The 215,935-nt window shown below is 44.8% G+C and overlaps 18 protein-coding genes and 2 long non-coding RNA genes across 36 annotated transcripts in view; 13 read left to right on the top strand and 7 right to left on the bottom strand.

Annotated features, from left to right (window-relative positions):
- The first annotated feature begins 767 nt into the window (after window positions 1-767).
- Window positions 768-28,860, top strand: ccbe1 (collagen and calcium binding EGF domains 1). 2 transcript variants are annotated; one of them, XM_037485416.2, is made up of 11 exons: window positions 5,229-5,637; window positions 5,724-5,804; window positions 19,655-19,707; window positions 19,906-20,040; window positions 20,514-20,651; window positions 21,380-21,489; window positions 22,557-22,665; window positions 22,883-23,022; window positions 24,109-24,144; window positions 26,169-26,204; window positions 26,634-28,860. In XM_037485416.2, the coding sequence occupies exons 1-11, from the start codon at window positions 5,534-5,536 to the stop codon at window positions 26,865-26,867; spliced, it is 1,176 nt and encodes a 391-aa protein (XP_037341313.2). In that variant the 5' UTR covers window positions 5,229-5,533; the 3' UTR covers window positions 26,868-28,860. The 2 variants fall into 2 exon arrangements, with proteins under 2 accessions (XP_037341315.2, XP_037341313.2); XM_037485418.2 differs by lacking the exons at window positions 5,229-5,637; window positions 5,724-5,804 and adding an exon at window positions 768-1,291.
- Window positions 28,861-33,262: 4,402 nt separating this feature from the next.
- lman1 (lectin, mannose-binding, 1) lies at window positions 33,263-42,116 on the top strand. Its single transcript, XM_037485414.2, has 13 exons — window positions 33,263-33,515; window positions 34,359-34,513; window positions 34,914-35,021; window positions 35,452-35,513; window positions 35,841-35,940; window positions 36,093-36,216; window positions 36,916-36,974; window positions 37,136-37,268; window positions 37,450-37,637; window positions 37,872-37,951; window positions 40,970-41,132; window positions 41,212-41,336; window positions 41,663-42,116. Exons 1-13 carry the CDS (start codon window positions 33,296-33,298, stop codon window positions 41,697-41,699), a joined length of 1,554 nt encoding a protein of 517 aa, XP_037341311.2. The 5' UTR covers window positions 33,263-33,295; the 3' UTR covers window positions 41,700-42,116.
- A 783-nt stretch (window positions 42,117-42,899) lies between these two features.
- Window positions 42,900-47,737, top strand: cplx4a (complexin 4a). Its single transcript, XM_037485426.2, has 3 exons — window positions 42,900-43,224; window positions 44,701-44,788; window positions 46,846-47,737. Exons 1-3 carry the CDS (start codon window positions 43,061-43,063, stop codon window positions 47,071-47,073), a joined length of 480 nt encoding a protein of 159 aa, XP_037341323.1. The 5' UTR covers window positions 42,900-43,060; the 3' UTR covers window positions 47,074-47,737.
- A 4,839-nt stretch (window positions 47,738-52,576) lies between these two features.
- On the top strand, window positions 52,577-55,623 carry rx3 (retinal homeobox gene 3). The gene is made up of 3 exons (XM_037485422.2): window positions 52,577-52,972; window positions 53,259-53,494; window positions 54,195-55,623. The coding sequence occupies exons 1-3, from the start codon at window positions 52,714-52,716 to the stop codon at window positions 54,639-54,641; spliced, it is 942 nt and encodes a 313-aa protein (XP_037341319.2). The 5' UTR covers window positions 52,577-52,713; the 3' UTR covers window positions 54,642-55,623.
- Window positions 55,624-55,992: 369 nt separating this feature from the next.
- Window positions 55,993-57,489, bottom strand: grp (gastrin-releasing peptide). The gene is made up of 3 exons (XM_037485427.2): window positions 57,255-57,489; window positions 56,689-56,903; window positions 55,993-56,599 (listed from the first exon to the last, which is right to left on the bottom strand). Exons 1-3 carry the CDS (start codon window positions 57,403-57,405, stop codon window positions 56,546-56,548), a joined length of 420 nt encoding a protein of 139 aa, XP_037341324.2. The 5' UTR covers window positions 57,406-57,489; the 3' UTR covers window positions 55,993-56,545.
- Window positions 57,490-60,971: 3,482 nt separating this feature from the next.
- LOC119226994 (uncharacterized) lies at window positions 60,972-74,819 on the bottom strand. Of its 2 annotated transcripts, none has more exons than XR_005121302.2 (3): window positions 74,096-74,819; window positions 73,233-73,363; window positions 60,972-61,389 (listed from the first exon to the last, which is right to left on the bottom strand). It is a non-coding gene; the product is annotated as an uncharacterized LOC119226994 (long non-coding RNA). The 2 variants fall into 2 exon arrangements; XR_005121301.2 differs by lacking the exon at window positions 60,972-61,389 and adding an exon at window positions 72,635-73,146.
- znf532 (zinc finger protein 532) lies at window positions 62,416-72,434 on the top strand. Of its 3 annotated transcripts, none has more exons than XM_037485397.2 (9): window positions 62,416-62,519; window positions 65,687-67,979; window positions 68,189-68,370; window positions 68,806-68,982; window positions 69,516-69,678; window positions 69,894-70,208; window positions 70,329-70,441; window positions 70,587-70,725; window positions 70,824-72,434. In XM_037485397.2, exons 2-9 carry the CDS (start codon window positions 65,706-65,708, stop codon window positions 71,337-71,339), a joined length of 3,879 nt encoding a protein of 1,292 aa, XP_037341294.2. In that variant the 5' UTR covers window positions 62,416-62,519; window positions 65,687-65,705; the 3' UTR covers window positions 71,340-72,434. The 3 variants fall into 3 exon arrangements, with proteins under 3 accessions (XP_037341294.2, XP_037341292.2, XP_062415012.1); XM_037485395.2 differs by lacking the exon at window positions 62,416-62,519 and adding an exon at window positions 63,674-63,709; XM_062559028.1 differs by lacking the exon at window positions 62,416-62,519 and having other exon boundaries at window positions 64,525-67,979.
- On the top strand, window positions 73,313-79,146 carry oacyl (O-acyltransferase like). Its single transcript, XM_037485406.2, has 15 exons — window positions 73,313-73,469; window positions 74,827-74,960; window positions 75,053-75,131; window positions 75,232-75,367; window positions 75,522-75,724; window positions 75,835-76,047; window positions 76,127-76,229; window positions 76,322-76,423; window positions 76,560-76,725; window positions 76,807-76,886; window positions 76,995-77,105; window positions 77,268-77,391; window positions 77,503-77,689; window positions 78,022-78,164; window positions 78,268-79,146. Exons 1-15 carry the CDS (start codon window positions 73,313-73,315, stop codon window positions 78,370-78,372), a joined length of 2,043 nt encoding a protein of 680 aa, XP_037341303.2. The 3' UTR covers window positions 78,373-79,146.
- Window positions 79,147-80,976: 1,830 nt separating this feature from the next.
- On the top strand, window positions 80,977-90,935 carry alpk2 (alpha-kinase 2). 5 transcript variants are annotated; one of them, XM_037485392.2, is made up of 12 exons: window positions 80,977-81,299; window positions 82,742-83,168; window positions 83,263-84,617; window positions 85,771-87,247; window positions 87,331-87,520; window positions 88,127-88,254; window positions 88,360-88,404; window positions 88,510-88,808; window positions 89,339-89,427; window positions 89,541-89,758; window positions 89,854-89,902; window positions 89,994-90,935. In XM_037485392.2, the coding sequence occupies exons 3-12, from the start codon at window positions 83,304-83,306 to the stop codon at window positions 90,205-90,207; spliced, it is 4,023 nt and encodes a 1,340-aa protein (XP_037341289.2). In that variant the 5' UTR covers window positions 80,977-81,299; window positions 82,742-83,168; window positions 83,263-83,303; the 3' UTR covers window positions 90,208-90,935. The 5 variants fall into 5 exon arrangements, with proteins under 5 accessions (XP_037341289.2, XP_062415011.1, XP_037341287.2 ...); XM_062559027.1 differs by having other exon boundaries at window positions 82,742-84,617; XM_037485390.2 differs by having other exon boundaries at window positions 82,742-84,617; window positions 88,513-88,808.
- Window positions 90,936-91,061: 126 nt separating this feature from the next.
- On the bottom strand, window positions 91,062-92,410 carry LOC119226993 (uncharacterized). Its single transcript, XR_009942729.1, has 2 exons — window positions 92,271-92,410; window positions 91,062-91,519 (listed from the first exon to the last, which is right to left on the bottom strand). It is a non-coding gene; the product is annotated as an uncharacterized LOC119226993 (long non-coding RNA).
- A 1,740-nt stretch (window positions 92,411-94,150) lies between these two features.
- On the bottom strand, window positions 94,151-130,360 carry nedd4l (NEDD4 like E3 ubiquitin protein ligase). 6 transcript variants are annotated; one of them, XM_062558730.1, is made up of 32 exons: window positions 129,987-130,360; window positions 128,625-128,698; window positions 125,591-125,672; window positions 123,906-123,944; window positions 123,719-123,772; window positions 116,932-116,967; window positions 116,184-116,234; window positions 114,762-114,823; window positions 114,295-114,397; window positions 113,233-113,387; window positions 112,625-112,760; window positions 112,277-112,468; window positions 112,086-112,163; window positions 107,953-108,012; window positions 106,781-106,918; window positions 105,625-105,816; window positions 103,526-103,723; window positions 102,837-102,914; window positions 101,220-101,274; window positions 100,811-100,869; window positions 100,593-100,658; window positions 99,946-100,175; window positions 98,835-98,956; window positions 98,620-98,690; window positions 98,245-98,340; window positions 98,078-98,151; window positions 97,925-97,985; window positions 97,679-97,738; window positions 97,460-97,567; window positions 96,869-96,965; window positions 96,422-96,494; window positions 94,151-96,177 (listed from the first exon to the last, which is right to left on the bottom strand). In XM_062558730.1, the coding sequence occupies exons 1-32, from the start codon at window positions 130,029-130,031 to the stop codon at window positions 96,075-96,077; spliced, it is 3,048 nt and encodes a 1,015-aa protein (XP_062414714.1). In that variant the 5' UTR covers window positions 130,032-130,360; the 3' UTR covers window positions 94,151-96,074. The 6 variants fall into 6 exon arrangements, with proteins under 6 accessions (XP_062414714.1, XP_037341301.2, XP_062414711.1 ...); XM_037485404.2 differs by lacking the exon at window positions 116,932-116,967; XM_062558727.1 differs by lacking the exons at window positions 116,932-116,967; window positions 123,719-123,772; window positions 123,906-123,944; ... (1 more) ...; window positions 128,625-128,698; window positions 129,987-130,360 and adding an exon at window positions 119,975-121,157 and having other exon boundaries at window positions 107,953-108,009.
- A 3,060-nt stretch (window positions 130,361-133,420) lies between these two features.
- prlra (prolactin receptor a) lies at window positions 133,421-142,521 on the top strand. The gene is made up of 9 exons (XM_037485409.2): window positions 133,421-133,590; window positions 137,635-137,722; window positions 137,849-137,981; window positions 138,375-138,544; window positions 139,274-139,440; window positions 139,664-139,805; window positions 139,988-140,084; window positions 140,505-140,574; window positions 140,688-142,521. Exons 2-9 carry the CDS (start codon window positions 137,650-137,652, stop codon window positions 141,675-141,677), a joined length of 1,842 nt encoding a protein of 613 aa, XP_037341306.2. The 5' UTR covers window positions 133,421-133,590; window positions 137,635-137,649; the 3' UTR covers window positions 141,678-142,521.
- Window positions 142,522-142,746: 225 nt separating this feature from the next.
- Window positions 142,747-148,682, top strand: LOC119226982 (alanine--glyoxylate aminotransferase 2, mitochondrial-like). Its single transcript, XM_037485415.2, has 14 exons — window positions 142,747-142,917; window positions 143,414-143,502; window positions 143,667-143,857; window positions 143,958-144,081; window positions 144,166-144,260; window positions 144,504-144,597; window positions 144,944-145,037; window positions 146,011-146,111; window positions 146,252-146,344; window positions 146,542-146,674; window positions 147,030-147,118; window positions 147,226-147,375; window positions 148,102-148,200; window positions 148,444-148,682. The coding sequence occupies exons 1-14, from the start codon at window positions 142,824-142,826 to the stop codon at window positions 148,543-148,545; spliced, it is 1,548 nt and encodes a 515-aa protein (XP_037341312.2). The 5' UTR covers window positions 142,747-142,823; the 3' UTR covers window positions 148,546-148,682.
- Window positions 148,683-149,680: 998 nt separating this feature from the next.
- LOC119226992 (alanine--glyoxylate aminotransferase 2, mitochondrial-like) lies at window positions 149,681-155,492 on the top strand. The gene is made up of 14 exons (XM_037485429.2): window positions 149,681-150,268; window positions 151,784-151,872; window positions 152,145-152,335; window positions 152,433-152,556; window positions 152,652-152,746; window positions 152,858-152,951; window positions 153,091-153,184; window positions 153,428-153,528; window positions 153,663-153,755; window positions 153,979-154,111; window positions 154,197-154,285; window positions 154,642-154,791; window positions 155,112-155,210; window positions 155,316-155,492. Exons 1-14 carry the CDS (start codon window positions 150,172-150,174, stop codon window positions 155,430-155,432), a joined length of 1,566 nt encoding a protein of 521 aa, XP_037341326.2. The 5' UTR covers window positions 149,681-150,171; the 3' UTR covers window positions 155,433-155,492.
- On the bottom strand, window positions 155,482-160,872 carry dnajc21 (DnaJ heat shock protein family (Hsp40) member C21). Of its 3 annotated transcripts, none has more exons than XM_037485413.2 (12): window positions 160,447-160,872; window positions 160,079-160,172; window positions 159,498-159,621; window positions 158,762-158,893; window positions 158,272-158,576; window positions 158,054-158,199; window positions 157,600-157,696; window positions 157,154-157,312; window positions 157,009-157,057; window positions 156,761-156,921; window positions 156,480-156,573; window positions 155,482-156,316 (listed from the first exon to the last, which is right to left on the bottom strand). In XM_037485413.2, exons 1-12 carry the CDS (start codon window positions 160,541-160,543, stop codon window positions 156,158-156,160), a joined length of 1,617 nt encoding a protein of 538 aa, XP_037341310.2. In that variant the 5' UTR covers window positions 160,544-160,872; the 3' UTR covers window positions 155,482-156,157. The 3 variants fall into 3 exon arrangements, with proteins under 3 accessions (XP_037341310.2, XP_037341309.2, XP_037341308.2); XM_037485412.2 differs by having other exon boundaries at window positions 156,480-156,570; window positions 156,761-156,924; XM_037485411.2 differs by having other exon boundaries at window positions 156,761-156,924.
- A 697-nt stretch (window positions 160,873-161,569) lies between these two features.
- Window positions 161,570-163,209, bottom strand: LOC119226991 (UPF0729 protein C18orf32 homolog). The gene is made up of 3 exons (XM_037485428.2): window positions 163,066-163,209; window positions 162,319-162,520; window positions 161,570-161,897 (listed from the first exon to the last, which is right to left on the bottom strand). Exons 2-3 carry the CDS (start codon window positions 162,496-162,498, stop codon window positions 161,832-161,834), a joined length of 246 nt encoding a protein of 81 aa, XP_037341325.1. The 5' UTR covers window positions 162,499-162,520; window positions 163,066-163,209; the 3' UTR covers window positions 161,570-161,831.
- On the top strand, window positions 163,205-165,770 carry rad1 (RAD1 homolog (S. pombe)). Its single transcript, XM_037485423.2, has 7 exons — window positions 163,205-163,286; window positions 163,545-163,746; window positions 163,865-163,973; window positions 164,096-164,253; window positions 164,344-164,444; window positions 164,657-164,755; window positions 165,084-165,770. The coding sequence occupies exons 2-7, from the start codon at window positions 163,552-163,554 to the stop codon at window positions 165,259-165,261; spliced, it is 840 nt and encodes a 279-aa protein (XP_037341320.1). The 5' UTR covers window positions 163,205-163,286; window positions 163,545-163,551; the 3' UTR covers window positions 165,262-165,770.
- Window positions 165,742-168,875, bottom strand: bxdc2 (brix domain containing 2). Its single transcript, XM_037485421.2, has 10 exons — window positions 168,549-168,875; window positions 168,089-168,200; window positions 167,934-167,977; window positions 167,777-167,847; window positions 167,618-167,667; window positions 167,456-167,529; window positions 167,091-167,141; window positions 166,732-166,833; window positions 166,485-166,613; window positions 165,742-166,389 (listed from the first exon to the last, which is right to left on the bottom strand). The coding sequence occupies exons 1-10, from the start codon at window positions 168,696-168,698 to the stop codon at window positions 166,150-166,152; spliced, it is 1,023 nt and encodes a 340-aa protein (XP_037341318.1). The 5' UTR covers window positions 168,699-168,875; the 3' UTR covers window positions 165,742-166,149.
- A 235-nt stretch (window positions 168,876-169,110) lies between these two features.
- On the top strand, window positions 169,111-204,487 carry dym (dymeclin). Of its 2 annotated transcripts, none has more exons than XM_037485408.2 (17): window positions 169,111-169,321; window positions 170,368-170,580; window positions 171,558-171,610; window positions 171,739-171,832; window positions 172,298-172,434; window positions 173,822-173,891; window positions 174,936-175,061; window positions 176,088-176,224; window positions 181,529-181,714; window positions 181,814-181,992; window positions 182,930-183,055; window positions 183,169-183,282; window positions 183,542-183,636; window positions 186,899-186,998; window positions 195,710-195,892; window positions 198,169-198,282; window positions 203,227-204,487. In XM_037485408.2, the coding sequence occupies exons 2-17, from the start codon at window positions 170,441-170,443 to the stop codon at window positions 203,374-203,376; spliced, it is 2,004 nt and encodes a 667-aa protein (XP_037341305.1). In that variant the 5' UTR covers window positions 169,111-169,321; window positions 170,368-170,440; the 3' UTR covers window positions 203,377-204,487. The 2 variants fall into 2 exon arrangements, with proteins under 2 accessions (XP_037341305.1, XP_037341304.1); XM_037485407.2 differs by having other exon boundaries at window positions 169,112-169,321; window positions 173,819-173,891.
- Window positions 204,488-210,418: 5,931 nt separating this feature from the next.
- Window positions 210,419-215,935, top strand: part of smad7 (SMAD family member 7) — a 12,650-nt gene continuing 7,133 nt past the window's right edge. The window contains exons 1-3 of the mRNA XM_037485420.2: window positions 210,419-211,951; window positions 212,717-212,770; window positions 215,612-215,683. Of these exons, the coding sequence (XP_037341317.1) occupies window positions 211,486-211,951; window positions 212,717-212,770; window positions 215,612-215,683 (592 nt within the window). The 5' untranslated portion in view covers window positions 210,419-211,485. The remainder of the gene's footprint in view (window positions 211,952-212,716; window positions 212,771-215,611; window positions 215,684-215,935) is intronic.

A 215,935-nucleotide genomic window follows, 5' to 3' on the forward strand; every position in this document is an offset into this window, starting at 1 on the left:
ATTAGCCCATGCGAGGAAAGGCTATGCATAATGTTGGACAGAGAGGCCGATGTCTAATGGGGAAAGATCTGACTCAGCGGACCTAAAGTGCAAACCTGTCACAGGGGGTTTTGGCAGTAATTGTATTATATGGTGTTTGGAAGTGTCGCTGACAAAAGCTGCCAGTTACTGATGAGATTTTAAGCTTTCTATAAAATCAGACCAATGATGGTTTCATTTTGTTAACATCTCTCGTACAAAAAGAGATGAAGCAGCAAGTACTTCATGAAGACTAATGTGAAGGTGCACCTATGTCGTGTGTATATATCATGGTACAGCACCGCCATTAGGGAAACCAAAGATATACTAACAGCTGCTTTTATAAATCCCAGGGTCTTATAAAATATGATAAACATTGTTTTATCAGCTCTATAGTATATGTCTTTTCCCTTTTTAATGACAACATCTGGCTCAAGTTAAAAAAAATATCTAAATATATATATATATACAGTACAGTATATTCCTATATTTCTTTCACCTTTGTCAAATTTATAAAAGCCACTTTATTAATGATCTACATATTGGTATTCAAACAGGACAATCGTGAGAAATTGAAATAAAATTAAAATTAAAAAATGAAAAGGATTATACATAAAGCCTACAAAAATGGGGCCTAGCAACACCAACAATGTAGAAGTACAACCAATGTTCAAAAGAAGAGTTAACTGTTAAAATGCCTGTATACAAAAGATTAACGTTATGTGACCTATGATGTGATTACAGGTTAACAGAAATACCAGTGAAAGGTGAACACACTCACCTGTAGCTGCTCGGACCTCCCCAACACTGGGTTGGACAGCAAAACAAAGGCCTTTGTTAGCTCAGATCACACGGAGCCTCCACGGTTTAATCTTTCGAGGCAGGACTGCCGGAGTGGAAGATCGACGGCGCCTGTTCCTGCTGCACACTGTGTCGCTATCCCCGCGACAGCCAAGGGAGACGAATGGGTTTGATAATGGCTCCCGGAGCTAAACAGCATGGCTCCGTGTACTGGTGCAGTGTAGCCGAAAAACAGCCCATAGATCTGCTGATACCCGATCGGCAAATGAACGGGCTGGTGGACCAATTCCAGCTAATGCTTCAGAACTCATTTAAAGGATGATGAGCCGTATTAGCAGACCTGTGCTCGTCCTGATCACCACCACAGTGCAGAAGAGCTATTATCTCAAGAGGGGGAGGAAGCTAATTGGCTACCATCTTAAGTAAAAGTTGTGACTGGAGAAGGGACGGGACCAAACGCTTTTTAATATATGTACGTGAAATGCTAATGTGTCGTTATGTATTGGTATGTATGAAATGTTATTAACACAGAAATAATCCCTAGTTTCTGCATCTCAGTGCAACCACATCACACATTATTGTCTGTTTGTAGGGGTTTAAGTCAATCAGCAATGTCCACTTTTCTCTTGTTTTCTAACTTGTTTCTGCTACACACACCCTCACACACACACACACACATTTTTGTCGAAGAGGGCAATGGAAACTGATCCAGACATTTCTTCATCAACAAGTTTCTGGATCTGGGAGGAGCACGATGAGGACGGGTGAATATAAGGAGGGACAAAGTGGGCTGTATGTGTGTGTGTGTGTCTGCTCGTGTGTGCGTGTGTGCGTGTGTATCAAAGGCAGTAAAAATGAGAAGGAGAGACACAATGACAGGGAGGGGCAGTGAGATGTGGCCATCCCAAGGACACCGCACTGAGGTTGATTTATTGATCACTCCGCCCAGGGAACATATGCAGTGACATGTAATATAGTAGAAGCAAATTACAATCTCACCTTGTTACAGTTTTCTTCTGTAATGATTGATAGGGGAGGCAAAGTTCCTTATATCCGCTTAGTCCAAATTTGGAGTTTAAGTAAAACACTTTTTTTTTACCATGCAAAGGGACTTTTTTTTTCACCATTTGTCCTCTTCCTCACATGCATGTACGTCCTTTGAAGTACAGCACGCGACGAGAGACGGAGTCACAGGGACGTGTATCTCACTGAGATAACAGGAAGGGAACTTTGTAGTGACCTGCTGCCGCAACAGGGGAGGAGCGAGAGCCAAAGTGACGATGGCTCCGCCGTGCTTCTCTTTCTGATTGGCTTCCTCCATAATATTGGAAACCCTCCAAAAGGAAAACGTTAATGGAGAAACACGAACAGCAACCAGAAACGGCTTCTTTGTGCCTTTGAAGGTTATTTTAAGACTTTAAGTCTCCACCACTTGACCTCCACTTCATTCTGTTGGATGCAGCAAAAACATCTTGAAATAGTGAGAAAAAAAAATATCCCCTTCCAACCAATCACATGTCTCCTTTATTAAGTTTAACCTTTTAACCACTTGAGCTCTTTTTAATGTAATTTGTTCTGCTAAGTCTTTTGGTGAGTGTGAATCACATTGTTGTATCCTCCCTGGCTGCATCATTGGTCTATTTCTGTTTCTACAATCAAAATGAATAACGGTCTATTGCCATGGCAAAGAGGCAGAATAGAGCAAAATATGCAACCATCAAGATTACTCTCGAAATCTGAAAATTAGACAACTGGCAAAAATGTATTCTCTCATTCAATGAGCAATGGTTTAATGCAATGCATTTGCAATGGCGTTATTATAACGGGTATGGACTAAATGTTGCTGGGATTTAAGCTGAGCGACTAGATACTCAGTAAAAGAGAGTGTGCAAGTTAAACACTGTATCAAACGAAAGCATTGTAGTACAAATGACACACTGTAATGAATTAAACAGACAGCAAAAGGCGTTAGTGTGAGGCGGTAAATTAACGCTGTTTAACAGTTTGCATGAACGGCTCGTGGGAGGCAGTGTGACCTTGAGACAAAATAAATCTGAGGTGGAAAAGAAGAAGACACAGGTTAGAGACTCCTGCCACAGCGAAACCGCGTCCCCGCCGTTGACTTTTCTAAATGTCGAAGGTCTCATTTCCATCTTTGACATCCAGTCAAATAAGACTTTTTGTTCACTATGCACCGTAACACGGCTCCTGTGAGCACATGCATGTGTCTGTATTTCTAGTGAGCTCAAACTCGCTGTGTCTCTCCCCCAGTCGGTCTGGGCATGTGCAGAGAGGCACTGCAGTGCTGCACGGGGGGGGGGGGAGAGGAGAGGAAGACAGAGGGAGAAGGCCGCCCGTGCCCTGCCATGCCGTCCCCTGCCATCCCATGTTTTGAGAGCATTTGTGGAGGATAAGCAGCGTGTGTGTAGTCCACTGCTGCAGCCCCGCCTCACTTGTTTGTTTCGAGACGTTTGTATTACCGAAGGACCAAACCAGGTCCATTTGGTTTTCAAGTTCAAGAAAAATCATTTGACCTATCTTTTCCTCTTAAGAGGGACAATAAAACAACCACGCTGTGCTGTAAACAATCCTCCCTCGTTAGGAAAAACACAGCTTAGACCAGCACAACTGATCCGGAACTGGAAATCTACAGTGAGATTATCTCAAAATGTATAAAATCGGAATATGGAAACAAACAAAGAGGGAGGGAGGGGGGGGGGGGCAGATTAGAGAAAACAAGCCAACACAAGAAAAGTAATTGTGAAATTGAAAGAGATATAAATAAATAAAGTCAACAGAATATGGTGCTTCCCCTGTCGTTGCACGTTGTTTTTCTGGAAAAATTGATGGCAAAGCAAAAGAGTCACGGATAATTATTTCCCGTCTCTGAGGATGTTGCCAAACATCCTCTGGTCGGGTTATTAGGGCCTGCAGCTTCGGGGGGGTTGTCAGGCTGCAACACGAAATCGGCTGCTTGCGCTGTTCCAAGACGCGATCACTCTCACGCCTCTCGGGCCCGCCGAGGCATCCGAACAGGTGGAACATGAACGGCCCAGCGTGTGCACCTCAGAGTCGTGACGCACCCTGGCATTTCTAAAAGCTGTCATCCATTTTGTGGGCAAAATGATGACGATAGTGGTCGAAAGAGGGGCGAGGGTGGGATCCCTTGGTTGAAAGGGCCATCAAGTGGCCGCATGTCGAACTGCACGGTGAGCTCCGCTGCGACGAAGCAGGTGGACCACAGCTTTCCCTTGAACTGAAGTGGTCATGCTCGAGCAGGCCCTTTGAAGCCGGCCAAAGGTTTGTCTGCTCAGTGATATTGTAAAAGGCACCATTGCCCCTTTCAATTGAAATTAAACAGACATTCTGGACAGACATTCTGACTAATGTGACAGTCTGAAAAAAGACAAAACATACCTGAGTGGATTTAAAGATTGAAAAAGCTACCATAGTCCTCCTGTTTCACTGGGATTTCCTTTACAGGCTCCCAGGTAGCCCCCTTCACTCCCTGTACTGCAACACACTGCAGATGCTGGCGAACAGTGCGTGGCCTCCCTTCGGGCCTGCCGGCAGAGGTCACACAGAGGTCAAAGTCCTTGGGAATGAAAGTCACCCGTGTCATCAACTCCCTCTAAATCACATGACCCAAAGAATGAGTGAGTGAGGTGAGGCTGAGTGGAGCATGAAAGGTAGAATTTTGTTCGTGCTGTGTTCTTTTTGAACACAATTTGTTTTAGCTGCATTTTTGCATTTTTGCATTTTCATTTATAAAGGCACAAATTAAGATATTATATTTTGATGGAGGAGCAGTGGTCTTGGCATATATAAGCAATATAACACTTCATCATTGACAGTTTAGTTTTCTTTATTGTAATAATGCTGAATAGTAAACCTTGTTGTTCAGAAATATTTCTAAATATTGAGTTTATCTATTTTTAAAGCATCAGATTCTGTTCAATAAATCTATTTCAAATTGCACTTTCATGAAGTTTGCTAAACTTGTGGCTGAATTTAAGCCCCTTTTAATATTTTATGAAATCTTATTAAATCAATTAATGAATAATGTATGCTCACACGTTCAGATATGGAAACATTAAATGAATTACTTTAAATGCACTTATGTCTGTCATGCATTTTGCATGCGTAGGTTTTATGAGTGAGACAGTTAAATATAAATGTGTCGAATTGATGATGGACTCGTCCCTTTTACTAACTAATGCCTTATCGAGCAGTTATTTCCGTAAGCACCACGCGGTGGTAGCAAAGACGCGGACGCCATGACGCACATAGAGCGCACTGCTGAAACGTACGTCTGCGTGTCCGTCGGTGCGCGTGTGAGCGTGTGCGTCATCAGGTGCCCACGTGCTCGCGCCTGTGTTGGAGAGGGAGGGAGGGGGTGGGGCGGGGGGGTTGAAGGATGGCGTCAACGTCAGTAAGTTTCACAGGAGAGAAAGGCTCGGTCAAAAATAATATGTGTGTGTGCCAGATAACTCCTTATCTTTAAAAACAAAAACAAATGTAAGGATAAAACTGTAAAAGAAAAAAAAAGTATATCTTTATATGTATGGAGAAGCGAAAGTAATATTTCAGAGGTGACAGTTGAATCAGAGGAGGTTGGGTGGGAGGGTCTGCCGCTGCGCTCCACCGCATCAGTCCCAGACGTTGGAGCAGCGAGGTGGAGGTAATCATTACGCGCGCGTCCGCACCCGATGAGATGACACTGAAACACCGCAGGACTCCTCTTCTGCTCGCCGTCACCTGCATGTACTTCTCGGGAGGCTCTCTGTGGTCCTACCAACAGCAGGATGACAGCCACGGGTAATTGTGGCGCAGCGTGCGTCACGGCACAATGACGCGCGCGCGAGACGAAGTAAACTAAACTTTGACATGTTTCTGTTCCGCAGTGAAGAGTGCTCAGAGAATAACATTTCTACAACAAAGTACCCCTGCGTGAAGTCCAGCGGAGAGGTAACGGCGTGTTACAGGTAGGAGCGATCCGTGGGGTCGGATGCTGTGCAAGTGGAGGTCAAATGGTGCGAAATGTGTGGTTTGTGCCCTCTGATGTCAAATGTAACCATTTCATCATTTAGAGCAACAACGTTGATTGAATTGTACTGGATGTACTTGTGTGAAACACTGGGCACAGTTGTGGTTTTGGGGAAGCATGGAAAGATGAAGCAAAAGCACCAAATATATATGTATATTTCTAAAAGAAAAATGAGCAGGCTGTTAACTATTCAGTGGTCTGTTGAAGATTCAAGTGATTTATTTATTTTTTAATGGATTTTCTCTCTGTCTAATGTTTGTATGAGTTGTCTGCTTCCGGCAGTCTGTCATCCAAGAGCTCCGTGAACTTTCAAATTTGATACCGTGAGAAATCAAGAGCTATTTGGGACCATTTGGGCAGATGTCCCCCCTTTATCATCCTTTTGTAAATTTAAGGGACCGTCTAAATATCCACCGTCCTCCTAATTGGACCATTATGCTGTGACACTGGCTTTGATTATTGCAGTTCACACTGTGGACACAGCAGGACTGCAGTCAGAGGCCACGGATTGAGTTGTTAGAAGCTAATCCGTCTTCATTGGAAGGGGCCACCTGAAAAGACTCAAAGAAGTGGTTCAATCGAAAATCATTTCAAACGTTCACTTTGTTCTTCCCTATAGGTCATTCCTTTTTGTTGTAGTTCTCAGCAAAACAAAGTCGGAGAGATGTCAGTCACCTTTTATATGAACCAAAACTGAAAGTCAGATCATTTATTAAGGGAGTTAAACTTGACAAGCTGCTCCTGCAGGGCTCCTTTAAGACATATTATATGTTATATAAATGATAGACAGGCTGTCGAGATTACTTCGGAAACGAAATCATGCAACTTATGAAGGGAAATGATTTCAAACTTATCTTGATTCATAGCGAATCTATTTGTGTATTTCCTTATCTGCGAGAGTGTGTCGAGGACTGAAGCAATGCCAGATTGTTGAAAAACTCCTCCGAGAAGTCTTTCCAAATGTCGAATTCGAATGGTCTTATCTCTGCATCACTTGACAAACTGCTGGCTGCGGTACAAGCACTCAGTGACATCCTGTTTGATCCTCAAATCCCAAACACATTCTTAACATAATTATGTTGGTTTATGTTTATTGGCCGCGGCCACAGTTGTTTCCCACCATGTTTATTTAAGAAAGAGAAAAAAAGGGTTTCGGCTAAGAGCCAGGACGATGTGCCCTGGGTGCATTTCATTTCACCTGCACGGTGTGAGCTGATGACTTCCCATCAGCCCTCTGATGGTAAGTGGGGTAGTCTCATTGAAGTGCCAAAGAGGCAGATTAATGATCTAAAGTTGGAAAGTTGAATGGAAATTTGGCGTCGTCTACCAGTGCAATTGTGCCTTGGCATGACTGAGATGCAGTTCAAAGGGAACCCGGCGTGATTCAAGTCGGCAACGGCTCTGATGCCAAAGAGAAATATGGCCTTCATTAGGCTCTCTGGAGCATCAGTGTGTCTGACCATCCCGGAACATTAAGTCACTGCTGTCACATTAATGTAAAAGCTGTTGCTTGTACACTCAGCCCTCGGGACACACATTTGCATAAATTCTTATATACTTCAGTTTTAGTTTTATTTGATCTCTGGACGTGCTGAAGTCAGATTAGCGTCAGTTTGATAGCTTAGCTTACAATGAACATGTGCGCTTCCTTCACGGGGCCAATACAAGGGTTGTGACCATGGATAGCTTTTAGAAAGGATCTTTTAATTCTCACTAAACATTTTAATTAATGGAATCTTTTGGACAATTCCAATCTCATCAGTGTGCCAAATAAATAGGAAAGCCTTCCATTACAGACGCATGCAGTTCTTAAATCTATGGAGTTGTTGCCAGACAACCAGCAGAGATAACATGATGTCACCGGTCTTAACCAAGAAATGCAAATAACCCCCTGAAACCAAGCTGAGAATTAACTGTGGAGGTGATTCTTCCGTGCATTGGAAAATAAAAGCCACCCCCCCCCCACGTTTTACCTTTTATTACATATCACTTATTTCTTCAAGAACACAGCACACTTGGGTTTTCAGAAATAAAAAAAAGCAAGTTCTAAGCCGTCAATCAATGAGCTCTGAACGTGTATACAGTATGTAGTTGCAATTGGACTGAGACGGACTCGCTGCCGACCCCCCGCCTCTCAAGTGTTTATGCAGAGCTAAAAGTAATCAGCCGTCTGCACCATGTTGAACCACTTGGAGACTTCCATCGATCTCGTCATCAAACTCTGCGAGCGAACCGACAAGCCTATTCCCCAAAAATACCAAAGATGCTATCAAAGATGCTATCAAAGATGCTATCACAGATGCTATCAAAGATGCGTTGGACTTACTGCAGAGACCTGTACAGAACTGGGAGCCACCAGAGAGCACGCGGCGCGGGAGAAGCACCATGTCGCCGTCTCTCTGTTTGGATGTTTTTTTCCATGTGGAAGATCGTCACGTTTGGTGAAACGTGGTGAATGGATTTAGCCACTTCCAATTCTTAAAATACATGTTTACATTTGCAGAGTTATGTGTGTGCTTGGCTCAATATAAGAAAGCGAGAGGTTGTGCAGGGCTTTTGTTCCAGAAAGTGCGCCTAAATCACGGCTGTCTGTGCTCCAAGCGCAACTGCTAACACCGCGAGCCAAAGATGTGTTTGATTGAAATGATAAGCTGCGTGCTGTTCGGTCCAATTTGGCAACGACTTTGGTGTGAAGCGGAGGTCACTATTGTTGCTTTTTTTTTTTTCAATGTGCCTCCCACAAATCTGTTCGTCATTAGTAAAGACCGTATCAGTGTAACAATATTCCTTAGGTTGTCTCTTTGGTTGTTTCTCTCTGCTCAGCTGGCCCGTTCTGGTTCTGGTTATCGTCGCTCGTGTCGACCGCTTCCTTCGTCCTCGGCGTGTTTGCAGAAGCAGAAACCAATCGCCCTGTGTGTCCTCGTGCCCAGGAAAAGGTTTTTTAATGTTGCAGATTCGGGAGGGGGTGGGGGGGGGGCTCCCAGGCTTAACAGTTATTCAGCTAACTGCATAATCCTGCTTTGTGAGCCAGACCTCCCCAAAACACAACTGTCAGCGGCTGTCAGCAGACGGCACATTTCTTTGCTCTCCTGAGCTACTTGAAGCTTAATCACGTTGTCGGTTGGCAGCAGAGAAGAACAGATGCGTATGAGAGGTTAGTTACTAAAGGTCCGTTGTTTTTAACTTCAGCGTAGCTTACTCAGATTGTTTTTTTTTTTTTTTCAGCTTTCTGAGTATCCAGGATGAAAGCCAGATCCAATGTGTTAACCATCTTGGGATTAGAGGCGCATTCATAACCTTTTGTTTATGGCTTCTTCTTCCAAGCAGATTTTTTCACAGTGAGGAGCCATCCTTCCGCTCCACAGCTGCGCCAGTTACACCTAATTGACGTGCGCCATTTGTAATTGTGGCATTTGTTATTAGAGAAATGATATACTTAAAGTGATAGCAATAACTCTGGTGCTTCTCCCCCCCCCCCCCCCGCCTCCGCCCCCTTGTGTCCGTTGCTCCCGTCCTCCTCCGCTCTGGAATTCACTGTTTGACGCAGTGTGGATAGCATTCCTCCGGCCCCTCTGTGAGGGCAGATGACAGTGGTGATACTTCTGCTGCACTTGGCTGGTCCAAACAACATTGTTTACGTCTCGCATTGGGTCCCACTCGGTCGCAGTTTGTTCAGCGTTTGTTTTGGGGGTCTTGAAGCTTTACCTGCTCACGTTCTGCAGTCTAACGTAGTGAATATCGTTAAAAGAAATAAGGTGGATTTTCTGCAGTCTAACGTAGTGAATATCGTTAAAAGAAATAAGGTGGATTTTCTATTGATCTTTTTTTGGGGGGGGGTCACAGAATGTCTGCTTGTTCAACTTGGCTTACTGAGCTACAAGTCTCTCTTGTTTCCTTACTTTTTCAAATCTGGTTTTTGCATCAAATTTAAAATGTGTTCTACACCTTGGAATGATCCTCTCAACTCCTCCTTCTTTTCAAATTCAACAAACTTTCAACAAGTTTTAATGGACAATAAACAAATACAAGTATTGTACCATCTTCCAGGAGATCAACAGTTATGTTTTGGTGTCCTTCTTTAAATATCCTTTTACATTTTCAACTTTTTTTTCATGTCTGCTCATAAGACCCTGATACAATAACAAATAAACTACTATATATTATGATTGGTCATTAAGTCCAGATGATGGAAACTTTCTTCTGGAAACTTTGGGAGATGGAAAGACTTACTCTCTCTAGTGCTAGCATTTGGTTTTTCTGTTATCACTTACTAATCAAGTCATCGGCCGCCTTGTGTGGTGCTGGAAATGCATCAGAGATCCAGTTAGTGGACTTGATGAGTATACTTGTCTTGTCGCTTTTATAGAAAAAAGAGACGCGCAATTCCTGTGCAAAGATTTAGGCGGATAACTATGAAGCTAATTTACCTGCTGTGGTTCTGTTGTATACAGTGTTTTAATGGTTTCCACTTCAGGGATCCCAAACACACAGATGCTAATTGCCAAAGCACGAGTGTTTTACATTTATCAAAACCACATCTGGAATAACTCACAAAACACTGTGTTTCAAAACGAAAACATATTTAGTAACGACAACTCGTTAAGCCGCTGCAGTTCAGAAGACAAAATGCATCACGACAATGTTAATGGGACGTCTGAGGAAGGAGCGTGAACAGCCGTTTCTCAACAGTCCTTTGAGTTTACTGGAATGAACCTCGGTAGATGCAGGGTGAGATAACGCCAGTGAAAATCATGCCAGTCAAACGTGCCTGAAATGATATCCGGTACCTGGCACTGTTCCCCAGAATCTACAGCGCGATCGAAGAAAGGTTTACTGTACCCCGCTTCAAAACAACATAAAGTATATTATTAAAGGCTGTAAAAACTCTGGCTTATCACAATTCTGGCTGAATCTTTGTGGTAAATAACCGGCAACAACCGCACGCTCGGAACCGATACATCCCAAAGCCAACCCCCCCCCCCCCCCCCGATATTATACATAATGTGCTGTCAAGGAAAAGACATCAACATCTGTTTTTTATCAATGTTCAGAAAGATGATATTTGCCCTTTTTTAACGGTGTGTCACAGAGGCTGCAGCGTGGATTCAAAGAGCTGAGCTGAGCATTTTCATACAACTCTATGACGACAGCTGAGGCTCATATTTAAACGTTAAAATGATTTAAAAAGGACACGGACGAGGTCAGCTGTCAGATTAAGTAATGATCCTGGTCTGTCTGATATAGAATACAAATACAGGTCCGACGTCTCACAGCAGTGCTGTGTGTCCACGACTGGAACATTCTCCCAAGTGGAAAGTTGAGTCGCTTGAGTCAGAGTTGGTGACTCTTCACTTCTTCCGTGTGTTTGTTTGAGTTATCTGTTCTAGCGCCACACTTTTTATTCATTATGCACCCGTGTGCTGGTGTGAGATTAGTTGATCCTGCTCGTGCATATATACGCCGGCCTCTAGACCTCATTTAAAATGGATCATTATTCAGAAACAGGACTTGCTAATTATTAGTTATCAGGCGTCAAACAGAAATCCCCAAAGAAATTTGCAAAGCAAAACAAAAACACACAAGGCTTTTGTAAAATATACTGTATGTAAATTATTTTTTGGTACCGTGTTGAGGATGGGAGGTGGAAGCAGGTTTGTCATTCATCTTAACTCCCGTAAGAGTGAGGGCGGCATTTTGCAAAAGCTTAAAAGCACATCTTTATTATTTTATTTTAGTGAAGATGTGAAAGAGCTATTTTAAGTGGTGATATTCCCTCTACGTTAAGGCATGAATCCCCATGGCGTGTACCATGCAGTGGAGTGTAAGTCATCCCGGGGACAGCGGGGAGGACGTGTTAGTGTTGAGGAGCATTCCTTAGTGACGGATGTGCAGCACAAGCAAATTTCCTCTCAAGCTTCTCTGGTGCATTGAAACTTCATGAGTTCATAAATGTGCTGCTGGATTCACTATTTCATATTTATTCGACCATCAAAACGACCAGGAAAATAATTCCCACATTTCTCACTAATAAATGTGACATCTCTTTGACTTCTTTCTCTCCTCATATCTTTGTTTCTTGTTCTTGCTTCCTTAATGAATAAGAAACGCATATTCTTTTCCACCCTAATCAAACATATCATTTACACGTTTTCAGTGTTTCCAGCATAAAGTCATTTGATTTGATTCCTTTGCATTTCACCATCTGTTTTCTTTTCTTTTGAACCCTAATACAAAACAGGCCTTTTACTGGAAACATCATCACTGAGAGATCTTACTTCGTAATGTTTTGTAAAGAGTCTTTTCACCAGAACAGTTTGACTAATGTTGTGTGGATGATTTTGCCCTGTTTCCCAGAGTCCACTTCCTTCATCAATATACAGTAGTTCACCACAACTGTGGAGGACAGGCAGTAAATAGAGATGAATGTCCTCCCTCTGTCTTTAAAGCCATGTACAGGGTTTAAGCGTGCGGATAATCTACTGTGACCCAATGCGAAAATAAGTGACTTTATATCCACAATATAACTACAGCTTGTCCATTTGACCTCTTTGCATTGTGTGTCATTTTAAATCATGTCACATTTCAAAAGAACACGCGCGCTGACACGAGAATCGATACAACGGAATAGCATCTTAGATTCTAAACTAAATTAACAATTTGTGCTTTCACTCTAATATCAACAATTTCTTGTCTAATATTTGTTTGTTTTTTGGCCGTGGCTCATTCGCCCATCTGTTTCTTTCCTCTCGCACAAAACCAGGATCTTCTTGACAAGTTAATCAGCAAATTGAAAGCAATTATGTGTGTTTAAATATGTCTATTTATGTGCATTTCTGGGCTTTTATTCTCCCATGAGTAATAAGGGATAATGGTCTAATTTATCAGCCCTGAGGGACAGCAGCTAACCGCACACACGTCCCATTTTGAGAAAAGGGCGCCCTGTTTTGGTGGCTTTCAGCCACACAAAGGTCTCCCCCTTCCATTGAGATTGTTGCACGTTTCTGAGTTGGTTGATGCCGGATGACTCTATTACATAATAATATCACATGTCATTACTAGTCTTCTGGACACCAAGAGGCACCAGTCACTTGCGATTAGCTTTAAGGACTTAATGTGAACTCCCAAGTGTAAGCCTCTTGTAGTTCCTCAGTAAATAACTATATTGATTTCCCGCTTACGTAGCGCCTTGGAGCCCAATTATCATGCGTGCTTTGATCGATGGTGTATTGATTGATGTTGTTTTTCGAGGGTAGTTGTACCTAATATATTTCTTGTTAAAGTATAAGGAGGAGAAGGTGACACATTGAACCAAAACCAACTATTGAAAGACTGGCTCAGAAACAAAGAACATCTGCTTAATACATTTGAATATTTTTGACTATTGTTGGACTGAACTTTGCATTTTTATAATGTGATGAAATATATTCCCTTCAAAACGGCAAATAATCCCCCAAAAAGATACTGTTGATTTTAGTTCACCTTTCGGGAGGCCAGTTCTTTAGGGACCAGTTTCCCTAAAAAATCCATTCAGACCATTTGCATGGTAGCACCAATCATACTGCAGCCGGTGCTTCTTCCAACCAGTTTGGAGTCTTTTTTTTTTAATCTGTTAATAACAACGAATGAATTAATTTACTAATGATCCCCTCAAGATTCTCCCTGAAATGTAGCTTGCACGCTTGCACAGTAACCTCAGTATTTGTGTGGGATCGGCGATATCTGGGGTAGAAACACATGGAATGGCTGCCGGCGCTTTACGGGTAACAGGCGACACACAGCCGCGCCATACCAGCAATTTCCTGAAGTGTCAGTATCAGAGACATCAGGCGCAAACCCTGCACTTCTCAGTCCTCGGCTTTTTTCGAGCGGAAGTGGACATTTCTCAGCTTCAAAAAAACGTGACATGCAGACCGATTTTCACCAAAGGTTTTGCAGCGTGCGGTTCGGAGTCCAAAATCTCATCGAAGAACTGACGGTTTTGTTGGATTATGTTTGCAGACGTCAGGTCAGCAGGATCCAGCAGGGCCAAAGTGTCCGTTAACAGCTGATGGATCGCAGGGAGAACCGTTTCAAAGCGACCTTTTCCTGTCACACAGAAAGAGGCCTTTCTTTAGTTGCCGTGTTGTATAACAGTGATTCATTCCTTTCATGGCTGCACACTGGTCAGCATGCAGGGGCAGTTATTTTACTGTTTGTTGTTTGTTGTGTACCACACATCCAAACCATTATTATGATTTCAAGGTCAAATGAGACTAACGCCACTGGCAGGTATATGAAGCTGGAGCAGCTTGTTTTTTACACTAATGAGATTCTACATTAGTGAGCCTTCGGAAGAAGACGTTACCTTCGGACAGAGCCACCTTTGGACAAGTGGTTCTTTATCTCCGTGCTGAGCTAAGCTCAGTGCCTGCAGCTTTGCTTCGGAACGCACAGATGTGATGATGGAGCCACTCTTTCCGATGAGGCCTAATACGAACTTTTCCTTCAATCAACTCTACTGACAGACCTTTTGTGTAATAAGCAGCAGCACTTCAACCTGATTGTGTTTCAGCATCGTTTCTCCGGACAGACGTATGCGCTCATCCGCTATTCACCGAGGAGGGAACGGCGTAGCAGAGAGCAATTTCTGTTGAAAGAGACGGGATCTTGTTGAAAGAGATATTTGTTATGTAAGAGAACAACTAAACTAGGACACAAGATAACAAAATTCCAAAGGTTAGAAGAGTCGGGCCTGTTTGTCCACGATGCCTCTGTAATCTGGCTTTTCTTTTCCAGTTGTTCTGTTCTGTACTTCCTCAACGTATGTCAATTACTGTAATTACTTTCTGCAGGAAATCCTACCAATTAGACGGATCCATGTCAAATCAACAGCATTGAGTTTTTGACGCTGCCCCTTTTTTGCTGTTCAGGGCTGCATCAGCGTTGGGCCATTCATTAAGCGGGGCCAACGATACTCACGGCGGGGTTCACGTTATTTTTGTTGTGTTTCGCATGGCGCTGCTCTGTCGAGCCTTTTTACCCTCGTTGAACTCCCCGTTTGGGCTTCATAGATTCTGGTTGGATGTTGAGGTGTGCCCTCTGGATGTGGTGGGTAGTCTGCTGTTTCCTAGCATTAGCACAGTTGTACAATGTGATCCGACGTCAGGGCTGTGGGGGAGTTCTCCTGCCCTTCATTGGCTAGACCAGAGGTTTTCAACAGGGCGACATTTTTGGGACAACCATCAGCATATTACTTATTGTCTTTAAATACAAAACGTTGCACACCCCTGGGCTAGACTAACATATGGGTTTTCTAGTCATTTCTTTAACAGCAACTGGCGGAAAAACTCAAAGGTGCACGGAAGCACTTAAACAGCCGAGTTATTGTTGGACCCTCCAGTCTACGGACTGTCCCTTTAGTCTTTTTACTGAGTTGTACTGCCAAGGGCTCTGGGGGGGGTCACAATTCTACAGCTGGTGTCCGGCGATGGTCCGGCTCCGACAGACAGATTTTAGCTTGTGGAAAAACATATTTCTCCTTCACTTTACCTTTTATGGCGTCTTCAAACAAGACCCTGTAATTACATTATAATGACTAACAATAATGGGACATAATTCAGCATATCTGGAGAAACAGCAACCACTTTAAGTGAGGAATGTTGCTGCATTAGGAATCAAGAATTATGAAAATGATTCAGTCCCTTGTGTTGGATTCATTCCTTTTCTTGAGTGTAGTATTTTTTAACACAAAGGTATTCATGAACTCAGAGGGTTGGACTCTCTGCACTTTGTTTCTTTAATGTGTCTTCATAAACCTTCAGTCCACGGGGGGTTTGTTTGTTGGCTACAGCACCAGCAGAAGTTGATATGAAGTATTTAGTCTATTCTGGAATGTTCTGCTCAACTCCCATCTTGTGTTTGTCGTGACGACCAGCGTCAGCTTACTAAAAATAGAGCCTATTTTGACATGCAGGAGTTTTATTTCCAAATTAAATAATCAGAATCTCCAGAACAAACATCCAATGAAGAAGATTTATAAACTGCACTGCACCTTTTGTTCATTTATTTGTGGCGAGGGACCTGCAGGGGGGAGGGGGGGTGATGTTATTATGCTCTCAGTCAAGTCTTTTTTATATAATCCCAAATATTTATCTCAAGCTCACTTATTTTCATTGAACTGGAGGACTTTTCCTGCTCATGGTGCTACTGCTATAATGTGGCACCTTGCCACAAATGTTCAAGCTAAGGGATACTACTAAATAAAAGTCCACACTGTACGGACAACTAAAATATTTAGTACTTCTTTAAGAATGATTGACGACTCTTGTAGTCTCTAAAAAGTCCTAAAAGTAGTGAAACAGGTAAATCGCACCCTTCCACAGCCCAAGGTCACGTGCTCAGATTACTTGTTCTCTTGTTTTTGTCCGACCATAACAAAAAAAAACACATAAATTTACAACCATACAAAACAGAGAAAATCAGCAAATCCTCCCATTTCATTTGCGTTGAATAAGCGCGAGGGTCTAAGTTGTGTCCCCTTTCGCTTTGACAAACATGTCCTCGAGTGGAATGCAGACATGTTTTGGTAAATCCCCGCTGGACAAATAAGCCTCCACTGAGCAGACTGCATGTGTTGTCTCCCAGCTGTGTGTGAGATGCCCTTTGGTTTTACTGATTAAGTCGCTCTCCCTGCAAAGCGAGACGGGCTCCATGCAGACGCCTCTCCAGCGAAGGCGCATGTGCTGGCGCGTGCCTCGTCATCGTCGGCCTTTTTTACTTTTTTTTCGCCTCCGCTCGCGTACGTCGCTGTGAATTTAGTGTGTTTCGTCACGAGACGAAGCCCGGGCCGGGCCGGTCCCACGTGTCGGGTTCAGGGGGCGGCCCCGGTGTTTATGAGGTAATTAGAGTACCTGCGGTTCAACCCGGGTTACTGAGGTCAGACTAATCTACTAGTCTAGATTTTCAGGGAGGCCCCTGTAGAATGGTAGGCATCACTGGTGATGGAAATTTTTTTAGAAAAAGGCACAGGTGGCAAAACAATCCGATTGTCCGAGAAGTGCGCTGAGCAAGTGCAGGTCTAGTGCAAAAAAAGCTGGTTTTAAGCGTGTGTGTGTGTGTGTGTGTGTGTGTGTGTGTGTGTGTGGTCGTGTGACTGTGGAAACTCGTTGGTATTCTTGTAGAAAAAGGGTCACGAATGCTTCGGGGACATCCACACCCTCTCCGCCCCTCACTCATGAATATGAATGGGATCCACATGTGTTTTGAGTTTGGGTGCTGATCTGCATGAAGCACGTGAGAAGTGCTGCGTGCAGCGATGACTCGGGCGCGGGGGGGGCCTGGTCGTGTGCGCGGGATCTCGCAAAGAGCCTCGTCTCTAATTAGCCACGAGTAATCCCTGATAGGATTCATTCTATCGGATGCCAAAGCGACGGAGGCCCATTCGTATCGCGCTCAGCGTCTGTCCCCTGGTGGGTCACGGCGGGACAAAGACAATTTACATCTGAGCTGTTTCTGCTGTTCCAACACAGTGGGGGGAGCTCGGGGGCGACCATTGTGGCCTATTAAGAATCAATGACAGAGGTTATTTGGATATACAAACAAAGCTGGTGGGAGACGATTTTGTTTGGCGCTGGCGAGCCGTAGCAGAGGTGAGGCTTCCTTCACGCTCACACACGGTGCATTTATCGAGAGAAATTACAATCCTACTTCAAGCAACTTAAACACTTACCAAGGTGTGCTTGGACCGAGGGCAGTCATTTGCAGACGCAACCAGTTCCACATGTCATTGGACACAGAGATTCCAAAGTAGCCACCGGTGTAACTGCAGTGCATCAGTCTCCATGTTCTTTCTTACCTGAACTATAACATTTTAATGCAAATTTTAAGAAAATATCAGCGCTACCATAGCAGTACGTATGTGATGACAATCGTTTTTATATGTATCAGCAGCGTATCTCTGAGACTGACCAGATTTTCCTCCCCTTGACTATAAATCGTGTAGTTGGTTTGAGGTTATTTTATTGCTTTAGTGCGTTGACCTCCAGCCCAGAATCCATCACGCAGTGTCTTTACAAGGCATGTTGTTTTAACCTGCAGTTCATATCATTACCATCTTGGTTTTACGTGTCAACCTATCCCCTGGTCTGCCTGTTTTCATGTCCAAGTGTCAAAATAGTCCAAATAGTCAAGGTTACCAAAGGGACAACATATGAATGCAGCTATTATATATTAAATCAATTGATCCAAAAGGACAATTCCAGATAAAACTGTAATTTTGTTTTGAAAGTGGTTCCAAAAGATGTATTTATTTAAAGATAAAGTTCAATAAGGCAGAATATTAATGCGCTGATGAGCATTTTTGCTGAATGATAATTTAATAAAGATTCAGTTCAGTAGAACATGAACTTGAGCACAGATATGAACCCAGTTTCCATGCGATGTTGTTCTCATGATCTGCCGGAGACGGACATCGATGTTTGTTTTCACATGATTGTTCAACTATCCCGGGTTATTTTGCTAAGCTGGTTATTTGCTATAAGTACCTTCTGTCTTCGTGGGGATGTTATTGTGACATGAAATACTGGGTCACACAGGAAACCATCCTCAGATCAGGGCTCTGTCTCCCTTCCACAAACCACCACAACTGCCCACATTCTCTTTACGTGCACTGGTGCATTTTACTGTAGTTGTGCACATGCATGTGGAGGATGTACAGAACATCCACTACTGCCCTTTGACCGCAGCCAAGGACAACCTCTAATTCATGATTATCCCGATACCATCCGTTCATGTGAGGAATCACACAAACCCTTTGGCTGCTCTGCATCTCGTGCCCATGAAAATGACTTTAAAAGCCCCCGACTGTAGAAGGTAAATCCATCGGATTGGGGGGTGCAGAGTCAGTGATTTTCTGTTTTACCAGTAAGTTTCCTGTGGCAATGTTTTTGCAAAAAGTGTGAACCTTTATTAAATGTGTCATTTGGTTCATAAATACAACTGCAGTTAGAAAATGGAACATCTTTTGGGGAGAAATGTAAGATCTGTCAGTCTAACTGCCTCTCGTTAACATAATCTGTTTTTCTTACCCTCCCCCTCACATCTTTCGTCATGTATGATTCGGACCTCTTTATCCCTCCTACGGTGTGGTGTTCAGGGGCAGGAATTCGGACAGTTTTGAAGCCACATTAGCACTTTAGCAGTGACTTTGAGGATGACTGTCAGTCCACCACTTTGGTACCGACAGAAATATGGCAACTATTAAACAACTAAATACCAACTGTTGGCTTGAGAGATTAATGGTCACTTGTGGATGAATCCTTTGTTGATCTCCTTGCTTTGCCTCTTAAATGTATATTCAGTGTTTTTATCAATTCAAACTCATCATATCGCCGTGACTTTATAGTGTCATTGGATTTTTTATTATTTGGATGTGGAGTAATTGATCTATTCTTTCATCATGGTTCTTATGAAATGACATAAATATGCATCTAAGTGCAGATTAATGGATTACCAGAAAGAATTTGAGAATACATTTCATTGGTTTAGTTGGTGCTCAATAATAAAGGAATAAAAAGTGTGTGTGTGTGCGCGGTGTAGCCACACCATTGTTAGAATGGTTTGCGCCACATTAATGAACACACAGGTAAACAGACGTTAAATGAATTACAAGAAATTGTGCTGATCTTCACTATTGTTACATTACCTTATCAAACATTATGCATCTTATGCATAAATATGGGACCTGTTCTGTGACTGTTGGAAGCGTTTTGGATTTTCCTGCTTATTTGTATTCCATTTAATGTTTTTCAGGAATAAATGTTGCAAGGGCTTTAAGTTTGTGTTGGGCCGGTGCATTCCTGAAGGTAGGGGAAACATCTTGTCTTGTGTATTTGTGATGATCCACCAAGTCCTGTTTGATTTGTTTTTAACCCCACACAGAGTGCTCCACCCATGACCCTTAAGTTTTTGACTGACAAAAAATGCACACAAGATCCCTCTTGTGTTTTTCCCTGTGTTCACGCAAGTGAGTGCGTCATGAAACGCCGTGTTTATTTCTGCAGACTATGACGTGTGTGCTGGCGCCCCCTGCGAGCAACAGTGCACGGACCATTTCGGCCGAGTGGTGTGCACCTGTTACCCCGGATACCGCTACGACCGCGAGCGCCACAGAAACCGAGAGAGGCCGTACTGTCTGGGTGAGAAACATGTGCAGAACCTCGTTGATGAGGAAAGGCCTCACATTCTCATATTTGTAATGAAAATGAACGCGTCACTTTACACACCTGCACTCTTCTGTCCTTTTAATGGCAATATCAAGTATCAATAGTACAGGAAGTCAAACTGCTTTTCAGAAATTTCAACTGAGCTTGGCAAAAGCTTTTTTCTTTTTTTCACTTTTAAAAAAATAAACTACAGCAGAATACAACAATGCATAACGTGTTTTTTTAATTGCGCTTGTAATCACAGACAATTATTGATTATATGTCATTTGTCTTCCATTATCACTTACCATAATAACTATTTTCTTACTTTTTACGAATGGATTAATTCCTATCACATTGTCAATTGAATATTCGTAACACATAATATGACAATGTTATTCGATACATGTTGTTGGACATATATTTGTTTTATTGACACTGTTTTTCCTTCCTTTTCTCTCATATAGACATCGATGAATGTGCCAACAATAGCATGACTACGTGCTCTCAGATCTGCGTTAACTCCGCGGGGGGCTACAGGTGTGAGTGTGAGAAAGGCTATTTCCTGGAAGAAGATGGGAAAACATGCACCAAGGGGGAGAGAGGTGAGAGAACTATTTTTACTCTCAGACGTCTTCTCTTCATTTAAGGGCACATGTGGCTGTGACGTGGAGCTGACCACACATTGTTATTTGGTGGGAGAATGGGGGGAGGTGGGAGGGGGGGGGGTAGACACCTGGTAACCATTACACATCCACAGCTCCTTGTGCATGTCAGAACATTTCTGACTCCCAAACATACTGCTGGCCCCGTGACTCCTGGTCTTTACAGATTTGCTGGATGCATAAAAAGAAAACATTACGAATAAAGTCGTTTTTTTCTACGTGAAGCGTTCAGGGGCTGCAGATCTGCTACTTCCTCCCACGAGTTTATCTTGCATTACCTACTATGACATGTCAGGAGAAGATGTAGAGTGAGGGACGAGGTTTCATGTAGCCATGTTCTTGCTTCATGTCCTGCTGCTTCGTAACGTGGAAAACAGCGTCCAGACACTTTCACTCTTCCATAAAATATATGCACTTGTAGAGAAGGGGCCATTTTCCTACAGGTCACAGACCTGATCTCTACATTTCATGTTGTTATTTCTTTTATGAGGATTGATAGTGGATTGTAAACATTTCAATGTGGTTTCTGAATAAAGACTTTTAAAGTCATTGTTCTCTGAACAAACACTTACTCGGCATCTCACTGTTCTTTCTCACTGAGAGAAAAGTATGTTTTTTTTTCTTTCATTAACTTTGGTGAAGGATTTTTTTTTATTCCCAATTCCCAGCGGTGCATCTCTTTGAAAAGTCTGACAACGCAATGAATGCTGGAACTTGCTCGGCCACTTGTGACGATTTACACCAGATCAGGATGTCTGTCTTGCAGCTAAAACAGAAGGTAAGATAAAAAACTAAAAAAAATATATATATGTATTACAAATATGACATTTAATCCATACAACCTCTGGACTCCTTTTATCTATCCATAGATTTGTTTTATTAATATTTGGTTGACGGCCCCAGAGAGCATTAAACTCGCTGTCTGTATTCGGCTGAATGTAAACATCTGCAGAACTGCTCCAAGTCTTTAAGCCACCTGCAGGTCTCGATCTTTTTCTAGGAAGTCCATATCTGACAGTATTTCAGACTTTTACAGCTTCCTAGAGATTTATTGTAGCACTTTATTTCCTTAAAACAATGACTTCACATACTTCCTTCACTGTAGCAGGTAGATTTATTTATTAAGTGTGAATTGTTATGTCGGGTTACGTTTACCAATTTGTAATCACAGGTTTAATGTTAACACGTTAGGAAATCAAATCCTACTATTTGAGAAGGTACCTTGTCATTTACTCTCATCGTGGGAATGTTAGAGAATGAATAAAGATCACACCACTGTTCAAACCCCCGTGTCCAAGGTCACAGCATAATGCTCTGATCAGCAGGTGAACCACGACCTCACTCTGGGTGCGTGTGTGTGTGTGTGTGTGTGTGTGTGTGTGTGTGTGTGTGTGTGTGTGTGTGTGTGTGTGGTGGACATGTGGTTATACGTCTGTCCGCATAAATTCTGATTTGTGGGCCCTTGCCGCAGAGCGAGGTCTTTCTTGTGTGTCCCACTGGGACTGCCATAGCCACATGATGTTATGCTGACATCCAATATGACTTTTCCAGAGTATGTCGGTTAGCATACAGAGCAGAAAACTCTCCTGGTCTTACTGAATAATGCAGGGGGGTTGCCTACACCTTCATCTTGTCTGGGTACAGCTTGTGGCACGAGGAAGATCAGCTTTCATCTTCGGCATTGACGTGTTCCTTTAGTGTGTAATTCTCCGGTCTTGTATGACACTGCAGGACTTTATGAATGAATGCATGCATGTTAAGAAATGACAACCAAAGGGATTATTAGCAGTAGACTTGTCGTTTACGTGTACATTTACTTCTATATTTTCTCCGTCTGTTTTCAAGATGGCCTTGCTGTCAAACAGCGCTGACGTCCCACAGCAGATGACCAGCAAGAAAATCCTGACTCCGCCCATGTTTTTACCAGGGCCTCCTGGTCCCCCGGGTCCTCCCGGTAAACACAAATACACAACAGTTTGGGGAAAGAATGGGCCAGAATCCAGCAGGAATAGTTTAGTCTGAAGTCTAGAGACTCGTTTTTGTGTGAGCTGCTAATATTTGCTAATAAGATATAAATACAAACTGCAACTGAAACTGGAATTTCAGGTACTTGGGTTAATTTTTTTATGAGTTTTCTTAAAGTTCACTAATACCAGTCTGAATTGCTTTAGGAGACCCAGGACCAGAGGGCGCTCCGGGGCGCTCAGGGCTGTCGGGCCCCCCCGGGTCTCCCGGTCCCAGGGGCTTGATGGGACCCATTGGACCCACACCAGATCTGTCTCATATCAAACGCGGCTCCAGAGGACCTGTGGTCAGTTACTATACTTTTCTTCCTCAGTTATCATTGGGTTTTAACTAACTGTGTTGCAGTAGAGTCGCAATATTCACTTCTCCTGGAACCCAAGCCCCAGGAGAGCTGGGATTGATTTGTCTTTAAAAAGGGAGCCGGCGTCCAGTACAGCAAAGTATTCAACTGGCACACTTCAGAAAAAAAAATATCCCGTGCCTCACGCTCTTAAAGGAGCCCCAAATTCCACGAGGTGAAAAAAGGATGAAACACTTAATGGCAGCAATAACAAAGAAGTCTGAATCCATTTACAGCTCTGGTTGTTTTCTTTGGCTCGCCGTGATTTTGTGCAGCGCTCGGTCTGCAAGTGTGAACCCTTGGCGCGAATGTGTGGGATCTAATTCAAGAATGTGCAGGAAGTGGCCATAGAGACATGTTTCTAGTTTTTTTTTTTTTTTTTACAGCTCGGGTATTTATGCAATCACATTACTGATAAATCAGACCGTCAACACCTGCAATTAGTTACATCACGAGCTGCACGCTGCAAACCCCAGAAGCCTTGAACACTGTTTTCATTGTAGAAAGTGATCTATTGCTTCATGTGTGTGTCTGACATTTCCATTTGTTTTAATTCACAGCCCTCCACATTCAAGACCTGTTAATACATGTAATCAGTCCACATGCTAACATGTGGCAGAGTTGCACTCCCCTCCACAAAAGAACCTGTATTAGATTGCGCGCACAGTTCTGGGGTTTGGCCACCGGGTCACATGTGTTTTGTCCCGCCTTTCAGAGATGATGAATGCGGTAGATTTGTGCGACTCACAGGCTTCGGTACTGATTTGAATGTAGGCCCTACTCCCCATGCGATGCCTCTTCAATCCCAGGAAGGAGATCAAAGCTCTATCTGCTATCGAGCTGATCTCACTCAGAAATGTCCTGCATACAGTTAATCTCAGAAAATCGGGGGGGGGGGGGCTGACTCGATCAGACGGATAGTCACATGAGAATTCACCTCACATAGTCAGGTTGCATGTCGTCTCTGGAGAACGAAAGCAAACTGAAATGACCACAATATAAAAGCTTATATTTCTTTTTTACATTTAACAGGGGCCTCCAGGAGCACCAGGAAAGGACGGGCGTAAGGTGAGGTCAAATGAAACATGTCACATAATCTTGACCTTTCTGTGTGGCACGACCTAGAGTTGACCAGAGGAGTGCACTCAGTGCGCCTCTCTCTCTCAAAGAGAAGACGAGAGAGAGTTGAAGATGGATCCAAAGTACCAACTTGATACATTTGGCTCATCTGTCAAAACTAATTGTCTGTCAAAAGCTCTTTCTCAATAGTCAAGGTGCCTCTCATCACCCAAATGTATCCGGGGGGGGGGGGGGGGGTGAGGGGGGCAGGTAGGGCGGATTCTCACAAATCATCTGCTCAATTCAATGCTTCACGGACAGCGTTTGCTGATGATTCGATCACTACACGTCGCTACAAGCTGAGAGGGGAAGCCTGCTGTGCCACACGGCCCTCGGCAGTATTTCCTGCTTGTTGGGACGGAGTTTCATTTGTTGGAAAAGCTTCTCAACGTGAGGGAGAAAATTGTTATTTGGTATCTTGAGGTTTTTTTTTTTTTTGTAGTCGATTACTTTAGCATTTATATATTTCCATTCAACCGTGAAACCACATGAGAAAGACCGAATGGGCCAAATTATAACATCTTACCTGCTCTAGCTACTGAGGGGAAGTGGAAATGTCAATAAAAGGGGCATTTTTTAAGTGATAAATTCTTTCACACAAGTTTTGACCCAATTCACCACAACAGCAAGTCTGTTCAAGGGGCAACAGACTTGTGTGAGGACTCCACCAGATTTTTCTTGTTGTGAAAAGTCTCCTGCGGGTGGTTCCGCTTTAAGAGTAAAAGCACTACGCAGATTCCACCCTGGTTACGGTGGGATTTGTCTTTTGAGTTACAACGGCTCTGCTCGTGCCTTCTCTCTTATTTTCTGATATTCAAGAGAATCAAAGAGCGTAACGGTGGTGGAGTCTCCCTTTTCCCGCACCAAGGGAAGGTTGACTCTCACGCTGAGCTGAAGCTTTGTGATCCAAAAGAATCTGAGAATCAAACCAGACACGGGGGGGGAGGGGGGGGGGAGCAGCCAGTCGAGGCAGACTGGGCTTTTTGAGACCTAATCGGACCTAAAAGCGATGGCACTCAGACAGGAAGCTGCTTTTCGATTGGTATATGAAAACTAGATTTCCAATCATAACCCCCTTTTTGAGGCGAGTCATCCACGCCGCACCGACCCGGGAGAAGTTTGAGGTCCCGAGATCTGAAGAAATTGGGTTCTGTTGGTGTTACGGGTACAACGAGATCCCCGAGAGCCGAATGTTTGGTTAGATGTTGGATCGCGTATGGAACAACTTAGGTGCATCCGCCTTGTTGACATAGCACCTCGGTATTCTTTCACTTCAGCCCGGGATGTTTGTGTGGATAGATTGGAGGCTGATGGTAATCCGTCTCTCCGAGTAACAAATCCAAACCATCTGCCAAAACAATCACAGCCCCAAAGTGACCCCGGGTCTGCCTAACAACCGCTATGGTCATGTCCCTGTGTGTGTGTGTGTGTGTGTGCTACTGTGGGTCAACGGGCCGCCGTGAGACTTGGTGAGGCGTCGTGCGCGGTGTGTTCTGTGCAATAAGAACGAGGCACAGTTTCAGCGATAGTTCTATCATCTCAGCAATAAGAAACCATTTGCTTTGTTAGCTCAAGGCTAGATGAGGATATCGACTCGATGCTCCTGAAGTCTCTGTGTTGACCAAAGTAAGAAGCCAGAGCAGGAATCCAATTAGCTTAGCTTCGCAAAAATAAACTTGTTTAATTGCGTTAGTTTTATCGTTACACGAAATCAAATCAAAGTGTGTTTGTGAAGTTCGTTTTTTTTTTTTTTTTGCACTTCAGGTTGGTTTGTGGATTTAATTAAACTACGTGTGAGCTTTAGAGGTGGAACGTGTTGCACTCAACCTTTGAGAGCCACAACCATCATTTTAATCTTCCACAACACACATTGATGTGATATGATGGGGATTACTCAGGTTTCTCTCTCCTCCTCTAGCTCTTTTGCTTTTCCGTAATTCATATCAGATAAATATTAGTTTTTGTTTCCTCAGGGAGATCGAGGAGCTGCCGGGCCTGTCGGAGAACCAGTAAGATTTATTTTGTATCTACCTTGATGCCACCCTAGTGTGTATATAGTTACCATTATCCAGAACAACACACTTCAGCTGAAGAACGACACAGACACAGAACACTGGGGACTCTGGACTTTAGACAGCACAGTTAATGAAACCTTCAAACTCAAGGTAAATAGCACCCGGCGCAGAGTAAGCCACGTCCCCGTTAGATAAACTCTAATGGTGCTAATGTTAACACACGGTGAGAGGCGGCTCAGTAGCAAGTGACCAGAGAGAATCTGTGCGGATAAATAGAGAGAGAGAAGAAATGTAACATTTCCATTCAAATGGAAAGTAATTTTAATATCTCCATAAAGATTGTATAAGTTGATCATGTGAATATTTGAAACATAATTACATTTTGTTTAACTCAACCCCCCCCCCCCCCCCCTCCCCTCCCAGGGCCGCCCAGGCTCCTTTGACTTCCTGCTTCTGCTGATGGCGGACATCCGTAACGACATCGCGGACCTGCAGAGCAAGGTGTACGGGCGGCCCATGCTCTCCCCGGACGACTTCCCCGCGGCCCCCGACAGCTGGCGGGAGAACCAGGACACTCTGGATTTGGGCTCGGGGGAGGACCGCAAGGAACCTCCGCCTCAAACACCCAAGAGGAACAGGAGGAGGAAACCAGCGTGAGAGAGAACAGACTTTGACTGGAATATTTAATTAATGGGGTGGTTTTAAATACTTGCTGTCAGGTGTAAATATTGAATATTTAAACAAAATGTACTATATGCCTGTCGATCACAGATGTTTATTTTTGTACAATATATGTGTGAATATTTTATAACTAAAAGTAGACTCGGGAAATGCATGTCTTTCTTTTTATATATTTTCATAAACATATTCTTCCTTTTGTGGCACATTAAACTCGTAGCTCATACAGTCCTTTTATGACTTTATTATTCTGATTCACACCAATGTTATCAGAGAGGAAGACACCCAAAACCGGAATTCACTCTTTAAATCATTCACATGCACTTCTACACAGTAAGTATGTTTTATATTTGCTTTCAAAGCAAGGACAAAAAGGTAAACAGAAAAGTTGGACTGTTGTGTGAACACAATTCGGTAAAGAAAAAGATGTGGATGTGTGGATCATAGTCTACTGATATTTCCCCACCAGAGGGAGACATTCTCAAAGCCTTAAAAAGCTTTAACAAGGCTGAAGGTTGTTGTGCAAACTGACATAGCAAAAAAATGATTACACAGCAGCTTGTCCTGCATCTGAATGACATAATCCAGTATTGATTACAACCCCTCCAAATATGACAAATGTTTTATTACATAACTTTTAGGACCAGCCTACGACTGACTGGCCTCCACTTACTGACGCCAAAGGAGATGTTGTGATCGTTGATCAATTAATTTAATATTCAATTAATTGTAAGTGATAAATAGGTGGGGTGAAGAAGTAGTTTTCAATTAAATAATTGATGTAGGTGACTATTGACCTGTTAGTGTTTAATTCTGAATTTGTACCGATATGAAAACCTCAATAGGATTTTAAGATGAAATATTGTGTATGTTTGTGTGTTATGAAGTCAGTAGCTGGAACTTTTTTGGGCTCTGAAGTGAGAATGAGGTTTCAGCGCTGGGCTTCAGGCTGGATTTAAAAGGTTCGTTTCACCTTCTTTTGTATAGCCTCCCCTCTCATACCCATTTGTGCCACATTTGTCTCACTCAGTCCTTTATTTTCTTTAAGAGAAATTCATAATATGATCTCAAGTAGCTAGACGAAAATAAAGTGAAGTGATTTTTAAAAGAACACGCTCAAGAATGTGTGTGTGTGTGTGTGTGTGTGTGTGTGTGTGTGTGTGTGTGTGTGTGTGTGTGTGTGTGTGTGTGTGTGTGTGTTCGCGTCACCCCAACAGAGGGCTCAAACTGCATGAGTACTTTTATTTTTAGATACTGATAACTTTTTCCACCTCTGCCCACAATGCACTTCACTCCAAACAGCCATTCAGTACCACTCTCAGACCACCAGGTGGCAGCCTTTTCTAAGTCATCTACATTATGGTCTGTGTGATTACACCCGTTGGATTGATGCGGATCACACGGTGTTCAGTGAGCTCACTAAAGCTGCAGTGTGTAGTTCACAGAGAAGCACGTGATGATTATCACAACACAGTTATGAATACATCTTTGTGCAGGCGTTCACTCAGGGTGGTAAATGTGTGTTTTATTGCCTATTTTTGGACTAAATGCCTGCAACAAAATATTTAATTTGTTTGACAATAATGTGAGACCCGCCTGCTGGAATGACATTAACTGAAAGACACACTTGAGTAGTGGTTGTCACCATTCTGTGATAACCTGTTGCATTCTGTGATAACCTGATGCATTTTGTGATAACCTGTTGCATTCTGTTATAACCTGTTGCATTCTGTTATAACCTGTTGCATTTTGTTTCCGGGAACCAAAGCATTACATTCAAAACAGGAAAATAAAACAACACCACTGCTGCTTGTCTTCAACCACAATTAACAATTACTTCAACGCGTTATTACAATTCCAATCATCATTTCATCGATATCACAAACTAAAACACATTAGTTGATTATTCCAGTGTGTGCCAAGGATTCCTTTAACGCATCAGATGCCACCTTTATTAAACGCTGAGTCATTGTTTACATGTCGTTTATTTGCTTCACGGTCGGCCCATTTTCAGAGAACAGTACATGTCATGATTCACATTTGATTAAAGAGGGGCCGAGATGAACGTCCTCTGCACATCATTTTAACAAGCTCGGGGCATTTCGTACTGAGGGGAAAAACTTGGCAATACGTTGCTTCGAAATCCCCTCTGGAAGTAATTAATCTCCATCATACAAGGGCATGCCTTAAAAGATTTCCAATATTTGCTGAAGTGCCCCCTTGTTCCTAATTATATCTCCCTGCTTGTCCCCCCTCATTATTTAGAACTACCCACAAAAAGATTCAACAGTGAATGGCAACACCCTCGGTCCGCTTTCCAAAGAAAATGTTTGATAGTGAATGAGTGAGTTACTGTGCTGCGATAAAGGCCTTAATGAGGTAATTTTATTAGTAGTGGCTGCCCAGAACTCTTGGAAACTAACAGAGGAAACAAACAGAGAGAGGCAGCATAGAGAAAATTAGTGCTACCCAATTCATTAATTAATGCATTAGTGTGGACAGCAAATTAACTGCCCCAAAAATCCCCCATTCAGTGAAGATTGTGATGAGAAAAATACATTGTTGCCCTCCGACGTAATTATAAGACAGTGCCAATTCAATTCTAATGAGGTGAAAGGCACCCCCTTAACATACATCCCCTATTTCCCCCCTCAAAAAGAGCCTGCTCTTGTTGGGGCCTAAGTTTAAGGAAGTATTGAGAGTGAAGGAGACAATAATGAGAGATCGGCCAGGACTAAAGTGCTTTATGCGCTGCAAGCAGGTAGAGGGGGATTGAATGGCCCTCTTTCTGGGACTCCTGGGGGGCCTGTCTTCCCAGCACAACAACACTTGGCCCCCGAGAAAAGGGTCCGCTGAGGAGCCCGCAGAGTGAATGGACCTGTGCTGCACAGGGTCGGACTGAATGGCCTCAAGTTCCTCAATGATTACAAGCTATGTTGCGCCAGCCGGCGACTACACAAACGTACACGGAAAAAAAAACGCACACGAGAAACCCACGTAGGCAGCCCTCGCCCTTCCACCTCTCCCGCTCATTGAGTTATCTTTACTCATGCTTTGTCTCCTCTAATTGGAGCTGATGAGAGACTAATTGGTAGCTTTTTTACAACACCCAGTACTTAAGCAACAGCAAGCCGAAGGGAGGCAGCATGAGCGGAGTTAATGAGAGGCTTTGCACAAATGAAAGCTTTAAAATGGGCCCCGTTTCACAGACCGGGAGCGAAATGAAAGTTGAGAATATCTTTTGTGTCCCCTACGTCTTTCACTTTATGTGCAGGTATCTGAAAAGAAGAGGGAGCGCTGGAGGGCACACAGTGGTTGCCCCGAAAACGTCGAGCACTTGTGCGCATAAAGGGATCTGTTTTGCATTGTTTGGGGCCCATCGTTTAGTGTGTCTGTTAATAATGAGAAAAGGGCCGCTCTTGAAATGAATGTGCCAGAGTCCTCGGTGGACAATAAAGTGCCCTCCTCGGGCCGGACCACACTGGGCCGCGTTGAAGCAATCGGGGATAAAGCTTTCGTCCTTCTGCATTGTTGAGGGTGAGTGTGTAGCCTATGCGCCCCGGAATTGAGCCGGCGAATAAAGCAGTCCACACTGGACGCGATCATTAAATCCGTTTAAAAGTGTCCTGATCAAAATCCGGTTTTAATCTTTAATAATTGGGGCTTGCACGTCCCGTTGGACGCACACGCGTGACATGGCTGAATGAAAATCAAACTCATCCAGATGGTAATTTGAACGTAAAGATGGCGATCTCCTGGTCCTCCTGCAGGGCCAGGTAGAGATTTGCATGATGGCGGTAAACTTAAGAGCCCAGCTGGGTTCGACCGCAGGACGTTTCCTTAACACGCTGTCGTCTCAGCTGACGTGTTGTTCGTGTGATAATTGACTGCTTTTGTGCTTTTCGGGTATGAATAAACACCATGAGGCAACAGGCTTCATTTAACTAAGCCGCGGTGTCACACCGGGGGGGTGGACAAGCCACTCTCCCTTTCACCCTGATGTGACGTGGGTAAGACAAACATCTTTAGATGGGGAACAAGCAACACGACTGTTATTTGTTTTATCCGATTGGGCCAGTTTAACATTTTAAAAAAGATGGCCCACCCCTTAAAACACCCGCAGCAGTTGGAGGTGATACACTTTTAAGGTATGAATTACTGTGGTCGAAATGAATGAAACATTCAGATTCATCCACTTCAAACTCCTTGCGGCAATCAAATGCAGATCCACGATACGTTATGTTAATGAAACATTAAAAGCTCACGCTCCAGAAAACTCCAAACCCAACATACGTTTACCACAGCATCCTATAATTCACTGGCCAAATATTTGTGCTGACTCATGTGATGGGCTATTCACAGTCTCAGTGACCCATTAACATCCTGCAGGTCCCTATTGTCCACCCCTAAATGGAGCCATTAGCATTGCTATTGTGATTTAAATCCTACATTTCCTTACAAAGAGTGTGGTTTAACTCTCTAATGAGGACTTCCTCAAACAAAGGGGAGAGGCCTCTGTTTTCTCTGCTCTTCAAATTCACTGGAAAACTGTTACTTTTCATAATATTTGTGGTTTGCATGAAAGTAATCTTATTTCTGAATTACTGTATTTCACTTATGTTGTTTTTGTCTTGTCCTGTTCATGATGTCAGTTTATACTCATCTTAATTCAGATCATGTCCTGGACATAATTAAGGGCAATCTTTTTCTGATATATTTTACTTTTTAAGGCATACAATGACTGCACAGACACTACTTGGATACACAAGATGCAGCATTCCCTGTGATGAAATGTATTTTTCAGAATAAGGTTATTCATTCTTTAACGAACAAAAAATTGACAAAAATAATTTAGGTTATGTTTTAGCAAATAAGACAAGAACCAATTTTAAAACAACTTTCTTCTGCTCTCCTTCCTGTGAGTGTTATCCACCAATAAGACAAACTAGATAGATTGTTTTTCAAACACTCAAAGACCATTCCTGTGTTGCGCGACTATCCTGCAAGTACCACGGCATCTAAAACTTCATTCCCTGCCAAGTACCAACCATTTGCCAGAATCGTCAGTCTCTAGCTTAGTGTCACCACAAGGACCTGCTTTGTTCCGGGGGTTCGTTCCTGAACCCGTAATCACTGGCCGTGACAGAAACTGATGCTGCACCTCCAGTAGGAAGAAGCGGCCTTACCTACAAGCGAGTGACACATAATTGTGTCATCAACGGTATCCCACTGAGGCTTTCAGGCAGCAGTGAAAGCTGCAGCAGCAGCCAGCGCAGCGAGGTCACTTAACCTTTTGCTGACCTCACGCAGGGTGACGAGCGTAGCTGAAAGGACTAAAGCCTCAATTGGGATTTTGGCATAACGGATAAGTTTGTTTGTTTTTTATAGCGTGGGTCTCTGATTGCTGATTCAGCTCATTTGTGAATCATGAATTATGTTTTTTTGTAATCAAAATGTACAATGTACAATGCAGCATGATGATTAGATGATGATGGTTTGAGACCCTTTTTTTAATACTTATGTTTAATGATGTGGCCTTCACAATTATCACTGAAAGATGATCGATTTTTGTACAAATGGGGCGACATATACACTGCAATGTCCTCTCGTTTATTTGATTTAACAGAACTGTATTCAGGAATACACAACATGTGAGCCCAATATAAACTGAGATCATGTAATTACTTAAACTGAGTCACTGTGACCAACTCACATAAGTTAAAATTTACTTCAGTGGTGAAAATCATCTAAGAAATTATGTCATTCCTTTTCTCACTTGTCATTGGCATAAAAGAGACTGTTATTTTGTCTATATGTTGTGTACTTTGTACATATTTTTTACTTTCATGTTGCTTTTCCTTTAGGTAAAAGTTTTGGACACACTTTCACATTGAATTGAAGGGAATGTCTGCAAACCTTTGACTGGTACTAAATAAATCTCTTTTTAACATTAATATAGTATCTTCTTTGGAAGGCTGGTCGAGTAAAAAATAAATGAAAGGCTTCACTTGTGCTTTGGGAAATTCTGATCTCTGTTTTTCTGATTTGATCTGATTTTTGTATTATTATTAGTAAAATGATTAGTGTTACACTAGCATTTGTATTACAATATTTTTGTAAACCATTGCCAATAGCTTAGTCTTACAAGGTGACTAGTTCAAGGATCAGCATTGGCATTATCAAAAGTCCAAAATCGTGTCTTTTTTTTGTTGCAAAAATGTCAAATGCAATGCCAATGTCTGGCATTTTATCGTGTCAGCTGTTTGGCTGTAACATTAAACAAAAAAAGACGAAGAAAAACAGAAAACGACCAAAAAATCCTGACCAATCAGAAACCGCCCTGTTGGCCCTACAGACTTCCCGTCATGCTCTCGGGCCCAGCGCTACGTCAGCAGTGATACAGAAACATGGCGGTGTCCACAGCACAGCGCCCAACTGCCAACGCGCGCGTCTTGATATTAACTTTTCTCACCGCCTTAATATCTAACCGCGGTGTCGCTGACGTCTCCCCCGGTGCCTCCCCGTCAGAAGAGCTTCCTCATCGCCGATTCGAGTACAAATACAGCTTCAAAGGACCGCACCTGTCTCAGCCCGACGGCGGCATCCCGTTTTGGATCCACAGTGGAAGTAAGTTTTCCAGCCTGTCAACGTCACGGAGCCCCTCCGAACAAACTCCCGCATCGTGATGGCTTTTTCTTTCATTTTTATTTATTTTTTCCACCGCTGCGGGGTTTTCGGTGATGTTTGGAGGGTTTACAGCGGACGTGTCTCCGCGGAGGAGGTTCACAAATGACAGCAGGTTTTTGCTTTGTCCATTCAAAAACCGCAACAGGGGATTCATTCATTTGTAGCAGCCTAGCTTTGATGCCACGGTTAGTGTCCTATTCAAAATGTGTCCCGGGTGGATTCAAAGGCAGAGGGTCTATTCGGAGTCCGTGCACAGCAGGAGCAACGGAAGTGTTGAACTTTCCTCTCGCCACAACAGGCCTTTGGATTCTTGCATCACCCAGTGACTTGTTCACTTGCTGATATGAGCGCTCAATAAGCAGCCGCATGAGATTGCACTGCACTCCCCTTTCAAGCAGCGTTCATATAACACCCAAACATCATCGCTCTGCACCTCTACACTGACAGATAGATAGAATGTGGGCAACTAGCCGCAAACCAGGGACGTTCCAAACAAATCTCCCTCGGCCACCAACAGTTTTTTTCCCCCCAACCTAACCCAAACTATAATGGCTCACGAACATTATTCAAGATACAACGATATGAAACCGAGATAAGCAGCAAGTGATTAGACTTTTCACTCCCGTTTCAGCGCAAGCATATGTTTACTTGGAATGGAGGCAGGGAGACAAAGATGAGAGAGGAGAGTGGCTCAGTGTGTTACATTAAGTATAGAAATGATTGTGACACGTTACTAAAATCCTGCGAATTCTGTCAATTTCTCTCCCCCCCCCCCCATTCAAGATGCCATCCCCAGTGCAGACCAGGTGCGCATTACGCCGTCCCTCAGGAGCCAGAAGGGCTCCGTGTGGACAAAAAACAAAGTCAACTTAGACCACTGGGAGGCCGAGGTGACCTTCAGAGTGTCCGGACGGGGCCGCATGGGGGCAGACGGTTTGGTGAGAAGCGGTGACGCGTCCGAGCTATCAACACAACACTGAGCCAACATACATGCAGCTCGACTATTATAATGCTCCAATCCTAATCCACACTACCTTCCAGTTTACATGTAATCCACAACCTCAAATGATCACCTACCTCATAAGTAATGAAACAAAGATAAATAAAAACCACTGTGTTGATGTGAAGAATTAAGGTCACTTGTAGTGAGAGCTGACAATTTACCAAATTCTGTCAAAAACTTGCCTTTGATGGTTTGAGCGGCTTTTTTAGAGATGTGTCAGATTAAAACACCTTTTAATATTTATTCCCAAAATTCACCACTGACCCGACTTAACCTATTTGTTAGCAGACCTGAAAGCGAGCTGGCTTTAGTTTTAACTCACATTTTACCATCAGGCCGTGTGGTTCACCACTGAGCAAGGCCTCGACGGTCCAGTGTACGGAGCCGCCGACATGTGGAACGGAGTCGGAATCTTCTTTGACTCCTTTGACAACGACGGAAAGGTCAGTGTTTGTTTGTTTGTTTTTTTAACCAAAAACTATAAAGGATTGTTTATTTCCAAGTGTGTTCCTGAAGGTACGTCATAGGAAGCTCATTCAATCTGGGAATCTGTTTTATTGTCATAAACAGATTTAGTCATAGAGAAAAAGTATAAGTATAAATACATTATATGATCTGTGCACATTTAGCAATGTACTTTTCACGTGGTTATTATGAATGTTAATTCAAAAGTATTTAAATTAACATTCATGAAAAAACCTTTTTGTTTCATAACTGGATAAATAGGTAGGTAAATAGATAACTTTTAAAACAAGTGTTTTGGTAGGTCTGAATATTATGTATCTCAGGTATGGGATTAATGTTTTAAAATAGGATTAGGAAGAGTACAAAAGGATTAATGTATTCCCTTGTTTTCTTCCATCTTCATTCCAGAAAAATAACCCAGCTATAGTTGTTGTGGGAAACAATGGAAAACTTGTTTATGACCATCAAAAGTAAGTAAACATTTTTTTTTCATGCTTTCCTCGGACGTCATCACCAACTCAGATTTTAACAACTTAAAGAAGATTAGGAAATATGATTATATTTGCTTGGAAAGTAAATAATCCTCTATCTTTCCTAATCTCCCTCGGGCCAGTGAAAGCTTTAAATCACTTTTCCAATGCCATTTCAGTCACTCATAGCTTTCACACTGTTTACCACTAAACATGTGTTTACAAAAACATACATTTATGTTATTCACTTATTTAATAAACTCCCTTTTGAGCGCTGCGGGGAATGCAATTGATGACATTTTCCCTGAAATTGTTGTTTTGATCCAGCGACGGCACCACGCAGGCCCTCGGCACGTGTTTACGAGACTTCCGCAACAAACCCTATCCCGTCCGGTCCAAAATCACCTACTACAAGAAGACGCTGACGGTAGGAGAGCACGCGGGACGGCGCTGGTTTCCCGTGGGGGGGGGAAACCTAAGCCCGTCAGCCGCGAGGAGAATAAAATGAAAGTTATGGCGTCGCGCGCGCCCCTTGATCCGCACAGTCGGCGGTAATCGTGGTTCCGCCTTCCTCCTCAGGTGATGATCAACAATGGTTTCACTCCTGACAGAGACGACTTTGAGTTCTGCACAAAGGTGGACAACATGGTGCTCCCCAGCCAGGGCTTCTTCGGCATTTCGGCCGCCACCGGTGGCTTGGCAGGTACGGTTCGAGCCTCTGTGTGAAAAGGTTGTGTGTTAAATGTGGGTTTTGAGTAAATCTCTTAGTCCTAATTAAAACGGTTGTCCCCCCTTGAGCCACTTAGAACGCAGACTAATTGGCTGATCTTAAGACGAGGTGGAGGCACAGACAGGCTGAGTTGTGGTTATTCCACCGGATTTAAAGTACAGACAATAAAATGTGTACAAACCCGGATCTATGAATTTGTAGTTTGTTAAAAGAAGAAATATGTCAATACAATGATTTCCTGCATTATCTTTATTTTGTGATATTAGATCCATGAGATACCCTGTTTTCTCATAACCATTAAGGTTTTATTTCTCTATTATTACCTCTATGGTGTATTTGAACACTTTCACACTACAACCATTATTAATCTCTAAAAAGATTTTAATATAACATTACCCCCAATATTGAGGTTTATGTTGTGTTAATGTCATTGATGGTCATTTGTACACTATTGAGATCTTTTTCCTAGTTTTACTGTCGTGTCTGACCTGCCGTTCCTCTATTGCAAAAAAAGTCAGCGGATATTAGCCCTGTTTTATTTAAAAAAATATATAACCACAATTAAAGAATATATATCATCTTGTAGCCATTTTACCAATTTAAAGTGCTGCCATGAATTAAAATATGTTCATTTCTGTTGTCATGTAACTCAGAATTCATTTTCTCCTTTAGATGACCACGATGTTTTGTCCTTCTTGTTGTTTGGACTCTCAGAGCCAGGCCAGCAACCGGTAACTACATTTCACCAGAGCCCCTGACGCTCTGACAATCCTGTGTGTGCTCTTTTGTAGCTGTGTGTCTGTGAGTGCCCGTGCATGTATGTGCACAAGTAGCCTAAGCACATCTATTGAGTTCACAGACGTTTTTTTTTATTTGTCTCCCCCCACTGAAGCCCCCACCCGATTCCGAGATTCCTAAAGAAGAGAAGGACAAGTACCAGGAGGAATTTCAGAACTTCCAGCAAGAGCTGGACAAAAAGAAAGAAGAGTTTCAGAAAGAGCACCCGGACGTCCAAGGAGAGCCAAGTTAGTTCCCCCAAATCAGAGCGACGTCATAGACTGAAACATTATGTTTTATATAATCTGAACTAGCAAGGTTTAAATTGCTTATATGAAGCTCTAAAAAGGGACAAAAGTTACCCAAACACCTCCATTAAATGTTTGCAGATTTAATTTTAATTGCTCCAAATGTGTGCTTGCTCTTCAGTGGAGGACTTGTATGAGAGCGTGAGTGACCGGGAGATCCGCCAGGTGTATGAGGGCCAGAACCGGATCCACCTGGAGATCAAACAGCTCCACCGGCAACTCGCCATGATCCTGGACGAGCAGCGGCGATACGTCTCCGTCCTCTCCGCCGACGTCCTCAAGAAGGGGACCAACGCCGAGTCGGGACAGGTGAGCGTTTCAGCACACGGACGCACACAATACGCCACAATGCCACACAAGCGGTCATTTTTGGAGGCTATTTTACATTTAGACGAGAATGCTTACGACTCTTGACGCCATGATTTAGTGCATTTTTAAAATCTTTTAACCAACATTTTAGTCTTGTCTATTTGTGTTTATTTGTCAACGTTGTGGGTCCTATTTGAAGAAAGTTCATGACGTTCTGTTGCCTTCCTCTTTTAGCTGGATACTGTGGGTCAACAACAGTTGGGCTCCGTCATAAGCACCCAGGAGGAGGTTCTCAAAAACCTGAACGAGCTGAGGTAAGTCACAGCAGGGTCACGGTTGTTGACGGTTGTCTTTTAAAACTAGTGTTGTTTTTGCATCAAACGTAAAGAGAGATCTGAGATAGTACCTTGAAAAACAAGTGAAATCCTGGCAGTTAAGTCCCTTAAATCACATTTAATCTCAGGATGCAGCGGTTGCAGCATCACAGGTGTCTTCCAACTGCGGTTAGTTAGTCACATGCGCATTCCCACACAAAGACAATGTGGAAGTTCAACAGCACATTAGTGTCACTACTCTGAAAACAACCCCTTAAACAAAACACCAACCACTGTACAAAGGAATGTACATAACAATAAAGGTAGGTAAAGAAAATGAATTTGACCTTCCTTACAAAACGGTATCAAACCATCTAAAAATGATATAATTTCTGAGCCATAAAGCATTATATTGTAATATCCAGATGTAATCTTCTTTTTCTCCTTCCTTAATTATATTTATTGTCTGCTTACCACTGTGAGGAGAGCCTGAGCAGCTTTTTAAGATAATACAGCTTAGAAGAGATTTCATGATGGTGTGCCTTCCTTGACTGTTTGACTTTGGTACTTATAGTTAGTAAGCCTGAGGAGGTGTTCAAAAAATAATGTATGTATGTTCAGGGCTTGTGTCTATTGCCCTCCTAAGGTGCTCTTAGGCTTAGTCATTGTGAGCATTCAACAGATTTAAAAACAATGTCCTCTTTAAAACCCCGCTCATACATTTGTGAGGGGATTTAATGAGGGTTTATTTTCTTTCTTTCTCTCTCCAATAATTAATTCATGAATGGTCCAATTAGTCGTCTTATTTATTTCTAGTCAACCTTTTTGGACTCCTATGTTCAGCTTTTAATTAATATAAGCACTCTGCCCCATCTGAACGGATACATCGAGTCTTATTTATTCAATAAGGACATGTTTGTCCTGTGGCCGCAGTTCCACAGTGTGTCTTAATTTTAACACACCATCTGCATTAAGAATTAATCAGAATCGCAAGATATTAAAGATTTTATTCTATGTAACATTAATCTCTCAGCCGCCTCTTGTGTCATAAAAGAACCAAGCCGTTGATATGCCCTAAATCCAACACGACATTCATCCTCAAATACATGATTTTCTTTATTATGTTGCTGACCCTTGACACACATGGACCCAGACTCTCACTTGCGCGTCTGATTTGCTAATTAGACCCAAGTGAACGAGATTCTACGAACAGCAGGAAAAGACGAGTTTGTGTAATGGGTCAACTTGTAGACAACGCATTGTGAGGGGTGAGCTGGCAAAAGGCTGAGGCCGCTCCGTCTAATGTGCTAATGTGAGCAACTGATCTGCATCACTTTGTAGATTAAGCTCTCCGTTTATCCCGGCCCCATCTTTTAAACACAGAGTTTATGATAGGACTTCATCTCAGACCCCAAGGAGGGCTTTCTGCTCATAAATAGGTCACTTGTAGCAGATGAAGATTAGATAAAGGCTTTAATAAATGCTCACTTACTTTCTCAAGGGAGATGTCCCTCCCCCCCCCCTCCTCCTCTCTCTGAAGTAAATTAGATTTTGTTTATATGTCATCCCTGTCCATCCTTTCAGACCTCGGCCATGTGGCAAAGCAAGAAAAGGCCAGCGTCTTAGCACCGTTTTGCCCTTATGAGATTAGTAGTCTTTAAATACATCTGTCGTACACAAGCAAAACACGCTTTACCTCCAATTGATTTCTGGTCACAATCCTCCCCCCGGGGCCTGCCCACTTCCTTTCATTTGTCATGGCACTTTTTTCCTCCTAATCGTCTTAGATGTGTTTAAGATGATAAGGGAAACTTACTGCTTTCTCCCTTTTTAAGCAATCAACGTTACGAAATTTCATTTGGGGGGAGAAATATGATCCAGGCTTAGATGTTGTGATTCTCTCCTGAGAATACTGTACACTGTATTTCATTCACTGTAATGTAATTGAAGGTGAAGCACACAGATTCATAATTAATTATGAATAATGTGTGTATTTTTTAGGTGAACGATATTGGTAAAAATTAGATATATACCATATATATATATATATATTACACATATACCATCAGCAGACATGTTCTGCTCTTACATACTTAAAGGAGTAGTTTAACGAAGTCTTTATTGGTTGCTTAGCAACCTCTCAATGAGGCCAGGAATTAATGTTGCAGGTTTTTATAGATTTAAGTAATATATATAAAATGTTAGGTACACATTAGAGATGCTGGTGGGATTTGGTTTAGAGTCAACCTGCCAAAACTCACTTTGACCATAAAATAAACAAATAACAAAGTGTATTTATTTTCAGTCTATTACTTGTCATTTGAAATGTAATTTTGAAAGACACTCACTTTGTCAAGTTTAGACCATCACGTTTTCCCGCATTGTGGATGATTGACTTACTGAAAAGCTACAAACCAGTAAGGGGGAAACAACTGGTCTGTGTTTTTTTCATTTGAGGGAACCACTTTAAAAAAAAAAAAAATGTTATTTAAAACATTTACTCAAGTTTGGAAAGATTTACAGTTTCCTCCCAAAGAAACGGTGAGATGTGTTTACGATGACTACATTCATTTGTTTCCTCTTCGGATTCCTTTCTTTTTATCTTTTAGCATGATGCTAGCCGGATAGCGGTCTGTTTCTTTACCTCCTGCACTTGTAATCTGTTGTAAGAACATGTTTTCATGAGGGATTAATTCAGCAATCGTGACCTCTTTTATCGGATGGTAATTTTGACTGTTTTTCAAACTTTGACAATATGTAGCCTCCAGTGAATGGGGATTATGGGATTAATTTTGTACAATTTGTTACTGTAAATAAATGACACCACACAGCATATTTATGTACATCATGTGTCCCCAACATGGAAATTGTCATAAGTAAACATTTGAACCACATTTCAGAGTTATTTATTTGATATTAAAAAAGCTTCTATCATTTCAGTCCTTTGGGGAAAGCAGCTGAAGCTTCTTTCGAGACTCAGTTTGTGTCCTCTCTTTGCCCCCCCCCTCCCCCCCGCAGAACCTTCTTCCACGAGTCCCTGAAGCAGATCAGCTCGTCCCAGCACCAGGGCAACGCCGGCGGCATCGGAACCTACGAGACCATTCAGCACTTCAACGACATCAAGGAGCACCTGCACACGGTCAAGCGGGACGTGGATCAGCTGATCCAGCGTAACCCTCAGGTACGGATCCCAGCGCGCACCACTCGGTGGGGTAGATCCCAGGTGGCGCTGTGACTTGCTGCGTTTTTTTCACCCGCAGAATCCAGCGGAGAAGATTGTGAAGTGCCCCGAGGCGCCGCCCATGCCTGCCTGCCTGTCCACGTTTCATTTTGTGATCTTCATTGTCGCCCAGTCGGTCCTGTTCTTCTGCTACGTAATGTACAAGTAAGACGCCATTCGTGTTGATTCAGTGAGAGTTATGCACTGTAATAAATAGAAATAATAAGTCAATTAATATATTCATTTTTATTATTAATATTATTAATAATGTATTACTTGCATGCATCACTAATGATGATCCAGCATTATGATATATAATGTTCCATAATGGGCACATTTTGCATAATGACTACCTTTACTTTGGTACTTTAAGTATATTTTGACGGTGATATTTATTTATTTTGGTTGAGTGACATGTTTTGCAGGACTTTTATCTGTAACAGAGTATTTCTACGTGCACCAGTGTCTCTGACGCGTTGTTTCTCTTGCAGAAGTCAACAAGAAGCAGCAGCAAAGAAGTTCTTTTGATGAAATCCATCTCTGAAAAAAGTGTAAATGAGAAATTGTTCATTTTTGTCAATTTTTTTCTTCTTATTTGATTATTTTCAGATTGTAAATTATTGTACTTGAAAGTTAGTTTTAATTAATGACATTTTTAATTTGATCAGTTAAATCATTGCGTATGTGAGACCTCTGCGTTTTCAACATGATGTAAAATTATCCTTGCAGTATTTTCAGAAGGTAGGATCCTTTTTGAGTTTGTTTTCAAAAGTCAAAATCTGCCACCAATCCCCTAACGTGAGACAGAACTAACAAAAAACCTGTGTTTTCAAATGTGCAATTTTGTATTAAAAAATGAATAATTTAGTGAAGAAACAGATGTCTGCTTTCTTCAGGTCAGGATCTGACGTATGCTGAACAATTGGCATAAACAGAAGACTCCAATCACTGTGTGGCGTCTGCTTATTTCATCATGGGGGGGGGAACACTACTCCAAATATTTACCTTTTCATCTGTATTTAATCTCTCGTGATTCCAGCTAGCGGAATCGTTTCGGTTATTTTTATATTCATGTCAGAACATCATTTCAAATCTCTTAATTGTCCCCATGCAAAAATCTTAATTAAGTAACTTAACTAATATGTAACTACACTTAACACATTAGCAGACATATTTCTTGCAGATGGGCCTTTATAATAATTGTGTGTATAATAATATCGGGTTAATCTACAACTTCTTCCCCCGTAGCTTGGAGATAACGATGCAGTGATCCCCCCCCCCCGCCTGTCCCTCATCCTCCTGTCAATCATCCTCCCACTGAACAATAGCGCGACCTTAGCGATGGCCCCGGTGGGGGGATGAAGACTGTAATCCCACTTCTCTCTCCCTCCACTCTGCTGGGTCTCAGCAGTGTGTAATCCGCACTTGGGCCAGTCTGTATTTCACTAACATGATTAAGGAGTAGTGGGCGGATGGTGTCTATGTTTGGTCCCAAACGGAGGATGGCCGTCTCCATGAGAAGATGCACGATGAGCCCTGTCCTTCCAAAAAGAATGCACAAAAGAGTCAGAACCAATAAAGTGAAAGATTAACAATGGTCCCCATGATTTAAAAATAGACACAAAACAGGCCATCTGCCTCTAAGCGTAGTGGAGCAGGGAGGATTAAATCCAGATTATGGCCGCTGCATGTGTGTGTGTGTTCTCGTCAGTGTGTCCTTGGCTCTATAGACAAGCAGCAGGTTAGCTACAGAGCTACCACTGGATTTGACAGCTAAAGGAAGCCGAACCGGTGGGCGCCATTAGGGGAGCAGCGTCACTTTCACCTTTTTTTTTGATAGATATATTTGCACGCCCTCGCCCCAGTGAACAGTCCCGCGGCGCCTCAGGATGGCTTTCTTGATCAAGAGCATGATTGGGAACCCCCTGTCGGGGATCGGCCTCGGCGGCGGAGGAGACAAGGAAGAGGAGGCCACCCCCACAGATCCAGCCAAAGCAGCGGGGATGACACGCGAGGAGTATGAAGAGTACCAGAAACAGGTGGTGGAGGAGAAGTAAGTAGTGACTCGGACGGAGTGGATGCCGTTGTTCCAAAAGGGAAGCAGAACGTTGGAATCTGACCTTGAAGAAGTGTTTGGTACTCCCCTCCTTTCTGTTTACCTCCGCTCCTTTCCCCCCCCCACTAACATCTGTTTTAGACAAACTCTTATCTGAATGAAAACATTTTTCACATCACATCCACGTATCGTGATGTATTTTTCGTTCATCTGTGGCTGAAGGTCACAGCACAGTGGATTTCTGTTTTACATAAGGACCCGCTGAGGCCGATGCTCGTGCCTGAATCAATAATCTCCCATAATCTGTCATCTATTTTTCTGCGTCAAGAACAATGACGCGTAACACTTTTTGTTTAGTTAGAAAAACAAGCATTTTGTAAAGTGGCCATTTGACTTGCAGCTCGAACATGTTGCATTTTGGGCAGAAAACATCAAATTAAACGTGAGCAAAATCTATTTTATCTGTAGTTTATTACATCAAAAGGGTTTGACTCTTTCCTTATGGATCACATTTTGATAAACTCTCCCGCCTGTGTGAATGTACACACAGCAACGTCGTCATTAAGCCGTCCTTTATTCAATTTGGAAGAAATCGGGTCAATGACATACAACATTTTGAGGGATGGACGTTTGTGACGGAGTGTTGCAGCATCAAACAGATCCTGTATTGCATAACAAGATTAATCCAGGCTCACCACTCTTCTGTTTGGGAAATGACCACATTTGGAACCAAATCAAATGTTGGAAAGACATTTAAATGTCAGAACGTGGAAGAACTTCTAAAAACGGTCTGTATAGTGTGTCAAACAGAACAAATGTGCAGTTAGCTCCTGTCCACTGTGTTTCTGTCTCGCTGCAGTTCAAGTCTCGGTCTCTGAGCTCGATTTCCAATCTGCTTGCGCCAGTCTGACCTAATAATCCCGTTTTTAATTAGCAGAGGGAAAGTACGAAAATACGCAGGTTCACGACTCACAGTAGAAGATAAAACTTTTGCCTTGATTGCTTGATTCAAATTTTAAATCTAGAACCACTCACACTTTCTATAAGCCTGAGATGTTTTAATTTAATGTGAAACACAGCACAGTTTATGTTATATTCTACAAATCCAAAGGAAGTCAATACCAGTTGTCTAGAGTAAAAGTTATTAAATTACGAGGGAAAATAGATGTCCATGGACACACTGAAGATTGCAAATAACCAAACAAAACATGGACTTTGTGTTGAGCTCGATAGGCTCCCTGTTATTCTTGAGATGGGTCCGATGTGTTTACATGAACAAAACAGCATAATATTTTTCATGGAAATTCAAATGCTTATTATGCTGCTGTCGAGCCGTTGTACACTGATGAGAACAAAAGGTCTTAAAATTCCACCTTGCTGGTGTTTTCCCTGCAGCTTATCCCCTTTGTACAAAAAAACAACAACAACAACAATAAAGATACTGTGTGAATAATATGTGTTTGTTCATGTCAGGATGGAGCGAGATGCAGATTTCTTACACAAGAAGGCGGAAAGGGCCACACTGAGGGTGTGTCTCAGAGAAAAATACAGGCTGCCAAAGGTACGCACCTTTTATTCATACGGTCCTTGTGTAACTCATAGTTTAGAATTTCATGTATTAATAAAAAACTCTTTAATAGGACCGCAAAGACATAAAGGATGACAACTGCTTTTCTTAAGTATATAGTTATTGAATGAAAAAGTTAATAACACACTATAGATGCAGGTGGACTGAGAGGCCTTTTTAAGTACCAACTTACACTATGAAGTCGTGTTTTATTTTAATATTAACTCTATTTGACCATGTTTTCATTCATTATCTGTTCACACGGTGGCCTCCACAAATGCATCATTCTTAATTAATAAACACTTATATCTGTCATATCTGGCTTCCATTATAAACATATAGATGCCTCAATTCTACACTTACTATGAGGCTTCGGCAATCAAGCGGTGGTTTTTGTTAATGCCATTTTGATTGCACATTTATTTTTCTCATTCTTTACAGATAATTTAATCATGAGACAAAGCGTGCTCAGGGTGACTGAGCCCGTGGTCTCCAAATAAGACGCTTTGTGGTTTTGGTTATCTTTTGCTTAACGGCGCCACTTGGCAGCGGCAGCTCGGGCGTCAGGAGGCAGTAGATTAGTGGGAAACAGGAAGCCGTCGGCCCGTGTGTCCCCGTACTGCGCCCTGGGTCTTAAGTGTCTCAGGCATCATTAGTGTGAACTGGCTTTGAGCAAAGAACTACACCGACCGTGGTGGATGTAACGCGCCAACCTGAACGCTTTTAAAGAGACAAGTAAGCTGTGATGGAGGGAGCGAACAAGGTATGTGAGGGTTTTATAAGCGATCCATAAGCCAGTTTTGTTCTATTCCGGTAAATTCATCTAGAGGGGAAACAATTGATTGTAAGGAATCTTTTATCTTGTTTTTGGCATCTACATTACATTACATGTCATTTAGCTGACGCTTTTATCCAAAGTGAGTTACAATTAGTGCATTTCCACATAGAGATACAAACTCAGAAGAACAAGTAACAATGAAGTACAATTTTCATTCTCAATAATGTTTACATGACACCATAGTTTAAAAGAACCAGAATCTGTGTGTTTAAGTGGATTTTCAATAACAATCATGTTCATTCTTTTCGTGAAGTCAAGGGAGATTAAGAACACACCTTCAAGCTATTGAGAGTAAGTCAGAATAAATAATAAGGATACCGCGTGAGTGGTTGCTGTTCGTCTCGTGCAACGTAACACACGATATTTTTAGACTATCGTTGGGATTGAGGGAGGGAAGGCTAAAGCAGGGCTGAGATAATCCCACAGCTTGAAAGTTTAAAGTAGTCTCAGTACACTGCCTGTCGCATGACTCGAGACATTAAGTGATTAGATTGAGTCCGTCCGAAAGACTTTAAACTTTATTTACTTTATTCATTACCGGCATTTCTACGACGCAAAAGACACTTGTAAGTAAAGTCAAAGGAGACTTGAATCTTCTTCGTAAAATCTCCTCGAGTGCGGTTACTCGAATGTGCATTTAGACAAAAAACAGTGTTGATGCTTGATGATGTTCTGCGTTTGTATTCAAATAAAGACCAATGTATTGCATCTTAAAGCACTTTAATACGCTCCAGCAGAACTGAGGTAAAGGCTGACACTAATTCAAACCTTGTTCCAGGGATTAGGTTTAAATTTAGTTTTCCCTATGTGGTCAATAAATGCACTTTTGTCAGATCAGACAGTAAAAGGTCAAAGAGGTATGTTGTTGTTATTTTGTGTTTTTTAAGTAAGGCAGACAGCCTTAAGGTGGTTTACTTAGAATGAAATGGCCTCAATAAAGAGGTTTTAAGAACATAAATATGACAACCCTGAGTTTTAGGAAAGTGAGCATTTAATATAATGTGTTAATAGAGAAAAATAAATAATGTGTGAACCTAAAAAGGTCTCAAATATCCACAGTTTCATTTAAAAATGAAACTGTGACTTGTTTCATTTGGATGTTGGAAATATCAACTATATGTGGATGATACAGAGATATCTCTGGATTGCGTACCGCAGCAGGACCACTGTGGCACTTTATTGACCCCGTTTCCTCCCCCGATGTCCTCCGCAGAGCGAGCAGGACGAAAACATGATCGAGATAGCCGGGGACGACGTGGACGTGCCCGAGGAGCTGCTGAAGATGGTGGACGAGGACGCCACAGAGGAGGAGGGCAAGGACTCCATCATGGGCCAGTTTCAAAACTTGCAGAACATGGACATGGACCAGCTGAAGGAGAAGGCCTCGGCAACCGTCACCGAGCTCAAGACCAAAGCGGAGGAGAAGTGCTGCGTCATGTGAACAGTCCGAGAGGGGGTCTCCTGGGTTTGAAGGCTGGAGAAGAGGAAGAGGAAGAGGAAGCACGTGGCGCAATTCAATTCAAACACTTCCTGGGAACCTGCAGACTGAGCTGTGTTAATAAATCTGGGATTCAGTCACAATCACAGACAAAGTATTCACTAGGAAGGCATAAGAAGGTGTGTTTATGTCACTACGCCCTCCACCTACTGCGTCTACTGAAGGATGCATTGTAAAGGTTTCCCCCCGCTAGAGTTCCTAAATGGATAGTGATCTAAAACGTAATCTTTGCAGTAACCTGAAGATTATTCGATTACAACCATGAAGCTGTGACCGTTTTTCGTAGTATAAGCGTGGTTCGCTCTTTCTCTGTTTGTTGTCGAATGCAACAAGTCTATAACAACTTGATTTTCAGTCAAACAAGTCACAATGTAAGAAACCCCTCCAACCCCAACAAAAAAAAGACGTATGTAAGTTAAATCCTGTGTGAGTGTTTAAACTTTCCTTTTGTTTTATTGGTGATGTGGTCGGTATGTGATCTTTGAATTAGCTATGACATTTACTTTCTTTTTCTTTTGGTGTTATTAAAAGCGGATGCGATGATTTGCTTTGAATTTCCTCTTACTCACATTTCGGGTGTAATGAAAGGTGTTGAGCCTGAAACATTTGGAGAGATAGTTTGCAGATTGCCTAAAATCAATCTTCTTTAAAAAGGAAATCCATTATCATAAATACTGATGAAACATGGACATGTTGTAAATATTCTGTTCAAATAAAGATGTATATTAAATACATAAAATATCTTAAGTCATAGTGACGTTGTTTGGTCATGATACACGTTCAAAGTCTAGTATGTCATTAACAATCATTAAATATTATTAATAATATGTAGATAAAATAGTAATACAAGTCTTAGTCTAGCATGTCAGGAAAATTTAAATTTTTTTAGAACAATATGTGAAAATACTATTCAATATACATAAATATTAGGGCCGGGACTTTAGCGCGTTAATTACGATTAATTAATTACAATGTGAATTAAGATTAGACTTCCTAAATCCTTTTTTAGTTTTGGATAACGGACATTTATAATAAATCCTAATGGGATATTGCCCCAGAGACGGATTGGTGCATCTTGGAGGATCAACCATGCTATTCATCCTTCCTGCATTGGTACAGGGACAAGTGAGTTGAATTTGAATGTAACAGAGAATTGGAGGGTGGATGCACTAAAAAGGGTAAACAAATCTACACCCTGTGCCAGACTGTCAGTTTAAGGTTGTCCACAGGATGCCCTGAAGTAGACAAACATGTGATTGTCTTGAAAAATGCCCTCAGAGGCTGTAATAAGTTTCATGTCAGTGTGACCACTGAATGAGACACATCTGCTCATCTTTACTGACTACTCCGGCCTTCTCTCCCGTCAAAAAGGTGGAACCCTATAGGCTATGTAGCATGGCTAATAAGTGATAAAAGTTTAATTAGCAATTAACATCAAATTTAGTCAATTCATCATCATTGAAAAGATTCTTCATCATTCTTGACAATGCCATCATAACTCAAGTGAACATGCCTTGTGTTTCTGCATAACCCCCAGGGTCCACTTCTCTTAAACAACCAGTGGGGACAATGCCCCCACAACTACCTCCACGGTAGTGCGCTCAAGACTTGGCAGCAGTGGGATTTGAACCCGCTAGTGCTTACAGAGGCTTTTGGCCCCTGCACTCACCCCTACACCACCAGTCCTGGTCACATTTTGGCAATTTGGATTCTCCTATTTAACCTTGAGCATGTGAGTTAAACTTTAAAACTCTTTTAAATGCTATTTCCACATCTGGGCCTGAACCCACAACCTTCAAGTGCAGTACAGGCTTGAGGCAGCAGCTCTTCTGCTGTGCTACTTCACCACACACTAACCAACCCTTTGTTTGTTGTATTTAACCTTGAGATTGCTACTCAAACCTGAAGTAAAGCCAAAGGCTCAAACCCAAGACTGGGCTTGAACCTACAACCTACAGGGTAAGGACAGTAGCTCCTCAGCTCTTGTGCTGCACTACCTCACAATGCACAAATTACATTTTTGTTTCTCGTATTTAACCTTGAGACTGCTACTCAAACCTCAAAACTCTTTCAAAGCAGAAGTGATGTCTGCATGAAGGGGCGTGAACCCACAACCTCAGACAGCAGGTTGGAGCCTGCAGCACTTCAGTTGTTCCCTTGTGCTATTCAAGCACATGCCTCATTTTGTCCGTTTCTCATATTAGACCTTGGGATTGTTTACTAAACCTCAAAACTGTTTCAAAGTTTACAGTTTGAAGCCCTGACTGCAACCAAAGCCTCCTTCTGAGAGAGCAGGTTTGAACTGAGGATCCTCCACACTTCAGCCTTCCTGCTATCTCCCTGCACTGTTCCACCACACACCTGTTGATGCTTTTGAATCCAACCTCAATTCTTATAGATTCTCAGGCTGGAATCCACAACACAACACACTTGTCTGCTGGAATTGGTTGAACAAAAATAAAAATCCATGTGAAAAAAATTACTTCTCACTGTTCTCAGGTCAAATATTTATGCAATTAAAATGCGATTAATTTCGATTAATTAATTACAAAGCCTCTAATTAATTAGATTAATATTTTTAATCGAGTCCCGGCCCTAATAAATATATATTTTCAGGAGGGGTAATTGTTGAGAATTTACATAAAAACAACTATGATAAAGTATATAAGAAAAATGTCCTGAAAAAATCATAGCAGTGTGTAAAGAATGGATGGAAAAAAGAAAGTAGTTTAATTTATCGTAAAATTGAATTACAAAATAGTTATTTTAATAAAATGTATAAATACAGTAGAAATCTAAAAAAAAATCATAGTTAATCATAGTACGTCCTAAAAGCCACAAAAAAGGTTTAGTATATGAGAAAAAAACTGTGTGGTCCGTGGATGGAGCCGAGTGAGAACCGAGACAGCCGGGGACAGCGAGGACGAGGACGCACAGAGGACATGGACAACGAACCGTCTCAATATTGACGAACGCGAACCAAGTGAAGGAGAAGTCCTCTGCAACTTGTATTTACTTTAAAAGACAAGTGATCTCTCTCAAAACCTCTCTCAAGGTGTGATCTCAGTCGCACATTTAGCTTTTCTGTGAATTCAGATGTTCCTGCTTCAACCCAAGTATTGTTCTAAAAAAACGTTTTTTATGCTTATTAAGTCTGTCGTTCAAATCCTCTCAACAAGGCCAGTCGGGCTGGATCCTGCTGCAACCATCACACACTAAAAATCAAGCAACGTTAATTCATCCGATCCACCTGGATTAGAGCTAATGCAGGGAGAGAGAAAAAAGAAGAAGAAAGAATTAGGTCTTAATTTAATTGGGCATTAACCAAACACTTGTTCGGGATGATTAGACAGAATTGGGGGGGGGGGGGTATGAAGGAATCCTCAACATTTAGAGTTTCACATGAACCCACGTTTAAACGGCTGAGGATTTGTGAAGTCTGGAGATTACATCTAATAGGATCAACAGAGCCAAGGTTGTCCGCCTGCTCTCTCTCTCTCTCTCTCTCTCTCTCTCTCTCTCTCTCTCTCTCTCTCTCTGTGTGTCTTTGTCTCACTCTGTCTCCCTCTCTCTCTGACCGTGATGATGTACAATATGAGACCAGTGTACTGTACAAGGTGGTGGAAGCAGACAACAAAACACCACCAACACGACCGGAGAACATGTTTACAACAACAACTGAAACGGGAACAATATCAAAACAATAACTCTTATAATAATAAGGAATGTGTGTGTGTGTCCAATTGGAGATGTGGTGTTTATTTTCTTCCTGGTAGCGTTGTGTCGAGTCCTGTGGATCTGGGGTCACACGTGGGCCTGGACGGGGTCACAGAGGGGACTGAAGCTGAGTGAGGAGACTCTGTTCTCTGCCCCCAGCGGACTTTCTACTGATCAGAGACGAGGCTTCTGGTTTTTAGGATGAATCCAAAATGTGATTCTTGACACTTTTTCTCTCTCTCAATCTCTCTCTTTCTTTCTTTCTTTCTCTCTCTCTCTCTTGCTGTTAGCTTAATTAAGGATAAAGCTGGATAAGGGAAGCAAAATAGAGGCACTCGTAAAGCACGCTAATTAACACTTTATAACTATAACTTGATAAATTTGGCTGTTTTTACCTATTTATTTTTCTGTGGATTAAACTAAAACAGATATGTGGTGTTATTGAATGGATTTGAGGGCTGCTGGTAGGCAAACATTCATCTATTTATTTGAATCTTTGGAGAGGAAGGCTAGCCGTTTACCTCAGTTTTCTATTCCTCGTGCTAAGCTAACCCAACCTGCAGCGTGCATATTGTAAACTGCATAATCTTCTCATTTAAAAGCTCAGAAAGGACAAATTTAGGTTTGAGTTCCTCATTTAATAACAAATAATCCAAAATGTACCAATAAAACTGAATCCATGTGAACACAATTGAACTTTTTCCAGACACCAGACAGCTTTATGCTCCCGTGTGGGTGCGTTTGCTCCTCACAGCACGTTTAAAAAGTAACTTTTCTATGTGCTCAAGTCACAACTTTTTTTCGGCTCACTAAGTCAGTGGTCAGTTAGCTTCCCCCTCTCTTCGACCCCCCCCCCCACCTCCGCTCTCAGTCAAACAAAGGATAAGGTCACCTTCTGTAATTAGGAAAGGCTAAATAGTTTCAGGGGTTTTAACTCTTTTGAGTAAAATAATGTAATCCCCTTAAGAAGGATTACCACACTGCTGTCAATCTTTGTTTGCTGTTAAGTGGTTATAGCCCATAGTTGTTATTGTTTGGGCTTTCTACCATCTTTGACCCAACAGCAACGGATATGGGTAAAGAAAGTCCCCGCAGTTTGATTCTTATTTATGAATAATTAAGCCCATAAAAGAATTTACGTTTTTATTTTTTTATTTTAACGCGTGTCAAGAGGTGCATGACTTCTCCTTAAGGGTCAATAAAAAAAAAATCACTTCAACTAAATGAAAACTATTTGGTTTGGCAACAATGTCTTGACGCTTTGATTAAATATTAAGCTGTCATCTTGCAATCTATGTCCTCACCAGAAATCTTGTAATTATGATTTTGCTGTACCTTAATCTGTGGGACTAAGCTTCCTCCTTATTTTCCTTTTTTTTCTCCTTCTTTTTTTTTTTTTTTTTACAGACTGACATGAACATGACATCTGGAGGAGTGGAAAGATGGTTTTAAGATTTATGTAAGTAGGTTTAGAGGCAGCCAAACCAGCACTGACGGATGCACTTGAGATGGGGAGGAGCCACAGGGGTGGGTGTGCGCCATGGTGCCTGTTCGGCCGCAAAGTTACCCCTAAATCCAACAGGACGTCCCCTTTCTGACGTGAGGACGACGGGGAGAGGGGAGAAGGGGGGGCGAGGGTGGGGGGGGGGGGGGGGTTCATGAGCTGTCTTGTAGCGGCCACTATTTAAAAGCCACCTCTGAAGATGCTCCACATCCACTGAGCCAAGACGGGCCAACCGGTGCGCGTCTTTCCGCTGCGTCTTTCCACTGCGCCCCGGTTCGCCACTTTTTCTTTCTTTTTTTTACCAAAAAGCGCAGAGAGCGGCGCTTGAAGAGAAGTTGCGTACTTGTGACCCATCCGAACCGATGTGGCTCCTCGGATCAACTTCCCAAGTGATGATGATGATGGACGAGCGGCTTTCTCCCTCCGCGCGCTGCGTCCAGAGCCCCGGGGACAACCCGTCCACGGTCCACAGCATAGAGGCCATTCTGGGATTTAAAGAGGACACCATCTTCCACAAGTCGGGATGCTACAGCCTGCCAGAGAAGGTCCTGGTCAAGGATGCCGAGCGGAGTGGAATAATGGGCCCACTGAAGAAAGGACATTCCGCGGAAAGTTTTGACAGTGAGTTTCTTTTTCCTCCAGATTTCAGCATCAAGTGAACTTAAAGTGGATAACATAACAATATTTAGATATTTAGACACATAACATTTTTAAATCAGGTTATTAGCGCAGAGTAACTTTACTAAATATAAATGGCAAAGCAACACTAAGCAATAAAAAAAAGAATCACAACACCACTTGTAATTCTCCTAATTTTGACTTTAGGACAAATAGCGCATACAAACTTGGCCTAAACTTGACATGTCCAAGTCCTCGTGTCGGTCCTCACGCTGCCGTGTCCCCGCAGGTGTGTGTCGCGCGGACGGCGCCGCCGACGCGTCGGCGTGCCCGGACTCACCGGAAGGAGACGGGAAACTGTCCGACGACGAAAACCCAAAGAAGAAACACCGCCGGAACCGGACAACGTTCACCACCTTCCAGCTCCACGAGCTGGAGAGAGCTTTCGAGAAGTCCCACTACCCGGACGTGTACAGCAGGGAGGAGCTGGCGCTGAAGGTCAACCTGCCGGAGGTCCGCGTGCAGGTATGTCCCCCCACCCTAAAAAAACAAAAAACGAACACCTTCTTCTCAGTGTGCGCGCGTGCACTTTACTGCATAAATATACATTTAGATATAAATCCCCGTAGGTTTACCTCCTAACATTTGTAATACTTTCAAATAGATAAAAGAAGAAAAAAATCAATGTTCAATTTAGAAGACATTTTGTGAAACAACTGGCAAAAAATTGGTGTATTCGATCAAATTAATTTGATTTGGAGGTTTATTTAACTTGCTAAATTATAACAAGACTGATGGAAATCCAGTAGATGAATTTAATCTAACTTTCAAAGAAATTCAATTTATTTTGAAAGAAATGATTTATTCAAATTGAGTTTTTAAAATAATGAACTATGAATGAAGTTAAGGCTTTTAGCATCGATTCACTAAAAGAAACTGAAAATCAATCATCTCAATACAACTTTTTTTAAACCCTCCTAATTGTTAATTATTTCCATTTAATGATTTAATGATGCTTTGTTATTTTCCCTCATATATCTAATATTGTCGTCCTCCGTATTTCTAAATACTTTTGAATACTTTTACATAATATTATATTTTGTCTAATAGTTTGCTAATGCCTTTGTTGTTTTTAGCTGTAAAAGCGTTATCTCTCTCTATATATATCGGGAATCTGTGCTGTAAATCAAGTTTTATTGAGCCAAAATTGAATTTTTCTCTTCAGGTCTGGTTTCAAAACCGGCGGGCAAAATGGCGTCGGCAGGAGAAGCTGGAGGTGAGCTCCATCAAGCTCCAGGACACCTCCTCCTCCCTGCTCTCCTTCAGCCGCTCCCCCGGCGGTTCGCTGTGCTCCGGCCTGCAGCTGGACCCGTGGCTCTCCACCCCCATCACGACCTCCGCCTCGCTGCAGTCCCTCCCGGGCTTCATCGCCGGCTCGCAGGGCCTCCCGTGCACTTACACCCCCTCCCCTCCCCCCTCCATGCCCTCCTCCTTGCCGGCGTCCTTCCTCAACCCCCCGGCCTTGGGACACGGCCCTCACCTGCCCCACATGGGCCCCATGTGCCCCCCGCCCCCGGCCTACCACTGCTCGGTTGACCCCAGGAACTCTAGCATCGCCTCGCTGAGGATGAAGGCCAAGGAACACATTCAGTCCATCGGGAAGACGTGGTGATGCCGGGTTGGAGATTAGATGAAATGGACATGGGAACCTGGAGTGCACCGTCCGCCATCTTTTGAATAACCGACTTCAGCCTCATGCGGACGGGATGGGGTTTTTTTTGGGAACGAGGGAAATCTCTAGTTGACTTCGGAGACACACTCGTCACTCATGAGGGTAACGCTTTTCCTCTCCCGTTAACGATAACAAAAGCGGTGTATAAACGTTGAATAAATGGTTATTACACAATGTAATGAAATGATTATAAGTCAAAAGAGTCTGAGGTATTAACAGATAAATAAATAACAAGATAGTACTTTGTTTTTCAATATATCTTCAAAACTATTAATTAATAAAATTACCCTTAAACTGCTCATGACTTCAATATAATGTGTTAAAAACCATTTATTAAATGTTTCTAGTGCCTCTAAATGCATAAAAGGGGCTTAAAGCATTTCCTTTATAAGCATCTTAATCTTTGACACTAACGGGAAATTTCTGTAAAATTATGAACACTGATGTTTTTCATGTGATTTTTTTTTTCTCTTGTGTTCTTCATTTGTTCGACATTTTTAACCAGTGTCCATTAGAACTAATATTTATTCTACTTTTGTAAATGTAGCACTCCTCATTTCCATCAATCCCTCCCTGCTGTTTTTTGATCTTCATCATGAAACAATTAACAAATGTGAATATTTCTCTACACAATAAACTTTATACGTACAATTCATCAACAGCATTGTGGCTCATTCCGTTTTCCTGGACAATGTTTCACATTGGAAACAAAAATGTAAACTCTATCAATCGCACGATTCAAGGGGATTCAAAGCAGATGAATACAAGACATTGAGATTCGTCAGAAGTGTCGTAGAGGATGAAATATATATATATTCTATGTATATATTTCATGTGTTGGCATATGTGTGTACATCAGGAATGACGGTGATGGACAGGAGCAGAATAGCTGTGACCTGCTGATAAGGTACATTTTTCATCATGTCAGAATGAAGTGAGTGTGTAAACAATGACTAAAACTCTCAAAGAGCGTCAAATATCATGATGTAAATTCAACTTAGTCCAAATCCATATAACCACCGTGACATTTACACATTTTACTTAAACCACAAGAACGGAGCAGCTTCAACTCCCAGACTTCCTCCTTCTGTTCCACAGGTTTGTTTGTTAACCCACTTATTTGCTCCTCATTACCTTTAAAACGTTATCCCATTGGCTCCCGGGATTAGTCTCATAATGACGGGGTGAAAGTGGCTTGTACCTCTATTGTTTGCCAATCACCCGCGACAAATGAGGGGAAAGGACTGAAGACAAAACTTTGGCTTTAAGTGAAGACATGTGTGTAATCAAATAGTTTCAATTAGCATTTCCTATTGTCTCAAACCACATGAGGGCTGGTAATAGTCAGCTATTCTACTGTTAGTGTTTACTCTGGAGGATGAGACAAAAGAAGCATCAAAGCTCACTTATTCGGTAAGTAATATTGTCTTTACTGGTAAAGTAATATTCCCAGTTTGTGCGACATGCTGGGTAATAAATGGTTCTGAATAACAAAATTAATCTTTTTTGAAGTCCCATCGGGTGTTGTGCGCCGTCTGGTGGTACAAACCGGGTACTGTACGGGTGGAATGAGCTTCAGAAGCATTTTTTTTTTTTTAGAACAAAAACACTGAATGGGAGGTAAAAAGAAATGCAAACCATGATGAAACATCCACAACGTTACATTCATTAAACCTCCCCAGTTCATAAAACATCACCTTTTTTTAATGTTTGTCTGTTATCAAACTGCATGATGCATATGATAGTTGTTTAATTACATATTTATTATTATTACATATTCATTAAATATTAAAATATGTGATTACAGATGTTTAGTAGGCGATGAAGACACTCCGCACTTGCATTCAGGTGGATTCATGGTCTCGCAGCTCCAGAGCCAGAAGAAGCAGGTCAGACATCTACAACGGAGAAACAACACGTGAAGCCACACTTCCGGACAGCATTTGATAAAGAATCACTGAAAAAAAGGGATCATCCTCACGCAGACCTCGCTGAGATACTTGTCTCTTTCCTCTTCGCGCAGGCGCAGCAGCAGGCTCGCGGTCCGGGGCATCGTGTGCTTCTGGCCCCTCTGTGGCATCGCAGCCTCCATCAGGTGCTGCGTGGCCCCGGGTGTCCCGCGGAGGTGGAGGTAGTGACTGTCGGGGTTTGTCTGCCGCGACAGGGGAAGGTTCTCCGTGCTCTTCTTTCCCATCAAGTGACCTGTTGGACGTGGCGGGATGCACGAACACACTGGATTAACTGAAACGGGTTTATTTAATTCGGCTACAGTCATTTATTCCTTAAGTGAAACCTGTGGAGCGGAAGAAAATACAAATGTGTGATGGACAGATAAGTGCATCTGAGCCAGAGTTGAGACCGTAAAGTCCCTGCATATCAGAATTGATCAATAGCATGATTCTCATTGCTCATAGAAAGCAGGATAAATAAGGGGATAACTTCTAAATATAGTTAACATATTTACCGATCCTACGGGATGCATCTGTTGCAGAATATGGTGCAAACGAACACAACCAATCAAGCAAAAAAAAGAAGGAAAAAAGTTGATCTTACCTACTGCCCAGTGTTTTCCGCGTGGATACACTTTGCCAACCACTGTTGCAGGACTCCCCGAAGAGAGCAACACGCACGGCACTGTGGCCAGGAGGATAAAAAGCCGCCACATCGGTCTGCACGACCACGCGCATCCGCACACTGCGCCCATGATGTCGGACTGAGTGGCAGGGTTTTAAGTCCCTGCAGGTGCAGTTATTCAGCTTGGTCTAACTTCAGCAAATACGCACCATAGTCTGTGCGGTGAACAGATGTGGTATTTCTGTAGGGGGGGGGGGGGGGGGGGGAGAAAGAGCCGCTCCAGCTGCGGACTTGACGAAGTTGCACGCCAATGCCTTCGATGGAGTGACTGAGTATGGACGAAAGTTAAATGCCCCCTTCTGGCACGAGTCGGACGTCAGTGGCGATGTGAAAGTCCCGGTGACAAATGATCATCAATAGCCCGCAATTAATATTATTGCTGCCCATTGTTTGTCCAGAGCGATAGCGGGGGGTGCCGACGTCATTTCACCAGGATGGACGCGACTTCTGCGTAACCGCGCGTAACTGCTTCCTTTTAACAATGGTGGGAGGTGGAGAGGGGGGGGGGGGTGAGAGCATTCAGATTCTTTAAGTAATAAACAACATGAACATCGTGTGCATATACAGTTCTGCGGTACAGGTAAGCCAACACAATCTAGCATTAATCACGCAGACTGGCCCCCTGTGGATTATAATTGAATCATAATTACTGAAATGACGTGTAAGAAGCTTGAGCAAATGTATATAACAGGGGCAGCAGAGTGTTTTGAATGCTACATCTTAATGTCAAAAGATGTATAGCTTCTAGATGAATCTAAAGTTCAACATTCCCTTATGTAATGTGGAGAAGGTATAAATAGAAGAACAGGTACCTACAAATTGTACATAAGAGTCTGGCTTTAACTCTTTGAATCCATCCGTCCTCTTTGATCAAACCGCATGTGTCTGTATTTTCCACAATGCTCTAAAACTTTCAAAAGTCAAGTTCATTCAGATTGACTTAACTATTTAAATAGCAAGAATACTTAGTTTTCAGCTTTCGTTAGTCCATACACACACTGCTTCAAATGGATCCTAACGTCATGGGTGTCCGTCCAGGTTAAGTTTAGTCAACCTGATGCCCAATAGATTTACATTGTTTTGTCTCTGGTCAGTAACCAGGCAGTAAGGAAAGAAATGTTGGAGCTGAATTTCCTCAGGTTGCTTTTAATTTTCACAGTATTTTAACATACTCCCATTGTGAAATTCAACTTTATTTGGCCGCAGAACCAAATACCGGGGTCAGTATGTTAGTGCTCCCTTTCAATGCAGCACTACGTCCCCCATTGTCATTGTCACAGTGAAGCTATAACTCTGCAAGTACTCATCATGCAGAATGTTCTCATGTTATATACCTTATGTAATGCTAATGGGTTACTGATGCATTCAAATACCACTGACATTTCAATGTGTTTCTTATGTAAAATCTTAAACTTCAAACTGCACTTAGGTCGTAAAACACACAACTTTTTCTTTGAAAAAAAAAATATTCAAATGGTGTGTTCAAACCTGTAAAATGAAAAAAATCATCTCCATCTGAGCAATATAATAGAAAAATCCTATGATTATTCATACTACAGCATTGGAATATATGTATATATCCTCTATGCAACAGCAGTTGAATACAATTATCATACCTTGTCTGGAGAGTTCCCCTTAATGTGAAGTGCTTTGTGACATTTACTGTGCTCGCCTTGTTTTTCGGGGCGGAGGAAACGACGCAGGAGGCAACGGTGCATCCTTTTGCCGGCGGACGTCACCTTTTCGTGTGATCAGTTACAAAGAATTTGACAATGCGGCCACCGCCGGCTCGTCACGTGTAGCTTGCATCATTTATCGGTACAGTTCATTACAGGTGTGTTTGTCCCCCCCCTGGAAAGGTCAACAGCGTGAATCAACGAAGCGGCCCGTCAAACGCGGTGTTTGAAATTCTCCTACTTGAATGAACTCTTTCATGATCGTGTTGACAGACAGATTGTAGGAGGAAGAGGACGGATGAGGACGGATAAGGACTTCACGCAGGTAAGCAACATTTTGTGTTGAAAAGGTCGTAGGTTTCCTCCGGGTAGCGCCCCCCCCCCCCCGCCCCCCGCCCCCCGCCCCCCCCCCCCCCAGGTGGATGTTGGGAGTGAGTCTCCGGCTCCTTGTGCATCCCGTCTTGGTCCCAGGTTGACCTTAACAAAACAGGACGCGTCCCTTATGGCAAAAGGGCAGGACCGGGTGGTGCCCTCTGCAATATTTGTTGGTATATTTTCCACGTGAGAACACAACATCATGAAGGGCAAAAATGACAAAAGCACAGCTTTGTGCCAGTAAAATATAGTTTATTGAAGATTTTGGTGAAGACTTTACGTCTATTTTAAAGCATGAAATGACGATTCAAAATGAAAAACTTCCAATCTTAAGACGTGTCAGACTCGTCAAATACGGATGCCGCATACTGAGAGGCAACAGAGTGTTTAACGCCTTCGATTCACCATTTCACTGACAATCACTCACGTCTGATTGCGCGCCCTCGACCGCACAATTAGATCAAATGATTAGTTAGAAACTTGGAAAAACCCTTGACTGCGTCATGCTGTTTTCGCCGAATCCGGTAATCATAAGTTGTAATTAATTTAATTTGAAAAGCTATAGTTCTCTGTGCATTTGCTTGCTCTTGCAGATTAGTCCTGAAGCTAAAAGTAGGGAGAAAGAACAGCAGGTGGCGCTGTGGTGTGAGTTTTGGAAGCCATCACGTGTCAATGATGGTGTACGTATCATTCTTCTATTGTTTTGTTTGTCCGTGCGATCTATAATGCCTTATTTACATTTGTACACAACAATATGATATGTGATACAGCTATTGTTAATGTCACAAGTTTCTTCTGCGTGATTTGATATTTTTCATGTACAGCAAAAGAAAAAAAAATGTTAATCTCGCTATTAAATCAATTGAATGCCCTTTCTGGTTTCTATTCATACTATTCATTCTTTTCAAATGCCATTCGCTACATTAAGTGTTCTGACGGTGCTGTCAAGACTGCAATAATACTGGCTTAGGGTAAAGTTAAAATGAGCCATTAAAAGGAAGAATTTAACAGGAAAGAGTCAATTAAAAAAGACAGTTTGCCATTACGAGGTCTTTGGCTGTTCGTCACATTTTTAACAAAATCCTCCATCTGTCCAAACAATTCAGACGTTGAAGGTCACGACTCAAAGCTCTGCTTTCATTTTGTTACACAACAAACACAGAAAGAATCTAAATGACTCCGATCATTCTGTGTTCCCAACATTGCTTTTTATTCATATGAATATGAATCTACTTTATTTATTTGTATTCTTGTAACTGTTTAAGTGCTGTCCTTAAATATTTCTATTGCAATTATGTAATGCATATTTCTTTTGTCGGTTTAAAATAATACTAATGATTATTATTACTACCTCCTCATCAATCAAATAATTCAAATCAACAAACAAATTGCCAACATGTGCAAGTGCCACAGGTTTTTTCAATTACATTTTAATATGTCTAACAGTAACACACACACACACACACACACACACACACACACACACACACACACACACACACACACACACACACACACACACACACACACACACATTTAAATATATGAATATCCTAACAAGTCAAAAAGCTTGTGTTGTTCTGGGTTTAGGTGTCAAGGGGAGCCCAAATCAAGACCCCTATCAGAGATCCTATTAGACACCTCTATTATACAAGATATAATGGAGCTAATGTTACCATCGCGCACTTTTTATTGAGCTTAATATTTTGCACATTAGTGCTAATCTACATATCCCATAGCGTTGTGTAATGATACAAGAAACAAACGATGACAGAACTATTTGATCTATTATACATCTTCGCCTCCCTTGAAATTCTTCAAGCAGCTCCTCTCCGCTGCTCCTACAGTCAACGTGAATGGAGAGAACATGACGTCATGTGACCGTGCCTCTGGTAGGGGTGGGGGAGCCCATCCACCTCAGCCTCCTCTGCACTGAATCTGTCACACCGTAGAGAGGCACGAGCCACCATGAAGGCCTTTCATCAGATACAGATCCGGCTGCCCTGCAGTGCATAAAACGCATTTGTGTTGTCCGATGAATAAATCTGGGTCCTTTGAGTATTCAAGGATAATTAGTTTACGCTGCAGCATTCATGGCTGTCTTTAATAGATCTGCCAGAGGTATCAAGGACTGGTAGCAGGCCAAAGGGAGACAGCATTATTCAGCTGAAAGCCTCCCTCTGCAGTCTCCCAGGTAGGTTCTTGCGTTTACCTTTTTCTTTTTAACCACACGTACTTTAAGGAATGACTTAATTTGACTTTTCAACTGATTTTGATGTTTTTTCTGTGTACACATCACGTTTGCATTCGTGAAATAACTGGAATCCTGGTTCTGAGTTGGGATATCTAATACCTTCTCTCGAATTGATTTGTGATTGTATGTAATTATGCATGTTTGTCTTGTTGAATATGTTAACAACACATTCCTTTTAAAGAACCAAAACGTAGACCTTGGTTAACCTTGACCGACGCAACATGCTACTGGGCAGTTGGAATTAAGCAAACCTCGGCTGTTTATACATTATGTTATAAATAATGTTATCAATCCTGTCAGGAAAATGTGCAGGATTTATTCCACTTCATTCCCACAACCATAACCGCGTTTGCTCAATGCGGCTCAGCTAAGGCAGTGGCCTTAAATATGAACACAGTTTACACAATCAAGCCCTTATTATACTCATCTCCTGCTCATTTCCTTTTCTTCCTTTCTATCTACCCCCCCCCCCCATCTCATTCTGTCTCTATCTGTCTCTCTCTCTCTCTTTCTCTCTTCTTTCTCTGCACCAGCTGCTGCTGCTGCTGCTCCAGAGCCAGAGAGGAGAGTCCCCTCGCCCCCCTGCACAGACTGAGACAAAAGGCCTGATTCGCCTGCTGAACACTGCCCCCTTTCTCTATCCGTCCCTGCATGCACGGCCATAGGGTGGTGGCTTCAGGAAAAAAAAAAGAAAAAAAAGCTAGGCCCGGACTGGAGCTAAAATCTAGGACTGACCCAGGGAAGGAGAGTGGGAAGAGGGGGAGGGGTGGAGGAGGATGGGGACTGGAATGGTTGGGGCCGAGTAAAAGCAGGTGCTGAGGCCTCGACAGGAAGATTTTCTTTTTCCTGAATATCTCAGTGGAAAACAATCTGACGAGGGTATGCCACATTTACCTCTGTATATGCATGAGCGTGCATGTTTGTGTTACTGTGGGTCTCCGTGGTGGCATATGTGGACAAAGGTGGCATGTGTTTAAAGGCAATCTGGGTAGAGGCGTGCATGAATTGCCCGCGTTACCCCACTGCAGATTCTCTGTCCTGGATGTAATGCTGCCGCTGGATGCATGAAAGTTTAAAAAAAAAAAAAAAAAACATCCAGTGTGTCGTGGGGTGAAAGCACCAAGGAGGGAACAGGCCAATGTATGGCGGACTGCGCTTCTACTCCCATCGTAGTTACCTCATTCTGCCTCTTCATTACAATGTGCTGTTCCTCTCACCCAGAGAATCTCATTCAAACACGTCGCCGCCTGTCGTTAAAATACTGTGCTCTGGTATTCACTAAATCTTTGAAAAAGGCACATGTAGTTTGGTAAGGGGGAAAATAAAAAATGGTGGCAGTGTTTCCAGGGAGGTGGGCACAGCGCTTCTGCCTGCGTGTATCTGAGGCCGTGCTGCAGCACGGGGCTTTGTGTTGGGTGACCGGAACCAGACGAAACCGGTTTGAGGGAGACAGAGGGCTGACGGGAACAATGCTGTCTCTGTGCTCCACTGAGGGACGACGTCTCCCAGAAGACTCCGTCGCAGCCCTCCACAGCTCTGCCTCTGGCGACCGTGCTACAGACAGAGACTCGCCGCTCGCCGCTGGCTGGATGTCGGCGTGCTACGCAGCGCGGCTCGTGCAGAGGGGGGCAGGGAGATTTGAGAAGGGATGAGGGCTGGAGAGGAGGAGGGGGAGGGAGGGGGGGGGGTGAGTGGGGGGACGTGGCTGACTGGGAGTTTGCAGATCTGCAGCCCTGGAGTGTCACGTACACACACTCATGCAAGAGCACGATCTCCCCGACTGCTTGCATGGCTGTGTGCTGCTAGTGGTGCTTAGAATGACTAAGGAGGATCCTCACACAGGACCGCCACCCACCAGATCGCTGGATGTAACCTGACCCTGTATTCTGGGCCTTTGCATGGCTGGCAAGAAGCAGGCTTTTTTTTCTCCCCCCCCCCCACCTTTCGGGTAGGGTGGGGTGGGTGTCTTTTTTTGTGGGATCGTAGTGTTGTGACTGTGTTTGTTGCAGGATGGAAGAAGGAAGGAAAAAAGGTTTGGCTAGTGTCTGAAGACAGACGGAGGCAAGAGGGTGAGGAGTGGCTGATTCGCTTGCATGTTTCCACCATTGTTGTTTTACGTCAGGCTGCTCTGGCTGTCATGGCTGTGACTAGCTGTTCTTTTTCCACCAGGCCTTTCTCTCTGCTGCAGCCTCGCACAGCTCAGCAGCCATTTCCCCCCCCCCCCCTCATTGCATCCTGGCCTGCCCTTTTCCTCCATAACATTTCTGTCTGTCATTTTATTTTTCAACCTCAATATCACAACTATTCCATCTGCTGGATTGAACTGAGAGTTGTTGCATTTTGAAACCCGAGGCGAGGCTGCAGGACACGGGTCTGTGCGTGTGTGTGCACATGTGTTTGACCATGCATTTGGATCAAAGAGCAGTCTTGGTTTAACTGCATACAAGCAGAGCAGCTCCATGGCCGTGCCTTTGTCCCCAACAGCCTCAACACATGGAGATGGACAATTCTTTTGAAGACTGAAAAACATTGCTGAAAAAACATGGGTTGTGTTTCTATTAATAAATATGTTGTATTTGCCGAAGTGACTATCCTTACATTTTACATATCACCGAATGTTCATATCTTCACTTCATATTTTTTCATATGTCACAAAACTAGCTGACTGCAAGTCCAACGGTGAGAAAATAACTAAAAGTTTGCTAATATTCAATATTGTATTAATCGTTTGAACCAAATTATCATCCTCATTATATATATATAAATATATATACACACACACACATACAAAAAAAGAAAAACGTTCTGATGCCTTGATGTCTGGCTTTGTTACGTCAGCCGCTTTTCAATAAAAGACTATTTAGATTATTTTTAGCACACTGGAATACACTTGTTTTCTTGTTTCCTGTAAATTCGTTTAATTATACCAATGCTGCCCGTGTTGTGGTAAGTAAGGAAAATGTTTTGCACCTTCTTTTAAAGCCATGAAAATATCACATACAATTCTCATGTGTAGCAGCATGTGGTTCCCAGTGTTTCTATCAGAAACAGTTCAATGAAGTTCACCAATCAAAAGACAAATGAGGCATAAATAGAGCTAGCAGCCAGTATGCCGATGCTTAGAATAAACATCAAATATAAGAAAGCCGCAAGTCTTGTTGGACCCTGGTACACCATGTGGTGACAACTGGAACCCCAAACCAGAGCTGAATGATGTGTCCACTATGACTTACATGCACAACAAGTTATACTGTAACTTAAGATATGGGAATATATTCTGCCTAAATAACAGAAATATCCATAAAAACAGATTGTCAATCAAGTTGATCCGTCCAGTATTGTTGCAAGGAAAGGCACAAAGAAGCATGGCTGACTATGAATGAATCACATGCTTACCACCTTGTTTTAGTCAAAGATATTAGGAGCATCTTCCAATGCTGGAGATCTGTTCTGTGCAACCACTCTGTGTAAAACATTTACAACATAGAAATATGAGTAATATTGGAATGTTTGGTGTATTTGAGGGCTATAGACCCTTTATTGCATTACAAATCCAGTTTTCTGAAACGTGGTGATGAGTAAATGAGGCAAAATACAATGCTAAATTGTGAATTTAGGATGCATCTACAGACGCACATAGCTTAACTGTAGTGAAACAAACCTTTTGTATTTTGGATGTTTGTCCAATTGAAAACATGTGCAAGCAAAAAAGCCCACTCTTAAGCATCTGTTTCCAATTGTTGGTCAAAACCTACAGTTTAATAGAGGTGAAAGGAACTGTTAGCTTCACTCACTCTGATGCACATGCATAGTCGTTAATTCATGTCAACAAATATATGTACCTTTCAATTATGGAACCTATGATCCATGGACATTGTCTGCCTTGTTTTTTTTTTGACCAAAAAATAACCTTTACACACAAGAAATCTCCCAATCTAATGAGAAAATCGCAGATGAAAAGGACAAGAAACATCAAGACAGATAAAAAAAAATTAGTACATAAGGTTCTTCAAATTTGTAGTAAACATTTCCTCTGTGTTGCCCAGGTAAACCAGGAACAGGACCATGGGAGATATGAAGACGCCAGACTTTGATGACCTGCTGGCGGCCTTTGACATCCCTGATATGGTGGATCCTAAAGCCGCAATTGAATCTGGCCCCCATGACAACCACGACGGACAGCTCAAGCATCCCAGTGGTGAAGACGAGTCCCACAGCCCTTCAACAGGACTTGACGTTGGCGTTAGCGTCATTGTCAAGAATATCCGAAGTGCGGACACTAGGGAGCGTGGTGGAACCGTATCGGAGAAGGATGGACATTTCCAATCCTCTTTTGTTGACATTGGCAATGGACTTCATAATAGCTTCTTGGCTGCAATACAACCACGTACTCTTTGCACCACAAATGGATGGAAAGCTTTCAGCGAGGAAGGACAGTCAATCAACAACGATTCATCAACTTTCAATCAATTCAGCCCCATCTCCAGCGTTGAAGAGTTTGATGATGATGATAAAATTGAGGTTGATGACCCCATGGACCCCATTAAATTCACTACTAAGACAGACGACCAGAATCCCAAATATCATGTATCGTCAGACAATGCTTCTAGGCCCACTTTAAACAGCGAGCAAAAGCTTGATCAAAATAATAACCCCAAAGAAACTCTGGATTGTTGCATGTCTAACAAGCTCCAACAATCAAGTTTACCTGAGAAACAGAAAACTGTCCTTGATTGTCGCGATCAAGAGTTCAAGGAGACTGGAGAGCCGAAGGAGCTCGTTAATGTGTCCAGAACATCTCAACTCAAAACCAAGTCCTCTGCAAAACTTTCATCTTGTTTAGCAGCCATAGCTGCCCTCAGTGCCAAAAAGACTTGCACGACAGATGTGGGTGTCTTGGATTCTCCTACAAAACAGAACGTTTCCACCCGTGCCAATAACAATTTCAGAGCTCTCGAGAAACCACACGAGCAGGAGTCGGCCCTGGAATTTGCAAAGAGGCTACTAACAAGGCAACCAGACAGTCCCTCGAGTGAGGGTAGCAGCAAAGGTTCCCCTGCCTCAAGCACGGACACCACACCGGTTGTCCCAAAAGTCAGGATCAAGACAATCAAGACGTCATCCGGCCAGATCAAGCGTATGGTGACCAGAGTGGGGTCGGAGTTTGATCCTGAAGGTCTGAAAAGAAGAGAGAATAACGTTCCTGTCTTGGCAACCACCGGTGAAAAGTTCTCATTCCCGACAAGGCCTCCTCTGCCAACCACAGTGTTTGCCACCGCTGGAGGCCCTTCAATGGAAATAACCAAGCAAATGACTATCAAACCTGTGGCAACCGCTTTCCTGCCTGTCTCTGCAGTCAAGACGGCCGGTTCCCAAATCATCAACCTGAAGCTGGCCAACAATACCACAGTTAAAGCGACGGTCATCCCCGCTGCATCAGTGCAAAGTGCCAGCAGTGCCATCTTAAAAGCTGCCAATGCCCTCAAGCAACAGACTGTCATGGTACCTGCCTCCAGTCTGGCTAACGCTAAACTTGTGCCAAAAAAAGTTCATCTGAGTAACCTGAATCTTCTGCCTCGGACCGTGTGTGATCCCAAAAAGGTCCTGTCCTCCTCCAAACAACCACAGCAAATCAAACAGCGTACAACTCTCGCTGGCCGGGCCTCAAAGAAACTCTCCAGGATTCAAGTGTTCAACAGCTCTCAAAGCTCCGTGGTGGACGCTTTCAACAAAGTCCTGAGTAGCATGAACCCCGTCCCCGTGTACGTACCGAACCTCTCTCCCCCAACCTCGGCTTGTATCTGTCTACCCTCACGCGGCTACAAGTGCCATGAGTGCGGAGATTCATTCGCTCTTGAGAAGAGCCTGGCACATCACTACGAGCGTCGCAGTGTGCGGATCGAGGTCACCTGCAACCACTGTGCCGAAAGTCTGTTGTTCTACAACAAATGCAGCCTCTTGTCTCATGCCAGGGGACACAAGGACAAAGGGGTGGTCATGCAGTGCTCACATCTAGTTCTGAAACCCATCCCGGCAGATCAGATGCTGACCACGCCGCCACCATCAGGCTCAGCAAACATCACCGGCCCCACCACCTCCACCTCCACCTGCCAAGCCCAATCAACTACCCAAATCCCAGGCAGAGTTGCTGGTTCAGGATCCCAAAGCACGGTGGTTTCCGCCGCGGGCAGCGCTCCTCTTGTTGCAGCCATGCCCTTGGATGATGACGCATCGAAGCTCTGCAGGCACAGCCTCAGGTGCTCGGAGTGTAACAAGATGTTTCAGGACGACGGCTCGCTGGCTATGCACTACCAACAGGCACAGGAGTCCAGTGGGCAGGTGTGTGTTGTTGTGTCAACTGCAACTTAGTACGGATTGATTTTATTCAGCGAGCCTTTCAGGGGTTTAGTGGTCATTTTAAAAGGTTGTGTTACGTTGGATCCACGATAATATATAGTACGTCCCAAGTATCCTTTATGCAAAAATAGATCCCCTCATATTCTGGTTGCGAAATACAATTGATAATTTTCTTCATATGCTCTTTTCAGAGAACGTGCAGCATCTGTCAAATGCTTCTACCAAACGAGTGCAGCTTTCTGTCGCACCAGCGGATCCACCAGCACAAGTCTCCTTACATCTGCCCCGAGTGTGGCGCCAGCTGCCGTTCTGTCCATTTCCAATCCCACGTCACTAAGAACTGCCTGCATTACACCCGCAGGGTTGGCTACCGGTCAGTCTTACATTGTTCTTTTATGCTGAATCAAACTTTTGTTTTTCAAATCTGAATGCAAATTCATGATATTCACCATTGAGCAGTTTTTTTTCCCCATTATACTCAGACTCTTTCCATTTTCTTTTAAAGTGCCCCTTAAAATGTCTAATTACAGTTATCATTCAGTCATCGTTACTTCATGAGATTTGCCTCATCTTGACAATCCTATTTAATCAAAAGCAATATAATTCACTATTGACCTTAAGGGGAGGAATACATTTAACTTCTTGTCAAACTCATTATAGTATAGTAACAAAGTTATAATTGTTTGCAGTCTGGTGATGATACTTTTTATAGCCATTCGGTAAACGGTGCTTCTGCTAAACTGACTTTCTGTATGTTGAAATTACATTTATTCTGCCTTTTCCCACCTCTTATTCCTTCTCTCTCCAGCTGCGTCCACTGTAGTGTGATCTTTGCTGATGCCGCAACTGTAAAAACCCACATCCAGAGTTCTCACTGTGAGATCTTCCATAAATGTCCTCTCTGCCCCATGGCCTTCAAGTCTGCACCTGCGACGCACTCTCACGTGAACACGCAGCATCCAGCAATGAAGGCTGGAGAGCCCAAGTAGGTCAAAAACACTTTTGGCACTTAGAATTTATGATTGTCACTATAAAGTAAATGTATTTCAGTTTCATATTTCACACCAGTATCAATAACACAAATCTACACACATTTTTCACTTCACACGGGCACACACACACCAATATAACCCAATACCTACGTCCAATTCCTTTTTCAAAGAAAAATCCTCCGCGGTGCTTCATCGGTTGTAGGATTTGTGCGTTTTAGATATGGTGACTTAACTTGGATTTGTCTTTTCCATATGGAAACCTTTGAATGACAGACAGGCAATCATCAGCCCCTCAGTAGCAGGTGTTATTGTGCCATTGTTTGGTTTTGACCTTGCTTTCAGCTAAATAAAGATATTTCACAATTTGGAACCATATTCAGAGTACTAAACCAACTATATCAGAACGTTTCAATCTAAATCTAAAAGATGTTTGTTTGAAGTGCAATATTACAACTGCATTTTATTTAAATGTGTGCAGTAAATTCGGAGTGCATCTGTAAGGAAGTCTATTTTTTATGTCTTTCAGGTTGATCTATAAGTGTTCCATGTGTGACACCGTGTTCACTTTGCAGTCCCTGCTCCACTCCCATTTTGACCAGCATATCATCAATCATAAGGTTCCAGTGTTCAAATGCCCCGACTGCTCCGTGCACTACGCACAGAAACAGCTCATGTTGGATCACATCAAGGTGGGCATTAAAAGAAGTCATTTCGGCAATTCTTGACAATAACTTTTTTCTGCATGCACGAGTCTGCTCTTTACTTTTACTGCACTCTAAAATCAAAAATCATGACTTAAAGATTTATTTCTTTACTACGGCCAGTCCTAATAGTCTGTCCCACGTATTAATGGTCTAAACATGTTGTTGTTATAATCAAAAATGCATCTGCGGATCCTTTCCAGGCCATCCACGGCACCCTGAAGAGCGTCGAGGGTCCACCAAACTCAGGCATCAACCTTCCTCTCAGCACCAAGCCCACTAACTCCAACAGCACAAACAGCCCCGGCAACAATAATAACAAGAAAGATGGACGAAACGACACAGGTCGAAACAGGGGAGAAAAGAAGCCTTCACCTTCCCCGCTAAAGAAGACCAACAGGAACAGCTCAGTGGACCTCAAGAGCGCAACGAGCTCGGCGCACACGTGTGGAGACTGCAGCAGTGTCTTCAGCGACAGGGAGGTCTTTGTGGCTCACATGAGGCGCGAACATGGCAAGGTGAATGTTAGCCACCGCTCTCCTTAGGAAGTTCACGATCCGTCACATGGTCCTTTTTCAAGATTCCTTTTTTGTGTGTTGTGTTGTTGTTGCTTTTAACGCATTCTCCTTCCATTGCAGATGCTGAAGAAACACCCATGTCGGCAGTGCGAGAAGTCCTTCAGCTCCTCCCACAGTCTTTGCAGACACAACCGCCTCAAACACAAAGGGCAGCGGAAGGGCTACACCTGCCCGTGAGTACACACGTCCACTTTGGTTTTTCCTCCAGAGTTCCAATTGAACGACACAGATTTTAGTTTCCTGATGTGAGGGCCCTATCGCTAAGGTTTAGGCATTAAAATCCAGGTTGTAATGGTTATTTTCTCGTACTTTCGATAGGCACTGTCCAGCTCTCAGTCAGCTGTTCACTAAAAGAGTGCTGCTGGATCGGCACATCCATCTGATGCATGGAGTCAAAGACCCAGATGGTACAAGCGCAAACCCTGATCACATGGAGGCTCTACCTGACAAGGAAACGGTACCGCGCCACGCATTTGTCGACACGCATTCATTAGGAAGAAGTCTCTTTTCATGGATCTTCCAATCCTAACCGAGCATTTTTACCTCCCCCCGCAGCCCCGCGGCCTTAAAAGGAAGCAAGAAGAGGACGAGGGGTCCCCAGGCCCGACCCCCAGGGCCTCCGACTCGCAGCCCTTAAAGAGGCTCAAGGTGAACATCAGCAAAGTTCACGAGTGCGCCGTCTGCGGCCTCGTCGCCGAGGACGCCGCGGCTTTCCGCGGGCACATCCCCCAGCACAAGTGCGACGGCTCGTCGCACCAGTGTCAGGAGTGCGGCCTGTGCTACACCTCCCGCCGCTCGCTGGCCCGACACCTCTTCATCGTCCACCGGCTGAAGGAGCCGCAGGGCCTCGCCCGCTTCAACGGGAGGGGCGGCGACGACGACGGCAACGGCGTCAACGACGACGACGAGAGCCAGCGGGAGAACCAGCTGGACGCGGCGGACGGGACACCGAACACCAAATGCAAAGTGTGCGGCAGGATGTTCGAGACGGAGGGCAACCTGAACACTCACATGAGGACGCACGGGATGGCGTTCATTAAGGCGAAGAGACTGAGCGCGGCGGAGAAGTGACGCTTTAAAAACCGTTCCGAGGGATTGTTGAAGCGTCCGAGACAATTGCCAGTACACTACGCCCTATATACTGTATATAGGGCGTAGTGTACTGACGGTTGGCTCTATGGTGTATATATACATACTGTATACATTATGTATATGTGTGCTACAACATGTGTGCGATATACGTACACACATATACCATAAGTCAGTCACTTTTTGCGTTTAAGTAAATTGAAGATAGATGGATGGTTTTCTACAGGCTTTGAATAGATTTGTTTTGTACAGAACATTTATTTTGAATAGAGTTTCCATTGTTCTCACTAGGGCTAGAAAATGTATGGATTATTGTTGTTATGGGATTAATCCTCATGCCGTCGACAGTGAATGTTTAATGTTGTTAGTTTCAAACGGAAAAAACATACACATATAAAACTTTTGGCAGCTTCAGGTTTCCCACGTTCAGCGGATTCCACTTAACTTACGAGCTGAGAGGAAGATCAGCTTCAAAAGGTATTTTTGGGGAAACTAATATTTTTCTCTAAGAACGCCTCGACTTCTCCAATAAACTCGGAGTCAGAAAATCTTCACACTTAATTGAAATTACAATAAATATCAGTCTTCAGACGAAAAAATGATTATGATGACTGTGTGATTAATGTGGCCGAGATTAATGCAATGAAATGTTTGTTTACTTCAGGTCTGCCAGAAGAAAACAAAGTTGACCACAGAAAGAAACAAAACTTTCTAAAGAACATGGAAGATTTAGTCTTTAGAAAAAAAATAAAACTTTTAATCGAAATGAATTGTGATTAATTAAAAGTGAATTATTCACACAAAACAACTAGTTCAATTAAATCAACAATAACTGAAAATTGTGACAACCACGACATTGATTTCTATTACTTCTTTCAGTAAAAATATTTGTATTTAGACAGAAGATTTTCTACTCTGACAATGAAACGTGTCTGGCACTGTAGAAATGCGTGTATGACGCAGTGAATTGTTTGTTGATTAGAATGTATCTTGCTGCTGCCAGTTTTCAACCATTTCTGATGCTTGTTTACACAAAGCTGTTCTTTACGTCAATAAAGGATGAAACTTGCCAGAAGTCAAATCCGATGTCCACTGCATTTGATGGAAACACAACAGTAAACCTCTGGGATTGTTCACACTGAGGCTCCTAACTTGCTTTTTGTGTCACATGCATTTATTACCTGAGAACAGGTGTGTGACCTCTAAAAGCCTTAGGGTTCACATGAATAATTGGAATTTCCCCACAGCCCTATTTATGACTGGTCCCATTATGCCTTACTTCAGCCAAATCGTAGCTGACACCGCTGTCAGCTAAAAAAAAAAGCATTTTACTAACAATTTGAAGTAGAAAATTGTTTTTGAAATAAACCTAATGGCTTCAGGATTCAACTTTGCAAAGTAACAAAATGACCAAACTATTCACTGCTTTGACTAGAATATCCATTTAAAGGCTTTTAAACGCTATGCATTGGTCTTTAGAACAAGGGCACCTTCTAGTGGCCGCTGTTTATTTATTTCAAAGAATGTGTCCCATATTTCTATTTGAGAAAAATGGTTCTGGTAAAAAAATAAACTAAAAAAAACTCAGACTAGGAAAAGCAGGAGGAAAGGAGGAAGGATTAAAACTAGATACTTTTGTAAAACATGTGTTGTTGCAGTGCTGATCATTATTGTACTTAAACTCTAATTCTGTTGATCCTTTGTTGTGACCATAATCAAAGCCTGTTTGGGGGAGGAGGGGGTTTCTGTCCACCTTTTGTGCCCTCGTGTAACCAAATCCTGTTCACACCTGATGGAGAAAACCAGGTGAGTACACTCTAATGTTTCCACGGCAGTTTTTCAATCCCACCGTGCAAGATGAATTTACTACACTACCTTCTTTGCGATGACGTGTCCCCTCCTTCCTGTTATTTAAACACATTCTCCGGCCAAAAAGGTGCACTCAGTCCTAAGAAATGGCCCCGTGTTTGGTGGCGTTCCTTCTCTTCGCAGGGTGTAGTGCAGCGCTGGAAAACAAGCAGGCCACGACTGTTTCTCAGAAATGTTCAGAGGACACCGACACTTTCCTCCAGGAAATTAACCAGGACAATCCGAAGGAATACGCTGTTCTCAGTAAGTGTTGCTGACTTTTGAAAGTTTTTGTCTTTAAATTGTAGAGTCACTGGTGCCTTTGCAGTGGGTCCGGGTCGGTGGAGGTTCACGTCCATTTAAAGTGACCATCTGTCCTTTGAGAGGAGATGGTTACGTTGGCTTTCAGACTAATTGGGTTCAATCTCAGACCGAGTTAGAGGCCATTTAAAGAAACAGGGCAATAGAACTGAATCACAGTGCAATTACATACAAATGCATGCAAACTCCACCAATGTTAAGACAAAAGACCTGGTTCACATGACAAAATCGTTTAAATAATTTTAAAACTCTGCTCTGCATTTGTATATGAAAAGTTCTGAGCAGATAAATGGTAATTAGCAGAACTTGAAACCCCAAAGGAACAAATTAATTATCACAAAAAACTAGCTTTTTGCTCAGGCTTAATCAATGACTAACAATCACCAGGTAAATAAAATACCTGTGGATTGGAAATTAGGGAATTTACAAATGATTTAAAGCCCATGATGCCGCATCCCCGCACAGCGCGCTAACTCATCGCCGCTCAGGGTCCATGCAAACAGTCTCGTCTCCATGGTAACTAAAGCCGTCAGGTAATTGAATACGGCAAAGAAAAAGATTTGACTCACCGTCCGGTCCTTCTTCCAATGATGGGGACGAGGTCACATAGTGTCTTTACAGTTGTTGATGCTCGGATTTGACCTTTTAGTTTGTTTTTGTTGTTTTCGCTAATATATGTAGCTGTTAGCATCGCTCCACAGGAGCGTTAGCTTGCAACAGGCTTACGGCTACTCTGGTGTCAATTAACCCTGATATTAACTACATTTGTTTTTAGTATAACTTCCCAAACACTTGTCCGTTCGAAGATTTACAGGTCACAACATAGTGACCGATTGGTTGATACCGATGATCAAAGTTAATCAATTCACGCGTCCTGTTGGCACCGCGTGTGAGGGTGCAGCTCCACCTGTGGCCGTAACCACAGCGGGGGCGCTGTCTCCCTCTATTAATGCACTTTGGTGGAAAAGATGTGGAGGACAACGGAACAAATGGTTTGTCGCCATATGTTTTTATTAAAAAGACAAGATTGAGCCATTAAAACGTCCAGGCTTGCCCATTTCAGGGAAATAATTTTAATTTATTCCATTTCTGAGTCCCAATTTCTTATGTTATTTAAATCTGTACATAGTAAAAACCTGATATATCTTTTATTGAATCAATCTTCAATACCACATTTAATACGGTTATATTCTTTTTTATTAGTATCTTTTTTTTCCTCTAAAGGGTCTGCGGATATTCACAGTTACATTCTTTGCACTAACCTTCTTTTGTGTTGTGGTGCTTGTGTGTGCATTGTCAGTGTATGATGCATTCGGAAAGATGGGTAGTAATGTCAAAGGAGGCAACGCCAACCGGCCTGGCCTCATGCAGCAGTGTCGCTCTGCACACGGCCCTGCCTTCTCTGGACAGTACTGCCAGGTGTTCCTTAGGCAGGTAAAACAAACACATTTTTCACACAGGATAAAATCATCAATACCTCATCGTGAAGCCTTGGATCTTGAACAAAGCGTTTTTTACCATCATAGGAAACCGTCCAGTACTTTGTTGGTATTTGCCTTCCTGACTCCTGTGGAGAAGACGATGTTCAAATGCTGGTGCTGTGTGGTCAGTGATTTCAGAACGTTTCATACGTTTCATCTGGACGTCATCGTGTACCGATGTATTTTTTGTATAACTTTTGTGTTGTGTTTCACCTTCTTAACAGGGAAACTTGAGTTTGGCCAAAATTCTCTCATTCCTCCTTTGCCTTCCATCCTGGTTAATGACTCCACTCAGGAGATGATCATGACCCACTGTTTGTCCAACACCATTGCCCCCGATGCATCCGATGTCACCTGTCTGTCAGTATACGATCGGAAGTGCCCTTTTTTTCCTGTCTTTATATGCATGTGTACTCCCACACGGGAGAAGTACATTTTTGCACTTCACTTTCTTTTGTTTTTGTCTAAAACATCGGTGAATCTCCCCTGAAACCGAAAACCTATTCCCCTCCAGGTTTGTGTGTTGTGCGATGGTGGCGATTCCCCTTGCGGCTACGCTGTTTAAAGCTGTGATACGATGGCAACGGAACAGAGAGGTCAGGCCCACAGTGGAGTCTGCAGGTCTAAACGCCGGCCTTAACCTTTACGGGGCCATGAACATCAATGGCTCCTCCAATAGCGATGTTAATAGTGGCAGCTCAGAGGAAAACGGCAATGGTAAGTACTTGCATTAAGTGCATTTTCCTCAAGACCTCTCCATAAATGCGTGCCAGATGATGCAACACCAGCACGATCCATGTTCCGTCTTTGGGTGCGGCCTCTCGCAGACAGCAGCAAGCGCACTCCCGCGTGTTCCCCTCGAGGCGGCGTGCCCCGGTGCCTCGATGCGTTCTCTCTACAGACCACCAGCCAGGGCATCTTCAGCGCCTCCTCATCCGTGCCGGCAGGAGGCCACTCCTGCCTCAACGGCATCCGTGTCCTCAGCCTGTTGTGGATCATATGTGGACACTCGGCACAGTTCCCCGTGATAAACAACCTGGGTACGACGGTACGCACTTGCTATTTCAGTGTGCGAGGGATTATATTATTTACATTTTTCTTTTTCTTTTTTTTTCGCAGATAACTACAAAGACTGGAAGAAAACCGTCGAGCACAACCCTCTGCATGTGCTCACCATCAGCGGGCCCGTTTTTCTGGCCGTGGACACATTTTTGCTGCTAGGGTGAGACAGAAATAACACAAAAGTTTAAAAGCACAGCGTGTCCGTGGAACGGTAAGAAGTGGGTTATAGCGGCTTGTTTGTTCGGGTTGCAGGGGTCTGCTCAGTGCACGCTCTCTGCTGGGCTCCATCAACGGCGCCCAAGACAAACTGAGCCCGAGTTTGGTGGCCAGCTACCTCTTCAGGAGGATTAGACGGTAACCGTCCGATTGTCCCTCGGCGTCATTCTGAAAAGGTTTATTTTTCTGGGTTGTTTATGTGGTTTTAAAGAAGCCTGATGAGTTGGATTGTGTGTGTGTGTGTGTGTGTGTGTGTGTGTTCTCACGGTCACAGGATTCAGCCGCTGCATTTGTTCGTTATGTGTCTGACAATCGGCCTCATCTCGGTGGTCCATTGGGGACCCTACTGGTTTCCATTTATGGATACCATGATGGATTGCAAGACGTACTGGTGGGCCAACTTATTGTTGATAAGCAATCTCCTCCCAGTCCACGAGATAGTGAGTTCAAAGAATAATTCAATGGCTCAAGTTCGATTTTTTATTTATTTATAAAGGTTTTATTTCACAATCTCTCCTCAGTGCATTCCTTGGACATGGTACCTGTCTCTGGACTTCCAGTGTTATGCTACCACTCCTCTGCTGGTCTATTTTTACAGACTGTATGTTTTTTATTTCTAATTGTTTCAAATTGAACGTATGTATCGTGGCCACAGTTTACCACCAAAACTACAGCCCTGACGTATTCACCCTGTTTATTATTCTCTCAGACATAGAGGTGTGTTTTGGCTTGTTGCTGGAGGCCTTCTGCTGATGACCACTGTGGCCAGCGCCGTCATAACTGCACTCCTGCAGCTGCCAGTCTTTCAGCCATCTACGCTGTAAGATTTAGTGAATGTGATCCAGTATTAACACAAACAGCATGCAGGAGCCCAATGCATGCAATTTAAAATGACTGGAATGTCAATATTCTGCTTATAATAAAGAGAACCGAGAGTGAAGGTGGAGCCACCCATCTGATTATTTATGTCTAATTTTTGCAGAACATCCGAGAATTATGTTTTGTCATACTACGTGAGGCCGCACACAAGATATGGGCCATTTTTAATTGGAATCTTGATGGGAATATATCTAACATCAAAGAAAGATCACCTGCTGAAGCAAAAGGTGAGAACATTTCTTCTGCAGTTCTGCATCCGTTTTGTATCAATTTAAATCCATTTTTTGGGGATATCGGAGTGATTGAGTACTCGTAATCATGTCTTGCGGTCAATCCAGTGGCAAGCGGCACTTGGTTGGTTCTGCTGCTTGTCGGTCATGGCTTCGCTGGTTGGATTGGCCTTCATCCTCAGGGAGACCCCGGCCCGTCCTTCCGTGTCACATGCCCTCTACCAGGGGCTGCACAGGCAGCTGTGGGCTCTGGCTGTGACCTGGATCATCCTGGCCTGTGAGGAGGGCTACGGAGGTGAACCAACACCAGAGTCTAAAGTCAATGGGAAAATATGCATCTTAACAAATTATTAAGAATGATTACAGACAAGAACTTTTACTTTTCGTAATATGTCACAGCCCTGCAATACAATTACAATAAATAACCTTAAGATGAATATAAGTTAAGATGAGAAAAACTGTACAAGGTGGGAAAAAACAAAAAAATAAAAATGTAAAAAATATTTTTAGGAATACAGAAGTAGCATTTGTCTGTAAACTTCTTGTTTAGTGCCTTTGGAGTAATATCTTTATTATATATTCTGAGAAATCGGTGCTACATTTTCTTCTGTGTTTTGTGCCATGCAGGTTTTATCAAGAGCCTCTTGTCTTTGCGTTTCTGGATCCCTCTTTCCAACATTAGTTATGCCTGCTATTTGACACATCCCGTCTTCATCATCCTCTACATCGGCCTGCAAGAGACCCCGATTCACTACACGGACATCAACTTTGTGAGTCAGCACACTGCCGTTAGGTTTCATCATGCCTGATGGTGCGTTGTTTCAGTTTTTCACCATTATTGGCTCTCTGATGTCTTGTGTGTCTCCTGTTTAGATGTACCTGTTCCTTGGCCACCTGCTGCTCACGCTGGTGGCCAGCTATGTGTTTACCGTGCTGGTGGAGAAGCCATACCTCCTCCTAAGATGGGGTAGTACATAGTCTTTATCCAGTAATCCCCCATTATATGTATACTGTGTTTGCTTGTGCCTTGTAAGCTATGCATATGCTACTGCTCAATTTGTTCTGCATTGTTGTCGACATCCTGCAGAAGCCACTGAAACCAAAGTCAAGATCGACACATTCTTCAACCACCACAGTGGTAGTGGTGTAAATATATTTCGAATGTATCGGCGTTTCCATCTCCGGAACCATTGACTTCAACAAATCAGGCAGCATGAGTAGATATTATTTATTGTTTCTCCACATGGGCTTATTGCATTCAAGTTGCCTGGATCAGACTTGCATGACTTGCTTCTCTGTAACCCAAAGTTCATCGTATTCCCCTGCCGTCCCCCCCCTCCTCTATCTGTTGGAAGACATCACAATAAACATGAGACATATTTCACTGCCCTTTCCATGGCAGTGAATCAGAAGTGACACTGACTCGGCCGATGAGCTCACGACAAAAGGTTCTCGGTTTCTTATGACGCATTAACGCGCGGCTGCGTTTCCATCGTGGGCACGTGCTCTCGTGTGCATCGCATCGACCTGAGTAATGGGTACACGGCCTCAAAGGAAAAGGAAAAATGTGATTTCATTTCATTTAAATCCCGCTTTATCTACAAGTTGAGTCCGACCTGCTGTGTTCAGTGGTGTGAGATGAATGTTTCGTGGGTCTCACAGGTATCGTTAGCCTGCTGCTGCACTCCTGCCCTAATGGGTTCTGGAAAAAGCGCCCTTACGGGCCGACTGTCTCGCGGCGCCAGACAAAACCGGAACACTCCACTCGGTCCTGGCGCCGAGCTCACGGAAGGAGGGTCGACGCCAGGCGGAGGCCCGACTGTGCAACAACACAAGGTGTAAAAATACCCCTCGCCGTGGTAAGACGAAACTCCTTTCACCATGACGACAAGAGTCCACGGGGGGGCACGTCCAATCCAAAAGCCCACAACAACATGCTCAAGATGGCGTAACACGTCCGAGACGGATTCAAATGATTGACGACTTTGTTTTTTGAGAAGAAAACAGAAAGAAACATGCCGATATTTCAAGGGATACTGAGCGGGGCTGAGATACCTTCGAGCTGCACTACATGGCGAGATTATTTATACATTGTGTTTTTATATGTTGACATCCAAGCAAGATTTCTTTAGAGCTGCATCATATCAATTCTGTACCTTATTAAAGCGCTGCTTGGCGACTTAATAAACATAATAGTCATTTGTGGGATGCGACGCATGAGAAAAACATGCAATAAAACCCTTTGTAACAATGACATCATAGTAAAAGAACTTTTATTGGTGGAGGGGTGTCTCTTTTGTTAAAGCTTTGTTTACAACTTTAAAGCAAGTATCTGTCTCCCACAACCGTGAAAGGGGCAATGATGTAAGAGCCGGACATTACTCACGGTTACAAAATTGTCGTTGACCACCGTTATGAGACATTTTGTAAGCGGTTTTCTGAATGACGGAACGTTATAAAAGAACTCTGCATGCAACCAAAAAAAGCCTCCAGTTGTCTCAAGTTTAAACAAAAGTCGGAAGATAATTGCAAGGCATGAAGTCAAAGACAGTTTGTTGTAATGTTTAGGAGCTCGAGAAATTCCTTAAAAACTATTAAACAGACTCAGAGGTTTACTATAAGTCAGATATTGGAGGAGTGTTTAGAAATCGAGTGGTGTAACAGATGGTGAGCGTAGTTGCTGAGTCAAAGGTTATTATTTAACTTTGAACCCTAACGCGGACCACACAAAGTTGGTGGTGACAAAGGGGAGTATTTACTGAACACACAATTGTTACGGAGACCGTATTCCACACGTGGAGACAGGTGGGTACCGGTGACGAAGCGAGCCGGGTGGAAGGTTCCGGGTTGCCAGGCAGGAGTGAAGGGAAGTAAACAGAACAGGCGAACAGAGACAGATTTAAATGCCTTGAGGCCGACACGTAAAGCACAACATGCAAAACATGGCCAACGATCCGGCAGCGACTGGAATGGCAGGTTCTCGGCTTAAATCGTGTTGCACGAGATGACCAGGAACCAGATGTGTTGATTGCTGATTTGGAACAGGTGGGAGCGGGCACCGGCGATCCTGGGATCCCTGCCTTGTGCTCGTTGCCCGGCAACCCGGAACGGGTCACTTTCAGGAACGACACAAAACAGACAAACCGGGGGGAAAAACCTACTCAAGGAGCTGGGATCGTGACGCCTTCAAGTACAAACAACAGATAACCCTTTTCCAATAAATCAAATCGGTCCATTCAAATGATTAAAGACGTCAGTAGGGATTTGTTTGTGTCCACTATGAGTAACAATAGGCAAAAGTCACATTTAATCACCGTCACACCCCGTGTGAGATAATTGACAACCAACAACGTTACATAAAACACCAAAAAGGTCTGTCCTCATTAGGTTCATTCAGGCCATTGACAACAGCACGTTGTTGCTTTGCCAAAACAGCTTGAGAAGCATCCGGAAAAGTGACCCACTGAAAACACAGCATTAGTATAAGATCTTACAGTGTCATGTTGTTTTAATGAAAATTTGGTTCATATTTTGCTGCAGGTTTTTCCCACGCAGGCTCAATTCCAAGCACCGTTTTTTCAGTTGTTTGATTCCTTGCACCTGTTGTATCTTAGTGGACAAGAACTCTAGTCTGGGTTTTTATATAGACTTCTTTGAAAGCAATAAAACGTCCACTAACTGTCAAAAAGAACCACACGTTCTTTTGTGTCTCCAAACTAAAACAAGCCTGTAAATATAGATATTGAGGGTAAATGTTTAAGACTGGCCCACGTCTCCAATATCAGGTAACGGACCTTGCACTTGTGGGGGACTACAGTCAAAAATAGACTCACACCCCGAGACTCAAGAGGCTCAAGCCCGAGCTCCTGCTCGTCTGTATCCTCAACCACGGGGCTATGAGCAGGGTACGTACCGCATGTGTGGCTCAAGGAATCGCCTTACTTTTCCTCCCGGGGGGGGGATTCCGCCGCGAGGTAACAACACGTTGGACATTGTTTTGTGTTTTCCTTTGGGGAAAAAGTGAATGTCGATTCCAACGACAGGTGGACGGACTGTGCGGTGCTGCATGACACACACACACACACACACACACACACACAGCGGAGCTGATCCCATGAAGGGATCACAAGTGTGTTGTGACATTTGTTCAGTTCTCTTCTCATTTGGGTGTCATTCGATGTGTTGTTGTTATTTTAAAAACTCGGGTTTACGTCCATTAGTCGCTTAGATACAGAATCGTTACAGATGCAGCGGGCTCTTTGGGGGGGTGTTGTGTGACCGGGGATACATCTATTTTGGCACCAGCAGTCCAGATGAAATCAAATTACACTTTCCTGCTCTCAGTCACGCGGGTGCTGACATATTTAGTGTTTTTTAATGTCGGTACAGGTCGAATCAACCGTACCAACAACATTGATCTCTGATTCAACTAAGCCTTTCATTTGCTTCTATCACAACTCAGATATTTGAAACATCTGATGTGCATGTGTCCATAATTAAATCAAAATATGGAGTCGGCAGTAGATGGTTTTTTTTGCAGGGATTGCAATCATTTGAGGACAGCAATTTTCACAGTTTTGTGCTATTCTGCCTGAAATGTGTAAATTCTTTTTATATTCAATGTTTTGGTCAATAAACTATAAAAGTTGGGGTACAATATGGGTACAAAGTTAGGGCTGGCTTGAGTTCTGAGATGTCCTTCACTGCAGCAGGAATGTCACAAATGCAGGTCATGGGGGAAGATGTGCTGGTATTTTTCCAGAGTCGGTGCCACTCGTTTTCCTCCTGTATATCAGGGAGCATGTTTTGAAGATTCCCCCTTCAACACTTTGCAGCAGGCTTCTGTGTCAGGTGGCCAGTAGTGGGCAGCACGGGGAATGCAATTTAAAGACTGTAAAGACCCCCGGTGTCTTTTACAAACCGATTGCACCATTTTGTACCATTCTTGCTGCAATGTACAATGAGGGAAGAGGATTGCGTAACGGATTAATATCCTTCTTAAATTAATCCCTCACTGTCTTTTCCACAAGCCACAGATTCATTCAATATAGATTGTGAAGACTGCGCATGTTTTACATCTGCAAGTCAATAGAAATTAGAGCATACAGAGGGCAGCTGGTTACAACACAGGCATGCTTTATATATCAGCTATATGGTAACGGTATGGGGGGGGGGGGGGGGGGGGTTCCTGATGATAAGGTATGACGAGTGTCCATTAAAGCTTCCTAAATCGATGCAGCACATCATTTAAAGTGGCATCTCGCACTAGATTAACTGGGAGATAGTGTGCCTTGCTTCACATACTTCAGACCAGGGTTTTTTGACTGTATCTAACTTCCTTTTGCAGGGAATGAATCTGAGGATCGAAGGACACAGGTGGACCGAGGAGAGGACGTGACAAGAGAAAAGCCGGCACAAACGATTTGTGTGCACAATTAAGTTATTTTAAACTAGCTGGCGTCTTTCGGCTGACCACCAGAGATCCGTCACTGCTCTGCTGGGATGACCAAACCCTCGCCACAGTCGAACTGAGGATTCAGACTCTCGCTCTTAGAAAAGTCCTCACAGCAAACATGCTGTCTGCATCGGAGACAGGAGCAGGATCAAATGTGTCGGAGCCCACGGACAAAAGCACTGAGAACGTTTCCGAACGCCTCGCTCAGGAGAGAAGCAGCGGATCGCACCGTTTGAAGCCTTCATCGTCATCCAGCTGTGACATGTCGGAGTGTTCGTCCTCATGTTACCGGCCTGCACCACAGAACGATGACTTCAGGGTTTGTAGCTATTTTGGCTCATCAGAACCTGTGTTGCCTCGTTTACCTCACTTCTCTCGTAACCTCATTTCAACTGTATCTGAATCTTTTTCAGAGCTACGCCGTAATCAAAAGGCAGCGCTCTCCTTTTCTCTCATGCAAGGAGATATTACACCTCAGCCTTTTGGGGCCACGTCATCTACTTTGATGGAGCCATTTGTCACCGGGGCTCTCTGCAGCTCTGAACACAGTCCAGACACTTATCCGCTGAGTTCATTTTCACCTCAGTCCGATAGTTTAGAGCCTTATACAGCTACAGCGCCTCTGCCAGAACTGTACATCTCTGAAAGCGAGACACAGGACTTGAGGATCCGGAGCCCTCACAAACACCCCCGGGAATTTCAATGGCCTGAATACCGTCAGGGGGAAGCGGGGGGGAAAGACGCCGACTGCGATACACATTTCCCGATGTGCGACTCAGACAACGAGGTGACGCGATGCCATCTCGGACGAGCTATGCCGGGCTGTGAGTCAGACGTGAGCGAACGCGCGCGACCACCTGCTGCGGGGGCCCCCGAGCAAGGCCCGGTGCTGGTAAACGATGAGAGGCGAGGGAATGCCCGGCCCATGGAATCGACCCCCCGACCACAGCAAAGCCCCGGCCCCGTCGAGCTGTGGCTGGACGCATGCCAGTATCTGGCAGGTGAGGATGCGGAGGACGTGAACGTTTTGGACAGGACGAGGTATTCTGCGACCCAGGCCGGACCCGCCGGGGACTTGTCTTTTCCCCCGGGAGAGACAAAGGTGTCCGGTTGCAACCTTGATGGCGGCGAGGGGATTGGCTGGTCCGACGATGACGCCGTGGGTTGGGGGCCACCGGTTGAGAGGTGGTCATCCGTGGACAGCTGGGCCACTGCACTCTCCGACTGGACTGGGATTATCGCGGGTCCGCCGGAGGACTTCGCGGCCGCCTTCACAGAGATAGGGGCGGAGATAGATGCTCTCACACAGGCACTAGCGGAGGTGAGCACTCATTTAGAAACACAGCCCCCCGGAGAAGCCAAGGGTCAAGAGGCAGCAGTCAGGGCGCAGTCACAGCCACCCATGGGCGTCCAGGATCAGCCTTCGGAGGCGCGAAACCCCACCGGAGACGGGGAGAGATGTCAGAGCGTTGAATCGTTGTGCGATTCGACAGCTGGCGCACAGGAAGAAAAGGAGTCGGAAGAAATCTGGAGCGACCAGGCTGAGCGCTTGAGATCCCCGTTGGGTACGGTGGCCTCTCCTGGAGGACGCGGCGCAGGGGTGGTTCCTGGATCCACTTCTTCCGCTGATCTGAACCCTTCTCCCTTGGTGGGATTTGTCGAACAAGACCGCTTCTTCAACAGCAGAGTAGATTCCATCCTACTGAATATAGTAGAAGATACAGATTTGGAGGGACGAGATACACCTGGAGATCTGATGATTGAGAAGGTAAAATCCCTTATACATCATCAGAGTTCTGATCACCTATACATAAATAACTTTATATGATGTGCATGAAATGAGAGTGCCTTGGCGTGTGTATGTTCTCCTGTGTGTCGGCTCAGAGACAGACATGACCCTCTACACACCACGTTCACTGAGGGACGTGGGAGACGGACCATTGGAGCAGTGGAAAGATTCGGCCTTTATGTTGGGGCGAATAACGAGCAATCACCTTCACAGTGGTGCTGGCCAACATATTAAATCAGTCATGCGCATTGGAAACAAGTCCAGAACGTTAAGAGACATTCCCGCTCCTGCCCTTGTCAGTGTTGACATACCTGCAGCATTGACAGACAGAAGGCAGGTACCTCATGCGTGTGACTCACGGGTGTTGTCACCTTAATTTGGATCGGAGCCACTCATTTTACACTTTCATCCAGTCTTGATTCTGTATTAGCGGATAAGTCCTTTGGCTCCCATCTCAAAGACCGACAGCTGTGCGCGCTGAAGGAAACGGGACGCATGAGACGAAAACTTCAGATGGCTAGAAATGGCATCTAATAATAGCGGGCAGTTCAATAATAATAGCATGCATCCCTTGCGTGTCAGGGGGGAGAGGTGAGAGGAGAGCACAGCTGAGGAATGAAACATGACCCCCCCTTGCTTTTTCCCCTCTCTCTCTCTCTCTCTCTCTCTCTCTCTACGCACCATTTAACACACCCCTCCTCACCGCTTCTCCTTTAAAAACTCCAGGACCAGGACGTCCACAGGTCTGTGGATCTCAGAGACTGCTCTTGATTGGTTTAGTTGTGCAGCTCCTGTCTATAACAGCAGGGGTGTAGGTTTCAGTTGCATGCTGGACATATGGACTGTGGGATAAACAAAAGCATGGTGTTTCATAGACGTCTGCTTTGTGTCTCTATAGAAAGGTAAGTGTCCAACAAATTTCAACGTATGTGCAGGATCTGCCTTTAAAACTTAAAAAATCTTAGTTTTAAAGGTTATTTATGCCAGCACATTAACGGCATTACTATATGCCATCATACTATTGTCTCACGGTATTATGTTAAAATGTAGAGGGATTTCAATGAATCTATCAGTCTCAGAAATGTAAAACTCATCTCACATCTTTGTTGCTATTTGTCAATTTCCATTACAGCCCTTTGGAGATGAAGTGCGTGAAGTGACACACGGCGTCTGCCAGCTGCGCTGGTCGACCGAGCAGGAGGTCAAGAGGAGCCGCGGGCCAACTGAGGTGGATCGGGAAGGAACTCAACCTCGGGCCGATCCTCGTTTTCACACCACACGCGCCTCGGGGGCGACCTCGCCAGGTGTGCACACAGACGCTGGCTCGCTCACCAATGGTGGCGCACGCGCGTCATCTGACACTCTAGCAGCCCTCGGCGAAGCGTGTCAGGCGGAGTCACCATGGGCGAGTCCTGAGTTTGTAATGCCCTTAGCACCTCTCGGCATCTTAGCCCTGGCACCCCTGGTCTGTCGGACGAGCAGAAGTTTGGAAGGAGATCAAACCCGCGCGAAAAGGTCTCTCAATGACAACAGAGACCCGGGCTGTGACCGCATGCAAGCCCGCGCTCACAGGCCGACCCCGGAGGGGATCACTGGCATCAAATCTTGGAATGGCGATGAGCCGATTCGTGGAAAGGGAAATAAAATAAAGTATACTGAGAAGTCTTCAAAAGAGGGACAAGTGGACTTGATCCCGGCAAGTAAGACAACCAGTGAGGAGCTTCGTGAGCTCAGGGGAGAACTATCAAACCCCGCTGATCCTTTCTTCGTCTCGCAGAAGAACCGCGTGGCATTCATCACTTTGGATTTGAATGACCCATTTGTCTCCAGGGCTGCAAAACCCATCGCCAAAGGCAACCAGTCTGACTCGAATCAGACGAAAGCCGAAAAGATGCCACGCAAAACACACAAATCTACCGCGGAGAGCAAGGCGCGCTCTAAAAAGGACAAAACAGCAGGTCATTATCACGGTACACAAGCATGCAAGAAACAGGAGGCTTTATCTCAACATGTTTCAGCCCAGCAGGTCTGCAAAGAGCAAGAAACTCATCCTCTCGCCGGGGGAAGCCACACCGGCGAGATTACTCAAGGCGGGCCTGTGGATAAGGAGGCTAAATTGGTGTTTGACGCTGGTGCGACAACCGAGAAGGCTCCGAGCAAGCCGCATGGCAAGAAGAAGAAGAAGAGCACTGGGCTGAATGGTGACCCACCGCTGGAGGCGGAGAACGGAGCGAAACCGAAGACGGCGAAAGGAAGGATTGAAATGTTCGAGGCCAAGCTGGGTGCGAAGGGCCAAAAGGACAGCGATCGCTCGGAGGAGAAAATCCTGTCACAGCAACCGGGAGCAAAGGCAGAAAAACCTCAACTTCACGCAGATCGTAAAGACCACCAGCCGAAGAAATTCACCAGTCCTCTGAGCGACGATGTTATCAAAAGACGACGGCTGTCAGAAGACAAGTTCGGGAAGGCCGTCGCTGTTTTGGAGTCAAAATTTTCCAAGCCGGTCGTTTCCGTCCCGACGAAGGGAGAGCAGCCCAAGGTCAACGCGGGGTCAACGCGCAAGAAGGCCTTCGGTGAAGCGGTCAAACTGAAAATCCCCCCAAAGGAAGGTAAGGGAGATGCGTCGAAACTATTCACCCCATGACAGAATGGAAAAGACGAGTCTTCCAGCTGTTGTCCTGCGTGATTGTAGGTAAGTCGCCCCATGACCAGAACAGACGGCCTGTGTCCGCAGAGCCCAAGGCGGTGCAGCCCATCCAGGCGGCTCCAGTGAGCGGCGATCCCCGGAGTCTGCGCCTGTGGTGTCAGTTCACGGCCGTCGCCTACCAGTGCACCGTCACCTGGAGCAGGGGCGGCGCTGTCCTGTCCGAGAGCAGGAGAAGGTATTGGGCTTCATTTTACAGGATTTTCATGTATTTCTGTGCAAAGTTGCCCTCATCTTTACACTTTTACACCTTTACATGAAGCCATAACTCAACACACACCACAGTGAGGTCAGACGTCATTCACCAACCACTTTTAGCTAATCATTAAAAAAAAACATTCCTTAACTGTTTTTAGCTGAGTTCAATTAATTATCCACGAGGACGAGGCCCGCAGCTTCTGTTAAACTTACAGTGATTAACTTACAGGACGGGGAGGGAACAGAGGCTTTGCCAAAACGCATACCAGGGATACTGGAACTGACCTTTTTACACAAAGACACAAGAAACTGACAAAGAAGAAACAGATGAACACACGCGGTCTGAATCCAGAAGGAGAGCAGGTGATTGGACACAGGTGGAACAGGAGGACAAGCACAGGACAGACAGGAAGTCCAACAAAGCATGACACATGTAAACAAGCAGGAAACAAGAGAAAAAACACAATCCCACAGAAACACAGATAAGAGAGAGACACAGAGAAGGAGGAGGCTAATGTGTGTAGAAATCAACGTCCCAAATGTCCTTTTGAAAATGCATTTTGTGACACTGTTCCTCTCTCCGAAGTGCAGGGGATGAAAGCAGAGTGTCACTCACCATCTCCAATGCTTCTCACAAAGACTTGGGCAAGTACCAGTGTCAGCTCACCAGTTCACACGGATCAGTAAGCCTGGACCACCTGCTCACGTACGAAGGTGTGTGAGTCATGGTTTCACTTCAACTTCCACTATCGATAACACAAAAAAAATACATATATTTTGAAAAATACATTTTAAAAGCATTGCTTGACTCTTTCACAGTTCTATGTGAGATTGTTATGCCTCCCTCTCCGAACACAATCGTATGTAAGTTTTTCTTCTTTTAATATAGTTTTGATCAAAGCTAATAACTTTAACTTGTTATGTTGTTTTATGGATTTTGACTGATCATGTTTCCATTTTTATGTCCAGCAGCCCCCGTGGAAGACGGCAGTGAAGAAGAAGACGTTCACTGTTCCAAGTTGATTTTTAAGGAGGATTTTCTATCCAACCAACACTTTGGCGAGAACCAACCTGCCAGCATCATCACTGAGAAGGTCCACTTTGGGGAGGGAATGCACCGGCGGGCTTTCCGGACTAAGATGCAGTCGGGTCAGATACCGCTGTTACTGCCCGGACACCCCTGTGTGCTGAAGGTACACAATTCTATCAGCTACGGGACCAAGAACAACGACGAGCTGGTTCAGAAGAACTTCAGCTTGGCCGTGGAGGTGAGAGCATCACAGGACTCTCCAGCAGTCCTTCGTAGTCACCTGTCCCCCTGCTAAACGATGCAAATGAAATATATACACATATATATATATCAAATATATTTGCAAAAAACAAAGGATTTTGTGACACCTATTACAATTATTATTATTATTATTGTTGTTCTGAGATACCTCATGAAATGCGTTTGTAACACTTTCTTAGTATTCCTTTGCAGAAATAATTGTATAAAAAAAAACAATTTACATTTTTTTGTGTTGTTTATAAATATATTGTAGATTACGTATTCTAGATTAAATATCCAACACATCCATGTTGTTGCGAATGCAATTTGTAGGGTCAAATGCAAATGAAGAGCAACCTAAATATAGGAAAAATCTAGGTTCCCCAAAATATTTATTGTATTTCAATCGGGACGTTTGGGGGCCATTTTTGGATCGTTCGCAGCAGCAAACGCAATATTTTATCACATGGAGCATTTCCGTTTTAACACGGGAGGTAAGTGTGTTGTAATTTAGCTTTTGCTCTGCAGGAGTGTCACGTCCAGAACACAGCGAGAGAGTACATCAAGGGGTACACCACTGCGGCCCAGTCCGTTGAAGCCTTCGGAGAAGTCCCAGAGTAAGTTTAAAAAAACACACACACACACACACACAACGAGTCTTTGTAAAACTTTACAATCAGGTGAAACACTAAAAGCTCTTTTGGTTTCGTGGTGTTTGTTCCTCCACCAGGATCATTCCCATTTACCTGGTGCACCGTCCTTCCAATGACATCCCGTATGCTACGCTGGAGGAGGAGCTGGTCGGAGACTTCGTCAAGTACTCGGTGAAGGACGGCAAAGAGGTCAACACGAAGAGACGCGACTCGGAGGCGGGGCAGAAATGTTGTGCTTTCCAGCACTGGGTCTTTCACAAGACGGAGGGCAACCTGCTGGTTACTGACATGCAAGGTTTGGGGAAAAAAAATACATATTTTGAAAAATGTAAAAGATTGTTTTATCTGCAAATGACTGTGCTTTAAATGGCTGATTTTGGTGGTTTTCAGGAGTGGGAATGAGGCTTACGGATGTGGGAATAGCCACCTGTAAGAAAGGGTGAGTTTTCATGTTAATTCGACAGAAATAAGAGATGCAAATCCGTTGATACACGCAACCTGATGCATTTATCATTTATTCCTTTTTGTAGCTATAAGGGTTTCAAAGGAAACTGTGCCACCTCATTCATTGACCAGTTCAAAGCGCTGCACCAGTGCAACGTGTACTGTGAGCTCCTGGGCCTCAAATCCCTGCAGCCCAAACCCAAAAAGCCGGCTTCCGCTCCAAAGCCCAAACCTCCACCTCAGTCCGCTGCGGCCAAGAAGAAAACCTCCGGCGGGCCAACCGCGAAGGGCAAGTCATGAGAGGACAATCCTGGATTGTGGTGGGGGGGGGGGGTTTCTTCTAATGAGGGTTTTTCAGGTGATTTGCTTTACTCTCGTTGAACCTCGTCACGCAGAGTTTGGTCCCCGTTTCGGGCTACAGGAGGACGAGGACGAGGACGAGGATGAGGACACATGCATTTGACTCCCGGATGAAACGCGATGGTTGACTTACTGTCGCTTCATAGGAGAATTATCTTTCATTTCACGTTTGACATTTGAGAGATTTATTTTATTTCACTGAGATATTCGAGAGGATATTTGAACACGCTTAAAAGGGATGATGTTGATGCCGAGTTGGAGGAGTTGAACTTTGACGCCTTAGCGATTGCTTTATTGATGAGGCGCCACATATGTATATTTTTTTCTACTTTAGTAAAGTTTTCAAACAATTAGTTCATTAAATTAATAAACTTGTTAACTAATTGATCATCTATTAATTGAATGCCCTTCATTGAAGGGCTGAGAAGCACAGTGTGCATTGGATTCAGTGGGAGCAGGTCACTCTTGGGTTTGACCTTTGAGGCCATGCAGGTTATTTATTTATTGTTCCACTATTATAACCTTTGTTCATTCAGTAAAAGCTACAGAAAAAGCTCATATTTATATTCTGTAAACAAAGACATTTTGCTCACATCAAATCTTGTAAGTAAAACTTGTGTAAAGTATGAAATTGAATGTATTTACTAAAGAATGTGAGGTTTGTTGATATATCTTTGTATTGTCTGGTGCAATACGGCCTGTAAATATTCATTTCAAAGATCCATTCTGCATTGGTTCAGCTCAAACTAAGTGAGAGAGACGTGTAAGACTAAAGACAAAGCTGACACACATGATCCCAGAAACACAATCCATCTTTATTTAATAACCATCTCTGCGCCTCTTTGCTTTTTAAGTGTAAGTGCCGTCAGCATGTAAGCAGAACCTAGTAGATCTTTGTCATTAAAGAGTTGTTATTGGTTATGAATGTGGTCTGGTTAATTTCTAATGAAGTTCAATCTACTCACAATCCCTGTAAAAGGCCTCTTATCTTCAGGATTGAGAGATGAATAAAAAATAAAAAATATCTGCCTGACTTTGTATTCTCGGCACGGGTGCGAAGCCGTTCGAGCGCCCCCGTCTTATTGAATCCTTAAACGTCCCTTTAAAGCAGCAGCACAACGCAAACAAAGATCAACCGTTTTACTCGATGGAAAGAAGAAGAACGAGGAATGTCGGCAGCGTTGAAAACAAACAGGGGCCGTCTATTTCGATCCACGTTGCCAGTCGAAGGTCTCCAGCAGCAAATGGACACCTCAAAACACAAAAGTGAGCGGGTCACCCTCCGAGGCCTTCGGGAGCACGTCCTGCCTGGTTTAAACGTGTCCCTCGCGTAATCTTACATACATCCAAAAAATAAAGTCAACATCATGGAGAAGCCACTAAACAAACGGAAGCCAGGAGCACGCGGAGGCCCATTTCACACTGTAGCTATTTAGTGTGATAATGGCGTTTGATACAGAGGACACAAACACCATTGTCACACTCCACAGCTCCGGAGGACAACGTCGGACACTGCCCGACGGAGACAAACCCGGGGAGGGCGGGAAGCGAAACCTGCTGAAGAAATGGAGGAGAAAGTGAGTGGACAAAAGTGAGCAAAGACACCGTTGCAGTGCACGCCGTGTTGCCGGCGGTTAAAAAGCTGTGCTTTGATATTATCTGTGTGGCACTATTTTTTGTAGCGCTAAAATATGCATGAAAAATAGTAAAAAAAAATGTAAATTGGGAAAATGAGGCTGAGTGAATAGACAAGGCGCAACGACAAGGTGTCACAAGCACGCGTTTCTAACTTGTTGCGGGGGATGAGTGCAGCTGTTTGACACACGTTCAAACCGCATAGATCCAATGCAGATGTATTGATCCTACTGGGTCATACTGGAAAAAAAAACCTCCTGAGACATAACATTTCCAATTTGAAAATGACATAAATTCAAATGAAGCTGTGGGATTTTTAAAAAACAAACAATTCAGACCTTTTGGAAGACAAAAAAACCCCAACTCACCTCGATTCTCTGGCTCCTCTCCCTCCTTCCTCCTGCTCCTCCTCACAGCTTCTCCTCTCTGCCTGGTCCCCCCCACCCCGTCGCACCGGCTTTACTTCTGCTCTTTCCAAACGGTTAAAAGTCCAGCCGTGCGCGCGGGGGGGCGGGGGGGGGGGCGCAGGTTCACCGGGGGGGGGGGGGGGGGGGGGCGGCCCCCGGGAGCCGCGTTTGGGTTCGACGGCGTCCGAGTTCCGAGTCTTTATGTAGACGGAGCGGCGTTCGGACAAACAGGCCGGCTCCGCGTTAGTGATAAGCTACAGGGGAAGTATCGATCGGCCCTGACCACGGGTAGAGAGGGGTGAGAGGTGGAGGGGGGGGGGGGGGGGGGGGGAAGACCAACAACAAAAAAAAACGCTGCAGTGAGGCAACGGGGGCCTCTATACCGAGGGACGGAGTCAAACGTATTTATGTTTCGCTTTTTCACACACGAAAAGTCACCAAGAGGGCCGAGCTGTACTTTTTCAGAGGAGAAAACGAAAATAGACCCATTCAGGTGCTCGTTTTACAAGAGCAGCTTTTAGAAAACGTGAAAACCTACTTAAGGAGAGAAAACGGAGCGAGTTTGACCCTCAGAGCGAGAGAGAGAGAGGTTTCACTCTTACGTGACGGTTCCTGACAGGAGAACTAACTGGAACGTCTATGAAATAAGAGATTCTACACCAGCAGGCGTAAAATGACACACTCGTAAAGTTAAAGCAGGTCCGGGAGAGACGAGTCAAGACCGGAGCGAGTCCAATTAAAACCTCTCGAATAGTGAATGTCCACATTAATAGATCCACTATTATGAGTTTTATCATTAAACCTAAAGCAGACTGTGAAACTTCTTCTTTCTGAAGAAGTTGATGTTTGAAATGATATGGGAAAGAGTGTCTTATGGCACCTTTAATATTATGCATGCTGCACAACTGTTGACATACAGATAATGGAGTGTCTGCTCTTACAGTGAGCTTTAAAAAGGCAACAGGACGACTGCGATTGTACCACACAAGTTACTATTCCTGTCCTTCAATAAACTTTAATCCTATTCACACTTTTAAAATCCCCTGTGGTATTAATACGGCGAGCTACAGAGCAGTAATCCTGTAATGCTGGAAACTACAAAGACATGTCATGACCCAATATTTTAAAATAATTTGCCCAGGAGACTTTTTTTTCACCTTTCAATCATCTCGTGTTATTGCCTCAACTCCAGAAAGAAAGAAGTGTGTTTTTGTAGCAAAAGCTTCGTCTAGATTCACTCTAGAAAGCACATCATTTTCTAGAAGTTGTAATGCTTTAAAAGGGGGATCTGAAGAGGAGTTGGCTGCAGGTTTGTTTGTGACCAGGTCGCAGTTGGCAGAGCTCGATAAAATGTCCCCGGACAGGCAGGGAGGCTTTTATTTGCTCGGCCTTGGAGCTGATAACTCCTACTAGATTGCCTGTGTGAATGAACTGAGGTCCCTTCACCACACACTTTGAACACACACACACACACACACACACACACAAGATAAAGGATAGAGTTGAAGTGTCATTCATTTATCTTATTGTATAACTCCCTGAGTAGCAGCACCTGTCTACGTTTGAGTGCAACTTTTTCCAAGACTTTGTGATGTGCTTTGACATCAAGATGTTGGCAAACGGTTCTCTGGCTTAACAACAGCAACACTTGAAAGATCAGAATAAACTGACTATATTCAAGATGTTCGTGTTAGTAATATTACATTTTAACTTTTGATAGTAACTAATAACTTTAAAATTGCTAAAGTATCATATAACAAAAGCTACACGTAATACTTTACTAACAACCAACTATTTAAAAACTGGTATGTTAGGAAGAAAGTCGAGTCATACAAACAACACACTTTGAGAAGTTTCATTTTTATTTGACGGAAGTTAAAGGAAACCACAAAGACTTGCACAGAGTGGTAAGAATCTTTAACAAAAGTGATATTTCCTGTCATTCGTTAAAAAAAAGGACATACCATTTACCGAGTGAGTGTTGGATCACAGCGGGGAGGAAACACAAGGGAGAGAAAACACAGGCGAAAAGGGGGGTGAAGTCTCTGCTTCACGGTCGGTCAGCAGCAGCAGCCCAGATTTACAGACTATTTATATTGCACCAGGAAAGTGCTGTGAATGGAACAAAAAAAAAAAGAAAAGAAAGAAAGAAAGATCACATTCAAGTTAATGACGCAAGACGTACAATAGGCGACATGACCTCAGAGTGATCTATAAAGTGCCCTTTAGGTTCAATGGTGTTAGAAAAAGGAGAGTGAAACAAAAACATAGAAAAGAAGAAACATTTGTGTAAGAAACATGCTGCTTTATATTCAGTGGCAATCACAGCTTTTACACACACACACACACACACACACACACACACACACACACACACACACACACACACACACACACACACACACACACACACACACACACACACACACACACACACACACACACACACACACACACCTTCATTTTAGTGCCGTTGATCAGTAATACTTCTGTTAAATTCATACGTATATATATATATTTATAATGAAAGAACTTAAAATGTGTTCCCCACACCCCAAAAGCCCAGAACAATTTACAGCATTATAAACAGAATATTAAGATAACGGCGCGAACGTCTCGGGGGAAATCACCCAAAATGTTTTTGCTCGCCCCTCTCGACCTTCGAGACGCATCATACGTCCAAATCTGTACGATGTAGTCAAAGCAAACACGAGATACGTTTTCATGCTGCTTTCATAGCACTACAATATAAAACATGTGTTTCAACACATTTGCTCTCACCATAACAAATGAAAGGGATTCATTGATTCCCGGACTAGCCAAAGTTACACGTCACACACCATGTCATGTAGCACAGCGTCAGGATAGTAAACATTGTTCATCAGTACAAATACGTTGAGAGTATTTCTCCTGCAAGAATTATAACAATGATTTAAAAAAAAAAAAAAAAAAAAGCAAAACTCTTTTATGACATTTAACAAAAAAAAATTAAAAGAATCATCATTGGGGATAATTTCATCCCCCTGTTTCTACCAGTGGCTCATGATCAGAAACCATTATTCTACAAAAAGGCTGCAGCGGCGATTTCTGATCAAACGACAGAGACGAGGCTCGACGGAGGGGCGGGGCCGACTTCCTCAGATCAACCCTAAAGGTGACCTGGTGTCTGTCTAAGGGTTTGAGAGAGGGAGCTGCGATCGCAGTGTCTTAGAGAAACAATGCAGTGACGTAGAAGCCAGACCGAGGCCATGCCCCCTCCATCGAAGGGCGCCTCGAATACTGTGTTGAAGTGAACATAACGGAGCTATTGAAATGCATTAGTGTTTTCCAGCACTGTAGATTTTCACAGGACGAGGGTACAGGGGAAAGAAGCGGCAGACCCACCCGGGGGGGGGGACCAGCTCATTCATGGCTCACGCCTGCGGATCGATAAGATTTCACCCTCCGGCGGCGCGTCTCTCCCGTTCTTTCCCCAGCACCTTCGAGGGGGAAGGGGGAGGTGGGGGGGAGGGGGGGGGGGGCCTAGCCTCGGAGAAGATGTAAAGGCGCAGGCGCGGGCCGGCTCATCAAATCGCGGTTCAGTCTCAAGCCACCGCTGCTGCTCACAGTCACGGTACAGTACGACATGCTTGCACAGAGCGGCCACCGCAGCCGGGTTGAAATCCCTGTGGCTTTTTCTTTTGTTTATATTGTTGTTGTCGTTTGGTTGTGGGAGGGGGGGTTTGGATGCGGTCAGATGCTGCTGCTGCTGCCGCTGCCGCCGCCTTAGTCGACCCCCTCGAAGCCCTGCGCGTTCTCCACCGCCATGAGGAGCTTCTCTCTCAAGTCCTCGAATGAGTCGTAAGTGGGCAGGTCCAAACGGTTGAAACTGGGGAGAAAGTCATCGGGCGAGTCACAACAAGGAAATGCACAAATAAATTGGCGCTTTACTAGCAGCTAGCATGCATGCTGCGTACTTCTATGCACAGCAGTGTGCACCACGATAAAATATCTAAAGCATCAGCATGTGAGCATTGTCCCTGTGAGCACGTTAGCTTGCTGACGTCAACGAGCGCGGCTCTGTGTGTGTGTGTGTGTGTGTGTGTGTGTGTGTGTGTGAGAGAGAGACGTACCACGTGTGAGCTCTTGGCAACTTTTCTGGTGTTCCCCACTGCTCTATTGTGAACAGCTGGGGTCCATTAGAACCTGAACAAAACAAAACGATTATTGACACACCTGTATACAGTATAGAAGGGATTTTATTAAACATTCAACGTAAGCCTTTAGGGAATTCAATAGATTCAATGATTGGTATTACAATCATTTTGTGCACAGTCCTATGGTGTATATAAAATGCAGTGCATATGCAGTCATTCATCATTTGCTATGTACACATTTATCTATCTGCATGTGCAAATAGTAGCATGTTAGCAATTCAATTCCTGGAATTGTTGACTTGTGTCACACGCACATCAAATTTAGGCCCTGCCATGTCGACAGATATTTTATATCAAAGACCTATTATTTCTATACAAGCTAGAAATGATGGAAACCTGAGGTTATCTGGCGAGGCAACGTACCATAAAGCTCGGCAAAGCCGTTCATGGGCACCCGGGACGTTCCCGTAACAAACTGGAGGAGTCGGATCCTCTTTTCAGCATCCATCAACAGGACGACCTGACGACAAGTAAACAGTTCAGTCATTGATTCATTTATCAAACATCGGTGACTCCATTTAAACACAGAAAAAAAGATGATGAAATCCTTCAAAGCCGCAAAGCATTTGGTGACAATTGTTGCTGTGTGTGTGTGTGTGTGTGTGTGTGAGGCACAAATTCAAACAGAAGCAGTTTGAGCTGGTTCACTTAATCGTATGACATGACATTGGGGTCTTAGTGCATGCTTATGCACACAGACTGATTGCCCGTGTGTGCACGTGTTAAAGCTCAAGTCAAGACAGACGATAACCAGGCCCGGTACTACTTTAGTCCCTTTCATCAGCGCAAACAAGTCTGTTCTTCCAAACGGACTTTGATCTACAAAAACCAGGCCAGCAAACCTGCACGCAGGGAAAGAGGACTGGACCCAACTTTCATGGTGAAATATCCCGTTTCCATGACTACTACTGGGTAAAATGTAGCTGGTGGTCGAGGGGAGTGTCGCAGGCGTACCTTCCAGAACCACTGTATGACCGGGTGGTTGGGACAGTAGCCGTTCTTGTAAACCGTGTGTTGCCTCCAGTCGTTGACGTCGACGTCGCCGAGGCCGCACATGAGCAGCTGCACGGGGGACCGAGGGAGAAAGGAGGCGTTAACAACCAGTTGCCTATCTTCATCACCGGTGTGATGGCAGGGGGAGAAAACTGACTTAGTTATAACTTCACATCTCACCTCGAGCTCGTTTTCATCAAAGATCTTGATGAGATCTATGAGAATGAGCTCGGTGAAGCCCTGAAAACGGAAAACAAAAAATGAATTAAAACATTATTCCGATGGAAGTGGAATTCAAGCAACCAAACTAAATACTGAAGCAGCTATTTCATTGGTACAAATATTCAAGGAAGAGGTTTAGAGACAGAGCGCCCAGACGTCTGCGCTCACACTGCCCCCATGTGGTGACTTTATTATTGCACATACCTCCAAGAAGGCGTTCATCTGCTTCTGGACTCGATTGACAAACCTCCATTGGATGACCAGGCTGTGAGAGGGGAGACCATTGACATTAACGTTCAGGGCGGATTATGTAACTGTATTGTGTAAATCAAACGCACAAGAAAATCGTGTTCTCACTCAATGTATTCCTTTTTGTTCTCGTTGGTGACCACCATGTCTGAGCCGCTGGGCTTCAGGTCGACCTGGTACGTCTGAGGAACATAAAATAACAGGATGCAGATGAGTCTGGGACGCTAGAAGAAGCCCACCTAGATTACAGATGCAAAGTCACTGATTCTGGGCACCTGTCCAAAGTTGTCCTCGTCGATACAGAACCTGAGGTCCAGCTCAGTGGGATCATTCTCCAGAATCCACTTCAGAGAGTTGTAGTATTCACTGTCCTGCAATTACACACAAAGAACTATGAGGCATTCAATTTGTCTTTTATTTGTGAGATAAGCACAATTTAATGATTTGCTTTGCAATGGAGAACTCGTGTTAATCAATAATCAGATCAATCTTGTTAATGGCTCAATTGTTTTACAAGACATTGCTGATTGCCAATATAAGAGAATGATTTAGCAAATTAAAAGAACATTCTTTAAAAACCCATTTCAAAACAGCTCAGAATGGCAGCTTTCTCAAAGGAATCAGGCAATCTGCTGGCAGGGAGATCTTACCACAGACTCCATGTCTTTAAGGGAGATCTGTTTTCCCAGCATCATCTTGTAGAACGGTCTGATAAAGAAACCTAGAGTGAAAAAAAAAATGCTTTAACTCAATGTGTGTATAAAAAAGAAAGCTCATGAAGATCTAAAAACGTTGCAGAAATGTTTAAAAATGCGATTTATTTGAAACCCATTGTCAAAGAGAGGAGAGAAATCAAACAGCTGACCATCCAGGAGTTTCCCATGAAACACTGCCATCCCCGCCACGCGCCCGATGAACTTGAAGTAGGAGAGGTGGTCCTCGTTGCACAGGCCGGAGTTGGGGTTGATTTGGAGGGTGTAGTTGTCTCTGCGCAGGAGAACAACAGTTAAAAGGATTACGCCTGCACACGACTTTCTTTGTGAGGTCTATTTAGCGAAGCTCAGAGTTCCAGTGGTACGTGCAAACATATGGGACGTATTTAATGACAATGTGCAAGAGGACGGTCAAACCACCACTCTATAACTGCTTGAGCGATATGAGCTCTGCAAATGATGTTCTATAATTTTGTTGATCCATTACGGTTTGCAGCTAAGGAAAGTGAGTTTTATTGTCAGATTATGTAAAACATGCAGCATTTTTCCTTCCTCTCCATGGCAACAGCACCCTGCATGATTCACACGGATGCTGTTTGAAAAACCTAATAATTCAAATATTATATTGTTTTACAATAAGTGTTTTTTGGTCTTTGTTCAGGGATACACACAGGAGCAAAAACTAAGGGAGACAAAAATCTTCAAGACGCTAAACAGAAGGTTTTCATTTAATTTCAGCTGTGCTACGAGATTCAACCCAAACATTGAAAAAGCACTTAAATTTCAAAAGTTTGAAGCTATAATAATAATAAACGATTTTATTGAATTAAATGTTAATCAAAGTAAGATTTCTTTTGAGTGTCTCTTTATTTTGAACAGCTTGATTTTTATTATTTACCTTCAGTTACCTTTGCCCTATATTTCAAAACGAATCATCTATTGATGATGGTGCCAAGAAATGGAACAATGAGTACCTCACTTTTATTATCTTAACACCCGTGGGAGGGAAACATTTGTTCCAGGATGGCTTTTTGAATGAGAGGAAAAGTTCATCAAAGTTAAAGGAAATCTTTTAACAAGTCTCACAGGGATACCACGAGGAAGCTCTGACTCCTTTCTGCACACCGTGTGATTTTTCCAAGGCTGCAAACATTACAGCGCCGAGTCCTGTGTCATATCCTGTCTAAACGTCTCAGCTCTGGAAATATTTTTTTTTTTTTTTTTTTTTTTTTTAAACACACACAGAAACAAGCGGAGACTCACGTGGCAGAGTATTCGAACAGGCCGTAGTAGGGGTTGAACATCTCCTTCGACAGGAGGAAGAACCACTCTCGGGCCACGCCGCCGTAGTCCAGTCCCTTCTCCGACTCAAACTCGATCCACAGCCGGGCCTTCAGCACGTCGGGCCTCTTCAGGGACATGATTCGCCGGTACGACTCCTCGAAGATGTTGTTCCTGTGTAACTTCATCTCAAACCGGTTGGGGATGTCGGCCTGGAACAGTTTACAAAGCACTCTTTAACATAAATGCTAAAAAAAAAATATATATATATATATTGTTGTAAAATAAAGGGGGGGTGGCCTATTGAATTAATTATTACATCACAGAAATGAAACAAATCAGTTTCCTCTTTGAAAATAATAAACTCTGTGATAATTAATTAATTTGGACTTCTGACCTTAAACGAGTCTGAATCACCAAATCACAATACATATGTGTAAAATGCGGTAATTACGTCGAGCTCATTGTTGTGTTGTTGTTGTGTGTGAAGAGAGTTGACTTGTGTAATCAAGCTGAATCAAAAAAGAAGCAGGGAGGTTTGGACCAGATTCAGCTTTGTTAACAGAAAGTGTCCCCGAACAAACCCAGCAACTCAAGACTGAAATGCATTCGAAAAAGTCGCTTCTTACCGGTTTCTTCAACTTCTTCCTGAAGTAGTCGTATTTCTGCTTGAATTCCCTGGAGTAAGGAACCGCCTGCACAGGCGAAACAAACAACACACCTCATCAGTAACCCTGATAAACATCCTGCTTGAGATGGGAATGTTTGGACCGTAAGAGGCTTCTCTGGAGTCACTGAGGCCGACTATAGAGACGGATGAAGGTAGAACCTCTGAGGAAACACTCACAGGTCCTGTGATGGCCGGACTCTGCAGGCGAGGATCCTCCCACTGCGTGTTCTTCGTATCTGGATGGAACGAGCACAAATATGAAATGCGGTGCAGAAATCTCGGCAATTAATCATTTGCAGTCCTTAGCCGAAAAAAAAAAAAATCAAAACAATATTTGACTCATTGATTCATTGATTTATTCATTGCGCAACAACCCGTTTGAATGACAATGTCTGCTGTTTTACATGATTATCACTTGGGTATCTAGAAAAAAAGATATGCTATATGCTATAGTCAGTCAAAATGTACTTCTGCACTGCAGCTTCTATTAAAACGGTTACTTGAGAGAAAGTGGGATAAGTGAAACACATGCGGCCGAATAGAGGCGTGGAAGAGACAGGAACGTGGTCAGATGGAGTCGTCTTACTGTGGTCAATGTAGAAGGTGCGTCCGTCTGAGTGAATTCTTTCTTCCCAGCCAGGCTGTAAAAGAAAGGAAGAAAGAGGACGAGTGAGAACACGCACGCGGCCCCCATTAGACGGCACCGTCAAAACAGGCCATGCTCAAAGAGTCATTTAAATCCATCAACTACGGCTGTCCTTTACTCATTTATTTTATGTTTGATTGAACTTGACCGACCTTCAAAAACGGCTCGAACACCGACTGCAAGTTCAATCACACACCACAAAGGAACTGAACGGATTTTAGTCATGGCCCGGGACGTCAGCAGGGAAGGGGGGGGGGGGTATGCCACCACGACATAAGAAGGTTAATCACCACCACCCGCTCGAACCGTGACACCACCACTGCGTCACGGGCCACACACACACACGCGCGCTCTCTCTCGCTCTTGCTTTTCGGCAACAGCAGTCGGGCGATTAAAACGGTAGATTGAGAGTAAAGGGGGTGGGGAGAAGGGGGAGAGGGGGGGGACGAGTCCGACAACAAGTCAAGTGGAGAGACCAGATTGGAAAGCTGACAACACATGCAGCACACAGACGGTTAACTTCCTCCAACATACGTGTGGAGCTCCTTATGTTTCTCTCCCTCCCTCTGCCCCTTTTAGTCAACGCCCCCCTTCCCCCCCTTTCCCACTTCAGTACCCCCCCCCCACCACCCTCACGACTCGTCTATCTGTGCCTCAGACACTGATACAGGTGCGGGGCGGGCGGGGTCACACAGAGAGAGGAAGCCGGGTGAGAATGCCGATGAAAGGGGAGGGGGAGGGACTGTCCATCCATGCCGGTCATGAGAGAGGAAGAGAAAAGGTAGAATGAAAGAGAAGAAAAACGAAAAAAAGAAAGAAAGAAAGGAAGAAAGCGCAAGGCTGTCTGCAGGCATTTGACCGGGCTGGACCAGACCAGACAGGTGGGTAGGCAGGCAGGCAGAGGGAGGGAGGCACCAACCAACCTCCTCTGGTAGGTTCTGCCAAACAGACATGGCCAGGTGTGTAGAAGAAGTAGCATACATTAGATCCACCAGAACGGAGAGAGAAAAAGAAAAAAAACAGAGAGAGAAGGAGAGAGAAGACACACACATGCACACATCACACAAGCCTGTGAGATGTACAGACCTATGAAGCTTTGATTAATCAGCACCTGGCTACAGCAACGTTTATCTTATACAGGTAGCAGTCTCCACCTCGTCACCAGCCACTGACCCCCCCCCTGATATCTAACAGGACTAAAAAAGGGTCACTGCTGTTACATTCAGATCACAACATCATGTCTCACTCTTTCCTGCAAAAGGGTGAGACATAGATCAAATTTAAACTAAGCTTCTTTTTTTTTAAGGTGATCTTCAAACAAAAAACAACAAAAACATGTTGTTGCAACAGTGTGACTAGAAACCCTTTCTCATTATATTGGGTGCCAGTTATGCAGTTATAGAGATATAAAAGACTCATCTCAAACCTACAATAAGTACATCTTGTAGCGATGAGTAAATGAGTGAGTGAACAAAGCTCCAGCAATTATTGGGATTAGGAAGGATGTCGTGTGCCGGAGGTTCAATACGGTGTCGGTCTAATTGAGACTTTACTCACAGGAAGAGGACCAAGTTCACCGGGCTCAATGGAGTTCTTAGTCCTCATGTGGACTGGGTATTTCAATCTGGGATCCTCCTGGTTGGCCAAAGAGAGAGGGGAGAAATGCAAATGAGTTATTCTGTTATTTCATACAACATGAATATTTATCGTTAGGAGCTGAATCCTTCAGTATCAACCTTCTCACCAGCAGATGTCGCCACAACATCTTGGAAGATCAACACTAACCGCCGCCTCAGAATCATAAGATGTGTGTCTTTTTAATAACAAGAGCTATCAAATAATGCTTATAATCACATGCGGTAAACCACATGAATTACATAGCTTAATTTGCTTTTTTCACGTTATTTTAGGGACCAGCAGGTTTTACTGGTATAAACCTGTGTAGATTTATGTCGATTTGTTTTAGAGTAATTTCCTTAATATTGTAACCCATAGCCATACGAATATATATATATATATATATATTTTTATTATAATCTACATTCACGCTGCACCGTATAACTCTGCTTGTGCTCGAATTCCACTGGAACAGCAACAGGAAATTTCATTTCATTCCCTATCATTATAACCCAATAACATGGCCCGTTTGCTAGAAACAGAAATGGCAGCAAAAAACACTACCTTCAGTCATATTTCAAAAAGCATTTTCACATCTGATTGGACTCCAGCCGGATGTTTTTGCTCACCCAGGTGGTGACCCTGCTGTTGTGGTCGATGAAGAACGGCCGTCCGTTGGGGGCGATCCTCATCTCCCAGCCGGGGGGCAGGAAGCTCTGCTGGGTCTTCAGCTGGGACTTGGGCGAGCTGTAAGGGGACGGCTGCGGGGACTGCGGGTTGGAGAACGTGTCCTTCACAGCCCTCCGCGCCGGGATGTTGTTGGCTCCCTGGGACAGAAAAAGGGAAAAATAAAATTAGGAATAAAAGGGTAATACGATCACGTTCATCGGACTAAGGGGGGGGGGAGAAGTGGTGGCATAAAAACATCACTCATCCTTTGAAAATCCACACAAAGGAAGGAAAGCAGTCTCCCTTGGTGCTCTTTGTACAGTTGATGCATAGAGGGTGGGAGCGAATCAGCACCCACGCTGCGTGCTGTCGTCGCCCTGTCAAGTCATCACTTGAAATGTCAAATCAACATTCCATAGATCTCAGCTTTTTTGTGAATCCCCGGATATTGCTTGTGAGACTTCATGTGTCACATATAAATATCTTTGTAGATGTTCCTTTAGGTTCCCGAAAACTGAAAATAATATACTGTTAAACTACTGAAACCTTTGATGAATCTATTTCTGGTCACATGTTACACTCATCCACAAACTCCCCCACTTTAAATTAAGTTGCTCAGGCTAATGACGGCTCCCACTTCACTTTTCTTTTAAAGCATCAATTATCGTCGACTGATCTGAGAAACGACCGCATTAATTAATCCTCAGACCTCCTGAAGTTTGCACGAACAACTTTCTGTATTGCGCCTTTCACCTTTTCCGATGCCTTGTTAAAACTCAGGTGTGCGCAGACACACGACTTAATTAAACCTTCGTTGGGTCTGTTCCCTTGGTGGTAGCAAAGAGTCAAACCATTAAATGCAAGGTCGAAGCTACACGCCGTCTGTTTGTGCGGCGTATTTATAGCCACACCGCATACGTTCGAGTTGAAATACAATTAGCAAAGTTGGCACAGACAATTATTAATTAAAATCAAAGGTTTTCTAAAAGTCACCATGTGTTAAAGTTACAATTGCATGTTCTCACACACACACAAATAGAAACATTAAATTGTGACGAGAGAATGAAATCAAACCAAAACCAGTTTATGGACCTAGTAAAAAAAAAAAAAAAAACCTTGCTTCCTCAAGCCAAAAGGCTCCAGTTATTCCCTGTGGCACATTCACCACGAACGCTGTGTGATCATTAAACCCTCCGACCAGTCAGTAACAAACGGAGCCTGGACACAACGCCACAACGAGCTGCACCCAACGGGCCTGTCGCCGGGCAACCATCAGGAGGTGGAGGTCTACAGCGCGAAGACCTGACCCCTCCCGACCTCTCAGACCTCCTCCACCCCACAACCCGTTGCCTCAGGTCCGCCAATGCTAACACCCTGAAGACCATCAGGACTAAGCGTGAGACCTGGGGTGACAAGGCCTTCTCAGCTGCTGAAATGAGGCAGATTGGGAATCCCCACCTCGATCCGCCTCATTCAAACGTCCTCAAAACCCACCTCTTCAAACTCGCTTTCAAACGCTAAGCCCTAAATGACTCATTCCCCAGCTTTCTCCACTTCTATTTTCTTGTCATTTTCTTTTCTGTCTCTCTTATCTGTTCATTATACCTTACTTTGATTTGTAGTGTACCAAGAAAAGCGCTATAAAAAACTATTATTATAATTATTACTATTGATGGAGAATGTTTCCAGCGTGCTGGGGAAAAGGTTTAGAATCATTTACAGGCCATTCCCATGAAGTTAACAATGTTCCACTCTTTTAAAAACAAAACAAAAAAACAATGCAAATATTTAACCTTAACGGCATTCTGAGGCTGAGCAAATGCAAACGTACCGAAGCCTGCTCCATTCATTAAAAGGGGGTGTGAACACACAATTGTACTTTTTTGGCACATTCTTCATATCTCGCTTGAAATCGCTTGTATTAAATAACAAACAGTTTACTTGATAAGATTACTATTTCCAAAATACTTAGGGAATGAAGTGAGGGAAAAGCAGAGTAATGGGGGGGGGGGGGGGGGGGGGGGAGCAGGGTGGTACAAGTTCAGGAACTCATTCTCACCTCCAAGGGGGTGGATAGGGTGACAGTGGGGGAGCTGAGGCTACGAGGTCGTCGCACTTGGGGCTCATGGAGGTGGTTGTTGGAGGCATTGGAGGAGGAGGAGGAAGAGGAGGAGGGGTCGGGTGCGGGGGCCAGGGCCGAGGCTCCTCCCGGTTCTGCTGCCGCTGAGGCGCTGGCTCCGTCTTCAGTCAGCTGTCAGTGAGAGTAGCACTTCCGATGTTAAGTGAGGTGGGAATAAAGTACGCAACGACGTCTGCGAAATAACAAAGCTTGTTCTCCTTATCCGTGCTGTCGGAAGAAGGTCCGTTTTTCCTCAGAGAATTGAGTTCCTAAAATATCAAAAGCACGGGTAACGTACGCCCGAGAATACAATCAATTATGTCCACTTAAATAGAATGATTAAGATTATGCATCTGAATAGAAAACAGGGATGAAGGCGTGGGATCGGTGAAATATATACTGGGAAAATAAAAGTTAGTGTTACGTACAGCCTTCAACCAAATCGGCTGTTACATACATTTTAAAAAAAATGAGGCGCAACGATGTACAACGTCCTTTTCCATTGTTCTCATAAATCATTTGACAGTGTCGTCTCCTACGGAGCCGTAACAACCAGGGAGTGGTATCGGAGAATGAGAAGACCATGGGATGAAAGACAGTCTGGTAGAAGCATGAATAAAAAAAAGGGGAGAATTTCAAAAGAGCAGAGGCATTAAGCGTACACCAGGACCCATGTAGCGGTCTACGTGGAGCGGACAGAAAGACAGGGAGGACGAGTGGAAAAAACAGGGTAGAAATGGGGGAGGGAAAAGGGGGGGGAAGTGGTGGTCCCAGTCACACGCCCGGGTTTGGAAAGGCGCGACTTATCCAGAATACCAAACAAAGTGCTAGACAAGAGGAGGAAGACGTTCAGTACGGTTGAGCGAGGGACGAGAGAGAAAGAAGGAGGACACCTCGAGGCTCGCGAAGCCTCGTCCCTTTTGGTCAATCGTTACGGCTTCACAGAGGAGAAACACAGGAGGGGTGTGGGGATGGGGAGAGGGGGGGCGGAGGGGGGGGAGATAGAGGAAGAGGTCCGACACACAGGCGGCCGAGGAAAGAGGTCCGGCCCCATGCAAAAGGGGCGCCCGGGCCCGGCCCTCCGGACCTGCTGTACCTGCACAATTGGCCTAGTCCACGTAGTGGTGCGGCTGTTATGGTTGACGTAATAAGTTCTTCCCTTGCCGTCTCGCCGCTCCTCCCATCCAGGGGGCAGGCCGGGGGTGGTCAAGGCGTAAGCCGTCGCCGAGGGAGACTGGCCGAGCGTATGGAAAGAGCAAAGCAAAGACAACTAATCAGTTCAGGCTGGAATGCGCGAGGACATGTGGAGGAAAAAAAAAAAGTTATTATAATTAATTATTCAATTATAATCAAAAAGGGGGAGGAGGGAGGGAGGGGGTTTCTCTACATTTATCAAGGGTTTTAAGATCAATTCCCAGTCCAGCAGCCAAGTGGTGGAAATAATTTCAGGAACACCGTGTGACAAAAGATTTTTAAGACTTGGTGACTTCATCTGATGTGAACCTTCACCTACAAAATGAAAACACAATGAAACACAGAGTCGTGCTAAACTAAACACCACATGTAGAAAACTAGTGGATGATTACTACATTACCCAGTGAACTATTAACCATCTGTGGCACTAAGATCAGTAAAACATGAGATCACAACATCAACGCAGGTGGGTTTTTTAAATCCCCACCGAACATCAGGAACCTGAAAAGCTGATTGTTTAATGGCTCCGTATCAGCCAATCAAACTGCCCTTCTTTACTGCGCTGATAAATATCCCCTCAAGCAGATTGCGTCATGATGATTCATTCCCTGGCAAAAGCTTTTCATATAATATCAATATCTTGAAAAAAAAAAAAAGGACCTGGCATTTGAAAGCAGCTCCCGAAAAATGAGGTGCGACACATTAGAGTTTACAGCAGTCACACAGTCTCTCGGATACATCTTTTATCAACATTTAAGTAAACACAAAGATTAGATCAGACTGTGTGTTGGCAGTCTGGATTTAAAGAGCAAACTTTGATCCAGACAATACAAATTGTACACATTTTATACTGCTCGTTATCTACAGTTGACCCGTGGCGTTTCTTTTACAGCCTCTACCAGGTTTCCACATCAGGAGACGGCACACTTGCACGCACACATTTTCCACACAATGGGCTGATGATCCCATCACGGTGCTTGACACGACTAGTCGTAGCAGAAACACACGGCCCATCCTACGTGCTGCATGGGGACTACGACTGGTGTACGACCCATTCATTAACGGAGATATTACCATTGACTCCTCACCACCTGAGACAGTTTGAGCTCTTGTTCTTCTGGTCTGGGAACCCTGCTGGTGGCAGACAACAGGGGAAGATGGTCTTTAGTTCACATTACGTTATGTTTGGGTGGGAAATAACGGGGCGGGGTGTGTGAGGCAGTGGGGAAGGTCAAGTGGGGAAAAATTGAGTGCTCAAAAAAGGTGGGAATTCATCCACTGAAGCTTTTAAGCTGTGAGGTTGACAGTAGCAGGAAAAAGCACAATACATGGAGGTCCGTTGTGATTGGTTGATGGCATTACACAAAATGCCGTAGCAATTTTTAAGAAAAAAAAAGTGAAATACAGTGCAGAAAGAGGTGAGAATCTCAAACATGACCTGTGTCAAAGGAGCTCGGTCAACTATTGATGAGCTACTGAGGTGGTGTATCTACCTCCAGAATAACCTGGATCACACGTCGTTGATCCTCTCTGCATGTTGTTGTTGTTGTTGTTTTGCAATGCTGTGTGGAGAAGATTAGATCGAGTCCGCTGGTACGGCCTACTGTCGGCCTTACAGTTGCTTTCCTGGGGCTTTAGACACGTCAAGTAGCCTAATAGCATTTCCGGTTGCCTCCTTTCTCACCTCTTGGTCATCCAAGCCTGCCGATATTTTTGCAGCTTTCACCTTCACGGGGATGATTGAGAGAACTCGACGGTCATTACCGGGCCCTGTAGGTCCACGTGTTTTCAGCAAAGTCGTCTGGTCATTATAGGGTTCCTTAAAAACTGTTCCAGAGCTGGTAACTGCCTTTTAATATGAAGCACGGTGGGGTGACTTTTACCACAAACTTTGCAAGACAAGCACCTTTCGCAATCCCAAGTCATGTGACCAACACATAAAACATCCGAGGCAAACTCCTTGTTTTCTCAGAATGTTAAGTTTATCCTTGTGGTTATTTTCTTTGAATACTTTACACTCTTCCAATGAGTGTTTATGAGCACAACAAAGACATCTGATTCCGTAGCTCTCTCAGGCCGGTTCATAGAAGTTATTGTTGTGGCAACAATATGTCCCCGCCCTCTGTTACTGGGCTGGGAATTGAACCTGTTGAGCGACTTTGTTCCAGTAACACCAGTTGCTGGGTCCCGTATGTCACCAAAAAGAGGGTCGAAGAGGATTCTGACATGACGCTCAATGAATATGACCAGATCCACAAAGTGAGCTCTGCCATTGCTGGTTTCCATGATCCCATGAGCCGTGGCCCTCCATTTCTCGCTCATTTTGACATAATGTCTCCCGTGTTTCCCGGCTTATCCAATTCCTGCATGTATTCACATTGCTGCAGCCACGGAAGAATAAAGCATAGGCTTGAAAAGCCTTTTCCATGTATGCAGTTGCAATCTTTTATACTGGTTTCCAATGTGTTCCTGTAGAAGTCCCTTAGCAACTGCATAGCCACGCTCTGAAGCCACATGCTGGCAACTTCGCACCAACTCTTTGGGCTGTCCTCCTGTAAACGGATTTAAACAGTATTGACTCTCTGCTCTTCCGGATTTTTTCGCAACTTGTTCAAAGGCCTTGCTAAAAAGCTCTGTACTGAAGAGGGTCCCATTTAAATATAGCAATATCTCGTGGAGGCAGAGAGGATGAGAGCAGTTGTAGCTGTCATTTAATTTGCATGATGGCAAGTATGTCTCCAGACGGTTTAGATTGCTTTGATCGTAGGTAGTAGAATGCCTCCTTTAACTGCAAAGTCCCTGATTGCTACTGGACAGGATGCATTCCCAATATATTGTTCGGTTTCAACCTTTGCTCTGTGGACTCTGGTTTTGACTGTGGCCGTTTGGACAAGTGGTGTTGCTTCTTAGCCTTTTCTTTGGTCTCCTTTGCCATAGGGTTTAAGCAGTTTTCTAATTTCGGTATCCAGATCAAGCTTCTTTTTTATCCTTAGCTGCCTTTCCTTTAAGGATGATGCACGTGCAACAAGTGCAGCTCTATTTGCCTCCACCCTTAACTGTACTTGATTTATCATGTTTAGTGCGCCTTTGACTTGAGTGCCGACTACCCACATTAGAAACACTCATTTGGATTAATAACCTCTTATACATTACCGTCTTCATACACAATTTCATTGGACAAAAGCCACAGTTTTGCATTAGCGATACAATCACCATTAGGCAGCCTTTTTGCGTTATACCATGTGTCATGTTTTTCCTTTTCATCAAACGCTAATAGATTCAACAAAGATTCATGCATTTTGCTTCATTACACAATGCATTTTGTATCGATTATCTAATGACATTTGCTTTACTTTTGTAACGTCTCCAATTCATCAGCAAGCGCCTTAGCAGTTAGCTGAACAACAACAGAGCTGGGTCCCGACACCGCATCACGCTTCTCCATGAAAAATAGTCAATGCGCCGCTACAAACAGTCAAATGCAAAGTTTATTGTCCTCGTCCGCCGAAACCAATGGATGGGGTTTGAATCCAGGTATGTGCAGACACCGTCCGAATGGCCGTAGTGTGGTGCTACACATACCCCCATGCAATGACCCAATGGTCTGATGCTCCACTGCCACCGTAGCATTAGCAACGCAGCTCCGTCCTCCAAAGTGGTCAGAAATCCACACGACTTGAGCAGCGCTCCTCGTCCTGGATAATCCTCGTTCCAAAAGTGCAGATGTTTTCCAAAAACAAAGTTCCAACTAAAAGCGGTTTGGACTCATTTTAAAAAGGACCTCAGTCAACTTTTGTTGCGCTACTGAGGTGCATCTACCTCCGGAATAACCTGGATGATGCGCCATTGACGAGTCCTCTTTGCATGTTGTTGTTGCTTCGCAATGTTGTGCGGGAAACATTAGATTGAGTCCACTGGTACGGGTCTGAATGTATTCCACTTTTTAACACCCAACAATTCCTGGTAGACATAAACAATCTGGTTCAGGGGTCAAAACCCTTTGCCCTTCGGGGTCAACACCTGACAAACACTATAAACCCAAAACCTAAATACCCAAGCTAATAATGGAGACAGTGTTTAGTCAACCGCCACCCAGTGTACAAAAAGGCAAACAGTCAAATCCATTGTTGGCTCTTACAACCTGTATGAACAATAAAAAAAAATTAAAAAATAGAGAATATGTTCTCTCATCGAAGCGATCTGAAAGCTAGGTAAGTGTAGTTCAGCCAGGAGGCACTGGATGTTGTTCCTTATGCTAAGCTTCATAACCTAGTCCTGATGACATGCTTTGCATATACAGCATCATCACCAGCTGTATCACAACTTCAAAGCAGTAAATTACCTCAGTATTACCCTTATAAATGAACTCAGCTTTTATTTCTAAGGTTAAAACATTAATGTTGACATACATGCCTCCTCTGACTAGAAGCCATTTGACATTTAGAATCGTCAACCAATCTCTTATTATGGAATTGTTTGATGACCGTGGAGGCGACGCTGTATGCATTGGTCGGTACAAACAGCACTCACCCACCTACGTACACATTTAATATCATTAGCCATTGTGACTGGTTACTGTCCTTCCCGAAGTCTCCGCAGTAATACATGCGGATTGCATTTCCCCCCCTTGATGGCTTCCTAACAAGCCTCTTCTCCCAGTCCTTATTGTCCTTATTGCCATTCAAAGGAAACTTAATAAAACACCGATCTCAGTGCTGTGACTCAGCTGTGTGACAAACACGTGACTCAGATCTGGGCACGGTTTGTTTGAGCTGAATCCCCAACGATGCTCTGACTCAGGACTCTATTGGGCGAGCGTCTGATCCGAGTTTTTTTTTTTTTTTACTGGAATGCTCGTACTGCTGGCGCACAGCTGCGACACTTCTACAACACGTTAAACGTTACGGCGAGTGAGAGGAGAGAGTTAGTGGTAAGGGAGTGGGAAGAAGAAGTGTGGTAATCCTACGGAGGCAAGAAGGAAAGAGGGAACCGTGAAATCAGAACAGAAAGAGGGAAGGAAAGGTGACGAGGAAGCGCAGACGAGTCAAGTGCAAAGTGAACATGTTTAAAACCCAAGGAAGGGACAGAGAGGGTGACTTGATCGGTGGTGCACCCGCAGCACTGAGACATGCCGAAGGAAAAAGGAGGAAGTAAAGGGAGTAAAAGAAGAAGATGTAAGACAATGCGGGAGATGAAGACATATGTACCATGAGAGGAGGAGCCTGGGTCTGATCGCTGACTCCATCCGTCATACTCGAGGACCGGAGTCTGTTTGATAGCTGGCTCTGTTGAGAAAAAAAATAAGCGGTCACTCTGATATCTCAAACAAAAACGCATTTACGCCATTGACGAGTGGCAATGTGGAGCGAGCGAGACGACTTGGAGACGGCGCTCTCACCAGAGCGGCGCCGGGCGCCGGCACTTCGCCGTTGGTGTCTGGAGTGAGTGACAGCCGCAGGTTTAAATCCTCAGAGAAGTCCCGGTCGACGGATGTCGGCGCCGGCTGCGGCGTCGAGACGGAGGAGGAGGTGCCGGGCTGAGACTGGGCCAGGCTCTCGTTGGGATCCTCTTCTGTGATGAGCTCCCAGGACTTACAGTGGGGGAGGGGTGGGGGGGGGGTTGGGGAGAGAGACGCAGCCGTGAGATAACAACAACAAAAACAACAACAACAACAACATTCAGTGACCTCATCCCGCCCCCAGACAGCTGCGGCCCAGTGTTCGGTACGCGCGTGTTCTTCGCTCACATTGTCGAGGTCCCTCGGCTCCATGTGCTCGTTCTCCAGGTCTTCACTGATGTGGCGTCTCGAACGGAACACGCGGTGTGCTTCCTGATTGATCTGACGCTGTTGATTGTCGCTCTCGGTCTCCGAGATCACGTCTCTGAAGAAGAAGAAGAAGAAGAAGAAGAGGTTATTTCATACAGGAGGGAGTGAAAAAGACCGCTCAGAAATATATTTTGTAACGGTACCAGACTTCAAATCTTTCTATTTGGCTTTTAATTGGGGATTCTTAAATGCAGTTGTCACATTTTAGGATGTCATGATCTTAAAAAAAGGCTAACAATAGTCAATATAAACAAGAGAAAAATTACATCAAATGAGTATGTATGTTTCTTTTCTATAAACAACTTTACTAGATGTATCAATATTTTTTGGATGGCAAGGAACATTTTATTTTTGTAAAATTCTTCAGTAAATTGGGCAAAAATAAAATGCGCAGAATTATTGAATGATGCTTCTGAATAATAAGGGAAGATTCCTGAGAAGAATGGACTCATTGCTACGGAAAATGTAAAAATAATGTGCACACCAACTTTAAAAATATTTAAATAAGAAAAACAAATCAGGCGTACATGTTGGAGGGCCGTTTCCACTGGGTGTTACGTTTGTTGTGGTTGACATAGTAGGTGCGTCCCAGGTTGTCCACTTTCTCCTCCCAGCCGGGGGGCAAAGGAGGAAGCAGCTGCTGAGGTCGCTGGGAGCCCGAGTCCGCCGACTCATCCCAACCCTGGAAGAGAAAGTGCAGATTTTCAGACATGAGGAGAGTGTGAGTAACTCGCTGGTGGCCCCTTGGTCACCGATGTCCCGGTGAGCCGACAGCTTGTCAGACAGACACACACACACACACACACACACACACACACACACACACACACACACACACACACACACACACACACACACACACACACACACACACACACACACACACACACACACACACACACACACACACACACACACACACACACCAATTTAAGAAGGGGGTCAAGCGTGGAAGAATACCATCAAGCTGTCCAAGCCACTTGTGGCTGGTTAAAACTTGCTGGGGCTAAATGTTTTTCTTAGCATCATGCGCATCAGTTGATAGATTGGAAATAAAGAAGTAAGGAAGAATAAAATATCTTGTCCCAGCAACAGCCCATGGTGAAAGCTGGAGGACAGATTGCTTTACTTATTTGAAGCCTTCCACTGTCTGAAATGTTTAGCACCTCTCAAGCACTCATCCCCGATCATCCCACACACACACACACACACACACGGTAAAAAAGGAGAAGCTCCTATTTCACAGAATAACAGGCAGTAGTGTAAATGGCTTTTCCATACCCTGACCTGGAAAATAGAGATTCTGGCAGCAACATGCTGGCCAAATTCTTGTAGAAAAGAATAAAAAGAAGAGCCATCCTTCTCTAACTCATAGGACGAAAAAAACACACATTTATTTTGGTCCAAATTAGCACACCCACGTTCATCTTGAAGCTTAGAAGTGTGTTTTCTTTGTGACGAGGAAATAGAACTAGATCCTTGTTTGGCTTCAGGTTGCTATGAACAAGACCTTAAAGAAGAAAACATTAAGTAATGCTAGATCCGCCGTCTGAATGTGCTCCCAACAACAGCAACAGCAAAGACCTTACCTCAGCTTCCTCCCTCATCTCTCCAGCCTCCTCCTCTGGGCCTCCTTGTTTGGGCAGATATGCCATTTTCAGACGCAGGTAACCCTTCACCCTGGACTTGTGGCTGCAAAAAAAAAAAAAACAGGCTGCGTGTCAAAACAACACATCGAAAAGCAGGTGGCCTTCCAACTGAATTGAAGGGTGCTTTCCACGCTATTAGCACCAGATGGCCTTCCCCGTTCAGAGCTCAACTGACCGTCACATGAACTCAGCGCTCACATTAAACCAGCAGCAGTTTTGCAAACCCTGGTTAAAATGAGAAAAGCGCCGCAAACCCCAAATTGCAGGAATTCAGACACAATTAAACCAGAGGAGTGTAGTGGTATCTAAGGTATCGAGGCCGGTTACAGATTGGATAATTTCCAATCGGTCTGAATATCCAATCTGTCAGTTTAATCATTTCACGGCCACCTCCAGCAGAAACGAACCTCCTGGGCCGCAACAGGAAGTCCTTGAATGTGTACGGCCGCTCCATGGCAGGATCCTCCGTCTGCAAATTAAAAAGGAGGCGTTTGTTGACAGTAATCAATCGAAACCCACAAGCAAGTACACATGTCGGACAATATTATCGGAGTCACGAGTTTGCATCCCAGGATCATGTAACTGTGAGCTTCTCCTGTTGCTTGCTAAACAGCAGAATGGTCTTTTGTAATCCACAGAAATCTCCCACAGCTCCCGTGTCTGCGCAAAACCGGTCCACACCGGCTGCTCCCCCCCACGCTGCTCTACGACATTCATCCACGTACACGTCAGTCAAGTGGACGATCTCGACCAAAGATTAAATGATAACGAGAAATGTGGTGAAGCCCGTCCTTCACATCCAAGACGCTGAGAATTGATCTCCAGTTGTGTTAGTCATGACCCAGCAACATGCATTCCATTGAATGTCTTAATAGGGAAAAACAAGGCTAGGTCCCTGAACCAGCCCATGGTGTCATGCCATTTGGTGTATGAATAAGGTTCTAAGTCAGGCTTCAACAAGGCAAATGAAGCTACCGTATTGCTTAAGATGAGTCAAGGTAATCGTTGAATGATGAAAAGCAAAAGCTGGTAAAAAAGAGGATGACTAAAGATATATCCAGGATCTCTGAATAGGACTTCCGATGTGGTCATTTATGGAACCAACAAATTAAGCCAAAATACACACAACTTCCAGATCGCACCACTGAACCCGGGCATTAGCAGCTCAATTCATGCTCAGTTTGTTCCTTTATTGGCTAAATCTGTAACAGATATTCTCCATCCGGTCCACTGACTTCATCTCTCAAGATGACTCAGCTGAGGCTTTTATCTGCTGCTAATTCCCTGGACCCACTGGAGTCAAAGAGGACATTAATAATTAACCCTAACATTTGTTAATAATACGCTTTCAAGTTTCAGCAACTCAGACCGAACTTCAGAGAGCCTCAATAAGTCCAACAGCTCTGCGCTCATTACTGGAGGTGAGAATGATTTACAGGGTACGGCTCACTTGCAAGCAAACTAAAATGGTAACAACAACATGAAGAGGGTATTTTTTTTTTTTTTTTAACAAAGGCCTTCATCTTGCAGCAGTCGACATTTTCCAAGCCAGCGCATGTCTTTGTGTGAGAATTTGACGGGTGCAGCTTTTTCCGTTCAGCTCTGACGGTAGCAGGCCCACTTCTGTTCATATTCTCAACCCCCCCCCCGGGAGGAGTAGACCGTTTGATCACAGCAACCCCTGCTACTCTCACACCCACGACGGACACACACACACGCACACACGCTCCTTGCCTGACCTTAACACAGGTAAATCCGCCAGGGCACAATTGAAGATAACAAACAGCTGAGTAGTCAGTCAGGTTAAATACACAAAACACACAACTCACCGGCAAGTGACTGAGAGGAACATCAACCTGTCCCAGGAAATCATCTCTTGTCTAGGGGAAGAAAACAAGGAGGTCACCTTCAGCAGCTTTATTTTAGGAGTAACAGGTTTTTTTTGTGTGTTTCTGGGGAAATACCAAAGTTCCCAGTAGGGGAAGAGAGGAAAAAACACAATGTCAAGGTGAATCACTTAATGCTCCAGAAGCCCCCCCCCCTCACCACTTTGTGCTTATTTCTCAGAGTGAAAAAAAGATTTTCATTTCATGGATAGCGCCTTCCAGAAATAACCCCGAGCCTTTCGCAATGAACACCTACTGTGGTCTAAGAAATCTCAGATGGAAGCACAATTACGTTTGAGCAATTTCCACCACAATGCAATGGTTTGTGGTTTTGTTGTGGCGTTTCAAACCGAAACAAAATATCCTTTTTCAATTAGATTTCGACAAGCGTCCGTTGCAGGAGGCTCGGCGTGAGGTTTTATTTTTGGAAAGGCCTTTAGAATCATTTCATTGGGAGAAGAACCTGTGAACCCAGCAAAAAAAAGAACCACCACACACCGCCACCAGATTGAAGCCGAGTGAGTCGGACGGAGGGAGAAAAAGGAGAGAGGTGACGACGGGGGAGAACCAGGGGGAGAGGATTGTGCTTCAGATACAAGAAGCCCATTGATCAGGGAGGGGGGGGGGGAGGGGGAGGACTGGTCGATGATTCAGCGGTTCAGCAGCGGCCCCCAGAGGGAGCAATGATTACCTGTGTTAGATGGAAAATGCCATTCTTGGAAGTAGCCTGTGTGTGGGACACAACGGACGAAGACAACAGGCGTTAACTAACAATGCGGTTTGTGGTCACTGGTTTGACAGGAAAAAAAAAGGCCCCCGGTGAAACAATGCAGGCCACTTTAACGAGTCCCCCTTTGACTTATGGTCCACTGAGGAAAAGGTCCAATGTTGTGGCTTCTGTTAAAGTTGCTCAACGGCTGTACAAAAGTAGCACAGCCATAAAAGTAAAGCGCGAGTTATGAAAACAACCTTCAAGTGTGGGGAACCTTATATATCATTTTTTAATTTCTTTAAAACACATTTCAATGCGTGTATGCGTTCTTTCTCCCCTGCTCTTAAACACACACACACACACTATTTATTCTTTGGAAAAGCCAGATCCACGACTGTTTAAGTCACAGTAGCCTCGGCTTTATTTTCCCAAACCAACCACGCTATGGATTTCCTTCTTGCAGAACTCTCACATAATTCAGAACACCAAATCACGAGGTTCCTGGGAGCGTGAGGAGCAACAAAAAGAAGCCTGGACCGCAGCATTAGTCCGATAGTATTATACTCTTTCACATGCATTGACCTGTAACATGTGAAACAATTTTGTTTTTAAATAAAGTGCTGGATGAACAAAGTTTAGAATATGAATAATTGCTGCAGAGATTTTACGAAACAGCAAAGACGTTCGGCACTGATGAGTTACTGTGAGCATTTGAACGTTACCTGGAAACCAAAAACATGCTCAATCCCATAAAACAACAACAACCTCTGACTTAGCCCGTGGCAACGGCGGTATCTGGTGCTCATGGCTGTTTTCTTCTATCTGTTCATAACAATAACAAGCATTCTGGGCTGTGGGTATGTGTAAACAGAGGGATATAATTGCAGAGTCAGCACAGGGTCACAGTTGAGCCTGCAGCTGCCTCCCAGGGCCAGGTTACACCCTGGGAGGGGGGTGGCGGGGGCGGGAGGCTCCACGGCCGACGGAAGGGTGAAGGAGGGCTGAGGATGGACGGTAAAACTAGCTCATGAAGACAAAGGCAGGTCAGTTTGTTCACCTCATCTCGCATAGCCCACGTTCAGTGGTGTGCGGGTTTGTTTGGGGTTTTATAACTCTGTCTGTTAAGATATCTGCTGCAAGTACAATGGAGAGGTGAACACAGCGTGTTGCTCACGACAAAAAAAAACATTCCTTTCTGGAAACAATGTCCCGGTTACTCTAAAACAATCCAGAGAGCACATTATCGACAGCGTGAATAGTTAGAATTTTAATCATAGCAGAGCCTGGGGTGGCTCCGAATTCCTGTGGGAGCCTTTGGCGAAACATATTCTCAAGGAATATGAATTGGCATGCCATGAGGATATCTATTAGTAGAGGTTGTACAAGACTGAAGAAGACTTCTGGAACCGTGACCGGGTCCAGGCCCGGCACTGAAGTGAGAAGGTTGTCTCACCTACTCGACAATTGCTGACGTGACAGATTCACATCGCCGAGCACTCACTCGGATATGAATGACAGATAAAAGCCCTTCACAACAATAGCTGTTTGAACCCCTCGTCCATGCTACTCGACCTAAATAAAAAGATTGACCCCCCCCCCACCTCGCCTCCCATCCATCCACAACCCTGTAAATATAGCAAACTCGTTGGCTGGCAAGAGCTCTCTGTGAATGGAAACTGTGGGGGGGGGGGGCACGGTACTGTGGAGTGGCTGTCTCCAGCTAGTCTCGCTGGTGCACACGGACACAGACAGACAGAGAGAGACACAACACACACTCATTGGATTCCATGCAGGGCTCTAAATAAAAGGGGGGGGGGGGGGGGCACTCCAGCTCCGGGCTAACCGTTGGGGAAGACCTGTCATTATGGTCTAAATGAGGGTTTCCTTGTTGTATGAGAAACAGGATCCCCTGAGGTGACACAACTCCACGTGTCTTTAAAAAAAAAAAAAGTGTATTAAATGCATTTAAGTATGACCGTCAAAATTAAACCAAAAATATATAGATTCCACCCTTGTTTTGAATTACATTTAGATGGTTAGCCATAGTTATCATACCGCAGATGTGTTGTTATCTGGCCCCTAATTGTCAGGAAGAAACTGGTTTATTACCATTCTCATGAAACAAAAAAGCTAAAGAGCCCAAAGCTTCGGAGCACACTTTATAAATTGCAGTCATGAGATGATGGCCCGCATAGGGAGTACATTTAACGGGATAGGAGAACAGACGTCAACATCGAAAGACTTTGGGTTTCCAGGGAACAGATCCCGATGGGCTCGTTTAACTCCCTCGCCGTTTTGGCCCAGAAGGACACCTCGCTTCGTAATCGCTGCCGGAGCAGCTGCGAGGATACGGATCCATACCAGTCTGAGGCCAAAGACATGCCGCCTGCCCGCTCTCAAAATCAACAAGCGCACGAGAAGCAAGACTAAAGATAGAAGCAGCCAACTCTCAAAGAGCACAGGCTGGAGTTGAGGGTTTCGCCACACTTAAGTTTCACATTTCTGTGGAACCGAGGACAACAAGTGGGAGAAATGAGCCATTCATCCTGTCCCCTGTTTTCCTTCCACGGGCCAATGTGTGTAAAACCTCAAATGTCTGGGGTTGTGAGGTGAAAGAGAGCCAGTATGTGCGTTCCATGTGCGCGTGTGTGTGCGCGCTTCTCACTTCCCAGAATGTCACCACCCTCTCCCTGCACCATGCTGATCTCTCCCCCACTGGACTCTGGAGATTAATGCACTACATGCAAAGTACTGAAAGACACCTTGTGCAATTTGCGTAAGCGATGTAACGTAATCGCCACATTTTCATCTTTCATACCCATGGGTCGGCTTCTTCTGGCCACACTAGAGACGCGCCATCAAGTTTCCAACTAAATGTCATACGAGGAAGATAACGGGAATGTTTACGATGGACTAATTTAAACTAATTACCAATTAATCGATCATCAAATCATACTTCCTAATCTTATTTTCACGTGTGTTATTTTACATTTAATAGCTAAAAATTGCCAATAATATTTACCGTGGTATTATTCGCTGTGGAATTGTTGCCAGGGGTAACATCCTGATCCCCACCGCCCCCGGGGGTAAAAGAAATCTTGAAATGAGGCTGCCTCCTGGAAGAATTCCCATGGATTTTGAAAGTACAACCGTTGGACCTTGCTTCTGTTCTGTCCGGGTCCGTTTGGGTCTCCTCCACAGCTCGGCTGTCGCCACCGGTTTCCTGGCGTGGGCTTTCCAGCAGCAGCCTCGGTTGAGACGAGCGCCTCTCCAGTCGAATTCTCGGGTACCGCAGCGCGCGACTGCCCCTCGGCCCGCCGACATCTGGGCGTTCGTCCTGCGGCGCGGCAGTCTGCGGCCTGCCCCGGCCCTGGTTCGGACTTTGCTGGAGCTGAAACACCACCCTCTGCGTTCCACCGTCGACGACGGAGCACTGGTCCGAGCTCTGCTGCTGGACGGACCAGCCGGCACCGCCGTAAGGCTGGATTCTGAAACGCTGGACATCAGAGCCGTCCGGAGAGTTCCTCTGGATACAAATGCCACCCACGCTGACATTAGGTTGGCCTGTGCTATACATAGCGTGGCCGTTTGAGCCGATGTTAAAGACCCTGCGCGTCGGCAGGTTCGGCTCCGTCACCAGTGCCGGCGGGATCCGGGTATCTGGGCTTTGGTACGGAGGCGGCGGGTGCCGTGGAACGTCCGCTTGGACCCACGGTTCGGAATAGGCGGGCGCAGGCCCCGGAGGGGTGTAGCAGGGCGGCGGGACGTCGTCTGCGCGGTCGCGGGAATCTCCGTTACTGGATCCGCCGGAGCGCTGGAGGGAGATGTGCACGGACGAGCTCTTAGTGGGCCGCGGATCGGCGCAGGCGGCGAGCTGGGGTATGAACATGGAGGAGCTGCGCTTCAGGGAAGGCTCCGACCGCGCCGCGGACGGCTCCCAAGAGGATGCCGATAGCCGAGGCCGCCGCGTGGCCAGCGCCGCGACCACGTCGTCGTCCCCCTGCTGCTCCTCCGAGTCTCCTTCCAGTACCTCCGGCGCGGTGTTGCTGCGGCCCGAGCCAAAGTACAAACGCAGACGCTGAGCCATTTTCACCTCGTGTCCAACCGCTCCCGTTCCCTCTCACTTTCACTGTGCCTGGCTGTTTGCTTCTCTCCACTGGCTCCGGGTCTCTGTCTCTTAGTGTCGCCCACTTCTCTCCTTTGGCTGGCTGGATGACTGATCCCCACCCCCCCCCCTTCCTCCCTCCCCTCTTTCCCCAACCCCTAACCCCTCCCACCCAGTCTCTTCCACAACTTTCCCTCCACAGTAAACTCTGCGGAGGTAAAGAAGTTACACCACCAGAAATGAATACGGCGAAAAGAGGTGACGACTTTACGCGGCGCACACTAAGGAACGGCATTCTGGAGGCTAAGGAGGGGGAAGAGCGAGGGGGGGTGGGGGTGGGGGGGGTGGGGAGGGGGGCGGTTAAGAAGGATCCCTGTACGCAGGACTCTCGGCACTACCAAGCTAAGCTCTAGCGACAGACAGCAGAAATAGCCTGAGCCCAGTGACGGCCAGCATTCCTGACATGATTGGATAAGAGCGCTCCTGGTTTTCGAGGTGACAGTGGGGTTGCCTGTGTGTGCCATGTGACCACAAATGGCCCCAGCACCTCCTGTTACAGCCCCATGCCGCCCTCACGTGCCTACTGGGGGCCTCGGAAAACGAACCCCACCTTCCACTGTCCGTCTCTTCCTCCATACAGAGGATCCCATTCTAGTAATTGCCCATTTCCTCGCCTCCAAACCCCTGCCCGATAGCCTCACTTCTCGGACAACGAGCTTGTCAGATTCCAAAACGTTGACTCCCACTTCCTTACCTACAGTGTAACAGAGTCCCTAGTTCTGAGTAATAGGGTCTTAACCGTCTATCTCATTCATTCATTTAACGACTTATGGCCATAATATCCCCCTTCCTTCAGCAGTCACTGATCACCCTGTACCCATGCAATTTTGTACACTTGTCACAACATGAGCTAAGAAGCATAATTTAATTTAAATCTGGAGGACAAAATGAGTCCCGTTATCTCTTGTGGGGAGGAAACAGAAAAGATAAAGTTGTTGCTAAAAATGGATGAGGAAAAAAAAAAAAAACAGCGGCAAAGTGAAGAGCAGGAAGTCTGACAGATTGCAGCTTTGATAAAAAGGCAAATGGCACAAATCTCTTGAGAGAAAGATTTCCAAATCCTCAAACAGACTTAACTAGGTTGTCTACCATACACAGCAAAACATTAAACTGTCTATTGGTTTTATAGGCCACTCCAAAAAAACGCATCCAAAACACGCCCAAAACACGACTGAGCTGTCACACTGGAGGAAAGGGGGGGGTGGGGGGGGGGGCTCAGAGATTTTTTGCATTATGACTGAGACAAACAGGCAGAAGAAAGAGACTGCAGAGCGAGAAGGAATAGTGGCTTGGCAGCCTTTTACACTTTGCAATGACACACTGCCTACAGTGTTAGTCAATAAATGTGTGTGAAACGTTATGGAGAACGTTCTGTATAAAAGAAACTAAATGCCAATGTGTGGTCCAATGGCGCCAGGCCCAGTTCGCAAAAATTACATAACATGCCTGCTTTAAACAAAGCACCACGCATCACTGAAGGCCTGTTCCACACATCCTGGCGTTCGCTGTCAGCAGTCATGTAGTTCTTATATATTTCGTAGGGAACATTAGTTGAGATATTAGTGCGGCCGTATCTTTGCACACAAGGAAAAAACAATCTATCATTCTTTGCTGTAGCACGGAGCGAACTCGAAACATTTTATGTCCCCCAATGCAAATAAACCATGAATTAAAAAAAAAAAAAAAAGATGCAAGAGAACAAAGCAGCCCGTTCAAAACAAATACCAGCCAGTGGTGGAGCAGCTGCCTTGGCATGCACCTACAGATACTCAAGGAAGCACCTACTCAGACATATAAGGAGAGGCCCGCGCTCGGGCTGCGTGTGCAGAAGAGCTTCCATGCGGCGGCAGAGCGCTCCGCCTGCAGTGAGGGGAATAAACCCGAGCCGCCCTTTACCGAGTGGGCTGCAAGGTCACGGTCACGCAAAGGCGGGATTTGTCGAGTTGATGATCACAACCTACTTGTGTTGTTTTAGTTGTTGCAACACTTGACATTGTGCAGACGTTTGATCTCGTTGTCATGGCAACAAAAGGGGCCCACAACGGGCTCGATCTCGCACAACGGGCTCGATCTCGCAAGTCACTGAAACTGGTGTTCTCGGCTCTGGTGGACATTGGAGAAACTTTACATAAGAGGAATGTAGGAGTAGTTGGTGGACTAGAGTATAAAAGTAGAGCAATGAAACCAAACACTCTTCAATAACTACTGCAACACATTTCTTTTGTCTACAAGCCCACAGCCGAAATCCTGTGATATCAAATCATGCGACGTGCCAGAGTTCACAAGAAGAGACTTGCGAAGACACGAGGGTGCAGATAAAAGTCTGCACGTTTGGCCCGCAAAGCAATACAGGTGTGCATCATCACATTTCATTTCGGTGACACGTTAATGTGTCATTTGCATCCGCATAAAGAAAGACCATTTTAAAGCCCATTTTTACCAAGAGAAATGGAAAAAATGATTATCGCGGCAACACAATGTCCAGACAGTTTAAAGTAAATCAGGAGTCATGAGGTCGGAACAAAACGTGACTGATAAAGAACGTGTGATATTTGCAACAGGGTGTGTGAAATGTTAGAGGTTCCAAAGTGAGAATCTCACCAATCGGTTTTCATCGAACACCTCAAAGAGGAGTCTGTGATTCTGCGGACACACCTGTGTTGGAAACAGACGACATATACAGCAGTCATCCTGTTGTTATGTGGCATACAAGGCAAATGCAGAGGCAAACAGACAAAATAAGGCTTTTGCATCACAGTAATTGGCTGGAGTGTAAATCTCCACTCACTCTGAAGAAGAATTCCTCGTTCCATTTGGGATTGAGGGTCTGAAACAGAGGCAGTGGTTAGCGGTCAGTGGATAATGCATCAACAGTGAACGCCAGCATTGGTGCACGTGGAAAACGGAAAGAGACGTCTGAAACCGATCCGGATCACAGTGAGACAGGAGAAATCCCTGATGAGAAGGAGGCGGTCTGCATGATTACGTGGTTAGAGGACGTTTGTGGAGAACGACGTGTCCCGGTGACTGGCACCAGATTAAAAATCATCAAGATTCTCGTTCCCTTTTGTGCCCGGATCAGCTGAGTATGGGTCTCTCTCCTTCTAACCAACTTTCTATTTAATTGGGCTGAGAACTATGTGACACATCTCATGAAAATTCCTTGGGTGATTGGAATTACATTAATGATGAACTGTGATGACTATAAAAGCGCAATATAAATCCAATTTATTATTATTATTATCTGATTTCGCAAAGTTCAATATTAACATTTTACGGCAGTTTACAGCTACCATACACTAACATCTCTGTTAAGTCCACTGCCGAGAAAGCAGAAACTACTTAAGACCCTGATGCCTTTTGACAAAAAGCCAATTCAACTCTGTCAAATTCTTGTTGGGGAAATAATACTCCGAGAAAAACGATGTCAAATATCGATGTTTGGATGAGGCCAGCCTGTAGCTGCTTATACTCCTCTCCTACTACTGGCTCCTCATCCGCCGTCATCATTCTTCATGCCATGTAGCCACAAGCCGCACGCTTATCTTCGACGACAAGGATGCCGTCAAAAGGTGTCCTACTTAAGGACACATGGAGCCGGCCCAGGGATGAGCCCGAGCGGCGATGCTTCATTTTCTGCTCCACATAGCGCTGCATTGTCAGCTATTTATATCCAGTAAGGCAACCGCGGCCACTGGCAGCATATGTCTGCCTGCATGGAGGCCCGCCCGGCTCCAGCACAGCGTTGGCTGGAAGCTACATGTTTCGCTAACCTTAACCACCAAGGAAATAAAAAGGAAGAGGAAAATGTGTCGGGCCGCTTTACTGTTTTAGAAACACGCTGCTTCACACACACGTATATTATGTAACATGTAATGCAGAATGGCATGTATTGTCGTGTGGATAATATCCAATACAGACATTTCTGCAATTTCAATTAATTCTATTTTAAACCATGAAGCATTCCACAACGCAAACAAGTAATATGGATATTTGGTTCAAAATCACAGCCCACTATCACATTACAAGGCCGTCCGAGTGGAGTCTACCCTAATAACAACTAATAGCTCCCCCTGCTGTGAAAAGATTTCCTCCCCAAAATAGGCCGCCTGGGGGGGGGAAAGCGCTCGCCCAACGTCTCCATCTACACTCCAGCGATCAGAGAAGGAACCAGAGCCTTCCTGTGGTTTCCGTCACTCAGCTAATACGACTGCTTTGATTTGAAGGAAGGGTGGTGGTGGTGACCTAAAACCTAGGACTCTAAAGGGGAGTGATCGAAAGCCTCATAAAGTGGCTGAATGGTTAATGGAATGTCAGCTGTGGGAGGAGATTACCTGGGGCTGGAAAGGCCAATCTGATACTGTCCAACCATTAAGAGTTCATTGGGTCTGAAACAAGGAGCTAGAGGCTGTGTGCAGAACACAGCAGGCCACGGACGAATGCATCAGAGGCATTTCTTACCTCGGGACTTACCTTTTTAATGGTTTTTGTTTGGACCAACCCGAGCTCTTTGTTTTCATCCGCAACGTAAAGGGAGAGTTTGACGTAGGGATCGCTGCGGAAACAGAATCAGTGGATCAATACCAAGCCTTCCACGGCCCTGATGCTGTAACACGTACACTTTAATGCAATATTTTAAAAAGGATTTGTTTGTAATACACTTTTAGGTCTTGAAAGAAAGAAAATATATACATATATGTATACTGTATCTGTGTCTCCGGTGACTGAACTTGGTTAGTCCTATTAACTGTGGACATGACACACCACTCGAGTCGGCTGCTTGCATGGGCATTGTGAGATAAGGCTATAATGTGTTATTGACCGAGCAGAGGGCTAAAAATAGAAAACGGCAACATATTGAGGTGAGCAGCACAAACAGTAAGCAGGGGAATCCGAGCGTGCCATTTAAAAATAGCCAACTGGTCTATATGAAGATACAGAGTGGGTAAAAAAAGAAAAAAAAGAAATCTCCATTCAGTTAAAGATGGAGAGGCAGAGCAGTTACTCTACTGATCTCAGTCCCAATAGGCAACTCTAGGTAAAGAGAAGTTATAACCTGTCCAAAACCGTCATACGGAGAGAAACCTCTCGCCCGTCTCTCAGCGACAAGAGACGTTTTATATCAAACCGTCACTGCTGCAAATAGGATGCATTACTTGTTGTGAACACATTATTTTCACACGGACATGTATTATTGTTCTCCGGGGAACATAATACAAGTTGATGTGTGTATCACATAAAGCAGGTAGTATGAGGAAGTTGTTCATTCAACACAATCATATTGCCTCTTATGATGTGATCAAATCATTCATCTAGTTGAGAAGTGTCAACGTTCCTCATAAAGCTTCCATTTCTCTGCAGGTTTCAGCTCATCCACTGTCCATCCTAAAATAACTGTTACGTTTATATGGATACGAGTTATTTCCGGACACCGATCTACTGGTGTTTTCTCCCACGTGGAAGTAAAACAGGAAACTGCAGGCTAACTTCAGGCAAGACATACATATTTAATTCTTCACACAGTATCCAGATTCCCATTCTCAGAATGAGGAGATGGTGTAAAGTGTTGCTTTTCCCGTGTAATAAACACAACCTTTTCTTCCCAGTGGCTACACTAACCACACATGCAATAACTTTAAATTGTATCACATGTCAAACCATCTATGAATGTGTTTCCAATCTGATTTGCTAAATACATTTCCTGGGGATTTTTTGCCATCCACACTGGATATAAGAAGCCATCCAATTCCGCCCTGGATATAGCCGAAATTAGATTTGGCCTGCGAGTTGGCAAGCAGCCTTACATTGATTCTAAGGAAGTTGCAGAGAGAAGAGGGAGAAAGAGGCGAAGAGATGGCAAACATAAGAATATTGCCCACAGTGAAACGGCTGGTGCTTGATTGTTAATTAACGTCTCCAGAAACCTCTAATTGTGTGTTTTTGCGGTACTGCGATGTGCTGTGACTAAACTAAAACAATGGCCCTACTGTATAGCGGCTGCACTGAGACTCCTTCTTGTCTCCTTCCCCCTATCCAAAAGAAAAAGAAGAAGGAAAAAAGAAAAAGAACCCCACTGCGGGAGACCGGCTACTTCAGGTCAACACTCAGCGGATGAAAACTCTAGAGGGCAAATCCTTCCACTTGTTGTTTGAATGTATGCAAGAAACCTCACGTTTTTTTTGTTTTTTTTTAAAGCGACACCCCCACCCGAACAAAAGCGAGACCTTGGGGTGTTTCACATATCCCGAAATAACAGAGCAGAAAACAATGGATCAAAGTAGCAGTATAACACGAACGCGGCTGCAACAGCTGCGACGGGTTTTCGGAGCGAAAAGGAGGAGTAGAACACGCCAGCCGTTGGCGAGCGTCTTACGGGAGGAGACAGACTGCTGAGTCAGCGCCGTCTCCAGTGGCAGCTACGCAAACACGCCGAGGTCTCATTCGGGGTTTCTTCATCGCAGTTCAGATTTCTCCTAAGACGGGCGGAGCTGCACAGCGCACAGTGCGAAACATGCCACGTTCCGTCTCCAACAAGGCCGTCTCTCGCTCTCTCACATCACTGCAAAAGAACCGTTGGAGGAGCAGTGTGCAAATGGAGAGGAGGCTTCCACTTGTCATTTTGGTGATTTCAGACAGACACCAAGTTCATTAAAAATGAATCTGTGTCTCCTACATTACTCTAGGGCCTCCTCGTGCCGTCTAGTTCTGCATGAACATATACTGTAGCTAAAGAATGCCAATATGCAATCTTTACTGGGACAGCCTGAGATGGTATTACTGATGGACTGCTACATATATTTGCATTTTTATGGACAGACTTATGCCGCATAAGATCTATAGCAAAACCCATTAACTAAACCCATTCCAAATAAACAGGTATTATCCTTAAAGTCAGACCCTAGAAAGAATTAAGCGTAGGAGTAGGAGCACTTTCAATAAAACAATATATGATTCATCAATGATTGATGGTTGCAGTCTTGACATCCATCACTATCACACACTGATTTGAAATAGTGCTCCTCAGGGGGATATTATGTAACGTTGGGTACAACACTGTGTACAATTGTGATAACAGCAGGTTACGCTTAATCACAGAAGTCTGACAGCATGAGAAAATGGGCCCATGATGTGGCCAAGACCCGGGAAATGTTTTATTTCAACAAGGGTGTCTTCCTGCGTGTGAGAATGTATTTGGGTATGTATTGCTTTTATCTGCAAAAGCCCTAACCGGAGTGGGTAATGAGTGGAGTATGGGAGGCAGGCAGGTAATCATTTATTAGAAGCAGGAGTTCAAGGTCTTTGTTGGAAAAAGGAGTGTAGTCAAAGACTACTCAAGTCGCACTAAATAAGGACAGGATACACCAGGCAATGACGACATTACAGCTTTAATTACTCGGGTCTTTTATTTGTTTTTCCCCGATACGGATATTGATTGTTACAAAACAAAAAGAGCCTCTCATAATGCAGCATTTTCTATTGTGTCCCCGAGAAGTAGTGTGATGCTCACCTGGCTCCGATGATGTCTTTCTTTGCCAAATCCATTCCGGCAATGACCTTAACCCGCAGCACTCTCGTTTCATGCTGCAGAAGAAAGAGATGGTGGATCAAAACATTGGATCAAATTCATGGAATGAATATCGCATGACCTCAAGCAGCTTCAAAACATTGCAAGATGCAATTTTAAGTCAATAACCGCAGAATGAGTTGTATTAATAATGCGGTCAAGTGAGTTGGACTTCAGCGAGTCCAACATTTAGAACCTGACAGATGGCACAACGTTAGCTACAGCTATATTTAAATGTTGTGATAGGTAACGTGTGCTGCATCCAATTCCCACTGCATCGCCGGTAGGGAAACTGCACGTTGAGTGGAGCCACCTCGCACCATGTTTGGTTTGCAGCCTCTTCTCTGCTCGACAGCAGCTTGGAACGGGAGCCTTCACTAAAAAAAAAAAAATCGCTGACACAGCTGCTTGCTGGGTTGATATTTATGTCACCATTTTTATATATGTGCTTGGAGAACGAAGCGAAGGATGGATCGTGGGTGGGAGCCCAGATCACAAGGCTGTTATCTTATGACTATGGCCTTGATCAGAGATGGTAGCATTTCCAAAAAGGGGGTTCGCCTCACAGGAGGAGAAGCGCGTCATGGGGATTGGGATCCGCAATTGTCATGAGACCATTACCTGTGGAGATGACGTGAGGATATTTCATGCCAGCTACATGGCTAACCTTAACTAAAAAAATAATAATAATAATAATAATAAACAGCTAAACCCCTTTCTGCGGCCCCCTGCGGTGCGTCGTGTGGAATGTTTTAAGTGGCGTGCCTGTAATGACTGACAGACCGGGCACCGCAGGGCCATGAAAGTGAAGGAAGAACAAAACAAAAAAAAGCCTGCCTCATAAAAGGAAAGCAGCACTATCACTGGCTGAGGCAGCTCTATTAAATCGTGGGGTCCTGCCCAGTGAAATCAGATTCATCATAACCCTTTATGATCTTGATAAAAAAAAGTTTAAAGCGAATCATTCTGTCCGGACAGGTGGGTCGGCTGATTTGACAACACCTTTCAGCTCGGTAAGCATAAACCCCCATGTTGGTTTCAACACCCCCTCCCCCCCACAATAAAATGAAATTAAGACCAGGCACCGAGCGGACGCGCACACGGGGGGCCAGGAAACGAACACCCTCTCGAAAATTACTACGGAATGTCACTGTGTGTGTGTGAGGGCTTGTTAGCCTGACTGTCGGCTAGCCCTGGCGTTAGCTATTTACGGCTGACCCCCCCCCCCCCCCCCTCCCCGAGAGACACATAGTCATGACTGACATCTGTGTAGCAAAGCCGTGGTCGAATTTTTTTTTAGCTTACCTCATCTTCTGAAAGTCCATAAATCGGCTCGTAATTCGCAGCCATATGGCCTGCGGTCCACGCTAGACTCACGAAAACCAGCCGCCTTGGCGAAGCTAGCTAGCCAGCCTCGAAACAATAAAGTCCCACTTGGCTCTCTCCGCCGTGTGGCGGTGGTCGAATCCACGGTGAGACCAGGTCCTCCGCGCGGCAACGGGGGTGGTGGTGGTGGGGGTAGTTTAACGGTCGAAACGTAGTAATCCTCGGGCCGCGATGTCTGTGCAGGAAACCGGTAAATGGCCACAACACCCAAACAAAACAACAGTGTCCAAAATGTTTCGACTAAGACAGACCGCTTTTGTCAACTCCGAGCGTATCTCTCCACTTCCCACCACCCCCCCTTCCCCGAAATGTTTTGACACTTGACTTCCTCCCAGACAGCTCAGCCAATAGTGTGCCGACTAGACGTGATTGCGGTCAACTTCAGCCAATCAAATGCGAGGTGAAGTCCCCAAAACTCATCAACGGCCAATTATGTTTGAGGAGGGCGTGGAGCTGTTGTGAGTGTCTGTTTTTTTTCACCTTTTTCAGGGTGTGTGAGACTGTCCCGCACAGCACCGAATTTTAACAGTGTCTGGATTTTATTATCACCACTTCCAGCTAACTAGTCTCTTGAATGTATTATTAGTTAGTCGCTCTGGTCAAGCATCCAGCCCTGGGCGCGTTCACGTCAGGGGCGGGGCTTGAGAAAAACGCAGCCAATCACAGTCAGTCCAGTCAGAAAGAACCAGATAAAACTACTGATCTCGTAGGAATTTAGGTCGATGAAAAGGTGGAATTCTTTAATTCAGCTGTCTTCACCATATACGAAAATAATAGGGTGGAAGCAATAACAACCATCGGCCAGTATTCTACGTTATAGGTAATAGCTGTATGTGAAAATGCAAACAAATTTTAAAGCACAGGGAAATCAATACAAACCATGACACAATAAAATGTGTTTCTAGTATTGCGTCGACGATGTCGTTTTTCAAACATGACAAAGCGCTTCATAATTGTGTTATTATTATCGATTTATTTTTGGGTCCTGATTCTATTTTTTATGAGCAGATGGCCACTATTACGTCTATCCTCAGTAGTGTGTTGTTGTTGTTGTGGTGGTGGTGATGGTTATTCTTAAACTCATTGCTGAAGAGCTCCTATTTTAGTCAATCTATATAATTTCCCCTTAGACACTTTATTTAAAATGCACTCTTTGATTCTATCAAGCAACGCTTACGGGTACCTTTTTGCCATTGATATACAATTCTTTCACCTCTCTGACGTTGACCTATGGAGACACAATAAGAAGTGATGTCGCTTGTTTCGCACATCCCTGCAGCACCGGTTGTCCTCTACCGCCGCCTAGACGCCCACTGCGGTATTGCAATTCCACCAGTCTCCACTAATGAAATAATAACTAAACACGGATGGCTTTGTCAAACCAGCTCACACAAGTACCGCTAGATGTCACTACGCGGTCGTGATCTCTCTCCGTCGTTTGCAACCGTTTGCCCCCCCTGCAGCTAGATGCCAGATGTGCAGTGATTGAGAGGGCAAATGTCACATGGACTGAAAGCGAGAGCGTTTTTTTTTTTATTGAGTTAGAGGTCAGTTCAGTTTCTCTGACTGCAGCTTGTGTCCCGCTCCTCTTATTTTGTTTGTTGCATCGAAGAGGATGTCATGCAATCTGTCTCACCAAAGCATCCAACGCATAAAAAAACTTGAATTATGAATCTCTCATCAGTCGTGGAGTCATCTACATCCATGAAGTGCGTCCATGTTCAAGTGTTCATTGGCATCCATCGTTTATCTGCCGCTTAACGGGACAATTTGAATCAAGAGCAGAGAGGAGCAGATGGTCACGTTGCATAACCTTATTGCTCCTACAAGCACAGATGAAACGGGGAGGGCTGGAGTTCTCATGATACAATCACATAGTCACATGTGACGTGTCACACGTGTGTGTGTATGTTTTCCAGTGTGATTATTTAGGCATTAATGTAAATGCACTCAGGCATGTCACCAAACCAGGTCAAACAACAAGATGTGTTCAAATAAATATGCTAAAAAGGTTTTTATATTCACCGCTCATTCAAATTGGAACATCATCCCTGAAATGTTACAGACGGCACCATCTTCCCATGACAACAAAGGGGCATTTTAGTGCTTCTATAGTTTGCTTACATTTGGATCGTTAACACTTGACATTTCTTTGGAATATTACTTCATTTGAATGCAACAGGAATCTTCATGCGGGCGCCACCCCCACACACTTCTTTCCATGCATGACCTATACCTGTTTAGTCCTGTTTATGGCAAACACCGCTTCATATACACCCTGTTCAGTCGGAAAACTACTTGTTCTGCGGCCTACATTGTGTTGTAAAAGTCATCAAATATGGCTGTTTTTCTCCAAGAAGATTTATGTTTCTCTTTTGGGATATCACATAAGACCCATACACAAACACTGTGTGTTAATCATTTACATATTTAGTGGAGATGAACGCTCTCTTGAGCACCCTGTTCTCTGTTTTTCTAGGCTAAGGAGAGGGATTTCAAACACTGGGAGACCCTGCTATGTTTACAGCTCCCTAGAAAATGGACCAGATGTAGAACGTATCGTAAACGTCACTAAGGTAGCAGCAGGTATGTGTTGTCCTGAGTATTGCTACAGCAAGGACACCGCGTATGGGTGAACAAAGGAGATTATCCCCGGTTTACCTGATTGAAAGAATGCTTCTTTGGGGGATGGAACTCTCTTGCAAACAAGAAGAAAAAAAGTGCAATGAGCGTCATTCATTTCCTTGAGAGTTTCTGAGAGTATTGTAACACACACACACACAGACACACACGCACACACACACACACACACACAGACACACAAGCAGAGTGTGAGACACAGAGAGAGAGAGACGAAAATACCTAACCGGAAAAGCTGGAAGAGCAGCAGCATCTCACGCAGCCTTCCACAGCTCTTCTACATTAGGGATCCCGTCAGTAATTCTAGTGATCTGTATCTGTATTTAAATATATATATATATATATATGTATTCAATAATTCCTCTTATAACTTAAAACTGCTTTGCTTCAATGATAGTGATTTGTGTGGAAATTGAGAGAGGAGGGTTGGAGGGTTGGAGGGTTGGAGCAGTGGAGGAGAGTGGGGGGGGGGCATTAATACATAATATTACGTAACATACATTGAGTAGTCAAAAAGACAACACAGACTTGATTTTGAATAAGTTGCAAACTCCCAGTCCCACATTTTCCACCGGATCCCCTACCGAGACAACTCATGTCAAACTCACCTCTCCACCGGTCCGTGACAGCCATGGCAATCCAAGCCGTGGGCGGGGCCCCCGCGCAAGTCCCGCCCCGCCCCCTCAGGTTCACAGGGACCACGGAGTTGATGTAGCGATAACGTCGCGCCCCGTGCCTTACCTCGCACGCCTAGTTTCGCTGTCATCCCGGTGGACCGGTTGTACGAGTCGGCGTAGGCGCGCTCTTCTGGGAGCCGTAGCAGGAGTCAACACGGCCGAGGCACCGAGGGGCGAGAGACGGGCAAAACTCCTCTCAGCTGCTGGTAAGACATCAATTTTACTCGTGGGGAGGGAGATCCGCGTATCATCAGGACCGGGGGGGGGGGGGGGTCCGTGTAATAACTGGGGGCGGGAAGGTGGGGGTCAGGGTGCGAGTTGCGCGTGAGAGTTTGCCGCACTTTGCGTGCTTTGTGCGTTTGTGTCTGTGTGCCAAAGTTGTTTTAAATGTCACACAATGTATTTTTTTTAAAGAGAGAGAGAGAATAACAAACTCGTTGACGCAGTAGCGACACGTTCATTATTAACTTGCGTCGAGAGGAAACAAGCACGTTGTGTTGCTGGATGAGTCTTTTCAGATCGGGTGACGCAGTCAAGTGGTTTTTGCCCGAAGCCAAACTGAATCTATGTGGCTTAAATCAATCTATCGGACTTCATTTGCCACGCCATCAACGAATCAATCAATTTAGAGCGAACCAGCGGTCAACCGATGACGTCCATGACAGCTGACTGATTGGCAGGTTGTGTCCTGCAGGAGCAGGATGAGGATGATGCCAGGATGTCAGCACTGTAATGGGATTGCAAAGGCCGTGATCTGCTCCTGCTCTGCCTTAAGATAGGTTAAAGAGGCTGTTGGCCATTATAGCAAACTGATTAACTTAATATTGGATTACATTTGTGGCTACAGTTTATTGACTGTTTCCACTTTCGGTTCTGCTCCGCGTTTATGCAGGCAGTTATTTTTGCCACCTGCCCCTTTAATTAGGTCACACAAACTATAAAAGTATAAAAATGCTTCTGAGGATTGTATATCAAGTGCTAGTGCATTAGAATTGCCACTCATCCGTTATAAAAAAAAGGTACCCAATGCTTTCACTTTGTGAAAACAGACCAGATGGGTGTTTAACAGCGATATCGTTATGCAGAGCACCCCCCCCCCCCCTGGAAAATCTGATGTTCAATTTATTCAAATATTTCCCCAGATTATCGTGTTGCCCTGCAGAAGCGTCCTTCGATCATAAACCGCTGCCCAGTCAGTGTGGCCATTATTGCTTGGGTTAGGGTGTGTTGTCTGTTGTCCTTGAAGCCCCCCCCCCCCCCCCCCCCTCGCCACCCCCCCCCCCCCCCCCACCCCCTGCGTGAGTGCTTCAGAGGAGCAGGATGGCACAGAACACAGGCTGGCCAGGACATAGAGGAAGTACTGCAAATGAAAAACAACAATGAAGAAGGAAGGGTTGTTTGACACAAACGCTCTCTGTGGGGAACGTTTGTCTATGTTTGCAATCACATTTGCATGGCCGTGCGTAAGGGAACAACTACACACCGTGCGTGTGCGCTGCCTGGGAACATGGTGGGGGGGGAGGCACATGTCTTTAATGTGTATCACAGGTTGGGTTCAGGCGTGGTGCATCCTCCTGACCCCGGCCTGGAGGATATTTTCGGGTGCAAACGATGGAGGGTTGCAGACGTTAAGCTGATGTCGTCCTCAGACTACTCCCACGCTGGGTCAGACAGGTTTCAGAATCCACCAGCATTACTCAAAGCTCAGCCGGGACTTTATTTTTGGAAAATAATTGTTCATCTCCTTGAAATTTACACAGCAAATTTCAGTTCCAAGTCTTGTTTTCTCTTGACCGTCGACTCTCCCTTTCCCCCCCCCCCCCCCCCCACCGGGAGAAAAGAATTTCCTCGAAAGTCACGGCTGTTGGTGATAAAACCTGTTTTTACTGTTGTACCGGGAAGTGTTTGCTCTGCTCCAGTCCGAGCGGGAACAGAAGCTGATGTTTTGACATGAAAGCGTCCCGAATTCCATTTACCTGGAATTCACGTTGGATCCCTACGTGCGTCGACACCCAAAGGGGATTTTTTTTTTCTCGGTCGGTCACGCCGAACCCCGCGGATCTCCTGTGGGAAACCGGATCATGTGACCTCGCAGTAAATCATTCAAGGTGGGGGGGGGGAGTGCTTGGGAATATAACTTGTGTAGTTCTGCTTTTGCGGTGCTCAGGTGTGTCTCCCTTGAGAAAGAAATATTCCCCGTTGATAACCTTTGCTATGTGGTGGTCAGTCGTACAACGAGGCCCCGAGGGGATCTTCTTGCTTCGCTGCTCACTGTTTTTACCTTCACATGTCATTTGACACGTCCTTTCCACTCCCTTTGACATTGAGAGGCAGCTGACTAACACACATTAGAAATTATTCATTATCCCCGATCTGACACTTATGTGATGACGAGACTGGATGCTTTCTGATTGTTTATTTTTTTCTATTGTTGTACTGTGTTGAATGCAGATGTTTATGTATATACCACTCAGGTACACTTCAGGTGAATCATTTATCTGCAATAGAGATCGTGCTAAATTTAAACATTTCTCCTAATTTCTCCTTAAACGTTGATTGCTTGTACTCCGTTGGGTCACCACGCTGAACCTATGTAGAACCTATGGACCAATGGGTCAGCAAGATGTCTCTCTATGATGAGCATGAAGGTGGAGGGACGTACAGCACGTTGAACAAGTGGCTCCTGAGGTGCATCTGAGAAACCTCCAGGCCCATTATTGTCTGTGTGGGAGGAGCTTCTCGGGGAGTTGGCCCGCGCTTTCCCAGCTTAGGAGCTTATTCCGTTTGGGCTACTGGTTATGTAAGAAGGCTATATGCAGCAGGAGGCTAATCCAGTGCCTTGGCCTTAATGCCAATTATCAGATCGTGGTGACGTTATTGAAATTAAGGCACCGTAAAGGACAAGCAGTCCCTTGCCAACAGCCTTTATGGATATAAGGAACTTGAAACCATGCTGCCCACAAAGGAAACCTGACCAATTTTGGAGCCTGTTATGAAGTACAATAGTTTAGATTGGGAAGAGTGGCCCACTATTATTTCTTTATTTTATATATAACCCAATCACTATAATTACTCTTAAACGTCTAATAATTGTACGTTTTAAATTGCTAATATTAACTGTTTGAAATTCTTGTGTCAACAAACAAACTTTGGACTGAAAAAAGGAGATGTTTTCTTTCACCTAAGAGGAAAGCAAGAGTAAGAACACTCTTCCTCCATCCGTCCCGGTAGTGTCAAGTCACCAAGATACTGGATACAAAAAGGCGTGGCGTTGAAAATGGCCTGAGGGCTGAAATGTCATCAGAACAAAATCAATTCATTTTTAGCCACCATCGAGCACCACATGTTTTTTTTCCTGCTGACTCATTTGGAAGTTGCAGCATTTATTTATAAACTTGATCTAATCTAAGAATGAGACGATCAAAGCCGATGGGCATGAACCTACGAGGTGTGTGACGGCACGTGACCGTGAAGGCAGGTTTGTGTAGGTGTGAGAATAAGAACACGCATTCCTACCAAGCCGTCTCCTCGCGCCAATGGAGCAAAGCGGGTCCTCAAGGGCAGAGGAATTCTTCATCTTCATTAGGGGGAGGAGAGGGAGTGGGCATGTGAGGGACCAAGTGCTTTCTGACCGCTTTTTGTTTCAAACAACGCAACACGCAACGCTGCCTTCTATGTGACATATATCCCCCGTACATCATGCACATTGCTGGGGACCTGCAGATTTTACAAGTCATGGAGATGTGATTTGGACAACCCCCCCCCCCCCTCCTGTTGTGTGTCTGTGTCGTGGAGGCGACAGCCTGAACTTATGCAATCAGTAACGCTGCCTGTGCCAGCTGGTCGAGGTAGACAGAAACTGAGAGGAGTTTTTTTTTTTAATCCTCAGTGATACTGCAGACATCGCTTGTTGGGGATTTTCTTTCAATTTCTCCCATATTAATGTGCTGTTCTCAAATCTAAATTATATTACAGTTATATTTATATTATACATGAGTCAGAAGTAATGCCATATTCTGAATGCTACATTATATCCACCTAATTATGTCTTCGGGGGATTTGAAGGAATCAAAGTTTATTGCGACACGATAAGATAAAACACGGCAGCTTCACGCGACAGTGACCCACGGACGCGTGTTGTGACTCAAAATAAGTCGCGCCGTTCTGCCGTTGCTGTGCATTGCGTGTTTTGACAGTTCCCCCATGCTCAACGGGTCATTGTGTACCTACTTGTTTCCCCCATCAAACAGCTCTCGGGAGCCAAGATGAGGAACGTCTTTGAGGTCACCCTGCCGCTGTGGTTGCCGCTGTTGTTTGCGGCGCATGCAGGGGGACAACGTAAGTGTTTGTTATCTGCAGATATTTACGTGGCATATTTAAAACTCATTGTTGATCCATATCTGCCGTCCATTTATATTCTTTTCATTTTTTTTTTCTTTTTCCCCCTCCCCGGTCGATCTTTAGCCCACAGCCCGCCAGGGAAGCCCACGCTCACCCACTGTCTTTCTCCCGAAAAAGAGACCTTCACCTGCTGGTGGGAGCCGGGCTCCGATGGGGGACTGCCCACCAATCACTTCCTGTACTATCGCAAAGAAAGGTCAGTGGCCTCCGTCCACGTGCGGGTCTGATGTTGTCGAGGGGAAAGCCGGAGGCACATCAACCCAGGAGAAGGATAGAACTCACTGTCGGGCCATGCGACGCAATGAGCGCACGGAGCATCAAACCCCCTTTGAGAGATCTTCCCTTAACTTCACAGGTCCTCCGACCAATCAGCGGGCAACCGCAGCAACGCAATCCTCCGGGCTTTGAAACATTGACCCTGAAATTGGGAAACACGGCGCCCAATTTCATTTTATAAAACACACACACACACACACACACACACACACACACAGAGTTGCAGGAACTCAGCGCATGCTGTTCTGAGGAAATGTTAACGGGCTGGAGAGCACACATGCAATGACGTGCCACCGCCTTCCCTCCATTGCAGCTCCGACGTGGTGTATGAGTGCCCGGACTACCGCACAGCTGGAGAGAACACCTGCTTCTTTAACAAGAACAACACGGCCATCTGGGTCAACTACAACATCACGGTGGTGGCCGTCAACGCGCTGGGCAAAGCCTTCTCTGAGCCCATGGAAATAGACGTGGTGTACATTGGTGAGGAAATGTGTGCTTTTTTTGTTTCTTTCTTCCTGTGATGTTTGGAGCTCACGTGGTCACACGGCCGCTCCGTGGCAGGCGGGGTGAGGGGGGGGGGGTTACACTGTAACTAATGGTCTCGGAGTACATTAACGCTCCCTCCAGTCGTACGCACCGGAGGTCACTATTTGAAAGAGGTGAATATGAAGGGGAAAGAAAGCCTAAAAGCAAAGAATGAATTGAATCCTACTAACATACAGCCTACTGGGAGAGGCATCTGTTTAAGGAAATCACTGAGCCCTGAGAGAAGGAGAAAATATCATTTTAAAAGTAAAAAAAAATGAGGCATGGTGATATGGGCAATGGATAATTAGGATGAACTAAGTCATTGGTTTTGGTCTTCACATGTATTAATGACAAGAAACATAATTCTAGCCATTTTCTTTCATCTGACTTCTGTTAAAATATGAATATGGGGCAAAACAACTTCATATTATATAACAATATCCGAATAGTGTATGAGCTTTGTAGAAGGTAACTTAAGCCACCTGGAAGTGTGCTTTGGTTTCCTATTACAAAGAATTTACACACGCTGCTTCTTTCGGAGAACACTCCTCGCACAGTATTGTGTCATCGTGTTGTGTTATTATCCGCTTAAATTATTTTCCTCCTCGATCCCTCTCAGTCACACGCGCACGCACACACATATCCATTCTAATTTTTCATTTTCGCTCTCCTTCGTCCCAGTTAAGCCTAATCCTCCGGAGAAGGTAACAGTGAGCGTAATGGAGGACAAGGGCTGGCCCTTCCTCCGGGTGTCATGGGAACCGCCACGTAAGGCCGACACGAGCTCGGGTTGGATCACTCTCATTTACCAGCTGCGCGTCAAGTCGGAGGAGGAGGACGACTGGGAGGTACGTACTTGGTTAAAATGTCCCTCCCTCGTGTCAATGAACTAACGCCACTGTTAATTTTAACCTTTACAACCTGTTCTGTGAGCTCGCCCCCTCTAAAATGCTTCACTAGGGATTTTTGCTCCCTCGTTAAATCGACTTGCACGTTTTTACAACGTGGTCAATTTGGACGGTTGTGAATTTGCTCGTGATGTGTCAACCGTGTTTTTTTTAAAATTTCCAGATGCACCTCGCAGGCCAGCAGAAGATGTTTAACATTTTCAGCATGCGGTCAGGTGGTGAATACCAGGTAGAGGTGCGCTGTAAACCCGACCATGGCTTTTGGAGTGAATGGAGTTCTACTTCCAACATCAAAGTTCCTGACTGTAAGACATCTACCAAACAATTATGTACAGTATCATTCCGTTTTGAACTGACGTATTTCTCAAAATATGAATTATTCCCTTCACTGGTGCTAATGGGATTGCACTCCTCCGATGTCCTGTAATAACAGTCACCATAGGAAGGATTCGATGGAATGACACAGTGTTGTGTTAATGTCTTGCAGATATTCATCGCGATAAATCAGCATGGATTCTCATGTCGGTCTTTTTTGCCTTTACCTTCCTCATCGTCATGTGGCTGCTGCACTTAAAAAGACACAAGTAAGACAATGCTCATGGACCTCTGATGTGTTTTTATGACTACATGAGACATGTTCTAAGCCACAAAAGTCCACAGCAGGACCTAATGATTGGCTTATCTTAAGATATGTCGTGTCGTATGCATGACTTAGCTGTCCCATTCCAAAGGTACTCATTTATTTTAAGGGCATTCTTCAGTCATTGTTTTGTTGTGAAAAGCACCGATTTGTAGGAAACATCAGTAGAAAAGTCTGGTTACAACTTTATTCTCTGTGAAATTTATGAACTAAAAATTAATAGATAATGCAAATTGGTTAATTAGAAATTCAAGCCTTAACTTAAGAAAATTAATTTGGCTATTTCAAGAAAGGTTGATGTTGACTTGTATTTTTTTTCGACCACAAGCCCTGACATACAGCTCTTTTTCTTCCATGTGTGAAGTCTGAAGCGTTGTATTCTGCCCCCCGTCCCTGGTCCTAAGATTAAAGGATTCGATAAGAAGCTCTTCATGGTAATGTGTGCATATTATGATTCTGCAAATAGTTATTTTCGAACAAGAAAATGTACTTCTGGCTGATTGTACCACTGCTTTTCTAGAACTTAACAATCCCCCTTTGTGTGCAGAGCGGCAAATCTAACGAGATCTTCAGCGCGCTGGTGGTTCCCGATTACCCTCCGAGCACATCATCTAATTACGACGACCTGCTGGTGGACTACTTGGAGGTTTACGTCCCCACCGAGAAAGAGCTGGCGCTGGAGGCGAGCAAGGATCCGCACGACGGCCGACTCAAATCGGGCAGCTCCACGTCGGACTGCGACTCGGGCCGAGGCAGCTGCGACAGCCACACGCTGCTGGCGGACAAGGAGGCCAAGGAGGGAGAGAGGCCGGCGGGTCGGCAGGGCGGCCAGACGAGGACGGAGCTGCAGAGGCGCTTCAAGGACTGGGAGGAGGAGGCGCTGACCTACGCCGACGTACCCATGGCCAGCGGGAGGGTGAAGACGTGGCCCTCGGTGTATTCCCCGCTGCCCCGGCACGGCTCGGGCCCGCCGGACCAGCAGGGCGGCCCCCTGCAGGTGGCGAAACAGCACTCCCTCTCCGCGTCCTCCGTCCTCGCCCAGCCCGGATACGGCGCCGGGGGGGCTCCCGCGGAGGGCTACTGGGACGTCTGCCCGGGCGGCGAGCGGCCTCCCCCGCCCGAGGCCGGGGCGCTCCGGGCCCGCAGCGACGCCGATGTCTCGGAGCGGGCTCGGCCCGGCGGCCCGCGCCCCCTCGCCCCCCCCACCAGCGAGTACGTGGAGGTGCAAACGGTCAACAACAAGGACGGGGTGCTGCTCCAGCCCGTCGCGACGGGCGGCTACCAGGCGCCCCGGGGCAAGGTCTACAGCAAGGTGAAGCGGGTGGACAGCGAAAACGTACTCCTGCTCCAGAGGGGGGGGGAGGCGGCGGCGGCGGCGGCGGCGGGGGGAGGAGACGGGTACCCTTGTGCGGAGCAGGAGAGCGCCACGCAGAAGCCTTCGGCCTGCATTTACACTGCTGCGCTGGTGCAGGTTCCGGCGGCCCAGACGGTGACCGGCTACGTCGACACGGCCGCCATGTGCACGCTCACGTGCTAGCCGACCCCGCGGGCCCACATGGCGGGTTTCGGGACATTGGGAGACCTGTTTGAGGGTGGGACTGAGACAGAAGACTGCGTTATGGATTAAAGACTTCATGTTTGAGACAGGGTTTTTTTTCTGATTAAACTGCACTTACACATGTTGAGAATCAAAAGAGTTTATTTAGTATTCATTTCATGAAGAGTGATTGGTTGTATAAATGATGTGTTACCGTAAGCTGTCATTGTGATTCATAATATTTCTTTATATTTCATTTTTCTCTCCTCTCAGGAATGCTTCATTGACATTTTGTAATGCCTTTCGTTAAATATATTGTTGACCTTTGCTGTTATAATGTGAGAATCTGTTAAATATGATTAATGTAAAAACAGAAAGCTCAAACATAAAATGTTTTTGTTTTGTTTTTTATTTGTTGTTTGTGTGAATTTTCTCTGCTCCTTGAACATTTTAAAGACAATATGGGCTACTGCAATATTTTTAACAGTTTCAATCAAAGTTACATGCATTATTCTGTAGAAGCTCAATAAACAACAGCCAACCATGTACAAAAGGCAATTTGAAACAGGATTTATTTTAAGATCGCCATAAAAGTCCTGCTAAATAAATGTACGATATACAGCAACAAAAAGCATCATGTTTTGTGTCTACTACTATATTACTGTTGCATGTATCTCATCCACAATAATGAGGCAAAAACGTGTTGATTGATTCATTACAATTCCCTAGTAGCACGGCTGCTATCTTCACTAATGCGTGATGTTCACCAACGTTTAAATAGTTTATAAATCATTTAATAACGTTTTATTTTCAATGCGGTCCATCTAATAAGACCCAGGGGCTCAGTCAAAATGTACCACTGCACTGGACACACCTCTTTCAGATTTCTTTTGGTCCATTTTGTTCAATAATTTCCGTTGTCACATAGTTTTTATTTTATATATATAGTATGTGATATAGATATTGGGCGAAAAAACAAAACATGTTGTTTTTATATTAAAAAATAAAAATGTATGTTTGTTTTGTTAGACGTGCGCGCGCATCCCGTGACGCCTCGAGGGGCCCTTTTGGCTTGCGGGGTCGTTTTAAGTTGCTGCGGGGCCCGACGGGGTGGAAGTCCGCCGCGGAGGGTCCGACCTGCTCAACATGTTCAAACTCGCCTCCTCGCTGAGTGGCCGCTGTGTTTTAACCGGAAAGCGCTGCTCTCGGTCCGGTTCGTTTAAACTCCACTCGGCGGGCGGTGAGTTCGTTGTGTTGTTGTGTTCCGTTACACCGTAAATACGGGGTTGACTTTTAAATAATGACGCGGAGACCAGAAGACTCTGAAATGTCCTCCCGCTAGAAGCCAGCTGCTCAAAAACAATGCAAAATACACGCAGAGTACCTATATTTGCATTTTTTTTATCACACTAAAATAAGGTTCGGCAAGGAAACTGGTGTAAAAAATATGTTGCTGATGTTATTAGGTAGCTGAAGGATCCAAAGTTAACAACAGAGTTACATAATGCAGGGTCAAGTTCAATCCGTGTGGGTAGAGGTAAAACAGCTTGTTCAGATTATAAACTGAGAGTCTGAATTTCACCAAAACATTAATTACACAACACTAATTAAAAGTGCACAGCTCTCGGCTGGTGCGACAAGGGGAACGCTATGTTTTATCGGCCAATTAACGCTGTCAGCGCTGCTTTGGCCTCACAGTCTGAACTTCAGTCCCCCCCCCCCTCGCTGTTTCACAGGTGCGTTATGTCACAAATCCCACCTGGCGCCCCGTCCCACAGACGTCCCGGAAATGCCCCCCTGCGATTTCAAACCGGAGGAATACGCGGTAATAATGGACGACATTCTCCGGGAATAGTGTGTCTCAGCCTCGCACGGTTGGGGGTCTCCTGTGTTCAAAAATCACTAAGCAATTCCGGGAAAACGTAGACACACACACACACACACACACGCTGGTGCCGACTCCTGCGCTGTGCACTTGCCTCCGTCCAGGGGACGTCCAAAGAGCGGATGGTGGAGATCCGAGAGATGAACTGCAACCCCATGGTCACCAAGGTCACCTACTACAAGAGACCCGTGTTCATCCACCAGGGCCACATGCAGTGGCTGTGGGACGTGGACGGGAGGCGGTACCTGGACCTCTTTGCCGGCGTGGCTACGGTCAGCGTGGGCCACTGCCACCCGTAAGGTCCTTCTTGTAGTTCAACGTCGCAATAAAAAAAAGAAAAAAAAAAGATTTCAATCAATTCTCACATTTGGTTTCTGACATCTTCTGGGGAAAAGGACAGTAACAGCAGCCGCGGAGAAGCAGCTGAGGAGACTGTGGCATACCACGAACATCTACGCCCATCCACCTCTCCATGAGTACTGCGAGAAGCTGGCTTCCTGCCTCCCGGATCCTCTCAAGGTGCCATGGTGGAGCCGATCAGCTGTGAGGAGAGGATCCTGCACAAATCCGCAGGCTGTGATTGAAATGTGTGTCCCTCTGCAGGTGATATATCTGACCAACAGCGGCTCAGAAGCCAATGACCTGGCCATGCTGATGGCTCGGCTTCACACGGGGAACTTTGACATCATCACCTTCAGGTACAAGTTGTTTTATGAATTGTATGAGCGTCATGTGCCTCATACAAAGTTCGTGAAATTGGAGAATTTAAAAATATATAATAGCAATGCACACATCAGTTAATTAAAAAATGTATGATTAATGTCGATTACAACGTTGACTTTTTGAACTACTCAGAAAGATTAAAAAAGTTCTTCTTGGAAGTCTGTTTTAATTTTATTCTTACATTCATCCAACATATCACAAATTGTCCCACCTTGCAGAGGATCTTACCACGGTGGCAGCCCACAGACCATGGGTCTCACTTCCAACGCAGCGTATAAATACCCCATCGCCAATGGTTTGGGCTGCACAAATGTGCGTATGCATGAATATATTACAGTGCCATATTAAATGCACATCATGATTTGTGTTGAATCCAGGATATAGTAATATAAACGGACAGCTGTGTGTGTGTGTGTGTGTGTGATACAGAAGGCCGAAGGGGAGAGTGTGTTCAATTAGTGCAGAGAAAGAACATGTGCACACACACACACACACACACAGCATCTGCCTCACATAAATAGAATCCAAGCAATCCGTTCCTGAACTTTGAGCTCTTGGTGCATGAATTAATGCATTTTTTAACTCATTTAATTTCAGTGTTTTGCATCCCAAATGTTATGATGATGTGTCTGTGCTGCTCTCTGCCCCAAACAAACAGACCATGTGTCCAGATGTGTTCAGAGGTCCGTGGGGAGGAAGCCACTGCAGGGATTCTCCTGTGCAGACCATCAGAGAATGTGGCTGTGCTCAAGGTAGACACACACACACACACACACGTGAACACGTGGCTCCAAGCACTCGCACGGCTCTCATAAATAAAAAACAACACTCTTCGTTGACTTTGAGATGAATCATTTTGACCCCTTTTTCATATTCATACAAAACATTAACTTGCACTGTTGAAACGTCTTGTGTTCGTGCACAGTGATAAACAAGGTTTTCATGCTGGAGGTTTATATCTATGAATTCACATGCAGAACAACTTCCACATATAGCGGCATCTTGTGAAAGAGTAAATGGTGTCTTCGTCTCAGGTGAAAAGGACATTTGAAAGCATTTGTTCAGTTTTGTGCTTCTGCACAGATCTCTGTTAAATGGATTTGGATTGTAATGAGTAGTTTTGCAATTCACCATTGTGTTTGTTTCTCTAATAACTGACTCAAAGCCTTGAGGGTAAAACTGGTCAGTTGACACCCTTAAAAGTCCAAAGTCTCTGACAGTGGATCATTTACCTCTTTCAACCTTTTACCGCACTCAGGAACTGTCGTGTGGTGTAGTGTTGGAAAAATGGAACCAGTTCATACAAGAGAAACTTGACATTGTGACATTAGTTTCCGTCTTTAACAACTCTGATGCCGCCATTTGCTGTCATATGTTTTAAATGTAAACACTTAGCACTAAATTAATAATGTGGTGATTATAACATCTTTATCTCCAGCCATGAAACATAATTGCAAAAATATTTTAACAATGGAAATAGTAAAATCCTGAAAACAAGAACAAAGTGTTTAGCAGTTGTTCAAGACTTTTGGATCCAACTATGTGACTGATTCAAGAACTGTGAACCATGTAGTATTATTATTATTATTATTTTATGATTGTGTTTCATGGAAAGGTGATTAACAATATTTTCTTCTGCATAAAGAGTACCATCGTCCTTGTATTTGCACGGTTTCTCACTGTCTGTATTAGTTTAAAATAATCCCTTTATTTTTAATCCCACAGGTTATTGCATGGCAAACGACCAGTACATCGGACAGCTCAAAGAGACATTTGCCACTAGCGTCCCCAGTCGCATTGCCGCTTTCTTTGCAGAGCCGATTCAGGTGTTCAGCTTATTTTCTTCAGAATCACACGTAATCTAGTCTCACTGTCACCGTGTTGTTGATGCTTTTCTATGTCTGATCTGTTGCTTTCTTTTTACACGCATACAACGTAACGTCGAGTGAACGTTTGATTCGCACAGGGAGTCGGAGGAGCTGTGCAGTACCCGAAAACCTACCTGAAGGAGGCTTACAAACTTGTAAGAGAGAGAGGAGGGCTCTGCATCGCTGATGAGGTTGGAGAAGCTTCATTTGTTATAAATATATTGTTTTAATAGATTTTGCATTCATACTTTGAATGATGTTGTTTGTAAAGATAACCTGCTGAACCAGTTACTCCTGTCGCATTACTCAAAGACACGTTGTAATACACAAACAGCATTGCTGGTTTAAAAGAAGGGAGAATTGTAATCAACTATTTTGTAACGGACAGGTCCAGACTGGATTTGGGCGAACAGGAAGCCACTTCTGGGGCTTCCAAGGTCACGATGTCATTCCTGATATGGTTACGATGGCCAAGGGCATTGGTAATGGTTTCCCAATGGGAGCTGTTGTTACTACACCAGGTGAGATAAATAGCCCAAATGTAAAAATCTGTATTATTTCTGTCGATATTAGGTTAAAAAATATGTTAGGTCAAAATATCCATTGAAAAAGAAGGCAAAAATATGATCTGATATGAAAATATGAATGTCAAAAATTATATCATGGAAAAAAAGTTAAACAATATTAGGTGGATTTTTTTTTTTGTATATTACGTCTAAGAATACCATAGAAAAAGAAGTTTAAAAATATTTGGCCTGGAACGCAATGGAAAAAAAGTCCACAAATCTTATCTAAAAAAAAAGATATTCTAAATTATTAGATGGAAGATGTAATAGAAGTAATGGAAGTAATATGCATGCATTTTTCTCTCTCCAGAAATCGCAGCCTCATTTGCCAAGGGTGTTCACTTCAACACCTTTGGAGGAAACCCCGTGGCTTGTGCTATTGCTTCATCGGTGCTCGATGTAAGAATGAATTTTCCAAAATCAACCCTATTACTGTAGCTGCATCTAAAAACTAAAAATGTATAATCCAAGAAGTTCAAACATGAAATGATCTCGTACATTCACAGACTATCAAAGGCGACGGCGCGCAGCAGCTCAGCCTCAACGTGGGCACCTATCTGATGACAGAGCTGGCAAAACTCAGAGACAAGTACGAGATCATCGGGGACGTCCGTGGAAAAGGCCTGCTGATCGGCGTGGAAATGGTCCAAGACAAGGTATTTATTTGCAAACCAATGTGGCGCTCGCCTCGCCTCACGTGTAAGAACGGCGTGCGTGCGAGCTGAACCTCCCAGGGGCAATGTCCAGCAGCGCCCCAGTTAACCATTATCTGTAATTGGGTAGAGAACACAATCACAGATGCTGACCTGAGTTCTGTTTTATACGTTGATGGTGAGAGATTTTTTTTTATTTGAAAAGAACATACTGATGAAATAAGACCTTATTACCACAATAAGAAGAAGAAGAATAGAAACTTTCTCTCTCGTTCACACTTAAAACACTGGCACAAAGTAGGTTGTCATGGCGACACATCGTCTGTTTGACTGAAAATGAACTTAGATTCCGGTGGATTCCTTGGTATGCAGTAATTGGTTAACACCGAAGCATCACACCCACCACATTTACACCGATTAGAGAAGAGTCATCTGACCGAAGGAAAACCGAGTGAGTTCTTTGAGTCGGCCATTCAAAGGTTGTCATGCAGGAGTAAATACAAACATGTTTTCCCATGGTTGACTTGACGGCACACGTTAAGTGTCCTGGACAAAGAAACCACTCCGCTTTCTACGGAAGAAAGTGCCTGTAATGAACACCCTCTCGAGCCAATTTGGGTAAAGTGCCGAGTTACTCTCAAATACGTATTGGGACTGAAGCAGTTACCGTGGTTACCGTAACAGGCGCACACTCGTCCCTCCTCTCACCTTGGTCTCTGTCGTCCACAGGCCAGCAGACACCCGCTGGCTCCCGAGGCGATGGGTGAGATCTTCGAGGACGTGAAGGACATGGGGGTCCTGATTGGGAAAGGCGGAGTCTACGGCCAGGTGACGGCGCTCGGTTAATTCTCGGGGCTCGGTTAAACTCGGGGCGTTTTCACACCACCAAAAAAACATTTTATCATGGATTCCGATTCTTAACATTGCCGTGTCTGCTGCTACACGTATGTTGCCTTTACTAAGTGACACGGAATGAAGCACCTGACATGTTTTCCTGGTAACATTTTGCCCCCACGCATCGTTTGCCTTGTTGATTTCATAATTGGTTTCTTGTTTTTCTAACCACTTTAGACCTTCCGGATCAAACCCCCAATGTGCATCACGAAGGAAGATGCAGATTTCTTCCTGGCCATTTTTAACAAGTCCATCCACAACTACATGGAGAGAAGATAAAAGTCAGATGAAGGTCAGCCGGGTTGATCATTGCCGAGGAACAAGCCGACCTTCTGGGGAATACTACACCTCGTTTATTGCCTCTGCATGTCAATATAGAAAGGGCACTTTTGCTGTAATAAAAACAACTTGGTACATTTGTTGACATTCTTTTCACATCCATATCTTCAGCAAGTTTTGGAGCCTGTGCTGCCAGATGCTTTTGTTGAAGAAGAGTTGGGCTGGGCCGGGTCCTCGGTGGGATAATTCTTACATTTTAGCGTTTGCTTGCAGGTTTCTCCAATGTTACGTCCACACGATTTTATACACCTCACCAGATGGATGAGGAAGGGCTTTTATAACTAAAGCCTGAAGATCACTTTGTTTCTGTCTCCTGAATCACTTTGGGATGTAACAATGTACAAGGGTTGTTTATAAAATATGTGAATGTGATAATTATAATAAATCTATTAGTTTGAGGAACAACCTTGTTTTGGATCTGAAGAAGGTCGACTCCATAATACTGTCCAAATGGCTCAATGGGATATTGTCCATGAACAAGGTGATGTAACCTGACATAAAGACACCGTCAAAGACTTCAAGTCAAGAAGGTGTTTGGATATTTTATATGTTAAATCGATTATTATCCTACAGGTGGAAAAACACACACCACATATGATCAAATGCTTAATCGCTTCTGAAAGACTAATACTTAGTTTTAGTCTTAGTCTCGTCCTCGCATACTCCACTAATAGAGATTTCCCTTGTACATGCACACAAGTGGGTCACATTGTTCAAATACAAGAGCACAGTGCCTCCACCCTGCATTGAAATCTGCTCCATAAATCCAAAGGGCATGACGACTATAATAACTGCATTAAGTTGAAAACCACCGAGCCTTTTGGCCATTGAAGAACTTGATTTGTCTTTGCAGTGATCTGTGTGTATATAACATTCTTCCTAGATTCAGATAAGTGTAACTATAATTAAATGGGTAAATTGGTAGGACGCAATCTCTACCAACGTTGTCAAAGTCTTAAACTAACTTTTGTTTTTCCCTCCATTTGTAACAGAAACAACAAGTGTTGCACAACCTCCGTTAGGCTCCAGGGTTTCAATCACAAGAACTTCTTGTGAAAGCTCTCTTGACCAGGTGGACCGGAGCACATTTCAGAACTGAGGCCTCCAAAAGGTCAGTGCTGTATTATTTGTGCAGTGCAGAGTAGAGCGAGTTTAAAAACATCCCAAGAGCTTCCTCTTACATTTACTGGTTTCAGAGGGGTGGTTTTTTTTTCCCGAGCACTTTCTCAGGTGCAGACAGGCGCCATGACAACCTTCATCAAAGCCAGCGCAGTCACTCACAAAAAACAACACTCACTCACTCGGAGCGGATGAGGTCCGTCCTCAAAACAGGAAAGAACTGGCACCACCCGACATATCTGGCCTTCTTCCTGAACCTAATCAGTGAGCATGTTTTGGGTGAAATCTAGCGACAACAAGTTGTACATTAATCTCTGTGACGTTTCGGAGGAATCATTGTAGGATGGGGGTACCATTGGCTGCTCACCATCCTCCCATCCTCGAGCCTTTTTAAGTGAAGTGTGTCGGCTGCTTAAGCGCATAGAGGGGGGAAGTGGATCGCTCATCATGTTTAAAGTTGTTTCCTCTCTGAGAGGCCGCGGGGCGGCTTTAACGGGGCGGTCACGCTGTTCGCCCGCTTCGGCCAGACTTCACCTGGGAAGTGGTGAGTTACCACGGCGACGAGCAGAAGCATAACAACTTACATCGTTGACCTGCTGCTGATGATCTGTGTTTTATGCACCGTAACCTCTATGCAGGACATACAGGTGAAACTCGAAAAATTAGAATATCGTGCAAAAGCTTAAGGTGAAACTAATATATTATATAGACTCATTACATGCAAAGTGAGATATTTCAAGCCTTTATTTGATATAATATAATAGTTTCACCTTTTAAGTTGAATAACTGAAAGTAATGAGCTTTTGCACGATTTTCTAATTTTTCGAGTTTCGCCTGTAGGTAGTTTGGAATATCAGCTGGCAATACATTACATTTGAAATAATTTTAGCATGTTGGCTGATGAATCAATTGGATGATGTTGTTTTGGAATTACAGATTATTGGTGTGATTTAGTGAAACTGAGGAATCTGAGGTAATCGTTGTTGTTTCTTAGTGTTTGCAGAGCTGGCAGTTGAGATTGGAGCCCAACACTAGGTCACATAGTCAATAATTAAGTAAACTGCATCCATTTTGATAAAAGCAGAGAATGTTGAAAGAATAGAATCCTGCAAACAGGGCAAAAAAATATTCGTAGTCATATTTGAAAAATGTGCATTTTGATTTAAATGTAATCTCCACACAAATGTTTTTCCAGGAAGTAACAGCAATGTATTTTATTTAACAAAAATGTTATATTTCATCAGATCAGTTCTAACCAACATTTACTTACAGCCTTGAGTAGAAGAATTGGAAGTACATGCAATTCAACCATTTACCAGGTTTTTATTTCAATTACAAATTGACCAGAATGAAACTCAGAATGAAGTACCATATAATGAAAATGTATATGTATGTATGTATTTGTATGTATATGTATATAATATATTGGTTAAAATGACCCCTGAGATCCAAATGAGGACCTTTCTGTTTTACATACTTTGTGTTTTGCACTATAGTCATTGGTTTTACTAATGTTTTCACATCCCCATCATCACCACATCAGTTGTACACTTTGTATTTAACTCCTTCCGAGATATTTATATTCAAAACAAAACCTCAACATCAACATGTTTTAAACGAATTTTAATTGCACTCATTTCCAGTGATTCAAAGCTGCGAACTTCTTCTATCAGTGAGTTAGTGTTTTGTCCTCGAATTTCCTGCCAATGCCTATGCCAGAGCATGTCATGCGTCATGGCCTTTCCTGTCTACGTTCACACACACTGGCGTGCCTTCAACCGGAACGGGGTATTTCTGTTTGACAGATTAGGCCCTGCAGTCTCGTTCTTGGGGGCAGGACCGGTCTCGTTGTGTACTTGTATTGTCTCTCTCGTGGAAGAATAGCATCTCAAATGAAACAGGGCTTTGTACCGCTTCATAGTTTTATGATGCACCCAAGAAATATCCCAGAAATCTGTTCTGTCCACACCTTCCAAGTGCTTGCCGTAGAACACCAGCAATAACTCCAACAACACTCCTGTATTTATTTCTGAATTTCCATCAAAACCCTTTCCCATAGGTGCTGTGTGTCAGAAATCGGCACTCGAGTGTCGACCCGCGGACTTCGCTGAGATGCCTCCATGCAATTTCAAGCCAGAGGAATACAAGGTAAAGAGGATTTCGGAAACCCAAACAGAGGCTCGCTGGGTTCTAATATTAACGTGAAATGTTTTGAGGCCTATGTCAGGCAAAGAGGGCGTACAACATTGAGATGGACATTAACGATTAGTATGAATTTAGTAAATAATCAGTACTGGTCTCCTCTGTGGACCTTGAATGGCTGTGTAAAATGACACAGAGACGTGCATTAAACCCACAATGCATTGCATTGGCTTCTATGGGCACCATAATCCTTTTCCTGCGCACTTGCCTCCGTCCAGGGGACGTCCAAAGAGCGGATGGTGGAGATCCGAGAGAGGAACTGCAACCCCATGGTCACCAAGGTCACCTACTACAAGAGACCCGTGTTCATCCACCAGGGCCACATGCAGTGGCTGTGGGACGTGGACGGGAGGCGGTACCTGGACCTCTTTGCCGGCGTGGCTACGGTCAGCGTGGGCCACTGCCACCCGTAAGGTCCTTCTTTCCTCAGCGAGTCCGACGGTGAGCAGCCAAAAATCGCCTGTCCGCTACTTGCCGTCGTGACATTTGCCCGCCTGTGGCTTCAGGAAGGTGACCGAAGCCACGCAGAGACAGCTGAGGAGACTGTGCCATACTACAAACATCTACGCCCACCCTCCTCTGCATGAGTACATTGAGAAGCTGGCCTCCTACTTCCCGGATCCTCTCAAGGTGCGATGGTGGGCCCCACCCCCTCCCCCTCCCTTTGATTAGAGGAGAACCAGGATCCTGAGTAAATGTCTGCTGGTCTCTGTGTCCCTCTGCAGGTGATATATCTGACCAACAGCGGCTCAGAAGCCAATGACCTGGCCATGCTGATGGCTCGGCTTCACACGGGGAACTTTGACATCATCGCCTTCAGGTACGAGGCTAATATTCTCACGTGCAAGCCAAACATTTTAGCAATACTTAGCTTTCATTTGCCTAATTGTTAACTGTTGATTGTTCTTTCGTTTTTTTTTTAACCCCCCAGAGGATCGTACCACGGCGGCACACAACAGACCATGGGTCTCACCTCCAACTCACCGTATAAATTCCCCGTCGCCACCAGTTCCGGCTGCACGCACGTATGTATACAACGACACGTCGAAATGCGTCACTTGTAGTCCAAGTCTTCATCACCTGGTCACTTTGTGCGGCCTTTCGGGATGAGGTCCCCCCCGTCGGGTTCCTCTAGCTGACTGCGTTTCTTCCCCAAACAAACAGACCATGAGTCCGGATGTGTTCAGAGGTCCGTGGGGAGGAAGCCACTGCAGGGATTCTCCTGTGCAGACCATCAGAGAATGTGGCTGTGCTCAAGGTACACACACACACACACACACACACACACACACACACACACACACACACACGCACACATGGCATGTGCTCTCGCGAATAGGATGTCTTTACATATCTAGGATAGCTTTAAGACAATTACTGCAATAATCCTCCTATAACATTTCATGTGGATCGATGCTTTGGTCTTATGTGGAAAGAGGTCACACAATATATTAAGAGAACTATTTGTGTTATACTTCATTTGTCCAATTTCCTCACACAGGATACTGCGTGGCAAATGACCTTTACGTTGGGCAGCTCAAAGAGACATTCGCCACCAGTGTGCCAAGTCGTGTTGCCGGTTTATTTGCAGAGCCGATTCAGGTATTAAATCCTTTTCTGGAGTTGCTCTGGAAAGGTCGAGCTTCAGTGCATCCTCCCCTTGATGATCGTTGCCTCGCGTTCAGCGGGACTGCTCGTGTTGGTTAAGATGTCGATGTTTTTGTGTTTGTTTACAGGGAATGGGAGGAGCTGTGCAGTACCCAAGAAACTACCTCAAGGAGGCTTACAGACTTGTAAGAGAGAGAGGAGGACTCTGCATTGCAGACGAGGTTAGCCACACAAAGTCGTGCGCTGCTCAAGTACTAAGTATTAAGGACATAAAGTGAACCGGCGTAATACGTAAATTCAATGTGAGGACGTACTTCCCAGAACTCGGTTTTTCAACGCGGTTCGGTCTTTTCTTCTTTTTTTTTTTAGCAGTAATGCTTGCGTCATGTATTATGAAACTTGAATCAAAAATGTACAGAATCTAATCTGTTATGCGCCTGACAGGTCCAGACGGGCTTTGGGCGAACAGGAAGCCACTTCTGGGGATTCCAGGGTCACGGCGTCATTCCCGATATGGTTACCATGGCGAAGGGGATTGGTAATGGTTTCCCGATGGGGGCTGTGGTTACAACACCCGGTGAGATTATGCCGCCAGACAGAAAAACCTGGTATGAAACATCAGAGGCTGGAAGCGTGAGCTCGTTCACTTGTGTGTTTCCCAGAAATTGCTGCTTCCTTCGGGAAGGCCTTGCACTTCAACACCTTTGGAGGAAGTCCTCTGGCTTGTGCCGTTGCTTCGTCAGTGCTTGACGTGAGAATCCGTCTTCTCTCTACACATCGGTCCCGTTCATTGGCACAAAAGTCCACGCAGTCACTCAAGCACACCGAGTTAGGTTTAATTCGTAAGGTTTTTAGCAGCACATACTGTGTGGGTGAAAACATCTGGAGCCAAATGGAGGCATATATATGATGTTGTATTTAGATGGGACATGATTCTCTACAGAGTCAAATTGCATGTTTTCTTTGTCCCTGTTCAATCAGACAGACTAGTAGCTCAACACTTTGCCCACCACAGCCCCGAACAGCATTTGTTAAAATTTTTAAAAAGGAGCGTTAAGTGAAGTCAGCTGGACTCTGAACAGTAACGGAGCGATCTTTACGCCACAGACCATCCGAGAAGACGGCACACAGCAGAACAGTCTTAAGGTGGGGACCTATCTGCTGAAACGACTGGCAGATCTGAGAGACGAGTACGAGATCATCGGGGACGTCCGTGGGAAAGGCCTGCAGATCGGTGTGGAAATGGTCAAAGACAAGGTATTGACTCACATGCTCATACTTAATCGTATGTGCCGTTTTCTTTCCTTTTTCTCTAAAGCCAGATTTATATTCATACAAAATATTTGTGTTTTTTCTTTTTGACACTACTATGCAGAAATTACCATTTTATTAGCATGTAAAGCGATTAATCAATATTCCTGCCGTGTTAGCTTTTTATCATTATTCAGTAAACTGTGGATGTAGAAGCCTGTCTGACCATTCGGGATAACTTGCCGATGAATGACGTTCTCAACTTGAGTTCCGCACATTCAGCGCCATCCGCCCTTTTTTGGGGGCCTCTCCTCCGTCGCCCACAGGCCAGCAGAGACCCGCTGCCTCCCGAGGCGATGGGTGAGATCTTCGAGGACATGAAGGACACGGGAGTCCTGATAGGGAAAGGAGGAGTGTACGGACAGGTAACTCACTCACTCGGATCGTTTTATATTTCATCGGCGCGTGGTAGGAATGCCGCGCTGGTCTCGTTAGCCCATAATTACTCCCAGCTTTTCTCACCCCTGCAGACGTTCCGCATCCAGCCCCCGATGTGCATCACCCAGGAGGACGTCGATTTCTTCCTTGCAGTTTTTAACAAGGCTGTGCACAGCTACACGGACAGAAGATCAACAGGTCCGAAGTGAAAGTCAATGCCAGGAAATGAACACCACCACTCAGCAGCCAACTGCACGGTTTACATTTGTATAAACGTCACATTTTAAATAGATCATTATTTTTGTCCTGATCATAATCATTCGTAAACAGGTACTTCAACTCTTTAGTATATTCTGCATGTTATAACAAGTGAATCCTTCTATTGGAACCATTTTTTCTCATGCGTATCACTAATTCCAATTGACTTTGTTTCTGACCAACTTCTGATTCATTCATCTGGCTCTGATCCACAGTGATGATGGGCTATTTGGGCTATGAAATACTTTGTGTAATTTTGGTTTTATGTCACCAAATGAAACAAATGTAAAAAATAATAAAATGTATTTTATTATTAAAAATTGTTTCTAGAGGCATCAGTGGAGATCATTTTCAGAGTTGTTGTATAAATACCGACGTTCAGTATCACCTTTATTCTTATGATGCAGTTTTACCACCACAGAGCCTTTTGTGATAAACCAAGAGACGGGATTCCCTAAATCATGCATGTTCATAAGTTACTTTGAAATGTACTAAAAGTTCCAATCGCTCGCACAAAAAACGATCGATATAAGAGAATCGGGGGAAGAATAAAAAATTAAAAAAAATCCCTCTGGGTCAGTCCATTAAAAGTCCTCCTTCAACGGGTTCTTTTATTTATCTCGCTCACTCCTGTGTCCCTGCTGAGGCCCCTTCCAGCCCCCCCGATGAAGACGTGTTATCTGTTCTTCTTGTCTTTTTTGCTCTTGCTCGTGGAGCTGTGGGGAGCGTTGGAGGACAGAGCGCTAGCGTGGCCGCTGGTCTTCAGATGGTCAAACAGCTTGTTTCTTGTGGAGAACTCGTTGTTGCAGGTCACACAGAAGAGGATTACTTCACTCTGGAGATGGAAATGTGATTTAATAATATAACCAGGGACTATTTACTAACAGTAACTGATGTGTTAGTGTAAGAGATTTGTAATGAGGAAATACCTAAATGGACCAAGATGCAGACAACCACTCCCATAAATCCTCTTAAACTCTGGGTTTAACGGTACAAACCTCAGGAATCTGTTCCACTCCTGTGTTAGACTTGTTGACACTCTTCGGTTTGTCTTTGGCTCCTCCTTTCTTTCCTTTTGTCTTCCCAGAGCTGCTGAGGCAACATTTGGTCAACACATAAGTACAAATGACAATTCATAAATACAAGGTGTGCACCATTCAATCGAAAACTCAAATGCCAAGTTCATCTCTAACAGCCAGTGGTCTCTGGCAAAAAACCTCTGCTAGAACTAACTGTTGAACAGTTGCCCAGCAACAGACAGACTGGTGAACCAACTGACCTCGTGACTCCTGCAGGAGAGGGGTCATCCTGCTTCTCAGGCTCTTTGGTGTTCTCTGACTTCTCGGGGGCATCGACCTCGCTCCTGGTCACTGTTGGTTTCTCCACCTCCACTTTCTCCGCCTCCGCCTGCTCCTGCTCTCCCACCTCCCCTGGAGCACTCTGCTATGGAGAGAAGAGCATGAATGCATCTGGCTTTTTACACCAACCCGTACACCGCTTCTGAAAGAAATGAAAGACGACCCTCACCTGTGCTACTTTCTGCTGCTTCTTTTTTCTCTTCTGCTTTTTGGACAGCCTGAGAAAGTGAAAAGGAAAATGTAAATGTTGATGAGTCATCAGGCTATTCTCACCACCAGGTGACAACCAGGTGAAAAGAAAGAAGGCTACATACTTTTGCCGTGGCCTGTTATCCTCTTCCTCTTCATCTTGAGCATTTTCCTGCCCTATTCCATCCAAATTAAGACCAAATGAATTATCCTCTTCCTCCAGCTGTTGTCGTAGCAACCCCACTAGCTCCCGGTGCTTTTTGGATTTTTCATGGTTTTTCATACTGCAAAAAGAAAGGGAATTTTAAAAAACGGATGCAGATTTGCATTATTAGCTACAACAATTATTATAATTATTAAAAATATTTATTGCCATTCCTCTAAAGAAAAACTAAATGAGCTAAAGCAGGTGAATAAAATGAAGAACGAACAAAACAAAAAAAAGGCAGAATCAACGCGTGAACAATGACAACAATTGACATAGTCACTTAAGTTTGACTAGAGTTGTAAACACAACAATACACAGTTACATGAGGCACAAGCAGGTGGAGTTAGTCGAAAGGTCACTCACGCTTTATCTGATTTAAAGGATTTGTCACAGGCTGCGCAGTACAGATCATCATAGTACTCATCGATTGTCAGTCCGTCTCCTTCAGGCTGCTCTGCTTCTGTGAATGAATATTTATGCATTTGAGAAAAGAAAAAGATCAAGAAAAGCGTCGGGCACGCACATCACTCGCCGGTAACACTTGTCAGTGGAAATAGCAAAACGGCTCGTTGATCTGCTGCCTTTTGGATTAATTCAAAATGTTTTATCTTACACATTAACCGCACATTAATAATGTGCTTTTGAGTTAGAGGAAGAGAAAAAGAACATGCGGCTTTAACTGTTCTAATGTCAAACCTCTCCCACCAAATCAGTGTGTTACGGAGCTCATGCTCTGTGTGTGTGTGTGTGTGTGTGTGTGTGTGTGTGTGTGTGTGTGTGTGTGTGTGTGCGCCCGAACCAATAAAACTTCACTGACCTCCTCCCTCTTCACTGTTCAGCTCGTCTTCCTCACTCTCCGATGCGTCTCCAAACTCCTCCCCGTACTGCGCCTCTATCTGCTGCAGCTCCTTCTCGAGCTCAGACATGGCCGCCCAGCTCTGCTCCTTGTACTCCTCTGCCAGCCTGGGACACACATCGCAGCATTAAGAGCAGAAGGGAAAGGTTTCACGTCGCGTTCACCCGGCCGCAGCTTACTTGGCCTGGCTGAGCTTCTGCTCCCGCCGCAGCGCCTCCACCTTCTTGATCTTCTCGGCGTTCTGCTCCTCCACCAGCTTCTTGTGGGCCTGCACGCGGCGGTCGCGCTTCCGAACGAAGGCAACGAGTTGGCGCACAAGCTCGTTGCGCTCCTTCCGAGCCTTCTCTCTGGTCTTCTTGTTCTCCTTCTCCATGGCCCTTTTCTCCCAGCGGTTGGAGGCCTGCCTCGTGTCGTACTCCTCCTTCCAGGCAAAGTTTTTGCGAGTGCAGAAGCTCTGCCAGTAGCCATAGAACATGTGCACCACCTGCAATATGCAAATACAGAGAGTGGATGAGCCCACAGGCCGACTAATAAGGTTTCCTGTTGACTAAAAGTTACCAGCTCAAAAAATGTGCTTTTTTTATTCATGTAACTGAATCGTACAAAAGAACTCATTCGTTGCACAACAGAAAAACAACCTCGTGAGATTTCAGTGTGGGGCTGGCTTACGCTGTCATAGTCACTCTCAGAGTCTCCAAAGGGAGGAAAGTCCTTCTCTTCTTCCTCTTCATCCACCTTGACATGCTCCATCTCCTCCTTCACAATGGACTCGAAGAGATTCCTGTAGACCGAGTAAAAGCCCTAAAAGGACACATCAAAATTAAAGGGAATTATTCATGAGAAAAAATGATAGATTCTGAGATGCGCAAAGAATTTCTGGCCCCAAAGAAAGAACCTGCCACGACCGAGCAAAGCACCGTGTCCCGTTCAAGGAGATGTACGCCGCGTTTAGAAGTCAACGCCAAATATTCATCCTGGGTTTCATCAAATCTTGGCTCTGTCCCCTGTTCTGGTTAACTGTTTGAGTGTTATTGCGTTACAGAAAATACCTTCTTTTTTTTCTTTTTAAGTGGGGCACAATTCTGTTAAATGCATATGATGATGTCATTACTGCTTCCTCCTTAGTTGCACTGCAACAAGGACAGACTGTCTGAGCTTTGATTAAATTAATGCCTGGGTCGGGACGCCTTGTCTACTTTTCTCTTCTTACGCTCCTCATGTTGTAACGTCGACAGATTAGAGAGGCGATTTTATCCAACTATCACATGGTGACATGAATCGCTGAAATGTCTTAGGCAGACGGAGATCCTGATTCTAGTGCCACTTCTCTTCCAGATCAAGAACTGGACTGAAGCACCGTTGGTTGAGCGTTGGATGTGGCCGCTTGTCACTGCGGACTTCTCACCTTCTCGTCATCCCCGAAGCCGGCGTAGCAGGTGACCGTGAAGTACTGCAGCAGGTCAATGCTGTCATCTTCATAGTCTCCACTGACTCCTCCTTTCAGCAGAGCATCCCTGTGATTGTCGTACCTGCGACACAGAAGGAAACAATGGATTCAAACGAACACAAGCTAACTCAAGCCACACGGTTTGCACAAACAACACAGCAAGAGAGATGCCAGGGCTGATTTAATTTGTCATCATTTAACACTAAGTAACAATACATTGAAGTCCTTGATATTACAACCATTGGTAGTTGTATTGTAATATTATGGCTATCAATTTGATTAAAATAAGCTAATACATGCTAACATCAGTTGCCAGTTATTGACATGACAATGATAAAAACTTAGAGGCAGCGGAGAGAAGGATGGTAAATACGGATAAGAAATGGCTGTTCTAAAGACTACAACACATCTGATCCACATGTATGATTTGTGTGATTGTTAGTTCAAGTCGTGGCAGCTGAGCCTGCCACAGGAAGCGCCACTGCCACCAGGTGAGCTGGTCTCTTGTGCTAACGTCGTTGTGCCTCTTCAGTACGCACCAGGCTCTCTCCTGCGGATCACTCAGGACATCATAAGCGGCTTGAATCAGCTTAAAATACTCCGCCGCCTCATCTGCATTGTCCAGGTTCTTATCTGCAAATGATATCGGACGGAAGACATTGTTGATGTTAAAGTGAGAGAGTAGAGGGAATAAACCAGCACAAAAGGAAGTTACAAACGTTAACCGTTCCAACATTAGAAATGGGTGATTCCTGTTAGTTGATATCACGGAAGCACAAAGGCTTACTATACCTAACATCCAATACATTTCAGAAGTAGCCTAGGCCAAAGACTGCAGTGATAAGAGTAGCGTTGACCTTACGTTGGTCAACTGACAGGTCATGGAATTATTTCTACCACAACTTACCCGGGTGCCATTTCAATGCTAATTTACGATAAGCTTTCTTCAAGTCACCATCTCCCGCGTCTCGTTTTACGTCCAAGACGTCATAGTGACACTTCATTGTGAATCGGAAGTAATTTAGATAACGTTACTCAGTAAATATGCTCCTCACGTTGTCCCAGGCGGAGCTAGCTTTAGCATTTAGCTATGCTAACTGCAGCGTGCTAGCAACCGGGCAGCATCTTTATGACTAAAGCACCTATGCACCAACACTTCTCGGATGATAGAGACATTGGTGTAATGCTCGCTCTTATAAATGGAAATATGCCCAATGTCTTTGATCGAAGACAGCCAGATTAGCTATGCTACCTGTTACGTTAGATTAATTTACGACCCGGTGATAGCACTAGGAGCCATAGCTGTATTGGCCTACACAACTCTCGCGAGAATTGAGTGTTGCTGAGCTCTACTGTTACAGTAATTCAATTCAATTGAGCGATATATTGTTAGGCTCCACTCGGTCGTAAAAATGACTAATGTGGTGATCTAACAGTTAGGATTCTTTATGCCTACCAATATAAGTGAGATAACTCACATTTAATACTATTATGAATGTATGTGCAGTTATAATTCTGTAGGCCAATACTGCTTTTGCTTCATGAAATTCATTAACCACTAAGGCAGAAAATATTTACAATACACTTTGACTGCCACGCTGCTACAGTGAATCTGGGATTGTTGATTGATTAAAAAAGTATGCCAGCTCACTGTCATTAGTTCTAATCATAGAATGCATATAGGTTATAATACCATGGTGCTCTCTAGTGGTGAAAGTTACACTTGAACATTCAAACATGCACATTGTAGGAATTGCATAAGATTTGGCTATTTTTCAACTTGTCATGTTTAAATTGGATTTCAAGGCTTCAAAGTGACAGTTATTAATATTAATAATTTATTTTTTGGTCAAAATAATTCAGTGGGTTGTGTAATTTGCATTTAAGACCTATTCCTAATATTCTAGCTAAGGCCCTGTCTGAGTATGCATTTTACATACAGATACATGTAATTCCAGGAGGTATATGGCGGGCCATTTAAAATGGTACGGTCTCTATCACTCCCTAACTCCCCCAAAATAAGCAAAATATTTGTAGTTTTTCTTGTGTTTATTTATTCATTAAACTGCAATTTTGTCTTAGAAAAAGACATATATATGCATATATCAACAATAAAACATTTCTTTAAGTTACCGTTATACAAATTATTATTTTTTAAAACAAGATACAATAATATGGAAGGGTGTTAAAAACCACTCGATTCAACCAATTATAAGTTAATTCATAGTTTCTCTAGATTATACGACTGGAATATTTACACAGTTTTAGATGCGTTATAATCATTAAGAGGTGTCAATCTGTCTTCTTGTCTGCTACTATAGTGGATCCATTGGCAGCTGCCTCCCCGTTGCTTTCAGGCTGAAACACATTAAAAGGAAAATGTCTTTAAAAAATGCAGTTATTAGCAACATACAATCAAACTAAGAGCAGTAAATTGGGATTAGATCAAGTCAAACACAACCGGACACTGAAAATTCATCAGGTGTTAATTATAAGACATACATCCAGCATCTGTATAAGCTGTATTCAAGTGGTCTCTGCTTTTACATTTCATACATTCACATGATATTCCTCCGGCAGATCAGGAGAATATTGTCAACATGAATATTGAGCTCAGCACAACTAAATGAAGACAAAAGGATTTAACATTACAATGGGATTGTATCCTTATGAATGTAATGCACTTATTGTCAAGTTGCTTTGGATAAAATAGTCAGCTTAATGGCATGTAATGTAATAACAATGACGTAATAATATAATTACTATTAAATCCACTTACAGTGTAATTTCCATTCTTCTTGTCACTAACTTTTTGGTCACTAGCCGCAGTCTCCAGGACCGCTTTTTTGGTCCAGAATAGATTGATAATTGGTGAAATGAAAGGGTAGAGGTATGGCTCCAGGAACCTCTTGTAGACCCACAACAGGACTGGAATCACAATACAGGGGATGCACACCATGACTGCAGCTTAGACACACAATCTAGAGCAAGGAGAAGAACAAAAAGATTCAATGTCAAAATAATAATAACAATAACTCACACAACCCACACCGCTTTAAACATGGTTATCTTTGTGAGCTATGAGGTGGCCATTTTTCATCATAATCAACTTGAACGGTTTGTGCCCAGCAGGCAAGTGTTCAAAAAGGGATAAATTCAGCTGAATTTAAAAGAAAATGTGCGTGCTGTAACGTTACATCATAACACGTAGACTCCGTTCTTTCGTAACCACATGTAATATGCATCCCTCCCCGAGGTATTAAAGCACTATGGTAAAAAAAAAATAACCCACGAAAGACTTGTTGATCGGTTGAGCCTCTGCTCAAGACCACAGAGGACATTGAAAGTATAAGTGCTAACCAGCCTAACAGCACACTCACACACCGTGTTAGCTAACGTTGTCTAATGCTAGCTTCCTGCCATCGCTCGGAGAACGTTAAAGGTATGAAATATTATACATAGCCCAGTCGGGAAATTTATTTTAAAGCCATTAAAAGTTTAAGTGTGTACACGTTATAATTCTCACCTCTTTGGATCTGTTAACAGGCGATGTTACTGCCACTAAAGAGCGGATATTTTTTCGGTGTTTTGGTCTCCGCTCCTGAGTCCCTGGAATGTTTCTGCACATGCGCAAAGCTGACTTCCGCCGCATAAGACGTAAGCGGAAGCGGAAGTTGTCGGCGGCGCACTTCTTCAAAACACTTGCATGTAACGTTTGCAAAGATTTCAACGTTGATAGAAATCGTTGTAAGTAACGTTAGCTTACGCATTACCTGAAACACTTTAATGTGTATTTATCGGGGCTCCCAGATCAATTTAATGGCACAAATTATCGTTGTTTTATTTCTTCACTAGAAATTGTTTAGTAAACATCGTTTCATGTGTTGCGTTTTCATTTATAGCCTAGCTTGAAATAGGTAGCTAAATACTAGACAATGACACGTTTGTCGTCTATAAATTATTCACAATCATTTCCGTGTAGAATTCCGTGTGTCTTAATTTCAGTGCCACGATGCCCCTGTCGACGCAGTCGCAAGCCGATGATGAGCAATATGTTTTAGTGGCCAGTTTGGACAACGCTCGCAATCTGTCCAACCTTCTGAAAGCCATCACATTCAAAGACCACGCCATCTTCAGCGCCACACCCAACGGCCTGAAGGTCACCGTGGAGGACTCCAAATGTCTGCAGGCCAATGCCTTCATCCAGGTGGGTTTACTTTACCTTTTTATCCTCTGTCATTGATTTAGGCGCAGAGTGAAAGAGAGGGATTTGGTTGAAAAGCAGTTAAGCCTGGAAGTACAGAAATGTCTTCTTTCTCTTCCAGGCGGAGATCTTCCAAGAGTTCACCATACGTGAAGATTCGGTCGGTTTCCAGGTCAACCTCACAGTTCTGCTGGACTGCCTTAATATCTTTGGAGGAAGCACAGTCCCTGGTACAGATAAAGGAAGCAATACATCCTAAATCCTTTTTAAGCAAAGTTTACTCAGCTTCTCTTTTTAGCCGGGTTTTGGTTAAGTATCCATCTCACATTATGTCCCTTGTGGATTGTTGAAGGAGTATCAACAGCCTTGCGGATGTGCTACAAGGGGTACGGTTACCCCCTCACCCTGTTCCTGGAGGAGGGTGGAGTAGTCACTGTGTGCAAGATCAACACACAAGAACCAGAGGAGCCAGTAGACTTTGAGTTCTGCAGCACCAACGTCACGAACAAGGTGCACCTACACTACTTCATATAATGCATACACTGTGTTTTATATATACCACTACAGAGATCAGGCAAATACCTCTGGCTCTTTTCAAAGGTGATCCTGCAGTCAGAGAGTCTGAAGGAAGCCTTCTCTGAGCTGGACATGACCAGTGAGGTGCTGCAGATCACCATGTCCCCCAGCCAGCCGTACTTCAGGTGTGTTGCCAATCCTTGAAACTGCTGTTTTAAGCGTCACCTCTTTTTCTACGGTCTAATGTAATTTGTATATTTGATCAATAAATATATTGCGGATCCAAAGAACTGTTTATAATACACGTATTGTACACTCATTTAATCAAGAAGAAAACTTTAAAATTCTTCCTTTTAACTTTTCTTGTAAACCCTGTGGAATGTGTTCTGCTCCCCAGATTGTCTACATTTGGGAACTCTGGAAATGCCCATTATGATTATCCCAAAGACTCAGACATGATGGAGCTGTTCCGATGCGACAAGACACAAACCAACAGGTTTGCACAGAGATATATCAACACATGGCGCTTTAAAAGACAAAAAATTGATTATTACTACCAAATTCATATGCCGCTGTACTCTACTTTTGTAATAGAAATGTTTGACGGTTGACATTTGACCTAAGTTAGCGTGTAATTACATAAATGTCTCACTGAGGCACACCAATGAAAATATTTTTGCAAACCAATTAGTCCTTAGATTTTTCTACTTCATGTCAAAATGCCTCCCATGGAAAAGGTCAGTTCTGCTACTTAGGCATTCGTTTTTCACGTCAGTGATATTGTCTCTATAAAGCAATAAGTGACTTTTATTAATGCCTGTCAGATACAAGATGTCCCTTCTCAAGCCGTCTACCAAAGCCCTGGCTTTGTCCTGTAAAGTCTCCGTGAGGACGGACAGCAGAGGCTTCCTGTCTCTGCAGTACCTGATCAGAAATGACGACGGACAGATCTGCTTCGTGGAATACTTTTGTTGTCCTGATGAAGAGGTGGAGGAGGAGTGATCAAATCGTTGAATACATTCAGGGGGAGGCACAGTCGCTTCGGAAGGGAGTGCAAAGTCTGCGGCGCTGCCATGTGGTGCTCAGGGGTGACACATACTGGACCTTTACAAGTGTAAAGGACAATGGGAACGGTTGTGTTGTCTGTACAAAATGAGCCGGCCCGTCACTCGCAAAGTCATTTGTGGAAAGACAATGTCACATTCGTGGTCCTATCTGGTAATTATCTTTAGGTCAATACCATAAGTACATGTCACAGATATGGAGAAAGATTGTAATGCTACTGTGTATGCATTCGATTATCGGGTCTGAAAACACAGGTTTTTACGGACATGTTTGTTCTTCTGTCCATACAGATTTCTGAAGCTTAGATATTCGAGTTGTTTTGTTCATGTCTAGTAGGTTAAAACTCCACAGGCCTTTGACTTCTATGCACTTCAATAATTGTTCATGTGTAAAAAAAAAAAAAGTTAGATGACCTGGAAAAGTTTAAAATTGTTTTATTTTCATGACATTGAAAACAAATGGTCGCTCAATTTACAAACTTTTTTTATACATTTGAATAGGTTTATCAAAAGAAGCAAATATTGTTTTCAATTAAAGCTGAGACATCTACGGACAGCTACAAACATTATGGTCCTCCAGAAGGAGGGCGCAAATAAATGTGTTGTGTGAATACACAAACTATGGCAAAAGACATTGAACACAACACGTGTATATTTCAAATTTTCTGCCAAAAGTGAGAATATGTTGCACTGTTTCAAGTCTTTTTAATCCACCAAAGCTCAAATAGACTTGGGACTCAACTGCACGGGTGTAACACTACGTCTGCTGTGCACACTGAGTTATATCAGCAGTAAGCCAATCATTGGCCTAATCGAGCCAATCCAGTTACCTGCGCGCCCTCCTTTCTTGTTTGAAAGCTTTAAGTTTGTTTTTCTTCAGTACTGGTGGGGGTGCCTCCGTCTGGATGTGAACAGCCTTCTCCTGACCCGGCGTCTTGAAGACGTCCGCTGTGACGTCGGTGACCAAGTCCACCTTAGCTTCCGACCTCTTTGTTTTCTGCATTTCCTTCACCATCTGATTCTCACGCACTCGGGCCGCAGCAGACAGTCTGATCTCTCGCCGGTGCTGTGCACGTGACAGGACAGGTGACAGTCAGATAAGGTATGACATGGCATAAATTGGGTACATAACATGCTTACAGTACAAACTAGAACTTTTACCATGTTCGGAGACTTGAAGTCTTTGTTCTCAAAAAGCGTGGGCCCTCCAAAGCTCCCCTGAAAGATCTTGATGAGGTTGAGAACAAAGCGAGGGCCGACCTCCACTAGAGCGGCATCCTCCTCCATGATCTGAAAACAGAGATCAGATTTTTTGCTGAGTGAAAACATCCGAGTACTGATGCCACAACAGAAGAACATAAGACAAAACAAATGCGGATGTTACGAGCTGGCTGGATGAGTGAATTACCTGGTAGTTTCTGAACCATATCCTGTTGTCTGCGATGGAGAATGTGAAGACATGGTCCACGAAGGGCTGACTCTTCGGGTGGTAGCGTGGCGTGGAAAATGTCTGCAACAGTAAAACGTATTGAGTACGTCCTTCAATTTAAAAATACACATTTGAAAGCGTTGCTCTGCATTCAATATTCTCCACTGAATCCAAAAAATGTTAATTACGTAAATTAAACTTTGATCCGTCACAGAGCAGTCTTTAATTATGCTACAAGACTGTTGAGCATCAACATCTTCTGGCTACAGTTGAACAGATCGACTTTCCTAAATGAATCCCAGAAGTATAGGAATAATGTTTGCATGTTGTCCACGCACCTGGGTAAAGAGCTCCTTCAGCAAAGCAAGGTGGGGCTCTGTGTCAAATTTCTGAAGAAAACAAGGAGAAAACTTGTTAATATTCAGATTCTTAACTTTACCAATCTAGCAGTTGTTAACGTAACGTAACAAAAATGCATATTAAAGATGAATTGCAATAGCAGGTCACTCATTCATAATATATGGTGGGAGGGGTAGAAAGAACAAATATGTCAAATTAGAGATCAATCAAAACAATAAATCTGGTATGTTCGGGTGGATTCAAAGCTGCTTTGTCAGAGCTGCACAATCACAGTACTTCTGATAAAGTTATCCAATGGTCAGAGTAGCTGACGCCGTTTCTCCTTCTGGCCAGTAGTACTCACAGGATCAAACGAGAGCAGCGGCCTGGATCCTTTGAGGCAGTTTCCTGTCATCTTGAGTTCTGCCAGTGTGTGAACTGTGGAGAGACAATCACATAGACCCATTTGTCCCCATGGCACACGCCATCTACTGAGCTTCAAAACTGTTGGACGGAAGTAACTCACTATTTTGCACCAGAAACTTTGCGGAAGGTCCATGAGGGCTGTTTGAAATCCTGCAGGGAAAGGACATTGTTGAATTATTTTTTGAGGTTTACCATAACACCATTAAAAAAGAGGGGCATTTGAATATTTATATGTAGTAAAGTAACACAAATGACTCACCACATGTAGAGGTCCTGCTTCTTCTTGGCTTCAAAAAAGAGGCATTTGTTGCAATTTTTTATTTCACAAACCTGGAAACAAAACAGGTATTTAATGATGCTGCACACATGGGATGTACATCGGGTTCAAATTTAGAATAACGCAGAAGAAAATTCACCTCGTTAACGATGAACAACTTGTCCTTTCTGTCCATTTTGGTATCTAAAAGAAAAAACAAGAAACATTGATTTTAGGGCAGTATAATTGATAAACGTGTATCTCCACTTAACATAAGTGACGTCAGCTCATGCTGTGGGGTGAAATAATACTAACCTCCTTTTGAGTGAGGCATCAAGGTCCTCAGGTCTTGCATCAAGTGTCTTGTTCTAAAGCTGATGCCTCTTGAGGAGAAAATGAGAACTCTTTCCTTGTTGGTCCACCTACCCTGTTAAACACATACAAAAACAAAAACGCGCTCATTATGATGGAGTTTGGATCAATTATCTGTTCCTTCACGTAGATTCTCCATTGTCAATAATAAGCAGGAGATGCTTAACAATATAAAATGTTTGCTTAGCCTTGTTTCGTGAGATTGACCTGGAAACGCTGCGATTTAACGACTTTCTTGTCGCAATGCTATAACGATACGATTCAATGTGGGTGACTTAACCAACCGATGTTATCAGTAAAACTATGAAGGCAGATAGTTATATTTTGGAAAACATAAGTCAGTGTTTAAACTTAGCTAGTTAGCTAGCTACCTTGGTGGCTAATAACAAGCAGGAGCCCTTACCGATGAAACAGGGGGAGGAATGGTGGCTTCATTACTCTTCTGTTGTTCGGCCTCCAATGCTGCTTCGCTCCCATCTGCAACAATCTTCGCCTTCTTTGCTTTTTTACCAGCAAGAGCCTGTCTTCCACGTTTTCTCTTGAACGCCGACATGTTGTATTCCGGCACTACACGTGAACTCGCGTAGACGGCTGCGACTCAAAGAACGCACGTGTTAGAGAGGAGGAGGAGGGGAGCTCCAGTGGTCTGGAGGTGGTACTGCAGGTGCGTATTGCGTCGAATAGCCGGAATGAATAGGTCCGTTGCACGCTACGACGTCAACAAAAAAAAGAAACCAGAGCCTTGAAATGAGAGTCACGACAGGCATAGATTAACACAAGCATGTTAGTATAGTTGTGTATGAATGTGGAGTTGTGGATTTAGGCGATGGAATGAGACGATTAAGGAGACTCGATACTTTGAAACACAGGAAAAGCAAAAGCAACGTGACGAACTTCACATGACGCGACTCTCTCTTTCTACGGCTCTACTCAGACGTAGTCAATGCTTGCCTGTCGTCATCACGCAATGGGTGGCGACGTGGAAAACATGGACGAAAGGAGTATTTAGAGTAAACTTCATCTTCTCAAATAACCTCCCGGTTTCAAGGGTTTGCATTTGGAAGTTACCCTCGAGTAAAAGCAACTCCACAAACGTACCCTCAGTGTAACAACCCTCGCTCTTTAACGTTCCTGGGAATCGAGGGACACAGAAACTGCGAGAAGCATTTGTGACAGGTAAGCGTTCAGCTGATAGAAAACAAGCCGTCAACGCTAGCTGCCTTTCCGGGCACGGTGCGTCGTTTACACCGGGAGAGCGCACTAACCCGTCATTCACCTCGCCATGATTTCATGTTAATGTGTGACTTTCGGTTCGCCGGGTCTTTACGGTCCCAATGGCCGAGGCTAGGTCTGGCACCCGGGAACAGGACGAGCTAGCTAACGTGACAAGTTGTTTTAACCTCGAGCAGCCGATGCAAATGCGGTGGCTCTAATCGCAGATGCAGCTGTGACCCATGAGATAGCATTTTGAATTCAGGTCACAATGTTTTGTTTGATTATGCAAAAAGATGAGAAGACATTTTACAATTTCCCTTTTATTACTGTTAATACGAAAATAGGTGTTAACTCGTGTCATTCTGTGGGGTTAAGGCCAGTTCGCCTCAGCACCTGTGTGTTAAAGGTGGGCCATCTTAAGAAAACAAAACAAACATCCTGCTTCCTGGTGTGTTATCCAATCAACTTGACCTCTGTTTAGAATAAATGTATTGGGCACCTTGGGGATGTTGCTTACATAGAATTAATCGTAGCAAAAGGTTCCTTTGAAACACAACGATAGACATTATCCGTTCCACTGGGAACTTGTCACTCTATATTATTCATGAACATCTTAGATTTCTACATGGCACAAGGGCACACATGATGGATTGGCTTCTCGTGATTAAATGAGACTAACTTAATGTTTTATTCAAGCCAGTTTATGTCATAAAATTGGCTTGGATAATCAGACTTCTGGTTTCCACTGAGCAAATACGTCATTCTTCGAGAAAACACAAATTTGGAAGAATTTCAAATCGAGGAATAATCAGATCGCATTGTGTACGTTTCTTTCAAGCATTTCTGCATAACTTTGGAGGTCGAGGCAGGTTCATGCATTCTTCAGTAGATGTTACGGTAACAAAGAGATGGGGAGCAACAAATGACGGTCCCTGACTCGCATCAGTTTGGCCTACTTTGTCTTGTAGTCATCTTCTTCAATGATTAAAGCGTTTCCTCTGTCCCAGGATTTGGCCTATGTCTGGTGAAGAAGCAGTGAAGAGCAGCGAGTCTGGCTGAGTGGAGCCAGCAGAGCGAGAGATGGGAGCAAACACCAGCCAGGTCAGTGACCTGTCCGAGAATCCCAGCCTCAAGGCCCTGGTGGGCACACAGTCCATGTCGGAGAATGACCCTTTCTGGAACCAGCTCATCTCCTTCACCTTCATCAGTCCCACCAGCAGGTACATACACACACACACACCAATTATAATTAGTTTCACAATTGGTTTACTGGAGTACCAAGCATTCCCCAGTTAAAGTTTAGATGAACATTTCTCATTATGCAGTGATCATTTTAATAGAGAATTCATTACGAGGATAAGGTCATATTGGATTGCACAAAGATCATGAAAGAAAGGCAGCCAAAAGTTCAAGAGGAAAGTAGTAAGTAAACCTTGGGTTAGTGATTCATAGCCATGTTCAGGAGGGAAAAGAAATTGGGAGCTTTTACAGAATGGAACTTTGTGGAAACTTCCAAACATCGCCTGGAAGAGTTTTCATTACAGTCTTTTAGAGGACATCTTTCTTGAAAATGTCCCACCTTTTGATCCATTCCCCCTAAAGTATCTTCTCCGGTGTTCTACTATCCTAAACAACAACTCACAACCTGAAGACTCTGAACCAGGATCAAACATTAAACTGTAGACCGGATGTTTGCAGAGCTCACCTCGGTAATGATTTGACAGGGTTTTTGTCCTGCTTGGCTGGGAACAGATTGACTTTCAGTTCGTTTGGAAATAGAGTTGAGAAGTAAAGAAAGACCTGACTGGGCTAATAACACAAGTTACGCTTTTATGTTATCTGCACTGATAACATAACAAAACAGGACTATTGGTGTAGTTTAAGGGATAATCTTTGAATTCCTTTCTTGAAAAATTGTTAGGTAAGTAAAATGTATGCATAATATCACTAAAGCCATATAGTTGACATATTAAGATTGCTTGTCTGTGGTAAGTTTTCTCCATCAAATATATCGGTTGCATTAGTGCATAACAACCACTAATACTCCCAACTGATTGAGTGAACCAGTAACTATATTTTATACTAAGGCTTTCTAGCGTGACAACCTCTGATAAATGTCTTTTTGGGTATCTTTGAGGCGTCTCCTTTTTCTTTCTAAATCTCTTATCCGTGTTTTTTTTTTCTTCCTTTAAACCAGTGGAGACTCCAAGTTACTGGAAGAGGCCGTCATCCCCCTCGCCAAGACGCTCAGTACGTTGCTGGTGATATAAAAAAAAAAATGAATGTATAATTTAATTCTCAGATTGGGATATTTGTGTATTGTTATATAATATATAACGTTCTTTCTCCTTTTTTCTTTTTTTTTTTTCTTCTCCAAGTTGAAAACAATCCCAGAACGGGGAACTTTGGCGCTCTCATTAGAGTTTTCCTCGGAAGAACCAAAGAGCTAAAAATCTCGACAGAATGCCAAGAGTGAGTATGGGGAGCAACGTGCACGTCAGTGGGGGCTGTGCGGGACGCCCGTAATGGAGGTTGGCAGTTGACAAACATTCGGGCGCTGGATGGTTCTGATCATTTCTTTGTTTCTCACTGACTTTGCGCCCATTTTGTGTCCGTGTGAAGACACCGTTAACTATTCAGTATCGGTATGTGCTGCGCGGAGAGCGTTGATCCTCTCTCGTGTCGGCTGTAATGTGGCATTGAGGAAACTGTTCATCATCAATGGTGCAAACAAAGAGGATTTTCATTAACTCATAGCCTGATTCTTCTTTTCGTTTGCATTGACTAAATTAAAGGCTTCGGGTCCAGCTTGCAAATTGCATTCAAATGATGCTCTGTGTATTTTGCCATACAGAGGTTTATCTATTGTAACTATTTCCTTCAAAGGATTTCTTTCAGTCATTGACCTTGATGGTGATGTTTTTTGTGTCCCCACAGTCAGCTGTTCATCTGGCAGGCCCACAATGCCCTGTTCATGATTCGCTGCCTGCTCAAGGTGTTCATCAGGGAGATGAGCGAAGCGGAGCTGCACTTGCAGCTCTCGTACCAGGAGAGGGCGCTAGGCTCCTGTGGAGGTGAGGCCCGTCCATTTCAGACCGCTGTCATTTGGAGGGACATTCAGCTTAATGGTCTGAGACAAAAATGAAGGTCCTGCATGTTTAAGTTTACACACGTTTAAGTTTAAAGATATATATATATTTTTTTCTTGGTAGAAGTACTTCTTCTGCGGGAAAACCTTTTAGAGCATCAGTGGCTCCCGGTCGCCTCCCTAAGATGTGAGGTATTAGACGCCCATAAGAGTTAAAAGCGTAGCCCTTCATGTCACATCTAAAGAGAGACAACAAATTAGCTTTTTTTTTTTTTTTATCAAGCCAACTACAGACCTGTGTAAGCGGTCCCTGACAGACTGTTAATAAAAGCCTCTCTGCGTCCAATAAAATATTATTTTTCGCCCCTAGAACCACAGTTCTGTCTGAAGTTAGACTCAAAACAAACACTCTGCAATGTGTGCAGCCGTGATAAATATAAGGAACCCTCTTTCATCTTTATCATCCTGCCATGGATGTTTGTTATTCCACCTTCCAGCATTCCATCGCAAACTGTGACATTCTTCACAAAAACCGGAACATACTCCCACTGCAACTCGCAGACTGTAACAGACATTACACAGTTGGATCTGCTGTTTTTAGATAATTGTTATAAAATAAACTCGGTTCTGTGATATGCCAGCAAATGACAGTTGCAGTGTTAAAGGGAAGATAATCACTGATATCTGCAGGTCTTTGTTTTTTTTCCCCCTCGGCTGTTGCAACACACCTTTCTTACACAAAAGGGTAGTTGAATTAACTCACAAGGAGGCTTGTAAATCCCTTTTTTATTTATCGGCGTCATAACGGTATAAGCCACTGCAGCTGGGGAGCTCATCATTCCCTTGTGGGGGAAGTATGAATCTTAGCAATAACAATCACATTAATTTGTTTCAACCATCCATTCATTTTCTGCCTCTTATCCGTGTGCACGGCGCGTTCATTTGATTCATTACAGCATTAGGTTTTATTGCCCTACACTGCTGGGAAATGGTAAAACTACGATTTAATAATCAATAATTCGCCTTCTCTGTCCTGGTTTTTACGTTGTACTTTCATAATTCGTCCGGTGTGATTGTGAAACTGCTCTGAAATTGCATTCCATGTGGTCTTAAAAATGTCTGAAGTATTGAAGTATTAAATTTAACCCGGCAGAAAGCCTTTGATCCCACTTAACTCATTCCTCTCAATGCCGTCCGTCTGTACAGCGGGCATGAAATATGGACATGGACATGGAGATGGGGGAGGGAGGCAGAAGGGATGCAGTGAGGGCGGGACGGAGCCGAATGGAGAGAGACTATGTGGCCAGCAGGGAGCCGCCTTATATGTCGTCTACAATAACTCTCTCTCTCTCTCTCTCTCTCTCGGGTAGAAGGCGGCAGCGAGGACCTCCTGGAGGAGCTGCTGTCCAACCTGATCCACCTGATCGTAGAAGTGCCCCTGCTGTAAGTATCTCAAAGTGTCTCCCTGGCGCGCGTGCAAGGTTGAATTAAACACCCCCGGTGTGTCTTGCATACCCTCAAGCAGTCCCACATGCCAGTTGATTGGATACAACACTGCAAAGGGGCCTTTTATATATTCCACACACTGATTTTTCTTCTCGGGTCAGGGTCACTCGTTGGGCATCACATTCTCAGCGAAATGAGCTCTGAGCTTGCAACGGGATGAGCAAAGAGATTTAAAAAACCAAACCAGAGGGGATGTGATTGACCATGTGTCTGTAGTTTTCGTTAAAAAAAAAGAACGAGAAAAGGCTTTAAGATGAAAGTTTGCAGAGTGGCGTGCGAGTGGGAGGGAACAAACGCCATCATCTCTCACTCCCCGTGGGCGGCGCTTCCGCTTTTCAATGAGGGAATATTTCAGCGTGTTTACTCATCGGCGCCGGAATTATCTCGCCCCCGCCACTCGGGTCTGTCACGGGGAGACGGGGGAACCGGCGGAACCCCCCCGCTTCCCCCCCCTCCGCCCCCCTCCTCCTCCTGCGCTGTCAAAACAGCATCCTTGACGCAGCATCTTCCTCATTCCCCTCGTCTGCGTCGCTCCTCTCTCTCTCTTCGTCTCTGGACGTTACTTATTGTTTTCTTCATTGACATTGTTACTGTCTGAATAGTGTACATGTGACGTGTGATTTAGGCCCGTAGTCGAGACCTATACCTAAGTATTTTCATACTGAGTAACCTGAATAATATTTATTGCCATTTTTATTTTTTTATTTAATCTGTGACCTAGAGGGCCAAATAATTTCTTAAAGTATAATGCTTAATATTATGTATTTTATAATAATGCATTTTATTTATAATGCACTCTTTATAACTTTATAACGAGTCTCACTTACTTAACTGTACACACACACAGTCAAGTCATACCTATCAGTGAGAGGGGTTATTGGCAAAGGGAGGGATTTGTTATCTCTTTTAGAATCAACATATCGCACAATCTTCTTTCTGTGCTTTGCATTGACTCTACTCGTGTCGGTCTTTTCCTTGTAGGGACATCACCTACAGCATCCTGTTTGAAGCAGTGACCACACTGCTGGTGTTCTTCTCCTACCAACTCTTCCACAAAGACATCCTCCGCGATGGATCGATCTACCGGCACATCATGAAGGGGCGATGGTGAGAAAAGACGCACACCAGCTCCTGCTCTACTGGGGCCAAGAGTTAACGTAATGCACAAAACTGTGACTATTAAAACCACATTAACCCTCATCTTCCACGAAAAAACGAGTTTGCCTCAAAATAGGACATGACGATGGATTAATGTCCTTCAGCTTTGACGTCTCTGTAACTGGGTCGTCCACAATCTGTCGACGCCTCGATCACTTTGGATCTTCTCCTGGCGGCATCTGACCACGGTTCATCTATCCAGACTGTGATGCTCTCTGTGCTCGCAGACAAAACTCATCGCGTTCCAGACAATGTCTTTGTGTGTCATCCGATTAATAATAAAAGGGGGGGTGGGCAAAGAAAGAAGTCTCTTCAAACGAGGCGCCCGTCTCCTCTGTGGCCTCGTTGTCTGGGATTCAGAGGAAAAGTGAACCAGTGAGGCTCCTTTTTATTTTTTAATATGATGAGGACAGTAAACTGGAAACATCAGAAATTGAAATGTGGAGATTAAACGTCTTACTAAATGATGTTGCAAGTGAAATCAAAGCCACAGTCTGATTTGCTCCTTCACTGGTTTGATAAATGCTGGACCACGTAATGCATTCTGAAGTCTAGTAATGCACTTCGAATGGTCGGACAGCTAATGGAAGTCATTAACTTTTCTTTTTTTTTCGCGCTCCCTCAGCATGGGATCCAAACAAGAAAACTATTGATTAATCGCTACCAAGCTGAAGAAATGCCTCCAAGCAGCTGATGTAAACCGTGACATCAGATAGGGTTTTGATGGCCATAATGACGCGTACGTCACTCGCTGGGAGAGAGCCGACGTGATGAGGGAGGGGTAAAAGGACACCTGATATGGACACCTGCAGACAGACAATAGGATCTCAGTTTGTCCGGCTGCGCACACACACACACACACACACACACACACCTGTGCGTAGTTGTGTCAAGGCCCAACGAGAGGAAAGTTGTCCTTTTAGACCTACTTTTTTTTAACCCCTGTCTTTCCATTTGTCTCCCTGTGCTCCCCAGTCTGTCTCTGACCAGTCGTCTGGTGAAGACCCTGCTCTATAACTTCATCAGGCAGGAGAAATGTCCTCCGCCCACCCACGTCTTTGAGCCCAAAGCTGAGGGAGGTCTGCTCTACGGCCTGGCGTCGGGGGTAGCAAGTAAGAGCACGCACATCCACACGGGGTTAAAACAAAAAGACACAAAGGAGGTCATAATGTACTATAAATACCACAATGGCTGAGGTCAATACAAGTAGAAGTGCCCTAGTTTTTATTTGTAGTTTCATTTATTTTTTTTTGTCAAAGGTAAATTAGGAACTTAGTGTTGAAGTTTGTGAAGCTACGTGCTGGCTTAAAGTCAACTCCAGTATTTCCAAAGAAAATGGTAAACATTGAAGCTAATATTGTGTTTTGAGAAATATACACTCTTCTTTTTAATAACCATGTGAAGCCTTAAACTATTTTTCTTCTACCACCGTAGGAGGTGCAAATATTCCGTCTTTCTTATTATTTGATCACTGTTTTTTGCTCTGTCGCTACATCTTCCACATCAAAATGAAGCTTGTTAGTAATAAAAAAAACATCTTGAGATATTGTAGGAATGATGAGATAAGAGCCAGTCAGTAAAAAAAAAGAAGAAAACTAACAAAAAGAAAAAACTGAGTGGGATATAATTAATCTGATAAATTTAAGTGCAAGCCGTGCTGACCGTAATGGCTGACGAAAGTGATGAGTCAAAGAGGAATGAGTACGTCCGCATCAGACTGCTAATATGCTGTGTGTGTGTGTGTGTGTGTGTGTGTGTGTGTGTGTGTGTGTGTGTGTGTGTGTGTGTGTGTGTGTGTGTGTGTGTGTGTGTGTGTGTGTGTGTGTGTGTGTGTGTGTGTGTGTGTGTGTGTGTGTGTGTGTGTGTGTGTGTGTGTGTTTGAGTGTGAGAGAATGGGGCCGGGTTTCCCCCCGCAGATAAACGCTCTTTGTCGGTTGTTGGTGGCAGATTCCTATCAATGAGCCATCAGCATTCGACCCAGCCTGTCTGTCTGTGGCCGGTGATTGGCCCAGTGAGCTATGGTGCCCTGTGCTGTAATCCCCTAGAGCCCGTCTGTCTGCAGCCGCCTCCCTTGTGCACACACGCAACACACACACACCGACAGAGACACAAGCAGCTCAGAGACAACACTTGTTTTCTTTCTCCGTCTCATCTGGGGTTGGCAGAGTTCAGTGTGCTTGTTTGAATGTTTTGTATGTGTGAGTTATGTGTTGTTTTATAGAAACTGAATATATAATTAATTCATTTAATTGCAAGGGGGGGGGAAAAGTCATTAAATAGATCATATTAAATTAGTCATTTTATCTTGTAATGTCTTTCTGGGTTATATCAGCTTAAACTCAGTGTTACAAACTGGCTTTTGCCAAGGAATCCCCAGATATATTGTTCTGGACTTATTATGCTGCTGCCACCACACAAACTAGCTCTTTTACCGATGTCTTGTTCCTCACGTTAGTGAAATGATTCATCACATTCATAGGCGGTCTGGATTTCTCCCCAGAAACAAGCGCTGGCCATTGGCAAAGCACAGCTTGGTTTCCGTCGGCGAGTGGATGAGGATGAGGATGAGGGGGTGGACACGATGTCTCTTCCTCTCTTCTTCTTTTACTCACGCCGCTGTCTGAGCGGCCCGAGAGCCTGCGTGAGGACGATCACCCAGACGAGCTACTTGCAGTTTTTCGGCCCTCTTCTCGTCTTCACTCTCTCTGTCCTCGCCTCACTTTGTCTCTCTCCTCTGTCCTCTCCTCTGTCCTCTCCTCTGTCCTCTCCTCTGTCCATTCTCCCCTCTGCTCTGTCTTGTCTTCTGTCCTCTACCCTCCTCTCCTTTATGCTATGCTCTACTCACTCTACTCTTTGTTGTACTTTACTCTATTGTCTAGTCGACTCTATACTGTACTCTACTCCTCTATGTTGCTTTGCTCATGACTGGACTCCTCTATTCTCCCCTCCTCATAATGTGCAAGAGAATTGGATCGTTATTTAATGGCCGAGGCCGTATTGGAGCAGACTAAAACATTGCTTTCCTAATGTTGTAAGAGATATACAAAACAATTAGTGAAACGATAAGCCGGAAACAAGCAACTTGTTGGAAAATCACAATACGGTTGTTTTGAGTGAGATTTAGACTGATTTTAAATATTGTTGTAATTGTTGATGCCCTCTCTCTACCTAACTCACTTTCACATTTTCTCACACACACACACACACACACACAAGTTAAGCCATCCATCTGCCTGCAAGCAGACGCCAATGAAATGCAGATAATTCCATGTGTCGTGTTGCTGCCATCGAGAAGCTAACGGTGGCTCCTCTTCTCTTGTAGTCCCAGGGCGTTGGTCCCAATCTGCTCCATCGATGCTGCTGACTGCTTCACAAACACAGACGTCTTGTTTGTGGGTCAGCTCCTCGTTTGTATGGCACACTAAACGCAACATTTGCTCGTCACACTGAGCGAGTGTATCGGGAGATTAATTCAAGGCCTTAGCCCATGCTTTTCATTATGATCATGAGCATTATGAGCCAGTCCGTGGAATGTTTTCACATGCTTTTAGTGTTCTTGTTTGAAGCGTTTTGGGTGAAAATGCTTTTTGCATATATTTTCATTTTTGCAAGATTATCAGTCCTATTAATGACACTCTGTCTTTGTCACTTTGAGGAAAATATTTCTCACATCAGCTCCCTTTGCTGCGCAAATCCACAGGCCACCGAGATGTTCACAGAAATGTTAGAACACAGGTTGCTCGTGGACTAGAAATGCCGATTTCACAGAGCTTCGGTGGAGCTTTTATAAAGGTATTGACTGAAATTTTCTGATCCCCAGACTTCTCCTTCAGGGCCACTTGTAAGTCACGGCTCTTTACTTATTTCACGCTTAAATCAGCAGTTTTCCAATGTGAGTACTGAACAGAAAATGACTGGTATTAAGCCCGGCTATCGGTTTATGAATCGCCTCCGTCCAGTTTGGATGTCATATTGAAATGGAACTTAATAATAATAATAGGTAAAGACTAAATGTATTATTATTATTATTATAAAACTGTGTATCCAAATCATAAGCAAAGCGGAAGGGTCGTTTGTGTTACTGTGGGTGTGACTGTAAGTAGATGAACAGAATTCCTTATTATAACATACAGTAATGACATTTGATGTCAGACCAGGTCGACATCAGGGGGAATGCGTCTAAATAAGTGGAAATATTCTGCAGATATTTGATCACGTGATGATATTTTGGTCTGAATATAAGTTTATTAGTTTTGTTTTTGTGCCCGGAGTCGCGTTGTCCTCTTGTCCTAAAACCAAGGCTCAGTTATACGTCAGGCTGCAGAAACTTGTGTCCTGATGCGTTTTTGAGCCGGTTTATAGGCCTTTAAATAAGTGGGGCGGTGTGTAAACATTCTGAGGAGACCAGTATGGCTTGGTAAATTTCCGGAGATTTAGTGGACACAGGCTCAAATGAGATAAGACTTGGTGGGTGCAGTTGTGTTGCGTGTCTCGTGGTAGGACGCCTCTAATGTCATGAAGTCCCGGGGCCCGCATTCTGATTATAGCGAGCCGGCCTCTCCGTCCGTGTGGTTCTTTCTCTTTCACCTTCCCTTTCCTCCTCTTCATGTTCTCCTCCTCCTCCTCCTCTTTTTCCACTGGGCGGCTGGCCAGGCCCGCAGCAGTGTAGCATTATTGGGTTTATGTGGTGGGCAGGCAGACCGGGCCGAGGGAACCGAGCCAGACGGATAACAAACAGCACCCAATGAAGTAAAATAGAGGGGTGTGTGCGTGTGTGTGTGTGTGTGTGTGTGAGAGAGTGAGTAATAAAGTGTGTGTTCGAGAGTGCAGGAAATGTGGCTGCCAGACCGGGCCCTCTGACACTATTGGGCTAGTCACCGTGGTGCCAGGGAAGAGATGAACAGGGCTCCGTCACAAATGGCCCTCCCCTCTTTTCTCTTTTCTCTCACACTCTCATCGCTTGTGGAGAGACTGATGAATTATGTAATTTCTCTCTTGTGGATGCAGTTGGTTCATGCTTCAAATTAAAATACATACACATTTTTGCACGCAACGTCAGACTCTGTGTTCTTCACCGCCAGTGACGTTAAAGGGGGAACCAACGTGTCAACCCTATATAGAGGTCACTGATCACAATGTGTCGCAAATAAAGCTTGAGGCCGAGCACGTATTCCGTCACATTGGAATTGATGAAGACACTGTGAGGTTGAAGCCAATCAAGTTTGGGGAAACGGTCCCAAGTTGTTCTTTTGTTCTGCCTCCTTCCTTTTTTTAAACAGTCCAGAAAGCAAACGCAGGGAAGTGAACTCCCATGTTCTCCTTGACTTAATCTTTTAATGCAGCAGGATGTCAGTGCGCATGAAGCGCGTCGCCCCTCAAAGGGATTTTGAACCAACCTGTCCGGCACGGCTCCGCGATGAGATCCGTCTGTCCGCCCTTACGTCCTTCGCCGCTAGATGGCAACGAATCTACGGGGCTTCTCCTCTTGAATTTCGGGGGGGGGGGGGGGGGTCGATCCGTGTCAACCTGCCACACACTCGCACGGCCCGTCGCCAGAGGTTGGCTTTGTGCGTCCTGTGCGGCGAGACGTGCAGGAGCCAGAGGCTGTCATCTGTGTACCCTGGTGTTCTTGCTTCCCGTGCTTCTCATGACGCCTTGAAGCCCCAAAAAAGAAAAAACGAACTCCACTTGCCCCGTCGCTCCAGTTTGTGTTTGTTCTGTGGCGCCGTCTATGTTGTTTCAAATTTCAGGTACTGCAATGTGTGTGTGTGTGTGTGTGTGTGTGTGACTCCATTGTGCTCGTTTTGGCCTTGATCACTTTATTCTGACTGCACATGCACTCTTTCGCCTGTGCTGCTCCATGAAGAGTAAATCGGTTCAGGGCTGCAAGTTGTTAGAAGGTATTTAGTGCTTTCTAGGAAAAGGTTGACTGCAAAGCCGGACCGCTCCTCACAACTCGGTCCTCCGCGGATCCATCCGCACATCTGCTCGACTGAAAACATAGGTCTGCAAGTCTCACCCAGTCTTGATGCTCAGGTTAAGCACATTTAAAAAAATAAAAAAAAAGGTTGGACCCAAGAGCTCTCCAGTCGAAGCAGATGTGTGTAGAATACTATATAACACAATGATAGCGAAATTAAATAAAAATTAAAAATAAATTTAAAGAAGCCTGGGTTAAATTTGATTTAAAATTGTTGGTGGTCAAACGGGTCCGTGAAGAATTATGGGTAGATTTGAAAAGCAGAGATGTTGGGGTGGGGATGCACCATAAATATTTGAATATGCGCTAAAATGCATAAAGCAACAAGAAGCAGAGGAATTATTCAAAAAGTCTATACGTAACCTACTTGGTGCACATTTCCACGTGTGTTTTCTTTCTGACCCGCGTGCTCTTTCATGTATCCATCCGTCTCCAGGTGGGCTTTGGACCGTCTTCACGTTGGGCGGAGCTGGCAGCAAAGTGGCGATAGACCAGGAGCACAACCCCTTACCCCTGTCCAATCAGAGCCTTCTGTTGCTGCTGGTCCTCGCCAACCTGACGGACGGGCCCGACTGGCCCAACCCCTACCGCCAGGCCATCACTTGCTTCAGAAACACGCAAGGTACTGTGTGTGTGTGTGTGTCGGACGTGCGCCACGGGGTGAAATTAAAGTGACGTGAGGTGGTAATGACCCCGACAACGTTTTCTCCCGCTCACGCAGACACGTCGTCGTCGTCCGCGGAGCAACCGCACACCTTCCAGATCAATTTCAACAGCCTGTACACGGCGCTGTGTGAGCAGCAGCGCTCCGACCAGGCCACGCTTCTGCTGTACACCCTCCTTCACCAGAACGCCAACATGAGGACATACATGCTGTCCAGGACCGACATGGACAATCTGGTGGGTAGGAGAGACGAGGCCGCGGTGCCATCGTCCCGTTCGCAGCTGTTACGTTTTAAAGAGGGGGGGGGGGGGTTTGTGCGCCGTTTAATGGCAACGGGCCCAGAGGAGAGAACGCCGCGTGATTGGGTGATCCTCGTTAAAACGCACCATGCGTTCCCTCCCTCCTCCCACGCCCACGGCCATGAAATCGCTTCATCTCGGGGGGGGGGAGCGTATGCACCGGGCCGCGTAGTGAGCGAAAATCAATTTTAAGCTCAGCGTCTCGGGCGGTGTCACATGTGAACACGGTGTGCATTCGAAAGAAGAAAAAAAAAATGTAACTTATAAAAAAAACTAAGCTAATTGCAACCTGCCCCAACAAAGCACAGAGTGACGAGCTCACACTGCACGGCTCACTATGCCAGCTGCCAACCGCTGACAGTATGAGCCCGCACGATTCTCCAAATTGTGTCCAGCACGTCGCTGTTCATTGGCAAATCGCCTCCACCATTTGCATACTGCTGAATGTAGGTCGTGCCTCCACCTATAGTGGAGCAGCCATGGATTGGGAAATAATGTCGACTGCTATATTCAGTGCTGCTTTTACTTTTCTGTTGTCTCTTTTTAGTTTGCACTCAGTTTGAACCACAGGTGGTAAACACAGCTGTAGTAACAGGGCTTTATGTGCAGCAGTAACCATATCATTTGACTGGGCTCGTTGGCAGATTCATCTTAAATAAAGTGCCGAAGAAGCTTGCTTTCCCTGAAAAGAAAGACTTTTTATTGTGCGTTCCTCGTTCTTTGTCACAGAGGAGCAAATATTAGCATTTTTATTTGCCCCTCAGGGTGTTATATTTTGAAAATCACGGATTTATTGGATGTAATGCCTGCAGCTACCTGCACACACTCTCAGACCTCCCCCCCCTCCCCTGCTTTCCCCCTTTCCTCCTCTCAGGTGTTACCCATCCTCGAGATCCTCTACCACGTGGAGGACAGAAATTCTCATCACGTCTACATGGCCCTCATTATCCTTCTCATCCTCACAGAGGACGATGCCTTCAACCGCTCCATCCATGAGGTGGTGGGTAGAAACCGTTAATAATGATACACATCGCTCTCACTTCTGGCTGCTCCACGGCAACCTTCGACGGATGATTCGCCGATGTTTTCAACCAATGCGTCTCCCTCTCACAGGTGTTGAAGAACGTCTCGTGGTACTCGGAGAGAACTTTGACCGAGATCTCGCTCGGCAGTTTGCTCATCCTGGTGGTCATCCGCACCATCCAGTTCAACATGACCCGCACGAGGGTGAGTGGAGCACCGATTCACACAGTTTGTGCCTCCAGCCATGCATTCAGACACCTAAAATGTAATGACAGCATCTTGCAGTCAACAGTAACATTGGCTAAAGTGTGTGTGTGTGTGTGTGTGTGTGTGTGTGTGTGTGTGTGTGTGTGTGTGTGTGTGTGTGTGTGTGTGTGTGTGTGTGTGTGTGTGTGTGTGTGTGTGTGTGTGTGTGTGTGTGTGTGTGTGTGTGTGTGTGTGTGTGTGTGTGTGTCCTCTCCAGGATAAGTACCTCCACACCAACTGTCTTGCTGCACTAGCCAACATGTCGGCCCAGTTTCGTTGTCTCCACCAGTACGCTGCACAGCGCATCATCAGGTGAGGACCTTTTAGTAGCTATGCAACAACCAGCAGAACAGATGATGCAACAAGTTATTTGGCAGCTTCTTTCCTCCATTGTTCCATTGTTTCTTATCCGACCTATTCTTACCTAATTCTAAAACAAAAGGTAAAATTGTGAAACATCTTTTTATTCTGTACTTTGTCTGTTTGACTTAGAATATTAAGTTTGCCGGTTTAAATTAAAATCTGGGTATTTACCTTGTATACTACAATATGTAGGAGGGCCTGTTTGTGGCTGTTTAACTGCCTCGTGCTGAATGTACTTCCTTCCTGGCTGATAATTTTGAATGGAAAAAACAACAACAACAAGTGTGCTTCTCAGAGCGATCTACTGCGTGTTTAAAGATATATGAAGAAATGTATAGTAGCAAAAGCTGGCCCACCATCAAAGCAGTTTGTGTGTTTTTAGCCGGAGGCCTTCCTCTGGGCATGAATGGGAATAAAGTCTGCTCTAACGAGAGTGTTGCCCACGAGCCAACCGGCTTCCTGACATTTTTCACGCATCAAAATCAACAGTTCGAGTTGTGCGTATGGCTTCACTCGTTGCCTCAGGTTAAGTGGTGGGCTTTGACACATTGACAGTGTTCCATCTGTGAGGCAAGGAGAAAGGCCAAAAGAGAGGCTGAAAGTTGCAAACACAAACGCGGGTTCATTCATTTTTAATGATTGTTAGCCTAACACCACAATCCAAAATGGACATTTGCGTGCCTGTGTAAAGAAGAACGTTGCGTCACGCGGGGCAACAGGCCGGGGACGGATTTGGCCTGTGAGGAGACGGAAGACTTCACAGGACGGGGGTCCAAACCGCACTCGCGTCCGCCCGAGAACTGCACACACACACACACACACACACAGGGGAAGGAACGTTTCCTTTCCTGAAGACGTGCACTCGTCCACGCACACTCACGGATCCTCTCCGTGGTATCTGTGGCTCTGTGGTGGGTCACAGAGGAACGCCGTCTGTGAATTTGTGCGTGTCAGACCTTAAGGGACGTAGAGCCGCTGACTCCACGTCCGATGATAGCGACGGCGACGACAACAACAACAACAATGATGTTGATGATGACTGTGATGGCGGAGCGAAGCCCGGGCCAGATAAAGGGAATATCCCGCCAGGCGTTTTCCCAGTGTCTGCCAGGAAGCGCTGAACTCTGCTCCTTGATTCAATTGTTGCTGTTTATTCTCAGGCTTTGAATTGCCCGCATTACCACCACCGGCTCACATCTATCACTTTTGTTATTTATTAATTCTGACCCGCGACCAATTCTCCCTTTCTGCTGCATTGTTTCTGTCCTCCATATTGTCCCCTCAGTGATCCTCAACCTGCTCTCTGAATTGACCGTTTGGTCTGAGAACCTCAGCAAAAAGCAAAAGATTCCCATTACCGGTTTCCAGACTCCATAATGACATCTTAGTTAGGTTGAACCTTCATTTATCCTTATAAATGCTTAAACTAAACCAAACAAAACATTATTAGCATTTGATTGTTTCTGCTCCAGTTCCACAGTTATAAACTCATAAGCTTTTTAAATTTTCTCTCTAAAAAAGTTCCGGAACGCGTAACTTTTTTTTTTTCCTGAGTTAATTAGATAATCTCTGTTTTCTTGGATATATTACATTAAAGGTGATCGATGAAGTCTTTTATCTATTTTTAAATTTTTGAATCAGAAATTGTCTCAATGTCTTTAAAAATACGTTAAAAAGTCACTCACACGAGCCTCAACGTTACTGTGTAAATGTACCAATGTTCCTTTGAACCTGTAGAAACAGAGCACCTACACATATACAGTGTGTCTGGAGGGGGGGGGGGGGACGTCTGTCGTTACTGCAGCCTCATAACTGATCCTGGGATCAGGCCAGCGGCGTGGAAACCCTTCCCGTGCGGCCTTCTCCCTTGTCGTGTCCATCAATGCCTCTCGGATCAGATCAGGGATGTCAGTGTGGGCGAACGTCCCAGGTGGAACTTTGTTGGTGGTCTCATTTGAAATCGAGAGAACTGACTACATGGTACAAGAGATCCCATTAAGTAGGTGTGGCCAATAGACGTGAGGTCTGTAGATAACAAGGATACCTCCCTGTAGCTGCTCCGATGTCCCCATTAAGCTTTCACTTTGCTAATTAGCCTGATGAAGAAGTGTGTGTGTGTGTGTGTGTGTGTGTGTGTGTGTGTGTGTGTGTGTGTGTGTGTGTGTGTGTGTGTGTGTGTGTGTGTGTGTGTGTGTGTGTGTGTGTGTGTGTGTGTGTGTGTGTGTGCGTTTGTTGTGCAGTGCTGAGGGATGGACAGGTGTTGCTCTGTGGGGCTTTGCTGACCTCTGCATCCAAGATTTTGCAAGCCCTTTGCTCTTATTGAATTCAACATATTCTGCAATGGACTTTTTTTAATCTTTTTTTTTTTTTCTTGATTGACACACAAATTAAACTTTCAACAGCCTTGGGGTCCTGGAAAAACCATTTAAAAAGTTGTAATTAAAGCAGAAGGTCACTAATAATTATAATCATAAACATAGAATTAATACATTATGAGATACTTGAGGATAAAAAGACTGATAAGAATAAACAGATTAACAAGAGAGAGAATTACTCAAAGTGACAGCCAGTTGTCTGCAATAAAGTCTCTCAAGGGTCTTGCTTGATCACACACGGGGGATTCAGCTCACTGCGGCGGCCTAATAGTGTGCGTGTGTGCGTGTGTGCGTGTGTGTGTGTGTGTGTGTGTGGGTGGGTGTGCGGGTGTGCGTGCGCACCCATTAACTCATCCTGTCGCCGCCCAAGGTCGGCCAAGCATTCTTGAGGACTTTTGATGTATACTGTATGTCCGTGTCTAGCCGTCACAGTCGATCAATGCAGTTCTGACCAGAAAACTCAATACACACACACACACAAACACACAATAAGGGTAGAGCAAGTCAGTTAGCTCACGGGTCAAAAGGGCAGGCTGTCCCCTATAAGGGCAAAACACACACACACACACACACATGTGTATAAAGCATACACCTGTGCAGGTCAAAAGAAAGCCACGATGGAAAAATGAGTTTGGATTTTATATTGGTGATAAACTTATCTCAACATGTTCATTATTTTGGACTCATCCTTTCTAAAGCTGTCTGCGGCCATTCACGGCACTTTATTACCAAAGTATGACGGCGGTGCATTTGGGTTCTTTGGTGAAGTGCATCATTCGTCTCTGGCTGCTTCTCTCACCCCCTTCTCCCTCTTTCTCTCTGTGTCTCCCCTGCAGTTTGTTTGCTTTGCTTTCCAAAAAGCACAACAAGGTTTTGGAGCAGGCAACACAGTCTCTGAGGGGCCGACAGGGAGAAAACGCAGCCTTGCCCGACTATGTGAGTACCTCTCGCTCTAAATCAAATCCAAACAAGCTTCACTGTTTGTTTGTTTTTGCCAAAGGTAAATTACATCATATTGAATAATTAGGTTTTACACAGGAATACTCAATTGAAAATCAAAAGAACTCCGCTCTAAAGGTACACACTGGGTAATTCTAATAAAGGTAACTTTTTGTCCTGTTGGCTGAAAAAAAATGAAAGAAATCATGTGTCTATTTTCAACGCGCCAGACGCATAACAACCAATCACTAAGCAAATATTGATTCAGAATTGTGTTTTACTCATGAATTGCTGTGTACACTCTCATATGCAACTAAAAATTATTTCTATTAAAGTCATATCACTGAGCGTGTGCGCGTGTGTGTGCGTGTGTGCGTGTGTGTGTGTGTGTGTGTGTGTGCCCCAGGTTCATCAGTTACACATCTCCATCTCCCTGTCTCATTAGATCTGCTTGGTCCTCTATAAGTGTGTGCGTAAACATGAGTGTGTGTGTGCATGTTTGGGGTTGGAGACGTATTGGGAGGTCGTAGATACCCTCAGGTGATGTGGAAACGTGAGTGTGTTTGAGTGCTCCTTCAACCTCCGTCTGATGAGGCCCTCTTACTAACCGAAATCTATACACACGCATGGAATCCTACACAATGCAATTATCCAGCTTTGTTTTGATGCTTCCTTCCTTCAGGGCTAATTTTAATGCTCTGTTTTATTTACACGCATTCGTAAACACCCACCATATACCACTGAAAATATACAAAGAAAAAGCACACAGAGATTTGAATTGCTTTTATTAAATCGTCTCCGCTGTTTTCGGAAGGAGAGTGAACTCTGTGAATATGATTATAGTGACAACAATAACAAGGCAAATGCATGCACAAACAATTAGAGGTCAAAGTGCGAGGTCGACGAGGCGACAGCAACTCCCGCTTCGGGTGGTGCTCAAGGGCACGTTTCCAGTGGGATTATTTCATTGGAAACTTTACGAGTTTTTGTTCCTAGGAAAATGTCAGACATCCAGTCTGGGTCGTGTACTTTTAAGACGGAGCTGGTCAACGTCTCTGATGCCGCTTGTTTATCCTCCAGCTCAGACTTTACTGACTCGTGTGACGTTGGTCGCCGGGTCTACGCGCACATTGTATTGTTTGCGTGCCGAGCTTGTGCACACAAAAAAAAAAAAAAAAAAAACACCTCGGGACATAAATTCAGCTTAATTGTGTCTGGGGAGAGGGGGGAGCACAATTAGCTTTTCTTACGTAGTTGGTTGTAAACAACATCTTGATCTTAGTCGCAGGTGTTTTTTAAAGACATGACCATCTCCTGTGAATATATCACTCCGCTTAAAAGGCTAACCCAAGAGGACCTGCTAAACATGTTAGCATTGTCACTGGGATCATGGCAGGAAGCCTAGAAGAGCATCATCAGGGACGCTGCTAACAATCTCACCATCATTCTGCTCTTTCTTTAATTCATTCATTTGTCAATTGATTTGTTTTGTACCTGTAGGACATACGCAGGTAGATCATTTAGTCAGTTCACCATCACAAACACCAAAGTAAAGCAGCAATTCCTTGCTGTTTCAATGTAATAGTACTCTATAGTTGAATTGAGAGTATTCTTGCCATTTATTTAAAAAAACTTCTCGATCGATTACCAAAATAATAGCAGATCATTCATTTTTTAGTCTCTCCCTAGTCAAACCAACCACAATGACGCGCTGAATTTGAAATGCTGATTTTTATCTTAATCTGACATCGCTTTGTTGATTTTTAGAATAAAGTCGACCAAATCTTTTTCTTTTCTTTTTCTTTTTTGTCAAACAGATAATTAAATGTTTAAGACACGCTTACATGGGAAAAGGCATTCCCTACTCGCAGCCGACTACAGTACGAACATTGTGTGCACAGCTGGGCCCGTCTGGTCCGTCGTAATGACCTCACGCGCTCGCTCAGGTTCCCCCTGAGGGTTTTTTTTTTTTGCGGATGTGACGTCTCAGAGCCGCCGCGTTCTCCACCGCCGGCCCACGTCTCCTCCTCCAGGAGCAGTGCGCGTGGCAGCGTAACTCGCAAGCCCTCATTTCAATGTGGGGGGTTGGTTTGGGGGGGAAACCACGGGGTGAGATGAAAGCGGAGCAGAGCATGAGGAGAAAGAAGAAGAAGAACAACAATAGGAAGCGGAGAAGTGAGCAGGAGGTAGGGAGGGTTCGGAGAGGGCGGGGCTTGTGAGATGCATCTGGAAACAATGTGATTCGGTCCCAGTCCGGCTCTGGAGGCAGAGCGAGTGTTTGTTTAATGTGGGATTGTCCTGCACATCTAATTGCTCTCTTTTTCACGAGGGAGAGGCTGAGAGGAGGATAAGAAGAAAAAAATGCCATCAAATGCTTTAAGTTTGGTTTGGTTGAAGCTTGGCACCTTCTACTTACTTTCTTCTTTTAGATTTCGCCTGCCATTTCTCTCCCTATTGATGTCTGCCTATATATATATTATTATATATTATATATTATTTTTTTCAGACACAAAGCACCCCCATCCCTGTGTGCGTTTTTGCTGCTGTGTCTGGTTAATGTCAGGGGTAGAAAGAGTGAAGGGTAAGGGCCCCCTGAGCCCCCCCCCCCCCCAGGAACCGCCAAAGGCTCTCGGTCCAAGCAGGCCAGCTCTCTGGGGGGGGGGGGGGGGGGGGGGGGGGGGAGCCCACTCTGCAGCCTACTCCGCATCTCTGATTGCAAGTGTTCTTTTGGTGTTCTTCTGTTGCGCAGGGACACACACGCTCGCAAACACACGCCACAGGAGGCGGTGCGAGCTGTGTCGCGTTGTGTGTTGATGGCAATGTTACTTCTGTGCCTCTTTGTGTGTTTACTGCTGTGAGTCTACACACACAGACACACACAGAGCCAGAGGCATGTTGGACCACCCTGTCCATGTGTTTATGTGCGCTGGCTGAGCAATCTGTGATCTCTTTTTAATAGCCACAGTAGACGCACGCCGTGGCTTTGTAGCACCATTCCTTTTGTTGAGGGAAACCGGCAGAGCCCCGAGGATGTATCAACAGATAATAAACATTGTGCCTTCTGTTTTTTATCAGGCCTTCGAGGAATTTTCCCGCTTTCTCATTTGGCGACGGAATAGTTTAGCGGAATCCACAGTTTTATGGCTCGACGTTGTGTTTTCGGGTTGGTTTAATATACAGTTTCCAGGGGTGTGTGTAGGTAAACAGATGATTAAAAACCGTAAACACAAAATAACCTCAGTCGGTGGTGACTCTGGCTATATGGGCTTTAGTCATGGGACAAGAATCTTAATATGCTGAAATGCTCTCACACCAAAAGTAAATAAAAATATATATATTCTTTACAATTTAAAAATGACTTGGTTCAGTGTAGCCTTCACAAAGTTCAACCAAAAACTGAAATCATGCTTTTTTTTAACTTCTTCCTCTCTCTGAAGTAGTTAAATATTGCAGTTTAACTGGCCAGCCTCACGCTGACTTTATTCCACGCCCATGACCTCTAACCCCACGGCGAGTTCAGGGACTCTCCCCTCGTACCTGAAAGTAGGAGTTGATTGATTGAAGTGTGAATGATCCTGTCACGTTTTTATGTATCCTCTTTTGATGTAGAACCAATTCCCCCGACAAGACCGATACATTATCGTAGCGCTTCCCTGAGATCAGACACACACACACACACACACACACACACACACACACACACACACTTACCAATTCATGTGGAAAAAGTCCAGAGGGGAGAGATGGAAAGAGAAATAAGGAATGTAAAGGTGCGCCTATACATTTTTAGAACTTTCAAACCTTTAATTTGCATTTTGCACCAGTTCAACATGTCGGCTGGTGTCTATAGCAGTACGAGGAATGTTAACTAGGTTTTTAAGTAATTCTAAATGAATCCGTATGTGAAGTAGTGTGAAGCATTCTGCTCTCTTTTCTCGTACCCCCACTGCTTCAATCCAACACAAGTATTGTGAGACAATGGGAGCAGTCAGTACAATGTGTGGATGCTTCCTCTGACTTTTATTAATTTTTTTACCTGTAAATATATTGTGGATTTACTCTCTGCTCTTCGCACGCCGGCCAATCAAATGGATGCGCGTGCACATTCCTGCACATTGCCTGATTATTTCCTAACTGAACATCATATTTCTGCTGTTTACCTCCCGATGGCGGCGATAAACGGGACACTGATTGCCGCTGTGATAACGATCCAGGAGAGCAAGAATACTTCCTCCTCCTCATTTTGCTGCCTTCAAGCACAGGGATCACACCGGATTTCCTGTTTCATCTTTCATTGTCTCGCCCACACCACCTAAAGCAGTAAAAATAGGAGCCGTAACCTCTTAGACTGATGCTACTTGCTCGTTATGTTATCCTCTGTTTAAATATAAGTCGCCCCCCCCCCCCCCCCCCCGCGGTTCTCTCATTAAGTCGGTGTTCTGCCGAGAGCCGTGAGTCACTGATGCCCTTCTTTTTTTAGTCTCTTATCTTCACGTTCCTTCCCTCACCTGCCTGGGGAAGGCGATACTGGTCTCGTTTTGGCCCGTCCCTCTAAACACAGCATCCTGTCTGCCTCTTATCTTCTCTCCTCTTTGGTTCTGACTCATTCTATGTTTTAGTCCCGGGGGGCGAGGGGGGGGGGGGGGGGCATAGGAGTGGCACCTCCTGCAGGCAGAAGGCGCTCCGGGGTCCTAATGATCGCGCCGTCTCCAAATGGCAGGTTGGGGCCGCCCCGCTGCGCCTTGATCTTTTGCCGATCAATGCGCAGCCGGCAGCGGATCAATTAGCGCTGCCCACCCGTCTGCCACAGCGCTGCTGCTTGTGTCTTTGCAACAAAGGGTGTTTTGTGGGAAGCTATTGGGTAATAAGAGGCTGACCTTGGCACACTGCGCCACAACATGGTGTGATTATGACGCGGCGGTGGTACCACAATGCAGGTCAGACAATGACCTATTTACAAAATATTTAATAAAATAAAATAAAAAAACTCCCCACACGACCGGGCGGTACTCCGGAGGTCTGACCATCAACTTGGGGCTTTACTTTGTCTTTCTTACCTTCCCTCTTGCTTAGACCGTTATCACAGCGCGTCCAGGTGTGGCGTCTGACTCTCTCTCTCTCTCTCTCTCTGTTTGTCTTTCTGAGTATCGCTCTGTGTTTATCTCCATGCCCTTGTGTTTTTGTCAGTGCTCTTTCTTAATGTGTCTGGTTTGTCTGCCCTGCAACAGCCAGCCGGGCCAGTCGGGGAATCACTAAGCTATTGGTTTAATGATGCCAGCCCCTACTTTAAAGGGATTTACTCGTCTGTGTCTCTAAACACCCTGTCCACACACACACACACACACACAAACATGCATAAAAACACAAAGGGTATGATGGGACGGCTAGAAACGCACAAACACACAGATGGTGTAGTGTCGGCAATGTCCTTCCCAGTCCCTGATTGCATCTGCGAGCTCTATAATTTCCCTTGTCAGACGCATAGCAAAGGTCAAACGTACCTGCAGACATAACACATTTGTGCTCAGGGTGTTGAAGTATTAGCAGCACAATCAGACGGATGGAAACACACACAGACACACACACACATAAACACACACAGTGAGGTTGGTGTAACTGGTGAATCGAGGAAAATGGGGGCTAATGACATGGCTCATGTCTGAGGCCTGTGTTTGTCTGGGCGCAGAGGAGGCATTTTAATAGTTGCATGAGTGACGGTGACTAAAGGACAATGCGGCAGGCTGGGAAGCAGCACATGACCGGAGGAGACGGAGCAGGGGAGGAAAGAATGCGCAAAGGAAGGCTGCGGTGGTTTCTTGCTGTCACACAAACGCATGTCATGTGCTTCTGGGATGTCTAGTAGATGGGGGGGGGGGGGGGAACAAGTGCAAGATACCAGAGCGGAAGACGAGGAGGCGGAGTCAATATATTTAAATCCTGTCTGGGTTTCAAGTAGACCATGGACCGCCTAATCTCATCCACTTGACAAATACACACGCACACAGGGCCAGGCAGACGTCTAGCTAGCCTATTTTCATTTGACCTGAATTCCCCAGTGTGGCATTTTTTTTTTTTTTTTCTTCTCCCCCTAGCAGGCTAATCTCATTAAGACGGGTGCGGAGAGCCAGAGAACAAACGCACGAAGGCAGCCCTCCTTCCGCCTCACGCCTCCCTCCTGCTCCTTCATGTCTGCCTCTCCATCGCCTTCCCGCCGCGTCTATTGCGTCCGGATTCACGGTCAAGGCACGGGGAGGAACGCTGTTTTCTTTTCTATTCACGACCGTCTCCTAATCCCTCTGGCTGGGGGGGGGGGGGGGGGGTGTTTGCGCGTGCGCTTATTACGAAGAATAAATACATTTTTAAAAAAAAAACGAAGGCCACACAGCAAGCCGAGTTATTTATAAGATAGGAACTTGTTTCTGAGTCAGGGCGCCGGAGATGGAACACAAAACGCTACCACATGCGGGTTCTGTTGCAGACGGTCGGCCCGGATTCGGAGGAGGAATCTCCGCTTCCGTTCAGCTGAGCTGCTGCTTTCAATCTGGTCTTGGCCGTTTTGTCTCTCCACGGCAACGAAACAGATTTCGCGACAATCTTATTACACTTTTTAAGGCTGTAGATGTGTCTTTACAAAGCAGAGCTTTCGTTTTTTACTAGGAAGCTTTACTGATTCATACATAGAAACATTAAAGATTAAACGGGCTGGCTCAGCACCTCATTTTAATGTATTTTACAGGAATTTCAATACTTCCATGGGAATTGACTTGTGTCCTCTAGAGGCCGAAATGAGGCAGGATGTAACCCCAGAGGAAGCTGCTGATGAGACTGTCTGAGAAGGCGAGGCTTCCTGTAAAGAAAGTTTTGGTCAATTCAATTTGGTTTATTCAATATTTGTGTTCTTCACATTATAAGAGGGATTCAAATGCATTTGAAAAATAATACTATGTAAGACAACAGTGCTGAGAAATATAAAGCACACTTTGAACCTGGCAGCGAGTGTTATTATTGTTGGTATAAAGCATCATTGATCTGAGTGCGTATAACTGTAATTATAACATTATAAACTTATATCCATATACCAATAATAAATATAAATGTTGGCACAACATTACAGACATGAACAGAGCTACCACAAGATGTTCTTTGTCTTTCATGGTTAAAACGGACAAAAATGTTGACGTCCACCAAACACTTCTGCAGCATTAGTACTGATCGATTTATCAGTTTAATAAAAACTGTATCCCAGTATCCCTATTCCTTTTGACCAAAGCAAACGATGGGGGCATTTGGTCGTTATTTGATTTTCAGCGTGGCAGGAACGGTCCCTGCTGAGCATTCACACCCACGCTCAGGCTTGGGGAGTCTTTGCAGTGTGTGTTACAGTGTTGGTCGTTTCAGCATCGGATCCCACGGCATTAAGCTAAGCTACTTTGCAAGTTCTTCAACTCCTTGATTCCTTTTAGTCAGCGTTTTTTGTATGAGGTTCTTCTCAAGGTGTTTGTCTTTTTGACTTGTTCTGCATATCAAAGTACATTGTTTATTGATCTCATAGAGAATCAACGTTTAGCAGTTGATATCAAACCTCTAAAAATAAAACTCGCTATTCATTCATGTAAAAAGGTCAAAACATTTTTCACAACAGTGTTTTTGATGAGATGAAGCCGGTTATTATTCATTGTTCTGTATTTTTCATTTGGTTTGGGGAACTTGCTCCATCATCGCAGGATCTTATCTATAATACAGCATCGGTACATGAGTTTTGCAGCGCTTCGCACCCCAGGAAATCACACATCTTCTCTTCAACTGTCTTCTCCAAGTCATTGCTGGGTTGTTTTTTTTTCATCTCTTTAAAGCGTACTTATTTTCCCACAGTCTCTCTGCCATTTCCTTTATGTGCCACAATGGACACAGCCATTTGGGACTTTATCTCATCACGGTGGCGTCTGTCTATCTGTCTGTCTGCCTCTGTAGACACATTATTGTGAGAACGCGACAGAACAATGCACGATAGCATCTCTGTTCTCAAAGCGCAGGTTCCCCAAGTGGAGCAGATGGGCTGATTAGATTTTACCTCGATGCTTGGATCTCCACGTTAATAACAAGGCAGATTTCCTTAACTACCAAAGTATTTTTGGAATACTGATCTAAGGCTACAGGCTAATTATTTTACTTATTTAACGGTTTTAGAGAGACGCACGGACAAGACCTTTATGTGGCAACATCTTGAAGCATTTATTCCATTTTTACCTCCTCAATGTCTGGATGGGATTGGAGTTGGATGTTGTTACCCTTCCCCATGTTTCCAAACTTTGTGCTAAGCTCACTGACTGCTTATGCTAGATTCACACTTACCGTACAGCCATAAGAGAGGTATTGATTCCCTTAATTTAACTCGGAAACATACACTCATGTCTCATCGAGACAGCCGCTCGACCCTCTCTCCGTCTTTCGTCCCCATCGCGCCCCATCACGCCCCTCACGCCCCCCGTGATGTCACCTGTCACTCACGGACTTTGCCTGGTGAGGAAACCTGCTGCGACACAGACTAATCTGAGGCCTTCTATCCCTCTGTTGTCAAGAGCATCCACCCCCCCCCCCCCCCCCACTCTGATCAATCAGGAAGCAATCATGTAAAAAACACCATTTCCATTGGAACCAGTGTAGTGGAGAAACCAATTAACCTTTACGTCCCGTCCCCCCCCCCCCAGGCCCAGGACCTGAATGTGATTGAGGAGGTGATCCGCATGATGCTGGAAATCATCAACTCTTGCTTGTGCAGCTCCCTACACCACAACCCCAACCTGGTGTACGCGCTGCTCTACAAGAGGGAGCTCTTCGAGCAGTTCCGGACGCACCCTTCGTTCCAGGACATCATGCAGAACCTGGACACGGTCAGTCAAAAGTTCATTCTCTAACCCCCCCGCTTCGTCACCTTTTGAATATTTTAGGAGCCAGAAGCGTGAGCCGGGGAGCGCTTTACCTCACGGGTGAGTTGTGGTAATTATTCCATACATCAAGGTTGTACAGATCCCCCCCCCCCCACCCCCCGAATGTCCTCTCGGTCTGCAGGGAGAGTTGTGGAACGTACGCTCACTGCATCGCTAACGCGGCGTGCGCTCAGGCTGCACGTCGAGCTGAGCCCTGCGAGCTTAAGCAGTATCGATGAATTAATCAGTTCCCCCGTGTCGAGACGCCCCGCGTCAAATATTCATTGACTGTGGGGGGGGGGGGGAGGAGGAGGGAGGAGGGAGGAGGAGGAGGAGGAGGAGGAGGGAGGAGGGAGGAGGGAGGAGGAGGGAGGAGGAGGGAGGAGGAGGAGGAGCTTCAGTGTGCAGCCACGTTTGAGGGAAGCATGCTACCTGCAATCCCTCAGTTGAGTCACTATCCCAAAGGCATTTCTCTGTGTGTGTGTGTGTGTGTGTGTGTGTGTGTGTGTGAGAACAAGTTTCAGGATAAAGGGGCTGCTATTTGGCTCCTCCAAATGAACCCCCACGTGGGAGGCCTTTCGGAGCTAATGAAGAGATTAGTATTAGATAGACACACAAACAGTGCTCATGTGTTTGAATTCTCTCAGGCGGCCGCAGCAGAGAGAACAGCGCCTGTAGATGCGTTTTTTTCACTGTCGGTAAGACAAATAAGAGCATTAAAAAAAATCTGTAATACCCAGAGTTATTTTAATGATCAAATATCAAACCATTATCTGGGGTAAGAACTTAGCACTGTAGTGGGAAACATAAAAGTACGGGTTCCTTTCAACTTTGGGCTTAAACCCACAAGGCATCAGATCATTTGAGTGAAGTGTTCATTTTAAGTGGGATGAAACGTGCTCAAATCCTATAGTGAATTTGTAACGTGAAATGCTCTATGTTTGTGTGAGCTTTCTTAGTTTGTAGCCTACGGGCGTATTAGCCAAGACTAGCATGTTGAAGTTGGTTTGGAGATATTTCCCTTTCTAAAAGCCGAATCCATGTAGCGCTACAGCCATTTCTTCCACTTTTATCCGCTAATTGTAGTAATTCTCTATCGGCGTGGACACACCGTTGCCATATAAACCACACTATTCCAAGCTCTCCACCTCTGCGTCGAATAGACACAAGTGCTGTTGCTAGGAGATATGACAACCCGCGAAGACGTCCCGACGGTTGTTGCAGAGCCAAATAGAACGGCTACCTTGTCACTTGGTCAGGATGGAATGGCAACCATCGTGCCGCGTTAGCGCATTCCCCTCTACAGCTTCCAGGGGGAAATAATAATTCATTTCCCACAAAAATATGGAACGATGCCACTTTGTTCTAACTCGGATCTCCACGTTGCACCCAGTGTCATCATATGACAGCGGGATTAGAAGAGTCACGGAGCTCCACGACTGAACTGAAGGTTCACAGTGAACCCTCAAGAGATCGGGGGGGCGGGATCCCGTGTGTTCAGAAACCGAGACGAATAAATCCGACCAGAGTTCAGCTCTCACTGGATGTTTGAGGCCATTAATGTACAGTATAACTGATATTACCTGTTGTTTTTTTTATGGCTGCACCGACGGTCATTTTTTTACATTCAAACTTTGAAAGAAGCTCAAAATGTCACAGTAGTTATTTATTTATTTATTTTTTTGTCCAAGCGTATTTATGTGGTGAATCAACGCCTTCTTTTGCAGCAGAAGAACAAACGCCTGTGAAAATGTTGTCTTGAAAGGTCCAACAATGAACATGGACTGCAGCCTGATGTCCTATTAGCTGGAATCGTATCCCAAATTGACAACATGTTTTCATCTAGCTTTGTTTCAATAAATGAGGTACTTTAACTTAGTATTGATTTTTGCCATCTCTATGGACAAAAACAAGCACCCGTCAGTTACTTTAATTAACTTTTTTTATTTTCTTTGTTTCGTGCCAACATACACACTGATGCCACTGTATCCATAAACTTGATTTAGGGAGCCTCAGAGATGCTTGTTGCTTTAGGACCAGAAGCCCGGCGGCTGCGTGCAGCTTTCTGCTGAGCTAAACATCGCCTGGCTGTAGCTTTGTTTTTAGCTGACATCGCTATGGGTCGTCTCGTCCTCGGCCCTCGCCAAGAAAGCCAATGAATGCATTTGCATTTTTTTCTTTTGTGCAAATGGGGTTTCTGTCTTGTGATGGGCCCCACTTTCTCTCGTGTGACCTTGCAGGTGATCGGCTTCTTCAGTCAGCGGCTGGAGCAGGCTGGAAGTGACCTGTCAGTCGAGAGGGTTCAGGAAGTCATCATGAAAGGAGCCCAGGCCCTCCCCACAGACCGGCTGAAGGTAATCCTCCCCGCCCCTCCCCCGCCCCTCCCCCACACACGCCGATACACAGCAGGGGGGGGGTCGCCTGTGATGGACGAGCCTTGAGATGAGAAACAATGAGACATGAGGCTGGCTGAAGAGCGGAGAAGCGGGACACCGCAGACGCCAAAGTGCACGCGGAAACGACGCAACGTGATGTCGGGGGGGGGCTTGGCGAGCAGAGGAGGAGATCACTAGTTAGTCTGGGCAGGTGAGCGAGGCCGGCGGGATGGAATGAGCGTGCGGACTGAGGCGAGGAAAAGATGGAAGGAGCCATCGGGACAAGAGACAAAAGGCTAAATCCCACTTCTCATCAGCATTAATGTCCATCTCCATTCCATCTCCGGGCCGGCCCGCTGCACGCGGAGAACATGTAATGGCATTTCAGGGAGATGGGATGGGATGGGGGGGGGGCGCTTTATCATGGGCCCATAAGATTGTGGGGAGGAAGTGTGTGTGTGTGTGTGTGTGTGTGTGTGTGTGGGGGGGGGTCGCGGGAGAAGGCGGTATAAATCTCCCAGCGCGCCTCGTTACCCCCCCCCCCCCCCCCCCCCCAACGCTCCTGGCGGGCTGGCTACTAACACCCGCCCTTCTCGGAGCGCCTCCATTAATCAGCGAGGAAATATGTAACCGGCGCCCCCCCCCCCCCCCCCACCCACCCACCCATCCCCGCTCCTCACCAGCACCAGAGCTCTTAATTGCATGTTTCATCATGTGTTTCATGTTCTGCACTTGGCGGCTGGCTGCAAGGCATTCGTCTCGCCGGCCGGTGCGAATGAACGGGGGCGGGGGGGGGGGCGGACGCCGCGTGGCCCTCATTCTGCCCCCTTCCTGTAACGATTATTACCCGTGGAGCCGTGGAGATAACCCCGCCGTGTCCTTCAGGGGAAGGGAGCTGTGCCGAAGTGACGCACTCATGCAACTGTATTTGAGTGTGTGTGTGTGTGTGTGTATGTCCGAGTCTCGCGTTGACTCCCCCCCCCCCACCCGAGTGTTTTCCAGCTCCACCAGGTGACATGAAAGCGAAGGGCGTATCCGGGCAAGGTCTCCTCGGGGAGACGTCCCTGCTGCCTCGCGGCACCATCGCTCAAACAAAAGTCCCGTCTTCGCGCCCCCCCCTCCCCCCCCCGCTTCCCCTCATCTCATGAGCTCACCGCTCCCGACGCCAAGATCCATAAGTCGGATTAATGTCGCGTGGAGGCATCGATAAGCCGGTAATTGCTCCGCGAAGGCTCTTAGAATGACGCCTGGTGTCTCAATCAGCCGAAGGCGGGACACGCGGCTGACGGCGAAGAGACCGAAGGGACGAGCGGACGCTCCTTCCTCTTAAAATCCAGTCCGAGCGCCGTTTTCGGGTTCCTGCCTTTTCACACGCCACGGCAGCACGGTGCGCTTCCAAGTACGCCACATGAGTCAATAAAGGGCGCTTGTGCTGACGTTGCATTGTAGTTGTCGTATATACAAATGTTTCTGCCGCCCCTCTCAAGGATGAGGTCACACAGGTGACGGCTCCTTGTTTTAAAATGATCAATGACAAACAATCCTTGTGAACTTAAAGGCCCCCCCCTTCACCCCCCTGATCCCTGGCACCGGGGAGATTACGTCACGGCTCTGCAGGAGCCCTGTACACATGTTACCATGTCAGCACTTTGAGATTTGTGTTGTTTTTTTTATAGTCTGAACACAGGGCTGAACTTGAAGTGAAGAAGACACATTTAGGAAATAAAGACCCAAGTTACAAGAGTCCAAACTACGCAGAAAGGCCGAGAAGAGGAACCACGTTGTGCCTGTTTTACACATAATCAGATCACATGACCAGTTTGAATGTGTCCATGAAAAGATAAGGAAAAAAGACCTTCATGAAGTGTTCTATTATTTTAGCCTTTATTCTGACGTCCATCCACTTCAGGGCGGTACGCAATGGAAGTGTGTTTGTTGGGAGGAACTGACAGTTGTTGAGTAAATAGTTGTGTCTCGGTAATGCGGGCCGTGTTGTTTTAGGCACGAGGGCGACAAAAGGGAGGCTGTTACCTTAAAGGGTTTTGAAAGCAATTTACGGCAGGACGTAGACATGTAAATTAGGTGTCGACTGAAAGAAAGGGTTGGAGGGAGGCGCTCGATGCCCCGGGGACGAGCTCGTCACTCGGCCGTCTCCCCCCCCCGCTCTCACTCTTTGTGTACGTGTGTGTTGTTTCAGGGTGTGTGAGGCTCTGTGGAATGTGTTGATTCGCCTGACCAGCTGAAATCAGCCTTATTGAACATTGATAGCCCACAGACTCTCTGGCTCCTCAGGAACGGGGCCCTGGGAGGGTGCAGGGGGGGGGGAATGAGTCCCCCACCAGCTGTTACTCTGATACCTGGCTGTTTATCTGTGGTCCCTCCGTCAATCCATCCCATAGCAGTTGGGCTCTTTCCATCTGGAGCAAAGCGGTCGACCAAAACCACGTCCATTGAAAGAGAGCAACATGTCCTCAAGTTTTGGAAGCAAAAAATAGTATTCTAGTAACTGAATGACAACTTTGATATCAAGTGTTGGCGGGGACCGGACATGAAGACAGTGAACATGTAACACTCCTATCTGAAGAGGTTCGGGTGCAATAGATATATACATATATTTATTTATTTCATTCGAGGCATGGCCTGAAATATTATTCATTATATTTTTAGTGCCTGTGTTTGTACCTGCATCCGAGTGTGTGTGTGTGTGTGTGTGTGTGTGTGTTTGGGTTCATGTTGGCTCCCCAGACGCATTCCTCTCCGTCTGACCGGGCTCTGACAGCACAGCGGCCTGCAGAGGCGGGAGTGGAACACAGAGTCCCCGAGTGGAGATATTCGAGGCCAGCCAGTCTGTGTTCAGGGGCGAGGGCCCGACCCGCCGCGACCCATGACTAACCGATATGCGCCCGGGCCAAGTGGGCTTGCCAACTGCCAGACTGGGAACAAAACCGGGCAGGGAGGGAGGGAGGGAGGGACGACGACGACAAGAAGAGCCAGAGGAGATGTGGACGGGAGGAGGCCTCGGCGTCGACCCAACGAGGGGCGCAGATGATGTTAATTGTGACAACGTCACAATCCAGTCGTGGTTATATAAGCAATATAATGCTGCAATGTGCAGCATTGTGTCTGTGTTTAGATGCTTTAAAACATTAAACGAGAGTTGCTGCGATTCTTCCATACATTCGCAAATGAATGAGGGAAACGTTTGTTTCCTTAAAGCTCGCAGAGACCACGTAAAACAGCACACGCGCCGTTTGTCCACACCGCCGCGTCGGTCGATTAATGCTCCAATTACCTCACTGACCGGATTAGCATAACTAGCTGTGTTTTCAATCATTTTTTTTAAACAATGAAACTAAAACGCGAGTTTCCGTCGTTCGGGATCCCAAACCCACGCCGCGCTGGGCCCGGCGAGCGCCTCTCTCTCTCTCTCTCCGCGTCACGGCAACACGCGACGAGCTCGCCAGCTTTCCTACGCGACCGTCACCTACACAAAAATACCCCGCAGATAATACAGCTCCTGCATTGTGTCTGGCCGTCACAATGGCGCTGGTGTGTGTTTGTGTGTGTGTGTGTGTGTGTGTGTGTGTGTGTGGCCCCTAGCAGGCCGGCATATGGCCTGTGGCCCCCGCGCAGCCCCTCCGTCTGTGTCCATTATGATAGCGATAGTGTGGCTGTGAATAGAGGCGGGCAGGACTCAATGGCGTCCGTCTCTCAGCGCAGACTGATTACCGGCTGTGTGTGTGTGTGTGTGTGTGTGCGTGTGCGCGTGTGTGTGCGGAGACGCAGGCGTGTGGAGACAGGAGGCTATAATGAGGGACCTTTGTATTATTGATGTTCTTCTCTGCGCTGCCTACCTGCTGTTGAGTGGGTTCCTATTGGCTTCGTGTAGGTTTGGAGGAGAGAAATCGAACATCCAGGATATGTTGCTCTCACATTGGGAAGAGAAAGAAGAGTCTTAAAGACGGCTGTGAACGTATCAGTCTTTTTCGAATGCACTTTTCAAGCCAAACTTTCAGTTATCAAATGCGTCTCTGTTTTTGGTATATTTTTGTAAACTGACAGTGTTTTTGGACCGTTTGTTGAATGAATTAAGACATTTAAAGAAGTAACCGTTCACCATCCAAAGTTATAATGCAGATTCTTCTCTATTATTGGAGCCAAAATAAATGATTTACAAATGTACTGTTTTTTTTCTTCAAAAATTCCAATAATATTCCCCAGATCCCGAGACATTACATAACATTACATGACATCATAATCAATGACAGAAAAAAAACGACTTAAAAGATGAAAATGCTTAATTGATTATGATGAATGTTGTCGATTAATGTTCTCAGCTGTGAAATGCATATCCAACATGTAACACAAGTACGCCCATTGCGCGTGTGTGTGTGTTCCAGGTGGCTTAGCTCCGGCCGTAATCCACACGGAGGCCCTACTTTGTGAACTTGATAACCTCTCCTGGTGCAGCTCAGTAACTGTTTTGTTCATTGACGAGTCAGGACAGAGAGGCTCTTACTGAGTAATTGCTCAGCACTTCCCCACGGCTCCAAACAATAAGGTCACGATGGCTGACCCTTGTGTTTGCTTTCCGTCTGTTAGATGCATTTTTTTTTTTTGGTGTATATATTCGCTTTGTTTTTGTATTGAGGTCTGCTATTGCTCGGCGTCCCTTTAGGAGGTCAGGCCCCTGTAAGCATCCGGGTGTGTGCAAGAACACATCCCTGGTAGTCGATTCACATGAACGGGATCATTATACAATCATAAAAAATGTTGCTCACAATGTTTACATTTTCCAACATCCCATTCCAGAACCGTTTTGGACTCCATTTGGTGTATTCCAATTTCAAACGTTTCCAGAACTATCAGCATTGTGTCTTTCCTCAGTCTTTTTTTTTCTTTTTTCTCCTCTTGTCTTCGTAGAAGTTTCCGGAGCTCAAGTTTAAGTACGTGGAGGAGGACCAGCCGGAGGATTTCTTCATCCCTTACGTCTGGTCCCTGGTCTTCAACTCTGGAGTGGGCCTCCACTGGAGCCCGCACGGCATCGAGCTGTTCAGCATGGACTCCGGCTGAGGCTCCTGCTGCGGGCGTGTTGCGTGCACTATAGGAAAAGAAAGACTGGCGGCGCGCGTGTGTGTGTGTGCGTGTGCGCATTTCCCTTTTATATATGTATGTGCACGCTGCTCTGAAAGTGCCTCGGCCGTGTACAGACTGGCGTTTCTTTTTGATGCACAACCCGTTTTTCCTTTTCTCGTATCCTAAAACGGGGAGAAGCGAGGCTTCCACTTCCGTCCGGTCAGTCAGTCCTGCAGGAAGCGCCTCAGCAGCTTCACTTGGTTCCACCGCACACGCTAAAATGTTGTGTTATTGCCAGGAGCTCGATGAATAATCCTGTTTGTTAGTTGTCAAGAGAAAAGGTCAATGAACCCACACCAAGAGACGGGTTTCACACTGAGTTATACTGCTGCATTGACTTCATATTCATGACATACAACGTGCATCGGTGAATAACTTGTATGATATTGGGTTTTTTAGTGTCTCATAAAGTTTTATTTTGACCAACATTGTCCTCTGGAGACGGTTTGTTTGTGTGAAATATTTGTTGATGTGGAATAGGATTTTAAAAATGGTCGGAGAGAAGCAACAGTAACGTGCATGGGTTTCATATTTTGGCACACCAGTGTTGTTTGCAGGCTACTGCCAACATCCCACATTGATTTATAAATAATGCTTGTGTTGGGTCCCTGGATGATGTTAGAAGTCCACATCGCTATTGTTCATGAGATTTCATTTCTACTTCCATCTCGTTTATTTGACGTTCGTCGTTCCCTTTTTCCTCCTGATGTAACGCAAAGTACTCTGATTAGAGCGAGTCTTGTCCTGTTGTGAATAATAACAGTTGATTTGAATCTTTGATTTGTCACTCTGCACGTTTTAAGTAGAGAGTTTGTATTAAATATTTATTTTCATGTATATTGTTTGTTTTTTTCATATTCAGCTTTCCCCAAATGTAAATGTTGGTAGTACGAAAATTAGGGTTGTACCATACTTTGTTTCTTCCCAGGGCAAAAACTGGCTTTATATTATTACATATATGACAACAGCTGTCATTTTATGGCGGATATTACTTTGGAAATAGGAGTTTAAATAAAAATGTGGAATCAAAGCAAGCAAAGTGTCTCATGGTGATTGAGGTCTTGTGCCATTCAGGCAACAATATGGACCTAAAGGGGGCATATATTCATATTTACGTTATATTTACATTGAATTGATTGACATTTTACCTCCTCACTTCAGTCCATGCAGAGTTTAGAATTTAGAATTTTAGCGCATTTTCTTTACTTTCATGAGAGCAAGCTAAAAAAAAACGAACCGTGCTGTTGTGTGTGTGCATGACAGAAATCGGTGAACGTTGGCGCTGCGTCCGTCTCTCACGTCTCTTTGTTGCCTGTTGTGCTCACAGACGCCGAGGCAGCAGAATCAGTGGCATGAAACCACTTTGGGGAGGAAAAAAAGTCTGTGGCACAATGGCACCCACTGTGTTACCAGAGCTCCCACTTCCCAAGAGAATTTTCATTGCCTTTCGTCTCTATTGTATTGATTTTCGTGCCTGAAATTCTCCCATTTTCAAGGACAATATAATGGGAGCAATTTTCATGCAAAGAATGGCCCATTTTTCCACCCGGGGTCGCCGGTAGGTCACAGTTCGGGCTGCGGCGCTCGAGGACGAATTATCAGGCCCCCGTTCTCTCCGTGTTTTTTTTTTAATATATATATATCTCGGGCTGGGTGCTTTTTCCTGGGGGTCAAGGTTGAGATCGCGTTGCGGTGTCGTAGCTCTCAGACGCAGAGGTCGCGCCCGGACCAGCGTCAATTGAATGATATGAAAACTAGGGCGCCGGGAGGGGGGAGGGGGGGGGGACCGGCGTCCTGGCTGCCGGTGGCCCCCGGTGACACGAGACCAATTCATTTGACGGATTACCGCGGTAAACGAAAGGTCGTCGGGCTCAAGGGTTTTAGGATTAGTTCGCAGGAGAGAGGACGCTTGATCACGGCATGAGAGCAGAGTTCGATATGAATACCAAAAAAAATAAACACAGATAACGCCTACTACTGTCATTCCTTCCAAATCCCCAGCGGAATGCAAACAGTCTCAATGGGCTGGACCGTCAATGGAAATGCACAAAGAGATATGAAGATGAGACAGACAGGCTGTAGAGTGAGCGTGATGTCTGAAAGATAGCAGTGAAGCTCGTTTCATCGCAGGCTGCAGAAGGCGGACGACGTCAGCTCCTGACACCCGAGGACAGGCTTCAGAATGACATGTTTCAGGCCGTAGCGTTTTAAAGAGGTTACGCCGTTTTCTAATTTTGAGTTGATGAGTTGCTTTGCTCAATTCTTTGTTAGGTCACCGGTCGTTGACCTTTGAACCACATGGACTAGGCTTCACATCTGTCAACACAGGAGCTTACCTACAATAAAAGGTGAGAGGAGATTCATTTTTAGCCATGTTGACGTTGTTGCGTTACCCGTGAAAGCGACTGATCAGGGGAAGCCCACTCAACCTCCTTCCATAAAGACATTCGTGGTCCCAAGAGGATGTATTCTAATGATTTTGATGATCCCTTGTTGCTCAATCATTAATTTGTGGTTTTGAGATCTAATATTGATGAGGGTATTCTGTTATAACTTTGGAGATCCGCTTACTCTCTGTTTAATGCCTTCGTCAAAAGCTTATTTGTCAATTACCAAACTATTGACTTTCAATCGGCGCCAGTCCTCCTTTGTGTCGAGTGTTAGCACGTTAGCATGTTAGCATGTAAAACCTGAATCTAAACGCTGGCAAAAAACGAAACAAACCCTTTTTTTTTATTAGTTGGACAGTACCAGTCATACTGTGTCATTTGAACATTGAAGAGGTCACTAAACACATACAGACCATATCTAAAATATATTTCCAGATTTCTTTTGAGATATTTTGTTCTATCCGTTGGGCCTTGGCACTTTTGTATGTAGACCAATTACACGGTGCAGATCTTTCAAATTGCTTCGCACTAATGCGCTATAAAGAGAACTGGGTCACCGAGGCCTCCAGCTACTTTGATAAAATATCACAAACTGAATCCCTGAACAAAAACCAGACAAAAGAAACGTGAAAAAAATCAAATGACCCGTCCTTAACTGCGTCCTCCACTGGGAACAGCTTTTATAAACATGAATCCCGTGATGAAAAGATGTTTTAATAAAACATCTTCAATGAGAGAAGACTGTGGTCACTCACTTCTTTGGGGTCAAGAAAGTCCGAGGACCTTATTTTTGATCCCAGTGAAGTTGATGATCAAAGTGCGGTGGTAAGACATAACGAGCCGATCACAGAGTTCTGTCCTACAAGAACCTTTGTGTCCACATTGGTTGCACTTAATTACATGACATGCACAAGTTGATAATCCTGGCTTTAAACTAACAATATTAATCCCTGTTCTCTAGAAACAGTAAGATTGTATGTCCTTCTGCTTTTACATATGCTTTATTTTCCTGTAGTTTTTGTGCTATACACATGGCTTTCACACTAAATTTGACGTCTGTAAAAGTTAAAATAATCAGTCGGAGTTAAGCGCAAATCGTGGCACTGGAAACTGGCTGAGGCGCTTCCTGTTGCAGGCAGCGGTGCCGCGGCGAGTCGCCACTCACTGACTCGACTTCACGCCACTTGCCACGACTCGCCCTCTCTCAAAATAATTAGACAAAAAATCGGTTGACCTGAGGACATAAATTTAATCGACAGCTATTTTCATTATTGATTAATTCCTAAATTACAGCTTACTTCGAGCATCTCAGCTGTGAGAACTTTCTCTTGCTTCTGCCGTAAGAATTTGATGACGCTCCCTCAGGCTTTTGGAAATTTCAATGGGCTTTTTAAAACTATTTTCTGACATTTTGTATACCAAGCGATTAATCGTATTGCTGTTCTTTAAATGCCTGCTGTTAAGATAACGTCTGTGATTTGACATGATCTATCTTTCCCATCGACCAATATGTCCTCGAGCTTCTCTGTCCCCACTGCAGAGTTTTTCTTTGTGGATGTTTGCGATGAGCTTTACTCTTAGAGGCAGCTCTTTTATTGTGATGTCGGGTTGAGTCTCTCCTGGATGGAGACGTTTCAATACGGCTACATTTTCTGGGCTCAGGATAAAACTCATTGACTTCCTTTCAGACTGCAACAAGAGATCAAAATGTCCCGTGACCTTCGACCTCTAACCATTCACAGAAAGGCCAGTTACGAATAGTGTAACAGTACTTCCGGGTTTTTGGTTCGACAGCACGCTTGAGGACACGCTATGGTGGAATAACAGCTTGAGGCATTTTTCTACGCAATATATATTTCAAACAGGCGCACATCCAGCTTTTTGGCTTCTTGGCGCAGATTATATCATGATATGTTGAATTATGCAGTGACATCCACCAATTTATGCCTTTTTTCTTGTTTCTGCCTTGATATCAGATGTGAAAGTGGTGAAAAATTAATTCTCCGCTATCTTTTTAATTAAACTTTTCTTATTTTTATTGTTCTTATCTAAGTGATGAAGAGATCCCCGCGAGCCAGCTTCAGCCTATTCTGAGCGCTGTGGTTCAGACAGAGTAAGCCTCTTTAATTACATATGCATGACCCCTTTGTCTGGAGGCAGTCGCTGTGTCAATAAATTATAGTAAAGGCCAAGACTGCATATATCTAGAATATTAATCATCATTCTGCTGCTATACGGCTGTTTTTCCCGTGGGCTCCATCATACACTGTAGCTGGGCCAATTACATGTTTCATGCTGGAAACCAAAATTCAATTTTCTTAGAATTCATGGAAAACATATGATCTCAAAAACATTGTGACAGGAACACCTTTCTTTGCCCTTATATTGTATAAAAAAAGCCAATAAAGCCGTGATGCTGTGCTGCTCATTGATTTGCAACATCTCCCATAATGTCCCACTATAACCAAAGATATTATTTGGAGATATACCATAAAAACTGTAAATGACTATTTATATAATCATGGTCCAGCTCTGCAGGCCTGTGTGTAAATTATTAGTTAAGGTAGCGCAGGTCAGTTCTGTCATCATAGTTTTTATTAAAAGTTCCATTTAGAGTAGATTGAATTGGGTCAGAAATACGAAATTTGCCGAAACAATGTTTTGCTGAAACAATCCATCAACCCATAAAGGCCTTAATATGTACAGCTTATATCTTTGAATCCTGCACCTTTATTCGAGCCACTTTGCAGACAGCCTCCTCCAGCCAGGCAGAAATGGAAAACGGTTAGACAAAATTGGCTACTTCCTGGAGTCTGGAGAATAGTCACTCGCGCGCGCACACACACACACACACACTAACGCACGTGCGCACACACAATCAAAGGGAAGGGCATGGAGAGAGAGAGAGAGACAGAGGCAGAGAAGGGGGGTAGGAGGGGGATCTGCAGCCACTTCCACGACCCCACTGACAGACCTCCTCCCCTGACTGATCGCTTCCAGACCTTCAGAAGCGGCGCAGCCCTCTGACCCGTTTGGGCTCTTTGCTTTGCGCTCTCGCGGCGCCAGTGGGGGGGGTCCCGGGACAATGCGGGGACGAGCTGCTGACTCCCTCCCACCCCCAACCCCGCACATCTCATCACTATCTGCCCCCCCCCCCCCCTCCTGCCCAGCGGCGACACTCGCATTTACATACTGCGCCTCCTGCGCAGGACTGCGGTCTGTCAGAGACTCAATTAGGCTCCGGAGGGGACACGCGCACACGCATTGAGAAAACGCACTCATGCTAAAGGAGCTCAGAGTGAAGGGGGGCCTCTGGACACGTTGCCGGTCTATTTTTTTTTGCTGATGGTTCCTAAAATTCAACATTCAATCAGGTCCAATGTGATCACATTGCGGCCATGTATCCATCGCGTGCCTTTTCGTTATAGTGTACGGCTTTAACTATTTTGTTCAAGCCAAACCGTCCCGCTGGCTATTAAAGCCTATTTGTCTCTCGCACTTCACATAGTACCACAAATTGATCAAATCCACCCAGTGCGCGTGCCATAATGAATAGGTGTTAGCGGATCGACCCTTTTAAAGTGGGCAGAACCCACAACAGCCGAAGAGGGAAATTGATCATCAGTCCATCGACTGTGCATAATTGCCGTGGTGTTGTGTTGATGGCGCAGACGGAGCAACACAAAGGACACCTGGGATTGTCCCCTCCGAAAAACAACGTGTCCAGCGGGCGGCAGCAGCGCGCTCTCGTCTGTGTTTCGGACGTGTTGGTCCCTTTGCCTGGTACGCCCTGAGTACAGACTGGCAGGCGCAGACACGCACTCGCTCTTCCCCGGACCCCTTTTTTTTGTTTGTAGTGGGAGACATCAGCTAGATTTACAAAAACCAAACCGGAAGAAAGGTCTGACCACAACATACCTGGCTACGGAGCTCACCGGTGGCGCAACGCTGCCTGAGAGGCCAAGATGAGGGCGAAAATCCCGCAACGTTTCCAGGAAAACTAGATCGATCGATTCACTTTGCAATAACTAAATGTATCATGAAATTATGGGGACTGCTGTCTTGTTTGAACTCAATTGAGTGCCAGTGCCATTAATAGCTACACATGGTTAGCATACATGCTTTATTTAATGGGCATGAATATTATGAAACACTAAGCAAACATCCGACATCAACAGCACCGAAATGACCAAAAGCTGCAGGTCCATAACTTTGCTCCTTTCACTGAACCCCCCCGTGTCATCAAAGCTCGTTAGATAAGAGTTCGTTGGATCCATTTCCACATCCTATAATAAGAAATAAAGGGGCCTCTTCACTAGATTTATGTTACTCAATCTGACCGCTTAACACGTTTTAACAGACGTGACTTGTAATTCGGAGTTTATCTTTGGCCTCTAAAACCGCCTCAGTTTCCCAACGTCGTCCTCGCAAACGCAACGTTAAACTCTTTCGACTTCTTCTGGGAAAAATTGTAACTTTCCTACTCCTTCAAGTGTGTGAGCGTGTACGTGCGTGTGCGCGCGCGCGCGTATGCGCTGTGGGGCTCTACTTGATCTGTTGTTTGCGCAACACAATCACATTTCTTTTAAGCGACAGGGTGTCTAGACACCCACGTGACCGGGCGCGTCAATGCGCACTGGAGACGCAGCAAGGGCACCCGAGCCATCCGCCTCATTCGCAGACTGAGAGCCGTCCGACGCCGACGACACTCGGACACGGGCACGTCGTGAGAGATTCGCGTTCGGATTATTTAATCTTAGCGGATTCGACTACTTAAAATAGGTCTCGAGGAGGCTCGGCGCGCGCGCGGACGTAACCCGAGGGGGGCTGCTCTCTCTCTCTCTCTCTCTCTCTCTCTCTCTCTCTCTCTCTCTCTCTCTCTCTCTCTCTCGCGCTTTTTAGACGCAACTCAACTCGTGTGTGTGAGAATCAGCCTCGGATTTGCTCGCCGGCTCCTTGGACGAAGGCTGACTGGTGACAGAAGATCACATCCTCTGCAGACGAGTGGCATATTTTAGAAGATAAAACATATATATACATATATATATATATATATAGCCTCGTCCTGCTGGAGAGCCCCACTCCGCGCGGTCGGATCAAGGATTTTGTGGATTAATGCTCTTAGAAGACGCGACGGAGAGCCTCGTCTTTTTTTTTTCATGGGATAATTGTGTGATAGCGTTGCGGCTCAATTAGGCCCCGAATTTGTCTGATTCCCACCGCAGCTCATTTTACAATTTTTGACACTTATTTGTGCTGAGAATCGGAACTTGTTTCAAAAAGGAGCAGGGGGTGTGGGGGGGTGTCCGCTCACACAGCGCATCACCACGGGAATAATTTGTACACGCGTTCCGGTTCCATGCTGCTAGATTCATTTTTATAGGCTAGCCTTAACCACCTGGATATGATGGTTGTCTACCCCCTGAGAAAAAGCTGACTGTCCCGGGAACCTCGACTGCTTTTTGGTGATCAAGTCTGCAGGAAGAGGCAACAGAGACTGGCGCATGCTACAGATTTCCTCTGCTCGTCCAGCTCCCGGTTCTTCCACCGTCTTTCCTCAGGCTGCTTGTCGTTGCCTGGACTCGGATCCCGGAATCTTCATGATTTGCGGACACCATGCTCGTTTTTTAGCCGGGGAACCCTCTTTTCGTCCCGCATGTTTAGGACCAAACGATCGGGGCTCGTCCGGCGACTCTGGAGGAGCCGCGCGCCCGTGGAGGGCGACGGGGAGACGGATAGAGGGACGCATGGCACCGGAGGCTGCTGCATGGGCAAAACGACAAAGGTGGCCAAGTCCAACGCCGGGTCGGAGGCTGAATTGAAGTCGTTGACCCACTCCGTGCTGAAGAAGATCAAAGAGAAACAATTAGAGCTGCTTTTGCAGGCGGTGGAGTCCAAGGGGGGTGCCCGAAGCCCTTGCCTGCTCCTGCCCGGCAAAGCGGACGCCAAAGTGGGTCAACAGTCTTACTCTCTCCCCATGCTGCTCTACAAAGTGTTCAGGTGGCCGGACCTCAGGCATTCCTCGGAGCTCAAGAGGCTGTCTTGCTGTGAATCCTACGGGAAAATCAACCCGGAGCTCGTTTGCTGCAACCCGCACCACATGAGCAGACTTTGTGAACTCGGTGAGCTGAACCATTTTCAATTAACTAATACGTTTCTGGGGCTTTGGCTTCATTCAAATGACATCATTGTTATCTGGAGGTTCCAAAAAACTCAAACTGGACCGTTGTGGAAAAAAAGGTCCTCTCAATATTTCCGGTGGAATTTTTAAATTTGAATTTGGCGTTTTTTTCATTGAAAAATTACTATTTTTTTCTCCATCGCCTTGTTATTATGATGTATCGGTTGCTTGTGTTTTTAATATGAAGTGCTTCGCGGCATTATTTTGGGATGGATGCCGTCTTAAACATGTTTTTGTAGTGCACTTACGAGCTGTCACCGGAAATCAGGACTTTTGTCAAAATACCCCACTTTTTTTAATAAAACAAACAACCCATCTGCCATTTCCAGAGTGCACAGCAGACCCGTCCCGGGCTTTGCAGTCTTTCCCCGTTGAAGTTTCCAGTGTGTGTGTGTGTGTGTGTGCGCGCGCGTGCGCGCGTGTGGGCTGGCTGGCTGGCTTGCTGGCTTGGCGTCCCAAGCCAAAAGAGGCCCGTATCTCAGTTTGTCCTAGACGCTGATAGTGGCCCTCCTGGCGCCAGGCGGCCCCCTGTTTATCTGCCTGCCAATGAAAGGCAAGAGCCGGCCGGCCGGCCCCGTCCTCGGCTGACAGACACAAAAGGAAGACAACTCTTCCATCGTGACGTTGTGAAGATCTCTCGCTTGTGTTTTGTTTTTTTGTTTACTCATGTTTGTTTGTTTACTCATGTTTTCTTCTTTCCACGCAGAGTCTCCTCCTCCTCCATATTCGCGCTATCCCATGGACTATCTTAAACCACCAGGTGAGCACATGTACACCTGCTTAAAGGCGTGCTTTTCTTGTTGTGTTTTTGCCCTGCAAAACATGCACGCCCTAAAAGCTATTGGTGGATGATTGCATGTTGATTAGCATCCCATTTGTATGTGTTCTCATGCACTTACCCTGTTGTGTCTGTCTATGTGTGTGTGTGTGTGTGTGTGTATGGAAACAACCCGGTGTTATGTTTTGATTTACGATGGCAGTGAAGCGTCTGGCGGGGCAGTCCTAGCGTGGCTGGCAGCCAGGGCGAAGCAGCACAAAGTTGAGATACCACCTAGGCTGACTGGCATGAAACCAGAGGGGTGTAGTGGGTGTGCGTGCGCGTGTGTGTGTGTGTGTGTGTGTGTGTGTGTGTGTGGGGGTCCAATGGGTAGAAGGGCTACGTGGGTGATGCGATGTGTCCATTTATCTGCAGCGGCGGCGGCGGCGTCTCCGCGGCCAGGAGGCATTTATCAGCTCAATGAATCATCGGATTAGGGTTGAAGACCAACAGCTCTGTTTGGATGCGTGTTGTTTTTTTTTGTGGTCACTTTTTAATCCCCCCCCCTCCTCAAGCTTTGGTCTTGCTTAATTGTTTTTCTCCCTCCACCTGTGTCAGACTCCACAGGCCGCTGTGGTTGTCATCCTGTTCTCCCTGTGCTGGAAAGTGCCATCGGCTCTTAAAGTCTGTTTCAATTTCAGGCCGTGAGCAGAATAGTGTGCGAGACAGAGGGAGGGTGACAAATATAGAACATGCAGTAAACAGGGTTTTTTGGTGTGTGTGTGTGTGTGTGTTTTTTTTTTCTTGCTTCGTTGTGTTCGCCTGCTCGGAGTAGCTCGGACTTGAACAATGACGGGTCAGGCAGAAGGAGAAAGTGGCTTTTCAGTGAGTGGAAACAATAGGAAGTCATTGCAGCTGCAGCTGTGGTTCTTCAACCCCCCCTGCCCCCCCCCCCCCCCCTCCACACACGCACACACACTTCTCCCTCTCTTCATTTACCAGGCTTTTCGCGATACTGTTTCACCTGAAAGCAACAGCAGAACCGTACATACATGCAGGGGTTTATACCAAACCCTTCGTGGTCCGTCCCCCCCCCCCCCCCCCCCCCTCCCCCTCGCCACTGATGCGGCGTCCCGTCTCCCGGGGACAGCGAGCGTAGCGTCGGTACACGGGTCCAGTTGGAAACGTTCCAGCGCTGAAAGGAAGCGAGGAAGGTAAATAGGAAATACAAGCTGGACGCAGACAAAGGAAATGATTATACAACCCATGTGACCACCCTGCTTCTCCTCTGAGAGCGAACTGGAATTAGTTTCACTTTGGGGGAATTCGTTATAGCCAAACAAGGACGGATCGAGGCAAAACAAATGTCCCGGGGTGTCTCCCAAGAAGAAGGTTTGAAACCCGTTTCTTAAAGAGAAGTTTTGATTGGCCGCTCTTTAAAGTAAAGGGTTTATGTTGAGTCACCTGTCCTGCTGTTTACTCATTCATCCGGTGCCGCTGTTGTTAATCAAAGGAGTGTCTGTCTGTCTGTCTGTCTGGCGTGTAAGACAACATACATCAATAGGACAATGGAGCAGGCTGGAGGCTACAGACAAACACACAGAGGACAGATGAGCTTATCGTGCAGAAAAGACGGTGGGGGTTGGGGTCCTCAGTGGCCTCTGGGAGCTGTCAATCATCAATTCCATCTCATCACCGGAGGCTATTGCAATTTTCTATACCCCTCCATGTATTTGCTTTATCTCAGGCTCCTTTAAATCGTTGTGACACGTGGAAAAGCTGCATTTATAACTTTCAGAAGGCGATGAGACGTGAGAAGAAAAATCAGCATGAAGTGGAAAAGCGCTAGATTTTATGATGGCGGCTTTTATTATTCCACCGAGCAGGAAGCAGGGCCGCGTGGTGTGTGTGTGTGCGTGTGTGTGTGTGTCAGGGAGCCTGTCCGCTCCGGCGGCGGGAGCCGACATGAAAGCAGCCGACACGTAGAAACGCTGCCCTGTTTCAGCTCTGGGGGAATATAAATCACACAGTGTTTAGCTCCTTCCCGCTGATGCCCCATTGGCCCTGTAGTCAGCAGTGAACTGTTGCCCGGGAAACCGGGGCGAAGGCTGCTGGCACCCAATCAAAGCGAGGCATGGCTCGGGCTATGCCCATGTGTCCTGTCACTGCGGCCGCGTTTTGGGGGGGGGGTGGCACGGACGGAGGTACCGGGTTCTTTTATTTCTCGCAGCCCTCGCTCGGTCAAACAGGAGGTCTGTTAGCCGGGTTGAATTCTACAGAAACATCCGCTCGAGTGTCGTGTTGAAACAAGTCCGCGTTGCGGGCCTCGGTGGGAGTTGAGCAGTGAAGCGCTAACGGAGAGGGTGCGTTCCCGTGTACGGTGGAGCAGCTTTCGAGGCCTCTCCTTAAAACTTTAGGAGATCAGAGGAGTTTGGCATCGCGATCAAAATAGGAATCCAAAGATTTGATTATTGAGGTAATCAGAAGTCTCCAGGGGGGGGAAAACGTTCCTTCTGACTTTATCAGAAAGGATACAGCTCCTTCCAGATCAGTAGCTCGTCTACACAGAGATGCGGGGCCAACGCTCCCTCCGAAGCAGTGGCTTATGGGGGATTATCAGGGTTGTAAGAAACTCTCCTCAGTAAGTCTTGCCCGTGTGCGTGCGTGCGTGTGTGTGTGTGTGAGAGTGTGAGCTTCGTCGTCAGCGTCTTCATTAGGCATTGATTTCACTAAAGTGATTGACGGTCTCACAGCTGCCGCTTTGCCTTCTCACCCCCCCCCCCCCCCCCCACACACACACACACACACAGAGTTCTAATTCAAAGTCCCTCCTCTCTCCATCAGATTCTCCAGACTCTGGACCATCTTCTAGTGACACTGTGGGAACGACATACTCGGCCCCCGTGGGGCTCTCAGGTAAATCCCATCTACAGATAGATTTCCCGTGGTTTCCCCTCCTTTTTGAAAAAAGTCATAATCTTCCTCCTGTGTTTCCTTTTCATCCTCCATTGCGTTCCTCTAAACACACACTCCTGTTCCCCTCCATGCTTGTAATGAAGAGGCGCCGATCGTGGTGGGGCCCCTTCTTCCCCGCTGTAAAAAAAAAAAAAAAGGGTGGTGTATTTCTCCCACATCCACACAAATTCCTCCCTCTTTGGCTCTTTGATC

Source organism: Pungitius pungitius, chromosome 18, assembly GCF_949316345.1.
Source record: "Pungitius pungitius chromosome 18, fPunPun2.1, whole genome shotgun sequence".
NCBI lineage: Eukaryota > Metazoa > Chordata > Actinopteri > Perciformes > Gasterosteidae > Pungitius > Pungitius pungitius.

Excerpts from the sequence above, each read along its gene's own strand:
- alpk2 (XM_062559027.1), top strand. The coding sequence starts at position 82,968 with ATGCTGTCTGCATCGGAGACAGGAGCAGGATCAAATGTGTCGGAGCCC. Across the intron at positions 87,248-87,330 it reads GAAAATCCCCCCAAAGGAAG|GTAAGTCGCCCCATGACCAG; the intron begins GTAAGGGAGATG and ends GCGTGATTGTAG. Across the intron at positions 87,521-88,126 it reads CTGTCCGAGAGCAGGAGAAG|TGCAGGGGATGAAAGCAGAG; the intron begins GTATTGGGCTTC and ends CTCTCTCCGAAG.
- prlra (XM_037485409.2), top strand. The coding sequence starts at position 137,650 with ATGAGGAACGTCTTTGAGGTCACCCTGCCGCTGTGGTTGCCGCTGTTG. Across the intron at positions 139,441-139,663 it reads AGGAGGAGGACGACTGGGAG|ATGCACCTCGCAGGCCAGCA; the intron begins GTACGTACTTGG and ends TAAAATTTCCAG. Across the intron at positions 140,575-140,687 it reads TCGATAAGAAGCTCTTCATG|AGCGGCAAATCTAACGAGAT; the intron begins GTAATGTGTGCA and ends CTTTGTGTGCAG.
- rad1 (XM_037485423.2), top strand. The coding sequence starts at position 163,552 with ATGCCCCTGTCGACGCAGTCGCAAGCCGATGATGAGCAATATGTTTTA. Across the intron at positions 164,254-164,343 it reads GCACCAACGTCACGAACAAG|GTGATCCTGCAGTCAGAGAG; the intron begins GTGCACCTACAC and ends CTCTTTTCAAAG. Across the intron at positions 164,756-165,083 it reads GACAAGACACAAACCAACAG|ATACAAGATGTCCCTTCTCA; the intron begins GTTTGCACAGAG and ends AATGCCTGTCAG.
- ccbe1 (XM_037485416.2), top strand. The coding sequence starts at position 5,534 with ATGACACTGAAACACCGCAGGACTCCTCTTCTGCTCGCCGTCACCTGC. Across the intron at positions 20,652-21,379 it reads ATGCACCAAGGGGGAGAGAG|CGGTGCATCTCTTTGAAAAG; the intron begins GTGAGAGAACTA and ends CCCAATTCCCAG. Across the intron at positions 22,666-22,882 it reads TGGTCCCCCGGGTCCTCCCG|GAGACCCAGGACCAGAGGGC; the intron begins GTAAACACAAAT and ends GAATTGCTTTAG.
- bxdc2 (XM_037485421.2), bottom strand. The coding sequence starts at position 168,698 with ATGTCGGCGTTCAAGAGAAAACGTGGAAGACAGGCTCTTGCTGGTAAA. Across the intron at positions 167,848-167,933 it reads AGTTGTTCATCGTTAACGAG|GTTTGTGAAATAAAAAATTG; the intron begins GTGAATTTTCTT and ends TTTTGTTTCCAG. Across the intron at positions 166,614-166,731 it reads TATGGTTCAGAAACTACCAG|ATCATGGAGGAGGATGCCGC; the intron begins GTAATTCACTCA and ends CTCTGTTTTCAG.
- nedd4l (XM_037485399.2), bottom strand. The coding sequence starts at position 121,039 with ATGGCTCAGCGTCTGCGTTTGTACTTTGGCTCGGGCCGCAGCAACACC. Across the intron at positions 98,341-98,619 it reads TTAAAGACATGGAGTCTGTG|GACAGTGAATACTACAACTC; the intron begins GTAAGATCTCCC and ends GTGTAATTGCAG. Across the intron at positions 96,966-97,459 it reads TCATACAGTGGTTCTGGAAG|GTCGTCCTGTTGATGGATGC; the intron begins GTACGCCTGCGA and ends ACTTGTCGTCAG.
- LOC119226982 (XM_037485415.2), top strand. The coding sequence starts at position 142,824 with ATGTTCAAACTCGCCTCCTCGCTGAGTGGCCGCTGTGTTTTAACCGGA. Across the intron at positions 142,918-143,413 it reads TAAACTCCACTCGGCGGGCG|GTGCGTTATGTCACAAATCC; the intron begins GTGAGTTCGTTG and ends GCTGTTTCACAG. Across the intron at positions 146,675-147,029 it reads AGCTGTTGTTACTACACCAG|AAATCGCAGCCTCATTTGCC; the intron begins GTGAGATAAATA and ends TTCTCTCTCCAG.
- dym (XM_037485407.2), top strand. The coding sequence starts at position 170,441 with ATGGGAGCAAACACCAGCCAGGTCAGTGACCTGTCCGAGAATCCCAGC. Across the intron at positions 195,893-198,168 it reads TCATGCAGAACCTGGACACG|GTGATCGGCTTCTTCAGTCA; the intron begins GTCAGTCAAAAG and ends GTGACCTTGCAG. Across the intron at positions 198,283-203,226 it reads TCCCCACAGACCGGCTGAAG|AAGTTTCCGGAGCTCAAGTT; the intron begins GTAATCCTCCCC and ends TTGTCTTCGTAG.
- dnajc21 (XM_037485411.2), bottom strand. The coding sequence starts at position 160,543 with ATGAAGTGTCACTATGACGTCTTGGACGTAAAACGAGACGCGGGAGAT. Across the intron at positions 157,697-158,053 it reads GAACAGTGAAGAGGGAGGAG|AAGCAGAGCAGCCTGAAGGA; the intron begins GTCAGTGAAGTT and ends ATTCATTCACAG. Across the intron at positions 157,058-157,153 it reads GATAACAGGCCACGGCAAAA|GCTGTCCAAAAAGCAGAAGA; the intron begins GTATGTAGCCTT and ends TCACTTTCTCAG.
- oacyl (XM_037485406.2), top strand. The coding sequence starts at position 73,313 with ATGGCCCCGTGTTTGGTGGCGTTCCTTCTCTTCGCAGGGTGTAGTGCA. Across the intron at positions 75,368-75,521 it reads GCATCCGATGTCACCTGTCT|GTTTGTGTGTTGTGCGATGG; the intron begins GTCAGTATACGA and ends ATTCCCCTCCAG. Across the intron at positions 76,230-76,321 it reads GACACATTTTTGCTGCTAGG|GGGTCTGCTCAGTGCACGCT; the intron begins GTGAGACAGAAA and ends TTCGGGTTGCAG.
- LOC119226991 (XM_037485428.2), bottom strand. The coding sequence starts at position 162,498 with ATGGTGTGCATCCCCTGTATTGTGATTCCAGTCCTGTTGTGGGTCTAC. Across the intron at positions 161,898-162,318 it reads AGAAGAATGGAAATTACACT|CCTGAAAGCAACGGGGAGGC; the intron begins GTAAGTGGATTT and ends AATGTGTTTCAG.
- znf532 (XM_037485397.2), top strand. The coding sequence starts at position 65,706 with ATGGGAGATATGAAGACGCCAGACTTTGATGACCTGCTGGCGGCCTTT. Across the intron at positions 67,980-68,188 it reads CACAGGAGTCCAGTGGGCAG|AGAACGTGCAGCATCTGTCA; the intron begins GTGTGTGTTGTT and ends TGCTCTTTTCAG. Across the intron at positions 68,371-68,805 it reads ACCCGCAGGGTTGGCTACCG|CTGCGTCCACTGTAGTGTGA; the intron begins GTCAGTCTTACA and ends TTCTCTCTCCAG.
- lman1 (XM_037485414.2), top strand. The coding sequence starts at position 33,296 with ATGGCGGTGTCCACAGCACAGCGCCCAACTGCCAACGCGCGCGTCTTG. Across the intron at positions 34,514-34,913 it reads GCATGGGGGCAGACGGTTTG|GCCGTGTGGTTCACCACTGA; the intron begins GTGAGAAGCGGT and ends TTTTACCATCAG. Across the intron at positions 41,133-41,211 it reads TGATCCAGCGTAACCCTCAG|AATCCAGCGGAGAAGATTGT; the intron begins GTACGGATCCCA and ends TTTCACCCGCAG.
- LOC119226992 (XM_037485429.2), top strand. The coding sequence starts at position 150,172 with ATGTTTAAAGTTGTTTCCTCTCTGAGAGGCCGCGGGGCGGCTTTAACG. Across the intron at positions 152,336-152,432 it reads AGCGTGGGCCACTGCCACCC|GAAGGTGACCGAAGCCACGC; the intron begins GTAAGGTCCTTC and ends CTGTGGCTTCAG. Across the intron at positions 154,112-154,196 it reads GGCTGTGGTTACAACACCCG|AAATTGCTGCTTCCTTCGGG; the intron begins GTGAGATTATGC and ends TGTGTTTCCCAG.
- cplx4a (XM_037485426.2), top strand. The coding sequence starts at position 43,061 with ATGGCTTTCTTGATCAAGAGCATGATTGGGAACCCCCTGTCGGGGATC. Across the intron at positions 43,225-44,700 it reads AAACAGGTGGTGGAGGAGAA|GATGGAGCGAGATGCAGATT; the intron begins GTAAGTAGTGAC and ends TGTTCATGTCAG. Across the intron at positions 44,789-46,845 it reads AAAAATACAGGCTGCCAAAG|AGCGAGCAGGACGAAAACAT; the intron begins GTACGCACCTTT and ends TGTCCTCCGCAG.
- rx3 (XM_037485422.2), top strand. The coding sequence starts at position 52,714 with ATGTGGCTCCTCGGATCAACTTCCCAAGTGATGATGATGATGGACGAG. Across the intron at positions 52,973-53,258 it reads TTCCGCGGAAAGTTTTGACA|GTGTGTGTCGCGCGGACGGC; the intron begins GTGAGTTTCTTT and ends GTGTCCCCGCAG. Across the intron at positions 53,495-54,194 it reads TGCCGGAGGTCCGCGTGCAG|GTCTGGTTTCAAAACCGGCG; the intron begins GTATGTCCCCCC and ends TTTTCTCTTCAG.
- grp (XM_037485427.2), bottom strand. The coding sequence starts at position 57,405 with ATGGGCGCAGTGTGCGGATGCGCGTGGTCGTGCAGACCGATGTGGCGG. Across the intron at positions 56,904-57,254 it reads CGGAAAACACTGGGCAGTAG|GTCACTTGATGGGAAAGAAG; the intron begins GTAAGATCAACT and ends CACGTCCAACAG. Across the intron at positions 56,600-56,688 it reads GAGACAAGTATCTCAGCGAG|ATGTCTGACCTGCTTCTTCT; the intron begins GTCTGCGTGAGG and ends TCTCCGTTGTAG.